General features: G+C 39.5%; 5 protein-coding genes and 6 long non-coding RNA genes across 25 annotated transcripts; 6 read left to right on the plus strand and 5 right to left on the minus strand.

Annotated features, from left to right (window-relative positions):
• Window positions 1-6,927: 6,927 nt before the first annotated feature.
• On the minus strand, window positions 6,928-12,310 carry LOC135279145 (uncharacterized). The gene is made up of 4 exons (XR_010346474.1): window positions 12,109-12,310; window positions 11,589-11,712; window positions 10,721-10,860; window positions 6,928-8,108 (listed from the first exon to the last, which is right to left on the minus strand). It is a non-coding gene; the product is annotated as an uncharacterized LOC135279145 (long non-coding RNA).
• A 24,192-nt stretch (window positions 12,311-36,502) lies between these two features.
• Window positions 36,503-83,905, minus strand: ATP6V1H (ATPase H+ transporting V1 subunit H). Its single transcript, XM_064386268.1, has 14 exons — window positions 83,768-83,905; window positions 82,332-82,458; window positions 73,978-74,080; window positions 72,465-72,554; window positions 67,301-67,414; window positions 64,180-64,284; window positions 63,064-63,117; window positions 60,886-60,983; window positions 59,246-59,438; window positions 56,048-56,226; window positions 55,136-55,261; window positions 52,912-53,013; window positions 47,960-48,073; window positions 36,503-36,648 (listed from the first exon to the last, which is right to left on the minus strand). Exons 2-14 carry the CDS (start codon window positions 82,433-82,435, stop codon window positions 36,588-36,590), a joined length of 1,443 nt encoding a protein of 480 aa, XP_064242338.1. The 5' UTR covers window positions 82,436-82,458; window positions 83,768-83,905; the 3' UTR covers window positions 36,503-36,587.
• A 7,835-nt stretch (window positions 83,906-91,740) lies between these two features.
• On the plus strand, window positions 91,741-130,217 carry RGS20 (regulator of G protein signaling 20). 3 transcript variants are annotated; one of them, XM_064386278.1, is made up of 6 exons: window positions 91,807-92,085; window positions 112,196-112,549; window positions 122,320-122,468; window positions 126,478-126,564; window positions 127,382-127,616; window positions 128,841-130,217. In XM_064386278.1, the coding sequence occupies exons 1-6, from the start codon at window positions 91,963-91,965 to the stop codon at window positions 129,027-129,029; spliced, it is 1,137 nt and encodes a 378-aa protein (XP_064242348.1). In that variant the 5' UTR covers window positions 91,807-91,962; the 3' UTR covers window positions 129,030-130,217. The 3 variants fall into 3 exon arrangements, with proteins under 3 accessions (XP_064242357.1, XP_064242348.1, XP_064242365.1); XM_064386287.1 differs by lacking the exon at window positions 112,196-112,549 and having other exon boundaries at window positions 91,741-92,085; XM_064386295.1 differs by lacking the exons at window positions 91,807-92,085; window positions 112,196-112,549 and adding an exon at window positions 113,314-113,805.
• Window positions 91,949-114,889, minus strand: LOC135279203 (uncharacterized). Of its 5 annotated transcripts, none has more exons than XR_010346500.1 (4): window positions 114,228-114,889; window positions 112,904-113,209; window positions 110,074-111,520; window positions 96,881-99,824 (listed from the first exon to the last, which is right to left on the minus strand). It is a non-coding gene; the product is annotated as an uncharacterized LOC135279203 (long non-coding RNA). The 5 variants fall into 5 exon arrangements; XR_010346499.1 differs by lacking the exon at window positions 114,228-114,889 and adding an exon at window positions 113,419-113,554; XR_010346502.1 differs by lacking the exon at window positions 114,228-114,889 and having other exon boundaries at window positions 110,074-110,195; window positions 110,955-111,520; window positions 112,904-113,303.
• A 5,029-nt stretch (window positions 130,218-135,246) lies between the features above and the next one.
• Window positions 135,247-161,840, minus strand: TCEA1 (transcription elongation factor A1). Of its 2 annotated transcripts, XM_064386320.1 has the most exons (10): window positions 161,699-161,840; window positions 155,907-155,969; window positions 151,358-151,463; window positions 143,530-143,617; window positions 142,361-142,509; window positions 140,456-140,512; window positions 139,436-139,590; window positions 137,904-138,050; window positions 136,924-136,995; window positions 135,247-135,785 (listed from the first exon to the last, which is right to left on the minus strand). In XM_064386320.1, the coding sequence occupies exons 1-10, from the start codon at window positions 161,765-161,767 to the stop codon at window positions 135,777-135,779; spliced, it is 915 nt and encodes a 304-aa protein (XP_064242390.1). In that variant the 5' UTR covers window positions 161,768-161,840; the 3' UTR covers window positions 135,247-135,776. The 2 variants fall into 2 exon arrangements, with proteins under 2 accessions (XP_064242390.1, XP_064242380.1); XM_064386310.1 differs by lacking the exon at window positions 135,247-135,785 and having other exon boundaries at window positions 135,833-136,995.
• Window positions 161,841-170,752: 8,912 nt separating this feature from the next.
• Window positions 170,753-180,992, minus strand: LYPLA1 (lysophospholipase 1). Of its 2 annotated transcripts, none has more exons than XM_064386352.1 (9): window positions 180,856-180,992; window positions 180,360-180,391; window positions 177,299-177,364; window positions 175,765-175,812; window positions 174,847-174,917; window positions 174,203-174,276; window positions 173,329-173,430; window positions 172,551-172,727; window positions 170,753-171,139 (listed from the first exon to the last, which is right to left on the minus strand). In XM_064386352.1, the coding sequence occupies exons 1-9, from the start codon at window positions 180,922-180,924 to the stop codon at window positions 171,086-171,088; spliced, it is 693 nt and encodes a 230-aa protein (XP_064242422.1). In that variant the 5' UTR covers window positions 180,925-180,992; the 3' UTR covers window positions 170,753-171,085. The 2 variants fall into 2 exon arrangements, with proteins under 2 accessions (XP_064242422.1, XP_064242430.1); XM_064386360.1 differs by lacking the exon at window positions 180,856-180,992 and adding an exon at window positions 180,637-180,659.
• Window positions 180,403-183,161, plus strand: LOC135279213 (uncharacterized). The gene is made up of 2 exons (XR_010346507.1): window positions 180,403-180,643; window positions 183,061-183,161. It is a non-coding gene; the product is annotated as an uncharacterized LOC135279213 (long non-coding RNA).
• Window positions 183,162-183,750: 589 nt separating this feature from the next.
• Window positions 183,751-192,984, plus strand: MRPL15 (mitochondrial ribosomal protein L15). Of its 2 annotated transcripts, XM_064386343.1 has the most exons (6): window positions 183,751-183,907; window positions 184,791-184,948; window positions 187,312-187,477; window positions 187,955-188,078; window positions 189,320-189,695; window positions 191,145-192,984. In XM_064386343.1, the coding sequence occupies exons 1-5, from the start codon at window positions 183,809-183,811 to the stop codon at window positions 189,655-189,657; spliced, it is 885 nt and encodes a 294-aa protein (XP_064242413.1). In that variant the 5' UTR covers window positions 183,751-183,808; the 3' UTR covers window positions 189,658-189,695; window positions 191,145-192,984. The 2 variants fall into 2 exon arrangements, with proteins under 2 accessions (XP_064242413.1, XP_064242405.1); XM_064386335.1 differs by having other exon boundaries at window positions 189,320-192,984.
• A 2,697-nt stretch (window positions 192,985-195,681) lies between these two features.
• On the plus strand, window positions 195,682-197,354 carry LOC135279218 (uncharacterized). Its single transcript, XR_010346508.1, has 4 exons — window positions 195,682-195,894; window positions 196,588-196,730; window positions 196,822-196,897; window positions 197,204-197,354. It is a non-coding gene; the product is annotated as an uncharacterized LOC135279218 (long non-coding RNA).
• A 5,847-nt stretch (window positions 197,355-203,201) lies between these two features.
• On the plus strand, window positions 203,202-211,320 carry LOC135279223 (uncharacterized). Of its 4 annotated transcripts, XR_010346516.1 has the most exons (4): window positions 203,464-203,578; window positions 204,995-205,382; window positions 206,823-206,947; window positions 207,693-211,320. It is a non-coding gene; the product is annotated as an uncharacterized LOC135279223 (long non-coding RNA). The 4 variants fall into 4 exon arrangements; XR_010346514.1 differs by lacking the exons at window positions 203,464-203,578; window positions 204,995-205,382 and adding an exon at window positions 203,202-203,317 and having other exon boundaries at window positions 207,693-211,318; XR_010346511.1 differs by lacking the exon at window positions 204,995-205,382 and having other exon boundaries at window positions 203,446-203,578; window positions 207,693-211,317.
• A 6,922-nt stretch (window positions 211,321-218,242) lies between these two features.
• On the plus strand, window positions 218,243-261,830 carry LOC135289427 (uncharacterized). 3 transcript variants are annotated; one of them, XR_010352184.1, is made up of 5 exons: window positions 221,704-221,872; window positions 233,881-233,929; window positions 234,391-234,602; window positions 251,488-251,586; window positions 261,700-261,830. It is a non-coding gene; the product is annotated as an uncharacterized LOC135289427 (long non-coding RNA). The 3 variants fall into 3 exon arrangements; XR_010352181.1 differs by lacking the exons at window positions 221,704-221,872; window positions 261,700-261,830 and adding an exon at window positions 218,243-218,415 and having other exon boundaries at window positions 251,488-252,102; XR_010352178.1 differs by lacking the exon at window positions 261,700-261,830 and having other exon boundaries at window positions 251,488-252,102.
• The last annotated feature ends 20,027 nt before the right edge of the window (window positions 261,831-281,857 follow it).

The following is a 281,857-nucleotide window of genomic DNA, read 5'->3' on the forward strand; positions in this document are numbered from 1 at the left end:
AGTTGGACATTCAGACAGAGTGGTGCACTTTGCTCATCAACAGCCAATGTCCTATCTGCAGAAACAGGAAAACACATTAGTAAAAGCAATATTTCAACTGACTAAAAGCACTATTTGCATAAACTGTTCCTGTCACATTCTAAAGGCAATGAGCAGAAGTTTGACATCATTTCTGTGAGTTGTCCCCTGCTGCACAGGAGCTTAAATGTAACTTATGACTTGGCTGTTGAAGTAATTCAACCCCAGATCCTTTTGACCACAAAGTGCAGGTAATATAATGAAATGAAAAGCAAAAAGAAAGGGAAAAGCATGATTAACAGGAACATCAAAAACACAGGGATATCCATTCATATTGCCTCCTCACATGTAGATTCTTTACAGAATGCCATTGTCTCATTTCTGACACTTCAGTTTTTCAATTTTTTAATAAACAAAATATTTCCCTTGCTATTAAATCAAACTTCTGATTATGTAGGTGTTTTTTAAATTTTATATTCCCTTTAATTATAACTGCATGGAATTTCTTTTACCCTTCTCTTTGAGCACTCGGTAATTAAGAACTGCCTTGGATAATTGAAACAGAATTATTCTGTGTTCTGAGACACACTGCAACCTCTCATTACTGTCTGAGGCATGTCTTTAAAAATGTGCTTATGTAAACAGCAAAGTTTTCTAAGGACACAGATTTAGTGATATGTGTTCTATGAAGTTTTGCCTATATGTCATAAGAAAGAGTATCAACATTAAATTTTAGATGGGCTTGCAGCATTTCATAGAACCACAGAACTGTCTGGGTTGAAATGAAATTTCATGATCCTCTAGTTCCACCCCACCTGCCATGGGCTGGGACACCTTCCATTAGACCTGGTTTGTCAAAGCCCCACCCAACCTGGCCTTGAACATTTCCAGGAATGGGGAAATGCCCACTTTCACTGGGCAACCTGTTTCAGTGTCTTACCACACTCACAGTGCTTCACATCTTATCTAAACCCACCCTCTTTCAGTAAGTAGCTATTGTCCCTTGTATTTCAAGTATGGCATTCTGTCTATCCCAAGCTTCCAAAAGTGTAACACTGTTCAAATCTGGCTTTATGCTTTACATGGGTTTTCTGTCATCTTCCTTCAAAGAAAGAAAAACAATAAACCAGTTTTAAAAAATTGCACGTGACCGTCCTAACCAGCATGTCTTTACACCCATGGCATTCAAGACAAACTGAAAGGAAAAAGGAAGCAGAAAAAGATGACGTCTTTTTGTGCCAATCCAGAAAAATGTTTAAACACTTTGAGCTATACATTGGCTGCTCTCAGTTCAGCAGAAAAAGCAACCCCACAGTATAGAAAGTGACTGCTCAGTATTAGGGGAGGCTTTAACACTTCATTTCTGAGATGCATTCCTGCTGCACTCCCCTCCAGCCTTTCTTCCATGTGAATGCAGCCACAGGCATGATTCACCCCCAATGGGAAAAGCTTCTCCCCTGCCACCGCCCCTCAGTGTGTGCAAGTAACCAGCACCACCCCAGCATCAGCCTGACAATTGTTTACCACTGGGAAGAAAAGATAATAGATTAGGCAGTGAAACATCTGAGACACTTGAATGTGAAACTGAGGAAATAGGCAGAGAATTTTGCCAAAATGGAGACAGCTTCATTCACACCAAGCAACTGAATGATTTGGGGCAGCTCTGTAAGATGGAGGAGTCTTATTTCTGAGCTTGCAACTGGCACAAAACCAGCATAAATGCACCTGCAGCAACCCTGACCTCTGCAGGGTGCTCAGGCTACTGGCACGTGTCACTTTGCAACTGCAGGGATGTGACAGGCCACCTGCCTGGGGGTATTCTCCTCTTGCAGTGTCACAGCTGCCTTCTCAGGTTGATGCACTCAGTTCCCCTGAGACTGTAGAAGCGGGTGTTGTCATGGAGCCAGAATTATCTCTCTGAATGTAATTGTCATGGTTTATCCCCAGCTGGCAGCTAAATACCGTGCAGCCGCTCATTCAATCTCCACCCCAGCCCTGGTGGGATGGGGAGGAGAACTGGAAAGAGATAGAAACCATGGGCCAAGATAAGAGTGGTTTAGTGAAGGAGAAGGAGACAGTGGTTTAGTGAAGGGGAAGGAGAAGACACAGAGGCAGAGATGGAGGAGGAGGAAGAGGAGGATAATGAAAAGGGAAGCTACAAGTAGAGAGAGAAGGATAAAACCTAAGACAGACAAGTGATGCTCCATATAATCACTCAGCATCCTGAGCAGAGATTGTCCTCTCCTGGTCAACTCTCCCCAGTTTATACACTGAGCATGACACTCTGGTATGGAATATCCCTCTGACCAGTTCAGGTTACCTGCCCAAGCCATTCTCCCTCTCGGATTCCAGCGCACCTGCTCACCAGCAGAATGTGGGAAACTGGGAAGTCCTTGACTTGGGGTAAGCCCTGCTTAGCAACAACTAAACCATCAGAGTGTTATCAGCATATTCTCTATCAAAATCTAAAGCACAGCACTGTACCAGCTGCTAGGAAGAAGACTAATTATATCCCAGCTAAAACCAGGATACTAATATAGCTAAAGACTAGAGAAACTCTCAACTGAAACTCAGGATGACCTAGGAGAATATTGTTAAAAGGAGATTTTGTTTAGAGTGTGACTAAAGGAACAGGTGAGAAGGGGAAGCACCACACTTCTGTATGAGAACAGACCCACAGCAGACATCCAGGCAAGAAATCAAAAGTGACTCAGTGTCACTTACCTGTATTAGGAAGCGCTAAAACATCACCTCAGATTAGAGCAGGTTGAGAGCAAACAGACATCATCAGCCCAAGTGAACAGTCCTGAAACAGGGTGTAAGCAGCATGGCCTCTATCAGCATAGCGAGTTTAAAATAAAATATCCAGGTCAAAATAATACCCACACCCAACCCTCTCTTCTACCCCAAAAGCCCAAGGCACTGGCTGCCAGTCCAGCAAATGCACCAACTCACTGTCTCACTTGTTATTCTGGGGTAAGGAATCTGACTGTGATTTTGAGATTGAACTTTAGAGGCCTTTAGAGGCAAATGTAATAAATACTATTCTATTATATGGAGACATAGACACAAGCCCTTTGAAAGATATTTTCTGACAAAACTGGAGAAAACAAAGGTTCAAAAGATCTTGGGAAGTTCAGTTTCCTCTAAAATTTAAAGCCTTTGTAACCTTTTGATAACATTAAACAGGCGGTCATGTCAGGATCAATGGTGTACTGATGAAACTTTAGGACTGACTGCCTCAGTGTGTTTGAACACTTTTTTGGAGCAAGGAAGGTTTTATGATCTACTTTTTTTAGACTTTGATATAGAAGACTGGAGAGATGCCTTTACAGCCTGTCAAGACAGAGACCCAACAGGGATTTTAATGCAAGCTTTCAAAGCCCCTTCACAATTTTGAGATGAAAGATAATTTCCATCTTTTATTCCAGATTCATTTCAGAGGAACGAGTTGGGGGTTTTGTTGTTGTTGTGAGGACAGAGGATGTGATAAGGAACAACCAGAACTTTATTAATAAGTTGCCTGGTTGTCCTGCATGGCTCAAAGACTTTAAAAAGAGTCTCTCTTCAGCTTTTGGGCCCTTGTAGAGTTTGTGACTATACTGAGAACCTGGACTATGCTTTTATGTTAAGATGATCACAGTGCAATTCAGGGAAGCTCAGTTTGCTACAAGATTGCAATGACTTTCTTTTGAAGACACAAAATTGACGCTCATCAGGAGATCTGAGTGCAACTGGCTTTTCAGCCACTGTCCCACATCACTGTTTTTCAGCAACAATAAAATAGCTGCAAAAGAAAGGGACTGCAATGATGCTAATGATGGCCAAGATAGAAGAGCTTCAGGCAATACACAACACCATGATAATCATTAGGGTAAGATACAGCAGTCACAAGGTAAGGAAGAACTACTTTTGGCAATGGACAGAAAGTACAAAGTCTCACCTACATGAAGTTAAACACAAGTATTTTTCATCCTCAAAAAAATAATTTAAAAATCCAATAAGATGAAAGGATGGAAGAGTTCCCACAGCAGGCCCAGGAGAGAGGAATTTCTGGGTATTTTCAGGGTTATGTCAGAGTCCTGGAAAGAAGGGAAGAGTGGGAAAGGATAAAGTTTGCAGGCACAGACTGAGGTACCCAGTACAGAAAACACTTTTCAGAGACAGCTGAAATACTCAAAATATATAACACCCATGCAGAAGCAGCTCCTTTCTATTTCCACTCCCAGTTCTCATCAGTGAGGTGAGTCTAGACCTCCTAAAGATGCTCAGCCCAGCCACATCTGTGGCAGGGAGTGAGGGCTTGCCTACCCAGGAAAGCCATTGTCAGAGGGGAAGACAAACTCCTCAGGCAGGAAAAGGGAGTGCTTTAAGCAATCAGTACCAAGTTCCCCCTGCCCATGCTCCCTCAGCTCTTTCAAACACATGCTCCCTGAGCTCTTTTCAATCCTCTTTGTCGGATTTCATTGAAGAAAGTCAATTTATCAAAGGTTATTGACAAGAACTATTGCAGGCCATTGCCATGCAGTCACATCCTTCCATAGCAGCCAGGCAATGATTTGCAGAAGGAAATCCTGCAGTCATGAACCACCTAGCACATCTGGCAAAATTTCTGCTTTCCAACTCTCATCAAGAAGGACATGGAAAAGGAGTCCCCAAACCACTATTTATCAATTTTCTCAAAATTGAAGAGCCATCTGATTTCTCTAAGAGATAACCCAGATGCCATCCCATGCTCTGATACTGTAATGAAGAAAAAGAAAACAAAGATGAATTTTGAACCTTCATTTTGAGCCATCCAATGCTCTGATACTGTAATGAAGAAAAAGAAAACAAAGATGAATTTTCAACCTTCACTAGGATTAACCTTATATAATTATTTTCTCTGCTTACCTTATTCAGGCATACCTACATGAGACTATCAGGATGTTTTGGCTATTTACGTTGGGGTTGGGTTTTTTTAAGTTTTGCAGAGGAATTTTTAAAGTTGTCTGGACTGGAAATACCCTCAGGCTATAAGAATATCACTATTCTAAAATTCATTCTGGCTACAAGGACCTGAGCAGAAAACCATGCTTAACTGACAACCCCTGATGCAATTGAGACTGAAATAGATTTCAACTATTTTGGCAGAAGATTGCTGACCCTTGCTCTTAAACCTGAAAATCTTTAACAGACTACCTGCCACAGAAAAACACCTTGAACACTCTTGAAAAATGAGAACTCTCCCAGCATGCTTTTAATACTCACTAGTAGGTCCACAAGCGGCTTAAGGGTGGTTCCTTATACAAAAGAATGCTTTAAGCAAGAAACAGCATGGCAGAAATAGATGAAAAATGAAACTGAACAAACCAAGGATGCATGGAAGAGTTACCAATTGAAATAAAGAAATTAGATTTCTTCTGGCAAAACATCTTTATAGTTTGTTATTCTTTTGGAAAGTTAACAGTGTTTTAGCTTTGCAAAAGATAAACTTGGTCTAGGCTCATTCATTTCCCAGTTTCAAACTGAAAGGCAACTGAAAAGTTTCTTTTCAAAACCATAGTGACTGCTTCACTTATGTAGTCAAATTAAAGTTTGATCAACATTCTGAAGGAAGAATAAACTGATAAATGCAGGAGAATGTTAATTCATGATGTTCTAAGAAAGCATTTTTCATTTCATAGTAAAGAAAACTTAGAGGTTTCAAGCAACTGAGCTGTCAGTGCTAGGAGTGGGATCAAGTCATGTTAGTGCCAATATTATGTTTGTTTTTCAGAAACAAGAATACCCTGAGAGCTTCTTAGTTAAAAATTTATACTCTGGTGCTTGGCTCCCACCACCTGGATCACTCCCTTTTATTTTCCCTTGGCCATGACACACTTTTTATGCACAATCCCTTCAGGAAAGGTTCTAACAGTGCAGAAAAAGAGCTCGCACACAGCATTGAATATTTCACTAGGTTCTGGACATCTCAGAATGCAATTGCATACTCTGAGACAAATATTCTGACTCTTTGGAATGTCTGCTTCATGAAGAATTCAGTACTACAGAAGTGTAACTCAAGAACCAGCACACAGAGCAAGGCCAGCGAAACAAAGCACTTCATATAAGGTCAAATAAAAGGTTTTATTCCACCAAAAATAGAAAATTCTGGGGGAAAGGATGAGGGTGGACAACAGAGAGCAAGCAATCAGGTTTTCCACAATGCCCTCTTCAATACCATCAAAGTCTGATTGGCAGGCTGCTTACTTCTCAGGCTGGAAAAGTTAGAGAATGTTCAAAAAGAGAAACACCTGATGTCAGCACAGTGTCAAGTGGCAAGCTGCTCTGAGGCAGAATCCTAGCTGTAAACGGGCTTGGAAAATTGAGCAAGGCAAATGCCTACCATCTGCACCGTTAGGACTGCAGGCTAAACGTGCACGTTCTTTGTGGAGCCAAGCAAAATGGCTCTGCAATTTTTTCTCCCCACACAGCTAACCCATCTGGTGCCCAGCAAGCCCCAAAAGTTGCAATAACATTAACTTGGTGCCTTTGCTCTGAGCCAGTAGAGCAGAAAGCATTAGAGTAGGTGAATATTAGATGATAAGAGAGAAGGAAGACTTAAAACAATAAGGCTGTGCCACTCTTCTCCAGAGGCTTTTGCAGCAGGCTCCAGTTTACTGCAAACTCAATAGAAAATAACCTGAAAAGTTGCACGTGGCTCTTTTGCTTGAAACAGCTGCCCAGAGCAAACCCCAGGCCAAAGAAAATCACAGCTAAAATCCTTAAGCTTTGATAAAACAATCCCATTTTAAATAGCAATATTTATTGTGTATTTAAAAATACATGAGGCATGTGGCACAGCATTTTACACAGATGGTTTTGTATTACATTTCTCTATCTTAAGTATTCAGGTGTGACAAAAAAACATATTGTGAATAACTAAATTTTAGGTATAGCTTACAAGATGTTTTATGAATCTATAAAATGCCTAAGATATTTTAAATTATATTTCCCATACTGCTCTGAAACAGCAACCATTTAAAAAGTTGCAACCTTTTCCCACACCACCCTTAAAGTATGTAACAGATTCTTGCATTTTTCCCCTGGTGCCTGCATGATTCAGAGGACAAACAGCTGAGGACACCTTTGAAAACCTATTTAGGAGGCAGAAGTCACGAACAAGAAGAAGAAAAAGGTGGAAAGAAGTATTGCAAATAGCCTCTGAATTCCCTGTTACACTCTTCTGATTTAGTCTTTTCATAGAGGGAAAAAGAAAGGGTCATCAGCTACAAGAGAGGGTCATCAGCTACAAGAGAAAATCACTGATCACATCTAGATGCAAGTTCACTGTGCCACTTCTCTTGAGCCTGCTAGTTTGTTCCCTCAGGACACTGAAATCAGAAGCCATTTACTCATGGATAATAAATTAATAAAAGGGGGGTTGGGGTTTTTTGGGAGGACAGGTCCTTTGCGAGTTTTCTGAAAAACTATAGAACCTAAAAACTCAGCAAAAAACTCATTATATAAAACTAAACAGCTGATTTTTATGGAATTTATTAGAGGTCTAGCAAGTACCATCAAAATTTCTATGTATTTTCACTAGAGGAATTCAGAAACAGTAGAGAGAAATTGCCCACTCCTCATGCAAGATAAGCACAGAGCATCTGCAATAAAGACCCCAAATACATCAACACAAAAAATTCTGTATAAGTTTCCAATTAATGCAAGGAAATTAAGATACCAAAGTCATAAATTCACTTTCCAATTAAATTTCTAACAAAATTAGTTTTTCAGGCAAAAAGGAGGTTCAGTGTAGTGACACTGTCACATGGCATCACCTTCTTTATGGGATCTCCTGTATGAAACAAGTGCAGAGAGGTACTGAGTATTCCTCATTCTACCTCTTGCATCAGAAGTCACATTTTCTCTGTCCTTTTGGATGCCTTAGGGTTATGCTTTTAGATATTCAAGATGTCCTTGATATACAGAAGCTGTAGCTCTTGTATAAGAACACCCAAAGGAGGTCCTGGAGTTCAGAGTGGAGTTGAACATTGTGGGTAAGTGACAGGATGGGAAGCACACTCCAAGCACATCCAACAGGCACAACCTGTGGCAAAGTCTCATAGCTGCAAGACAAAGGAAATTGTCAAACCTACATATTCTCTCAACTCTTTTGTCTCATATGAATGTAGTTGGCAATAGCCAGAGTGAAATTCAATAACCTCTTTACAGATCTCATTCCACCATATCATGAACCTGCTGGCATGAGTAAGAAACAGGCTTGTGAGGAAAGTTTATGTGCTTTCAAGATGCCAAGGTAACACAGGCATGTGGGATTTTTCCAAGCTTAGGAAGCAGAACTTTACAAAACTTGGGCACTAAAACATCTGCAGTGAACACCAAGAAAGGTTTTCTTGAAACACAAAATTGGTTAATTCATATCCAGCATAACTCAAAAATTCAAAACACTTTCACTTTATACTAGGAGATAAAGCTGTCACTCCCATGAGGAAAAGGTACTATTAGTATAGAAAATCCAGCATCTAATCTCTATGAAGAGGAAAATAAAAATAGGTATATATATATATATATATATATATATATATATATATATATATATATATCTGCTTCATGACCTCTGTTTTGCACCAGCAGACTTTGGTCTGTGCCTGCAACTGGCAGAATGAATGTCAGAATGTCATCAATCTCTTTGGTAAAAAAAAAAAGCTGATGTGAAGAAATCATCTCATATGACTAATGACACTTCCTCCAATGGTGGTACTGTGGTACCATTTTTCAGCAGGCTTTTTGCAGGCCATTCACAACAAAATGCACCTCTGGTTATATTTGTTCGTATCCAGGCTCCTGCTCTTCAGTTTTTTCCCCTTTGGTCTCCTCTTCAAGTTCCAACAAGATGCTAATTGCAAGCCTTGATTTCAATGGGTTGGTGTCACCACTTTTGGTGAGGTATTTGCTGAGATCACATAATCTCTTCCTACTTGAGCAGGCTATTTACCCATAGTTATAATCATATTTGTTTCTCCTTCCTGTTACCTCATTTTGTTCAGGGACTGAAGTACAGTGATTCAGTAAACGCAAACACAAGCTTACATTTCCCTCAATGATTCTTCTCTAACAATATAGTTCAGAATCCAAATGTTTGGTTTCCTGTGTTCCCTCATATAAAGATAAGTTTATCTCCATTATCATCTAAGTTAGTTTTATTGAAGTGTGTAATTGGCAGTAAGGGATTCAAAATCTTCTGTGTCTGTACCTATCAAAGTTTCTAGATCCTGAATTCTAGTACAATAAAAGCACCCATCTTTATGACTTTATCTCTTGAATTCATCTTCATTTACGTCATAAATACCCTAAAAATTAGTACACAAGAAAGATCTCAGCTGTTGTACAGCAAAGCCAGACTTGACCACTCCAATATTGCCAGTTGCCAGTTCTTGTATTTGCGGGGTTCCCAGATGAAGGAAGGAAAATATGAATCTGACTCCATGCTCTTAGAAGACTAATTTATTATTTTATGATCTATATTATTTCAAAGAATACTAAACTATACTAAAGGATACAGAAAGGATACTTACAGAAGGCTAAAAGATACTAAAGAATCTTGTGACTCTCTCTCCAGAGTCCGACACAGCTTGGCCCCAACTGGCCGATAAGTAAAAACAATTCACATGAAACTGATGAAACAATCACTTGTTGGATAAACAATCTCCAGCCACATTCCAAAACAGCAAAACACAGGAGAAGCAAATGAAAGTATATTGTTTTCCTTTTTCTCTGAGGCTTCTCAGCTTCCCAGGAGAGAAATCCTGGTGAAGGGACTTTTCCAGAAAATATGATGGTGAGAGTCAATCACTTTTAAAGTTATATCTTCCCACTCTTCCCCACCCTTGAATTTCTATCCAGCAGTTTAAACCTATTTAAAACTCTGTGGAAGAAGGTTTTCTGAGAAATCTTCCTATGAGTCGTTGACATGCTGTCAAAACAAAATGTTTGCAAGGCAGCTTTCCAGATAGACACCCAAAATGACAGCCAGACATCAGGCAGAACCACCTTGATGGAGGGGAGAAACACGCCCTAATGAGAATGACTTCAGAGAGCTGGGCAGCTCTCACATCACTTTATTTTGATTAACTAACCCTTCAGCAGAACAGCAAAATTAATTGTGTTTCTAATTCCTCTCAGAATGCTAACAAAAAAAAATTATAAACACCACTGAAATATTAACTACTGTCAAATTTCCTCAGCAGACATTCATTTATATGCAAGAGATGCTCACAAGCATAACTCCCTGTGGTCATTAGGCTTGCTGAACTCTGAATGCTTCAGTTGGTATGAAAAACATTTAGAAACATTGTCTGCTTATTAACAAAATAAAGATCTGAAAAGCCATTGAGTTTGACTTCCTTTAACTTAGAGCCCCATAACGTAATTTAGAATTACATTTTAAATTCCACTTCGTTGTCTATAAAAGTATTATCTTTGCAATGTTTCATGGAAGTGGTTAATAGTTCAGAACATACAGAGCTATTATTGGAATATTCAAATACTGTATTGCCATAATATTAATCCTTCTCATTTTAATCTAAAAGTTATTAAAGACAAACATATTTCATATGAAATAGCACCTTGTCTTTTCTAAATTAGAGCACCTCTTCCCATATTGCCATGAAATGTTTCAAGAATGAAAATGATCTGCTCAAAAGCCTGAAGGGCTCACCTTGGAAGAGGCAGATTTGTGTTCACATGCCTGTTGCAGTGTGTGGGGCTGTTGCAGAAGAGACTGAGAGGCTCATTGCAGCATATTCAGGAGTTTTGTGGCTGGCACATTTCCATAGGAGGCAGATCTGAAATCAGCTCCTTGCTCAAATCAAGCAGAAGAGAGAAAGGGTTTTTTTCAGTCTAAGAAGCAGCTTATCCACTGGTCTGGGGACCTAAACAGTGCATGCAGTCTTGTAGTCCCAGAATTCCATTCTAAGACCACTTTTTGTAAATGGAAAAGTAATGGATTCTTTACTTTTTTTCTGCCAAGGTCAGGATTAAATTGCGAGATGGTATTTCTTGTTCAGACTCAGATATGTATTAGTTCTTATTGATATTACAGTCTCACAAGCTGTGAGTTCTACAGTACTTTAACAAGGTAAAAATGGAGATGTGTCCCTCTCTCTACAAGGTCTTTTAACAATAAACTGTCCAATTGAGAAATGACACCTATTTTTACTTTTAACCCAATAACCAACCACCCATGGCCTGCAATGCAGACTTTTTTATCCAATTACACAATACCACCCAAACCCATGAAGAAGAAGATGAAAAAGAAGATAAAGAAGAAGAACCAGCCTCCACCCTAAAACCTCCATCTTGCTTCATATATATTACTATATTCTAAAACCTTAAACTCTAAGTTTTCCCAAGTCCATTTCTGCAGATGGTAAAACAACAAGTAGTGTCCAACCCTTTGAAAGCAACAATCTGAGCTGGTTATCAGGGAGCTGAGCAAAATTGTGCTTCTGTTGCTTGACCAAGATCCTGAGAAAGTCTCCATGATTAAAGAATTAGCCAGGGCTGTGAGAAATAGTTTTACATACCTGATTTAAAGGAAGGCCTTTAACAGGTAGCCACATCCCAAGCAAGCTCTGGGTTACCAGCTCCACCATTTTTCTAAGAGGGAGAAGGGGTCAGTCCTGTGAAGAATGGGAATGGATTCCATTTCTAGAAAGTAAAGAAGCTTTTTTACACAACAGTAAAAATGGAATCAGTCAGTAAAATGGAATGGTGTGTATGTATACATAGGTGTGGAGTCATTCTGACATCACACAGATCATACCTAACTTTTTATTAAGAGCACTGGAAACAGTCTAAAACAGGTGTTAAAAAGGCACATTCATGTAAATATGTTAAGATAATTATATGTGCAATGATAAACTTATCTATCTTATTAGATTTAGGGACACTTTAGAATAATCTTAAAATTAGCCTGAAATCCTGTTTAACTTAGAAATAATAGTTTATCCATAAATGCTTATTGTCAAATCATTGAATATAGCTTTAAATTCTTGTAAGTAGCTTTAGAGCCACTATACCACTGATTTCCAGTGAAAACCTCACATTTCTTTTTAGGATCTAGAGAGTAATTCATATGAGGAGCAGCTGAGGGAACTGGGGTTATTTAGCCTGGAGGAGGATCAAGGGAGTCCTCATCACTCTTTACAACCACCTAAAAGGATATTTAGCAAGGTGTGGGTTGGTCTCTTCTCCCAGGCAACCAGCAACAGGGTGAGAGGACACAGCTTCAAGCTGCACCAGGGGAGGTTCGGGTTGGAAATCAGAAGGAATTTACTCACAGCAAGGGCTGGTAAGGATTAGAATGGACCACCCAGGGAGCTGGTGGAGTCACCAGAAATGTTGAAGAAATAATTGGATGTGGCACTGAGTGCCATGGTTTAGTTGACAAGGTAGTATTTGGTCAAAGGTTGGACTTGATGACTTAGGAGTTACTTTCCAACCCTAATGATTCTTTTATTCTAGTACCTAAGCCACTAGAGAAGTAAACTTAGATCCAAAAATCACTTAGGCTTCTTTTGAAAACAAAACCTATTCATTGTAACTCACACACATGTGATTAAATGATTATGCTCTTTTCTAATCCCAAAGCTGTTGCAATATGCCACAAAAATATAGTGATGCTTCTATACAATACATAGGCATTAAAGCTTGTTCTGTTAACAAAATAATGTTTATTTTGACAGAAGCTGCTGGGAGCCTTGTGAATACCTTAATCTTACTGCCTACCCATTCCTCTGCTAAGGATCTTAGCAAATCTGACAAAACATGCAGCTCCAAGAACACTGAGATGTTTTCAAGGATCAGTAAAATCCCTTTCCTGCAATTTATCCCTGTGTTTATCTACTTATCCTCCTCCATCAGGGGAGGCTTGAGGGATGTGATCTGTGGGTTCTGGGCACATGTCAGGGGATGACTTCTCCCTGTTACAATTTTGACATTGGAGAGTGGGTGTTGAAAAGGTGAACACCACACTCTCCTGTGAAGGGTTAACCTCTGCTTCTCCCTGCCTCTGCCCTGGGGTTTCTGGGGAGGCAGGCACCAGGCTGAGTGCCCAGCCCACACCAGCACCCTGGCAGCTTGCTGAGGTGCAGAAACATGCAGGTGTACATGGGCACAGCACACCCATCTGAGCTGTGCTGAGGGGCAGGACGTGCACCTTGCTCAACCAGAAATGGCTCCTGAGGGATTAAGGCACATCCCAACTCCCCTCACAGTACTCCTCTTCAGGCATGATGCCAAGGAGGCAAAATATCATCGAGGACAGTCAAGACTGTGGTGTGTGTGTGTACATTATCTCCTGAGAAGGAGGGGTATACCACAGCCTTAATAAAGGTCTCTTAATTGCCTGCTAAGATTCTGCAATTGCATTATTCCCATTTCCCCATCAGCACCATCCCATTTACTCTTCTCTCAAAGCTATAATCATGAATAAAATGCTACATGAAGCCCTCATTTTTTTAAAACCTCCTATGCTTCCTTCCCAAATGAACTGCTTTGGCTTCAGCCACAGCAGCTGTGGTTTGCACTATTCAGCTTTTCAGGATGGTTTGGCTCAGCAAAACCTGAAAATGAAAGCAAGAAATAACTTCCTCATTTAACTAATACATGTTCATGGCAAAAGAGAAACTGTCCCCCTGTCACCAAGAAAAACCATGTGCTCTCAGCAACACTGTAATAGTACACACAAATTTTAATCTGGAGCTAACTGGAACTGATATATTTTTGCATTGTGCAAAATATTACACCTCACCCCATATGTTTTCACAGTGAATAGGTTTTAAATGTCTGTTCATTACCCTGAGATTCTGTTGCACAGCCACTGGGCATGAGGAGAGTCCAGACGCCCACACTGCCCAGCAGTGCAGGGTTCAGTTCCTTTACAACACCCCAAGGAAAGCTGCTAATCCACAGTCACACACCACCAGGTCTGGGTCTCAGATGACCTCCCCCTTTTACTGCTCACAGCAGACCAATTATGCAGAAGCCAGCGCAGGGGTAAAGGTATTTCACATGGCTCATTTTGCTGCCCCATCAAACACAAGGGGGTCAGCAGCAAGAGGCTGTGGATCTCCACTCATATATTTTGGTGCAGAATTGTAGCAGTTTGGGCAATCCTTTTGACTTTATGTAACTTTAAGTTATTGCATAATCATATCTGGGGGGAGGTTCAGTCACAGTGGACGTTCACAGGAGCTGGAGGGTCTCAGCCACTAGAAAAAATTAATAAAAATGCAGAAAAATTGGCAAACCAGAGGCTCAGTTTTTCCTGCCTGATTACATCACAGAAATGCTAATTACAATAATTTGATGTTGTCCAGATTGTAGCACTCCATCTAGTTAATGAATTTTAGCATGGTGACAAACAGGTTTTGTTTCTAAGTCTGCTGTACAATATTCTCCTTTAAGTTAAATGATTTTAAATCATTAAGATGTCAATAAATTTCAGAAAGAATTTTGCATGTAAAGCATACAAGTATTTTGCAAAAGCCTTCCCACAATTTCAGTTCGGTATTTAAAAACACATGCAGTTAATTTCTGTTAACTGGTCCTGCCACAGTTACATCAAAGACATGCAAATCACTTCTGTCTTTCTACATCCATGCATCATCCATAACATCATATTGTGCAGAACACTCTGTTTAAGAGTCAGAGAGGCACTCAGATTTGAAAGCAATCATTTCTGTGTTTTCAGAGAATGGAAATGTGCTGATGACTGAGCAACCTCACAGCTGCAGAAACAAATGGTATTTTTCCTTCTGACTGCCTCCACCGGCATCCTCACAGATGACTTTTGCATCCTTTTTCCTCAGTTACTGAAACACTCTGCATGTACAGCCATGTGCATACTGATGTTCTGCTGTTAACAGAGGCTTGCACTGCAGAACTTCTAATTACAGACTTGGGCCCTGTCTCGATGATAGTCTGTCAAATTAATAAACTGTAACCCTGTCATTTATGGCACCACCTGTGTTTGGCTTCCACGTGGGGATTTTCTTTATTACTTTGATCAAGAGCATAAGAGTGTTATTGACATAGACACAAAAAGTAATATTGGTTCAGAAAAAAGCATATGGGATGGCACAATCAGGGGCTACTATAAAAATATGTGTCTTCTTTTAGGTACAGGTAAAGCGTTTGTTCTTTTATATTGCATAAACCTAGTGTCTGCTTCAAGTAGAGATTACGGATATAAAAGGAGGCAAATGACTAAATGACTTGTGAGGTGGAGATCCAAGCTCTTAATTACAAACAGTTTGATCAAGGTCTGTCAGGTGCTAAGCACTTCTTACAATGGGAGTGAAGAAGAAATAGAAAACATCCAGCATTTCCAGGACTCAACTCTGATGTACAGTTTCTGCTAAAATGAGTATGAACTTTGAGAATGAATGATGCTATACCACAGTAGGCTGAATTCATCCTTCTAAGAAAAAAAAAAACAATGCTTTTCAAATATTAATCTACATTGAATTGCAATTTTTGTTCTTTTTTGTTGTTGTTATTGTAATGTAAACTTATGCAAATTAGAATAATCCTCTCCCTCCTGAGTACAGGAAAGATTAGATCTTTAATTTCATCCGCTACAGTTAAAAAATTTAATAAGTGTTTCTTATGAAATTAAGTTTTTAAATAATTACCTTGACAGAAATAATTACACCATCATCTCTGCCTTATATTAGCAAATAAAAAAAAAATCCATGTGATATAATGTGCACAGAGTGGATGAATGGAGGAAGTCAGTCTTAAAATTAATGACGTAGGAGCTAGCAGACATTGAATAGAATAAACAACCATTCCTGTTTCTTATGTGACCGTGGTGAACCTATGAACCAAAACTCTAAGGACGCCTGGACTCCAGCAGGGAGAAGCAGCTTCAGTGCCTCCATGCTGAAAGGCTGAATGCTTGTGTAAGCAGCCAAGACCTGAATGCAAGATAAAGCTTTTAAATTCCCTCTCAGGTTTTGTGTCTGTCACCTGGAGCAGCAATACTTAAGACACCTACACCTCTCATGTTATTACTGAGTTAGCTTTTATTTTTGAGTGTGCAATTCTGAATGCACAAGAACACAGTGTAACCAAAAGCACCAGTGCCAAATCCCATGCAAATTCTACTGGCTTGCTGTTGCTTAGAACTTTTGTAAATATTCCAAATATTTACACCTACAACCAGAAGAGAATCGTTAAGGTTGGATGCAAGATATTAACTATAGCCAGACATCAGGTATTGCTAAAACCAGAATCATCCTAATAAAATATCATAGAATATCACAGAATATCATAGAATATTCTGAGTTGGAAAGGACTCACAAGGCTCATCACAGTCCAACTCCAAGATAATAAAGCCTATCTGCAGAACATTCTTCCTTGTCTGACATGGTATGTTTAATAAGCTTTATTGCTGTAGCAGCCAGAGTATTTCTTTTGAGCCTCATGAGCAGCAATCCCTCAGCTGCAGCAGCTGCTGCGTCATTCAGCCCCAGTTGCAGAATTGCTGTTCCCAAACCTCATCTTTCATTTAAGCCACTACAGCACTTGACCCAGACCTACTCCTGGAACCTCAGAGTGACTAATAAAAATACTGAAAATGCACATTACTAATTGACTTGGGCTTTTCCTAAGGAAATATTATTGTAATTTTTCAAGTTTTTTTCTTAATCATCTATGAATTGTAAATGGAAGATGCAAACATCATCATGCTTGTTAATTCCTGTAGGACAAAATTATATTTTTCCTTACAAATTTTGCAGGCAGCATTGTGTAGACATGACAAGATTCCATTTAAATTTGCAAAAAAAAAAAAAAAAAGAAAAAAGAAAAAGAAAAAAGGACAGTTAAAAGAGGTGTATATAGTGTGTATTCTGCTTCAGTAACTCTGACCTTTAGAAATATTCAAGCTGCTGTTTGATTTAACATTTCATCAGCAAATACATTTTAATGCACAGAGGACTATTCTCAAAGTTCACAAAACTGTTTGCATAGATGAGAAAAGGACTAAAAGATTGTAACAGAAAAAAAAAAACCTGTAGGTTTCCTCCAAGTGTAGAATAATCTGAAACTAGCAAGCTTGCTTGTGTACAGGCTGACATCATGTACTTCTAATCACTCCCAGCTTCAGAGGAGCATCTCATAGACAGCTTGGTTCAACATTGACCAGGAAAATTTCCTCTATATCAATGGATTATTTCTCTGGGTTAAATTCTTCTCACTTCTATTAGACATTTTCCTGCGACATTGTCACAGAGCAGAATCCAAAATTATGTAGCTAGGACATAATTCCTACATAATTTCTGATTCTGCTGGGTAACAGAGTATGAGGAGAGCATCTGAAGACACCAGAATACAGCAAGGTTACACTCTGGCTCCTGTCCTGGTTATGGATCACACCCCAGTCCACTTGTGTATCATAGCAAGATCCCCAAGGCGGATCACTCTCACTTCAGCCAAATTGGTTCCTTGTTTCTTTTTTCTAGGTTTAGTGGCATAATACAACTTTAATCCCTCCAACTGGGCAACTGCTCTTTTTATGGCCGTGGCTTTTCTTTTTCTCTATTGCATTATTTAAATTTTTTTTCACAGATGGTGGCACTCAGGCTAAATATTTTCAAAATCAATTTAAAAAACCCTTCAGAGTGTTACTTGTGTGGAGGTAAATTTTAGCATGACTGTACTGGATTTCACTTTTATAGGGGTCAATGTTACTCTGTTTAGGCTTGTAAATATTTGCAGCTAAAAATGAGCTTCAGAAAAAATATTAATGAAATATTGCCAAGTATCCTGGAAATCATGCATTGAATTATTCATCACATTCTTCAGCTCACGACCCTTCCGAAAATATATTTTGTAAAATCCAGGTGTAACAACACAGTGTATGAAGAAAATTACACCAAGAATCTAACTCATCCTTGGACTGATGCTTCATTATCCTGTTCTCAAAAAAAGACAGAGAGTCCAAGACCGTGTTTTGTTGAAGAGTCCAAGAAAGCTTTCCTTGACTTCAATAAATATTGCCTTTATTGAGGATGAATTTGAATTACTACTTTACCTCAAGACCTTTCACAGCTGAAAAGATACACCAAAAATATCTTTGAGTTGCTGCACTTATTCTCAAAAAAGGGCAGCAAAGGAAGTGTGCAATTGCTTTCTGACAAAATCCTAACAGGCTGAAGGTAAAGCAGGGAAAACAGACCTCTAGCAAATGAGTTTGAATGCCTGTAGAGTTTCTTGCTCCCAGGAATAATTTTGTCTCCTTGACATGCTTTACTGGGCTGTGTGGAGGCTACCTGCCAGTGTCCTTCCCACACACTGACATAGAGGTGGCTCCAGGAAGTCTGAACATACGGGGATTGGGAGGAAACAAAACAGTTTCTTCACCCAAGAAGTGGTTGTTCTGCAGGACTCCATCATAGAACTTTGTGATTATGAAGACTTGTGGTTCAAAATGGCTCTGGGCAAATTAATGTAAAACTAATTAAACCTGAAGATTAAAGACACATTTTGGTGCAAACAGAAGTAAACTCCCACCAGAAGCTCCTGAACTTTACTGGAAACTGGCAAATATTACCAGGATATTACCAAGTTTACCCTGTCCTTCCCCTCTTCCCTGGCTTCCTGAGATTGCCTGTTTTTCCAAATGGAAGGAACTTAATGATCCTTAAGGATCATCAAGAACAGCCTTCCTCACAGTCCCATGCTCTTCCTCTCTGCACTGCTCCTGCAGCCAGCCAGGAATGTGCTGGAAAGGCATCCCAGCCAGATGGGAATAAAGCAAGTCACTAAAGGAGCCATAAAGTCACATTTTACTTATGACACCATAACTTCTGCAAGCAGGCTGATCCTACAAGAGATTAAAGTTCACTGACAACAAGATTTGCTTCCCAGAAAAAGAAACAGATGACAACTCTCCCAAAGTAACTTTCCAAGTCCTGCCAGGAGACCCTAGATAAATAATGTCCCAAGTCAGTTGTAGCACAGTCATCTTCCCAGAGAAATTTATCTGAAGAACAGGCTTAAAATATCCACAGAGCTGTTCCGTGCTTGGGCAGTGAGTTACAAATATTTATTGATTTAGCTTTCCAACAGACTCAAGTGTTCAGCCTGTTATCTAGGATGAAGGTTTGTATTTCCCTCTTGAGTCCTGCCAGGAAAGCAGAGGATTTCTGCCAAACTAGTTTATTGCTGTTCTCTTTCTCCCGTGGCTGTTAATACCATTGAGACTGTTATGCCAACCTTCTGCACAAGGATTAATTTTACCCTCTGGCCTGCTACAAACATGGTGAGGTTGGCTGGTGCCTTCCTAATGGACCTGTTTATTCCTCAGAGTAGCACTAAGAAAGGAGCACTCTCCCTGCCATAACCCAACTAAATATTTATAACCAATATCCTTCCTGAAAACTGCATACATACATATTTTATGTGACAGAAGAACCATTGCAGGGAGAGGTACAAACCAACAATGCCACCAGATGATTTCCCATACAATTCATTTTATTAACTCCAGCTTTGTCCTGTGCCAGACATGAGACCATGAGAGCTGGTTTCCTAAATACCTGCTGTACTTCACAAAACCAGACCCAAAAATCTCAAAGATGGTAATTTTTTTCCTCATTTTAAAAATAGGTCTAAGACGAACAGATAATCAGAAAACTTCTTTTGAAACAATTGTGTTTTCACTGATTCAGTTTCACAAGCTCACCGTTCATTGTACCCTGCCAGACACTCTGCACACTGCATGCTTATAAAGCTATTATCTAAATCTGATGGTTTACAATCCCTGAGGATTTGTCCACCTAAGTTTAACACAATGCTGATCAGCTGTAAGTGCCATAGGGATAGGGGTTTTAAATTATTCCCAGCCACCTGCAACTCAATTGGCCCAAAAATTTGCTATGCTTTAATGTTCAATTCATCATACCCAAAATTTTAGTGCTGTTAGCCACAAAAAGGATCTGAAGATGCTTTGCTTGTATCCACTTATAAAGCAAAAGAACCGTGATCCTGTTGTTACTGCACCTCTATCAGCTTACAAAGCCCAACCAACCAGCAATACGTTATTGAACAGAGAAAGCCAAAATCTCTTTAAATCTCAATTCCCCTGTTGTCTTTTTTCAAGTTTCAGCTTTATTAATATGCCTACTTTTCATCTTTTAAATAATTGGCAGCTGCCCACTTGCAAACACACCTTTCATCATTTAAAAACCCACAAATCTCATTATGCCCTCTCCGCCTGCATCCATGGAGAGCAGCCCAATAGGCATTTGTTAAACCTCTCCTTTGAAGTACTATTGTTTGGATGTCATGGATGTTTCCTCCAACCTGAGCTTATGAAAGAGACAATATGCTTTCCACTCTCTCATTTCCACACAGTTTAGAGACCACATAAGGCAAGGAAATGAGAAATTATGCCTCTGCGAATTTGAAAATAAACCACAGATCTGGACTGTGATCCCATCTGTGATACCAATTTCTTCTGCTCCTGCTCCTCACAGCGCTCTGGGAACCCTGGAGTTCAGCCTCCAGGCAGAGAAGAGCCCAGGGAACCTGGTTTTATCCCCTCAGGGCCACTGACCCCCAGCAGAGGCAGGAGAGGCAGCACAGAGCTGTAACACGTGTGCTGCTGCCTGGCACCTGCATCTGCTCTGCTGCAGCTGGGAGTAAACACTCACCTTCCAGCACTCCTCTGCCACAGCCTCCCTCCAAACACACAGGCAACAAGCACAGCTTCCAGCCCCCACAGGCTTAGGTGCAGAGGCAAAAAAAACCCCAGATGGATGATGTGGCACATTGAAATGTTACATTGCAAATTCAGGCACATTATGCATCCAGCACCGGCCCTGTGCACACACAGCTGTGCCAGGTGCATCTCCTGGGGAGGAACCACAGCCCCTGCTCCACCTCAAAGGGCAGCTCCACAGGCAGGTGGGGATGTGCTCTGCAAAGGCTTTTGGCACCTTCATTTGTCAGTTCAGCCACAGAGGGCACAGCCACATGCTCGCAGCAGGCTCACCCCTGGCCACGGCTCAAGGTCTAAAGGCTGGCCATGGCAGCAGCCACAGCTTCCCATGCTTGGAAGAGCTCAGGTTGTAAATAGAGCAGCTCCCAGGCATTACAAAATGGTTGCAGCATCCTACAGTACCTTGGCTCTACCTTTTTGGAGTTCTTCTGTATTCTTGCATTTTTGCCATGACTTCGTTGTTACAGCCTTTATGCTCATGTCTCATTTATTTGGTTTTATACCATCAAAATTATTTTGTTTACTTCAGTCTGCTTCATTCTTCGTGGTTTTTTGTGCAGTGCCAAATTGCATCTGAAAATATATATATATTTATATGCACCTATATATATATACATGTATCAAGAACACATGAGCCTTTCATACAGAGCAGTCATAGCTAGAAAGTGAAGAATATTTTCTCTCAGGTATTTGGAGTAGATAAACATTAGCAACCTCTTTTGGGAAACTGCATTTTGAAGAGGAGTTTGAAGACAGAAATAAAGACCTAAGAAGTGATAACCCTTGCTCTAGTGTTAAATAGGCTGCAAACCCCACTGGAAAATATGGCATAAAACAGAAAGACTAGTATTTTTATTTTCCAAATAATGATCAAACATAACAAGATTCTTTAGCTTGAAGTCCATGGTCCATGCTTGCTTACTTCACTCTGAAATTTAGAGTAAATTTTCTTTCAAAATGTATATATTGAGCATATGTTTAAATTTCCCATTAAATAGTTCTTTTAGGTTTTTTCTCTCCTTTTTTCCTACCATTTAACAGAAAAAAAAACCAAACTAACTTCTTTACATAAATGTATTATTCTAATTTTTGGGTGGTCCACTCCAATCCATTAACCTGCATTTTCAGCAGAATTAAATTAAGAAAAAATAAATTGCTTTTTATTCTTATTCTCTCATTCAGCTAAACAGAGTATTTGAGACCTGACCAGGTAAAATACCTGTGCCAGCATGTTTTTCCTCCGTATTTCAAAATGAGTAACAAAATGGTAGTGTTTCAGTAACCCTCTGCCAGATAGCATTTCCAGAGCACTTCCAGCTTTCAGAGAACAAAGTTGAAGACTTAGAGTGTTCATTTGTAATAGCAGGTAATCAAAAAAACCCCAAAACATAAATCAGTGGTTTAAAATTACTGGAAACTCAGCAAAATAAATATTATTCTGTAACACTGGACTCCCCATCATACAGAGCACAAGAAAATGTAATTCTATGAAGAGCTATAAGGAACTTTGAAATTCAAATTTTTTTTTCATTACAAACATCTCAATTGGTAGATGAATATACTGAAGAACCAGAACTTTCCTTTCTAGAACAGAAAACCAGTGATGAATTTTGGAGACTAAATAAGAATTATAATGCTCACACTCTGTGGAAAGTCATTCATTTCACCTTTGTTATTAGTGATTTTCTATATGTCAAGAAATGTTCAGAGCAAATATGGCTTCAGCCTTAAAAAAAAAAATCCTAACCAAAATTGAAACCATCCCCCAGTAAAAAGCAGGTTATCTAGCCCATTGTACAAATGCAAATTAAGCCACCTCTAAAGAGCTATGCAGAGGATTCGATTCTCCTTTTGACCTTAGCTCTTACATGTAATTACCTGCCTTGTTTTAAATAGTTATTCCCCAGCAGTGAAAAACAGCTGCTGTTTCCATAGATGTTAATCTCTCTGCAGCTGAACCAGAGTTCTGCCTCAACATCCCTTTCAGAGAACATAAGGATTTAGGATGCTGCAGACACCCATTTTCTTGGGCAGAAAGCATTTACTCCCTTCCTAAATCATATATCAAATATCATGCAGATATACCCCCAGAAGGATGGGATAAACCAGACATGGCAAAGACACTGCAGAACCCTGGCAAAACCCTTATTCCCCTATTTTGTACAATTCAGGTCACTAAATATCACAGAAGTTCTGAAATCAAAAATGCCAAAGGCTCCAGGGAGACTTTACTGACATTCTGCAAATATTTGTGGACATTTTACAGACATTTTAAAGTTGTTTTCTGAGGGAGCAATATCTGTCTGCTGTAGCAAGCATGGGGAAGGGTGGTGGTGGTTTATGAGGATGTATTAGCTAGTGGGTCACCTGAGTGGGATGTTGGCCAGAGAAGTTATGGATGCTCCATATCTGGAAGTTTTCACAGAGTTTCAAGTAATCTGGTCTAGTGGAAAGTGTCCCTGATCTTTAGAGGTCCCTTCCAACCCAAACCATTCTGTGATTCACTCTGTTGGCTTTGCTCAGTTCATGAAGACTCACAATAAAACTCAGGAACTGAGCAACCAAGTCCATCTGTTAGGACTCAAACCACAGTGAAGTACCACAAAATAAAGGAGAAAATTATGCTTTGCAGTCTAAAAGGTAAAACACCTTGCAAATTTGCAAGAAAGTACAGTAAGGATTTCTGCTTATGAATTACTGTAACCTCATGGCCACAAATGCAGAGCTGATGCCTTTTCCACAAAGAGGGGAAAGTGTGCAGTAACCAAAAATTGTCTGAATGGGCAGACTGAAAAAACTGAGATCTGTTCCCCACCAAACTAATTGAACAAACTGACATTTGTCACTGTCCATGACTGCTGGTAATCCCTCCTCTGCTGTATTCTGTGCACCTAAAGAAAGGGGCTGAGTAGTAAACTACTGTCTTAAATGTCATCACAAATTTTTTATGGCAAAACAGCCCACTGCACATGCTCAAGTTCTAATAAATAATAGTACTCAACTTCCAAACACCCAGGCTCTGCAGGTAATACAGCAGGAGAGGGATGGGGGGCCCTGTCCCAGGCAAACTCAGGAGATGCTGTCAATGAGCTCAAGGCCAAGCAAAAAGGGCAACAGCCCCATCAGGGCAGGGAGAAACTGCTGCAATATAACTAATTTGCAAAAGGAGCTTTCATTTCACACCAGAACTCAAAACAGGTATAAAACCAGGTTATTGTGTCTGGGATTGGCATTTTAGATACCACCTAGGTCAAGAAAAGTTTCCTGATCCCGTTCATTTACTGTTGTTTCCTGAGCATCAAATCCTTGTTCTCATCCCATGGCCTCCACATTTTCTCTTAATAACAAGCTGTTTTCCTCCAGTCAAGATACATATAAAGTGATAGACTTTGAGTTATGTAATTACAGCAGCTCATTTAGATCAAACTGATTGCATCAGTTAATCACATAACTGCTGGCAACAATAACAAAATCAAAAAAAACCCAGAAAATTGAGTCAAATAAATTAAAGAACAAATCACCCTGATGGAATCACATCCAGCTCATAAGGCATTTTATGAGAAAACTTCATCTAAATAAATCCAATAAATTCTGTAGTTATCCACTCAATACTGCTTTTATCCAAGTGGATGATATTTTACATTGAATTTTAGAGAGAAACAATAAACTGCTACATTAAAAATCAAGACAATATTATATCAGCTCCTCTGTGTCCATGAAAGCCATATCCAATCCAGGTGTTAAGTGGATTAACTTATATTGCCATATAAGAAGAAATCAAGTTTATCTGGCTGGATTTAATTTCCATTCTATTTAGGGAGACTTCCTATTAAGTCAGAAAAGAATTTAAGCTATTTATGAGCTCAAGTCTAAATGAAAAAATCTCCAAGCCTCAAAACAGTGGTTTGACTACTCATTCAAGCTGCAAATACCTCATCTGCCTAATTTGAACTCTCAGTTTTAGACCAGGTAATTCTCTCCAGCTGGGTGTTTGTGACCACCAACATGGAGTTCTTTGGGAAGTCTCTCCATTTGCTTTGCTGGAGTAGATCCATTCTGTGTAGCTGATTCACTGACTTGGATTTGACCTGTTTTCTGTGTCTAAAGCAAGTGCTCGGACTCTTTTGTCCCATTCTCTGCCCCAGTATTTAATTTCCAATGTGAGACTGTGTCATGCATGAAGAGACAGCCTGCTTCCAGCAGTGGCTCCACTTGGGGCTGGATATGAACTACAACCATCCAAAGGAACTGATTTCAAACTGGGCACCCTCCAGCCCCCAGCTCATTCTCTTGGAGAGCCTCATGTTTGCAACATTAATTCAAAACCTAATAATTACATCTTTTTGAGGTAAATGTGCAGGATGGGTGGTAACATGGTCAGAGTAGTTACCAATACCGTTATTAAACAATTTCTTTAAGATGAACAAATCACTAACAGCTCATCACCTAAACAAAAATTTTAAGACTACAAAAATAAGAAAAAAATCCTGCTGCCTTAACAATCCCCCTGTTAAACGTCAGAAACACTTCCAGGCAAATCAGCCCAGGAAGAAGACTGCAAATCCTCTTAATTAGAGTTTGTTATGTAGCTACATTCATGCAAAAGCAGACCTGCATTTCAGGAAAACATGTTAGAAGACCTCTAAGTTTTGCAAGGAAAACCAGGAGTTAACTTCTCCTCAGCTCCACAACCAGAGAAAGCAGGAAAGCTTCATCCTCTCTGCTAACAAAATCAGGAAAACACACATACACACAAATACATATATATATATATATATATATATATATATATATATATATATATATATATATATATATATATATTACCCTTACATACAATGATTTTCCAAAGATTTAAAAGCTTTTGTAGAATCATACTAGTTATATTCCTCAGGAATGCAGGTGGGCTCATTCAGAGCAGCCAATATTTAGGTTATGCTGGTGATAGTTTGGGTTACCAGCCAGTGAAGGATGAAGAGAATGAATGACACAAATGGAGGAGGACAGGTAGACCCAAAATACTGCTGTGAAATGAGTCAGCACAGGAAAGGCAGTAACTCTTTCCTCAAGAATGATCAGGTTAATAAGGTAGCACAGAGTCATCTCTAGTTGAAAACCTACTTAATGCTACATATCTTCCCCTCAGATCTTCATCTTGCTATGCATGAAATAAATTATGATGTCACCGTGATGGCACTGATGAAACAAGAGCACCTGTGTGATATGAACAGAACATCCTTGCACTTAGATCAAAAAGAAACTGCTCAAAGAGGGAAAACAACTTTGGGGGAATGGAGTTTCAGACAACAGAAGTGACTTCCCTATTATCTTCAAAATAACATGGCCATGGGAATGGACTACAGTAACAGTATATAATACCCAAATGATTCAGGATGGTTAAGAGGGATGTGAAGATTGACAGATTTGACCACTGAGTTCCTCAGATGCAAGAGAAGAAAAGCAAATTCAGGTAATGGTACTCAAGTGTATTATCATACCACAGGATGGTTCTTTTTGTGTGAAATAAAGACAAGCCAGCAGACTCAGTCACAAGATAATGATGAAGTACCACATTAACAAAAGCTGCTTTGCTCTCCTACAGAAGCAAACAAAAAATAGTTGTGTGAGTAAACAACTTAATTAAGGCATATTTAAATGTAGATCTGATACTGTAACCTTTCCCAGACAGCCATGAGTCTGACCTGGAAAAGACACTAAAAACACAGCATACCAATGTGGTAATTGAGGCTCCACACCACCTCATGAGCTCTGCCTGTGCCCCCATGCTTAAGATTTTTCTGTTTGGGAGGAGGCATCAACTCTATTACAGATAACAGACACACAGTCATGTCTCATAAACCAATTCTTTCTAACATGGATGTGAGGTTCGTGTCAGCACTTTCTGAACCCTCATGTCAGTGGTGCTCTTCATTTTTGCATTCTGGCTTGAGGAGGAAAGCAGAGTTTGTGATATTATCAGAACCCATTACAAACAGAGGTAACATTGTTTCTAAGTGATTTCCTCTCTATTTTACTAGAGGAGGTGTCTGAGGGAGAGCTGCTGTCACCAAAGTTTCAGCAGCTGTGGGAAAATACCAGCGCAAGAATCAGTAAATAAAAATACCCAGGATGAGGGCATAAACTGAAATGCAGGAAGTTTAATTCGAACATGAGGAAAAGCTTCCTTGTTTAGAGTGGACAGAGCTGCCCAGAGAAGTTTGTGGAGGCTCCTCTGGTGATATTCAAAACCCATTTGGATGTGTTCCTGTGTAACCTGCTGGAGAAGAGTCTGCAGGGGACTTGGAGTTGATGGTCTTCAGGGGTCCCTTCCAACCCCTGCCATCCTGTGGTTCTGTGATCCTTACCACAGCTTCAGTAGATCCAGAAGCAGGAAGGGTTAAAGCCACCAGAGGAATGGGTTTCTGCCCCAGTCTCCCAACAGGAAGAGCAGGAGAAATGATCAACACTTACACCAAAGGCAGCTGACATTGCATTCTGTGAGAGTGGGGACCCAGAACCAACAAGCCAGGCTTTGCTGATCTTTCATGAACCTCTCTTACAATCACAAGACAATGCTCTGCTTTCACATATTCCAGGATCTACAGTACTTCAGGGACAGAGGTTAAGCCCTAGGAAATGCTGACAGTGAAGCAGGGGAGTGCATTTGCTTCAGAGCCCTCCCATCTCCCAGTGCAAACCTCCTTCGTTCCCTGCTGCACCATCACCTCCAGCACGGACACTTGCACATGCTGAATCCTCCAGCTCAGGAGAGAGAGGCCTCTGCAAGGATCTGTCCAGAGAAACCAGATCACTGAATTAGCCCTTAAAAGGGGTGAAATCAGGAATCACTTTCACAGTAGGGCAGTGCACCAGAGCAGCTAAACACAGCAGATCCCTGACTGATGCCCTGCTCAAGCTGCCACAGAGGTCTGGGGAGAACAGGCTGACCAAGCAATGCCCTGCACTGCTCTTGGTGTCTGCCAAAAGGCTTTTTCTCATTAAAACCTTCTTGTTTAGCACAAACCAGTGTACACAGCAAGTTAGCTGTGGAGCCTGCTCATTTCCCCTGGCATAAACCCAGATGTTTTCATAACAAATTGCATCAGAACACAGATTGCTTTGGTTTAACCTCTTTGGCTTATTACACATCCTGGGCCAAAACAGTGATGATTAAACAAGCACTGCTTTAATTAAGCAGCATCACTATGTTATTTATGCTACACAGGAGCTCCTGATAATGTTGCAACCTTTAGTTTTAATTCCTTTAATTCAAAGTTGTGCTGAGAAGAAGCACTTTCCTCTACTTTGGTCCCCACTTCAGTGACTCACCAGACACTCATTTTAAAAAATGCTAGGGAAAGGGTATGCATTTCAGCTAAAGTAATGTTTATTAGAAGCAAATTCCCAAACATTTAGAGAAGCTTTATGCAGACCCCATTGTAGGGGCCTTTCATGGCAATTATTGTATTCAAAAGACAATAGCCAAAAGGTATTTTAAACGGACAGATGAGTTACTACCTGATCTGGCAGCAGAGGTTCTTAAAGCTCAGAAAAGTCACAAAACCATTAAGGGTTTTTTCCTTTTGTCATCACTGAGGAGGCTCTTTGAAAGCAAACCAGAAATTATTACACACTTCAGGTATATAAGGCGTCACTTTAATTTGTCCAAGACCAATACCAGGAACAAAACCAGGACATTGGAGCTTAGGAAAAGTGAACTTACCAAAACAAGAATCCAGGTAGAACCCTGGAAGGAAGCTGCCCATTGCCCTCTAGTACCCCCTCACAGAGCCCAAACCTCCCCATCACCTGGACCTGGGTTATTACCAAGGATCCTCCAGACCATCTCCCTGCCCAAACTCCCCAGCCAGGCTACAGGGACACAGCAGAATCCTTCAGCTGCACAGACTCTTTGTTGCCAAGTATTTTTAGCTGTACAACCCACCCAAGCTCCTCCCATTTGGTGAATGATGACCTCTCAGACATGGCACACACATCAGCCTAAAGGTAGAAAGCCACGAGACTATAATTGACCCCTTGAGTAAGCCTCAGGAGCATCATTTGATCCGGTCTGACTCTATTTCCCTCACTTCACAGGCACTTCAGTAGGTAATAGTTTACCTGCCATTTCATAAAATGACAAGTCTTATCTGCAATTTCTAACAGTGTCACATAATAGAAAAAGAATATAATCAAGACTGAAAAATAGTAGCTTTAAAGGATGTACTAACAATTCTCACCCCTGGAAAAGCTGCATGGAGCTTTTTAGCCATAATTGCACCAGGAGAAAATACCACCTCTCCTGGCTTTCTTGGTGTTTGTGCCTCAGGGGGACCATGTTTTCCTGCAGACACGGTAGAAGAGAGAAAAATGAAGCTGCAGGTCTGCTTAGGGAACAGACCTGCAGCAATGAAATACATTCAGCACAAGCCATGAGACTCCTTCTGCTGCTTTGCCATGCTCCCAGAGAGCCAGCAGGTTAAGTGAGAACACAGAGCAGTTCTCCCCTGCCCTTGGAGCTAGCACGTGTGTGCAGACACAGCACTGCACCAGCCAGTCAATCCAGCCACCTTCAGGGGACAATGACGCAGCCACGTGTGCGCTGAGCTGAATCCCCAGCACAAGGGGTCGGGTTTGTTGGATTGTTTCCCTCAGGCAAGCCAGGTGGTAGCTGTCTGTCTACAGAGAGAGGAGACAAAAGTCAACAGCATCAATTGTTGTGCTTGCTTCTTGCAAGGCCATACCAGCTTTTGACAGCTGAAGGGAAGCTTGAGATCCTCCAACTTTGCTGGGCTCTTTTGACATCTGTTTACATGACAAACATTCTCAGTTGGGGACAAGGGAAAAGCAAACAGCTAGACACGTTGCATCACAGATATTTCAAATTAAACAGGCTTGAGACACTTACCAGTGGGAGAGTTAGATGGCACAGAGCAGTCTACCACAACAAAGACCGAGATTTTACTTCCTTTTGTGTAAGTCATTAGCATAACCTACACAAGCTCCAGTGGAGTTCCTTTCAGTGCTTCTCAAAATGTGGTTTACACTTCCCTGCTAATAATTTATGGTAATTAGGAAACTAATTAGAAAAAAAGTCACCTTTTTATTATTTTTGTTACTATTCATTTATTTCAGAATTTTATTTTATATTGGTAATACATTACCTAATTCTGTCAGGCTACTGATTTCAGGGCGCACAGATTAAATTTCAAGTATTGTGCTGCTGATATTGCAGAGCCTGACTCTGGTGAGGTATGACCAGAGTGAAAGCAAAATACATCTATTACAAGCACTGCATGAAAATGGCCTTTATGAACTGGCTTTTAAAACATTTTTTAAAACTGTGTGATTTGCCATATCTGCCTACAACAAAAGTCTAAACAGCAGTCTCACTGCCAGCAAGATAAGTGTTTGCATCCCCATTGTTGCAGAATAAAACATCTCTGTCTCCTCAAAATACAAACTTAGAATCCAAAATTTTCATAAAACATGCCAGAGATTATGCAGCAGAAAGGAAGGCCAGAGTAAACCAGAGGCCATCCCAGCAGAAGAGATTAAAGTCCTCACTTGTGTACAGTTGTTTTGCATGCAATGAACCAGCTAATGGGAAATTCAGACTGTGCACTGAGAGCAGGGACAAAGGATAGAGAACATAAGATGAAAAAATATGCCAGTGGTTTGAGGAATGATGGATAACACCACTTGTCCTCCATGCTGACTTACAACATCACAAGAGTTCGTGCAAGTTATCAATTACTGCAGTGGATTAGGAAACAAAGATCATAAAGGGAAGATTCCAGAAATCAACAAAATTCCTTTTATCTCCAGAAAGGACACAGAGGCATGACAAGATAAACAGGCTAAAAGAAGTTACAGTGCCTAGTCTCTGCATGGCAGTCAAAGTCATGAAGTTTGGCCCAGGTTAAAGGCTATTTAGGTAAGAAAGTTGGAACTTCCATAGACATAAAATCAAGGAAGCTTTATGTATTCTCTTTAAGGAAAGATTTCATCCCATTCCATATTTCTTAGAAGAAAAAAAAATCAGCACTGTGCTTGTGAAGTCATAGGTGATAAAATTCAGGAAGGACATTTAATATCACTACATGGGAAAAAATAAAGAAAAAGAAAACAGGCTTGCCAGATTTAGAAGAAAATTATAAAAATCTTGACCATTTCTTTAGAAACAGTATTTGATAGGGTTTGAACTAGAATACATAAGAAAAACAGGTAAAATACAAGATAGAAGGGGCATAAAGAGTCTTTTCTTACCAGAGGAAAGTAACCATTTCTTTCTAAAACATTTCCTTTATTCTAGGTCTCATCCATCATCCATCTGCTTGACATAACAACAAAATATATTTGAATTGTGAAAATTTACCAATTCTAAGAGAAATTAGAATATAATACAGAAAAAACTAGATAACACCTAAGAACTGAAATTTTGAGGTGTGGCATTCAGACACACAACAGAAGGTACAATTTATGCACTTCCTGTAAAAGGACTTCACCAAAGACACCCCAGATGGATTTTAGTATTTCATCAGTGCTCTCTTGCCCAGACACTTGGATAGGAGAGGACCAGCTCCTTTCAAGTGCACCAGCTGGGGAAGCCAGATAAAGTGATTCTTTTTAAATGCATTGTAATCTCTGCAAATCTCCAAAGATGGAGATAGCCTGTGATCTTCTGGCAGAAAAAAAAAAGAAAAAAAAGCTGTTGCCATGATCCCCATACTGACAGACTCATAATCCAAAGCTGCATTTTAGCCACCTACACCTGACAGAACAGACTTGTTTTGCACCCTTCCTTACCACATGAAAATTGCCTAGAGAATGATGACCTTTAAGTCCACAATTTATCAGGCTTTCTTCCTATAAAATAGTCTGATATTGTAGCAGTTCTGTGATTTCCAAATCAATAGGTTTTAGCTGTCATTGCTGCAATCAGCTGTCCAGTTTCTTTGCCCATTCTTGGCAGAGATGGATACATGCAGTCTTTTTAAAATACTTAATGAATGACACTGAAAAAGTTATTTTCACCTTGACAGTTTGTCTCTGCACAGAGTCCAGACATGGCAAACTGAAGAGCCTTGGAAAAATTATATTGGGAATATGCTTAGAAAGGCACCAAAGATGGCTTTTGAAAATCTTGATTTTTCCCTTTTGCAGATTTAGTTTTTACATAGAGGGAAAAAATTATGCAGTTCTGGGAAAATCTGTGAGATTATGCATTTTATATACATATATATGTGTGTGTATATATATACATATATATATATATATATATATATATATATATATATATACACACACACACATGTCCTTTCTGTCCACTTTCATGTGAAGAGAGATTTTTTTTTTTTTCCTTTTCCAGTTTTGTCTCAAATTAAAATTACTCTCCCATAGTACAGAAATTATCTTGGACATAACCACGAAAGAGAAACCAAACACTGCAAAACAGTCATTATTCCTTTTTTTTTTTTAATTGATCAGGCTCCTTACTATACAGTAATTTAGGTTAAAAGCATCAGTAAGGCCAAGGGGCAGGCCATGAAAAATATTCTTAAGCAAGGGATACTGGCAGTTTTTAGCACAACTTGTGCTCAGCAACATCTTGTTCATCTCAGAACCAGCTGTGCCAATGAAATATGCACACCACAAGGTAAAAAAAGTTCTGAGGTAACTCCCTAAATGCAGCACCTAACATTTACAAGACAGTTTGTTTCTTTCTGTGGTATTCAAATGATGATCCCCTCAGCCATTTGTAAATCTTAACAGCAGTTCAGACTTTTTAAATAATCACTTTGGAGTCTAAGAGGAAGCAAGTACAATTAATATCATACCTGATCATCACGAGAGCACGAGCTCTCTTCTCAGCTCTGACAACACATGGCTCTAGGAAGACAACTCCCAACTATTCTGCAGAAGCTGCCAAAGGGAAAAGCAAAAGCTTTTGTATAGAGATGAGTCAACCAATTTCCCCCTGAATCCTTGTCACTTACTGCATGCATTTACTGCATAAAACCAGCATGTCATACACCTGAAAAGGTATGGACCCAGCAGCTCCGAGTGTTAGAAATGAGTGACCATCTTCATTTGTTCACACAAGTGCACAAAGGTATTTTTGAAGCTCAGATGAGATACTGAAAAGAGGTGTGAGGTAGCATGGTACACCCAGGGCCTGGGCAACCCATCTCCTGCTCAGCCCTGGTTTGTTTCCAGCAGAGTATCTCACTGGCCAAGAGTAAAACCTGGTCTCTTCTTCACCTGACTGCAGGCCTTAAGATCTCAACCAGCTTGTGGGAATAATAAACATTCAGTAAGCACATGATTAAAGGCATTTTCCTGCCTTAGTTCTAGGTGTCAGTACTTCATCATGCATCCCTCCTACATAGAATTGTTACAGCTTTAAATTCTTTTCACAGTTGCTGTGCCTTGAAAACTTACTCAAATTTATTTCCCCTTCAGATTTCAGACCAAAACCAAAGTTCAAAGAAAGCCATTTAACCAGAAAAGTAACAGAAATTTCAAATGCAAGACTTAAAAAGTCAGCTTATCTAAAGATTTCAAAGGCTCTTTAATTAAACTCCAGGAAAATTAAACTCCATTTATTGTTGGATGAAACATAAGAAGGAAATCAAAAGTTAGGGAAACAGTGAATTTCACCCAGAGAAGATTGATTACCCTAATTTGGAGGATGGTGACTTCATCTCCTCGCTTTAGGAGCAAGTTAGTCATCAGGTCCATGGCAGCTCATCTCCAGCCGTCTCTAAATCTTCACATCACCAGAGGGAACAAAGGAAGCTGCTGGCACACATTTCTCTTCCTGACATTGTGCTCTACCCACACCATCATCACACAGCCTTGAAGCACCCCATCTGCCACCATGGCATCTGCCTGCCTGCACCCTGCCAGGTTTTGGGAGAAATTGTCTGAGCAAGTAAAGTGAGTAATGCAAACAGGTGAATAGTAAAAATGACACTCAGCAGCAAAAGCTAGCACTAGGCTTGTGAGACAAAAAAAACAGATTCAGTAGAGAGTTTTACTGATTAATTAAAATTCAACAAAAACTTTTGGTTGTTTTTCCTGATTCCAAAGGTTAACATCTCTGTCCTTTCTCTCTTGGGGCCACAGATGAAGGCCTTTCACTGCCAGCAAGTGGGATGGGAGATGAAGAACCCACATGTGGAAATTGCTCTGCAGCTCTCTGCTATGCCAAGATTCCCCAGGACCTGTAGGACACCATGAGCAGTCTGACTCCTGCAGAAATCTCAGCTCTGGCAACTTCAGTCCAAATTACTGGCTGCACAACAAAGTCCTCCATAACACCCTGCCCTGCAGGTTTCCAGGCTTCTTAAGGTACAATTGTTGGCAGGAACTCACTCAGATCCAACCTTTGAGCCACCTGAATGTTACCACTGGCAGCTGGAAATCTCAGAGCTTGCAGGTTTTAGGTTTCACAGGCACCAGGACATCAACAACATACAGGGATATAAGTGAAACTTCAGAACCGTTGCTTTAATTAGAGAGCTGTTGGACACAAGGTGGTAACTAAATGTCAGAGAATGCCAGGTATCACACAGCTTATAAACACACCACATGATGAAGAATTAAATTATGCACAGAACAATACTAGCAAAGCAGGAGAGGATAATTTATTTGTATAATACATGAAAATAATACTCAGATGTTTTAGGTCAACCGCTGTAAGCAATTTTGTCTCACATTATGAGTAACTTGGCTACTTCTAGCTCCTCCAGAATTGAAGAGGTTTCCAGTGGTAGTATTCATCATGTTTACTTCTATGATTCAATCCCAGATCTCCTTACCCAGCAGTGCTTTAGTGTTCCCTTTGGAAAAGGAAACACACTTGGTTTTGAAGGTGGGGAGACATTCCTTTCTCATTAATGCCACGTCACAGTTCTTGGACCCAACATTACAGCTGTAACCACAGGACCAACCTTTCAGAGCAGTCTTAGGCCCTGCTTACATTGACAAGTGTGACATGAAAAGCTGATTTGTAGAGCAAGACACTCAGTGCTAATTCAGCATTCACTCTGCATGCATTTCTAAAGGCCATACTTCAAACAAAATCTTACAAGGTCCAGTAGACTGAACACTGGCCACATAGCCAAGGCACACAGGATGTACAGTGTGACATCCATCATGCAAGATGCACATCCTGAGACTCAGCTTGCTTGGACAAGCCGCCCATTCATGGGCTGACACTACCAGGCAATGTAAATTCAGGTGTGAAATGCAGGGAGGACTCAGAGATTCATTTCCAGAGCATCTAACTGACCCAAGGTAAGAATGGCAGTGTAGGTGCACCCTTGTTCTCCCAGCTGCTTCCCACACCAGCCGCATCCCCCAGCACTGTGGGAATATGCAGTGCTGAGTTAAGATCTACTCACATAAACTGACTTTAGGTGGAGTGAGGGTTAATTCATTTCAGGCTTCAGCATCTAGTCTTGTGATACTGACTACAATATCAAGGCCTTTGCCTTCTATATGCAAAAGTAAGCAACAGTCATTAAGATACACAATCCAATTTTAATTAAGCAGACCAAGAAATCATCAACCTGTAGTCCTCTAACTCTCTTCTCTCTCCATTGCAACAGTGGTCAAATTTTAATTACATATGATGAAAATCCAGGCTGGATAAGGAAAGTTTTCCCAATTAGTCTTTTCACTTGATGTCAAAATACTCTAAGCTTCCCCAGAGACTTGCACCTCAAATGACTTACTGACAAGATTAAGAGTTATGTTCACTTTTTAATTCTCATAATGAATCACAAGAATATTAATTGCTTGGTGTTGCAAGTGCCTGGAGCCAGGCTTCTATCTATGCAACAAAACTATTTTCATATGTCATACCAAGATCATCTTAAATTTATTGATTACATATTTTATACTGTCAGAAGCTACAAAACACAGAATATATTGATAGCCAAATTATCTGGCTTAATATAAAAGAAATACAATGGATTTTGGAATGAAACCAGAACCCTAACATTTACAAGTACTTTCAATAACCATTATCATTTCAGCAGTTCGTAGTGCACATTAAAAAAAAACCTCACCCTGAACACCCTGAATTTGATCTCTGATCTACAGCCTTAACCACTGGTGTTATACAGCTGGACTAATAATCTTGAGGGTATATTTTCACTGATGGAGGAGTGCTCATTTTCTTTTCCTCTTCTTATTTCCAGATCTTTTAATGCAGTTTCTAACAAGAGAACTACCCCACCCCACCCCCAAAAAAAAAAAGCCCCACCCATACATTTGCTTTTATATACAATTTTAACACTATTTTGAGACCTGGTATATATTTTAGTATGGATAATCAATATTTCTTAGGCTACTGCACTAAGTCAATGCTTTATTAATTTGTCTGAGACATAAGGGGACAACTTACTTTTCTTAGAAAGTGACAACACTGATAAGCCACTAAAAGAAAAGAATAATTTTTCTAGGGTAATTATAATATCCATTATGGAACGGATATCCTTTAATAATAGTCTTTATTGTGAGAATAAATACATAAAACAAATGCAATATATTAGCCACATTTCTTCATATACATTTCTTCATATACATACAAGCTAATAGGCATAATCAGAACTAGCTGAACAAACAAATTTTTAGTAAGCCAACAACACTAGAGGAAAGTTGGAATGTTTATGCACCCGTAGCAGACAAAGAGGATGTGATTTCAGAATTTCCTTTGTATTCATTTAAAGAGAAACACACAGTAGTTGTAAGCACAAACTGCATGAACTGATGGAATTGTTTAGCTCCGTGCAGTGGCCGTCTGAGGTTGTTCTGACTGCAACTGCTTCCCCAGGTATTCCCTGAAATACAACAAAAAATTAGATTGAAAAATGTTCTGGAGGGTGGGGACTGCAACAGTGGTGGAATTACAAAGTGTATAAAGAAGAAAGAGCTTTAAATTCAGAATTAATCCCTCAAATAATTAATAATTAATCCTCCAGTCAACTGGAGCAACAATGAGCATGCCCAAGCATCCATCGTCTGCCCTATGAAAATAAAGTACAAATCAAACATAACAAAGCTGTCTAGAAAAGGAAGGAGCCCAATGGGAATATTTAGAAGCCCTAACAACTGACACAGAATACCCATGAAGCAGATAAATTTTGCTTGTTAAATACGTATTTTAGACGCCATGGCAAAATATTTAGAAGTTCCCCTTTCAACAACCCAGCTGCAAAAGCACACACTGGCAATACAACAGGCAAGCAAATAGACACTCAATAACTACATATTCAAGTTGAGAAAAATAAAAATATAATCAATCCAGGCCCACTGTATACCAACATCTCCTTTAAAGTGTTTTCCTCACCTGCACTTTGAGGTGATTAAGCCACTTACTTTCTATCTCTCCTCTCAACACTGGAACATCTCCCAGGTTACTGGCACTTGCCCTGAGCAGCAGTGTCTAAATCCCATGAAAAAATACTGCACAGTTCTTCTGAACATTACAGTCCTTCACTCACTCTTGTGAAAGCAGATCAACACTTCACAAAAAAGACCCACAAAAAAGCTGAAAGCGGTCTTTAATAATAGTACCTGGGTTGCTGCTTGTCACAGAAAATACAATAATTGTACCACTGTATCAAGTGAAAGAGAGGTTTCAGGACTCATGAAATGTAGGCGTTCTTTTTCTACTGCTGATCATACACTTAGCACTGTGCTTTCTCACTACACAGATATTTCAACCTACACAGGTTAAGCACTAGAAGCATCTCAGAGCAATTATGTTCAGAAAGAAGTCTCAAAAAAACCCCCATATAACTCAAGAGTATGTGCTTTTGCTTTATTAAAAAATAAATTTAAAAGATCAGGTTTTTTGCATATTTCCAAAACTAGTTTTCAGCTTAGTGTCCTAGTGAACAGTTATCCCTTATGCATTGCAATTCCTATTGCACAATGAAGTTCAGTACCTCAACTGCAACACCCAACAGTACTTTTCTCAGTTTTAACATTAAGCATCCAGAAAAGCTAAAGTTCCTATACAACATTAACTTCAAACACCTCTAGCAAAGAAAATAACATAATTTGTATGCTGAACCATATGTCATGGTTTAGCACCTTCATTTACAGCTTCATCAGGTGTTGCTGTAAAATCACAGTGTTTTAATGCTTGGGCTCCACTTAATAGATACAACTCCTGCTCGTGACAGACAGGTTATCACCCTCAGAGTAGAGGCTCCTGCTGGCAAAGAAGGAAATGAGCTGCTCTCCTCTGGTTTTGCAGGACTCAAAACTGTACCAGCAAAACAAAATTTGACAGTGATCCAAAAACACAGCCAGCAACTATGGAAGAGCTTCCACACTCATCAAACCTCTTTCTGCTCCCTCTATGTTTTTGGTTGTCTTTTTTTTTTCATTTGTTTCATGCCTATGTGCATGTACAGATTCTAGTGTTCTTCTGTGACATCCAGCCTTGAAACCAACTGACACTTGCTGCATACATGGCTCTGCTCATCATACTACAAGCCCACAACATTATTTATTCTTAAAGCAAATGAACCATATTGAATGTGAAATTCCCACCCTATTACTTCAAAGTGGGAAAATCAATCAAGCTAATCATCCACAACACTACAACTATTGCAAAGCTTACGCTGTTTTAGATGCATGGCCAAGGCTTTCTAAATACCCCACTAGAGTGCAGTGCAGTCAGCAAAAATCTCCAAGGCAGCAGAGCAGCAGGTAGGTACTCAGTGCCTTCACAGACATGTTCAACTTCCACAGTAAGTAGAACAGTATCTTCCCTACAAAACCTTTCGTAAGTGTAAGGCTTAAGCCCAGGGTCAAGGAAAAGCTCTCATCCCATTTCCCCACACAGAATGAATACCTGCAGCGACATCTCTACATTGTCATGCCGCAAATCCAAGTAAAAATCCCATAGTGTTCCTACCCCATCACCTCTTTAGCCACCACCAAGGGCCAGTGAAATGAAAAAGCTTGCATTACAAACTGTTAGAAGGATCACTTTATTTTCTGTTTGGTTATGACTTCCATTTGAGAGTCACTGATTAACCCAGGACAAGTTATCGCATGGTCTAGATTAGATGAACTTGGAATCATAGAACGGTTTGGATTGGAAGGGATCTCAAATCATCTGATTCCAAACCCTGTGCCAGGGGCAGGGACAACTTCTACTACACCAGGTTGCTGAGAGCCCCCTCCAACCTGGCCTTGAATACTCCACAGGATGGGGCATCTACAGATTCTCTGGGAAACCTCTTCCAGTGTCTCACCACCCCCAAGGAAATAATCCTGATGTCTAAACTAACTCAGCCCTGTTTTATTTCACAGCCATCATCCCTTGGCCTTGTGAGAAGGCCCTCTCCAGCCTGTAGGCCTCCTTTAGCTACTGTACAGATGTTCTAATACCTCTCCAGAGACTTCTCTTGTCCAGGCTTAACAACCCCAACTTAGAGCTCTTCCTCACAGCACAGGTGTTCCATTCCTCTAAATCATCTTCTCAGCGCTCCTCTGGACCTGCTCAAAACATTAAGTAGGACCCTGTTCTCCCTCTGCTAAAACACATCTTAAAAGAATAAGAAGATTCAAATATATTTTATAAATACTGGTATTTCATCCCATTAGGAGGTTAAGAAGCTCTGTAAGCTCCAAACTTCACTCATAAGTTGGACATAAGTGTCCATCCCCATGCTATTACAAATTAAGGGTCTAAGACTTTATCCTGCACTGATACTTAGTTAAATCTTAAGAGAAAAACTGGGATTTTAAAGTTATTATTTACCTCGCAAAATTAAAGTCACATGTAAGAATGCAAGCATTTAATACATTGCACTATAAGAGCATGTATGATGAAAGGGTGGATCTTGTCATAAGGTAACAAATCAGTCAATAAAATAATCAAAATAGCATCTGAGATCTGTGGTGCATGCTACAACAGAAAGTAATGAAGTAGGTATTAGACTTTTTTTTTTTAATTGCAAGCTATAAGCCCAAGAAATGGACCACTACAAGGTATTTTAAACCATTTTCATCACATTGTAACAGAAAGGCCTTTATAAAAAGATCAGATTTAGCAATCTTCTCATTTCCTTCAACATAAAACCATCCTTACTAAAAGCAGATGAACCTAGTGCAAACAAGTTTGCATTTGCACATAACAGCATTCAAACATGAAACAACTGATTCCCTATAAACTTACAAGAACGAAAAATATTATCTCTGCACTGCAGAAAAGCTTCAAATGCACAACTGTAGCACACCACTTCTGAGACTAGCTATAAAATCTTCCATTTCTCAATTAAAGCTCAGACCAGCAAGACTTGAAACACCACACACTTTCACTTCCCTGGTCACCCAAAAGTCTGACAATGAAGCATAAGTAATTTCCATTTGCAAATTAATCTTTTCATTCTTACTAGAACAACCAAGTGAGATTCCTTCCACACTAGAAATTCCCCCTTTTTGAGGCCTCTTTTTACACACACATTTTCTGCTGTTCCCAAAGTGCTTTTTCCAAGAAGAAAAGGAGTCTTACAGGTGAATACATTAATTCATTTTATCTCAAATTCTTATTCTAATGTTTCTTCCTTTGTTTAATTTAATCAGTTTTTGTTTGTCATGAGAGCCACTGACACCTTGAAGCAGAGATATACTTAAATGTCATAACTGAAACAAATGCTTAAAAGTTTATTTAGGAAAAGGCACACAGAACTGATCCAACATGTAAACTCAATGAATATGGAATAAGGAGATTGCAAACTAGTACGAGACACTATCCACAAATTTTATACTAATATATACCATATACTAAAAGATCATTGTCAGCAACAAACAATCTATGATAGAAGGGAAAGTTATAAGACACACACAACAGATCCCTAGGGGCCATGTGTTAAAAGAAACAAGCCTTGAAGTTTAAGTAGTACTACTTTCAGTGTTATACTCCAAATCCCAGTGCAGTCAGATTTGCCTATCCTTTAAAAGACACTGAAAATTAATGGGCAAAGGAAGAAAAGTAGATGAAGCACAGAATAAAGGAAGGATGAAATTTTCATGTTTTCTCTTTTCTTACATTTAACTCTTGCATCCTGGTTATTAAAGAAATTATCAAAAATATTTATAGTCTTGAATATCTGCAATCTCTAGCTTCATTTAGCAGATTCAGGTTCCCAAGAAACAGAATGCCTTTCTTCAACAAAAACCAAAATTAAAATATTGATTTTATTTTTCGCTATCTAAACAACATAAGCCTAGAGTCCCATACTTTTGAAAATGAAATTGAAAAGAAATCCTTCAAAAAATCTGCCACTTGACTCAATATATTCAAAAGACATTGCCAACATACACTGTTTACAGACAAATCATAAAGATATGACAAATAGTTAAACAAGTTCACAAGACAGGCAGCAGATAGAATAGTTTGAACAAACTGATCAGTTTTGCCAGCCTTATATTGGATTTCTGCTAGAGGTCTAGTAACCTGGAGAGAAGTTGTTAGACTAGAAAGAGATAGCCAATTTCACTAATTTATTGAGGCTTTACAAGTAGGTATTTGAATTACACAATTGATGTATTCCCAATTCTAAGCAGGCTAAATTAACCCATGAAAACATTGTCTTGTAAGTGCTACACTCCACAGATCAGCCATCCCTGGAACCTCTGATCAGTACACATGAAGTGGCAACACCATGACAAGGCTGGAACCATCTGTCTAGCCTCCATCCAATCCAATGGGAGGCAGAGCTGGAGCACCCACCCTTTAACCCATTCCAGCTGTGTAGGCCTGTTTCTCACATGGCACTCAGGGTATCCTGGTGAGACAGCATTTTGTTCATTTAACTCCCAAGTGAATTGCAGTGAATTGCTTTCTGCAAATAAGCTCCCTTGAACATGGTTACTGCAGTGTCACATTAACACTGGTGGTGGCTGGGAGAAAGGCAAGTGGAGCTCCACAGGGGCCACCACAGGTGCATTTGCCTCCCCACAGAGCCACAGTCACAGAAGCCAGGAAAGAAAATAAAGAAACTAGGTTCAAATCAAACCTGGAGTGATGTCAATATTTGGTTCTTGATATGTAATATTAACCTGTCTTACTGCTGGATCCAAAGTTATAATGCTGCACATTTTTATATATCTTTTCTATATACAGTATATTAGAAAAAAAAAATATACACATTATGTACTCCTCAATATCATCATCTTCACAGAAGTAAACAGGAGGACAACAGTTATAAAAGTAGTAAAGTAGCAAACAGAGACATCTTCCTAGAGAGCTGGGCTGGGAAGACTGCCAGAGCTGGAGTGCTACCACTGGAGAACTGCTGTTCTCTTGTGTCATTTGTTTACAGAACACAAATTTTCTTCTTTGACTCGGTGGATTTATGCAATATGAAATTCCCCAATTTAAAAATGGCATTACAGAATATTAAATATGTGTCTGTTATATCAATGCCTACCATGAGCAGTTTTGAAGGCAAGTCATCACAAACCAACAACAAAAACAAACCTACACAGCAGAATTAAAGCCACTTTGACCAAACAGCTTGGGCCTCCAACACATCAAACTGAAGACTTTTATAAATTATCTTTTCCAGTGGAATCATGGTGATTTTCACCCTGTGTCTCCTTGACCTATAAATGTGGCTGTGGATCTCAAGACAGAAAAGATACTGCAAACATCTCTGCAATTCTCAACACTTAGTTTAACATATTCCCCTTTATACAAACAAATAGAACAAAAGCCAACTGCCAAGATAAACCAAATCTAGGACATTGTTTAATTACTCACAGAAAAGAGATGCTCAACATTCTGATGCGCACATGAAAACTAAACAGTCTGAATGGTTGTACAGAAGGATTATGAACATTACATGAGGTGCTTTGTGCTCCAAAGAGCCCTTTCTTCAGCTGAACGCAGTAATACTAATAGACAATCTACAGATTATCGTGATTACTGAAAACATTACTCATAGCATGGTTTAAAGCCCTCCTTACGACATGAAATGCAGCATTCATGTGAGTCTTCAAACTGAGACATTACAAGAACCTCCTTTCCTCTCAGCAGTTTCCCTGGTTTTGTCCAATCTTTAAAAGTTATTCTAGACTTCCAGTTCACAACTTCACATACAAGCTATGAAGAAGCAGCACATCAATGAGCTCTTATAACAAAGCTATTACTTAAGCATTTGATTTTAAAAGAAAATAAACTGTGAAATCCAATTCAATGTGTGCCTATCAGAGAGACAAAGCACAAGCCATTTTTCACTTTTAAGATACGCTATGAACTAACACACAGAGCCATTCTGTGAATTTAAAAAACCCACTTGACTAAACCTTGCAATGTGGTTTGAAAACAGTTTTATATTTAAACAGAAGATTTAGTTACCACAAAGAACTTTTTTGCTTACAACACTTAAGAGCTTTTTATGCAAGAATGACCAACATCAAGTGTTTCACTGAATTTTCCTATCAGGAAATTAAGTTTTTAAAGAACACTAATCAGAAGTAAATTATCAAAAAGTTACTTCCTTGGTGACATGTTTTTCAGCATGGTTCATGAAAACGAGCAATTTCTTTGAAAAAAGAAAATGAAAACTGAGCAGAATGTCTGATATCTTCCATGCTAACATGAGCTCTAGAAATATTAAAGTGTTTCTGCAAAGAGTAGAGATCTCATGACAGAAAACATGAGCATAGTGTGAATCCCAGAGAGCATATGCCAAATAAAAAACACAGCCTCTACACCTACATGGAATGAAGTTTTTCAAGAATACATATTTATGTACAAATAAAAAGATGGAACACTCTACTAGACATCAAGTGTGCCTGTAATTAATTGGATTTTTGCTTAAATTGTCTCATTCTAGCTAGGAACTGTCTCTTAAGATTAATTTTTATCAGAGACACTATCTTCTGAAGCTTTTCATTTAGTTAACTTCTGTTAACTACTGAAAGGGAATTGTAGCAATAATGAAGGCTAAGAACCAGGAGAAATAAATATAGTGGATGTCATTATCCTGCAGGTATTGTTTCCTAGATTTAAGCCTACTACTCCATTAAGCATTCCATACCTCAGTGTTGGGATAAGGGAAAAAATAAGGGGTGAGGGTGGGTGCAAACTTTTTGGCTGCCAGTTAACAACCACTACACCCTGCACTTCTCACTGCCAAATGCAGGCATTTGTACAGAAGTTATCTGTAGAGTAACAGTTTCTAAATATAGCATATTGCAAACCCTAGGCAGTTTCAGACTTTTTACCATCTCCCTGCAAAATTCCTCATTTTAAAAGATGGAGAGCAAGTAATTTTGTCTGGGCTGTGCATTTAGAAAATCATGTATGAACATGCTGTGTATTCAAAGCTTGTCCAATTTGTTGCTTCATTCAGTATGCCCTTTATGAATTCCACTTCCATACCATACTTGATCACGCTGAAGTGACACATCCTAACTCCCACTGTTTAGCACCTGCCAACACACTCATACTCTTCATGTTCAGAAGGAGGTATCAAGGAGGAGGTCAGGAGCCCCATGCCCAAGCAGGTGAATGTCTGAGAGGAGCCTGTGCTGGAGCAAGGTCCTGACAAGGATCTGCAGATCCATGGAGAGAGAAGCCCATACTGGAGCAGGTTTCCTGGCAGGACTTGTGTCCCTGTGTAGGGACACATGCTGGAGCAGCCTGTTCTTGAAGGACTGCACCCCGCAGAAGAGTGACCCATGTTGCAGTAGTTTGGGGATGGCTGTTGCCCATGGGATTGACTCATGTTAGTTCTCCATGAACTTCTCTATCTCCCATGGCAGGGACGCCATTATGGAGCAGGGAAAGTATTCCTCTCCCTAACCAATGGGAGAAAACAATGCGTGACAAACTGGCCATTATGCCCATTCCATCTACCTGCAGCCCTAGGTGAGGTAGAGCTTGGAAGGAGGCAGAGGTGGAGAGAGGATGTTTTTAAGGTCATATTTACTTCTCACTATCTTGCTCTGGTTTTGTTACTAATAAATTAAATTAATTATCTCTAATTTGAGACTGTTTTGCCTGTGACACTATTTGGTAGGTGGTATCTCCTGGTCCTTATCTCAACTCAGGAATCCTTCATTGTATTTTCTCTCCCCTGTCCAGACATGAGGAGAGCAATACAGTAGCTTTGGTGGGTGCATACACCCAGGGTCAACCCACTACACAGGTTCTTACTATCAGCATGGGGTGCCATGACTAACACAATTCAAGGCAGATTGAAACTCAGGATTAATTCCCATGTACAGGCAGTAAGTGATGCTAAAAAGATAATTTTGCTCCTCGCTTCATCAAGTGCATGATCATTTAACATGCAAATGTAACTGGAATATTTCACTTGAACTTATCTCATCTGAAAAGCTGACAGCAGCTATTGCTTTTGCCAACATAGATTCACCATTTAAGAGAATGCCTGACAGTCTGATTTTCCCCCATTAATCCCTGACTTAAAAACCCCTAAGGGAAAGCCAGCTGAGCAGCCTGTAATGAACTACTCAAATTACTTAGGAGTTAATTGTCTCTAAGTTAAGCTTACAGTCGAATGATACAGCTGTGTTTTAGGCAGAATACTACTTCAGCTGCCCCATGGCACACCCTCAGTCCAAGTATCACAAGTTTTCCTTACTCTGTTAGCTCCAGGCACAGCACTTGCACCAAGCCTCATTGTGGCAGAGCAAAGCTTTATTTTCTAATCTTTCTCTCAGTTAACCTTCAGTAAACCCTGACTATCTCTGTCACACGTGTCACAGGCAGTAATGCCAAATTGTTCTGTGCCAGTTAAACTCAAGGAAGAAAACACAATTGCTTTAAGTGAAATAACTGTAATTCCAGAATAAGTGGAAGCAAGAGGAAAAATGTTTATTGTTTCCCCAGCTCTGAAAGCAAGGGAAACATAACCTTGAAGTTGCTGAATAACATATGCCAATGCAAAGCTTAGTAAGTAGGCACTTAAATCACAGTGTGTGGCAGTCAGGGGACTCAGCTTGTGTGGTGAGAAGAGACAGGAATGAAACAGAAGAGCTCCCAACACTCATCAAAAGCCAGATCTACACAAAGACAGATCTAGCTTCCCACATACAAACAGTGTGTTATTTCCTTCACTTAAGCTGTAAGTCCATGCCAGAGGGAACACTACTTTGGCAAATAAGAGCCAAGGACAGTGTGTCCCAGAGGCTTGTTCCACTATGAAATAACAAGAAAACATTCCCTTCAGAGATGACAATGTGAATCTGGAAGTGGCACTAACTTGCACAGATTCTTTTTACTGACACCTCTGAAGATCTGAAACTAGGTACTTCTGCCATCTCCCCCTCAGTCTCAAGTCTAAAGGTTCACAAACTGTGAAAAGCAGGCACAGAAATGTTCATACCATTAAAAAACCAAAACAAATCTAGAAGACCAGATGTGATGTTTTCACAAGTAGTAGTCTCTCACTGAAAGTGAGAAAAAGCCAGGCTTGGCATTCAGGAAAACTTTTCCTACCAGCGAGGTTTGTGCTGGAGAAAGACCAAAGGTCTTCCTACCAGATTTTCAAGACATCAGTACACACATGAAATAAAGCCCATCCCTACTGCAGAAGGCAGTATCAGTAACTAAACTTTCCATGCTGTAATCTCTATTTAGTAGCAGCTGGTTTGTAATACTCAGAATGTTTCAAAAGTATCAGAAAAGCATAGTGATAAAAGAAATGTATTAAACTGAGAGGCAGGGAGGAGCACAATATACAACAATGATCAAAAATTGTATTGAATATGACCATGTGTTTAGACTCCATCTCCACACACTCAGAAATTCCATGTGATTAATCCAAGTACTCATTACAGGTGGAGAGTATTAGCTGGATTTTTCCTAGTAGGGTATTTGAACACATGTTTCTCTTTTGTGAAGGTTCTCACGGCATGTGAGGGAGGGAGTAGGATAAAATTAATATAACATGCATGAGAGTTAAAACCCATATTGCTCAGAAGGGAAGGGAGAAATTTAGTTTTGTTTTACCTATGATGCACTGCAGAGAGACAATCGAAGATTTTTGTCTACTTAGCCAGCCTGTCACAGAAAAGAGGTGACTTAACCTGTCAGAAGGGGCTTGGTAGACCTTGTTCCCCTACCACTTTCACACTGCCAGCATCATCCCAGCTCAGCCTTTTAAAAAGTTCACATTCTGTCATAGGTGAGAAAATTAACAGAAGTTATAGATATGTCCAAACACTAAGCTTTTCAGAAATAAATGTTCTTTAAATTCAAAATTAAATTAGTCTTTTGTATCTCAACACTTACGTTCCAATATACTCAGATGTATTCCTGTATTTTATCTTCCTTTAAGGCAATGCCAGACTGAAAATATGAGCTCTGGTGCACTCATAATTAATAACCCGATTAAAAACTCCTAATTAGTATTTTTAACTCTCCATGCTTTATGCTTAGCATACCTAATTAGTTTTGCTACTTATCCAAAGTTGCTTCATGAACATTGCTTTTCAGAGCTTCAGGCCTTCAGTGCTTCTCTACAAAGGTCCTGTGTGCTGTTGGAAAGGCAGCATCACACACCAGCAAGTTCTGCAGCATAATTTGCCAAGAACTTCAGGGTTATTTGAGAACTACTCAATCAGCCCATAAACTTCTGCTACTCTACACACAGCTCAAATAAATTCATAGAATCATTACAGAATACCCTGACTTGGAAAGGAACCACAAGAACCATTGAGTCCAGCTCCTGGCCTTGCACAGGGCCAGCCCAAGAGTCATACCAAGTGTCTGAAAGCATTGTCCAAACACTCCAAACTCTGGTGCTGTGACCAATTCCCTTGGGAGCTTGTTCCAGTGCCCAATCACCCTCTGGATGAAGAACCTTTTTCTAATACCCAAACTAAGCTAAAATACATTGTTCAAGTGAATCACTTGTGACATTCAACCATGTAAGGAAGCTACTCAAATCAACTACCTCCTACATCATTTTCCAAAATACACAGAAAAACTAAGTTCTTACCATAAGCATCATATTATTCTGCTGTTTAAAAACTGCTGTCTTAAGACACAAAAATGTTATTTCTCCCCTAAAATAAATCTACTTTCTTGAATCCTGTCTCCACAACAAAGATTGCTCATGGTTATTAGTATGTTAAATAATTTTCACATACCAGTTGTGAACCATCAGCTTCTGCACAGCCAGCAGTGCATTATAACGAACTTGCTGGTCTTCGTGATGCATGTGGTTCATGACCAGCTGCTTGCCACCAAGCTGTTCAATCACTCTGAAAAACAGGAAAGGAGCAAGTTTTTTGACATTACTTTCAATTCTGGGTAGCTATCCTATCCAACCACTTCCCATCCAAGGCATAAAGAGGCTAAGTTTAAATTATATAATATTGATTTTATTAAAATTACTTATTTGGCAAGACACACATCTCACCTGACATGTTACAAATACATATTATCTTCTGTAATAACTACTGATTTTTTTAAGAAAAGCTTTTTTAAGAATTCACAACAGAGTGTTTATACTGGACTCCTGTTTGCTACTTTGAAATAAATAATCATGAAACGAACCCTTTTCAGAAAGGGTTATTTACTTTACACAGCTCTAGGAAAAGGGTTTTCAGGGTACAGCACTATCATTTATTAGGTAGGAAAGGTAGTGTCCTCCACCCCATAAATGGATGATTATCAGGTGACTCCATTTTTTGCAAGAATAAAGCCTCAATCTCTTCTGGCACTGTCTAAATACAGAAGAATGCTTGTAACCACACCAACATCTATTAAATCACCCACCTCATACATATAGTGCTTTTTGAGATTCAAACTGTACTAGAGCCACAGCTACTCCTGCACAAGATACAGAACTGGCTGTTAAGGTTCCATTCCCAGAAAAAGGATATGCTTCAGCTGCATCTTTCACTACAGACTTCACCACCACAGTCAGCCTTAGCTTTTTAACAGCTATACCACATCCCATGAAATACTCATGAAACCTTGTATTGCATGCCATGAATACAATATTTCTTAATAAAACCAGCAGAAGGCAACACACTTAAAACCTGAAAAAGTATCACCATCCAGATGACTTCACATGCAGCATTTCAGTCTGTCATAACAGTAAGTTTGGAGAGAATTTGCAAGGAATACACAAGTTGATTTACTCACTGACTTTCCTATGGTTTTTTACATCAGTTCTCTCACTTAGTAGTTTAACATGCTATCCTGTGAAGACACTGTCATTTGCTTTAGAGGCTTAACCTGATGTTGTCCTACCATTCTAAGCTCACATTAGATATCTGCATGTAATACTGCTCTTCTGATGGCCAGATTAATGCATTGCTGCTGCACAACACAAGGTATTTTTGCAAACTACAGAAGAGATGTGAAGACATAGAATGAAGATGAAAAAGAGAATTTTCAATTTCATTTTATAACTCAGTCAAAACTATCCTTAAGACCACAGGGAATATTATTTCCCAATAATATTCAAACATTTGTTTCATAAAGCAGGAATGGATTCAGAAAAGTGCAATTGTTTCAAGCTGGAAAATTCTTGCCAAGAATTCAAGAAGTTGTTAGCAATGTAAGAGTTTCAAAAAAACCTTTATGCCTGCCTTATGCAGCCTCACCTTTTTAATGAGTTAAATATAAAACCACTGCAACACAAAGGCAAGAGTATGAAACACAAACAATATTTTTTTTCTCCATTAAAGGACTTACTTAAACCTGGATTTTCAGGAAGTGAAAGGATGTGAAAAAGGCATTAAACTCAAAAGCTTCCTTATGCTAGAAGAATGCAAAAACCAGAATGAAAGGTTAAAAGCCTATAATCACAAATGGTAATAGGCTCTTTCAGATGACAATACATTACTGAAATTATGGCTGAAAACATGAGGAGTTGAAGAACAGCATTATCATTCTTGCATAATGCTGCCTACAGGTAAAAATCACTTCCCAGCCATGGCCTTAACCCAAAGGTCTAAACAGTGAAGAAGGTTCACAGTGAATCATGTTCCTTCAAGTTCCAAACATGTCCAAAACACTATATTTAGTTTCCTCTCTCCTCAACTGCTGTGTATTTTACAGAAGTAATAGAGCCCAGCGGAACAGTTACACATGCACATCTTCTGCAGTGACTGCTCCCCATAACATCACTGCACTAAGCCAAAACAGTGTCATTTCAAAAAGGTCTCTGGATGCTGAAGATTCAGGGTTTAACATGACCCATTTAGAGGGAGAAAAAATACAGAGCAGATAAAGACAAATGAATACAATTTAGACTGTTATAGCAGAAAACAAATATAAAAACCACACTACTAACCTTAAAGCCAGGGTGAAAAAGGCAATACAAGCTTTTTTCTGAATCCTGAACTAATAAAGAGAATGGCTCTAGGTGTCCATATATGTAAAAGACAAAGCCCACATTCATAGCATTCAAGAAATTCTAAGTGTTGATCATACATACAATAACCTGTGGGCCACATGGAATCTGTGCTGGCGTCCTGCATTTATTTTTAGTGACAGGAAGCAACAGAAAATAGAGATGTATAAAATATACTCTCAAAATCTTTGTGAACCTCACGAGAAGCCCACAGTGCTACTGTCTCAGCAATTTCATCCACAATGTGTAATTTCGAAAGCAACTTAAAATTATTTAAGCATTGGAGAACAGCCATGAAAAAACACAGTATCTTGTTAATAAGCATTTCTTTTGTCAGACAAAGGGAAAGATTAGCCAGAACTGCAGTTCTAGGTGTCCACTGTGCCCAGCAGGTGAACTCAAGTGGTTTTAGTATCCAATTCATCTCTGCAACCTTCCAAGGCTAAAGGATGATCCCGTTAGGAGTTCACAATAAACACTTAACAGAAACAAAAGTATTTAGGACACCTCAATTCTTCTACTCTTCTAAACCAAGGAACTGTATCCATTCCTGAAGTGAGTCATGAGCAATGAGAGTGTGAAATATCAATCACGAGTGGGAGCAGTACACAACCATGTATCAAAAAAAACATCAGAAATTGATTATTATGCTGGAATGGACACATAATCCATAGGTATTTTAAGATTTCAGTTAGTTCCAAAATTGCTGAAGTCATATTTGGTAAGAATACATTGGATTACAAATTAAATTATTTAAAAGAGATTGAGGCACTTCAGTTTGTTCAATTGAACATAAAGCTGAATAAGCCAAGACTGAAAACAGAAAACAGCTAAAGTATTAGAATTTGAGATAACAGTGTGGGTTAGAACAGTATCTAGGACACTTTTTATTTGCTGATGACCGCTTCTTTTGAAGGCTGGCACATTGCTGAATAGGCTTAACAGCCTGGGAGCTAAGTGGAGCTGTAGTCCTAACAACTATACATTTTCCCAGCTACAGATAGAAGGATACAGGTCCTGTTTATCCACTCTTCTGCTTTCAGAGTTTTGGTCCAGCAACCACAAGGCCATCCTAGCCCACGCATTCACGTAAATGCACACAAACTGTTTAAAGATCATGGCAAACATGTAATAAAATTAATTCATATAAAGAGCAGTTCAAAGCAAAAACAACCAGCATTAGCCAGTCCTCCAGCTTTGCCACTTGCAGCACTGTTAGTTTTCACCTTACTGAAGGATATCTTGCCTTTTCTTTAAATACCATTTCAGTCCTTACAAGACTGCAAGGGCTGTGAGTAGTTCTGGAGTCAACAAATCTTCCTAGCATACATACGGCCTGAAGTTTCAGTCTGTTGTGTCTGATTCTACTACTGTCAAGACAGTAGTCTGAAGTGTTCATGAAAGTCCCAACAAGGCTAGAAGACTGTTCTCATCTATTGAACTGGTTTTAGCTGAGGTAGCTACTTTTCCTCTTTGTACTAAAACCAGTGTTGATCTCATTATTGTGGAGCAGCATTTGCACTGCACCAAGGCCTTCTCTGCTCCTCACCCCACCAGCAAGGGGGCTGGGGCTGCACAAGGACTTGGGACAGGACATAGCCATGGCAGCTGACCAAAGGGATACTCTATACCATATGGCAACATGCTCAGCACATAAAACTGGGAGAAGGAAGAGGAAGGGGGGGATCATTCAAAATGATGGTGTTTGTCTTTCCAAGTACCCATTATGCATGATGAAGACCAGCTTTCCCTGGGATGGATGAACACCTGCCTGCCTGTGGTAAGCAGTGAATTAATTCCCTATTTTGCTTTAACCATTAAATTGTCTTTATTCAACCCATAATTTTCTTCACTTTTACTTTTGTCTCTCTTCCTTCATCCTGCTGTGGAGAGAGAGCAAGCAGCTATATGGACCCTGAGTTGCCAGCTGGGTTATACCATGGCATCCATTAAACCTTGCGCAGAAACCAGGAACAGACTGCTTCTTTGCTACAAAAATTAAGTCACATGTCCCTCTGTGTGAGTGATGAACCAGATTCCAGCAAAAACCAAAGGCTTTTTTCTGCTTCAATGGTCTCTACCTTAGAAGTGCAATTATTCAGTAAACACCTTGCTCACATGTTTTTAAAGCAGGAAAATATAGCAATGTCTGTGTGTATTTCAACAGGAATTTAAGTTTATAATGAACATGAAAGCTTTCACCAAAATGTGTATTTGTGTAGCTAAAACATGCTTAAATGGAGGAGTGGCAACTGAATCTGGACATCACTGAAATTACACCAGCAATTGTTTGTGGAAAAAACTTCTCTGTGGTCTTAAGTCACAAAACAGTCTTTAGCATTGGTGGAATAATCTATATCTATCCCAAGTCCAATAATTATAGTCCAATTAGTTATAAAGAGGAAAAATTATATGTTGATTAAACTCTTGATAGCTCTTCCAATTTCTTCTGGTGGCTGGCTTCTGCTTTTGTCTAAACACTGTATTCAATACTTACTTAAAACAATGGTTCTCTTCATGGTTAAGAGACATTGAAATCTATTAAGTCAAAGACCCAGTTTGCAGTTTCTCATCTGATCTAGTTTGTGTTTCTTCATCTTCCCAATAAATAAAACTTAAGCATAACCTGCAATCCCTCTGTAGCATATTTTAATATAAATAAGCAGAAATGCCACAGGCACAATACACACTCCAGCTACCTTCTAGGATAACAAGATACTGGCGTTTTCCTACCGTTTCCCACGGGGATAGTGTCGTACATATTCTCCCACATCATGAGCAGCTACAGCCAGCACCTGCGGATCATCAGAAACCTCCAGAAGTTTTGTCAGGATCCTAGGAAAGAATTTTAAAGAATCAAGTCCCAGGTTTTGGGTTGGTTTTTATCTTTTTGGTTTGGTTTTCTTATTGATTTTTTTTTAATCACTGATAACTTAAAATAACAAAGCCCATAAGCATAAAAATGTTTTACAAGTCACCCAAACAGTAAAGCAAGAACTTTCTCCAAACAATGCAGTTGTACTTAACAAAACTGGGAACCTGCCTTAATTAACAGAATTATTTAAAGTATTCACTAGAGTCAGTTTAGTGAGCTACATACACAAACACCTATAACCAAGGACTACAAAATCTCTCCTTTTTTACACTTTTGCTTCAAGACCAACAGTTCTGAGTTGTAGATAAGCTTCATTAAAAAGCAGTTCTTTCCTAAGTCAAAGACTGAGATGAAAGCTATGCTCCTTGCAAATTACTCCAGTGCCACGTTATTTTCATAGCATGCATAGGAACACAGAGCTGTAAGAAGCATAAAACAGCTTCTAGACTCTTAACACTGAATTTTTTAATTAAGTAGTTAAAGCACCTTTAGTGGAAAACAGCTACAAGTAACACTGTTCTCTAGCCAATAATGAGAAGGGGGGAAAATGACACAGATGATGAAGGTTACGCACAGCTGAAAAGATTAAACATAGAGATCACTGGAAAATTAGAGTATTCTATGCTTAGTGAGATGACAAATGTGTTCTAATCAGACAAAGTTAGAAACAAGCTGAAATAGTTAGGTTAAAAATTCAACTGGAATTTAAAAAAGGAACATTCTGGTAAAATTAAATTACACAGCCACTGCCTCCCTAGAGGCCAGAAAGTGACAGGAAAACCACTTCTCAAATGAAAATAATTTCTTTTGACAAGAAGAGGAAGGAGAAACTTGAACCACATAACATGAAGCAGAAGACACCAAAGATCCATACAATGATGTTGAAAATACAAGCCCAACATCAAAGTAGGCAATAACGGCAGAAGGTATGAAAACAATTATGTTTTACAGTAGTGTGAGTGTATTAGATTTAGAAAACTAATAAGCAGGCAGATAAGGAAAAATAAAATTATATGGCTCAAAGCAAATAAGGATTGTCTGTAAATGTCTTACAAGGCAAAAAATGAAGCTCTGAGGTGCAAGAATCTCCCCATTATGCTGCGGCCGAGGGTGGGTGAGTTTTTTGAGGTTTGGTTTTGGGAAATTTTTTTGAGAGTTGGGGGTGTGTCAGGAACTACTGAAGATCACTGTCTTTGTAGCAGCAGAAGCACAAGAAATTAAGTCCCAGAATCAGGAGAAATAAATACAGCAAAACATTGTAATCACTACAGGAAATACAAAGCCCCAAGATCAACTTCATGCTGCAGTTGTCAGTATCTAAAAATTTTAAGTCTATAGTCCTACATATTCAACAATATGCACTCAGGGAAGAATTTATCAGAATTTTTCTAAGGTGTCAGGCCAGCCAAAACACATAAAGCTCAAGATCACCTTGCTCTTGCCATGTCTTCTAATATCTCACATGCTCCATTTGACCTCCTGATTTCTGTTAGATCTGGCACTTATTAGCAAGCCCTGAACTGAAAGAACACCATGTGTTATCAGTTAATGACAAGAGCTAGGCATCATTTCAGGACATAGTTTCATATGCCAGACAGCCAGTCCTTGACTGCAAATAAATATGAGTTCAGGTTCACTTCATCTAAAAATCTACATATTCCAGACACAGTTCCAACACAAAATAGACACACTGCAACATAATGCATTGAGTCAAATTTTGCATGGAACAGTACCACAGCTTTCAACTCCCAAATATCCAAGACAGAAGTTCATTACTCAGATCAAGATCACCACATAACACAAATCTAAGATTAAGATACAGTAAAAACATTTTTTAATCAAATCAAACCTGCATGCAAGTTAAACTAAAGATATTCCCTCTATCATAAATAGATTTTCATCAGTAAAAGCAAATAAACAGTTCTGGTTTTTAAACACAGCAAACTATACATTCTAAAATAAGCAGGATGTTTTGACTTGCTTTCACTCTTTGCGTTAAAATGTAAAACCTTTATTAGATTCTGGTTCATTTAAACACAGAAAATATTGAAGAATCACATTATTCAAGACTTGAAAACTTACTTGAGTAGTTCGTAATTCTTCTCATTTAGTCTTACAGCATTCTCCCGCCAAAACTTCTCAGATTTGTGCACAGGACTCCACTCCAGTCTTCCTGACTTGAGCTCAGAGCTGTATTCATCAAAGGAGCTGCAACACAAGACCTAAATGAGATATTGGCCAAGCTTCTACAAACACTTTGAACCATATGCCCAAGCCTGTCCCTAACAAAGCGGGAGCTCAAATTGCTATGACACATTTGGAAGTCAGTGCTCTGCAGAGTATGAGAATTGTTCCCTGTCTCATCATTTTGTAACTAAGAAAATGCATGAGAGGCAAGAAGAAAAAATTGTTTTCAAATACAACCCTCTATCTATCCCAAAACACCATTCCCAGGAAATAAATTAAAAAAAAAAAAAAAGAAGGAAAAACCCAAGCCATACAAATGCAACATTTTGGAATTTAATTTTCTGTTTTGCTGGGTTTTTATGTTTTAACTTCCCCAATCAAGGATTTCTGTCTACTTCCATCCACTTAAACCTTGGACACTACCTACAATATGCATTTCAATTTAGGCACAAGACCAAGAACTAGGTAAACACCAGTAAAAACTTGAGTTCATCTGGACAGCAGAAATTATTCTAATCAGGCAAACTTCAGTTTTGACTGGAAATCCTTTAAGATCATTTTTCGAGTCCTTTAACAATTTCTCAGTTACAAACATCACATATATAAATGAAGACTTATTTTCTATTTATTTTCTATTCAGCCTCTAAATACTGACATACAATAGGAACCAACCAGCACATCTCTGTATGCTCTATCTTACTAAATAGCCTTTACATATCATAATTCTGTAGATATTTTAGCCTTACAAAAGAAAAAGGTTCTACAAACATTCACATAATTTTTTTAAGTGCACACTGCAAAGCATACCTAAGGTCCTGCACGCTCTCACCAAGCTTGTCCAGTAGAAATTTGATATCTTCACTGATGTCTTCATCATCATATTTCTGCTGATCCAAATTCTCTAGCTGCTTTAGAACCTTACACTGAATCATGGCAAGAGCATATTCTTGGCGAGTTTCTCTCTCAGTAGACTTCTCTAACAAATTCTAGGGAAGTAAAAATGTATTTATTTTGTTTAAGAACAGACTACTTTGAAACAAAGCAGAATTTTAAAGAAATACACTTACTAGAACTTTATAAATTACTAAGCCACAAAATCGACCACTTCCTGAAATAATCTCTTTCTTCTATAACAGAAAGTACTAATTCACCTGTTTTGAATATTTTCCACATAAAACTGAGGTGACTAAAAATACTATTCAAAGAAAAAGGGCAGTCTCAAATACCAGAACCTCCACCATAAACAAACACTTTTATCTTGGATTATCATTTTAGTTTTCTGTGCAGCAATAGCATAAGGCAGAGAGCCTTTAAAAAAATAACCTGAAGTTTTATTTCCAATTCAAAGTTACCATCTGGATTAGATCAGCTCTTTTTAAGTTTGGGAATATTCCAACTAGACATTTTTATTTAAACAGAAGCTTGTTGGTAAGATTGGAAGTATAAGCACAGAATGCAGTAGTGAAGTTGCAATATCATCTAGTCATTACTTTTCTACTCAGTTTTATCAGCTTTCAATTATATTTTTCAATCAGAGCTGGCCACCTGCACTTTTTGATAAAGCTGAAAACATGAATTTTATACAAAAGACAAAGTCCTTAATAAACAGAACAGGTGTTCATATAAATAGGACTTTAAACAGGACTTAGCATCTGCCAGAAATAAGCAGTGAAACTGTATAGATGGAATTTGACTGCATCACTCTTGTGACAGAACTATTACACTTGAGGTTCTTTTATATCAGACATCCTATTAGTTACTGAAGCAGAAACTGCAAATCAATTTTAAAACTTGCAAACTAAATATAAGTCATATTACTGCTTTTAATGGCCATATACAATTAACCTTAATGCACAAAAAGGCACCCCAGTTTCTACTTCAGTAAGAGAACTAAAAGGTAATTCACAGAAAGTAATGCTAATTTACTTAGAGTTAAAACTGCTAATGAGAGCAAATGAAAAATAATGAACCTTAAATAAGACAATACAACAGGTTCAAGGAGCAGGTGGAAAAGATTCCAAAGAACTCCTAGTTAAGATAATTGCAAGCAGATGTGGAAGCTATTCCAAATATTATTACCTATCTCATACCATAGTGAGATGCTCAAACTTTTCATAGTGAATTTGAAAGGATATGTTAAAGCAAAAACACAAACATATGACTATATAGAATAGATCAGTAAACTACTCAGTAATAAAAACCAAAATCTTAAGGTATAAGACTAGTTCTAGGCAGGAAACAGATGTAGAAGAGGACAAAAGTATGAAAAATGAGGGGATAAAATAATAGGTAGAGAAAACAGTAGATTCAAAGAGAGGAGTGCCCAATATTTATTGCTTTATAGAAAAAATTATTACATTTGCAGTTATATACTTCAGGCAATAAACTTGGCATAAAAGTGAAATGTGTGGAATTAGGAGAAGTAGTAGAGAGGACATCCAAGTTGCCAAGATTCATGGAGCACTTTCTGTAATGCATAGACAAACTGGGGAATCATCTAGCCTAGCCTTTTATTCAATTCCCTCCCCCTCTTCCAGAAACTGTGGCATCTCATACAGGAAAAGGATTACCTTTCCTCTGCTACCTATATTAATTTTGCTTCAGAACTCACAGCTCTGATGTCTAATTTCTAATCTATTATGTTCCTGGCTGCCAGTTAACAACTCATCTTCACGCCAACACAAGTCCTTAATGTTGGAGAAAGGAAACAGCTAAGTTACATTCCCCCAAGCCTGTAACAGAAACAACTTATTCTTTCTTAGCCTTTAAAAAAAAAGCTTCATTTTTGTCTCCTCTTGCAAAATACAGTAGATCTAAGAACTAGCAATTATTTCTCCTATTTTTTATGACCTCAGAATAGGAAGAAACTGGATATTAACTGCTGAGCTTCTCAGCTTCTTCTTCTCTTTTTTTTTTTTCCAATTTGTCTTGAAATATGTCCCTGCTTAATCCTAACATTAAGATCTTTAAGAACACTACAACATCTAGAGAGTAAGAACAGTAAGAATACAGTAAGAATATATAGTAAGAATAGCTCCTACTGAAGATTTCATACCACTGTACTCCATCAACAAGACAAACAGCAGATTCTTATGATCTGCCTTGTCCAGAAGTATTTCAGTGGCAGATGTTTCCAGATAAAGAGACAGACTAAGCACCTTCACACAGCTTATCATTGCTAATCAGCAAGTCAGTAAGCAACACTTTCCCTCTCCCCATTCTAATGTGCTTGCAACACTTACTATTGGAACACAATTCACATCCAGGAAAACAAACAGCTTCCAAGACCTGCATTTCCTACTCAGGATACCAAGTGCTGCTTGAAAAAACAGCATTACAAGTTGTTACAGCTTTCCTGTATTACTCACATGACACTTGGCAAGCATGCACATAAAACTAGTAACATCCGTGAACATAAAATGGCACTCTCACAGTAAAAACATCAAGCCTAGGTACCTAATTATCTTATATAGCACCAGGAATTTTCAGGTAATGCAGACACGGTAAGTCAACTAATCACTCTTACATGGGTATTCTCATCTGCCTTAACGGACCACCAAGAAAAGATTTTTGGACTAGTAAATAAAAATAAGTTCTCAGTTGGATAAACATATGCATTCAAAATAATACTTTGTTAATTAAAGCTTCATAAGGTAAAATTTATCAGCTATTAGTAACTCCAGGGTTTTACAGTAGTACCAGTAGAAAAAAAACTTGAATGAAAAAAAGAGAAATCACTAGTGCTTGTGTTAACATTGGTCTTTTTAGTCAGTCTTATTTTAAGACAGCATTGAATAGCAGATACCTATTACTAGTAATAGCCTTTATATTACCTGTAGCAAACACTCAAGTTAACAATAAGAAAAAAAAACGAGAAAAAAAAATAGTTACGCTTTCAATCAGCTTATTGATATGGTCCAGCAGAAATAACTGTGCATCAGCAACATTTGAGACCTAGGAATTTGTGAGAGAAGCACAGCACGACTGCAGTCAGCAAGTACTCACCCGAAATGCTGCAAGGATGATCCTGGTTACTTTCTCTTTGACAGATTCCTGAAGAATATCCGACAGCACAGGGACAATATTGTACCGACGAAGATATTCACACATTTGAGGGCTAAATGCCAGCAGCCACACACAGAAAATCATCTGATACTGGAGCTGAAAACCGCATTTGTTGCTCAAGACACCCATGATGCTAAAAAATTGACATAGTACATATTTAATTTTTAAATAATGACTACATAGGTTGTATTGCTCCAATCTGAAACATTAAAAGAAACGGTAACAACTTATTGGAAAGAGCTGCTGAGAATGAGCATACAACACACACTTCACAGTAACATGCATCACTATTAATCATTGTATAAGCTTGTTCAGAAAGCCATCTTTTAAAAATATGGTTTTTTTCACGTTAGCCTTAGAGCCATAAAGCAGCTTTTCCTATTTGAACTGATGTGGTACTGTATCCACCTTCTGGTTCACCAAGTCAGTTTTTTTAGTGTTATGTTTAAAGCATTTGTCATTCTGGAAGAAACAGAGAAATCTCAGCTACTCCTTCAGACTTAAATAAGTGGAACAAAATCTACACAAATTGAACCTTGTTCCTTAATTGTACTTGTCCACAGAAGTGTCTGAAATGAGCTGAAGTATTCAATATTTAACAGCAAGTTCTCAGAAAATGGCTCATAGATACAAATATACAAAGTACTGCTAGGAAAGTATTAGTACCAGAAGATCTTCAAGAAGACATCATGCAGCTGAAGTTTTGAAAATGTAATAAGCAATTTACAGGTCAATTTAATAATGCAATTTAATAACTCAATTTAAAATTTAAAAAATAATCTACATTCCAAATCATTCTTATCAAGTTTAAGACAAGTTCAAACATGGTGAAGCACAGGCTTATTGTAATGCTTTAATACTTGATTAAAAAGCTTCCTTGGTTTCAGCAGTATCATCTTGACACACAAGAAAATCACTTCAAATTTTACTTCACTAGGAATTTTGACTTTTCTCCATTTCGGTCTAAAGGGATATTTTCCATTAAAGTGCAAATTATGTACCAACCATCCCCAGTAGAGGAATAGATGGCAGAAAAAATTATTTATAGGCAAGCATTTTTAAATAAGATTAGTGCTGAAATCCTAGCCTAATGCAATGGTATTTATTAGGAGAATTGGATAAAAGACTGACCTACTTGAAGCCATATGTGGAAAAAAATTGGTCTTAGCTCTAGAAAATGTTTCTCCTTTCACTAATATTTTCAGACAGAACAATTTCCAAACTCAAAGACTAGGATGATTAGCAGAAACTCATTTCATTAGTCCTTGTTCTACTGAAAGATAAACAGAACATCTCTACTAAAAAATAAACAGAACATGTTCAACTGAAGACAAATGGTTGTACTCCCATTCAGATACATACTTAAGCAGTTCTTCTTGAACAGGAAAGTGACATCAATGCCTCGACAGTACAAGTTTCATTTGTCTATTTGACTCTGTTAATGTTTGAAAACAAATTTCCTTTGTAGGCAAAATAGAACAGCTGTCTATTGTAAGAGAGTTCTATTCCAATAAAAGGTCCCTGGGGAATGTACTACTCTAAGTGCACGTGTACCCATATAAATTGAAATAGGTGCTCACCAATTTACTCCATCTGCTTCTACCCATGCAAAGCGGTATTCATTGACTCTGAGCATCAGCTGCAGACATCCAGCAACACATTGTACATACTGGGAACTCTGGGTGGAAAAAAGAACACTTCTTACCAGAAGAGTCAGGTAGCAAGAGCTGAAGTACAGTTTCCCTAATTAGACTTTACTGGAATAAAAGGAGAGAGTTCTGAATATTAAAGCAGTGTTATGCAAGCAATACCACTCTACATTATCAGAATATTTGAACATGCCTTCCTTCAGTATCTATGAATGAAAGCTGTCTTCTGTTTGAATAAAGTTGCCAGAGAGTGTTTTTCTCTCTTCTTACTCAATTGTCAGCATTACCTTCACTAATACTAACCATACATTAATCAGATATGCTGCTGATAAAATGCTGCTTGCTTTTTTCCTCCTTATAAGCCTTTTCCTTGAAAGTCTCATGGTAGCTCACTCACATAATACAAGATAAAACCTTTCCAACATTTAATAAAGAAGTTAGGCAATCCCATATGAAAAGGAAGCAATAAACAGAATTGAAAATAAAGAGTAACTCATTCTGTGTCTCTCTTGAGAGATTTAAGTCCTTTATGTAAAAACTAAGTCTGTGCATCTGGGCTCAAATCATCTAGAATATCAATTTCCCTGTGAAAGTATTCATTTCCACACTCCATGCAAATAAAACAGCTATAAACACACAGACAGCTCTCCCACTCCAAGTAATGTATTAATTTATCTAGATCACCAACCCACTGAACTTGGAGTTTTCTTTTTAAAGAGTCTGTCACAAAAGCATTGTCTTCCAACACCATTATAATTGAAACTTCATAATAGATTCCAGTTCTCATTTCCTGTATAAAACGCTACAACTGCATCTCTAATTTACTCTGAAATTAGCCAAGACCTGCTTGAAAATCCTGCATAAGCTAGATCTGAAACCCGAACACTAACGAAGTTAATACTTACCTACTTTAATTATCCTAAAACATATTTGCACTCTGCTCCTCTGGGGCCCTGCCATGGCACAGTACATCCATGCAGTACCACAGTGCAATGAATACCGATTTCTGAGCATGTCAGAGAAGCCCATGGCTTCATAGTAAGTGCTGCTGTGTGCCGTAGAACTTTTTACTCTTTTATGGCTGTATGACAGTCTAACAAAACCTAACACTATGGAACACAGATCTGCACATGAAATACTAAAATGCTTCAACTTATATGCTCAGGCCATTGTTTTATGCTCTACCCATAGTCATGAACAACAGTCTTGATTTAAGAGATTTCTCCTCTACAGGAAGTTTACACTTTAAAGCCATGACTACGCTTTGAAGAACAACAAATCCCAAGGTTAAGTCTTCTGAGAAACTGTGACCACTTTCAGGCTGCAAAACGAACAAAAGACCAAACTGAATTCTACTCCACATTCAAGAACTATAATGAACTGCCTCATCATGCCACAACTCCAGAGAAAATCCAGTCAGGATGATCATTTGCATTTGTTATACTGCCACAGTTCATCTCCAAGCTCAGCAGCTTTTACAGCTACACGAAATTCAGTATTTAAAAAAATGTTGATGCTAAAAGGACAATCTGTTTTCCTCTGAATTCAAGCTACTCAGATATGAAAAGCTTACAGCTTTGAAAGCACTCTTGCAATTTCAAGCTACAGAGGTTTATGGGCAATATCAGTTTTAATATCTGATGTGCCCTTTTCTGAGTTCTGCATAGCACAACATCCAAAACCTTCTCAGTTTCACGTTTCTTCTACAAATCCAAGAGCTCAGTGGTAACCAGGCAGTACTGAATCACAGAATCATTTGGGCTGGAAAAGACCTCTAAGATCACCAAGTCAGGGACTTAAAATTATTTGAATATTAAATTAGTTTTATATAATTTTTCAAGTTTTGACAAAGAGAATACTAGATACATCAACAGCTTTAACAAGACAAACTAACTTGAAAAATATACACTTCCACTGCCAATATTCTATGTGAAATGAAGTGTTTAAAAATACTTTTGTTTCTTGGCGCCATCACCTGGCACTGTGTTGTACAGTTCTGATTCCAAGTACTTCTTATCACTGGCACCAGAAGAGATCTGCACCTTAATCCGAGGAGTGAACATCACCTGCCCAAAATAGCAGATTGACAGATTTCAAAGATATACTCACATCAGTTGTGGAGACTGCTCCTGCATCCACAGAACCGCCTGTACCACGTAGTTTCTAGGGAAAGAAAAAATAAACGTTTAAGATCAGAGTTGTTCTTCACCCTTAAGGAACAGCTGTTACCAAGTTTCTTTCAGTTCGTCAAACTTTCTAGTCATAAAAAAAAATTAGACCCTATTAGATATTTTTCCTACTTAATATATTACCGTCATATATTGTACTTATTTCCTACAAACACTTCATGTCTAGAAGAACGTGCTTGGAACCGATCTAGTACATCAACATTTTAAATTATTTAAGTGTGGATTGATTCAAGACATTTATTTATCTTAGAATTTGCAAACTGTACTCTTGCATCTTTCTGAAGGAAATTTCAATTTTATGATTCTCCTTCCAGAGGACAAAAATAAAATTTTTTTTTAATAAGCCCAGTGTAGAAAACCATGAAAAATATACCATTAATAAATCTACTGAATGTTTCTCATCTCTCCAGAATCCACTTCTACTACAACACTAAGAGAATGAGTGACAACACTGTGTACTGAAGGAAAAATGTCCAAAAATGAATACAAAGGAGAATGATTCATCTTTGAAGGACAAGCCAGAAGTCAGCAGTTCAAACAGAGTTAAACCATAGAAAAACTGTCCAAATAAGTCAGAATTTATTCCATTTCACGACACAGGACTAAAAGTAAAGGCTTTGTACTACTTTGTCATACAGTAAACTGGAAAAAAGTTTTGATATTCAGTTTCTGCTGCCATATTACTTTTCTTCTCAGCAAAAAACTCTGATAATCAAAATAGTAGAGGCAAGACAAAAAAAACCCTTCATCTCGTATTTCTCAGAGTCCAAAAGAAAAAAACAGTGTTAACCAACAAAAAAGGCAAAAAGCTTTAGCATTAATTTACATTTTAAGGACTGGAGTAAAACACTTAAAATACTAAGTTAAAAACTAAGGGCTTGAATAAAGAACATTTAGCTTTAAAAATTATAAAGTAAAATTTCATTTTAAAAGAACAAAACCAAAAATATACCTCTTGTTTGCACATTTATTCATTCATATTCTTGAAAAAAGTTTCCAAAGTTACTGTAAAGTTTAAACAAAAGCAGCTTTTTACCTGTGAACTAAGCTGAGTTTTAATCCAGTTGAAATAGTAATTCAAGTCACTGCCTTCCATAAGCTCCCTCCCCCAAGCAGCCAGTTTGGCAATAATTCTTGCTGCCTAAAAAAGAATGCAATAAACCGATTTTTCAAACACAGCAATTTCAGAATTCAGTGAGAAGTTCTGTAAACTTTGGAAACCAATTGTAGATAAAAGATAGTCCCTTACAGAAATCTACCTGTTTTCTATGTAGGAGACTTTTCATGCCTGTTAGCAGTTACCTGTAGCTGTTGAAGTCCACAAGGAACCAATAAAGAACTCAGAAGGAGATGGAGGGATGCTGTCAATGGGCTACTGCTGTAGGACACCACTAGAGTCAGAAATCAATCAAAAGCAAGACACTTGATGGCCCAACACATGCAGGCTTGATTTAAGCAACTATGGCATATGCCAATACAAATGGAAACATGGTATTGAAGGTTCTTTTGTATTTAAAATTAAGGAAGTCATCTTCAAGAAGGGAGAATTTCAAGCCCAGAAACAGCAGAGCAGAAAAGTAAAATAGAAGGTACAATTTAAGAATGAAGTTGGGGAGTAAAAATGTGGTCAGGTTTCATTATGCCTATGGCTTTAAGAATACTTAAACAAGAGTATATTTCTACATCAGACTTTCCAAATTATATTTGAAGTAAATCTACATTGCAGGCTGAAGTTAATTTGCAAAAGCATTTGAGCCAGCTTACATATAAAGAGGCAGTGTAACCAAGAAATTATGGAAGCAGGGGTTCATTTGCATGCACACAGTTCCATGATACAGAGAGGACACTATTCCAGCCACCTCTGTATCTTGCTGCATTCACATGTGCAGCACCACCACCACTGATTCTAGAGAGATTACAAGTGTGAGTCTGGAACAACAATCACTACACTAAAATGTGTCAGATCCCTTTCTTAATGCAAGTAAGTCACCCTAAAAAATGCTATTAGCTCCCTAGTCAACCATTCTTCTGAGTTAAAACTGCTACCTGGCCCCTGAATGAGAGATCATTTATGCTCAGCAGAATTTGAGCCTACAGAGGGGATAAGTATTTTTATTTGCCTTCTCAGATGTAATGATGTGGCATCAAAAATCTTCCAGTGTGCATAGTAAGGAGAATAATAAAATAAATCAAACAAAAATCACACAATCCTAAAACTTGGGTTTGAAAACATTTATGTGCTTAAAAAAAAACATGCACTGTACTAAAAGATATAAGAAGGCAGTAAACTTAGTGGATCCACTTTAAGTGGATTCACTTCACTTAAAGATTCCATGTCTTGTCAAATTATTTGTATATTTTTGCAGTACCTAAAGAAAATAATATCTGAATAACACAAATCTGAGTAGAGAAATACGGACCATCAAAATTTCTATACCATATGTTTAAAAAAACACCATTCCAGGGAGACTAAATAGTTTGCACTGCAACAGTGTAAAAATTATGCTTTACCTGTGTATTTCGGCAGTCAGCACTGTCTGACTGCCCAAAATGCAGTTTTGCAGGATGGGTCTTCAGTAGCACTACTGCAGCTATGATATTTTATGAAAAATCCCTTCCTAGGATTTTTTCCCCTCCTGAGAGCTGAGGGCCTCAGGAAAGAAAAGTAAACAATAACTATCTGCTGCTGTGGAATACAACAGGTGCATCTTCCATTGATCCATGTGGATTGTTTTCAATTGATAACCAATCACAGCCACCTGTGCCAAGGCTGTGAGCAGTCACAAGATTTTGTTATGCATTCTATTCTATTCCTGTTCTTTGTAGCCTTCTGATCTTTCTTCTCTCTCTGTTCCTTTAGTATAGTTTTAATGTAGTATTTTAATATAATATATAACATAATAAATCAGCTCTCTGAGAAAAATGGAGTCAAGCCTCGTGTCCCAACACTTGGAGCATCCACCGCAACACACTACCACCAAAAAAATCACAAAACAAACTGCATTGGCCAGCCACCTCCTACCTCAGCTACATCAAGAAAACTGATTCATATCGAAGCAGTCAATCTGATTAGATAAATAAATAAATCAAGCCTGACATTTTTCTTGAGAACACGCCAGTTCACTGTTCAAGCTGCAGTACAGCCCCAAACACAGCTGCTCTGGCCACACCCCAGGGCAAACAGCATGGTTTGCTCAACGTCCTGGAATCCTTGCACCAGTTCTGCCCCACAGCCTAATGCAGACCAGGTAGTGGGTTTCTAGTTTGAGTCTCTGATTTGACTCTACCATACCATTCCAGCACAAACATATGCAGTATAGAAAAATTCATAGCTGTGCAGTTTTCTCTACCTCAAGCCATAATACAAGTTTCACTGTTGGAAACTGTGGTCTCCACTAGGAATTTACAGTAATGCAAACATATTTTTGGCCCACAAGAAAAAAAAAAACCTGCTGAGATGAAATGTCCAGTTCTCAACACTGAAAACAGAAGAATATTAAGATTCAAAAAAAGCTACTCCATATACAGGAGCAGCAAACAGTAGTCAAAGCATAACAGAAACCATACACTGCACACGGCTGCACTGGGTTTGGCTGGGATTGCTCTTCACAGCAGTCCATGTGATGCTGTGGTTTAGACTGGTGTACAAAACAGTGCTGGTAATGTATCAATGTTTTAGCTGCTGCTGAGCAGCACTTGAACAACATCAAGCACTTCTCTGTTTCTCACTCTACACTTTCAGTGAGTCAGCTGATAAACTGAGGATATGACAAAATAAGGTTCATCAAGGTAAAGATATTTCCTTTGCACAAGATGAGAATTTATATTCTAATATTTGTACAGCATTGAATGGCAGTTGTGATAAAAGATTTTCAGTTATGTTTTACAGTACTTATTGTTCTACAGTCCCTGCTTTTCTGAATTTTTTAAACCTGCCCTAATCTCCCAGACATAAACCAATGCAAATTAACAACATTACTTTGCTTTTTAAAATGTGGTTAGGTGAAGTTTTTACTAAGAATGACTCGTCTAGACTGCAAGAAGAAAACTTTCCAGTCCCAGCAGAAGTTTAGTTTCAAATTCCAAAATCTCCTGAAGAAAAAGAGAGCCAGCATTCTTCTCTACCATCTTCAGAGACACGTTCATTTGAAACTTACCATATGCACAGTGAAGAGATCTTGTCGATTCAACATTGGCAGAAAATAGGACCATGCAGTGTTTTTACCACGTTTTGCATAATCAAAGAAGATGCAAACACGTTGATGATTTTCCTGTAAAAATTGAGAGAGGAAAAGATGACAGATTTGTAAAAGCATTTGACATAAAGCAGCTATTTGCTCCTTGGTATGTTGGCATAGATTATCAGAGTGTATCCTAGCTTGTAAGAGCCCACAGAAATTTTTCAGTTAGACTGAAAAATTTCTTGTGGATACAGCTCATTTCAGCACTCTAACATTAAGAGTGAGAGATTTGGGGTGGAGGAAACAAACCTTGAAGCTTTAGTTGTATCCCAGTACTGCAACACCTGCTGAGCAAAACCACATTCTTCTGAACATGCAAGTGTAGTAAGGCAAATGAGAAACAAGTTAAATGCTGTCATTTTTTTAAAGAATGACACTACTCTTCATCTAGCCAATTATGCTTGATTAAAGTCCATGCAAAGTCCACTTCCACACAACAGCCTGTTGTTCAATTTCTACAAGTGAAACCTTAGGGGTGTAAATGAGCCTTTCCATTCCTGTCAATGGGAAATGAGCACTTCTCTCCTAGATCAGGCTGCAGCTGATTCAGCACTTATCTCAGGCAACCTGCATATCTGTAAGAGGACATTGCCACCAGAACTCTGCTCTCCAGGGCTCCTACGCTGAGCCTAAGAGACCACAACTACCTGAGCCTGGGCACTGGGGACAGCCTCTTCAAGTATTTCCCCTAATTACCACTGTGCAAAGCAGCTATTACAGTTCTCTTTACAGCAAGCCAGAGAACAGGCCATACAATCATGAAGGAAAAAGAAAAGTTCTGCTGTTTCCTAATAGCCTAGAATATAGACAGACAGTCCCAAAAAAATCTCACATTTGAATTCTTGCTTTTCCTCAAGCATTTCCTTATGCCTTCCAGTCAGGCTTCCTGGTGGACTGGAAGCTTTCCTTCTGAAGAGATGTTTCCTCACTGAAGTCAAACTACTACTACCAAGTACACAACTCCAACAAAGAAAGGCAAATGAGAAACTCACAAAAGGAGTATCTCAGTCTCCACTATGCAAAATTTTAATTTTCAAACTCCCTTAGCCCAGAAAGGCTTTTCTCCATCAGTTCTGCACCCTGTCATTAACTCTAGGGATGAAGAACCAGCTAAGCAAGCCTCCTTGCTGGAATATGATCCATTAAACACAAGATAACCTGAATGTATCTATGATTCAAACAGTGGCATCTTACTAAGCCTTAGAACTGCAACCAACCCCTTCCCTGAAAGTAGCAGTCATTACCTCAAAAAACAAGTTTTCTCGCTTTTACTCTTTCGATTCTCTTCCCCGTCCCCCTGCTGCAGGGTGGGTGAGTGGCTGTGTGGTGCTTAGCTGCCAGCTGGGGTTGAACCACAACAGAATTGTACCACATGGGCTGCAAATTGCTGTCCTGATCACTGATGGGGAAGCTCAGATGTCACCAGTTAGCTGCCACTTATAACCCTGACAGTGATCCATTCTCTACGTGGCATGCATAAAAAAGCACCCAGAAATGTTCTCAACATTTGTTGTACAAACTACAAAATAAATAAAAGTAAGATCTCAGGAACATAGAGCCTTTGGTGAAAAGCTTTTATTCTGTGAGGGCTTGCTTGTTGAGAAATGGCAGCTTGATCAAATAAATCACTGTTCACATCTGAATGTGCTAAACAGCCTAGCTAAGATCAAAACTTACCAGATCAACAAGTTCAGTTTACAACATAACTAAGGAGGAGACAGACAAGTCTGGAAGCAGAAATGCTGAAATAATTTCAATATGCTGTCAGTCAGAAGACTTGTCTGGTTTGCTATTAAGGTGCAGGATCAAGACAGAAGGGAAGGAATGGAAAACTCCCCACAGCCCTGAAATATGTAGTGTTGCACCTTCCTAGGAAGATACCGACTACACTGATGAAAAGAAAATTCTGAAGCTCTCACATCAACAGTTGAATAATTTAGTAGCTGTCATTTCTGAAGAAGCATAATGAAGTTCAGGTGATACTGCTACCTGCACCAACTAAAGTGTAGGTTCTTAAAGATTTCATAAGTAAGAGACTGTGCAGTGTGACGAGGTCACTAATGCAAAGAAATTGTTTCAAGAATTTATCAGATGAACAGAGAGAAATGTTTCCTCAAGGATGGCAGTATGCTAGCACTCTCCACCTTCAGAAGTAAGCAGAATGGAGATATATGGTAAACACAACACTAATTTCATGTCTGCTAGCATTCAAAAGAAATCTTTCTTAGAAAGGTCATCAAATCACTAAGTAGAGCTTCTGGAACAATCCTAGAGATCCAAGTAAGCTTCTGGTGAGCTCAAAACACAATTGACATAATTTTTACCACTTCACAAGCAAAGCACAGAAAGATAATAGAAGCACCAGAGTCAGTGATTATCAGACAAAAGCTGAATACTGCTACCTGTGATAGTTTTTACAAGTTCCAGCTGTCAAAAGCAGCTTCAAATATTATTTGTTCATCTCATGAAACTGCAGCAAACATACTTTCTCAAGGCAAATTTTACTCAGCCAGGCCATGACAGGTTATGTACTTGAACAATTTCTTGCTTAAAATCCTTGAATATACTGAATTAAGATGATTCAGGCAAAGACTGGAGACTTCATATCCACCACAAGAAAAATGGGTCAAGACTATTTACATGAGCATGCACTGACAGGACCAGGGGAATGCTTCAAACTGGGAGTAGGTTTAGGTATTAGGGAAACATGGTGAGGCATTGGAACAGGTTGCACATAAAAGCTAGGGATCCTCCATCCCTGAAGGTCTTCAGGAACAGGCTGGATGGGTTTTTGAGCAACCTGGTCTAACTGAAGGTGTCCATAACCACAGCAAGGGGGCTGGAATCAGATATCTTCAAGGTACCCTTCTAACCCAAACCATTCTATGATACTGTGGATTCTTGTGTCTGGGCAGTCTGCAGAGACCCTGCCCTAAACTCACAGTCACACCATTATTGGCCAATCTGCTGCTTTCTGACAAGAATCTTACACCTTGAAAATGTGCCATAAGGCACCACTGGCTGTATGTTCCAACCCCTGAACATGACCAAAACAAAACAGAAGTGCTGTTTCAGCCTTGCAGAATGGAGATGTCACAGGTTAGGAAACTCTGAGATAATGCCATGTGGATGCCTTCACACAAGCCTTTTATGCCAACATCCCTGAATAATGCAATCACACACAGCATTGCAAAAGTCAGTACAGCCTTTAGGATACTGAAGCAGAATTTCTAAAGTGAAAAAGGCATTGAATTCCAAACAAAAGCAAATATGTAGTGTGCACCGATATCTCTATTCTGCTGTATCACTATAAAGCCATTACATTTAACATTAAGAACTCCAAACATGCCACTTCAGGGACAGGGTAAGGCCCAAAATACAGCCATGTCATAAAGTTAAGAGAAGCACATACATCTAGCCACTTATGACAGAAACACTAGAGCAAAACAGAGATTACTCAAAACTACTTTCTGTGACTACCTAGAACTATTCCATGTGTTCAAAAGTGGGCCAGTGAAAGCATTACCTGTGGGGTATTAATTCCACAGCAGAGGAGATATCATCAGCTATCATCATCTACTGTAGCTGAAGGCTATGTGCTAATGCCAAAGCACATTAGCAAAACAAGACCTACAAACATTCACAAGCTCTGAAAAAAGGCAAGCAAAATAATGATGGCCACTGATGCACAGAAAGCAAGACCCATTCCTCACAAAAGCAGCCATAATAAACAGAGTTCTCACAGTGGACCAAGGTTTGTCATCCAATGTGTAAACCAAAATAAGGTATTCCCAACCCAGTGTCCTAATCAAAGAATGACACTGAAGATCATTTTTGTCTTCTCTGCAAAGTTTGTGTCACACTCAAAAAAAAGTAAAATTAAATGAGAAAAAGTGACCAAGCTACAGATAAGTAAACTGCTGACACCATCACTAGCTTTATCCTATTAGCCCAGAAGTCAGGGCACTCACTTAGGGCTCTATTGTGCAGACACAAGAAAGAACACCATGATCTCCATTTTATACAAACTGTGGAGAGGTTCACACTTTTCAACTTGCCTGTTGAAATACTGAATACTCACAGCTGGAATTAGAACTCACATGGTTCACGTCCTATGGCAATAACCAAATAGCACTAAACACATTTCACTGAAACACTGGATCAAATATATCATAAAACAGAAGAGAAACTACCAAACACAGATAGTTTATGCGAATACTAGGAAAAAACCTCACATAACTCAACCCATCTTTTTACATCACTCCAAATGCCTTCTCGTAGCCAACTTCAGAGCAAGGAAACATAAAAGCAGGATTATCTGGCTGAGCAAAGCCTCTTCTTGAGTCATCCCAATCAGCTCAACAGTCTGAGACCAAGTTTAATAGTCTACTCTTATAAGGCATTGCTGTCCACAGCTACAAAGAGCTGTATGTTACACTGAACTAAAAGTTCCTCATTTACAATTAAACCATGCAAAATTTCAGAATATGCTGTCCCAAACAACTTATGTTGGAAATCTGAAGCTGCAGAAACTACACCTTCTTGCTGAGGGTGGCCAAATGAACACTTTCAAAGGAAAAGCTTCAACAACTTCATATCCTCCCTATACCACAGGAAAGGGCTGAGGACACAACTCCCAGAATTTTAGAATTGTTTAAGTTGGGAAAGACCTTTAAGATCACCAAATCCAACCATTAATCTAACACTGACAAGTTTACCACAACATATGTCGATATATCAAATGTCAAAAGTATTTAGAATAAAATTCTGCAAATTAAGATCACATAAAATAAAACCACTATGCAACACTACCCTTAACAACCAAGTTTTGAATTAAACATAGTTGAGAACCAACAGACAAGCATAAAAGTTTGTTTTATTTGCAGAATTTTAACATATTACAAGCTAAATTACCCTTATAACTTTAGGTCTAACATTTAATCTCTGAAGACAGGATCTGAAAATTTAACAGAGTATTTTTAACACAGTATGACAAACACCTGGAAATACATGAGTTACACTAAGGAAACATTCAAGCATGCATTTAAAGACTTCAAAATAATACAGATTATTGACCTACTTGCAGCATATCATCAACCATAGTCAGAATGTACTGAACAGTCTGTTCCTTGGAGATATGAGTCATCAAGTTTATAAATGTTTTAGCACACTAGAAAAATAAAAGAGACATTAAAATTAATATTACCAATTGTCTTTGTTCCTTTTGATAACATAAAACAGGATCTTATTAATTCACAGTTAAGTCTTATATAAGTATTGAGCATCCCCACATCTTATTCAATTGCAGGAAGATATGAATACATTTAACATTATCTCACAAAGAAAATTTTCTGTCACATTGGCTGCTACCCTTTACAAATTGTTTTAAGGCTTTCAAATTAAATAAGTACTTGCCAGTGAAAGTCACCAATATGCTTAGTTGCAAGTCAAATTAGAAAAGTCTCCCTCAATACCACATTTTTTATCGTAGTGTGATCAAGTAAACTGACAGAACAGCAGCTAAGAGTACAAAAAAAGTTTCAGCAATTTGAATGGAGGGAGGAAGACAGGTAACTCCCCTGTCCACTTACTATATACACTGTAGAAAAATCTTTCTTCATCTTTGAAGAATGTTACAATTTCAGCAACAGGCTGAAATAATTACACTACTTTTTGCACTTCCTCCTCCCCCATCACCAAATTCAGAAAAGAAAATTGAAACAGAAAGAAAACAGCAACAGAAAGAAAACTGAATGTTGAACTGCTACATTGTAATTATGTAGTGACATATTAGGTACACCACATATGTTTTACTATGCAAACTATGATCCATGAGATAACAGTAACACACCACAATTTGGAAAGAAGAGAAATACAAAACCAAAACAAACAGCCTAAAATTAAAGTAGAAAACATGGCCATAAATGTTTGTGTGTTGAAAGCATCTATTCTTCACCTTCCTCCCTGCCTCTCCCAATCCTCTTGATGTCTGCATTCTGGACTAGAACCTCAGGCTGAAATTCTACTGATTCAAATATTATCAAAGTGTCTTTGGGCATCCTGCCTGGTCTCCAAAGGGCAAAGGGCCGATTCAGTCCTGAATCAGCTCTGTCCAATGCAAAGGTCTCATATCTTACCATGCCTAAATTGACACAAGACACCCATGTCTAACTGAATCCACCTTAGCAGCCAATGGACTCCATGCTGTAACTAAATTATAATTGCTTAGCTAACTAAGCAGCAATCTTACTGGTAGCAGCTGTCATCAGTAAACTATAAAGAAAAAAAAAGAAAAAATAGAAGAGACTCAAGTACAAGTGTGCATGATTAAGTTAACTGGGCTGAGGGAAGACTTCAGCTAGTTTGTCCTACAACAGAGTCAAAGGCAGATGATATTTAACAATTATTAGGTTTTAAAAATAATGAAATAACATCCAACCCAAATCTAAGGAAAAATAAAAGAATCATGACAGCAAGCTTTATACTTATTCCAGAACATCTTAACTGCATGTATGCAGTCAACAACAATAAAATAAGAGTATATATGAATATTTCCTTCCTCCCCAAAAGAGACTTCATTAAAAGAAAGTTACTTGATTGCCTTCTGTTTGCAACAACTCCTGTTTTTCTTCTGGATTTCTTTTCTGTTCAAATCTCTGAATAAATTCACAGTCTTCACCTGAAATCATCTGACCTCTGAAAAACAAAACATTAAACCGTAAGTAACATGAACAGTAAGTTGGAAATAACTGTACTGGGTTCACATGGCAAGGTTTTGTTAGGAGGGGACTGCGTGGGTGGCTCCTATGAGAAGACACCCAGAAGTGGCCCCCTGTCAGATGGAGCCAGTTCCAGCTAGCTCCAGGACAGATTCACCACTAACCAAACCTGAGCTACTCAGTAACAACAGTAGCACCTCTGTGATAACATATTTAAGGAGTAAAAACTGCTGTGCAACAGCAGCCTTGAGACAGGACTGAGAACATGTGGAAGAAACAACTCTGCCGACTGCCAGAGCAGTGCACAAGGAGGGGGAGGAGGTGATCCACATGCCAGAGCACAGATTCCCCTGCAGCCTGTGGTGAGGCAGCTGTCCCCCTGCAGCCCATGGAGGTCCTAGCTGGAGCAGAGATCCTCTGGCAGCCCATGGAGAACACCCATTCAGGAGCAGGCCAACACGCCTTACAGCAAACTGCAGTCCATGCAGGTTTTCTTGCAGGACCTGTGACCTCAAGGGCCTGGAGCAATACATCCTTGGAAGACTGGAATCTGCAGAAAGTATTCATGCTGGATGAGTTTGTGAATGACCATAACTCATGAGTGGCACACCTCAGAATGGAGCAGGGGAAGAGTGTAAGAAGAAAGGAGCAGCAGAGATTGAGTGCTATGAAATGGCCACAGCCTCCATACTCCACTCCCCTACACCACCCAAAGCAAAGAGGCAGAGAAGCTGAAGCCAAGTTGAGCCTGAGAAGAAGGGAGGGGGTAGGAGGTGGTTCTTAGATTTTTTTTCCTATTTTTCATTAACCTACTCAATTTAATCAGCAATAAATTAATTTAATTTCACCAAGCAGAGCCTGTTTTGCCCATGATACTAAGTGGTCAGTGATCTCCCTGTCCTTACACCTCAACCCCAGAGCTTTCTGTCACATTTTTTCCCCTGTTCTTTTGATGGAGCAAGTGTGTCCTGTCCTGATGGACACCTAATGACCTGTCAATGTCAACCCACCATACAAACCTTGTTTCCTTCATCTTGAGCTATCATAGAATCATAAAATGCTTTGGTTTGGAAGCAACCTTGAAGAGCCAAATCCAACCTGGCCCTGAACACTTCCAAGGATGAAGCAGCCACAACTCTCTGGGCAACCCGTTCCACTGCCTCACCAGTCTTACAGTTAAAAATTTCTTCTTAACATCTAATCTAAACCTGCCCTGTTTCAGTTTAAAACCATTGCCCACTGTTCTGTCACTATATGCCTGTACAAAAAGTCTCTCTCCCTCCTTTTCATAAGCCCGGTTTAGGTACTGGAAAGTCTCCCCAAAGCCTTCTCTTCTCCAGGCTAAACAACTCCAACTCTCTCAGCCTGTTTTTGCAGATGTGCTCCAGCCCTCTGACCATCTTGGTGGTCCTGCTCCAACAGGTCCAAATTTTTGTTGTGATGAGGATCCCAGAGCTGGATGCAGCATTTCAGGCAGGGTCTTACAAGGGCAGAGTAGAGGGGATATAGTATCAATCATATACCAATGCTGTAGCCCACAAAAAATGTACTGGGCTCCTTCCTGAAAAGGGTCTCATGTAAAAAAATTTAAAACTAATGGTGGAATAATCTCCCAAAAGTCTTAGCTATGCATCACCTCTGAAAAGCATTCTCTAAATAATTTTCAAACTTCCAGGGGCTGAATGCAATGTCAGTGATAAGAACTGAATTACACACAAGCTAGCATGTTATGCCAAAATGATAATACATAACATGAATAACAGTCTACTCCAACCAAGAAATAAGTGCTGAAAAACAAAATTCATCATTACTGAAGAAAATTGTAAGGAGAACAGAGATCATGGTTCCTAATTTATTTTTAGCTTTCACTAATCACATCTTGAGTTTAAAAACTGATATGCCTGCAAGTTCATCCAAACACATAGCAAGGGGGCTTGATGTAGTGAACTGTTGTGGACACCTATAAGTGAACAGATGTCTACTTAATCTTCTCTTCAACTTAATATTCAAGTGGTTACTGCCACCATCAGTGCTATTTCAGAAAGCTGTAGACTCAGTTGAAGAGTCAGACTTGCAGAACACAACTGGGGCTTTTTATAATACAAAACTTCACATCACAAGAAATAAAAAACTTGTCAAAATAGTACAGTCAGGTACTCTTCAGGTAAGAAAAGTGATTTTAAATCAAGTAGTCCTAAAAATATCTAAGATTTTAATAGGTGACTAGCTTTACTAGGTAATACCAGGAGGGCTTCAGGAAAGAAGAAAATCATGCACAGTCACAGGGGATGAAAGCATCAGACATTCCTGCTTCATTTATTTCCAAGACTCATCTCCTCTTAATATTTCCACTGAATGAAACGCCTCTTCCACTTTGCAAAGCTACATAGCATGGGCTCTTCATCCATCTTTTCCATATTCAAGGTCAGTTTCAAATCTTCCATGACTAGAGATTACACCAAAATCATTGTAAACTTTGCAGGAAGTGCTCACTTATTGTTTTTACCCAACTGGCTTCCCTGGATTCTTGAAATAGAAAAGTAAGACCTATAATGTGTTCTTTTCTTTCCTCTTAACTTAAATCATTACGTCTTGAGTATGGTCTCATCACAGAGCCATCTTTTAGCTATTTACTATTCAAGCAGAGAACATAAGCAGTCCAGTAGCCACGCATGCCACTCTTGTATTCCAGCTGCTTTGTTACAGATATCCTCACATGCACTGAGGAAAGACAATTAAGATTTACTAGAAGGAAGATTCATAAAGCCAGTGGTAGGGTAGTCCTTGCCCATCTTCTGCAAAAACTTAAATAATTATAGATGAATCATATGTGATTGGCCAATGACGACCATGCTGCCACCATGCCTTTTAGACTGACCTACGTTCTTGCTTGCCTATTAAGGGTGGATTAAAATAGTTATGGGAAGAGGCAGACAATTCATCAGCCACTAATACTGAATTTCAAGACCCATAACTAGCCTCTTTTGTTTCAAATGCTGTACAAGCCAGGGAATCATGGATCATACAGATACAAAAGTAACCAGATAAGCTGCTTGTTTATAAGATTACCATTTACAAAACACTTCAAATATGACCTAAGATGAACCCTTAATTTTCAGCTTTAATGTTGGAGAAAGCCTCAGCCCATGAAGAGAGATACTTCTTCAGTCAAGCTATTAGAAGAGGTCTGCCAACTGCAAAGAAAAAAAAGCTTTTAAGGTTTTGCTTTTATCCTACATTAGGCCACAGGAAAAAAAAAAAGAAAAAAAATACGTGGGGATTGATATTGCCGTGAGGAAAAAAAAGACATTAAAGTTTATTCTTTATCACTTTGTTAGCACCATTCAAAAATACATCTTCCAACCTATACAAAACAAGAGGTCTGACAGCTTTTTAACCAAGCTATTAATATTTATCAAGGAACTCATACATCTGATTAATAGTTTTAGTAATTTCAAATGCATCTCTTCCCATTCATCTCATTTTAAAAACTGAAATGACTGATTATACATAAACCTTAAAGAGTGGGGGGAAGGGGGGGCGTTAAGAAAAACCAACCAAAAATCATGAGAAAGTGCAGAACAGCCTCAGACAGCTGATACTGAGTCCCATGATGCTATTACACATTTTCCTCACCCCCTCTTCAAAGCAACAGAAATCACTCAGCACCTTTTAGCAAACAAGCAACCAAAGCCTCCCTCCATCCCTCTTCCTAGCAGGCATTTAACTTATTTTCCAGGATGTATCTACAGTCTTGTGCCAAGATAGAAGTCACTTTGAGCTTCAGCTGTGTCCTGGTTTCAGCTGGGATAGTTAATATTCTTCCCAGTAGCTGGTACAGTTCTGTGTTGCAGATCTAGTATGAATCCTTTAACTTTTTTTATTATTTTTTTCCTCTTCCTTTTCTGTTCTATTAAAGTTTCTTTACCTCAACATGTGAATTACCCCTTTTTTTTTCCTCCCTGTCCGAGTACATCAGGTTTAGGCCAAGAGCCCTGTAAGCACCTTTCAAAGCTCTGTTCCTGGGACACCAAGAGCTGCCTTTGAGAGGACTTGCTAGAGGAGACAAAACTGAAATTCAAGGATTCAGAAAGCATGAATTTACAAGACCACCATTTTTAAATCCATCTGATCGCTCAACATGACTCAAAATCTTGTGATTCCTTCTTTAATTGTGCAATTCCTCCATCAACTTCTTCCCTTTTTTTTTTTTGTTTGAATGATTTAGCAAAAGACACTCTGGAGGTTAGGGTATTTTTTTTTTGGTTTTTACTTTGTTTTGGGTCTTTAATATAAAAAAATTGACTCTATACACAGCAAATATGAAGCTCATATAATGCCATCATATCAAGGCATAATTTCTTTTATCTATGTATCTACAGTACTTTGCATGTACCTAGAGACACCAAATTTATCCAACTGCTCAACAGTTTTAGCACTACAAAATTAAAACAGTAAAACAGACTGAATGTACTGTACAAGACTCAACCAGATTTGAGGGGAAAAAAAACACAAAAAAAAAAAACCAGAAGAAAACCCCCCACATTCTACAAATTAGGAAACATCTATATTTCCTCCAAGACAAGACTGACTTTTAAAGTCTGAGATATTTAACCTGCTTTAGAAGGTTCTTCCACCGTCAGGAAAATAGAAAAGATATTTTAGCATCAGAATTCACAAACATGCATGTGAAGTATTTGAAAACACACAGGAAACTATGTACAAATTAGCCATCAAGTATCTCATCTGATTAAATATAAAGTATTGTCAAACGTAATGTATCTAGAATACCTACAGTGCAGTAAACTCAAGCTAAACTCTGAAACATGTTCCATTTTCCACAGAACTCATTTACTACCCTAAGAAAGCAAACCCAAACCTGCTTCAACCAAGCCAACACACCCTCCCCTGGCATTCTGACACTCTGAGGCAAATGCTGGAAGCAGCCACACAGAGCAAAACAGCAAATGCCTTTTTAACTCAAGGAGGGCACCCACACCTCTGAACTGCAACCAGCAAGTTGCAAAGATCCAAAGGCAGCAAAGAACTAATGGCTTCCACAGGCAGACCTACACATCACTCCACTGTTATAAGCTTTGTTACTTTCTTCTCCCTCAGACACAGACCCCTGCTGGAACCCAACATAAAGAAAGGATACATTTTAGCACCAGAAAACAAATTTTCTTCTTCTACCGCCTAATTTTATAAGGAGCAGGGAACACACAAGCAAGCTGGTAACACAGACAATTGCCATATCTAACAGTATACAGAAAAAACATCAAAAGTCAGCACTTGTGTGTTACTGTAGTTTGATATTTAGTTTACAGTTACAACTTTCAGAGATGGAATAAACACTATGTCAGTTAATCTTTAGCTTGAACTGACTCTACAAGAAAAGTCAGGCTACTGAAGTCTGACCAGCTACAAGTAAGCCATTTTACTTTTGCACTGAAGAACAGAGAGAGGAAAAAAGAACTTCAGAATGCCCTTCTGTGTGACCCTGAGCCCAATGCTGCTGCAAGTGATGCAATCTTTAAAGCACCTCTATACACATACACCTGCCACAGGCAGAGGAGGAAAAACACTTAATCAGAATTTCTTGTGAAATTCTTTGACTTCAGCTAAGTACTATCTACAGTTTCTTCAACTACATAAATACTGCCTCTAGTTTAAGAAGCAAAAATCATGTCACCTGAGTTGATGTGTAAACTTACGGAAAACAAAAATATTTCCTTTAATTTAAAAATATCTGATGAGATGAAGTAAACCCTTCACATATATTTATATGCAAGTTTACCACAGCAAGTGCACAGATAATCAGAACAAGGATCTCAAAAGAAACTGTCCTTTCAAGCACCCCATTTTCCTTCCCCACAAACCAGACCAAAACAAACCACTCTGACCTGCCTCTAACAGATGCATCAAAGAAAGTATTTTCCACTCATTTAATAATGTGTTTCATTCCAGAAATGAATTAATATAACTGCACTGACTGACTTTCCAAGAAATCCCTTAAAGCTCAGCCTCCAAGACACACATCCAAACCTGTCCATTGCAAAAAAGGACATGTCCAAATCAAGGTATGACCTCATTTCCTTTGGAAGCACCAAAAGTTCAGCTGATGTTTTTCAGTAACTCATTATAAGGAAATTCCTCAGCCAAAGAAGTAGTTATCTTCAAGAAGCTTCACAATCCCTCTGGCACCATTTAAGTCAATCCCTGAAGCCAACTTAGCCAGACAGGCAGGCTCTTATCAGTAAATATGAGACACAAAAATTACATTTATTTCAGAGCAATAATAAAGAGAACACACAGTTATTGACACACAAAAAAAAAACAACCATCAAAAAGCCTCACTCATCCTCTCACAGGATCACATACAATAGCCACATGCACTACAATAGCCTCCAAAACCTAGCTAATCCAAGGAGAGGAAATAGCTAGCTTATTCTTCCTTCAAAGATTCCAGAACAAAACCAAGTCAAATTCTACAGGTAAAATCCAAAAAAGAACCCTGCCCTCTGGTCAAAAGAAGTTGTACAAAAATTTGCTGCCAGATTTACAAACAAAACTCCCCGTTTCACACACTGCACCAGAGAAAGAGAATTCCAAGAATGAATGAAAATTATTAACAGCAGACCACATAGTCAAACAAATAATACCACATAAATTCAACTCCTTGTCAAATAGAACCAACCCCTATACCAACAAAAGTAACAGATTTTTCTTACCAGCCCTATAGAAACACCAGAGAAGCAGTGAAAAAGTCTCATATTCATTTCCATGAACAGTGAACAACTGTACTCCCACTTTCATCCCAAGTAGCTGCAATCCAGCTGTTCACTGCCACTAAGACAGCACAGGAACAGCTGTTCAGGTATCCTTGGGACACACCTCCTATCAGACAGATAAAAGGCCACACAGTAATAGCAAAAGCCATTTAGATTGTTTGAAAAGTGCTTGGGAGCTGCCACTGTCAGGTTACCACCCCAACCTTTCTCTTTTGCCTGCAAAGCCACTGAGTACCACCCTCAACCAGGAACTGATCCATCTTAAGAACAGCCTAGCAAAAAAAAAAAAAAAGTTCTCAGAAGATCAGTTTCTTTATACACACTTATCTTGCAGATATACAATCACATAGAGAATAATGGATTCTTGGGAATTCAATGAATGGAATAAGCAAGTCTGAAACACACAGGGCAGGGCAAAGAAGCTAGTCTTTCACTGGGTTAGCATTTCTCAGCTTACATGTGTACAGTTTTGCAAGGTTATTTAATATATGACATATAAATATGTACCACAGCAATCTGAAAAAAACCCCTATTTTTTAAAGTGGTACAATGTTGATAATCACAAAGCATCATCAGTATGGTTTGTACCTCTATAATCATGAATATTTCTTCCACTTTAGTTACAAAGCAAAAAACTATAAAGCAATTTGCTATTACAAACAGTAATTTACACTTTGTCAGTATTTCTCATACCCACCTGTCACAAGGAACAGGCTGCAAGAATGTTTCATTTCACTTCAGAGTACAGAGGACTAGTGAAAGTCTGTTTCTTCTCCCTATTTCCTACCTCACCCATAAAACTTTTCCTCAGCTTGTCTCTCCATCCTCTCAGGACAATACTTCTCTTGCTTCTCCTAGTGCCATCACATCCATGCAAAAGGAAGCTCTGAGCTTGCCTGGAACAGCAGCACAGCTCTCCCCAGACTGAAGTATTTGTTTCAGCCTACTCCCCAATTTACTTGTTCAAGTTGTCCTCTAGAATTAATGTTCATTTACTTCAGGTACAGCTTATTTTCCTGGACTACCACTCCAGTTTTGCTAGAACAGTTTGTATTCCCACAAAAAGCACTTCAGCAATAGACATACTGTGCCTACACTTGAGACTGTGAACTCTAACTAATTACTTTAATCCAGCAGTCACCCAATAAGGCTGAAATTGAGACTGGTGTTTGAATTGTCAGGAAAAAAAGTTTAACCACACGTGTGCAAACCCACACTATTTGCTATTACAGCATTCAGCTGATACAAGCAGAGTTCCCCTTCTGATAATAAGTCACAAGAAAATTTTCCACAGCCACTTCCATTTAATGTAGACTTTTTCCAACTACTTCCATGCAGACAGAACATTCTTCACTGCAACATAATGCTCCACTGTAGCCTAAATCTCAAGAAGTCTAACACTTAAAGGGGGAAAGGATGTGGAATTTTGTTACTTACTGGAGATACGACTGCCAGTTTACTTTGTTTGCCCGAACTTCAGCAGCTTTGGCAGCAATGATGTTTGTTGGGACAGCAGCATCCACAGCACCTCGGATATCCATCTTGACTGATAATTAAAATGTACCTAGAAATGCAAATCAGATTTGAGACCTCTTATTAAACAGCAAAGTATTTGTCCAATATTTTAAAGAAATGAAAAGAAAAACCTGTTTCCAGGTGCCCCATTCCATAACACTGTACTAGTTAGTTTCTGAAAAAATCCAAATTTTATAAAGTATTTAAAATGTGGCTTATTGGAAGCAAACAAAAATAAGCCATACCTACACACTCAACTGTAGCCAATCAAAAGTTTACTAAAATAAAAGACACAGACCATTACTAAAAAACTCCCGGTCTTGTGAATCCTTAAGCAATTAAGTTACTTGAATTAAGGTGGCTCTTCTGCAGTATCCAAGCAGCCCTACAGATAAGAGACCCTGTCTTTTTTCCAAATCTTCTTTCCAGGGTTAAAATTCAGTGCATGTCCTCCCCACCCTCACACATTAGGACTGATTTACTTCAGATATTTGTCTAAGTGCATTTAGATATTAGAAACATGCAAACACCAACTTCGGGGAGGGAAAAAAACCCAAAAAATATAAATTAAAATCATGCTACACAAACTTAACAAGAAAATCAGGATCGTTAGTGTACAGAAAGCAAACTGAAAAATAAATACGAACTTTATCAGGATACAGCACATTACCACAGATAGTGACCTTCACCACTTCTTTCCCCGTCCTTTATGGTTTAAATCTCCACCTGACTTTGATGCCAAAACAAGAAGTGTGTTGGCAGAGACTCCAGATCCAGCTGGAGCTGGAATTCCTTACAAGCTGAACCGTACCCAGCCTCTCCACACAGCCTGTTTCTGGACTGTTCTGGCCCCCCTTACAGACCAAGCAAGAGCAAACTGGCACATTCAGGCCTATCCCTCCCGAGCACACCCTGCCTTTATGACTGAATGAAAATACGATTCTAACAAAATAAAGCAAAATATCAGGAACTATCCTGGGCAAACAGAGGAGGACAAATTCCCTCCCTTTGAAACCACTTCTACGGGCAGACAGGCACACAGGCGGCACCGCTGTGTCCTTCAATGGCCGCTGAAGGTTCCCAGGCTCTCTGAGCCGCCCGGAGCCACTAAACCCTGCCCGGGGGCACAGTCGCTACCAGCGGTTTCAGGAGCTGCAGTTGAGCCGCGGAAGCAGAGCGGGACAGGGACAGCCCAGGCACGGTCCTGCCGCTCCCTGCCCAGCTCACCGGCTCCCGAGGGCCCGGCCGAGCCCCGGCCCCGCGGCAGCCGCGGAGCCCTGCGCACCCCGGGCCCGCCAGCGGCGGCACGGCCCGACCCCGGCACCGCCGCGCCACGGCCCGGCGCAGCTCCCACTCACCGCAGAGGCGTTCCGGCGGCGGAGGCCGTGCAGAGCCGGAGGGAAGGAAGCAGGGAAGGAGGGAGGGAAGGAGGGAAGCAGGGAGGGAAGCAGAGCGGGAGGAGGCCGCGGGCGGCCCGGGCAGAGCGCGCACCCGCCGGCCCCGGCGCTGCCGCCGTCATGTGACGCCGCTCACGTGACCGCGACGGCGGCCTGCGAGGGACAGCCCACCCCGCCCGCGCATGCGCGCAGTCAGGGTTCTGACTGCGCGTGTTTAGCGCACATAAATATGAATGTGTGGGCTTGTGTGTATCTGCACATGTCATATAGCCATAGGATGGGTTGGAAGGGACCTTCCAGATAATCTGATTCCAACGCCCCTGCCATGAATGCAGCCCAGGCCTGGTTGGCTTTCTGGGCTGTGAGGGCGCATTGCCGGGTCATGTTGAGCTTCGTGTCAGCCCCAAGTCCTCAGAGCTGCCCTCAGTCCGTTCTCTGCCCAGCCTCTGTTTGCGTCTGGGGTTGCCCTGACCCACACACATTACCTGTGTATACGTGTACTCTGAAAAATGTGTATTTTATGATTGGCTTTTCGCAAGTATTAAAATTAATATTGTATTATGCTAGAAAGTTATGCTATATTAATTTTCTTAAGTAGTGTATTAAATATAGTTTTAGGTTATAACATAATGTTAAAATAGAAACTATGCTATGCAAGATATTTGTTTAAGAAAGGACTCGCACCAGATAGGAGCCACAGGACACCTAAATCTTTCAGAGAAAGGGAATTTATTGCTCCCTTATCAGCAGAAAACTAACTTCTTCCCACCTCGCTCAGACTGGAAGATGGCATAAGGATTAAGAGGAAGAAGTTGACAGTGACCAGACAGAATCCTGTGTTTGAATGGAATTTATGCATCATGTATGAGATGTATGAATATGCAACAGGCGATTGTTTTAAGGGTTAATCCTCTGTTAACAGGTGTCCTTTTTCGGGCTTGTGTTGCCCAGAAAAAGGTACCCGGACGTCCGTATCTCTTTGTATTTAATGTGTCATATTGTCCTAATCTCAAATGTTCAAATTTTATTATTCTAATTATATTACTATTTTTATAACCATTTTATTACTATTAAACTTTTAAAATTTCAAAAACAAGTGATTGGTGTTTTTCACATGTATGATCTTTTACAGGGGATCTAATCCCTGGCTGGGAGGACAGGATGAAGCGTGTCCCCACAGGGGCCCACCTGTGCTGCAGAAAGGGCTCAGCTTTTCCTGAGACAGCAAGAGTCTGGCTGGGAATAACACTTGAAACTAAAGGCCCAATGTGGAAGCCCAGGGCACCAGGAATATTTCTCTCTCTGCTCTGGGGTGCCATGACCCTGACCAGCACTGACTGTGACCCTCATTCATGGAGAACGTGTCCTAGACATACTAGAATCCCCTAAAGTGTGAAATAGATTATAGAGAGTAGTGTAGGTGTATCACTTGGTGAGAAATTTAGGTTTTGGGATTTTCAGTATGTTGTGAATGGAAGCAAGATCGAGAGCACAGGGTATCATCCTGGGTTTCTTCTTCATGCTTCTTCTTCCTTCTTCTTCGTGGGTTTGGGTGATGTTTTGTAATTGGGCAGAAAAGTCCTCATTGCGGGTCCTTTGGGATCAGTTATTGGGTTAAAAGGGAAAATAATCTAGGTGTCAGTTCTTAATTAGATAGTTTAGTCTTAAAAGACCTTGTAACAAGAGATAGTTAGCCATTTTGTGTCTTCTAATGAAAAGCTGCCAAACTCAGAGTAGTGAGACTGTTTTACTGATAAGAAATAATAAACATATGAGTCTGAACATGAACTACCTTCTCAAGTGCCTTCAGTACAGCTAGAGAAACCAAAAACTGAAACCCCCACAGCCCAAGTGTTTCAGAAGCTATGGGCTTAAACTTTTATGTTTCTGAGAAGAAAAAAATCTCAGTGCATTTATTTGCTGAGTGAGGTTTTCCAGCCATACCGTGGTGAAGCTCGTAGACATACCACTCCTGGCCAGAAATGATCCCAAACAGTCATATCTGCTAACAGACAACAAGAAAACAAAAATAATCAGTTTTTTTTTTTGTGTGAGGAGATCAAGACAGCCAATGTAGAGCTGGCTTAGAGCTGGTCTACTGCTAACTTAATTTTTCTAGGGTCTCTGTATTTTCCATTTAGAGGATACACTTTAAATTATGCCTAGCCAGTATCTCAGTATTTAGGGGGAGGGGGAGGGGGAGGGAGGTTGACTTCAGGACAGTTGTCACTGTGCCACTGATTTATGCTTCTTCCATAGAATTTTTCTTTTAAAATGGGTCTTCCTTCATACCATAAAAAGAAAAAACCGTGTTGGTTTCTTCAAAACACAAGCGTAAATCCCAGAACTGCTGTTACAGTCCAAGTAACAGCATTTGCATGTCTTTATGCTGAAAGCTCCCTAAGCCCTGTGCACACTCTGTGTCATCAAGTCTGTAATAAATACATGCATTAATGTCATTCTGTGGATTACCAAACATGTGGGACTTGGAGATTTAATCTAACAAATTTGTGTTCTTGCACATTGCTTACTCACAGTGATAAGAAATCTGGCACAGCTCCTGATCTCTAGCATAGAAATCTCCACACCATTTTGAAAAATCTGTTACTTTGATAGTTTATTTGAATCTGATGTTTGCTTCAGAGCTGAGAGTTAGAATTCGTCCTTATTTTAACCAGTTCCTCTTTTAAAAGAGTGTTTGTAACTTCAGTCCTGTGGCATTCAGTATTTCCTGCTTCTGCTCTGCCTGTTTGTGGCATGTCTCACTTGCCACTCCTTTTGTGCCTAGCATCGGGCCTCTGGAATAAACATATTCACCTTTTCCACAGTGGTTTCAAAGCACATTACTGATGATGGTACATATGGCTCTACCCATTTTATAGAGAAACAGAAGCCAAAGGTCTTGCAAGATAAACAGAACAAGGCTTGAAGCTTTTAAAATGCAACTTGCTTAATGAGGGCATGTGCTGGTGTTGTCTGGGATTGAATTTGTTTTCTTTACAGTGACTAGCATGAGGCTATGATTTGATTTGTGCTGAAAACAGGGATGTTTTCATTGCTGTTGAGCAGGGCTTGCACAGCACCAAGGCTTCTTCTGCTCCTCCCTCCATCCCACCAGTGAGAAGGCTGGGGGTGCACAAGGAGTCTGGACAAGACACAGCCAGGACAGGTGACCCCAACTGACCAAGGGGGTATCCCACACCATATGGCATCATGCTCAGCTTATAGAGCTGGGGGGGAGAAGGTGAAATAAGGGGAGATATTCAGAGTGATGCTGTCTGTCTTCCCAAGGACCTGTTATGCATGATGGAGCCCAACTTTCCTGGGGATGGCTGAACACCTGCATGCCAAAGGGAAATGGTGAATTAATCCATTGTTTTGCTTTGCTTGCATGAGCAGCTTTTGCTTTTCTTATTAAACTGTCTTTACCTCAAACCTTGAGTTCTCTCACTTTTACTCTTCCATTTCTCTCCATTCCATGGGGGAAGGTGAGCGAGCAGCAGCATGGTGCTTGTTTGCCAGCTGGGGTTAAACCACCACAAGGCTTCAAAAGCCTGTACAGTGATCCTACAAGCTACCAGTCAGCACATCAGGTTTTGCTTGCATGAAGCTGCCTCAGTTGTCCACAATGATGCTTCTGCTCAAACCCCAAACTGTCCCAGCACTGGAAACACTGGTGAACTGTGCATTCTCTTACCTAGGCCAAGTATGGTATTCTTCCATCTTCACCCTTCCAAGCTCAGTCCAAAAGTTCAAGTAAACCCTTGGAAACTGGATCAGCAGGTCTTAGTGTGCATTTCCAGCTGTCAGTTTTAAGACACAGAGTTGCTCCTCAGCATGTGCCCCTATGTCTAGTGGGGTAACGTCCTGAATTCTTGCTTAGATATGCAAATTCTTGCTTAGACTTTTCTTCTGCCAGGGGTCCCTATTTCAAGGAAATCACCCAAAATGCTGTAGTCTTCTTTCCCCAGCATATTTCTCCCAGCCCTTTAGCATACATTTTGCTTAACCCAGGAGTGCCACAGTACTCTGTCTGAACCTGAGTGCAGGTATGCACAGGGTTGTGGTCCTCTCACTTCTAGTTCCTGCTTTCAATATTGTTTCAGTACCTTTCTGTAAGCAGAAAATAATAATTCATGGTTTCAGTTTGGTGCCCAATGTGATCTCTTGTTCAGAATATGCATCAGGTCATCAGTGGCCTTTTTTTTTTTTTTATAGCAGACTATTTTTTGCCTAATTCCACCACTTGCAAGAGTTTATCACCTTCCATTCAGCCTGGAGTCTGGCTAAAATAAGATGGATTGCTATTTTCAGTCAAAATTTTGATACTACAGCAACATAGTCATTTGTCTGTAGGAAACGTCGGCTTCATCATAAATTTCAGTCTGGTTTTACTATTCATTTCCCAGGCTGTTGAGAGGCTACAGTAAAAAATATTTCCCTATAACTTTTCTGTAACCTTGGAGTTAGGCATACTGGTTGAAAGTATGCATCTACTGAATTAGCAGAAATGCAAAGAGGCGAGAAATATAGTAGTGATTTTTTTTTTTTAACACAGATTCCAAGGGGTATTTAAGGAACTATGAGAGTACACATGACATTTGTGCCAGGCAAGGTAATAGAATCTCTAGCAGAGGAATCAAAATAGTGAGCCCAATGTGCCGTGTTAAAGATTGCAAACAATATATTGTTCCTGAATATAATTAATGTATTATATATATATATATATAAAATTCACTTGTTCTCCTATGCAATAAAGGCAAAACATTAACACAAAGTTACTATTTCTGTAAGGGACAGTCATGTCTCACACCTCTGCAGGGTTCTTCATGTGTACAGACAAGGTGTGTAAGGGGTGGTACTCCATCCAACAACTCTCCTAGGTTAAGAGGGAAAGTCTGGGCATTGATTCATATCTCTTGAATGAGATACATACAGCAGAGGGTAGGAAGAAATTAGCAGCTTTCATAGTACAGGGGGGTCTTCAACAGAGTGCAAAAAGCATCTGGTTGGAGTCTGTTCTGTTCAGCACACTCAGAAGTGTTTGAGAAAGGACCTGTACAATAGTGTCATATACAATTATACATATACTACACAATAGTGTAATGGAAACTTTGCTTGTTACACCATTGACAAGTGCACAGTGGTATTGTAGACCACCTTGTCAGAGGGTGGTGGGTAAGCTACCAAGATTCACATGTGCTCTTATCCCTCATCTTCAAACACTTGGGCACATCTGAATATTTTCACCCGTGTGAGTTGCATGAGGCACTCTGTGTATGAAAGAACTTCATTGCATTGCAAGGGAAAGTTTTGAGAAAGGAAAGAATTGTAAAGTTTTACAGGAGCCTGTCTTGTGTGCCTGTCACCACTATGACAGCAGAAGGAAATTCTCAGCAACCAGAACAAACCCATCCTGTGTCATCAGCTTGGAGCAACCCATGGTGCCTTATTTATGCTGGTTGATTCTCTGGATCTTGCTGAAGGTAATGACTGTAAAAATGCTGTGCGCCTAGTTTTTGGCAAGCATCTATCTTTTAGGAGTCAGGTGTGCAAAACAATTCTCATTTAGCTATTTTTGGTCACATCAGTTCTTGTCCATTAACTTCTGGCAATGCAGCTTCACTTGAAGTTTCTATGTTTACATGACTTTATTGATGTGTGAACAGAGTGAAAAGTGAAAAGCACATCAGCATGCAGGAATAAAAGTCATCAATTTCCTGGATCACAAAGAATAAGAATGCTCAATAGTTTAATACTAGAAAATTAATGCAGATGAGTCATCCTCACACTAAAACTACAGACAGCTGGGTCGTGAGAATGTTTTTCTCTTCTTTCTTTCTTGTAATAAGAACAATGTATCATTGTCTATCACATATTCTCCAAATTACAGAAGTGTTTTGCACACCTGCCATTTAACCTTTCAGCATTCTGTACGTCACCTGGCTCCTGCATGTCTGCACAAGTATTTAACATGTATAGAAGAAAATGCTTTAAAAGTTTACCCAAACAAAACATGCTTAGAAGGTTAGGAAAGTGAGCACACTTCTCTAATTCACAAATTGATCAAGTAATTTTTGTCCTCTCCTGTCTAATTGTGGAGGGTTGAAGAGGCCTCATTGAAGAGACCTCCTTGCATGGAAACAGAAGTGATTTTTCAGTGTGTGAAGATGTGGAGTACTTCATTAGATGTTTGTCCTGAGGAATTATAGCATGATTGGCCCATTGTGAACTGGATTTTTACTGCTTCATCTGTCTTTGTTTTCTCCTCTTGTTTTATCTTCATTTTATTGTGTGTGTCATGGTGGGAAAACATTACTTTGTGAGTATTCTTTTTAACAAGTAAAGCCTGCTTCCTGCAGCCGATATAGACTTATCTGACTTCTAGGTCATAAATCATTTGATAGATCATAGATCACTTGGATCATTTTTCTTTTAAATTAATCAGATTCTGGCCCAAAGGATTGGACAAAGCTAATATGCCACAGTTGTGCATATGTTATAACAGGCAACCTTCTGATTGCTTCATGACCTCTTTGAAATTAGGTTTTACAAGCTCAGTGAAGGAAGCACACATCACTTATCTGCAATAGGAGTGGTCTTTTTGACAGAAATATAAACTAACATGTTATTGTAATAAATATCCTTCTATTTCCCCCCTAGAATAAAGGAACAATGCTGTAGTGCCAGAAAATTGGAAGTGAAGTGCTATGCAAAAACAGGAATAGAAAGGGCTGTGCAGTAGTGTTTGTAGCCTTGAGAAATATTGCATCTGGGGTTAAAATAGTATTACTTTAGGGAGCAGGGACACGTGTCTCCATCTCATGTACATTCCCTTCTCTGTTGAAAGCTGAAGCGTCTCCAGCCACTCTTTGAGCCTACAGCATCTCCTACTTTCACCATCAGTCTCTGTTGCTTTGTGCCAACAGCTTTTGTCTGTTCAAGGTCTGTACACCTGGAAGTGTAGAAGGAGTGTTCTTCTCCTTCATCCTCTCAAAAAAAGGTAAGGTCAGAACAGCAGCTTTTTGGAGAAAAAAAGGAAATGCTGAGATAGCCAGTGCTGCTGATGGTAAGCCTGACTGGAGAACAGGAAAAGAAAAAAAAACTGTTTTCCTAAGCCTCAGCAGCAGCTCTGACAAAGTCAGCTTATTACTGGAGCTTATGCTACAGCTTTCTGTAACAGAGTTTACTGTACAATGCAATGGCTTCTAGTGCCATTGTCAAGCCTTATTATTCTTAGTTTTTCTCCTTAGCATTTATTAGATTTTTCTGAAAAGAGGACAGAAGTGTGACCACAGCAGCTCTTCTCACAAGAGGTGCTGTGTGGCAGATGTGTTATATCTGCTTTGTATCTGCAATGCTGAATTGTCAAAACTTTGGACTCTTGGTAGAAAAAAAAAATGTTGGGTTAGACATATTTTTTAGCTTGAAAAAAAGATGTCAACAATAGCAAGCGGGTGTTGGCAAAAATCTGGCAGCCCTCTATACAGCTGGGAGAAATAATCTATTAATAACCCACCTGGAGCCATAGTCCTTATATTTAGTGTGTCTCTATCCTGAGACATGGCTGCAGCTCATGTGCTGTTTTCACTGGCGCTGCAAGGATTAGCAGCAGGCCATCTGTTCAGCCAATGAGGAAAAACATGTGATTGGCAGGTACCACTGACCTAAGGCAGACATCTCCTTTGGGTGCTGCCTGCAGAGTGTAACTGTGTGCCGAGTTCCTTCTTCTTTCAAGTTGTAAATGAAATACATTCATTCTGAGGTGATAAAAAGTGTCTCATGGTTGTTACAGCTTGTTTCTCTGGCATGTTCAACCAGTCTGTGCTTGTCTTTCTCCTCTGCAATTTACTAAAACCTACAAAGTTGTAAATCTAATCTCTAAGCTGGCACATGCTGAAGGGATGAGACACTGCAGATATCTGAGGGCAGATAATCCTGTTTGTCTCCAGAACTCCTCCAGGCTGCAGGAAGAACTGGCAAGCTGCAAGAGGCCTGGACATTAGTCCATCAGTGTAAGGACAAGCAATCTTTATGTTGCTGTCATTCAGCCCAATGTCTGGGATTTGGTTTAACTTCATCATTAAATATAAGTGGTGCTTTTCCGAAAAAGGTCATTGTAAAATTTGATTCAGGAACAACCTTTTTATTTCTTGATGTGGAGACAAGTTGTGCTCTACTTCAGGACTCACAGCTACCATGCAGACAACTGTCAGGCAAAGGAGAACCTTCAAAATGAAGATGAAGCAGATATTAAAGCTGCACAATGGATTTTCAAGGTAAGAAAAAAAAAATGCAGGATTAGTTATACAAGTGTCCTGTGGAAGGGGGTGAAATGGTGTATCTGGAAAAGAGGAGAAAGAAAGTATTAATGTCATGAACAACAGCTACATGTTGTTTACCACCAAGACATCGTTAATCATGCAGTTTTCCTTTTTCCTGAGCCTCATCCCCTGCCCTCTATTCCTCAGCATGTTGCAACCACAGTGACAAAGGAGGTGGTGATCTGCCTTCCCACTAAGTGTCTGCTTTCAAAGAACACAATAAACACATCCATCTAACAAAAATTATTCATACTTTATGAAGCTAATCTGTTGCTAAAAGAGTGAGGGAAAATATGTTGCTTCGTGCTTAGACACCGAAAATTTTGCCGTTTTTACTGGTACTATGTCAGATTATTTTTATTGGTAATTGACAGAAGATGATATGCCAAACAAATCAAACTGCATAATACTGAAGTCTACTAGGGAGTTACAGTAAATCCTCTTTAGTGAATCTATAGAGTATTCCTTAATTAAAAACAACAGCCATGTATCTTCTAGATTTTGTCGAAATCCTGAAAGCTGCCTGAGGGGTGAACTGATATTATTTATTTATTTATGCATGTTCCTGTGCAGCACAGCAAGAGAGACAAATGCAATAAATTGTATCTTATTAAAGCTTTGGGACAAAAGTGGTGCACCGTTGTGCATGATAGGGGAAAAAATATGATAGCAAAGTCCTGCACTCCTGGAACCAAAATTGTTTTCTTTTTTCAGGCGTAAGGCCAGCACAGAGAGGGGCTAAGGCAGCCAGGTTGATGAAAGACAGAGGAAGAAGCCATTCCCAATTCCACATCTGCCTTACAAATATTCAAGTTAAAGCTAGAATTGATCTCTCCATCCCATTTCCTTAGACAAAGTATAACAATTTCTAAGAGGCCATTTCATTTGAATTCTCGGAATGCACTCATCAGAAATCCTAAATTACTTTCTCTGCTTTTGCTGAAAGAAAATGTTCAGCCTGGTTTGCTGATATCAGAAAACTGTTTCTGATAATGAACAAAGTACACTCTGTTCAGAAATTCCTGTTATTCTGGCCTGTTTTCTGTCCATTTGGCACATGAGCCTGGGGACTTCTTGACCCTCTTGAAGGCAAAAGGGTTTTTTTCACAGGCCCAATGTCTCTTGAAGTTAACCATTGACAGTCATAGTTTCTGAAATCCAGATACTGAGTTCTTCATAATTCATGTCCCCAGTCATTTCTCATTTAGCCATCCTTTAATTCACTGTAGGTGAATTGTTCCCTTCTGCTTGCTGATTGCTTTTGTAGATATTGCCTGAATTTGTAGTTTGTTGCTGTGGCTCTGAGAGCATGGTGCACAGGACTGAGTCAGTGACCTCACAGAGGATAACTTATTATTTCTCTATTCTGTAAAGGATTTATCTGTAGAGGGACATTAATGCCACTGGAATGTTCAGAGCCAGCCACTGTCCACAGGCCCTTTAACAGCACTGCTGCCAGCTTCCCTTCTCCTGCTTGCTGTCTGTTCCATTTACTTTGTTTAGTGCTTTTGTTCCTAAATGCTGCAGCTCTACTGGTGTGGCTCTCATCCCTGGTAGCAGAGACAGCCTGCAGGGACTGCCCAGGAGATGCTCTGTAACCACTTCCTGAGCTCAGCTGAGTTGAAATTGCTGTGATGTGGAAGCTCAGGTATGAGGCTACATTCTCTGGGGGACCATGTCTCCAAAAATTCATAAACCATACCAGCAAATAATCCTTTCACATATGTAATGTAAGCAATGTTACTGGTAGCTAATGAGTCTGCTAGGATTGTGTTAGTGGTAGGAGGTTAAAAAAACTTACCCATCTAGCAGTGTGTACAGCCCTAAGGCTGGGGAACTGAAATAAACTGCAGGCTTTACTTCACATGGGTGAGAAATGCTGTCATGGTTTGACTCTGGCACAATGCCAGGGCCTCTATGAAGGGTATATTTTCAAAATGGTGGCTGTGAGATGTGACCCGGGAACAGAACAAAGCAGGCTCTCATTCGGGGATGGAGGAAAAAAAAAAACATAACACTTTATTTATTACAAATCTAGAAAGGAACACATACTAAACTAAGAATGAAAACCTTCCAAATACCTTCCTCCTCCCCCTCCCTTTTCTCCACAGATTCACCACCCCTCAAATTATCAACCCTCAAATCCATCAGGGAGAGAGGAGTCCCCCCTTGCCGCATAGGCCTCCCCCGGAAGCACAATTAAAACCTCTTGTGCTTCCGTGTTATCTATGGCCCCACCCAGAGAACATCAGCCCTCGTGACTTCTCCCCCCTGCCCCATGTCCAGTGCTCTCACCACTGGACACGGGCCAGGACTGCTTTTAGGGCTCCCCGTTTAAAGATGCTCCACCCACTTCCAGAAGCAGCAGTCTCTCAACTCTTGGGACACCAGTCCCCCCCAAATTTCACCCCCTGGGGCCGAGGGGCCTCATGAACAGAGATCTTCCTCTTCGTGGAGACAGAGGGCATCCCACACCCCCTTCAGCCGTCTCTGTTCACGCCGCTGCTTCACTCTTGACTCCCGGGTGTTGCCTCCCCCTAAATACAGTCTCTGGGTCACAGGGAAAAAACACGGGTCTGTCTATGGCTATACAAGAAAGAGTCCAGCCCAAGGCCACTCTATTATCTCTTCCACTCAGGATTCTTCTCTCTTCCAGCCTTCCTCACGCTTGCCCATCTCTCATCTCTCTCTCACCTCATCCTGATTCAGGAGGATTCAGTATTTGTAAGGTTTCTATTAGTCTACAAAGGGGTTAAAATCTTCAACTCTGCCTGCCCAAGGACTCCCACATCTGCCGGGCACCTTCTCTCGACGCATCCCCCGCTTCTGGCCGGCTGAGTTGCCAGCACAATCTCTGTCCCTCTCTCCGGGGGGGGCTGCCCAGACATCTCAAGTCTCATCAATCCCTGCATGTTCTCCTCCACCTCTGCACTTGTGGGGCTCCTGGCCTCCTCCCTGTCATGGCCTCCCCCTCCCCCACCCAGACGCAGCTGGGCAGGGGAGAGGTCGGACCTTACTCACCAACGCCGGATTCCCAAAGAGGAAGTTCTCTGGGAATCTCCTGCTTTTAACCCCCGTGTGTTCTCAGAGGCGTATCCAAACCCTTAGTGGCCACCTTAAATGTCAATTTTGAATTTGGCCCCTGATTGGCCCGACTTAGACCTTTCCAAAAACACATTTCCGGGCCAAACCACGACATTCCACCTCTCGCCTCTGAGAACACACATTTCATTCTAAAATATTACTAAAATTACATTCAACATACTTCTACATACAACAATGACATACACTAAACCTCCATCCCCAGATTTTATCATCAACCTATTTATTACCCAATACGTGCTTTGCTCTTATTCCCCTTGGTCCATCTCGTAGCTTTCATCTTATTACTTACTTAAAACTCTCGATTTCCCGGTCAGGGAACCAAAAATGTCATGGTTTGACTCTGGCACAATGCCAGGGCCTCTATGAAGGGTATATTTTCAAAATGGTGGCTGTGAGATGTGACCCGGGAACAGAACAAAGCAGGCTCTCATTCGGGGATGGAGGAAAAAAAAAAACATAACACTTTATTTATTACAAATCTAGAAAGGAACACATACTAAACTAAGAATGAAAACCTTCCAAATACCTTCCTCCTCCCCCTCCCTTTTCTCCACAGATTCACCACCCCTCAAATTATCAACCCTCAAATCCATCAGGGAGAGAGGAGTCCCCCCTTGCCGCATAGGCCTCCCCCGGAAGCACAATTAAAACCTCTTGTGCTTCCGTGTTATCTATGGCCCCACCCAGAGAACATCAGCCCTCGTGACTTCTCCCCCCTGCCCCATGTCCAGTGCTCTCACCACTGGACACAGGCCAGGACTGCTTTTAGGGCTCCCCGTTTAAAGATGCTCCACCCACTTCCAGAAGCAGCAGTCTCTCAACTCTTGGGACACCAGTCCCCCCCAAATTTCACCCCCTGGGGCCGAGGGACCTCATGAACAGAGATCTTCCTCTTCGTAGAAACAGAAGGCATCCCACACCCCCTTCAGCCGTCTCTGTTCACGCCGCTGCTTCACTCTTGACTCCCGGGTGTTGCCTCCCCCTAAATACAGTCTCTGGGTCACAGAGAAAAAACACGGGTCTGTCTATGGCTATACAAGAAAGAGTCCAGCCCAAAGCCACTCTATTATCTCTTCCACTCAGGATTCTTCTCTCTTCCAGCCTTCCTCACGCTTGCCCATCTCTCATCTCTCTCTCACCTCATCCTGATTCAAGAGGATTCAGTATTTGTAAGGTTTCTATTAGTCTACAAAGGGGTTAAAATCTTCAACTCTGCCTGCCCAAAGACTCCCACATCTGCCGGGCACCTTCTCTCGACGCATCCCCCGCTTCTGGCCGGCTGAGTTGCCAGCACAATCTCTGTCCCTCTCTCCGGGGGGGGCTGCCCAGACATCTCAAGTCTCATCAATCCCTGCATGTTCTCCTCCACCTCTGCACTTGTGAAGCTCCTGGCCTCCTCCCTGTCATGGCCTCCCCCTCCCCCACCCAGACGCAGCTGGGCAGGGGAGAGGTCGGACCTTACTCACCAACGCCGGATTCCCAAAGAAGAAGTTCTCTGGGAATCTCCTGCTTTTAACCCCCGTGTGTTCTCAGAGGCGTATCCAAACCCTTAATGGCCACCTTAAATGTCAATTTTGAATTTGGCCCCTGATTAGCCCGACTTAGACCTTTCCAAAAACACATTTCCAGGCCAAACCACGACAAATGCCTTTCTCTTTTACTGATGGGGCACCACTGCACAGAGGGTTTACATGATTTCCTAGCAGTATTTAGGAAAATTACTTCAGGTTTGTAAGGTTCAAGACCAGTTTGTCACACTTCCAGACTTGAGGAGATCATATTAAAACTTTTTTTTCTTTTTAATAACTCCTGGTGACATTGAAATGTACAGAAAGTTCAGGTTCTTTTGATAAAACATTTCTATATATGACACAGGTTGCTATAGAGAGATTATGTTCTTAGACCTGTAATTTGTATGACTGACAGGGTCCTTGATCAGACTGATTCCACAGTCCTCATTAATTCCCATGGTCCCTTCCACTTTAGATGAGGTTTTGGATTTGATACTTCTCAGTGTGATTGGTGACTGCTTCTGAGAGCAAGCTGGCATCTAATTCAACATGCCAAAGGGTAAAAAAGCCAAAATATCAAATAAATTTTTCAATTAAAAAAAACAACCAAAACCAAAACCAAAACAAACAAAAAACCCAGCAACAACCCTAGATATTTTAATGGAACACTTGAATTAGTTTTATTTATTCTTGAAAGTGCTTTCAAAGAGAAACTGAATTGCAAGAGAAATATTTTTGAAAAGTGGTAGGCAAAGCTTAAAGGCCTTTTAAATTCTCTTCATGACATGTAAATTAACTCAATGAGTTGTTTGTTTCTATCTCCATTTGCATTGCTTAAAAAGCCTTTTTCTGGCATGTTTGTATCTTGATTTATAAAAGTGTTAAAAAGCAAAAGTGAATAAACTGCTTTTTACCACTATCAACACAAAGATAGGAGGACTTTGTTGACCCAGAGCTAACACAGACACATTAAGTGTGCTTCCAAGGAGCTTTTTGCAAGTAAACAAAATAAAACACCCCTGAAACATTATGATGCCTTGCATCATATGATGCACTGTATAGGGAGATAGTTCAAGGTTTCAAATATATCACAGTTTCTTTCCCCTATGGACAAAATTTAGCCAAAGTCCTTGTCTTGGTTTGAAAAGACGGGAGTCTGTGAAGGAAGGCAAAAGCCTCCTGTGAAATGGAAAAGGTAAACCCCCTCCTTCCGAATTATCACAATTTCAGAATTAAAAGGGCTCTCAGGCAAAGATATGGGAATGGGAATAACAGTTCTTTACTAGGAAGAAAAAAAACTAAATAACAATGTAATTTAGCACAAGCAAAAAACCACTGGCAGAGTGAGAAAAACCTGACACCCTGAGAAGTCAGGGTGCTGATAGCAGTCCAGCCAGATGGTGGCTGCTCCTCCTGGAGCGGCGATCTGCAGAAGGGTGTAGATCCTTTCTGAAAATGCGGCGAAGGAGCAGCTGGGCCTCGGTTCCTGATTCCTCTGGGAAATCCAGCGAAGAAGGCTGTCTGTGGTCTCAGAAATGCTTGTTTTATGGTGGCAGGGATGCTTGGCTCCTCCCTCTGGGTGGAGCATCTCTCAATGGGATGATGTAACTAATCTTACCAGCCACAGTGAGTAATTCAATAGCCCATCAGCAGGAGATTATCTTCCTGGCAGTGTCATTGTTCTTGAAAGAGATAAGAAAAACTGCCTAACCCCCAACAGATGGCAAAAATAGAATACATGCTTATTTTACAAGCGAGGACAGTCCTGTTCCACAGATCTCATTGCTATCCTTTCTTCAGAAGAGGGTGAGAATGTTCCCCAGAGAGCTGGCACATTTTAGTTCATGTCCAGATTACACCTGGATAGAACCTGTTTCACTTCTATAACATAATTTTGGTTTCTAAGCACACAGTCTCCAGATTTGGTTGGGTTTACATGATAATGCACCTACAGACAGCAAGGGACCAAGCAAGTGCAGATAGGAAAGCAATGTGAGGCCTCTGAGGGCATTAATAAGTGTTCACGGCCCTGACAGCCTCAGCTGGGGCCTCCACCCTCACCCATGGACCAGCAGCTCTGTTTAAGTTTAGCCCCCAGAGCCTGTTCCCTTGAGCTGAGCCTGAAGGAGTGATGGTCTCCAGCCAAGAGACAGCCACGTGATGGAGCCTCCCACCCTGGGCTGACTTTCTGCTTGACCTTGGCTGTCACCTCTCAGTGTGGGCTTGCCTCGTGGTTGTGGGACCTGGTCATAAATCTGATCTGAGGAGCTGACTTCCACCTTGCTGAGATACTTTTATGATCTGGGTTTTTCTTGAATTTGTCTGTGTTCTGTTTGCCTTGCTCAAGTAGTGGGAGTGGGATGTGGGATCCCTTTTCTTCCAGCTCACCTTCTGTGAGGGGGCAGCCCTGTTCTTGCGAGGGATTGAAGCAGAATCCTTTCCTGCTTCTGCTGACATTTGCCTCACGTGTAAGGGCTTCCTTTCCTCCACAGGGCATGGAGCAGAGAGGTGAAGAACAGCATAGTGTTAAGTGAGAAGGTATGTGCCACAGAGAGCAAGTATGAATCCTCCTTAAACAATAACCTGTAGGCTGAGGCACCGTGGCACCTGGTTATACCAGCGTGGCTTTCCTGCTTGCCAAGTCCTCTCCATTTAATTTCAGGCAGAAATGGAAGTGGCCTCAAGCATGCTGTCTGAAGGAGCAGCCCCAGGGAAGTATGGCATCCTTTATCCTTGATCTAGCTGATGTAGTTCTGCAGGAATCCTTTGGGCCTGGAGATGGCCAGCATTATTCTATTAACTGCTTGTAATGTGGAAGTCACTCATGACCATGCATAGATCACCTAAATTATTTGGCAAATGCTGTGAATCATAATTTATTTGATAAAATAGGAATCCATTCACAAACAATTCCAGAAAGGTCAAAAATCATAAAAGTTATCTGCAAAACTTTGATTCCAGTTGAATAATTGCATTTCTTTTATACATGTACTCCAGTGTCTTCAGCTAATGAGTGCTGGCAGTCATTGCTGTTGCTCTTAACAGTCCCTCTGAAGTCAGATGTGGGCTTTATCTTTGCTAAAAGTAGGAAAAGTCCTGGTATTAGTAAATATACTCACCCTTTTCAGTCAATATAATCCCCACCAAGTATGTTTGCAGTATGTTTTTCATACTTAGTCATGGCAGCATTTGTGTGGCTGCAAGCTTGTGGTTGTCAGAGGTTGTTGAGAACAAACCAAGAACACACTTCTGTTCTTCAGAACAGGTCTTGTACTGAACATAATTGAACAGGACTGAAACATAATTGAACAGTCACATATTCTCTCATGTTTGAGATGGGCAGGGGATGCAAACTGTATGGCTAGGGATTGAACCCCTTTCAGATGCAGCCAGCATTCTTCATCCCTGCCAAAATAATTATTCTTACACAGCAGATGTAAAACTTGAGACATGGTTGACGCTCTATTTTATCCAGAAGTAAGGTTTCAAAGTAAGACAGAATTCTGGGAGAAATATAGAAGTATTATGGGGCATTTAGGACCACCAAGTTATGAGCAACTAGTCATACCTACAACTTCTTTGGTGATAAAGTATACTGTTTGATAGGGAAAAGAGTGGGTATTTTGCCAAATAGTTATAGACTAAGACAATGAAATAAAATCATAAGCACTTAGTTTTAAAGGTAAGCAAAGTTATTTCTAGGGCAAGCTGGAGAGCATTATCTCTCTGTGATGTTCTCTGGTGGTTAATATAGTTTGCTGGATGTGTATCCTTTATAACAATTGTATATCTTGTCCCTGAAGTGCTTTCACTAGTTAAGAAAGAGCTACTCCTGCACATTTTTACAGACTATCAACCTTTATGAGACCTGCAGTATTGTCTTGGTTTCAGCTGGGATAAACTTAATTTTCTTCCAAGTAACTGATGCAGAGCTGTGTTTTGGATTCGGTGTGAGACTAACTTTACTAACAAAGCGAAGTTTTAGATGTTGCAAAGCACTGTTTGCTCTAAGTCAAGGACTTTTCCATTTACCATGTTCTGTTGGTGAGTGGGTGCACAACACCTGGGAGGGAGCAGGGCCAGGAGAACTGACCCAAAGTGGCCAAAAGGACATTCCACACCACAGGGTGTCATGCCCAGTATATAAACTGGGAACAGTCGGCCAGGAGAGGCCAGTTCAGCTCTGTGGGTCCTGCTGGGGGCAGTGGAGGAGCACAGTGTGCTGTGGATGGGGCACCCTGCAGCAGACATAGCCTTGGAAGACTTGCAGTGAGCCACTGGCTTCGCTTCTATCAGTGCATGGGACTCATTTTCACCACTTGCTGGCTACCCCTGCACAGCCTTGCAGAGATCTTTAGTGTTGGGTTTGGGCTTTTCTTTCCACATTTCCTCCATAGTCTGCTCTGGGCAGCTCAAAGTATTAAATATAATTCCTTTTAAAACATTATCTTTTAATCTTTAGCATGAAAGTAAGAACAAATTAATGTGGCTTAAGCAAGAATTGTTCTATCAGACATAAAAAGTTATGGTCTTTTACTGTGGGGGTGGTGGGACAGGTTGCCTAGAGAGGTTATGAAGTCTCTATCCTCAGAGCACTCCAAATCCTGCTCAGCACAGGTCTGGGAAGCCTGAGGAACAGGATGCAGAGCTAGACAATATGCAGAGACCCCTTCCAATCTCAACTATTCTGTGAAACAAAGAGCTCTTCAAAGAGTCTTTCTTTTTAAACTGTTCTGTAATTACATGGCATAATAATATTTTTAATTCATAAATTCTTTTTTTTTTTTTTTGCATCCAGAAACATTTTTTCAGAGAATAGCTGGCTATATTGCTCAGCATTGTCTGTGAGCCAATAATAGCTGCATAGACAGCAATCAGAGGGCATTCTTTTGTAAAAGTTGTCAAAATAATAATGTACTACACATTAATGGGTTGATTACTTGCATATTAATGGTGTGCAAATTTTCTAGTCCTCATAGATAATTTGTACTAATTTGCAATAATGTGTTTTTCTAATTTAGTGATTTACATATTTTACTATTGAAATAGTCCTAAAGCTTCCTTTTCACATATGCATCTTTGAAATGGGCAAAATGCAGATTCCTGGGCTGATTAAGATATTACTGTCAGAAAGAATTTAATGAATATGAAAACCAAAAGACAAAGTGCTTTTACACTAGTTCTGGATAATTTTCAGCAAAACAATCCTAGACTGACCTGAATTACAGAGACTGTTTTTATTAATTTACAGTGATCTTCTTTAAGTGGAACAAAATGTCATGCTGATTAATAAATAGCCTACTCAGCCTAAATCTAGATCAACTCATTTGAGATATGGAGAGCTTCAGGTTTACAAATACATTAATTTACTGTATCCTTTCACCAGCAGGAATTAACAATTTAGATAAAGGACGCTGGGAAAAACAACATTTCTCTGGAAGATCGCAGAGACCTTCTTAAAAAGGCATCTAGTTTGGGTGTCTGGGAGTCAGAAGCAATTTACCTTTACTCCATTATATACCTCTCACAGTCAAACCTGATGAAAGTAAATGACTTTTGGTAAAATACAAAATTAAAGTTATGTACCTTTCTGCATCACCAGCCCAGCATAGTGCAATTGGTGTTTCTGTGACTTGCAGTTCAGCCTCCATGCCGTGTTGTGTTAGGGATCACCCGAGCTGATTGTACTCTGCTTTCTTTCCAATACAACTTATTTCTAATTGAAAGAGGAATTGGTGTATGGGGTTTTTTCAGCTCATATTTCTCAGGGATTTCTGAGTGCCAGAGGAATCCTGAAGTACCAGATTAGCAAATCATTCCAGTGACCAGCAGAATGGTGTGGGGTGCAGTATCATGGTAATCAGAGGCTGGAACAGCTCTCCTACAAAGACAGGCTGAGAGAGTTTGGGTTGTCCTGCCTGGAGAAAAATGGGTTCCAGGGAGATCTTAGTGCTGATTTCCAGTACCTAAAAGGAGCCCATAAGAAAGCTGGAGAGGGATTTTTTACAAGGGCATGGAGTGACAGGACAAAGGGAAATGGGCTGAAACTGAAAGAGGGGAGGTCTTGATTAGATACAAAGAAGAAATTCTTGACTGTGAGGGTGGTGAGGCACTGAAGCAGGTTGCTAGAGAGGTGTGGATGCCCCATCTCTGGAAGCATTCAAGGCCTGTCTGGATGGAGCTCTAATATACTTGGTTTAGTGGCAGATGTCCCATTCATAAGGTGTGGGAGGTTGGAAATACATTATTTTAAAAGTTTCTTCCAACCCAACTCATTCTGTGATCTAAGGTTATTAGAGGCAGTTCTGGGTGGGAGTTTGAAAGTGCCATCTGACATTTGTTGCTAGGATCAGCCTGAATATCCCTGTTTAAATTCATTACTCCTTGCTGTGTATACTGTGAGCATGAGGAGTAATTTACTCCTTCTCCTTTCCTGTTTGTATACAATGCATGCTACCTGAGATGCATTTCTTATGAGTGATGCAAAGACACAAAAATCATGATTTCCACACATGCTTTTTCACAGTAATTTCTTTCCGCAAAAATTTCAGACTCCACAGAAAAATAGATGTTTATTTCAAGCCTTTTAATACTTATTCAGTCCTACATTTGCTAGCCCCTTCTGTGCAATAACAAGACAGTTTTTTACTTCCATTTATTTGCGTCTTTTCATAAGGCATACTCAGTCAAAAAAGAGATGCAAAAAGAGATCAGAATCCTATCACAAATACCTTACTTTCAAGCCAAGCTTCATGTTGCTAGCTGACAGCTAAGTGCATCCTTCTGGGAAGGTCAAAGCCATGCCAAGCCAGGAAATGCAAGGGAGAGCATCACTCTTCTCCCAGAGACCACAGAGGGGATGAAAACACCTTGTTTATGTACAATGTAAATAATTGTATATTTCTTCACAAGCATTAAAATTTAAAAGTGAGACAGGCAGAACGTTATTTTTCCATCAGACTCATCCAAAACATGGGCTGAGGAAATTACTTGGGAAATAGCAAGGATCTGTGAGGAGGTGAACTGGTGAAGCCTGGCTTGCAGCAGTCTGTGCCTGCTTACTGACAGTTCCAGATGTCTCAGAAGGCTTGGTCTTTCCCAAAGCCCCTCCCTGTCCTAATGCTGATTCCAAAACTTTCAGGAATTCAGATGTTGAGATCTTTAAGCTAACAGATATTTATCCTACCACTTTGCATGGCTGGAAACAGCTCAGGAAGCTAATTGCCTTCAGTATTATATATTTGTGTCAGTCTCAAAGTAATTCCAATCTAAAATACTGTATCAACTGTTAAAGGTAAGAGCAGGCTAAAATAAATCAGGAGCTGCCCAGTGATGCCTGCCAAGCAGCAGCTGATTGTCTCAAAAAATGTCACATCATTTTTTCTGGTTCACTGTACCAAGCACTTAATTACTCTCACAAGAAAGATTAAATTATTTTCAGGAGCCTAGAGATGTCAGGTCTATGCTGAGGAACTTATACAGAAAAAGGGGAAAGGCTCAGATTTGTTTTGTTATTTATTTGGTACCAGTTGTGAACACAGCTTAATTTCAGGAAGTAGCTGTGATTTTTTCCTGTGACATTTTGTGTGATTTACTTTAGGACTAAGTAAAGAAGAAAACAGTTCTCACTGTTCTGTGGACTTCACTGCTTCCTTTGAAAATAATCAAATTAAGAGCAAAAAGATTGGGTCAGGCTTAGACCAAAATAGGATAAATTATTTGTTCTTCAAAGGTGAAACAACTTATTATGAGAGATAGATTATAATATTTAAAGTATTAATTTCCTTGCATTGCAGTCCTTCATTTTGTAAAATCTGTGCTCTTTTCTTTTTATTACCAGACCAATTTGTTCAAACACATGGATTCTTATGAGACAGTTGTCTTTGGGGAAGAAAATCTCCTTCAAGGGATTCCTTGCTAATTCTGTAGTTTAGTATCCCCGATGAGCTTTGGCACTTACACCTTTGGAACTCACGCTGATTTCCAGAGGTGCTCAGACTGTGCTGGAGATGCTGCTGAGTTGCTCCTCTCTGACCCCTTTTCCTGTTTTTTCATTTACAAATTCTTGCTCCATTTACTGATTTTGACATTACCCAGAATTTTGCATGGTAATGCACAGGACATGTATAGCATTTATATTTAATATGGGCTCTAAATAAGAGGGTTAAACGGTGTTTCTCAGTTTTCATCCAGACCTTCTGAATGGTTTGGCATGGAATAATTTTCCAGTCATAAGACTGACAAAGTGAGTCACAGCCCTTAAAAGCCAAGGACACTTCTTCCAACTAGCATAACCTAATGTTCACTGAATTGTTTGATTCTGATTTTGATGACAGACTAGTCTTTCTTGCTGCATTGCATTTATTCTGTTCATACAGACTCTGTGCAGTTAAATGCCTGCACTTCATTTCAGTACAAAAATAGTGTCTTACCTGGAAAACAGTGGCAAGCTCTGGTTATAAAACTGTTTCAGACTCACAAAGAAACTATGCTCTCTCATTTATCCCTCTGGGTTCTAAACCAGCACACTTTAAGCAGGTTCCTACCAACCTTTCCTAATCATCAGGAGAAATAAGTTAGAGGTGTTACAGAACAGAGGAAGAGGTTAGGCTATTGCAGACAGGACAATTTTAGTCCCACCTTGTATTTTCTGGGTTTGGTCAGGAGGTATGGTTGAAATGAATTGCAGAAAAGAGGTTGGAAGAAACATTTTGTCTGCCCAGGATGAGAACATGATCTTTAAAAGCAGTAGTGTAATGGAGGGGAACAAGTTTCAAGTGTGTCAGTGAGTTGATTTGAACAGTGATGCACAAAAATGGGACACAAAAATAGGAATGTCCAAAATTCTATCCATCAGGAGTGCTGTTCTTCCTCTCTCAGGACAATTCTAGAGTCCAAAACAAAGTGCAGTGCAGGGAAATACGATAGATAGCCCTGGAGTAGCCAGAGAAAAATCCCAGCCTGCAGAATGGAGAGTCAGCCTCTCTGTACATCAAACAGGAGAAATGTGGTTTCACAGGAACATATAAAGTGCCTTCCTCAAAAGCTCAGTAACTCTGAGTTGGTTTTTTGTTGGTGTTTTTTGTTATTGTTTTTATTGGCACATTTGTTGGGGTTGTGTTTGTTTGGAGTTTTTTGTTTGTTTCTTTATTCCTTTGTCTACTTGAGATCCTCTGTCTTTAACTTATAACTCGGTATCTGCGGTGGGAGGCCTGGGAACTGATACCATTTGTGATGCTGCTTCAAGCCTAAAGCAAGCACAGCATTCAGGCAGTGACTTGGGCTCTCTGTAATTACAGTCTCTCTAATCTAGGCAGATACTCCTATAGGGGCAAAATCACATAAGACATCTCTGAAATAAATGTTAGTGAGAGATTGTTCAAGGAGACTCCAGGGCTTTCTATTCAATTCCACAGGCATACTCACTTCTGCATAACAGGGATAACCTGATCTCTTTTAAAGAGTGTTTGGTGCCACTGATAAATCAGTACACTGGGATAGATAACACCTGAAGTCTTCCCTGTCTCAAAATACGTTCACAGCTTCTTCTTGGTGTTATTCTTATCAAATCAGCTCATTTTCCTCTCATCATCATTCATATGTCTTTTTAAGATGCTGGATAAATACTCCTGGGCACCAGCTCAATCTAGTTTGCAATGAGTCAAATACAGAGTTTTGTCTCCAGGCAGCACCAGCCTGCAACATTCTCATTGCTACTGCCCTTTAACCTCATACTCTTCAGCAGTCCCTCATTGCCTGCTCTTTATTCTTTTGTTCTTCTTTTTCAAAGGAATTATAGTGTATTTCTCCTTTCATCTTCTCCACCACTAGTCCTACAAGTGCATTATATTTTCTCTCATCAGTCTTTTAACATGGCCGCATAATTTTCCAATTGATCCATATTTTATAAGGTCCAAAACCTGATGAAAATTAATGGCAAAAATCACTGTGTCTTCCTCAGAAATCTTGTCAAGCTGGAATGTTACTGTACAGCCACCTTGTGCAACCGGGCTTTCAGACTCTCTTTGAACTACTCAAAGACTCTGAAACCTCGATCTGTTCAGGGACACTGGTTGCAAATTGCCCCGTTAATCTTCCTGTCTAAATCAGCTCTGGAACGTAACTACAAACTGCTCTATAAGACCTAAAAATTGCATTCATAGCAGCTTTGATTTCCTCTTTAATTTTATTATATTTATTACCTTGCAAGTAAGAATCCTGTGTAATAATTAGGTTATGTGTGACCCAGAATATCAGAGATACTTCTGCTCGTCACGGTTGGATAGGTACCTCTTGAGTGACAGTGATACTATGGAGATATTTTTACTTTTTCTATCATGAAAAAAGAGAAATATTGTTCTCCAATCGATCATTTAATTTCCAAATGGGCAGAGAAGAGGAGCCCTAATAGCACAAGGAGGAATAGTACTTTGGCACCAATCCTTAAATGTTGAGGTTCCCCATGTGTAGGTGCACAGTGACACCTTCTGGAAGCTTGTAATGAGCATCCCTGAGCTGCTTCCTCCATCATCTGGAAACTCACAGTTTTTGGTATGCAGAAGCAAATCTCTTTCTGATCAACATTTTGACCAGAGACTTCCTACAGGGTCTGTCATGTTGCTGGCACACACACTAACACAACATGGTCGTGATAAAAAAGATTTTTCTTTTTAATCAAGCTGTACCTGTAATAGTTTTCAATTATTCCAAATAATTCAAAGGTTCATGGGGGAAAAAATAGAGGATAGAATTATAGATGTATGCTAACCTCATGGTTTAAAACAAAAGGTATGCATTTGGGTTGACATTCTATTTTTAATTATTTAATGTCATACATCAAGACAGAGGATCAGAGAATATTGTGAAGATTCAATCTGCCAAACATGACAAATTAAATGAATGACAGAGTTTATTAGTGCACTTGCACTTCAGCAAAGATTTCATTTTTGTGTGTATCACATTGCAGTTTCTAATTAGACCTTCTCTGCCCAAGCCACCACATTCCTATGTAGTCTGTAAATCTGCCAAAAGCTCTGCATCACCAAGGATTTTAAACAGGAGTTGGGCCACAGAGCAGGCCAAGGGCTCACAAACCCCACAGAGCCCACACCCATCAGCTGGACTGGGCCAGAATGGGGAGTAGAACCATCACTGAGCTGACTCTGACCCTCTGAAACCCAGCATTCAGTGCCAATTCAGTATGACTGGAGAACACATCCTTAGCTCTAATATTGAATTCCTTCTTAAATGTTATTTCTCTTTAAGTTTCCTCTGCCTTAGAAGTAATAAAGATGTGATATGTAGGAGTAGAAAAGAAACAGAGTTGTGAGCAGAGACAGCAGAGGCTTCCTGCAGCTTTGGAGCAGACACTGACTGATACAAATACAGAAGCTAAGGGTTTTGCCAGAACATACATATGGGACTGGACAACCCTGAGAAAATACATCACGCTAGAAAATGACCTTACAGTGATGAAATAATTATCAAAGCACTAAGCAGAGCCACCAACTGCAAAAAATTTTTACTGCACTGAGATCTAAATCACATCTAACCATTCTGATAACCTGTCAAGCCCTAACGTAATGCAATCACAGGTTTTAGCATCAGATCTTGAGGAAATCTAATCCTCCAGAAAAAGACTAAGAGGCATCCTGTGACTGCATGAATGACATGACAGTGGGGCTTTCACACTTTGGCTTACACAAAGTAAATTCTACTGATTAATTAACACACTACTATCAGTGTTGATGAAAAATTAATACTAACAGGCATCTCTGCACACAGGAGACAATTTAGTTAATACTCTGTGGGACCATAGTAGTCTATAGTTGGTCTTACATGTTTGAAGATGCCAGTTTATTCTTCCTCTCATCAGCTTTGAACCTATATTTTCTACTTGAAACCATCTACTGATAGATCCATAAAGAAAAGTGGCTTACGCCTGTAAGAAACTGATGTTGAAAAAACACAGATATTTAAGAGTTCAGCAAAGCTGCTTCCCATATTATCATTGGGATTATGTTCACTTCAAAATAGGGTTATTTAAATACATCTTCTTTTTTGGTTTTTTACGTTTTTAATTTTTAACAGGAGGTAAGGGAAAGCAAATACTAGAATACTGCTGATACATTAAAAAAATTGAAGTTCAGCTGAAGTCCCTGGAAACTCATTCTCCTGCTGAAAATATCTCCTTTCCCAGAAAACCTATCAGTCTTCAAAATGATTTGTAACAAGTGCACTTTAATGTCAATGAAAAAGGTAAAAAATGGCTTCTTACTCTCTGTTTGAATTGCTCCCTAATTCACTATGAATCAGCTCCATTCAATGGTCTAGAAGCTCTCTTTTTAACAATTTAAGGGAGCAGGAAACACTGAAATAGACTAGAACACAAAAGCTGCCATAGAAATGTGTATGACCTCTCCTTGGGCAGGGAGCAGAAGTTCAGGTATGAGACAGCAATCAGCCCTCACACCTTAAAGGCAAACAGGCCCCAAAAGAGCTGGTATGGGCATTATGTCACCCACTGACGTGTGACTGCAAGAGTGTTGGAATGGAGTGTTATTAAAATACAGATACATGTTCTGTATTATCTTTCTTATCACCTGCTCTGAATAATGAGAACAAATTAAAAAGAAAAAATAAAAAGGCGCCATACAAGTTTTCACTAAAAAAAATAAAATAAATAAGAATAATAACAGATTTCTTCATTTCCACAAAGGCAAAATTAGGAAAACGTGTTAACTGGACAAGTTTGCAGAAAGAGGGAGAGTGGAGTCTAAGAAACGTCCAAAGAGACAATATTAAATATCAGAGGTACCCTCATATAAAGCCATCACTTTCTGACTTAAAATAAAATAAAAAAAACCTACTCCATGTGGGATAGAATCTCCTCCTAAAAGTTTATCAGAAACTCATGAGTCTAATGTGAAATAGTCAGAAAAGTCAAGTAAAGGGTGGAGGTGTGTTTTCTAATACCTGATATACTGGTAGATATATTGAAACCAGATCTCCTGATCTGTTATTTACCATGTGTGTTACAGAAAAAAGGTGCCCCTATATGGGATAATTATATTGAATGCACAGCTCACATGTAAGCTCTCAATTTTCCATAACTTATTTTTTGAAACAGAAATAAGTGCAAGGTCAAATACTCCTGAGCCTTGCTAGATTGATATTTTGCTTTCCCTCTGTCCCAGAGAAGTTGATTTAACCTGAACAAAGTAGAGCAGTAGAGGGGACCAAGAGTAAGGTCACAGAGACACATGCAGAGGAAGCTGCTCTGATGACTGAGGGAATTTTCTTTCATGCATGAGAAATGCATACTCACATTCCTTTAGGGAGAGAAAGGGTTCCAGTCTGGGTCTCTCAGCTCTCTCAATTCTAAGCCCCATTTCATCAAAGTCCAAGCCCTTGTTTATGCAGTTCTGTCTTGTGCAGCTGGACATCAGCCTGCATCCATCATTCACGGGGAAAGGAGGAGAAGATGACTACGTTAACACTTTTGTGAGGACTTTATGCTGCCACACCACTCAGCTGTTTCAGGATGTGGCTGTGTACACATGCAGTGATGCAGAGGTACCTGCCTACCGAGCAAGACAGAGTTGCCTGCAAACCCCAATCCCTGGAAGATATTTAGCTTAGGTGGCTTTCTTTATCTACCACCATTCATGCTAGGGAGCATAAATACCATATTTTTATACAGTACTACCCACCATCACTATGCATCATGAATTCTGAAAAAAACTGTATAGCCTTCTTTAATAAGATGTCTGCTAGAACCATGGAATGGTTTGGGTTGGAAGGGACCTTAAAGATCACTTCATTCCAAACCCGCTGCTTGTTGGCAGGAACAACAGATCATGACTGTCCTGAGACAAATAGAAAGGATGATGGAGCAAGAACATACCTCCCAGCTTTACATACTGGCAGCATTTTAAACCTGAACTTGATCAAGCATTCCTGCTAAGATTTAGGATGCCACCTGGGACCATAGTGTAGAGAGGTCTTAGGGGAGTCACATTTACTTACCAGCCTGAGAAATGACTGCCTGTCCTGGTGGAGTGACCAAGAGCTGAATTCAAAGGCCAGTGGTGTTAACTGGTGTTTTGAGCTTGGTCTTAAACCACATAAACAACGACCTTAGTACACTTACTGAGACTTTGTCCCCTTTTCCCTGCCAAGGAACAAGGCAGTATCATTTAATCCTACCTGTCAAACCTATAATATCTCCATAGGTGCTGTCTGGGCCTCGGCAATTGTAGTTTGGCACAGAAAATTGTTCAACATCAGTTCTATGCTTTCTGCCACAACCAAAAGGGCAGAGCTTTGCAGAAGGGCTCCTTGCCACTGGGCAGGGGGAACACTGAGTGGGGTTTTGGGGTGGGAATCAACTTTTGGGGTGGGAATAAACTTTTCTATTTTTTCTGATCTCCTGGGAACACTGTCCAGTTTCTGCCATAGTTCACCTCTCCAAACAGACCTAGGGGAACTCTCTGCTGCTAAGCAACAGCAAGCTCTCCTTCTGTGTAGGAATGGCAGCTTTCCCCGCTGGTTTCAGCTCTAGCAAGCGCCTTCCCTGGCATCAATGGCACCACAGTCGTGTTCCCCATTGCTGTAGCAGTGCCTTTGGCCTTCAAGGGCAGCACCATCACGGTGGGAAGGGCTTTCTTCACACTGTGTAGACTTCAATTCCTCTCTGTCCCTTTGATGTCTGGTTGTAGGCCAGAAATAGGGACAATGTTTTGGGATGGTCTTGATGAAACCTTGATGAAATCCTGAAATCCCAAAAAAAACAGGTAGAAATCATTACTAGAGAAAAGGGAAGCAGAACAGTGATTTTTGTCCGTTCCTGCTCAGGGCCCGTGCTCCATCAAGGTGGCTCCTTCTCTGCAGGACAATGGCACTCAGCGAGGAAGGGCAAGGTCGCGCCACCCGGCGCTCGCCGATGTGGGCGAGCTCCCCGGCCGCGGCGGGAGGCGGCGGGGCGGGTTCAGGACCCTGGACAGGTCCGGGCGGCAGTGCCTCCATTCCGCTCCCCGCCGCAGCTCCGGCCGCCGTCTGCGGTCGGCTTTTCGGGTGGGGATTTTTTGGGGGGGTGCTCTTTGGGTGTAGGTTGTAAGTGGCAAAATTCGTTCCCGTGCTCCTCTGGCAGTATGGCCAGACCCGAACCCTAATGGGCACTGAGAGCTGTCCTCCGGCCCTGACCTGAAGGATCGGCTTAGGAAAGTTAAAAAGACTGAGTGTACTCAGGGACAAGGGGGGTGAGAGGGCAGCAGGGTGTGAGCTCACGGCTGCCAGCACTCCAACCCTCATCTTAGCACTGCGGGGCTCTGCTGGGTGTGCGGGGCCCCCGCCTGCCCCCTCGGTGATGCTCACTTTGTGTTTCTCTCTCTCTCTCTCTCTCTTCCCGCCCCGTCCCTGCGCTCCCACACCTCCCCCGCTCGCCGCAGACTCCGAGGCCTGCCAGGCCCCTCTCCTCGCTGTCAGCTCTGCTCTCCAGCCCCTTCCTGCGGCCGCAGCTCCCTGCCCGCCGGCCTTGCCCGCGCTTCGTCTCGGTGCCCCGTCGAGAGGCCCCGGAGCCCCGCTTGTGTCCCGCGGGCTTGGCGGCGCTGCTGGCCGGGAGCGGGGCGCCCGCCCGCTGCCCGCTGGCCGCCCTGCTGCGGGGCCGCTGGGCCGAGCCGCCGCCGGCCCCCGCCCCGGCCCCGCCGCCGCCCAGCCGCCTCCCCCCGGAGCGCCGGAGATGCCCGGCGTGCCACGGAGCCGCGCCGCCGCAGCCCCGCGCTGCCCCCGAGCTTCCCGGCGCCGTGAGTACCGCTCCTGGGGCCGCGTCCACCCCTTCCTCCTCCTCCTCCTCCTCCTCCTCCTGCTCCCCGCACCAGGGAAGCCGCTGTCCGCCCACGTGCCCTCAGCCGGCAGCGGCGTGGGAGTCTCGGGGGCGCAGGGAGAGCTCCCGCGGCAAAGCCCCAAAGCCCCCGGGCGCCCAGCGAAGGCCGCTGGTCCCAGCTGCCATCCCTACCGCCCCCCGTCCGCTGGCTCCGGCCAGGCGGCTCCTGCGGCCGCCCTGCTCCGCACCCGCTGCGCGGGCGGGAAGGGAACAGCCCCGACGGCAGCCGGGTGCCCAGCTCCGGGAACCGGGAACGCGCAGAGCGTTCGCGCACCGGATCAGTCTTTGTTTCGCGGGAAGACAGTGTCGGTCTGCCCGGGAACGGCGGAGGTACTAGCAAGCGGCAGTCGTCCCGTTAAGCCTTGTCCCGGCAGACGGCTGCCCGGGGGGTGGAGGCGGCGGGTCATTATCGGTGAGAGAATCCCCTAAACGTGGCGATGTTCCCAAGGGCGCCTCCGAGGAGCGGGGTGAGCGCCCAGCCCGCGGCCCCGGCACACGCCTCGCACGGAGCCGCAGCCGTGTCACACCTGCCCCGCGGAACGGGAGGGCGAGCCCAGCGCCGCTGGAAAGCAGGAGACGGCTAGGGGAGGGAAGACGTGTATCTTAACACGCAGTTACTTAAAATGCGAGCATGTTCCAGCGCCGGGTTGACAAGCCCGGCTCTCCCCTAAGGCATCTGTGAGCACAGAACACCAGCACCGAGCCCCACGGCGGCACCGCCGCCTCCCCAAGCCCTTCCCACTCCCTCCCATCAGCGCACACACACAAACGCGCGCACACTCCACTCACACGCTCTCACGCCGGTCCCTCCGGCATTCCTCCCTGCGGCGCCCGTCCCATGGCTTCCCCCGCGCCCTCCCCAGCCCGCCGCCGCGGTGCGGGCGCTGCTGTGTTTAACCCCGCTGCAAACCGGCCCTGAGCAGAGCAGCCCCCGGTGCTCGCCTGGCCAGGGCTGACCCGGCGGCAGCGCACCCCGTCGGGCCGTGCCGGGCCGGGGGCTGCCGGGCTCGCTCCCTGCGGCTCCAGCCCCGGCGAGCGAACCCACCCGCGGCCGCGCCGAGCCCGCGGGCCGGGCGCATGCGTGGCGCTGGCGAGCCGCCGCTCCCGGTCGCCCAGCCCGCCGGGACCGGAGGGGAAGCGTGGGAGGACGCCCGGCCGGGCCCCGCTGCCGACACCGTAAGTAGCGCTCGGTCCCGCTGGCGGCAGCCGCGCACGGCAGCTCGAGCTCCGGGCAGCCGCGACCCCCGTGCCGCGGCTGGAGCCGCCCCGGGTGCAGCGGGACGGGACGGGCGGGACGGGACGGGACGGGCGGCGGTGGCCCCCGCGGCCGGGGCGGGACAGCGGCTGTGGCCGCCCTCCCCGGGAGGAGCGGCCGGGACTCGGCGCAAAAGGCGTTTCCCCGGTCTCCCGGAGGGTCGGGAGCTGCTAGCCGAGAGCGCCCGGGCTCTCATCTCCACGTCCCTCCCCAAGAGCTCCCAGCGCAGAGCCCGGGTAGCAAGCGGCTGAGCTCGGCCCCGGGAGCGGGGTCAGGATCCCTCCCTGGGGCGGGATCGCACCCCGGGCCGCACCACCTCCCTGCCCCGCGCAGGTAGCACCACCTCGGCTCGGCCCCGCTCAGGGACCCTTCTGCCTCGTCTCACGAAGATGCGGCAGCATCCGTGCCCCCGCCCCACCGTGAAGGGGGTCCCGCGGTGCGTCTGCTCCCGGAGCCCGGGGCTCCCCTGCCAAGTTAGAGAGAGAAGCAGCAACAGGCGAGTGTTTCTGTAGAGAGACTTCCAGTGCCAGCCTGCCTCATCAAGCATCCTTAGAGAAGAGAAAGAGCTCTTCCTGAGCTCTGTCATTAGATAATGTCAGTGGGTAAGAAAAAGCGGGTAACGAAAATTGGACACAAATACAGAAAGTGAAATAAGATTATCCTTGTAGACTCCAGTAAGAACCTACAGTAATTTAATAGCAGTGTAATTTACTTTATGCAACCGTTCCATTATTTCATTTTTGCTGTTGAAAAATGTAAAATGAAAACTTTTCATATGACGTTTGTCACTATGACATAATGGCAAGGAGTCTGTATGTACCTCTGTTGCACAAACAGAATGTCAGCATCAAATCCAGTACTCAGCAGTGCTGTGGGCTGTGGAGGTATCTACACCACTGCTGTATTACAGGACCAGAAGCAATAAACACCAGTTCAACTAAACGCCAGAATCACCAGAATCGTTATCCGCTGGGAGATTCTTAAAATTAGGAACGTCATGTTTAAATCAGGTGTCTCTCTAAACTCAGAGCCAACTGAATATAAAACTAGCACTGTATTTTATAAAATGCTCAAAGGTGAGAGAACAGTTACTTTATTTCCCCTTTAATTTCTTTATCTACTCCTCACATCAATATTTACTATGATATCTTTACTCTGAGTCCCAAATACTTAATCATGGAAGCAAAACCTATGCTGTTATACACCTCTCTACCCCTTGCTTAGAACAGACTAAGTAGTGATGTCTGAGGGCTGAGCTTAAAGTACTGGGGAAGAGTTTTCAGGCTGTAGGGTGCCTGTGTCTCTTAGAGCTCAGGTCAAATGTTGATAAAGTTGAAGCATTTAAGCAACTATCAGTACTCAGTCACTTACAGAAATCCATCCCATCTTCTTGTCACTAAGAGAAGTTACAAAGGAGACAGCAAGTCTTGGAAGTACTCTGGAGATCTCCTGGCATTCAGAAGTAAGAGGATTCTTAGCTACATTACTTCATTACTCCTCACTTGCCGTTTTCAAAACTTGTCAAAGCCGGGTGAAGCAAAGAAGCCCAGAACGTGTCATGGTCAAAGTGAATGTGTGCTAAGCCAAACTCTGACCTTCCTTCAGCATTAAATTGACTTTGGTACTACTCCTCCTGGCTGACACTGCAGGCTGGCACCACAGCCGAGCTCACCAGGCAGAGGGTTGCTATCACAGTGCCTGCCCTGCAGAGCAGCCAGATGCCAGCGTAGTACAACCCGAAGTGAATCGCGACAATCGGAATCAATAGGAAACAGTGTGTGAATCACCGCTTAATGCACTCCAGGGTGACTCATCCCGATTCAAACCAGCTTTCAGACCAGTACAATGTCAGTCAGCTTCTCTCACAGTTCGATGTGAGTCAGATCTCAGCACCGAGTACAATGTGAAATGAGTCACTGACTAACACAGCGCCATGTGCCTCCAGTACCCGGTGCGAGTTGTCGGAGCTTCTGTGTGATATGAGTCACTTCATAGTACAGTAAAACGGGCTTTTTGGAGGCCATTCATAATTAAGCACAATGCAACCAAGCGCTCAGAAGGAGATAATGGGAGTGAGCAGAGTAACTGCTGCAGGCACCAGCTTCACTGCACAGTAGAGAGGTTTGTAAAATCTTAGGAGGAATGATTTTTTTAAATGTTTTTGTTTCTTAAAATAAGCTGCATAAAAATATCTAGAAGCAGGTACTTTCTCTGACATCAGAGCCAGCAAAAGCAGGGTTGAAGTAGTGGTAAAAATCCCAGCATTGGAGAAGTCCGTGGGGTTTTATGTTGTTTTTTCTTCTAAAAGAGTTGATCAGTCAGCGTGACTGACATACATCCACTGAGGCTGACCCCAGGTGCCACAGAAGACAAGGCAAGGGATGCTGACAGCTTGTGCTGTGCAGAGAAGTTCCTGACACTGATTTAACTGAATTGCAGTTTGCAGTGACCTAGTTTGTGAAGGACTCAGCATGGGATGAAGTTATATCCATACCTACATTCACACTGCGCCACTGTCATAGCATCCACTTAATCAGCTGGACAGAAACAACAGATTGCTTTTGTTGCTTTTTCTTTGCAACTGGTAATTATTTCGTGTCTTTCCCAGGAGAAATAATGACAGTGACCCTGTTAATTACATGTTAGACTAACATTTTTTATGAAGTCTCTTGTGATAAAATCCAAACTAAAGAAATTCTTTATCCAGAGGAGATATAAGGCATCTCTCTAAATAAAAAAAAAAGCAAACAAAAACAAACAAAGCCCACACAAAAATCCCATTGAAGCCCCAAGTAACTAGGTTTCCAACAGGAAACTCAGATTTTACTCAGAGAAAGGCTTTAGTGTGGGAAGTTTTTGCAGAGGGTTGCCTCATGGTGGCCAACTGCGCAGAACTGAATACCAAAGACATCTAAGGCATTGGTAGAAAAGCATCTGTGACAGGTGACATGATCAAGGCACCATCTACCTCTTACTATGTGGGTGTGATACCCTTTCAGCCATTCCTTTTGAAATGGAAAGCAATGCTTTAAGCTGGATAGATGAACTTGTCTCCACCGAGCTGCTGCTCCTCTGGAAAAATAAATTAAGTAAAACAAGCAAAGGTACTCAGTTTATGGACATTTGACATGAAAGTGTGTCCCTGGGCTGCTAGTTACAGAATAACACTTTTACTTTCAACTTTACCCACTGAAGCCTTTAACAGGCTTGGACACAGCAGTGACATAAAAAGTTGGTTTATTCCATGTGCTGCCAGTCTCCTTTCTGCTAGCCTCTGTCTTGCAGTCACAAACTCTCACCCATTTCAGCCACCCCACTACAATATGCCAAATCTCCAATAATACAAGGCAACTTTCGAGGAGCTCTTGCTCTTAACCTACTAAGTGGGCAATCTGACAACTATGCCTAAAGCATGTGCATATGTGTGGGCGAGTTCATTAACATATATTAGAATTCTTTTCTGACTAAAATAGCACACTGCTTAATGCAGAAAGCCTGCTTGTCACATTTGTCAATGAAAAGGAAGAAGCACGAGCATCAACTTTCCTGTTCATATTTCAGCTGACAGTGAACTGCCACAGGCTTCAGTGGGAGTTTGTTGCAGCCCCAAATATATCCGAATTGTTAAAAAATAGGTTTAGGGATTTATTTGGAACTTGACCCCAGCGCAAGCCTCTTACGACATTAGTAGATAAGAACAGAATCTCTTCCAACTCACTGGTTATCATCACTGGGAGGATCCAAAGTCAAAGCAGCAACTGTGAGAGCTACATAACCTCACCTAAAGCTTGCTGACACCAAGAGGTGGCTTTCATTGCTTTAGTGGAGTTTGGACCAGGCCTGATTTATTTACTGAAAAGTAACTGGACTATGTGATCCACATCTGTGCCCTCACTCCAAGTGGCTGTCAGCTAGTGCTCCAGCACAGGGCTTCCCAGGCTGTGGAGCTCCTGGGGCAGCTTCATGCTGTGGCCATGCAAATCAGCCCCAAGAACAAGCTAAAAGCTTGCACACCTGCCTAATTGTAATGTATACAAGGAGGAAACATTAAGTCTCAGTAATTAAGTTTAAGTAATAGAATCTTTGCACTCTGAGCTGAAAAAATGTCATCGTGTTTTAGCATAAAGTGGGGATAAAAGTATAAAGTTTTGTATACAATCTTCTGCATATTCCTGCGTTTGGGGCTTTTTTTTTTATTTGGTTGAGGTTTTGTTTTGTTTTTTAGATTGACATTTGTGGCTTAGATTTTAAATATTCCTCCTCTGGGAATGCTATTTTCTTGGTAGCCCACCTTTCTGCTGAGAAATTAGCAAATACTATAAATGTTACAACTAAGCCAAATATCACCTGAGGTGTTTTTAACCATGGAAATAATTTTCACTCCTGACCTTTACACTCCTTCATGTTTATAAGGTTACATGGAGAAATGCTTCATAATCTGAATGTCAGATAGGTATGCTTTGGAGTGGAAAAGTTATGACAGACATTCTTATCTCACCACCTCAGCATTACTCTTAAGGCATACAGTGGTTTTTCACTATTGTCAAAAGTAGCATCTCTGATGATTGCCTAAATCCTTGGACTTTTTTTTTAATTACTTATTAGCATTCAATAATATAAGCCCATACTTTTTTATATGATTCATAGATGCTATCTAGAGGGATAAAACAAGAACAAGTGCCATTAAATTTCCTCTATTTTTGTTACATTGCTCTTTAGGGACAATTTTTTAATGGACTCAATATGTTGTTATTATTATATAGAGAAGGACATCTCTTTCCTTGGGAGATCCAGAAACTCTGCACCTAGGCATCTGTAGAGATGCTACATTAGATTGACTTTAAACAATGAACCGACTGGAGACAAGCTGATCACTTCAACTCCTATCCATGTTCTCATTTATGTATTTGAGTAATTGGCACTCTCCATGTGGAATTTGGATGGTTCTGTGGATTCCTCCAGGCGGGACCCACTGCCTGGAAACATTTATTTATGTTTCAGTGTGCTGATTAATATCCAGGGTGGAGGATATCCAGAAACTCCAAAGCAACAAAATCAACCCAGTTCTGCACAGACTGCAGGTAGTCAGAGGAGGCTTGTAAGTGGCCAGTCACTTGTCCATAGTCAGAAGAAACTTCCTGCAGATGGAAAAAGTAATCATGCAGGATAGATTCATGTACAGAATTTAGGGAGGTAGAAGAGGTTTTGTAGCTCCAGACAATCACCAGGGATGGATAACGCGTGTGCTGGGGTGGTCCCAAGGCACATGAGACAGCTACGTGTAGGATCTGAGCAGTAATGCAGGTCCCAGAGCCTCACGTGACCCAGCCAACACCACCACTATGAGGACCTGTGCAACAGAACCCCCTCTTGCTATCTAAACATTGACTGTCCCATTCAATGATTTCATTCCTCACAGTGACTCAATATTAGGAAAATTAGACCCTACTGACAATCGTGTTGTACTCAGCAATTGGCTGAAACTGTACCTAGTCTGAGTATAAACAGAGCATGACATGGTAGGGGTTGAAGTCTCTTGGCTAAAGGTATCTTACATCATTCCATCAGTAGCCTAAAAGCATTTTTGGATTCCTCAGCAAACATGTACAGGATAGCAGTCCATCTCCAGTTTTCTAATCCTCCGAGTTTTCTTCTCTAACCCATTTTCAAACAAGGCACATTGCTGCTCCAGATGGTGGGGACAGAGAAGGCAGACTCCACTTCTCAAAGTGCAGAGAACATCCAGTACAGAGGGTTCTCATACAATTTTTTCATTCCCATAGCACCTTCAGGGAGGTCTGGAAATCTGATGTCCCAAAGTAACAACTGTAAAATTGCGTTGAATAGAAGACCTTTTCACTAGGAAGTCTAAAATCATCCTCTCCTTTTTGCCATGAAGGAGCCTGAAGTCTAGTGAAGGCAAAATAATAACCACCTGAATTCCCACAGATCCACAAATCAATAAAGCAATTTCTTAAATTGTTACTAATGTGGACTGTGCTCTAAAGGAGCAAGGAATTTCGTCAATTCCTACAAATAATATTCATTGGATTAATTGATACATCTACTACCCATTCCTGCACACAGCACAACTCAAACCAGCAATGGCCTGGCAAGGCTCATTACACAGCTCTGGTGGTTGCAGCAAAATGTGATGGAAAACTTCCATGTCCTACAGTGAAATTCTGGATATATTAGAAGCAGCAGAAAGATATCTACATATATAAAATGAGGATCTTCTGAAGTGAGGTGAACAGTGCTGAGATAGATCACTTATTTCTTGTTCTGTGTACCTGACCAGCCTGACATGGTTTTGTCCTATGGGACTTAGTATTAAGTGCACTAAAGGGGTTTCTACAACTCTGTAATAACCTGCACCACTGCTCAGCTCTCTACCTTGCCATCCTATAACATGGGCCCCGGATCATGTTTAGCCCAGGCTAACTGATTATTAATATGAATTAGAGATATGAATGTGTGAACATAAATTATCTCAGAAGTAAGAGTGGTTGTATCAGGCTATATAAACAACATGTCTGAATCCAAGTTACATTTTTCTAATCAGTAATAATAGTTTACTGTCCAGAGCAGCCTGAAATATTAGATATATGATCCTTCCAAAAATATTTTATATGCTATCACTCTCTAATAGAAATGTGAAAATGCTCCATTTAAAAAAAGTATAGGTATCTGGAAGGAAATTAATACTTATTCATTCCATTCATATGAAGCTGACAGGAAGAAATCTGAATCTACAAATACATTCTACATTTCAGTTATCCTTTCACATTTTGAAACAAGAAAGGTTGGGGAGGGGCAGTTGGAAGCTATGTTATTTTTTCTGATTTTCTATTTCTGGTCATTTATGCATTGCTTGTCAGACTGGGCCTTCAGAGTTTTAAAATGGGTTGTAGTTTCTATCTATATTGTTGTTCCTGTATGTTATTCCTTCTGCTACACAGGTGCATCTTCTGCTACCATGTCATGCATTTGTCTCTTGGGAGAGTGGGTGGTTCTCACAAATACAAAAACTATTAACTTTACAAGACAGAAATAAATTCAACATTGAAAAAACCACAGTAGCCAAAGTGCAGCAAAATGTAATGCTGCATTCTGCTAAAATAATATTCTTTCTTCTCCTGACATTTCTGTTGGGTCCATGACACCATCCGTACATTCCCCCTCAAGTTAAAACAGGAGCATTTCCTAAACCTGGATGAACATTTTAGAAAGGAAAGCAACTTTTAACCCCCAAGTATTTATCTCATTAGATTCAAGTCTGATATTATAGTTAAAAAAAAAAAACAAACTCAAAATTGGTAGCAGCTAATTTTAATTCCCCTACAATTGTCATGGCCTCAAAAGAGAGTTTAGCAACCTGAAACAAACCTACACAAAGGGATCTCGTGACACAGGGGGATGACTAGCTATGTATCCAAAAATCAAATACAAATAAAATTAAGAAAGCCATACTCATCTTTGTACAAGCTAGCATTTCATCTCTCAAAGACATCTGTCACTTACATATGGCACAACTTTCAGCATAACAGGGAGAGCACTATTAAGTGCTGTAGAGCAAATGTGAAGCTCAGAGATAGGTCAGAAACAAACAGGGACTTCAAGGGGACTTGTCATTTCATCAACATCACTTACCTGCACACTCTGCAAAATGCAGTCTCCAAAAAGACTTCCTGCAACTGTGCAAAAAACCCAACCAGTGCATTCACCAAAAAGTGTTTCATGCTGTCTTCAGTTGGGGGTCTCAGTGAAAACCATGTAATTATTATAATCTAGTTTTGTTTCCTCCTCACCTTCACAGAAGCAAAAAGTTTTACAAACTGTGGCAGTCAGACCTTCAATGGAGAAATGAGCATTGGCCCTTCCCCCTTTGCTATAAAGGGAACCAGCAGATTTGAGACATCCTCAATATTCACCAAAGGCCACATTTTCAGGAGAGCGCAGGTGTCGCACTCAAGCATTGTGAAGCCTGTGAGTTGGCTAATCAGGTAAAAGAAAGAAAAAAATTAAAGAGGCCCTAAGTACTTCTCTTCTGTACCATTTTCCTTAGGATGGCCTTGAAGTCAAAACCTCAGGAAACCCTTTTCAACTTCTAGGCTGATACACTTCTGTGCCAAGAGCTCTAGCTCTCCAAGACCCCTCACTCATACCTTTTGTTCTTTGCATCACCACTCCCCTCTCATTGCATTCCCACGCATGTGAAGAATTCATTAGCCCTTTGCCTTCCACCACAGCACTCAAATGAGTGAATCTTCCAAAGGATTCAACACCTTAGAACTTCCATGGGGGAAAATCTTAGCTTTTCAGTTCCCTTGAGGCTGTGGCCTTCAGCACTTCTGGGTAAGACTTTTAAAGCAAACAAAAAAGGAAAAAAGAGAGAGGTGTTTCTTACTTCCCCCTTCCTTTGTTGCTTGCAGCCCATGGGATCGGAGAGGACGGAGATCCGCAAACGGCAGATGGCTGCGACCCCGGAGAGCCCAGGCGCTGCACAGGCTCAGCTCAGCACAGGAAATCGAGGCTCCAATGCCTGCTGCTTTTGTTGGTGCTGCTGCTGCAGCTGCTCATGGTAACCCCTCTCATCCAAGCCTCTAGGGAACAGAATAGCATGGAAGGGACACAGCTTCTGCACAGGACAACACAAGCCAAAGGAAACGCTTGTAAAATTCTGCAGATCTGGGACACAAAGAGATAGCTGTGCTCTACTACTAGGCACAACCCTCTACTCCAGTGTACTCTCTTTCCCCTGCCATTGAAACAACAGGAAATATCTGTACAGTATCTATATTGCCCGTTTTTTGTCAGTACTGTATAATGTTTGTTCTCCTCAGCACTGAGTTTCACCAAGGGTCCCACTAAAAACTCAAAGCAATACCAGAATATGTCAGAGCTTTAGTTTTAGATTTGGGCCTTGACATCATCAAAGCATCACCAAAGGTGTTAAATGGAGTTAGGAGAAGGTGGAAGGATTTGTAGGTCAGAAAATGAATAAGCAGGTGCCCAGCACACTTCTTTTCCCCTGATCTGTTGTCATTAATTAGTATTGCCAACTCATGGCACGTGCAACTCATATGAAGATCATCACTGGGACCAGAAACTTTAAACATTGTGGGTATTTGCTGCAGTTAAGGAGCTAAGCAGAAAAAAATGCAGAAAAACTCCCATTACAAAAGTCCCACTCCTGCTAAGGAAGAAAATATATCCATCAAAGCAAAAGAGGAGGAATCACTTGATTCCTTAAATTAACAATGTGTTCACCTTCTCTTTCTTACCAGCCCCTCCAGATCCAAGTGATTTCGTTCTAAACTGAAGTAAATCTTCCCATACTCAAAAGCCCTCTGTCTGGTTAGTGCAGTGTTACTTCATGGGTGAGAGTAGAACTTGCATTTAAATAAACAAAAACAGCCATAGAGTTTAGCCAAAATTCTGACAGCAAGTGGAATGCTTCTTAGAAATTCACCATCCACCACATAAACACTTCAGAGCAAGCAGACTTGGCACTGAGGTGATGGGAAGTGGTCACAAATAACCTTACAGCCTGGGCTAGGAATCTATTCCACTAATGTTGTTTTCCAATAGCACCTTGCGGCAAATGCTTTGGAGAACACCATTAGAAGGCAAGGGAAGAGCAGACTGATCATTTCCTTGCTATTGGTACTCATCAGAAGCCAAGACACACAAGATTCTGCCCTCCCTGATGCAAATAGTGAATATTTTGCAAGGACAAAATGCTGCTTGGAGGTTTGGGTTTTTTTGTGAGATGCCAAGAACTCTGGCTCTGATCCTACCAAGCTTTTCAGCAGGTGCTTAGAGGTAAACTAAGGTAGAATTTAGAGAGACATTAACACTCTGCCTGTACAGGATCAATTTGTGACCTACTGCATCTATATTAAAGCATCCCATACAAATTCCAATGCCATTTCAACAGCTGTCCAGTGCAATTGCAAGTGGCTCAGTCCAGAGCTGCATTACACAAAAATGTTTTTCCATTAAAGGAAAAAATAAGATACATTTATCTACTAAGTCACGGTATACAAAATTTGCGTTTTACCTTTTAAATTGTTGATAAAGTATGCTTTTTTTGCCATTTTACCTGATATTTTCCAGGATGCTCATTTTCTGTGTATCTCACTATTCAAACAATTCAAAGAAAGCAATTTACTCCAGTAGGGTTTGTGAAAGTACCCAAATTTCATGATGCTTAAAATTCCTATTTGCATTTCAGAATCATCTGGGAAACCAATACAGGCTCACAAACAGAGTAGCTTGTTTCAGCTTTAAAATAATTTCTGATTTTTTTTTAAACAATTGTTTTCTAGTAGCAAGAAATGCAAAACAAACCGTAATTAAGCTATTTATGTTCCCCATTCATAGACCATTTCCTCAAAATAGCCTAAGCTCTTGGAACAGAAAGATTATGAATAGGAATAAAAATAACAGTCCCCATGAGTCATGCTGCTGAGCTGCTGAACATCCAATATTCAGCATATTCTTAATAGTAGATTTAGAATGAACTGAAATGAGTCTCAGCTGGATGCTCAGAGCCTGTGTTCATTCCTACAGTCAAACCCAAGCCTCCAGCCTGTTACTCTCCCAGATCCTGAGAGGATACAGTATTGCACCAGTCTCTTTATTGTTTACTTGTACATTTCTAGGGAAAGAGCCTGCCTGTAAGTAATTTTCTGAAGCATGGCATTTTCTCTTAGGGAGGCTTTTGTTATTTCTTTGGTCTTTTTCCTTTTCTGTGCATTATCCCATAAGACCATATTCCTTTCTGCTGGATCTGTTGGTTCCTCTCAATTCAAAAATAGCTCTGACAAGAGCTACAGTCTGTGTGTGAGAATATATATCACTTTACATATTCAAAAAAGTCCAGAACCACAGGTAAAAAGGGTAGTAAAGACCCATATAACCTAACAGAAAAAAAGAACTAGCATTACTAAGTACATTTTCCTATTTTTTTTCTGAAAAGGTTAGTTGACATAGTTCATTGGTTTGAACATATGGTTCAGATATTGCTGAAAAAAAGTGTTTGCACTATCTGCTCTCCATTTTAGCAAATACAAAAGCTTTCCTATATCTTCAACACATGGACTGCCATGGCAAAGAGAAAAGCAGGTCTCTGCAGATTATGGACTAACAGTAGACAAAGACGGAGAAGGGGATGCCCAGTAAATAATAAGGCTGCAAATAAGACTTGGCCAGTAGTTTAGAATGCAATACAGGAAGAAAAATCCACTGGTTTAACAAAAAAAAACCTTCCTAGAGATAAATGAGATTCTTAGGGATTAAGGCAGCAAAGCATAGAACATTAGCATCAAAGAAAGGTAAGATACAAATGAAGAAATTAAGTTTGGTATTTCCCTAGAAGTCATAGCAAGTGTGTTGCTTTGTTTCAGCTGGAGGGCCCATTTCATATAAATAACAGGCAATATAAAATATAAAAAACACTGAGACCTTTTATTCTTGACATATTTTAAGCAGCTTTACAGATTATATGACAGCATGTGTGTATGCACATGCATTTCTCACTAAACTGCCATAGCCTGGATGAACAGGAATGTAGTCCCCACTCCCTTAAAAAAACGTGTATTTTCCAATCCAGTTTCAAATTAAAATGAACAATCTACAACTACAAAAGATTTTTTTTTAAACTAGAGCTATCTTAACTAACATTTGATGAAAGAAGCAGGAGTTCACCGCTACTCTTCTGAAGGACATAAAATAACTCTCAGTGGTCACTAGTGATTGCAGAAAATTTTGTTTTTGTAATGCTACAATCTAGTGTTTCCATTCATACTCAAAATTATATTCAGCAATTATAGATCTGCTCTTTGTGCTCCAGACCTCACATTTGGATGCATGTATTAACAATTTTCGAAGATGCAATCAATCACCACAAAATCTGGCTGTATCTACATGTGAACTCTGAAAGATGCTTACCCTTCCAACACCGCATACAGAAGTCTTTAGCTCTCTTATATCTTATGTCCTGCTTCTAAACTCTGGCTTTCCTGTGACATGGTATCACCATTCCAAACCAGTCTTGGCCCTCATCACAACTGAGGTGAAAAAAAAATGCAAACAAACAAACCCAAACCCACCTACCTTGAAACTTAACTCACATAAAACCAGTGCATCAGGTCCAGCTTAAGTAAAAGCATTGCACTGAGCATACACAGTACAAAAACCAAGGGAGAACAGATTTGGTATGTGACAAAGGGTATGCATGTATACATATACATCCCATTTACACTTGTGTGTGTATATATATACATATATACATATAGAATTGGACCTGACAATCCTTATGGGTCCCTTCAACTTGAAATATTTTATGGAACTATGCTCCTTCTGTAGAAAATCTGTATTATAGAATATTAAACAGCATTCAGCTACACTCAAGGTTTATACAATTGTAAAAATAAGGTCAGAATGTAACTGTGGGTAATGTGCCTATCATCAGCTTCTGTCCTTTTAGAATTATTTTTTTTTTTAGTATAGAAGGAAAAGTATCTGGTTTATGTTCAGCCTTTTTCTCTATAAAGTTGACTAAAACTTTGTTTGCTACCTTGCAGTCTTACTGTTAGAAATCAAGAAGAAGAGAGAGCAAGGAGAACATCTCATGAACTCCAAGCAGAGGGTATTCCAAACTGTGAGGAAAGGTATGGTCTATATTAAGTGTTCTGTCAAGCTGAAATGAAACAAACCCAACAAACCATACTAAGTAATTGCAGTGGTTTACCTGAAATATGAAAATAACTATTATCTACCTATTATTTACACCCAATTTGCAAGTCACCTGTTTTTTTACCTTTTAATGAACCAAACGGCTGATCTATAATATTTTACTTCATTTATATGCAGCACGTAAGCACATCCCCACTCCCAGGACAAATTAAAACCAGCATTGTAACTGTCTCCCTTTTTCCTGAAATAATTTTAAATACACCCTGCTCCCACCCAGCAAAAGTGTACAATGAGCTTAACCAGCAGTGCTCAAACTTACAAAAATAACAAACTGGAGCTTAAAACCTTCCAAAAGTCAGGCAACAGTTTCTTCAGAAAGGCTCAAACAGGCAAAAGCACATGCAAAAAGGTAACACACCTTTCAAAGTGTTTGAATCATTGCTTCTTTATATGTATTTTCATTCAATTTTTAACTATAATTTAACAAGGGATATTAGGGATAGAAAAAATGTCTAGCTGTTGCACAGGTACTTCTTTGTTGCAATTATTCTGAGCAGTAAACTGCAATTTCTGCATCAAAGCAGAGGCAATCCCTGCATCAGAGCTTTTGATAAGCACACTTTCAAAAAACATAAATGTTTTTACACGAGTTTGCACTTGGGTAGTGAGGAATCAGAACCCCATGAACCTCACAATTTTGTTCCACTGTGGTGGCAGATGCCTCCTGCCAGCTGCAAGCAGCTTGAGTAACAATAATTCGTTTCTCTCCTTTTGCTCTTCTTCCTCCTCAAGCCCTGCTCCCACTCTTGAAGAAGTAAATGCCTGGGCTCAGTCATTTGACAAGCTGATGCTTACTCCAGCTGGCAGAAATGCTTTTCGTGAATTTCTGCGAACAGAATTCAGCGAGGAAAACATGCTTTTCTGGATGGCCTGTGAGGAACTAAAACAAGAATCCAACAAAAGCGTCATTGAAGAAAAAGCAAGACTAATTTATGAAGATTATATTTCTATCCTTTCTCCAAAGGAGGTATATTGCTTTCCCTAATACATTCTTTGATGTTTCTTTGCACAGTTACTTTTAACATGTGTTTAAAGCTACAGCAATACTCAGGGAGAACTTCTCCCCCACCCCCTGCCCCCCACATTCCACTGCCATCAAGTAGATATTTAGGGGAAGAAAGCAACCATCATTAAAGTGAGATGGTCAAAACTACTTTCATTGGTTGTAAGGAAGCTCTTCCTATGCTACCCTGGCATGCTGATGTGGAATTTTTAGTTTGAGGCACAAATACATGGCTGATCACATTATTCTTGCCCAACTCAAATTTTATTTGCTGGACAAATCAGTCCTTTTCTCATTACACTCAGAAGAGGGTGTATACGTTTCTCCAAAAGCACAGTAACCACAAATAAAATGTCATTTTCAAAGACACATTTCTTCCAGAGCAGCTGGCAAAATATGGCATAGAACAAACACAATGACTTCCCCAAAATTTTCAAAACTACTTTGCTGTTAGCAAATATGTCAAGTTTCAAAGACACCTCAGTACAGTTTGAATATAATCCTGCCAAGCAGGCTAGAATTTTAAACCTTTCAACATCCTTGCAAAATTGCAATTTAATTTTTTTTGTGCCAGCTATACTTATGTACTTATAAAAACGCAGTTTAAATCTACCCAGTCTGTTCCTGCAATACTAATATCTCTCTACATAGAACCTGCAGGAAAAAAAAAAACAAACTACATTACTGTATGTTGTATAGAATCATTATATAGCCCTACCTGTGGTTCACATCAATTCACTCTGCTTTTTAACAGCAATTTGATTAAGAAACAGCTTCCCAGGTTACATTGTCCACCTGCGTCATACTCTTACTCCAAACTCAGTCTCTTTTACAACAGCACCAACTCTCCAGGAAATGAACTGTCACAAAAATTATAAATGCTCTCTACTACAGAGCAGGAAGTTGGTCTGGAAATAACCCATCGGTCTCAGTAATAATGGGATTGCAGACAGCCTTGTTCAAATAAGGCACCTCAGTAAGGATATTACCCATACTTAAGATATTATTCCATTCAAATTTTGGCAGAATCATTTTTTGCAAAAGTTTATTTAGCAATTTTTACAGTCTTGGAGGACACCAGCTGAAATGCTTAAAAAAGATGGCTTTTTCAAGCAATGAAACAAAACTAAGACCTCACCTGTACTACTCACCACTATTATTTACATTACTTTCTATTTTAATACGCAGGTCAGTCTGGACTCCAGAGTAAGAGAAGTTATTAACCGAAATATGCTGGAACCCTCACAACACACCTTTGATGATGCACAGCTTCAAATTTATACCTTAATGCACAGAGACTCTTACCCACGGTTTATGAACTCTGCTATTTATAAGGACTTGCTTCAGTCCTTGTCTGAAAAATCCATTGAAGCATAGAATTTTTTCTTAAATGTATTTATTTTAAAACAGATGGGACTCTGGGCTACAGAAATCCACAGGGAATTTAGAATTAATCAGATATTTACCTGAAGATAACTCAGGCAAGTTTTACTACAGACTGAATAATTTAAATCCGCACAAAGCTCTGACACAATCAGCTAAGTACAGTTTCTGATTAAATTTAGTATTACTTTGCAAAAGGAAATTAAGATAATGAAGAGGAAACATCATTCAAAAATCCAGTATTTTTTCAAACACAACAGACAATTTAAACTGGCATAGACAAAGCTATTAAAACTTATGTCTAAGGTACAAATACCAATTGAGCGTGAAACTAAAACTGATTTTTAAGTGGAGTGTTAGAATTTTCTTGAGAATCAAATCAGTTGCCCCATCTACAATGTGACCAAAGTAAAAATATTAGTCAATACTGTGTTACTCTAGGCAGTGCCATCACACCTAGCATAGATACACTAACTTGTTTTGGTATATTTAATGCATAAATGGGGCACTAATGGAAATTGGCATGGAAATTTCAAGTTTATGAAAGTTACTGGTTGAAATAATGCTGCTTATAAAAAAATCTTTTGCTGAATAATTGTTATTTTAGTATTAGAATCTGCTGAAAGCATTAAGATCCCTTTATTAATGTTCATAAAGTTAAATTATTTATTTCAGAGGAAGACAAGTCTGGGCATTCAAATTCCAAAATAAAGCACAAGAATTCTCACATATTTTTCTCTTCACTCAGTAGGTGTTTGTAAAACCCTTCACTATTTGCTCCCAAGAGGACGACTGTTTCAACCAGCTTGGGTTTGTAAATACGAAATTCTCCCATTCCCTGACAGATTTTGTAAGGTTTCCATTACAGATACAGACACAATTTACTTAATAAAAGCAGGAAGATGGAACTTGTGTTCTGATACAGCAGTATTTCAGACTGTCCAACAGCACCAGCTCTATCCAGTTATAAACCATGTTCATTTACAGTATACCCAAAGCATTACACTTAATTCCTGGTCATATCTCAAAATCAGTAATCACAGGAAATACTAGGAAGTTGAATCCACAGAAATTATCTGTAGATTTGTTATTCTAATGTCTTCTTTCTTTTAAATTATATAATTCACTACAATTCCACTACATTAAACTCTGGAGTTTATAGTGGATTTCCACTGAAATGTATTTTTCCCTGTGTATTTATTTAAATGAGCCAAATGACACATATAGGTTGGAAAAAAACATATGGGAAACAGAAAGACACAAAAAAATACCCCCAGAAAGGGGTACCAGACATAATTCAGTGATGTGTACTGTAGCCTTTCCAAAACCTACTCTTTGCCTAATTCCAGCACTATGGAAAATACAAAATGGGAACTTTGTCTAAAAAAATTAAATGGGAAGAGCAAAACAGAATTTAAGAGATCAAGTTAATTGTTTCCTTAAGGCACTTGGCAGGTGACATGTTGTGCCCTTACTGCATTTGCATTTTGAAGCACATAAAGATTTGATTTTTTCAGTACATAGCACCACAGGAGAAGAGCTGGTACATGGTAATTTATCACTGCTGGTTCAAGCCAGCCTGGATGGGCAACCTGGTCTAGTGGAAAGTGTTCCTGCCAGTGGGGATGGTACTAGACTAAGGTACCTTCCAACCCAAATAATTTATGATTCTATGACCAGTTTTCATCATTTCCTTCCAACAACAAAACACTATTCAACATGTCAGCACAAAAAAGTAAACCAAAAAAACTAGAGAGCAAAGCAAAGTGCTTTTGCCTGCTGTAGCACAGTGTTGGGTGACTAAGTTAAGAGGAAACCCTTCCATATACCACTAAAGACACAGTTCAATGAGTGTTTGCCACTGTTTAACCTGTCAGTGCTGCTTACTTCAGCTGAATTTCTATTTAACACACCCAAAGCACTGCCAATACAATTTCAGTTTATGTGAAATATTACAATGCAAGTAGTAACTTCAACAAAACAAAGTATCTTCAGAAGGCAGCACTCATGGGGAGCTTGCAGTCAAACAGACAATACTGTATGTTTTAATCAGAGTGGGAAGGAGTGCTCGAAACCTTCAAGCTGACAAATAAAGTTTACCTAGGTCAAATTCAGCTTGCTGGAAAGATCATATGCACACATAAAAAAAACCCCAAAAACAAAACAAAAAAAAAAACCCCACAAAAAACAAACACAAACAAAAAAACTTCAAAGCATGTCACCTCACAAAATGGAGGATTTAATTTCTTTTAAGTTATCTCTCTTCCCTGCAAAGATGCTTCACTAAAAGCTGGAAGACAGACTGAACACTCAGTCCATATCAAACAATGTATTCTATTATTCTGCAAGGAGAAGAAAAAAAAAGATGCAATGAAGCTAGAGGGAAGAGAAAACTATATCAGTTTGGCCAGTTTTATGGTTAACATTAAATTATTATAAAAAGAAAGTAATAACTTCTAAACTTGTTTTCCATGTGCCACAACTTCTAAGTAATTAACATTCTCTGTGCAATTTTCATTTTACTTCTGCATTACAATATGTTGACATTTGCAATGTGCATTCTTTCCTGAAATATCTTAACAAATCTTAATGCTGTGCATTAGGCTTAAGCTTATATCCATTACCTGTGGCAGAATGCTGAGCCCTAGACATCCTGAGAATATCTCCTAAAAACCCAAACAGCCACTCCCTTAAACATCTTGTTATTTTGAGGCTGATTAATGCTGGATTTAATTGACGGCATGGAGGCAAAGGGTGGGGGTGAGGGGGAAGATGAAAACAAAAACCCACCTACACAGACAACAAATTTTTAATTACATTTCATTGCTATACACCTGCTCATGGTGCATAAACTTCTCAGGGCAAAAGAAATGTGCACTGAAAAGGAAAAGCTTCCATAGACAAGCTGTTACATGAATAGCAAGAGAAAATAATCATACTGACATAAGACATTATTTAATCATGTAAGAAATTATCACAAAATCAATTTATCCTAGGTTGAAAATGAGCACGGTTGGTTTGCCTTGGCATTTATCGAACTGCAGGATATCATTAAGCTGTAACAACTTTCCAGTCCACTGGCATTCTTCCTTCAATGTCTGCACATCATAAAGCAGTAACTCCCACAGAACATGCATACTGTTAAAGACTGCTCTTTTCACCAGCCTGCTAAGCACTATTAAAATTGCATGGGCTCCTTCAGCCAACTTATTGTGCTTTACAGTGACCTTTAAATTCCAAAGTCATTAGCACAGTACTACTGGAGAAAAAAAAATAATTCTGAAGGGCTCTACCATATAAAGTTAGATTAAAATTCACCACATAAGCATCATGTACTTAAGCAGCTTCTGATTACAAAGGATATCAGAAAAAAGATAAAGTGATGAGAAAGGCTATCGCATCACAATGTTAAGTAATTTTTAAACAACTTTGCTCTAAGCAGTTAAGAATATGTGTCTTCTGCCATAAAAGGTATGAGTATTGTTTCAATGACATTATGAACATTTTTTATATTCATGTTGTAACTAAATTAACCCCAAACTCTTTGAAATGGTAAAAGAATTCAAGAGTAGTGATGATCTAGTGAAACAGAAGCTAATGTACAGCTGTATAAAACTGCACTTTTAAAAGAAGTAAAACTCCTCAGGTTTGTTTATATGAATGACTAATATTTCAAGATCTATTTCCAGAGGCATGTGTTTGAAAGGTAATACAACCACATTTTACAGAATGAAGACTTCATGTTGATGAATTAAGTCCTGCCTAGGCTGGTAAGGGTTGTGAGTTTCAATTTAAAACTCATGCATGAGTGATCACAAGCGGAATCCGGAACTCTGGATAAAAACTAGGCCCTTGCTTGGATTCACAAAAGCCAAGATCACTGGGCAGATATTTCTCTTCTGCTTAGTGATAGTCAAAAAGAACTATTAAGCACAAGATAGTTTAAAACTCATACTTTTTCCTGAATGAGATAACAGAATATATGAGCAAATGTATTATATAAGAGAAAATATCTCCTAATGAAGGATCCAGAAGTTGTGTTTTCCGAGCAGCAGGATCCTCTAGCCTTGCTTACAGAAGACTGGATCCTTAAAAGAACACACACACACTTTAGAAGGAATGTGGCCTTCTAAGAAGGAATGTGGTAGTACAAACTACCTTAAATTGTAGGACAACTCTATTCCATCTGAGAGGATTCAAGTGTCCATAAAGGTAATAACCAAACCTGCTATTCTTAGATGGAGAGATTCATCACCAGTTCTGCTGGCAAATTTCAGTGCATGAAATGCCCCAGTGTACTGGGTCAGTCATAGCACAACTGCAGCCCAGTAGACAAGCCAGCCAGCTGGAGAAATGAAACTGTCCCTGCCCCACCTTTGCATCCTTTTTGATACAGGAGGGCAATTTCAGACAGCTGTGAAAACTGCAGCATGTTAAACTCTGTTAAACAGAGGTCCATCCAAAGATCAGTACTGGAAAGTTTTTTCTTTGGATTTGGGTAACCAAAATAAAACACTAATAGAACAGTGCATTTTTAAATCTAGTTGTTGCACTTCATCTTTCACTGGGCAAAAGCAAAGTTTCTTTTTACCATGGGGGCAGAGAAGAGAAGGATGAAGGCTGCTGCTCAGGTATCATCAGGTGAAATCACATTTTATTTCAAGTCCTTTATTTCAGCTTAGATATACCTGCATCACAGAAAGTGCTACTACAGTTCTGGTTCTTTTAATATAGTCCAGATATAATCTGGTGACTACAGAAAGATAATTACTACATTTTATCAAAATATATTTCTTCTAAGTGTCACAATCAGACACAAAAGTCAAAGGACACACAGTGTGAGGAAGGTTATGCAAACCAACCACTGTCTGCCCTGTATATGTACACGACGAACAGCTGTGGACATTTAGGTCTACTTGGCATCCAATTCGCTGTCATTTTTAACACAATTTTTTGGACTTGTTCTTTTACAAAGGTCCCCAAACAAAGCACTCTAATTGATAGTAAACATCTTTAGTTGGTTTTTTGTCCTCAAAAACTTGAAAAAAAAAAATTAAACCTTTTAGTAACTCTTAGGAAGCAATCCTGCCAATGACTACCTAGACACAGGCTAAAAATTAACCCATACTGCTAGTATAAAAAAATATTTTCTAAAAGGCATTAGCATAAGTTGAGTTAAAATGTTTATACATAAAAAGCTATTCAAGAAACTTTAAATGCTAAGCAGTTTTCTGCCTAAAAAAATAGTCTGTAAAAAAACTTCTGCTGAAGGGTAAAAATTATTAAAATAGAAGAAAAGCCACACTTCCTTGCATAAGCTGACTGGAAAAGCTTGCTGTATCAAGTATTAACCAAACAGTTCTTGTCTCCCAAAATTCAAGTGTCCTCATACTATTTCCAACTCACTTGTTACGGTTGCCATTATCACACAAAAAACATTCAACATAGAAAAACTTGGTTTTCCTTTACATTCAAGGAATTTATTTTCCAGGAGCTGCGCACACTCTTCCCATCCCCTCATGAATAAATTATACAGTGCCAAAATAGACCTCCTCAGCCTCAAACTCTAACAAATTAAGTAACATAAAATTAGATTTAATGAATTTAATCTCTTCTAAAGATGTTGACATGTTTTTCCTTGGAAACACATTTGCAAATATTTCTAAACATGCACTGTTAAAAAGCAAACTCTAAAAAAGCAGCATTTATATAATTTCTCATATGGAAAAGATCATAACTTTAATAATTTATTCCCACTTGCAGGTCTGTGATAGACACCGGATACCCTACATCTCAAAAATAATTTCATGAACAAAATCAATGCCATTTAAATGAAGGGAGTATAGTATTACCTCCCCAGCCAGTTTAATGTAATGAATTGGTCAGCTGGTGTTATTAGGATAGCCTACAACACAATGCCTTTGCTTATTTACAAAGTCTAAACCCAAGTTGCTTGTCAAGCACATTAAGCAAGACTGAACACTCAAATCAGATTTAAACACTATTTTAAGACATTCTTAGAAATAATGCTTGCTGATAGAAGGTAAAATACATGCTTTGGGCAATAAAATATATTGCATTGATCAAAGCTGGTTACATAAACAAGCTTAACCAACCATTGCAAAAGAGGTCATCATATCCACTAATAAATATTCAAACCCCATGACTGCAAATTTAGTCCTAGCCCAGAAAGAGCACACAAACTAGAGAGTTAATTAAATCGTGATTTAGTTCACAACTGAGTTTAATGTTATGAGGAACTCATATACCTTTTCTGCTTGCAAAGTAAAGTGAACAGAGCAGAGTGAAACAAATTTCATTCTTACAACTGAGCAAATGTGGAGAGGCAAAATACACACAGGAGGAGCGTGTATATTTCAGACCACAAAAAATACAGTACATTATTCACATAGTTAGAAAAAAACAAGACAATTACCAAAATGTTTAACTGGTAAAAGTTTAATGTCAACTTACTTATAAAAATGAAAAAATATTTTAAAATTCACCATACAATTGAGCAACCTGGCCCTACTGACTACCAGCTATAGGAAGGCATTTAAGGAAATGATGGTTGTGTCAAAACAAAGGCTAACTTGAGGCATGTATGCTGCTTTGAAATAAAAAGAAAGAAAAACCAAAAAACCCTCTCATTTGCAGGAAGCTAGATGCTTAGTCTAGTTTTTAAAGCTAATTACAAAATCCTCGTTCATACTGGTCCAGACATCTTGATAATTTCTTCTTCTAACAGAACTGTCAAAAGAAAAGAATGTTTTATGAGATCTTCATACATCTTAGCTCTAAATCTCTGCAAGAAGAAACAGAAATACAACACCAGACTTAGGATATGGAAATTACTAATTATAGCATTTGCTTATATTTTATCCATTCCTTCAGGCATCTGTATACCAACATTTCTGTAACTGCCACCTTACAAAAGGTTTTAAGGACAAATATACTTTTTCAGGTACTGCAAACAATTCCATCAAACAATTTCTAAGCTTTATATATTATTTAGATATCTAAATCTATTAGCTTATTATTTGATATTTATTATTATTTATCTATCTAAATATCTATTATTTAGATATCTTTAGAGCCCATATATTAACAATATTCAGCAATAAGCTATGTAAACCAAGATACAGAAATTTTTTTTTATGTGGTAGTCTCAATGTATACCATGGCATGGCCCCGCAGAGCTGCAGCATTCTGAACATAGGAAAAAAACCAGAATGAGGTTATCATGCCTCCTATGGCATGTGATCACACCTTCAACTGTAAATTTTACAAGCTTTCATGTTTCAGTGTTTCTCCATTTTATTGAACTACCAGTGTTTCTCAGAATCTTTATAAATTCTTGTTTCCCAAACTTAAAAAAAAGATTCAATCAAGTTATCACTGCTCTACACTTATCCTGGCACAGGAATATAGCATAAGTCATCTCTCTTTTTTATTACTTCTTCTTTTCAGAATAGCAAAAAAACAGAAAAAACAATAACAACAAAAGGTCTAAAAAAGGTCTGTTACACTCACCAATGCAGAGATTAAAACCAGTTAAAAGAACTTTGGGTGAAGAAAATGAAAACACAGTGACTAGCTTTTCACCACTTTGCATGGCAAAGCAGTATTGTAACTAAATGTCACAAGGACTAAGTCCTGACTTCTCTCTCCCTTTGCCACCAATCTTCTTGAGAGATCTCACACCTTCATTCTAAAATACATTTCTAATTTAAAACAATTTTGCAATCTCAACATGTAATATCATTAATGGGTTAAGAAGTAACTAAAAGTCAACAGAAAGTGATTTGTCACATTTACTGTAAACCCAAATTAACCACAGAGGCAGGCTGCCTGCTATCAAATATGCAGAGCAGTCTAACAGTCTTACCTTCCATCTGTTTCCACATTCATTACAGACAACAAATGTTGTCATGGGTTCATCAGCACTGCGGGTTTGAACCTTTGGCAAAGGCAAGAGCCAGAGAGGAAAAGGAAAATTAGTATCTTCAATTTTTCTTAGTGTGTGTTCAATGTAACTGTTTAAATCAAAGTTTAACATTAAGGAAACAAATTTTCATAAAAATACAAGTTAACTTTATGTATCAACTGAAACTGGGCTTTTTGCTGCGCTATAAAGCCACGATAAACTCGGATTTTGAGAGATTTAGTAGCACTAAAATACCAATTTCTGCACTGAAACTGTGCATGTATTTCTAGGAGAAGATTCTGCACTAAAAGTACAAAGGCCAGTACAGCCTCACATACATTTAGCAATGCAAAGGCTTTAAAGTCTCATGACTGAAAAACAACTTGCTATTTCAAGCATCTGACGAAGAATACAAAATATAAATGCAGCTGATCTGATGATGAAAATGATGTTCCCTGAAGCACAGTTAAGCCAATTAGAGCACCCTTTCTGTGGTTGTAGGAATGACTGCAAATCAGGGTCTAGTGTTAGTCAAATGGTACATTAAATATATATAAAAATACACATATGTATATACATACATATAATTTTCTGCTATTTAGTCCCTCTCTTACACACATTAAAAACAGAACCTCTCCTCCACAGAAAACCCTTACAAATATAATGTATTAAGAATTAGCAAAAATTTGCATTGCAAAGAAACTCAACTTTCAGTCTATAGATACTCAGCTTGGATCTACATAAAATTTTTGGCAAATAAACACAACAAACTTGCTTTACATAAGCACAACTAAGTAGATCCAGCTATCTTCACATTTTATAATTTTGTCAGCATTTTGTTGGAAGTTCATTTTGCAATTCCAAATCTTTTTTTCTCTGACAATTTTATATAGGACTTAAGATTTGAAAAAGGAGAACAAAGAATCTGAATAATCACGCACCTGGGTGTATGTACAGTTCTTCTTTTTGCACTTGCCACACGTAAACAGATCAGTTTGAGTACCTCCTGTTTTAGCCATCTGGTGCTCTCTGATAGCTTCTTTGGTCAGATTCTTGCGCATTTCTTTCAGCTCATCACTTGCCATTTCCTGTGAGGGAGGGACAAAGAGCAGACAGAGTTCACTAGAGAGTTTTAGCTTTAAAACAAGTTACCACTGTGCAAGCCAATACAATTTTTTATTTAGAATCCATGAACAACAACTCTGCTGAAGGGCAATGTAATTCTACACATTTTTAATTTTACAAGACTTAAGCTGGGCTATTTCACAGCACAGAAGCTACAAGAAATTAAAAATGTTCTCTTTTTTAACACATATAGGAAAAAAAAGTACAAGTTACAACATCAAACATCTAGAAATACTTCTATGCAAATACACTTCTGAAGTTCAGAAATGTAAGCGAGGCAAGGTAGAGGACTTAAAAGTCCTCCAAAGAGGCAAAAAAGATGCTCTCCCTAGGTTAATCTTTGGATAATTATCTCATTGACCTACATAACGTTTATTACAGGAAAAAATTTACATTGTTTTGACTTCCACATTTGTACTGATAAATACAGTACAGCCATAATTTACCATATGTCACCAGAAATCACATTAACTTCGTTCCTAACACTAACCAAAGAGTTCAGAATCACCCATTTTCTTTTTTCTTTAAAATAGTTTTAGTGCACAAGATCTCCACAAGGTCTAGTAATCAAGTGTGCACAGCAAAATCAATTTGTTACATTTTTCTTCAATGCAATTTTATTCACCATCCCATGTAGATGTGGAATGAAAATATTGTCTCAATGCTCTTTCACTACTGTTAAGAAGTAATCTTAACACTAAAGAGGTTTTAACCATTTGACATTTTAATCCAAAACATTAATCAAACAAAGAAAGTGCACTGGACAGGACAAAATATACATTTGTGCATATGTACATAAACATGTAGAACAAAGAAAATCAAAATACATACTGAAGGTACAATTTGCTTTTTTTACACATTCTTTCACCAGCCTCTGTTTACCCTAACCTTTATGTAAAGCCACAGTAAAAAAAAAAAAAACAAAAAAAACAACCCACTAAAAAAACCCACCATAATTTTCTTTTGGAATAAAGTTAGTCATGATTTTCATTAGTTGACCATAACTAATTTCCCTCAGTCTCCAAGATACTCCTTTATATTTCATTTGAGGGGACAGAATCTAACACATAGAAGCAGAGCTACAGAACTGAAACAAGACATTAACAAGATGCACTTTCATTTTTCTCTACCATAAAATCTAATTTTTTATTTGAATTTCTAGATCTATTTTGACTTGTAAAGACATTTTCATGCCCCCTACCCCAACACAGCCCTGTAATTCAGATTCTGCAAGCCACAAAAAAGTCACAGTCTTTCAGAAGTATGGGCAGCTTACATAGATTACTTTTATGGCAGGCCAGGATTTAACTCCAAGAGGGAAATAGTTCAAGACCTGTGCTTTACTTACCTCTGCTGTCATTTTGGCAAACTTGTCAGGAGGAATGTTTCCACATAATACATTTTTCCTTAGGTTAGGGTTCTTTGCATCCTTGAGATTCGCTATCCTACTTCGTACCCTGTTTTTGTATTTCATATCAGTGTTTTTTAATTCTTGAAAAATAGGTACTTCGGATTTAAGGAACAAAACATGGATAAGTAAAATAGAGTAAAACATTAACGAGTAAAACAGAGCATTAGAAAGGATTTATTCTGGAGGGCAAGTTCTAAACCAATGTACTTCTCCACTGTCCATTAAGTCCTTCCCCCATCCCAACCAACAGCTACCTTCCTGTTCAACACAGCAGAATTCACAACCTTGTGAAGCCTAATCATAGTTTAGCACAGGGTCAGTGAAATATGAATTTTTGGGTAGCAGGACCTCAACTGTAATTGTGAAAAGTCACCCATAACTTTATGTCCAGTTTCTTGATCTCATCCTGAGAATTAATTAATTTCTGAATGAAATATTCAAACAATGACAGTTCACTCACACAAATTTTTTTGTTAAAAAAAGAAGCACAGACCTCTGTTCTGGAACGATTCAAACACTGGTACCAGAACCACCCTTTTGAGAACTGTGAATTCATTTAGAAATAAACTTGTAGAAAATTAAATAAAGACACTAGAAAATTATTAAGACTGTTAATAAGAAAAAATTTTAAAACAGCATAGAAGAGCCCAGCATTTTATGTAAGAATGTTTCAGTAAGATATAATATTGCTGCTACAAGGAAAACATATTGAGCTGAAAAGAACCCCCACACACTCACCTACATGCATTCCTACATATTTTAAGGCAAATCATTTAGGTTGGGCTGGTTTTTTAAACACTACATTTATGTACTGATGTGTTGAACACAGTTGCCATTTTTGTTTTACATTAAATATAAAAACACTCAATATATAGATGAAGTTAATTAATTTGAAAATTATTGTGTTTTTCAAAAATACTCCTGCTCTAGAGCACACAGATATACAACAAAGGATATCTTCTTCAATCTGAGAACCCAGCTCTTCTTCATCAGCACCAATAGCAATGTAATCATCTGAGGAAAACAAATAATAAAATATTAGCAACCTGACACTCTGTGCTCTGTAGCCTTGAGATCCCTACAGTTCCAAAACACGGAAACTCAGCAAATTATAAAACACTTGCAGTGAGCCTTCTTGTTGTAGATGTAATTTTAATTTACTGTGTACTTAACCTCTCAACATTTATTACTTAGAAGAACACAAGTAAGTGAAAGAAGCAGAACAGAAGTTTAAAAGACTAAAAACCACTTAAAAACAAACAAAAAAACCCCCTTCTGCTACCTAGTTGCAAACACAATTAGGAATGAAAAACACTGTTATACAGAAAAATCTAAAATATTCCAATGGGCTTGGCATCTCTCCCATCTCCACAGCCTGTGCATAGAACAGACTGTTATAAAAGGAAAACATTTTATATTGTGTTTAATCAATTGTTTTAGTCCATACAATACAAGAATATAAGCAAATAAATGTTCTGCATGCATGGAAGAGAAACTTCATTAGAAACATGGTAATTAAATAACAAGCAATCGTATTAGATTTTTTAAAATGAAAATCAGAGATGTGTCATAAAAGACATAAATTAGAAGAAATAGACCACAGAAGTCTTGAAGGCACTAAAACACTTGAACTAAAATGTCTCAGGATAACTGTTTCCTGTTTCTGACCAAAATGCTTCTCCACAATGACATCTACCTTTCCAAGACAGCTTAAACACAAATTGCATATAATGTTTGCCTCCTCATTTCAACATGGGTATATTTCAATGAGTAACCCAAACATAATTTGTCCTTTGATCTCATACCAACGGTCATAAAACAACAAAATAACCTTATTTTTTAAACTCATGGATCATCAGCTTACATGTGGTGTAGAAAGCAACATAGCAAAAAAGGTTTTTGGAACGCTATTTAAAATGAAGACTACATAGAATTGTGAATAATACTAAGATGCTGTATGTGACTGTGTGGTCCCAAAAGAAGCCTATGAACTATATATCCAGATGACCACTAATTCATGGTCTTTAGTCAACGTTGTTTATTGTCTATACCTGAATTTATATGAATCAAAAGAAAGAAAAAGAGTGAAGAGAGTAAACACAGATGATGCGGAAGTCTGCTTACACTGGGCCGAGTTACACTAAGCTAAGGACGGAGAAAGAGAAGCTGGGTCATAATTTTGACAAAGGATACACCAGAAAAAAATCAGGTAATTCTGAAAAGTCCAGCTTTCAGTTTGCTCCTTACCTTGCAAATCATTCAATTTGTCAGTTTAAATACACCCACGTGTATATGAGAGATAAAAAGAAAAAAATCCCAGAACAGTCAAGGAATTTACAGATACCCAAAAGGCATGAGGTTAAGACAATGCAAGACTCTATTATTGCAAGTTATCTTAATGAAATGTCAAGAACAAATCAAAATAGAAAGGCAGCCTTCAAAAACTAAAATCTAAGGCTCCCAGGACCTCTGGTGTAAGAAAGGCAGTCTTGCATATAGTCACATCCTCTCAGTCAGAAAGACTGAGACAAAAAAAAATAGAAGCCTCTACAAAAAGGTTTAAATTAAGAATTAAGGAGGCAATAACATTCCTGAAAAGAAGATCCCCTGTTGGCAAGGTATCAGATGAACTGAGCCACAAAATGTCCTGAATTAGCAGCAACGAAAATGCATTTTGAAACATTCTCATGCCATCAAGGTTACTCATAACTTGCACCTTGAGTGAACTGGTTTATGGGTCTACACACACAAATGGATGTAAACAGGATTTATTCTACCCTAGAGGGTAGTAGAAGAGTGAGAAAGACAGAAATAGAGAAAAAGGAAATAGTTAAACTTGAAAATATAGTCTACAAAGCTCACCTCCTGTTCTGAGAGCTGCAGAGAGCATTTCTCTACATTTCACTCGTACAGAATCTGAAGTGCTTGGAGCCCGGGGAAAAGATGGGATGAAAGAATTTGAGGGAGCACTACCCTCCTCCTTCCTGCTGCTGGAATTGCTACTTGAACTGCTAAAAAAAGGCAAAATGAAAACCAGTATTAATGTTTTTTCCCCCTTCAAATAACTTTGTTTCTGGGCAAAATACGGGTCTTTTGCTACATCCATTTGATGGTATTCCAAAATAAGAACACAGACCACTTTTTAAAAGTTATTTATAGCTCTAGAGTCAGTACAATTTTTAAAGTGTCTTTAGACTATTCACTAGGGTATTCCACACAATAGAGACACAGCAGGTATTTCATTCCATTATGTGGCACATAAGCTTTAATTCTCAGTTCTTTACATTAACATAAATCTTTTTTCCTCCCACAGACCTTTACTTTAAGAAACAGTGACGATACATCACACCAACATTCATTCTGCAGCGAATGCCTTGCATTCAATCTGCTTACTGTACTGAAGGGGTGCCATGGTCACAAAAAAGCCTCCACAATTTATGTAGTTTTGCAAACTGTAAACCAAGTTTTCAGTTTCCATCTGGACATACAGTTAGAGGTTAAATTCAATTTTTAAATGGCTGCTGAACAGAGATCACTAAACTCAGAAATGTATAGAAGAAACGGGCTTGCAAATACTCTTTTGTAAATGTTCTTTAGCTCCTGCAGTGATATTAATGCAGGCTTCTTTTTCTGGTAACATACTCTGTGTTTACCAAAAAAAGTGCAGAGTGTTTATTAAACATAAAAACTAACACCCAAAAGGACCATATGCAATTACCACAAAGCACAGACTGAGAGTTGTTTGACAGTTCTCAAAGTTCAGTGCTAGTACCAAGAGAGGACAGAGTATTTGACAGACCCAACAGATGGAATAAACAAAACTTGTCTGGCCATATCTTGACCTATGTATGTTTTTTTTAATCATGTCAACAGTAGCACAGTTTACTTCCCCACCAACACATTGTTTCTTGTACAACTCTGTCCTTCAGAAAAGAACACGGCAGCTGTCTCTATTACTAATTCAGATCAAGTAGTTTAACATTAATTTATACTGAGTGAGACTATTTGCACAGCCATTAAGAATTAAGCACCTTTCTTCTCTGGCATCAGGGCTGTTTTGTGAGGAAGATGCAGGCTCCTTTTTCTTTTCTTCAGAATCTTTATCAGTTGAAGGTCCATCTGGAAATACAAAACATGAGAAACTCTCTTCTACCCAGAAATAGTAACTCATTTAAAGCAGTGGTAAAATATCATGATTTCTCCTGAATCAGTTAGAAATGCTATCAGCTCCCACTCTCTGCTTTGACCTTCTCTTGCAGTACAGCCTTCCACTTCCCAACACCCTCCCAATGCAGGAAATGGAAAACATGACAACACTTCAGATCCTTCAAGTCAAGTCCGGCATCTGCTTAAACTGGCAGTGAAGACATGATGGAAACATAGGCTTTTATGATTTATTTTTTCCAACACTCCTGCATTAGGTAGACAGTAACTTTCCAGGTATTGCATCGAGTCTCTGGAATTTGTCTTCCATGCTTTATATACTTAAGTACCTACTACATTCTTTTTAATTATGGTGTGGAAGACACCATAGTTGGCAAAATAGAAAGTTATTTTCATCTTTTTGAAGGAGTTTTCCAGACACACAGTATTTTCTGTGATAGCTCTTAAATTACTTGCCTCCGTATTCAAATATATTTGAATCAGCCATTCCCATACAGGCTACGTTTCACTATGATTTTATAAAGAATAAAGACAAAAGTCTTTATAGAAAAATCACAACATTTAACTCTAGCACAGCAAAAATGTATACACCCTTCCATTGTAAAGAGGATTTCAGAGTGGCTAAATTGAGTGCCTGTTTTGATTTGTTCTCTAGAAAGGATGGCTCTCTACTGCCTACAGAGAAAGCCTAGTGAGATTGGCATCACTGATTGACAGATTTCGTGAATTCTTCTTTCCAAGCCCTTATAAAGCTGCTATTACACTTCTAAATTCGTAGACTGTATTACTGTAATAAGCATATATTACAAACTTTAAATTCATTAAAAACAGGACAAGAAAAGGAGGGAAATCTGTTAAGGCTCAGTCTTGCCAACAAAGATGTCCTGAACTAAGTATGTAAATCCTTGTTTAGGCATCTAAAAGTATCTTATTTCCAGAGAAACCCCATTTCTGTGCTTCTCAGAGGAACTTGGTTGTATGCAACACAAATTTGGGTCTCTTCAAACATCGAGCTTTTTAATTTGATTTTTATAGAGCAGAAAATAACTGTACTGGCTTTATCTTTATAGGAACAATAAACTGAACATGATTTTGATCCTTTCCTTAACCTGTGAGTTCAGGAATTTATCCAAACAAATACCACTTTGTTAAAAAATCATCATAAAAGGAGAGCAGAGACAGCAGTACTGGATCAGACCAGGCACCAATCTACTATCCTGTCTCCAGCTGCACCTATAAAGAGATGCACACAAAATAGTACAGGAACCAGAAAAGCACAAAAAGATACTTCTTCAGAGTACTTCTCCAGCCTTCAAGAGCTCACCCATTGTTTGCAATGTTGTATTCAATCCTTGGTAAATTTCGTTTAGGAAAAAAAAGATAATTAAACACAGATGATGCACTCAGGCTGATTGTCTTTAATAAGCTGAAGATGTTATTCAAAAAAATTCCTAATAAAGAGACCAATTTAACAACTTGTTTATAAAAATAATTTCACTAAGAAAGCAAATGACTATAAACTGAATGGATCACATGAGTTCTCTGCTATGACAACTGAAGTGCACTAAGAGAAAGAAAACAACTCCCATTTTTAACACACATACTCACTCTCTCTATGGCAACAACTGATTACATGATATAATCTTTAAAGATGTTCCAAATATGCATACAATCTTATTTAACTTCATAATGTTTTAAGTACATGCTCACTTTTGTCAGAGGCTTTAAGACAAGGCTTGGGGTACAGCTCAAGTCCTGCAAAGCAGGAGCTATGCTACCTTTACCTACACATTTTTTCCTGGCACACAAGTTGTCAAAATCAGGTCCAACTTGTGTATCTCGTGCTTACTATGCACACACACCACAGTGCTATAGCTGGCACCCAGATCTCTTTTATCAAACACTTCCATTTAGCCCAGCACCATTTCACCAAGGGCAGGCACTTACCACCACCTGCCAATACCCCAATGGCTTCTTTCCCTTATGGAGGACAGACAGGGTATACCCAAGGCACACAGATAAAAGCACAGCTCCTCCTACAGCTGCAGACCCGTCTGTGCAAGGATGTCTCTCAAACCAAGGTCAGACTTGGACATCTTTAGCAAGTATGTCTTCAAAACTACAGCTTCTTTAATCACTTAAGGGTTTTTGCTTAATCTAGTTTTAGAAAGCTGAAAATAAAGTTAATATTATCCTAAGTGTTTAAGTCGCTTTATGGCTCAGAAATTGGAAAGCACAAGAAGAGATGCCTTCCATCTTTAAACTCACACAGTAATAAGGATATCTTGTTTTACTGAAATACTGTATTGACAAAAGAACAGAGTGCAATTAACAGCCTGCTAGGCAGCATTTCATCTATCCTCTGGGGACAGAAAAATTATCCTTGACAAATTAAAAGTCCCTACTAATTAGCTTATTTTGCATTCAATGACCAGACTCTAATACAGAGGAAGAATGACATCTAATGGGAACTATGAACAACCACAGAAATTCTAACAAAGTAAGGTGGAAAAAAATGGCCCTTCTGTGAAATGTCTTTAAAAATTCCAATGTGATTCACCTCAGGAAGTCTACAGAACATTATAAATATTTATATACTACAAACTACAAGTTGTTCAGTTCCTTTTTGCAATTCCATACAGCTATTCAAACTTACCAAATTTTTCTTCAGAAACAAATGGAAACTGTCACCAATTTTAGGACTGAAAACTGTAACTTTGCAGCTTTAGCTATGGCATCTTCAGGCAGCCATAAAAAAATCTCAAAGCTTTGGTTTTTTATAAGAGAAGTTGATTTATATTAATACTTCTTCTTTAAAATACAAAGAACATGGTAGTAACAAGAATAGACTATTAGTCATTGGAATAAGACATTCAAAATTTAACAACGGCACTGCAGTTTCCACCTGGGACTTGCAATTAATTTGAAAGATACTTGAATTGTCTCCAGTGAAAAATCTCTCCAGGGTCAAATAAGACATAACAGTGGTTTGTGTTATCAAACCAAAAATTTTAATGCAATAAGATACAGCCAGATAACATAATCTGAATGTCAGAAGCCATTAATAGCTTTCTCCTAGATTCTTCTATGTTACAAGCCAACACTAGACATTTGCTAGTAACAAGAAAAAAACAGAAAATATAAAGATTAAATGTTATTAATTTATAAATCTAACTTCAAATTAAGAAAAATATTAAAAGTAATTTTTTTCTAAAAATGGTAACAAAAGGTGGCTAGTTATTACCTGGAAGCACATGAAAATTTAATTTAGCAGGATATCATGTATTGCCTACTCAGGAATCACCATCAGAACTTGTTTCTGAGTGGCGATTCAGTTTAAATAAGTTAAATGAAAGAGATAAGAGAACAGGTATTAAATTACATAATTATTAATTCAACAATGACCTTCATATGCAATAATTATTTAGGCTCCATTTTCCAGACTCTGACCAAATAATCTTGAGATGCACGAGCAGCTACACTTGCCAGCAATTCCTCTACAAGATGCAGTAAGGCATGAAGGCAAGAGCAGTAGAAGTTTCTTTTCAGCAGTAGCTCTGGAAGGAGGAATATCTAAAAGTCCATAAATAAACAACAAAATTATGAACTGTTTGCTAAAGATTTTTTATCATCAGTGTCAAAAGACCATGACACATGGACTTATTAACTATATGTGTTTTTCTCTTATATAGTATAATGCATTGTGTGTTATCTCTCCACTGATTAGCTTAACAAATTACAGACCTACTAACAGTACATGAACAGTTCCAAATACACACTTCAGAAGAGGTGATTTCTACAGCTCACACTTGATATGAAAATGAAACTACTGAAATTGTTTTTGCACTTGATTCTGCTTGATGTCTTAAAAAGACATGTACTCTTCTTATCAAAAGTAAATAATATTCGTAAATGCTATTAGACTCTAATTTAAGAACTTGCTTCACCAGGAACATTTTTTTCTTTTTTTTAGCAAAGCCAGTAGGCTTTGAGATGTCCTTGAATAACTTCACTTATGACAGCATTAACATACTTTAACATGTAAGATAGTCCTAGATTGCACCTGCTGGCTCCAGGAGAATCAAATCCAGGTTTGAAATAACAAAGGATTTTGTAAACAAAGTAATCTTAGTAAAATACTTCTGTGATGCCTGACTGGTGTTATTAACACTTAAACACTCTTAAAATAAAATTACTCAGGCACGCCCTTCTTTGAAATAGGCATTTCAAAATGTTTGTGGCCTCACTTTTAGTTTTCAATACTGGCAACAGATGATCACTTAATATTAAGAATATTGTGTCACACTTCTGCATTTTCAGTTCAGTGTATAAAGTTATTGGAGGAAAGTTTACCTACAGGTCTGGACATCCTTTTCCCTGTATACTCTTCAGTTCAGCAAGTGGTTATTTACTATGAGGGTTATATTCCTTAAGGAATATTTGTTGCTTTTCTAATATAAGAAACACTCCTGACAATCTAAATGAGTGTGCATAGATTCATTATCTGCACAGCACACTCTGTATATTTAGCAACTTGGCAAAGCAATCATTATTGGTAAATCCCATGTTATAACTGAGCAGCATTTTATTCTGAGCTGAATTTAGCTCCTTATGCAAATTGTGACCATCTCTGCTGTGTAGTTTAACTTTCAGAAAGTATCTGAAAGGGACCTTGCACTGTGGCTTACTCAGTGAGTCACTTCATATGGTTACAAGCCCTCTGCTGCACAGCTTCTGACCCCTCCACAAAACATTTGATAACCTGGGAAGGCTCAAGTCAAGCCACAAAGATCTGGTGATTCACAACTCACCTTGCTTTATTCTCATGTTTCCCATTCATTCCTAAAAACTAAATTCTGATAGCATTGAACTGAAACATTACATGCAGCCTGAACAGTGAACAATTCTTGCCTAAATTCAAAATGTCATTTATAAAAATAACTCACAAAGACTTCAGAGCTCTGAGTACAATGCTTGGTACGATTAACAGCTGTCCGCTTCTGCTGCCATCTTTGCTCCATACCATTTTACATGCACTATAAACAGCATAATCGAAACTCATTTCTCAAGCAGCTCAACATACGGTATTTCGCATTCTTCCAAGAAAGCCAAAACTAATGATAAAACAGAATAAGAGTACTTTGTAAGATTCCCACCCATATTTATACCCTATCTTTCACAGTTATGAAACTTTATGTTCTAATGAGTTACTGAGCAGTGATAGAAGAGGCAAAACATCTGCCTTACTATGCTTTATTATAAGCTCTACATTACAACCAATGAAAATTTAACTACCAAAGTTTTCAGTGTAAGCAGTACTGTATTTTCAGGATTCATTTGATTTTATGCAGTAAGTGCATTACCACAATTATACTAGAGCTGGCACAATAATGTACACACAATAATATCTGTTCTGTAACAAAAATTAGCACATGAACCAAGGTCACATAGTCATCGCCTCAAGAAGTATTTGGTTCTGATAAATGCCAAATATTTACTGGCTTTCCAGCTCCTTCATGTTTGACATGTTTGACTTCACCTCATGCAAAATGCCTTAGTTAGAGTCTCCCAGCTGTGTTAAAACAATATGAATCTAGGAAGCTACAAAAGGGGAAGGTCCACCTTGCCCCAGCTGTTTGTTACTGCTATAATCCCTGTGCAGGAAACAGCAACTGCAAACAGGCTGGACCAAAAAGTGATAGTTGAAATTTAAGCCAGAATAAATGAACAAAATTATTTTCCAACTGGTCAGTTCCCAGCTCTAGTCTTCTGGATAGCCACTCCAGCACTAGTTGTAACACAGGAGGGAGCAAAGAGGCGCCTGTGCAGAAGGGAAGTCAGGAGCACTCCTTTGCACAGCAGCCGACACCCAGATTGATCTGCTGTGACCTTCAGGCACCACATTCTTACCCAGACTACTACAGCAGGGAAACCCTCCAGGCAGGAGTGACACTCCCCATGTTTCACAACGTTTGAACACATAAACACCAATAAACTTTAAATAACAATGCTTTTAGACAATTTTGACTGACTTAAGGAATTCAAGCATTAAAAAAAATGAGACAATTATTTTTAGCGTAGTGTCTCAACAAAAAAATGGGAAATCCTTTACTCAAAGGACAGCAATAATCAAGCAAATCTCCCACTCCCCAAGGAGAGCAGCATCTAAGCACACTCTGGGTGAGAATTCTGTTAGAAATGAGAGTATCTCCTCTACTATGCTGTCTAAGCTAAGTGGCAGGATTAAAAATTTGATCTTCCAAGAAAAAAAATTAACTCTCACCAAATATTGATAGGGTTTTGTTTTTAAAATTTAGACTAATAACTTATAATTATTTGAGAACTAAATCACTCAATCCAGCAGCTACTTTTAGAAGTCTTTAGAGTAACTGACACTAATATGCAAGTCAATTTCTCCACCTATATACCTTACCATTTTTATATACTGATGTAATAAAGTTGGACTTCCACATTTATGTTTAAAAATAAAAAGTATATTACTTTCACTATTTACCAGTTAACTCTGATCAGATCCTACACTAAGATCCTGTATATGCATTTACTTTTATTATTAAGGTCATTATGAATTTAGAGGTATTTTATCAGCATGTCTAGTATTATCTAATATTAACTACTAAAAATAACATCATTAGTAGGTAGGTTAAAAGTCTTTAAGGTAGCTTAAACAAGTTTGCTGTAGAGGTTGCTGTTTCTTACTAGAGCATCAAAGTTTAAGGTTCTGACAAACTGTCCATTTCTACAGAGTATTTTCTATATCATTTACAAGACAGTAATAAAGTATCTGATAAAACACTTCACAACTGATAAAAATGAGGCTGAGTTCAAATGGTAGGGGACTTACACTCTCCTGGTATTTGGCATATTTTTCCAGACAGAATGGTAAATATTTAAATTGTTACGTAAACTGTTTTCTCTTCTAAAATTTTAAGCTTCAAAAATCTTAATTTACCTAAGCTTACATACAAAGAAACAAAACAGAGTGCACCACAGTGTATGAACAAAAATTTCTGGACATATTCTGAGATTTATGTGTTTTCAGATATATTAAGTACTACCAAATACCCTTGAATAAAACCCTAACAGAAAGCTTTTAAGCTTATTAATTGCTTTAAGGGATATTAAACAAAAAGTATTAAGTTGTAATTAGTAAGCTGTTTAAAATTGTGAAGGTTTTAGTTTTAGAAAGTGCAGCTCTGTTTCTCATTAACTGTAAGTTCTAACATCTAAGATTTTAACATCTTTAATGGTTTTTTCTCTTCATAACCAAACATCAAAGCCTCCACACTCTCACATGAGACTCTGCACCAGTTCTTCAGAGTACTTGTTATATTTGACAAAGAAAATAGTCAAGAAGTTTGTTAGTGCTTAGAGCTGCAGTAAAGTCACTCCAGCTCAACTGCAGGCAATGAGACTTCAGAAATGAATCACATCACAGAAGCTGATTTCCTGCTGCCTGCCAGCCCCAATAAAATACTTTAACTGTTTCTCTGCACACACTCTCACAGTAATGGCCTGGTGACAGTCAAAGAGTAAAAAAACAATTATACCAGCACAGGAAGCTTCAACATTCACACAAAAGCACAAATATGTCTCAAGCATGGTAGTGCCAATGATGAGCACCACGGCTACACAGAGTTAAAACATGCAAGAGCAGGGATGTTTCTGTTGCCATACCTAACAGCTTCTTCCAAGACTTGATAAGAGATTTTGCTAAAGATGTAACCTCTTCATCTGTGCTTTGCTTGCGTATTGCATTCACTGACATTCCAATTCTGGTAGACTGCAAAAGGAACAGAAAAATACATTATCACAAGTGACACGAAGACAATTTAACAAATAAACATATATACATTTGTACTTTGACGTGAGTTTTTACAGTATCTTTTTTTCTTTTGTGGTGGGTTTGTTTCCTTTTTTCTTGTGATTCTCGGGACAAAACACTGCAAGCCTTTAAAAATTATTTTAACAACATGGACATTTTAAAAAGAAATACAACAGTATTACCAACTGTCTTCACAAAAATTTGGGGAGGGGTGGGCAGTGATGGTGGGCACAAGGGTTAAGGATTGTATTTATATTTCAGCACAATAAGAGGCTTGCTGACTTCTTCATTGACATCATACTCTTAGAATTCCCATTTAGTGGCTGTGGAAAAAGCTGTAATACCCAGCTGGGAGCAAGCATGTTTTAGGTAACTAAAAATTTTGGCGATACTGAGATTCTTTAGAATCATTAGCACAGAGGGTTCTGACTTAAGACAGAAGCAGTACTCTCTGTGTTTAGGATTTTAAAGAATGAGTTATCCTATCTTTCTGAAAAGGCTAAGACAGTGACAAGCTTTAAGCCTTTGCCACTACTGCCACCTACAGAGTGAATATGAGAGTAAGTTACAATTCACGCCTTTCAAGACTCAGATGATGATGATGACATAAATATAGTTCAACAGTAACATTTTAGAAGATTTATGGCTAATGTGTACATGTAACAAGGAGAAAATTTCCACCCTTTTAGCTTCACAAGAGGAGAAAAGCATTTAACAATATAAATAAGGATTTTATTATCTTTTTGTATTCTGACTGATGACTAATTTTTTTTATTTGCTATCAAGATGCTCAGTTTTGTTGCAATACCATTTACAGAACTCACTAAATATAAATTACTCTACTTACTTTTGCAATAGATCATCATAAACTTCCTTCTTCTTGAAAGGAAAATTTAAATCTTTGTGGCTCACAAGATTTAATTGGAAATTAAAATGTTCCTGCAAATTACTTCTTACAACCCAAACAACACTTTCTGAGGTACCATGGATGTGCTAAATGACTGGAAATATACTGAAATAATCCATAGCTATTTTAGCCAAGGAAACATATTAAATAACCTCAGGCCTGAGCATCAGCTCTAAACATGCATTTTGAATTAAAGAAAACAGATGGTTACTCACCTGTAACTAAAATGTTCCAAGATGGACTCTGCTCACCCACATTAATGGTATTGGCCATTTCCCTTGATATTTTGAACACTTTAATCTCAACAATATGTTCAGACAGTAAAAAAATAAGACATCCTTGAAAATCCATAAAATACCACATCTGGATGCGAAAAATGTATCTACCAAAAAACCCAACCCTCCATTAATAGCTGGGCACATTGGCAGCTTATGCTCATCAGCGAAGGGAAAACACACAAACTTACAGACTTACTTAACTAAGTAAAATCCAAAAACACAAGTAAAATTCAAAACTAACCAGAAAAATTTCTTCTTCTGATCACACTAGAGAGACAGTCTATGGGAACTTTCTGAACTGCCAGTTTTCTTAAAGCAGTACATAAAAAAACCTCATTTCCTTGCTTTTACAGAGCACTGGATCAGGTCTACCTGACGAGAGGGACTAATGACTTACTAATTTATCTGCCTTCTAACTGGCACAGATAGTCACAAAAGATCAGCGTTATATTCTCATTACCGTGTTTTAGTGACAATACAGCTGACAGAATTTGAAATTTCCTTAGTCGTCCTCTCTGTAGAGCTGTTCTTGTGACTGCCATAGTTAAATGAAAAACTCCAGTATTTTCATTCTTTCTCACTTTAAATTCTAGAGCACTTTACATCTGCTTTCAGAGTAAAGACAGTCAAAGACAGCATAAGACAGCTTTTTTCACGCTGAAGCACTGAAGCTTTGGCCAGCAGCCCTCAGTAGGTGTGGTGTGAGCAGTAGTGAGCACAAGTAACCTATGACTGAACACAAAGCAGAGCACACCGTGGCAGCAGGTGTGCTCTAACCAGAACAAATGCAAAAATGTAAGGAACACAGCTGGGGAAGGAGAGCAACCACCGAAGCAAGCAGACCTGCTTCCAACTTTAAACTGTAAGTGCATGAGGACAGAGAATTGGTGAACACTCCCAATGGCAAAGCAGAGCCAAACCAACCACTGAAGAATAACCACCTCTGGGTTTCTAGGTCTTACCAGTGAACTGCCCTGAAGTCATTAACAAGGGCTGTACATCACAGCCTAGTTCTGCACATGTGTGTGTCATTTCCTGTAAAACCTGTTTGTGAAAATACAGCCTGACTGTGTCACTCACTGTTTAGCTGTGCACTAACTACAATTAGCACCAGGCACATGATGCCTTTAATGCTCTGAAGCTGCTAAACAGATTTGCAAGTCAGACCACTGGATAAATTGTGTGAGGAAGCCTACTGGCTCCCTGCCTAGCTGAGAAAGGATCAGCTTGCTTACATAAAGCTCATCAGATGTAACACAGTGGTATTATTGCCTGTAATCACTTCACCTTTCTGTGAAAATAAATGCGGCAAGAAAGACAAAAGACACCAGCACAAGTCCAGACTACTAATATGCACCTTCCTATTGCATATACCTGTGAAACTAGTCAGAGGACCTCATAATTTCAGGCTGAGGTAGCAGTGGTATTACACAAAAAATCATCACTTCTCTTATTACACAGGAATAACAGAGCTAGCAGAGCTTTTCTCAATGTAGCAAGCTTTCAAAGCTCCTCAAAAAATGGGTAAGGAAGTATGCTTTTCAGTTTTGTTCTGCATTTCATCAATTCAAACACATTTGTCAGAAGTCTTGATCTGCACAGAGGAAGACAGTGCTTCCACTATCCCATGATCATCACCCTTCCTGACCCTGGCACGCCAATGATCCACCACCAGAGCAATGAGTACAATTTTTTCACATTTCAGCTCTTGCTCCGAGTCCACCATTGCTTAAGCAAATTTGGGAGGCCAACAAAGAAAGTTTATGTCAGACTTTACATATTATCAAACTCTCAAAGAAAAAAAAAAAAGTCCAAATATGTTGCTAAATGCAATCTTATGCAGTAGAACTGTTTTGAATACAGCAATGGATATTTATGAAAAGCTTCCTAACTAAGGTACAGACAATGCACTGTGCAAGAGTATCCCAAAGTACTTGAAATTCCAGAGCCCTTGCAGAGAGATTTTTAACTCCAAAGGCAAAATAATGCTATTATACTTAATGCAAAATATCATTTGCATTAAGACCTGCACAAAGAAACTTCAAAAAATCAGGTTAACCAGAGGGGTTTTCTGGGTTTTGTTCTTATTTTGTGTGGGGTACTTTTTCTGGGGGGTTTTGAGTTTGTTTTCTTTTTAAAGAAGAAGGTTGAACATAGGGGACAAAGCATAAGAGTTGTAAAAGCATTCATGCATAAAAGTGACACCTTAAAAATCCTATTTTTTTGTCAGAAATAGTATTAGTAATAACTTCATAATAACTAAGTACATTCTGCAAGTATACAGAACACATGAATCAAAAATTTTATCACTCCTGACACCTTTAAAATTTGAACTTTACAGCTAATTCTTTATCTGTGACCATTAATTGCCCCACAGAAAAAAGATATTTTTCAGTCTCCTCCAATTTAAGTGGCTACTTAATTGGTCTCAGATTTAACTGAAATTTTAAAATTTTCACAGATAGGGAATATTTGGCTAGTTTGGAACAAAAGTTTCTCACTGATAAATTACATGACAAACTCTGAAACTTGTCATGAAAGGAAAGTTGACCAAGTTTATTTTTTGAAAGAATTTACAAATAATATATGAAATATTGCTAAAGATGTAAATCTAAGCAACATTAGTGAGAGTATCCATGCAAATGGGAGAGATTTTACCCCTCCATCACTTCCAGCCCAGGACAGTAAAAGAGGAGTATAATTTCCTTAAGAAATACATTACTCAGAGTGAGGGAGAGGGGACATGGAGTGTGTGTCAAATACAACTTGCCTAAGAGGTATCAGCTATGTTTCTCCTCACCTACAAGGCAAAACCAGAACAAACTACATAAGAAAAGATGGTATCAGATATAATCAGATGCATTCTCCTTCAAGAGGAAGGAAACACACCTCATTTGTGTTAGAGTAAAAATTTAAGATTCTATATCTGGTAAATTTGTATGCAGCTCTTCTCCCTTGTCCACAACAAAATTCACAACTCTCAATTTAATCAGAAAGGTAAGCTTTAAGAGTTTTCCACTGGAAGAAAATACTTAAGATAAGTGTGCTAAAACAGGTGAAGTGAGACTAGATTACCACATAACAAAACTGATGCTTCCAAGGACTTTGGACTTAGGAATCTATTTAAATAGTGTAACCTTCATTCAAATCTGCTGGCTCCACCTTCTTCATTAGGGAGTTAACATTTGCAACACAACAACAATAACAAAATCATACCTGTAGTAACTCAAGGGTCATGGGAATATTCTTAAGCTCCTTCAACAAATCAAGAGCTCCAGCCTAAAAAAAAAGAAAGAAAATAAAAAAGTCAACTTAGTAGCAATCAGGAACTCCAAATAAAATATCAACAACATAATCTTATCTGCCCTCAGGGTCACATACTGGGTTCAAACTACCAGTTCTCAATTTATCCACAGAACTAGAACAAGGAATGTTTCACTTCACAAACTCTAAGCATTAACAGGCCTTAACTTGGAAATCAAAGTATTCACTCAAAGACTAGGGGAGTTTTACCCCATGTAACTCAAATGACAGTAAAAGCATTCTGTCTGTTACTACCTAGCCAACACACATCTTCAAGGGTGCTTCGCTTAACAGCATCAGAAACAATCCACACAACAGCAGCAATTTTCAGTTCAGAAAAAACACATCAGTTTTAGGACAAGAACTTGAGTTGAGAAGCTCTGCACAGTCCATCAATAATGCACATATATATATACATATCAAACATACACAGACAGCATTCTTAACTGTATTTGTGGTGATGTGGTAAAGCCACACGTCGCTGGTTTTTATTTTTCCCCTGCTAAGACTGTTAGGAAAGGTACTAACTAATTCTGTGTAAGCAGCTTTCTAGATAGATGATTCAAGTTCAGAGACTGAACTATTAGATGTTAACAAAGTCTACACTCAGCTACTTTAACAATTCATTCCTTAGCAATTTGGGTCTTACTTTAAAAAACTTTGGATAAATGTGAGCTCTGTAATTCTCTTTAACCTCTCCAGTCTTGATGATTTACCAACTCTGCTTGAGCAAAGCTCTGCACTATCCACTTCTGACTGTGCACGTGGGCTACCAGCCTACACAAACCTCCCAAAGGCTGAGATGATTTGGCTGTTATTCAAGTGCACGTGGTGCTGGACCTGGAAGCTATGAACAGAAGGGAGGCAACAAGTGCCTGTGCATCCAAGAGGCCATTCAGTTCACTCAGGCTTAGTTCATTACCTTTCTTTTTTTCTTCTTTTTTTTTTTTTAAATTCATGAGGTTTGGAAATAAATCCCACAAAATTTCCATCTGCAAATCTGTGGACTTTGATTCACTTTTCTTTCCTTGCCTCTTAACTCAGCCTATTTTATTTTGCTTGCTTTTCAAATTCTCCCTAATCAACTTCTATTATAACACCTGCTGCAAGGAAACTTAAAATATTCTGCTACAATTGCAGTCTTACACTTTAACAACTAAAAATAAAATAGCCATCAGGAGGTTGAGAAAGATGGAAGCGGAACTTTGGTGTCACATCTAAAAACCCTCAGCTTTGGATACCTTCAAATGTTGGCTACAACCTTTGTTTTTCAAACACTTCTGACCCAAAGAAACCTCCAGACCCAAACATTTCACCAAATCCCACCTCACATAAATTCAATTAACATTTAAAGCTAACATTTTACTATTTTGCCACGATAGCAAAAGTTCTATTTAACTTTTATTTGTGTTACACAAAACTTATCCAGTCTTAACCACAGAATTTTAGCAGCAATGATGCAAGACTGAGAAATGTCACAATGTTTTCAGGTGCTAAATTGAGTTGGCATACTAAACCATATCTTTCTCTCAACAGCCCTAAGTGTGGTTTCCTCTGTGCAAACACAGATCCAAATAAAGCAAGTTAATTATCTTCACTGCTACAAAACAAAATCAAGAAAATTTTCTTAGCCAAAATAAAACTCATGACAGAACTCCATGTGCCATTTAAAAAAATATAATCCAATAAGACTTATCTCCAAACAAATTAAGTTATTAGCACAGTGTACACAGCATGTAATTTTAAAATTAACACAGCTGCAAATTCAACATGAAAGTAACACTGTAATGCAAAGTAGCATTCTCCTCATCTTAGAAATACAACCTAGTCAAAATTCCTTTGCCTGTTATATTCCTTCCCAACTGCACATGTGAAAACAAATTTATTATTCCCAGAGTAAATGTTTTCCAATACTAGCAACTTGATACGTAGCAAATTGACGTGCAGGTTGACATGCAACAATTTTTAAAAAAAAAACGAAACAGAAAACAAACAAAAAACCAAGCAAACAAACAAACAAACCCCACAAAAAATCGCACAAACAACCAAGAACAACAACAAAACAAAAACAAAACAAAAAAACAAACTGCCAAAACCCCCACAAACAAAAAAGCCAAACCAAATCAAACAACAGGTTAACAGATGTTATCTACATTTTATGCTGGTTTCTGCATCAAATTACCAAAATTGATAATGCACTAATCCTTTCTAAGCCTTCATTTCTCTAATCAATCATACTGTACACCACAAATTAGATGCTTTAAAATTGAATTTAAATTGGTTTTAAACTCATACCAACTAAACAGCTTTTCATAATCGCTATTCTTAGCACAAAGTCAAATGATCTCTGTATCTCAGAACTATTGTGGAAGTTGCACAGCATAACTTGTAATTACTTTTCTCCTAATGTAGGACTTCTGTGTTCAAAAAACCCGTCCGATCATTAAGACCATTGTTACAAATTTCTTTTAAAGGCATTTCTATAATTTTATAGAGAATGGAAGGCAATGTCCCATTCTCCTAAGCTGGCTGGCTTTCAATAAACCTTGTCACTCAACAGAAGTCAGCTTCATACAGACCCAGTAGATTACTCCTCTCAGCTTTCAGTTGGTCAGACCACAACAGCACAGAACAATATTCTATATTCATATTTTAAAAGCTGAGCTTCAGGCAATAGAAAATGACGTACATTTTTGAAGACAGCAGAGCTATCCAGTTATAATTTCATTCTACTTAAAGGAGTATACATTTAATAACACAGACAATTTTATTTTCTTCTCTAAATTTACTCAAGCATTCTTGATTTTTTTTTTTTTTATCCATGGGTGCAGCCTTATTTTTCACACCTATTCATTACAGCAGCTTAATGAAAGAGAGGTGTACTTAGATACAACAGAAGCTAAAAGGAAGGCACTACAGGTTTTAATCCAACCATATTCTGAAGGAATCTATTTCAATTTGAAGCAACAGCAGAAATGCATATGGCACAGTGCATTAAATACTAAATCAGATTATCTCCTCCTTCAAAACAAAAGAACTGCATATATCATTTCACTAAAATAGTTATGAAATCTGCACACCTACAATTAAATCCTTAGTGAAGGCAAATCACCAAGAGTCTGACTCAGAAAGAGTGTCTGCATGGCCTGCCCTTTTAACTCATCAAGACATGTCACAGAGTGCTTTGCCACAAGCCAGAGTCACCTTTTGTATGAGAGATCAAACATTTCTTGTCATCTGACTCTTGACAGCTTCAGAGAGAGCAAGTATCAAAGCTTTTTTTCCTTTCTTATATTATTAATGTGTCTCATCAAACCATTCTCATTCAAAGACACAGACCAAATACCTGTTCTTGATGAGTATAAATGGAGGAAGGAACACAAGAGGTTGTCAAGAGCACCATTATTCAGTGGGTACTTGTGTAAGAATGCATGTATCAATTCTTCATTTTTGTGAGACAATAAAGTACCTCTTCATAGAGATTACCTTAATAATTTTGCTAAAGTTAGCATTTAACTGCAGGGCAGAATTAGGCAGGAAATCACTTTGTGCAATAAAGAAATACCTTGTTAATGACAAAGACTTAGTAACAACAACACGGAGATGGTTTGAACACTAAAGTACATCCTCTCCTTTGATGCCGCTAAGGGTTTTTATCATGCTACACACATGTGCTTTGGACAAACTGTCAGATCTCCACTCTCGGCCACAGTGGCAGCTCATCGAGAAAACATCAGCCTAACAAAGGAGCCGCTTGTGTGCAGCAAGGAGCCTGACTGAAGGAGCTCTGTTCCAACAAAAGCCCGACGCCTCTGGTGCCCCCACGCTCTCACTCCTCGCTCTCAGTGCCGGGACAGAGGCGAACACGAAGGTGCAGCTCCGGCTCCAGCCAGGCACAGCCCGGCCCAGCTGTGCCCGTGCTCAGCCACGTCCCCGGGACGCTGACCCCTGGGAAGTCACCGCAGCGCTCCCCAGAGCTCTGGAATTCATTGTGTTACACATGCTAGAGTGTGAATACATGTTCCCAGCTGCTGTTAGGAATTTCATCCAAACTCCTAAGCCTCTCAGATCACAGAGAAACACCCTGTAGTCCCTGCAGCATCCCTGGTACGCTACTCCCCAGAATCAACAGCTATTCTCATGCTACCTGCGAGCTGTCATTTTCTTTCTGTTATCAGAAGTTTTACAAATAAAATGGAGTTGGCTGCCCCTTATCAGTCTCATGACTGTGTTATTTAAGCATTTCAGTCAGTAAGTATTCACCCTTTCAACACCTTGTAGGAAAGAGCCACTACTTCAGTTTTAGAGAAAGTGAGACAGCAAATGCTTTTGTGCTTAAATGCATGGAGAATAGAAATAAAAACAAAGAGGGAAAAAGAATGGAATTAATAAATGCCAGTTATAAAATATTCTTTCCTCTAGACAAGGGTCTTGCTGCCACAATGTATCATTTGAGAGCTGAAATATATCAGAGCTAAACCACGCCATATTATGGAACCTTAGGGATTGAAGCATGGCTTGAGTGCACTGACAATGAATTTGTTTGTATTCTGAACTAAACAAATCTCCGTGGTCTAATACAGTCAGTATTTCTACAAATATGCAAATATTATTAATAATGCTCTTTATACTCTCCAGTATTAAGCAATAACAAAACTACTTCTATAAAGGGGAATTGCACAGTGTTGAGTTCTGAACTGTTACTAAGTTTTTCATGCTCTATCATAACATACAGAAAAAAACCCCTTAACTTTATGTATATAATAGTACCTTGCAGGGAGAACAACAATCACGTGTACAAGCACAAATTTCCAGTGAATAACAATGTGCCCACCCGATCAAGAAACAGTAAACAGAGTTGACAACTTACTTGCATGCTATTTTATGTATAACCATGATCAGTTATCTGGTTGTTGCTCTACACTCTGATTTTACTTACTCTGATGTGTTTGCAGGCACCGTATAAAGACCATATGTTACCTGAGTTCTTTATGAAGGGCATACATGATAATAACACTTGAGCTAAGCCAATCGAATCCTGCCTAACTATATTCGTCCTCCGTTCTAAGGCACCAGTTATTCTCCAGATTAAGGAACACAATTAGAAATGTTGCAGGTTAAAGAAAAAAGAAGAAGAAGAAAAAAGGCTCACATTCCTCATCTGTTTGTGAAGTTTGCCCACTCAACTCTGCCCCTGCCGCAGCTGGGTTCGGGCTCTTCACTCATATCTTATTTTTTACATCCCACCTAAAACTCCACCTTTCACACCCAAAAACGACAGCAGCGCATGTACAGGGGCCATGTCCGCCGGCGTTCTCCTGGGGTGACAGCCTTTCTTTCCCCGCCAGGGCCAGCACCGCGCTTCCAGCGAGCAGGAAGCGGAGGGCGCTCCCAGCCAGGGCCGCTGCCCGGGCGGGAACCTCCCGGCGGCCCAAGGCGCTGCAGCGAGGGCGGCGGGGCCGCCCCGCGGGGAGCAGAGCCGGCCGCCGTGCCCCCGGCTCTGGCGGGGCCGGGGAGGCGCCGCGGCCCCGCGGGGCGGCGAGGGAAGCGCCGCGGCCGCCGGGCAGCGCGGGGAAGCGCGGCGGCGGGAAGGGACAGGCCCCGCGCCCGCGGCAAGCACGGAGCGCCGGGCCGGCCGGGGCCGCGCCGGGGCCCGCGGCACCGCCGCCGATCCGCCTCCCGCCCCGTCCCGTCCCGGCGCTCACCGCGTTCTTCTTCTGCACCATCTTGTCCATCTTCTTGGCGATGCGGATGATCTCGTCCTCCGTGGCCATGGCGGCGGCGGCCCGGGCGGCGCCAGGCAGCGCGCGTCGAGCGCCGGCCGCGGGAGGCGGCAGGCAGCGCTGCCGCTCGCCGAGAGCAGGGGCGGGGCCGCGGCCGCGCCGCGCTCCCCGAAAGAGCCCAAGGCCGGCGAAAGTACAGTGGGATTTCTGACCTCAGACAGCCCTCCATGGGCACTGCAGTGGGATTTCCGACCTGACAGCCCTCCATGGGCACTGCAGTGGGATTTCTGTCCTCAGACAGCCCTCCATGGGCACTGCAGTGGGATTTCTGTCCTCAGACAGCCCTCCATGGGCACTGCAGTGGGATTTCTGTCCTCAGACAGCCCTCCATGGGCACTGCAGTGGGATTTCCGACCTCAGACAGCCTTCCATGGGCACTGCAGTGGGATTTCTGTCCTCAGACAGCCTTCCCTGGGCACTGCAGTGGGATTTCTAACCTCACAGCCCTCCATGGGCACTGCAGTGGGATTTCTGTCCTCTGACAGCCCTCCATGGGCACTGCAGTGGGATTTCTGTCCTCAGACAGCCTTCCCTGGGCACTGCAGTGGGATTTCTGTCCTCAGACAGCCTTCCATGGGCACTGCAGTGGGATTTCTGTCCTCAGACAGCCCTCCCTGGGCACTGCAGTGGGATTTCCGACCTCAGACAGCCCTCCATGGGCACTGCAGTGGGATTTCTGACCTCTGACAGCCTTCCCTGGGCACTGCACCAAGAGTGACCGAGTCCTAGAAGCGTTTGGACAACGCTCTTCAGGCTCCTGGTGTCATTCTTCGGTATCCTGTGCGGGGCCAGAAGTGGGACTCCACGATCCTAGTGGATCCTTTCCAAATCAGGATTGTCTGGCATTCCGTGACCCTCCCTCCCACCCTCTCCATCTCCCAGGAATGCTGCTGACGCTGTCCCTGTCCGTACCTGCTGGCACAGTGCGAACCACGCCGCCCGGAATCCCCTCCCTCTGACCTGGCAGGAGCCTCAAAATTACTGCCGACACTTGATTTTCACTAGCTCAAAGGGATGGGGAAATACCCCTGTCCCCTCTGCCAGAAAAGGTTTTTATACATACATCTTTTTAATAGTAATCTTTATATAAAATGGAGTGAGGGTTTCAAATTGCAGCTTCACAATGAAGTTTGGAAGACACGTGTTCTGAGGCAGTACAACAGAGCTGGAAATAAACTTTGGCATTGGCCAAGCATCACACTGTGAGGTGCTACCCTGCTTCTAAGTCTTAGATCTAGTTCAAATCTTAAGTGTGTTCCAGTGGGACATACCACATTTATAAAGTTTGACATATAAATATTAAACATCATTACTAATGGAATTCTGTTCATCAGCTGAGCTAGATGCCTTATTACTGTGACTTTTGATTGTGAACAGCATCATGAAACCATTTTTGCTGTAAAACAGGAGTGTTTACTTCACAGCAACAGTAGGCACATCTGAAGGTTACAGGAAGATTATCCCTTCCTAAGATCCAGGAAGGTGCTTACACAGCCACTCAAATCCATTATTAATAAGCATTCAAATGCTGTGGATGCCCCAGTTGTGAACCAAGGGCTGTAAAATATGGAGATTTTGGAGAACGGGCAAGGCAGACCTGTTCCTCCAACAGCACTCAAGGAAGTCATTATGGCAAGAACCATCAACACACTTGTCTGCCATGCACTGGGTAGCAAGACTGTCCTGTGTTTTGAAGCCAAATAGAGACAGGTTGGTTTTGGGCACTTCTACATCCTCCTCAATGGACACAATGGTCAACTCTAAGGCCTGCACATATTAGAAGCAGTTGATATTATTTGGGACCTACACAGGATCTTTCCCCAGGTAAGATCTGGGCCATAAACTGGACAAGCATACAGAAACTTTGCTGCTTTTTTGTTTATTCTGACCAACAGGGGGTAAAAAAACCCCACAAGAACAAAGAAAATATTTTTTAAGGAAAATAATACCTTTTCATTCAAGAGCAGACTTTGGGAAGGCAAAAATAAAATAATGCAGCTTCTCACAACACTTAAGGGAATGTGCCATTTCAGATTTAATTCCATTTTGTCTAGATTTAGTTATCCAATACCAGTAATAATCAAACACTGGTATTTAACCTGATGGTAAGCTCAAATGAAGTTTAGCATCATTGTTCCCCACAATCACACAAATGATAAAAACAACACACAGGGTGTTGGCAGCACAGAGCTATTGCTACACTACAGGATCAACATGCTTGTACATGTTCTACAGTAGGTGCAAGTTAGGTCAGGGACAAAACAATCACAAAACCAGAAATCTCAAATCAGTCACTTTGGTTAGTTTAAATATATTTAAACTCTGGAATAAAGCCATCCAGACTTTTCTAAAATTTCATTTAAAAATACAGTTCAACACCTACTTCACTGGAAATGCATGGAAAGAGTTCAAAATGCAGATGAAATCTATTAACATCCAAAATGTATCAGCTGAGAAACTGACAATTATAAATTAAATCTCATGAGAGCACTTATAAAAGGCAAAGCACATCATACTTATTTAACATCTAATCTTTAAAAAGTAGCATCAGAGAAATATTTCAGTAGGGAAATCAAAGAATAATCAGATGGCAATGAACACCCTTTTTATTTTTTGCAAGTAGATGCATTAAAAGACAGCATAATACAGCTCACACTATTTATATTGTATGCTACAATACCAGAACAATATCAATTAACTGAACCTGTACTAACCAAATTCTTTACATCAGCTGCTCCACCACCCTGGGTGGAGTCTTTATTGAAGTCTTTATTGAAGTCTTCATTGAAAAGGAACTCTCAGCACTCCTCATGCTTGTTCTCTTTTAGCTGGTTCTAAACCAAGCAGCTTTGTACAGCACCAATCTCTTCTATAACATGTCACTCCAAGTCCAAAGAAGAGTAGGAGGGGGAAAAACAACCTGACCTTTTCCTTTCTCTTTAGCATCATTCTCCTAAATTAACACATTAGACAGAAGAAATAACACACTGTTCATTCCACTGCAGTTATGTTACCTTATATAACCTTACCTGTTATGGCACATCCTCACCATTCTCTTGCAACATTTTCTAAAGTGTTTTGCACACACTGCTCATGTAGAAAGCCTGTGTCCAATTCTTATTTGCTGGATCATGGGGCCTTCTGCAATACTAAGACTTAGCAGGCAGAGATGACTCTTCCTAAAATAGTGCACTTATGAAATAATGTCAATTTTTACTGACTAGTCTCATTGGATATGAGACAGCATCTTCAGAAATTTGGGCAGGAGAGGCAACACAGTAGCACATTCACTACTACAAAATTTGAAGTAAAGAATCTCTGAACTGCTATCAAGGCACTTAAAATCCTACATTTTCAGGACTGATATTCTGTGTGGGAAAAGCTCCTCTAATCTGGTAGTAACACAACTGTGCAAAATACAACATTCACAGCCCTGCAAAAGTTTTTATGTAACCATGTTATGGCTATTAACTATCTCCTCTTTATCTGAGCCCTGAGTGCAATGTCCTAGATCTTCCAAAACAAAATCTCAGCTGGTCTGAATCAGCCAAGCGGCACCAGCCTTTGCAGAAGAAAGGGAGATAAGTCCAATCACAGACACATAAGGGGAGCTATAGCAAATGGAAGTTCCAATTTCTCATAACAAGATTTTGTTCAAAACTTCTGAAATAGCAATAAACATATGTATTAGTTGTTCTATAGCTATACAACAGATGGGTTGGGTTTTTCTTAATTTAATTTTTTCAAAATGTTATTTACATTTTCAAAATGTCTTCACTTTTTTCAACTGAGAAGCAGTAATGGTAGGCATTCAAATATTAAAAAAATAAGCTAATGTTTTGGGGTTTTTTATTTATATTTTAGTTTCTAGAGTTTTTAAGTTTGTTAGACTTCTCTATTTATTCTGTGAAATACTTAATCTATTTTTTCAATATAGACTTAAAATATTTAAGCCTTTTAAAGATCCCCTCTGATAATTTCAAATACTACAACACAGCTAGCAAATTATTTCAAGCACAAACTACTTTAAGAGTTTGCTTGTATTCACAACCAAGGAACATTCAGACTCCATCTGCTCCATCTGTTAATGCAGAGAAGTAGCTCTTTAAAACAAACCTTAGATGAGGGAAGTCTATTTTCTCCTCACAAGCACAAGCTAAACCTCCCACTTAGATGCCTGAAGCAAGTTCACTACACCTCTGCAAACTGGCTGGAAGTTTTACTAGTTTTGCAGATAAAAAAGGAGGCAATGGGTTGCTCTTTTCTAGTAATTGGTCCTAAAGGAAAAACATTATCTACTGGTTCACTTTGTGGACGTCCATTAAATTATACAAGTACTTTGTTTAAATCAACTTTAATCAACTACATCAAAGGTACCTGTTCAACTCAAAGAGAATTAATAAAATCTGTTATCCCAAAGGCAAATGTGGTAAAATGAGAGTGGCAAGCAATGAAAAGGAAGAAAAAAAAGCGGGGGGCAGGAAGGAGGAATCTGTTCTACAGCTATTAATCTTCAAAGAATCACATTCCCAATTTAACCAACAGACATTCTGAAAACTTCTCGAGTCACGTTCTTCACTTACACCACTGCTCTCATTCTATATTTGATAAAGTTGAATACACTACATTGTATTGCTTTGGGGTTTTTACTATGCTAGTTTTAGGCAATTTTTCTCTTCACAATTACCTTATCAGGGATGCCAGGGCTGAAAGTAAATAGAAACTGAACATTACTCAAAATGTTTTTCAAAAAATATAAACTGGCAGATTGCTCTGTGTAATATTGTATCTTTATTGTTACAAGCTATTCTTAGACTCTTGATTTGCCACAACCTATTCACATAGAGCACTGCATCTACCACACATTCCCATACATTTATGAAATTCCTCATTGTATTCCAGACTGACTTTTGGATATTGCAGTCTGTGGAGACAAGTGGCCTTTAATTTGCTTTAAGCTGCTTGAAGGGGGAAGTCTGCCTTTACCACACATACACTCCATTCCCTCTCTTCCCTGATAATCCCACTTTTTCTCTAGAGTGCCCTGTACAGCACTGATTGCCCTCAAATATTAAACTAAATAGTGCATGTAACCCCTGACCTGAAAATTATCTCTAACAAATCTGTGAAGTGGTGTGTATGCCAAACCTTAATCAACTTCAAAGCTTTTCCAGCAGCACAGAACACCCAGAGAATGGTGCAGCAATCCAGAGTGAGAAGACTTTGGCTCTTCAGTGTCCTAAAATAACTTAACTAGAAAATAACTTAATTTATCTTTCAAAATTATTGCAAATTTCAAGAAAACAAGTTAAAATAAAATCAACCCGGAATTTGAAAACCACCCTCCAATCATACTTAGGATTCTTTCAACAAAGTAGCAAAACCTAACTTGGTAAGTGATTTTCTTTTCAGTAACTACAAGTCATTGTTCTTCTCTATTATAGTATGCATACACTACCACACAATACATTTTCAAGGAGCCTCTAGAGTGCCTGTTTCACAGCACGGAAAAGCTCAACTTTCTTCAGGTAAGTATGGAAAAAATCTTTAGTACTTGCCCAAATACCAATTGAAATTTATTTCACAATGATTAAAAATTTTACATTTTCCCTAGTACAGAAATAGTTTCCAAAGTTAAGATTTCTTATCATAAATAAAATTAGTAAAATAAATTACATTTTAGATGTTTATAGTAAATATAAATGGCTTATATTTCTTAACACAAGGAGTAAGTGTTCAGTATTTGTTTATAAAATTTAAGAGACAGGCCTTTTACATATGGCTTCATTAACATCTTACAGTTTGCCCTCATCACATCCATCAACCCAAATAAGACTTCTACATAAAAGATGCATCCAAATGATATCAATGAAGTGCAGTATACTCCATTAGAGAGAACATGTTTTAATTAACAGTTCCAATACCAGTTACAGTGTACAGTACTTTTACCAATCTACTGTGTTGTAATTATACAAGATAGGACAAAGAGACCAAATCATACACAGTACAGACCCCAGTAAAGTTTTACCTCAAGAATAGCTGGAAAATTTGGCTTATAATATGCAATTCAACATGTTTATTCAAAAGTGGGCAATATATTCCAACAAGAAGTCAGACTTCTGACAGCACAAAACAGCAGTCCAATTTAAGTACCATTTTGAAATGAAGAACACATTAAGGAGTTAGATACCCATTGAAACAGACAGATCTGCAAGCAAGGTATTTTCTTATCAATGCTTTCACAGGTTTGATAGACATCATCTCCTTAGGTGGAAAGTCTAACATTACAAAGAATAGACATTATTGGAAAGTTTCAAATTGTAGTTTAAGAGGATAAGACATTCATATTTAGAACATTGACAGTCCAGCTTCTCCATTCTAATAGATACTATGAAAACTCCCCCATCAGAGTGAGCTATTATTCAGCCTCAAACACATGCATTATAACAACAATCCCAGCATCAAATCACTTCAGGTAGTGAAGATGTTCAGCTGCAAGATCATACACTGAGCTTTCAAACCAGCTGGGAAATTACAAAAGACAGGAGCTCAATGTGTACAAGTGTAACATGGCAGGACACACAGACCTGAAGTTTCCTCTAGCTTCTGGGGTCTTTAAAAACTCCCAATTACAATATAAACATATACTCCTGAATAAAAAAAAAATTAAAAGAGGAGTATTCTTCCTAGAATACAGAAATTCAAAGTCAAAAATTTACTTTTACTGACTTTGGTAACACAGCTCTTTGTAGATATAGCAAGCAGCAAAGCAATGATACAAGAAAGAGTCTTGTTATGATAGCTGAATGTTTGAACAAAGTTAACACATAAAAAGCATTTCTAGAAAAACATCTGAAAGCACCATGTGACAGCTGAAGCTGGCTTGGATTAGAGTGTCTATGTACTAGAATGTGACCACACACTGTAAACACAGTTCACCAACTTGAAGAAAGTGTCATGGAGCTAACACAGAAGGAAGCTAGGGCAGATCTCATTTTAACATTTTAGAATTACTTTTTAAAACTAATTCTTGCAGAAGGAAAAATATGTGAAATGAGTGCATAGTCAATTAGAAGTTAAGACAGATGAACAGTTACCAACAAATCGACAAACAGAACATGAAAATAATGAAGGAAAAATTAGAATCTTATGCAAGAACTTTGGAAATACACCAATGCTCAGGAAATTATTTAGACAACAGGGGAATGAAAAGAAATCTAAAAACAAGGAGAAATAACATATAGTTTGCTTACCAAGACTGCAATTTAGTAGAATTGCAAAATCAGCTAATGCAGCTTGGGAATGACTCCAAGCTAGGACATAATGTTTTCTCAAAAGAACTTTGGCACAACTACAGTAAGAATATCATGGTTTCTTCTGTGAGCTAAATTAACTGAAAGACAAATTGGCAGATCTATAGAAGAGAGCGACTGAGAGAAATTACTAATTAAACTTCAAAGTTAATAAAAATGCCCTCAACTACACAGATGGAATATCTAAAGCTGTTTCATTACCATTTAAGAAAAAAACTCTTTTTCAATTTTACACATTAAGAGATGTTTAATAATCCAGAGAAACTGGATTAGAAACGAAGCAGCTTCCTAAAAATGAAGTGCAACATTGAAAAAAAAAATCACTGAAAACTGGTTACTCAGATTAGGTAAACAGGTCAGATCTCTGGCAGCAGCAATGTTAGAGAAGAGATACAAAGGTGCAATTCCTCACGTATGTATTTGTACTGGCAGATAGCTGATGTAAATCCACATGCACTGTAAGAGAACCCTGGGAGAGGAAAAGTACCTTAAATTCAGGTGTGAAGCACAGTGCTGACATGACAGATATATCCAAAATAGAAATATTCTTTGACTGAAATCATGTTACAGGTTAGAACATTGTTATGCAGCAAATTATGCAGTAAAAAGTGTAGTGCATTGTTTTAAACATTCCTAGTGTGGTGACAGCCTCTGAATGCCACAGAACAGCTGCTCCCAGCAGTAAATTATGGCTCTGAACTGAAAAAAAGCTATTGAGTGTGCATCAACCCCTGCAAACCTTACAATTTTAAGGTTCTGAAAGAAGAAACATTCTGTATCTTGTAAATTTACTCTTTTTTTCCCCAGGATATTCATATGTTTAGGCTATACTGATCTGGGAAAATGTAGAAGGATAGATTTTAAAAGACAATGCTTTGTTCCTATTCAGAAAAAAAAAATCAAATTTCAACATGTAATAAGAGAAGGTATTATATGGTATCATCTAAAAGTATCACTTTAAAGTTTAGCTAAGTTATACCCCAATTGCACTTATATTTCTAGCAAAAAATAATTCAAATAAGTGTGTGTTACAAATGAGAATTCAACAATACACAGAGCTAGGTAGCTGCACTATTTTCAGTTATTTTCTCCAAAGCACAGAGGAAAAAAATCAAAACAATGTTCTGTAGTTGTTTATGTGAAATACATAAACAAATAAAAAATATAGCTGAAGCATCAGATGAATATTCAGTATGAAAACAAGAATTTTTTTTAATGAAACTCAAATTAATCCTATGTACTTTTTCAGAATTCTGTTCCAAGTCAACATTTGCAACGAGTTTAAAAGAAAATAGACAATAAGACAAACAACAGTCTAATAAGGAATGAGTCCCTTTAGAATTTCCACAGTGTTTATCTACATGAACATTCTAAAATTGAGGTGGTTTAAATACAAGAAATACCTTTGCTGACTTCTAGCCATTATAGAACAACCCTCCTTATCTGTTAAACAATCAACATATAATCCTTAAGCTTTATCCCTGGTAGCATTTATTCTACCATCATATGCCCACTATGTTACATGTTCTGTATTTTATGCCCACTGTGTTTTATGCAGTGTTCTTTATGCATTCATTACCTAAAAGAAATGCCATAGGTTTTCAATGAGTTTTAAGAACAAATCACATTTCAAGTAAAACTAAACTGGTCACATCTATGTTGCTCACTTCAATTTAGTTTTTTATTACTTGTACAAATAGTTTGAAATTCTGCGATCAAGTAAAAAATAATCAGACATCTTAAAACAGTTACATTCTGTCATTGTTATCTAGTTCCCTCATTCACATCCTTCCCAGCACTGGGTGAAAAATACTAAAAAGATTACCATTTCTTGTACATGTGCATTATTTAATCTTCATTGTAAGTATAAATTTGCAACACAGTAGTAACACTGCAGGTATAGAAATAATGTTTCCTATCAGGCATATGAAAAGATTTAACACTCTACCACAGTTGATGCTGGTGTATTTATATAGAAAGCTTCTCACAGATCAGTTCAGTCTACAGGAGGTAGATGTTTGTCTATGAACTGTTTTACATCCATCATCTCCTGTTTAAAGACAAAAACATGTATTAGTTGAAGTCCTCTACTACTACGTAATCAGCTACACTAAATCATGCTTCAACATTTGAGTTATAATGAGCAGCTGGGCTAGAAATATTGAGCAATCAGTTACTTAATTACCACTCTGCACACAAGTCAAAGCTGATAACTTCACAGTGCTGATATGCACTCAGCAGCGGCTAAAACACAAGAAAAAAGCAAAGACTACTTTTTCTCTCCCTCTGAAGCTGAACAGGAAAGCTACATATAAAGTCATCTTGATAGCACCAGGCTGACTGCATAGCTAAGGCCACAGCTTCCTGTATACTTTAAACTTTTACAAGTTAGCAGCAGCATGAAAAGCCAGCAATTCCTCCTCCTAACCATTCAGTTTCATTTTCAGCATGCTTCCTTCCTCAAGGAAAAGAAATACAGCAAACAAGACTGAGAAACTAATCCATGGTAATCTTTTTTTTAATTAAGTCACTGCTGTAAGAAAGAACACATCACTATCTATTTGTGTAACAGCTCAGCAATACTACAGGCTAAATGCAATTCTACTCTGTAAATGTTACAAAGAGGTTTTTCAAAGTTACAGTTCCCACAAGATGTAACAATCTAAATTAACAATGTTACTGCTGCTGACAAATGGCAAATCTGTTCTTCCTCTCCTCTTTGAGTTCTTGCTCCCATCACTTACTTTGTGTGAGTTCTGATGCTCCAGCTCCCTACAGCTGCAAACACTGAAGGCTGCAGTTTTTGCCAATTTAGCAAATTCAAATGATTCAAGGAAGTTTCTGATCTGCCCCAGAGCCGGTACAAGGAGGAAGTGAAGGCTACAAGGTCAGGAGCAGAGGGAGTCCACCCCTTTCTGGCAGCAGGAAGTTATTACATCAGCTCAGCTCTCTGCTCAGCCAGAACCATAAATGCAGGTTCTGAGGCTGCCTCTTCCATAGTGTCACACCTCCCTCCCTCCCTCCCTACTCCTTCGATGTCTCCCTCCACAGAACTACCAGGATTCTTCTCTCCAAAACACCATCTTGGATTTATGCTATGAGAATTTGTCTTTTAATTCTAATCAGTTGTTTGGGTTTTTTTTAACTAGGCAAATAATAAAAAATTGGGATGAAGAGCATTTTATAGACCAAGTTGCCTAGTCCCCAAAATACAGTCTTATGAGGAAGTTTGCACTAGTCATATACATTTTTGCTTTGGATGCTTTTTTAGCCCAGAATTCAATAACTCATCAAAACAAGTAGCATGAAGCACTTATTAATTAAAAAAAAAAAATAGAAACAAAACCAAAACACTGAACAAACAAAAACTACCCCCCCCAACAAAAGGCCTATAAATATTAGTTTTGAGGGAAAAAGAATTAACTATACCCAGCTAAAACAGGGGGCATTTAGAAAATTACCTCAAGAGATGAACTATGCATCATGCCAGAGTAAGTCTTGAAGGTTACATTGGCTGGATTTATCATAGTCTTCAGCTTCTCAACAGTGAGGGACCCAAACATTACAGGAACCAGGGGGTCACAGTCCCCGTGGCACTGAAGAACAGCAATATCCTTGTTGACACCACTGATAGGGCCCTTGGAAGGGTGGAATGACAGGAGAAGAGAAGAAAGAGATGCTAAGTAGAGATAAGGTTAACACCTTTGGAATAAAATGACCCCATGGCACTATACCCTGTGGCATGACAAGCAAATTGAATTCTGAGGAGAAATAGTACAATGTATAGTCTGCAAGCAGCTTGTAAGTAAGCTTGGTACCTGATAACACATTAAGCTCAAAGACCTGCAAATAAAATTTTGGCAAAAAGTTTTGCAACAGAAAGTCATAATTTCTGGCCAAGTAAAAAAACTGAAACTTTGCTCAAACACCCAGTCTTTAATAAGATTGTGCCTTGCAGAGAGAACAAATGGCGAATAAAAATTAACCTTCAAGGACAATTTGTTATATCCTTTAAATTTTCTAGTAGTGCCATTTTAAGCAAAAACAGCAACTGAGTGTTTCTTCATTTTCCTTACTTAACAAAATCTAAAATTTCAATGCCCCTTTTTAAAAACTTCCAAATTATCAAAAAACAGTCATCATCTGGTAATAATGATGACCACTAATTCTTGCACAAGATTCAATCTTCAGAGATACTCATTCCCCAAGTGCAAATCATCTCAGGAAAGAAACAAATACCTGAGGAAAAGAAGCCCGTAGAGGAAGCCAACAGCTGAGGGCTACGACACCTGCTAATTTCTGATGTGTTGTAAGAGCTGTATACAGTGATAAAGCACCTCCCTAAAATAAAGAGATATAAGTATTGTTAGAATAATGACAGAAAAGTTCTTTTTAATGTTTGCTTCAAAATCCCTGATTTCTCCTTTAAAAGTCTTTTCCTACTGCAATCTAATTCTTCTTTAGAGCCAACAACTAAATCCAGTATTTATGTACAACATTTTTTTTGCTTTTTCTCCTCCCTTCCAAGTCCATGTGGTCAATTCTGAAGTAAGCCAGCAAATTTACTGTAACTAGCAGTTGTCCAAAAAAAACCCCAAAACCAAAGACTATTCCTCACAACATTTTATCACTGCAATAATTTTATCACAACAATGTTATCACTACTTTAATATTTAATTAATTTGCATGTAGACTGAGGAAGTTGATGTATGGACCAATTAATCAACTAACCTACCTACCACAGATGCCTTACAAGTGTAAAGGAAAAGATTTCCCAAATAAATCTAGACCACCAAATATCTACCTAATTCAATTAAAAATATGACCAAAATTTTCAAGCAAAGCTATGTAGGTTATGTGCATAAAGATTTTAAACAGGCTATTTCTTTTAGTACATTTTTACACATGTATGTTCATTTTCCAGTGAACAGTAATTATTTGCATAAAACAAAAAAAAACTTCATTTGTTAAAGCAAAGGAAAATTGACCCCTTAAAATTTTAGAGGCATTTAACATCAGCTGATTTCAATTTAAGTGGCTGGGTTTCTGACGTTAATAAAGCTAGGTTACTTCCCTAGAAAAAAGACAATGGTTCTTTCCAGCAATACTTTACCTGAGAAAAGCCTCCCAGAATAATTCTATTAGAAGGAATTCCATTTTTTACTTCTTGATCTATCAGTGCTTTAACTGCAACATAAATAAAGGCCAGTCATTAAAATCCACTCCATTCTCTCTAAGTCCAGAAGAGGAAACATGCCTTCTTCCTGGCATCAAGAGAAAGCTAGTGAAGGGAAAATCTAGGCTGCTGTACATTAAAAGTACCAGAAGATCGAGAGCACAGTCAGAAATGTCAGTGCCACTGTAACATTTCCAAAGGAAAAAACATGTAAACAGGTCTTGCAAAAGCACCAGTGCTAGGAAGATGGCATCCTCTTCCAAGTAAAAGCAACACAACTAGATGCTAATACTGCTCTGACCTGCTGTACTACCCAAAAGCTCTTAAAAAAACCCCTACACTTGTTCTCATATTTCAGAGTATGAAGTGTTTATATTGGTGAATTACTCTACTTGCTAATAAAGTTACAAAACAAACAAACAATAAACAATTAGCTAAACTTTGGTCAGTGATAATACTATATACACATACTCTTTTCCCTAAAAAAATACTGGCTTTAGAAAACCTGTTTGAGATTGATAGTTCATTTTCAGGAATACCTGGAAGTACTTTTAAGACATAAAAAATACTCTTAAATATACCATTCTCTGCTGCCTGCTTGATCCCAGCTTCATCTTCCTGTGAATCTGGAGAAAGTCCAATGATATCAAACCTTACAAAAACATCAACAAGAGCATTACTCATTAGAGCATCCATTCCACTTCCTTAATACATAAATAATGAAATCTGGATGTTTTCCAGACAAAAATGTTACCTGTCATTTTGTTTAGTACCAACTACCCATAGATCACAAGAAACAGTGCACAATCTGTGCATGTGGCTTAAAAGACTAGATCTAGTCAACAAGGCTATTCTGACTTTTGACATCTTCTGTAATTTACTGCAGATTAAGCAGCACAGTTTTGATATTTGCTGAAAAAATATTAGCAGGAATTTTGTTGCATGTAGAAATTAAGGTATGGTTTGGAAAAAACACAAGAAAAACAAACACAAGTTACTTTGTGGGGGGTGGCAGCGGAAGCCCAAACTCCAATAAAACTGAAGACTGGTTTCAGATCATTGAAATCTACCATGTTCTTCTCTATTCAGAACTGATGTTCTAAAGAACAGTTTCTACATATCCCACTGACCCACCAAATATTACTCACTAGTAGCAATAATATTTCCACTCCAAGTCTCTACTTCTACTGATTAGGAATTCAGACCAATGCATACTACAGACCATACCTGCAGAATAAAATGGGGTTTTGTTCTAAAATACACAGATTAGTCCTAAGGAATAATCACTACCACAGATACAAAATGATAATTAGAGTGTACTCATGACAGCCCTTTTAGTTCTGTTCTTTTATAAGAAGAGAACTAAAGTAAAAAGGTTTACACTTGGATGTGATTAAACCCAGATACTCGGGTTGTTAATGACTTTAAATTAAGAACAATGAGTTCATAGCCCCAGATATAATTTGATTAGAACCATCTGCATTTGAACAAATACTTACCATGATGGCATAGACATGTTCATGTTCAAAGAAACAGGCATAACTGGCCTAGAAATGAGAATGAACACTCCTGACATAAATATATACTGAAATTCAATAATGCAGATGCAGTAACATCATGAAATTGCCTATCCTCTAACCCTTACTTTTAAGCAGTAATTAACATCAACTCTTTTGCAGCATCTGTTGAAGAAACTCTCTTGAAACCTGCCAGCCCAAACACATTTAATATTCAGGGTTGAATTACCACTCTCTATGGAGAGCAAGCAAAACGTTAATGGGCTACTTTAAATGTGTGTGTGTGCAAGTGCATATATCTTATATATGTATTTTTAACACACATACATTATTTACTTATTTTTAATTAGGAATTATTTATCACAGTTCCATTCACAATTTCAGTGGATTAAGGCACCTTATACAGCAGCATCACCAGCAAGCAGCCAAAAGCAGCACATGGTGGAGCCTGGCCACGCATGCTTCTGTCAACAGCTGAATCTGCTTAGGCAGTGCCTGCCCTCACTGCTGGACTCCTTCCCAGCCCTGTGCTGCTGTGTGCAGCAAGACAGCTCCAGTGGATCATGCCATGCATCAAACCTGGCTTGAGCTTTAATCTATAGGGGCTGAGCAGCATAAGTTCTGCAGGGAAGGACTGAAAGAAGACAAAGGGCAAGCAAAGAAAACAGCAGATATTGCTAAGCTCCTTTTGAATGGTTCAGCAAAGCTGGGACTTGTGGTAAAATAAATAAATAAACCACAGCTCAGTAACACACCAAAACATTGCTTCCTTCTCTCCCTATCATGTCTATTCCATGTCTGCCAAGACCACTGGAGCAAGAGACAATCTGAATTTTGTGTTAAAATAAATGAAGATTATACTTTATTAGTTTTTCTACCACCAAGTCAATAGTAGATAAATCTTACTGTCTTATTTACTGATGCCTGACCATGCTTAGAAGTATTTCAGTTCTCAAATTGCACACAAAGACAGCTGAAATTGCATTATTTGCTAAAAAATCAATATCCAGTCAATCTTTAAATTTCTTTGTAACCTACGGGAAGTTTCAATATACTATACAAACCCAAGTTTAAGTACAGCTGGCTAATGCAAATTATGTGTAATGGTAAGTAAAATTTAAAAAAATTATTCCGTGATAAAACTGTTTTTGACAAAGAATTGTTGGGGGGGAAAAAAGAAACCAACAAACAACTCGATCCATTGGGAAAAAAAGTAAAAATAATATAACTTTGTACCTAAGACTTTCCAAATATGTTCTCAGTCTCAGTACAAAAGTACCAGAACCAAAGTACAAAAACAGTTTTACCCCAAAGTAAATCACACAGAATGTCCTGAAAACAAAAAACATTTAATAGCATCAACACTATTTTAGAATGGGCTTTTATATAAAAAACCAAAATGCAGAGATAGCCAGATACCATCTCACTTCTGAGGTGTCTCTCTGACATCTGCACAAGTGTCTTAACAGATGATGTCTCCACAGAAAAAGGTAAAACAAGAAAGTTACAAACTTACGCATGTGGGCAAATGTATTTCACATGGGGGCTTTTGATACCAGCAAGTGCTTCTGACCATCCGTGCCTGTTAACAAAAACATATTTAACTGCTTTTATAATTTGGCTTAGCTTTTATTTCTGAGCTGGTGCATGAGCACATACTAAATATGAAACATGTTAAATTAGATCAATATAAACACACTTTTAGAAAATGTTTACATCAACCACAGTATACTATGAATGTAGTAGTATACTTAGAAGGTTTGTTCAGCCCTTGAATGCTTGTGGCATATATATACAGTCAGGAAGACTTGATCTAATTTGGCTGCCATAGTTGTGCTGCAGCTACAGAACTTTCGCTTTGGCTCCAGGCAAAGCCTACTCTGTATCTGTCTGGCTTTATTAATTTGTGTGCCACAACAGATGCACACAGGTATCCTGCTTCCAGGCAGCACAGAGGCTGCTTTGCTGCTCCTGCAGAGTTAAGACAGCTTCCCTGACAGCCAACTGTGAACCACAATTCTTGACGTGGGACAGCAGCAAACTGACACCTAAGCCAACTCCACATGGATCCAACCCAATCAATCAGCCCTATTAACTCCAGCTCAGCTTGAATGCTCTTGGATTCAGGCAGTCCTGAACAACACCCCAGACTGCAGTAGATTTTTTATCTCAAGCAGATGCTGTATATGAATGTCCATAACAAAACAAGATCTGCACAGCAGGTGAGTTAATGAGCTTCCTCCAAACCAGAACACTGGAGAGCATAAGGTCAACCTCACTCCAGGCCTCATCTAGACAGGAACTGGCCTTGACCCAAATCTGAACCCACGCACAACCACTGCACGTGCCTGCACTTGGCTTTCCAGAACACCCAATAGCACCTGTATTTCCTGATTTTTCTCATAATTTAGTATTCCTAACTCACCCACTAAATTAGATACTGGAAATTTGGTTCTAAGCAGGGAACACCTTTAACAAATTTGTCAGTGATACATTTGAACTAATCAGACCAACAGCAGACCCGCCATAAAAGTTTTATTACCATCCTGAGAAGTTAATTAACGTATGCTACCTGAAGTTGAAGACATTTCCAACATACTGACATCACAGACATTTGAAACACTGACTGTAGTATCTCAGCCTACTTTTTATCAGTACTTTTAGATATATTATCAACAAATTGCAGGAAATATGATTTGCACAATATTTGCAGTATCACAGAGGGTTGAATAAGAGTCTAAAGGAGGAATATAGAATTTAGGGACATTTTTTAGCCAATTATGAAGCTTAAGTTGACAAATTTGAAAAGCAACATCGTGTACATAATGCAGGCTCCTCAGAACAATTCTCTATGCTGCACCTTTTGTTCAGATTTTGACAAGTATGTACCAATCTTTAAGTGCCATATATACAGGAGCTAAGACAGAAAAAGCATGTAACCTCTGTTAAACACTTTCCAGAGTAAGAAAAATGCAGCTGATAAATGGAAGTGATCAATTTAGAAATTCATATGAAGTGGAACAGGTCAGTTTAAACTGGAGGAAGTTACAAAATTGTTAATAGGTTTGCTTCAGACAATTTTTTGGGTTACTCCTACAGCTTTTACTTTAAAAAACCACAAATAACAGTATGTCAAAGGCAGCCTATCTAATCTAATCTGCAGCAGACTAGAAGAAGAAATACACCTAAATCACTGAATTTCCACAGAGATGTCATGTCTTGTCAAATGCAGACATTCCAGTATGCTCACTGCATTTGCAAGACTGAGGCTGTGCATTAGCTCTGACACTGAAATGGAAATGCCACCTTGTCCAGGGAATACAACTCAAGTTAAAGAGAAAGTCTCTATTTTTTACCCCCTGCCAAAACAAGCACCAAACCAATTTACGAGGACTCAAATTCCAAAAGCTCAAAAGATTCTGCAATCACTTGCTGAACATTTGGTGCCAAGATGCAGGCAGTACTGCTGCCTCAGCTGCGTCCTACCAGCAGGAAGGAAGAGGGGTAATGCAAACAAGGTGTTGTGTAAGCACAACAAATCAGAGCAAAAATCTCCACTTGTAGAATACTGCCAAGTGCATGGACTTGACTCTTTTCTAACTTACTAAATGCCCAGGTTATGCAAGTTTTAATTCTGACAGCTAATTTTAGTTTGTACTTTGGAAAAAATAACATAGCAAGTTTCAATGTAGAGGCAACATTCAAGTTCCAGGTAACAAAAAAAAAAGTTCTTAAAAAAATTATGTAATTTTGGCTCAAGGGAGCACAATAGACAAAGCATTCATGCTACTTATTTTCAGTATCCAAGTGCCAATTCCTTTAAAGTCTTCCACTAAAAAGGCTTCAACACGCTCTTAACTTGTTAATTCAATGACTTTAATGAATGCATGCTTATTTCTGGGCACACACAAGCTTCAAAAGGAAACATTACATCAGAGCTAGAATGCCTCCCAGAAATTCCCTACTCTTTCCATTTCTACTCAAACATAGAAATAACAGGAACAAGGCAACAGGGCATTACACATTTTATTTGGCGGGGAGTTTTTTGGAGTCTAAAGACTGTATTTCAGAGTCAGAAATCTGTAGACATTAGGCGACTACTTTGGAGTTTGCTTATGTAAATCAAAGAGGTCTGGGTTTTAGTGTAAGTATGGCATATTAATGAAGAAACCATGGACTAACTGCAGCTATTGGCAAACCAACAATCCACAAGTCTGGAATAAAAAAGAGCTTTAAATTTGGACAAACACAGGAATAACCAGAAACCCACTCTCAGGAAATGATCAGAAAACCACAGACTTATTTTTCTACAAAGTTTGTCTCAGGAACAAAAGAGAGATCACATTCAGACCAAATTAGGTGAGTAAAGTTTTCAAGGACTTGGTGGAAAATTTTAATTACACAGTTGTCACCATCATTGCAGGACAAGTGAAGTTTTATCTGCTGTTGGCTTTTGCATTCAGTGAAGGGCAAAATAAGAAGCTTAAGTAAATTTTAACTGCTCACGTGTTTAAAATATGCAGGTTATATTTGAAAGTATAATAGCTACTGAATATGCAATAGATCAGAATACACACCCGGTATCTCCTAATCCGTGAAGAAAAATGACCTGAGGGAAATAAAAGAGCAACAACACACACACACGAAAAAAAAAAATTTAAAAAAAAAAAAAAGACAACAAAGGCAGAGGTTTAGGATCACTGAACAACCACGCGCACCTCGCCCACGAGCCCACCCAAGGTCAGGCGCAGTTCGGAGCGCGGCACCACTTTCTCCCAAGAAAACTCCGCTTCGCTCACTTCCCCTCCCCGGCCCCGCCGCCATCAGCGGCCGCTCCCCGCGGGCACCGCTGACCTTCCAGGTGCCGAGCCCGGCCCGCCTCGGGAAGGGAAGGGAAGGGAAGGGAAGGGAAGGGAAGGGAAGGGAAGGGAAGGGAAGGGAAGGGAAGGGAAGGCAGGCAGAGACCCGCCGGGCCGGGCGCCATCCCCCTCGGCCGGCCGCGCCTCGCCCCCCGCCCGCCGCGCCAACAAAGCGGGGCGCGGCGCTCCCTGCCCGCGCCCCCGCCCCACTCACGGCGGCCGTGGCCTTCCTGGCGGCCGGGACGATGGCAGGCAGAGGAGCCGACATGTTGTTGCCGCACATGCACCGGGCTGCGGGGCGGCCGGCGGGACTCGGGCCAGCGGCGGGGAGGCGACGCGGGAGGCGGCGGAGCCGGGTGGGAGGGGCGCGGGCGGGCGGGCGCCTTGTGCTGTGCTGTGAGGCCCGGGGGAAAAAGGAAATTACGGTATTCTTAAATAGGTGAAATAGAAAAGGCTAAGTCACGGGATGGCTGGAAAAGCAGCACAAATATAGCAAACAGCAAGGGCTAGACGGGGCTCATCTGCACGCATCGGGGCAGATGCCTCCACCGCCGAATTAAATCTCTCGGCTTACAGCTCCCAAGTCACTGATTCTTACTCATCTTGAAATGTGTTAGGCTATTCAGGCACTCTGGTTGAAGTTACTGGATCATTCCAGTCCATTCCAAATACTTAGACCGACTCTGAATATGTATGGCAAACACATTTCTGTCAGAAGGGAATACTTTGTTCTTTGTCTTCTATTCCATACATCTTTGTCAGATATTTACTCCCAGAAAATCAATATGCTCATTGTGTTTGCCGGGTGGTAAGTGGCTGCCGTGGATGCTTGTTTGGCAGCTCCAACAGCAGCTGAATGCACACTCTGCTTCTTTCACATCCTTCCCACTGCTGTGTTCCACACCAAACAGGGACCATTTTTCACAAAGCTTTTGCTCATCATCATCACCAGCACTGGCTGCATAAAATCTGTTGGAGGAGCCTTTATGGCAGATGTGTAACATTAAATACACATCCTCTTTTGCCATGATTGTTAGGCTGCTTTGAGACATAGCATTGATGCCAGGGCATCCCTGTTATTGCAAAAAATTGATTATTTTATCAGGTAAACTTTTTGTGGTTTGATTTGTCTCTAATTTAGCGTGTGCTCCTGCCTCATGTACTGTACTCAACTCAAGTCTGTTAAGAAAATACAGTTTATGCACTAAAAATTCTTCTGGTGCATTAGGAGCTGCACATTATGTCAGGTGCTTTATTAAGTATGCTGAACCTGACTCTTGCTCTAGATCATGTTTTTGGGACACAAACAAAATTTTGCTTTCCCTCTCGACTCTGCTATTTACCATGTAAATGTCACTTCCATAAGGTGAGCTGCTGCTGAACCTCCAGCCTAAGAAGTAATGGTCTGCTAACAAACAGAACAAGATTTCAATATTTGAGTCAGTAGAGCTGGAGTGATCTTACCTGAATTCCCAGGTGCTGCTAGCATGGCCCCGGGGGCACTGGGGAAACGTGAGCTCTGCATGGGCTGGGCATGGGGCAGTCTGCTGGGCACAGACAAGTGTTCCAGAAACTGACCTTCAGGAACGCCAAAGGAATTGCTGAAAACATCTGAGCTTTCAAAAACTGCTACACTGGCTGTCTCTTCGTAGTGAGATATCTATCTTAGGTATGATACTTTTCTACCTGATTTGAAATTTCTGTTTACAGCAGTGAGAGTTTTACAAGGCAAAGCATGCTTTAAATTATTTCATTTTCTCTGCCCTAGAGGATAAAATGGGCTTAGATAAGATGGTTGTCCATGCCAGCATCTTGTGTATTGTTACAGTGTAATTTTTCTTAATTTTTTTGAAGGGGGTAAGAAGCTACATAGATTTCGTACTGAAACTCACAGATTTCTGCAGCATGATTGTCATTTTACCTCCATTTATTCTCAGAGCTGGCAGAGCTGCTGCCTGATCCCTTCTCCAATCTGAAGCAGATTTGGACATGGAAGAAGATACTGTCACACAGAAGTTTCAGGATGGAGAGCAGGATATTACACTGAGGAGTATCAGCTTCCACAATGGGAGCTGTCCTCTCTGCTCTGTAACTCCACAATGGCAGCTTCTACAATTCAGTTCCTCACTGCACTGAACCTGCACCCCACACACCCTTCCCAGCAGAAGGAATATGCTGAAAGAAGCTGCTGCATGGTTTTCCACTAGGAACACATTTAAATTTAACAGACTGAAATGTGAAAATAATAATAGATGTAAAATAATAGATGTGGTCAAGTACTACAGCAGCACTAGGAACATCTCTGTCTCAGTCTTGACTGCAGCAATTTTCTTCTCAGCGTTTGGTGAGGGGCTCTGTTTTGAATTTGTGCTGAACACAGCAAAGGTAATACAGAGATGTTTTTGTTATTGCTCAGCAGGGCTTACACAGAGCCAAGGCCTTCTCTGCTTTTCACATTGCCGTGCTCATGAGAAGACTGGGAATGCACAGGAGGATGGAAGGAGACACAGCCAGGACAGGTGACCTCAATCACCAAAGGATATTCCAGACTTATGGCATCACGCTCAGTATAGAAAGTGGGGGGAAGAGGGAGAAGGAGGGGGGATGCTTTGGGTGGTGGTGTTTGGCTCTCCAAATAACCATTACACATGGTGAGGTCCTGCTGCCTTGGAGATATCTGACCACCTGCCTACCCATGGTAAAAAGTGAATTAATTCCTTCTTTTGCTTTGCTTGGATGCGCAGCTTTTGCTTTCCCTGGTGATCTGTCTTATCTCAACCCACGAGTTTTCTACCTTTTATCCTTCCAGTTCTCCCCCGCTCCCACTGCTGGGGGTGGGCCCGTGCGAGGCCTGGCTGCCGGCCGGGGTTAAGCCAGGGAATCTCCACCGCAATGGATAATTCCAGTACCTGCACGGGGCACCTGAGCAAGGCTCGGCGCACACCGGCCAGCCGGGTTTAGATGCAGCCCGATGGTTTTAGAGCCTCGCCTGAGGGCTCAGTAATAAAACAGCGGGGCTGGGAAGCGAAAGGCCCCGAGCGCCCCGTTCCCAACCATTGGAATTCCGAGACACCGGGCCCGCGCGACACCGCTGCCGCCGCGCGGCAGGTGCGCTTTGCGGCGGCGCCGTAAAGCGGTCGGCGCGGGCGCCCTTGGCGGGAGCGGCCATGAGCGGGAGCGGCGCGAACCGGGCCCTGGAGCTGCTGCGCTCGCTGCCCAGGGTCAGCCTGGCCAACCTAAGGCCCAACCCCGGCTCCAAAAAGCGGGTGAGTGCCTGCGGCCAGCCGGGAGGGCCCTGGCGGCAGGGCTGTGCCCCGGCAGCGGTGTGGTTTGTCCCGGAGCTGTCAGAAGGACACGGCCCCGGCACGGCCGGGAGAGCGGCGGGGCCAGAGGAGGCGGGGACAGGCAGAGCAGAGGATGGCACTGCTGTGTGTGTGTGTGTGTGTGTGTGTGTGTGTGTGTGTGCCCGGCCTTGCCCTTTGCGTGCCGTGTGGCCATCCCCACAGAGCTGGGCGATGGCTGGGGCTGCCTGAGCCTCGGGGCATTGCTGGGGCTGGACGGGAGTGGTGCAGGGCTTCGAACTCCAGGGGGTCATGGGATGGAGTAATGTGTTCGGAAATGGAAGGTTAGAAGGTGTGCAGAGCAAAGGAATGTGATGCCAGCTGACATTCTTGTTACGGTTTCTCGAAAACAAACCTGTGATGTGTCTCCTTATAAATGGTAGAGAAATTATGAAAAGAAACCAGGGAGAAACCCTTGTGGTTTGCGGGAATATTAGTGAACAGGGAGATGAAGTTCAAAGGCTGAAACCATAGGAACAGAGAGGGAACAGCAAGCAGCTTTCTCCTAAAAGTGCTGAAGGCTACTGAATAGTACAGAATTCAAGTGCAGTTTTGTGCTAGACTCAACCATCCCTGCCACCAAAGGCAGCTGATTTGTCCCCAGACTATTTGTGATGCCAACCTAAAGATGTGCTCTGCAAAAATCACATCGACTGCTTTTCTATTTTTCCACTTAGAAAACATCTGTAACTTAATTTATCCTCAAGAAGGAGCATTTTGCTCAGTTGTTTATGTCTCTGAAATCCAATGTTTTGTAGGTACTGGTCTGTGCAGTAGTTGTCTAAATGTTCCCCTGATTGTTTTGAAGGAAAGAAGACGAGGCCGTGGAAGGTACGGAGGTAGGAAGTGTGGCCGAGGTCACAAAGGAGAAAGGCAGAGAGGGAATCGGCCCCGGCTGGGCTTTGAGGGTGGCCAAACTCCATTCTACTTGGCCATTCCAAAATATGGATTTAATGAGGGACACAGGTAAGTTTCTAAACCTTTACTTGGAAATTAATCGTTGTCTGCATTTCTTGATCATTCTCCTGAAGCAAGAATCTAGGATGCCAAAACAGGCCTAACTGAAAAGTTCAGCTTCCCAAATTCCTCTCAGGTTATTAGCTACTTTATCAGAAGAATCTCTCACTTCTTCTGAGATTATTATTTTAATTAATTATTTCCTGTTTTACACATCTGCTTATTTACTCTCTTCTCCTCATAATCCTTCATGTGTAGCATGAAATTCACTCTTCCAGCTGAGTGAATTTCTCCTCTGAAACTATTCCTTCATTCCTGTCTGTTTTTATTTTTGCTTCATAACCCAGTGAACTGCCTGGGAAGAGTCCCAGTGACTGGAGTGAGAATGTTTGGCATGGAAGTGTAATCCAAAGCCTTGCTTTGTTGTTTCTCCTCTCTTTATTCACCAGAAGCTCTGATCTGGTGCCAGCAAACAATTCTGCTTCTCTTTGTGGTTCTACCTTTTCAACCCTCTGACACTGTGGTGTTTGTCTGTCTGTGCCGTCCCTGTTACATCTAGGATCCTAACTAGCTCTTTAATACCAAATCTGCTGGATGAAGCATTAAACCACCTTTCACCATTGTTCTCCTTGGGCATTTTGTCATGTTTAATGCTTCTGTCCTTTTTTCACATTGTACTTGTTTGTGTTGTGTCCTTGTTCCACCTTTTTAATGTTTAAGGTTATTCTTCTAGCATGTCTTTTCTCCAGTCACTGCTCTTACCTGGAGAGGTGTGTGTCAGTATTTTCCAATTTTCCTTCACTTACATTGATAATTAAAAAATTTTTATTAAAATTAATCAATTTTTTTTGAAAGCTGGGTTTGTTTCATCAGATAGCATTTGTGTTTCCTGGGCCAGCAACCATTTTGTTGCTTTTTGATCTGGTCTTGCAAACTTCTGTGTCCTTACACTGCTGTTACAGGCAGTAGTAACAAAAGCCTGCTACAGTGAGAAACAGTTCAAGGATGAAAGGATAATGTGTATTTGTGAATTGTTAGACCTGATTTAATGTTCCATTTGCTGATACCACTTCCTCAAACAGCTGAGCACTTTCATATTTCTATTCTTAATGCTTGCAGTAGAACTTACAGACTTGTCCCAGTTTAAGGGTTTCCTCTGAATCTTAATTTGTGACTCAAATTCTATTTCCAGGTACTGTTATTTCCTCCTGTTTGCTAAATTATTGTATAAGTAAACAAGAAGCACTTTCAATAGCTGAAATCAGTGTAAATCCACAGTCCTGCAAAGGAAATGCTGCAGAATGCAGACACTCAGCTTCTTATGGTAATAGTGGCTAAAAGGTCATGGATAACCAACAGCAAAAATCCAGCCTCCTGCAGTGACCAGAAATTATTAGGATCTTGCTGTTTTAATAACATCTGACAGCATGTGAAAACAAGAAAAAGTACTCTGTAGTTTCAATGTTGTTTTCAAAAATTCAGTGTCAGGCTGCTGTAAATGTTCCTGTGGCGAGCACTGTGAGTGCACTCAAGTGATGCTGTTGGGGTGGAGGGAGCACATGAACAATGTCTCTGCCTGTTTATCTGCACCTCACTCCTCCTTCTGCCTCCACTTCTTGAACCCTTTCTCTGTAAGGGGCTGCCTGACAGCACAAAGTCTTGGTGCTTGTCCTTTGTGCGTGGCTTGCCAGTAACAGAGATTAGCTGCTTCCCAGTTTTTGAGTTGCCACTCAGAGCCTTCTGATAGCAGCCATCAGATGGATTGTAAGAGGAAGTTTTGGGTATCAGCATAAATGGTGTGCATAGACAGGAATAGGCTCTGGCACTGGAAAACTGTGCTAGGGATTGGTTTGTACAGTAAAGTTAAAACTTGAGTACAAAAACAGGTTCTGCTGAAGCCAATGGCTGTTGACAAGAGATTCCTGCTCCCTTTGGGGAATGTGGGTTAATGTATATTTTGTCAATATTTCTCTTCCTTGATGGTGTTTTTAGGGAAATTCCTTTCAATACTTTCTGAGATGTCAGGTACAGTGGTAATGGATGAGAAAATCTTGTTGGATGTAAGCTAGCACATGCAGAATTTTGCTGATAGGCTTTGACTGCATTTGTATGGGGGGAGATGTTAGGTTTTTTGACAGTCTATCAGCGAAGTACCCAAGGTGGATTTGGTTTGAAAGTGGTAGTTATTTACAGTCTTGTTAGTTTGCCAAGAAATGTTGACACTGTCATGTCTTAGTATTTTTTTGGTTTAGGAGTAGATAAAAACCAGAATATCTCAGTTGACCAGTTGCTATTGAAACTTCAGTTTTGTAAACTTCTCATTGTTTTATTTGGGTTATTTGTTTTGTTTTTTTTTGTCTTTCTCTCCCCAGCCTCAGACGTCAGTACCAGCCTCTGAGCCTTCAGAGGCTGCAGTACCTGATTGATTTGGGCAGAGTTGACCCCACGCAGCCGATTGACTTAACTCAGCTCACTAACGCCAGAGGTGTGACAGTGCAGCCCCTCAAGAGGGATTACGGTGTCCAGCTGGTGGAGGAGGTATGCAGACAGCACACTTGGTACTCCAGGCTTTCAGGTTGTCATTCCCCTGGTTTGGAAGCATCTTTGATTCTCCAAGTTAGTTTGCTGTGGGACTTTTGTGGATCATAAATCCACTAGAGGGCACTGTGTGTCAGCAAAAATTAGAAATAACTCGGGAGGATGACTTCATACCCAAGGGACTGTAGAAATCAGAGTTAAGGAGTACATAACAAAAGGCTGAAAAGGTATTTTACAACAGAAAACTGAAATGTACTGAAAAATATGTATTAATATTTTAGAAATTGAAAGGTGTTTTTTTTTTTTATTCAGCCCATGTGACAGAGAGCAATTTGGTTACCTAACTTTGTGCGGAGAACAGACAAGTCATAATATTTTTGCAGGATTTAATGTTCCTTGCAAGTTTTCAGAGAAGAATAAATGTATGTCTTAAAATACTCACTTTAATGTTACTGTAATATGTGTTGAAATTTACAGGGTGCTGATATTTTTGCAGCAAAAGTAAATATTGAAGTGCAGAGGGCATCTGAGTTAGCAATTGCAGCCATAGAAAAAAATGGAGGCGTAGTAACAACATCGTTCTATGACCCAAGGAGCTTGGGTAAGAACTTATTTTAATTTCTGCCTTTTTTTTTTTTTTTGGATGTGCAAAGATTAAATGATCCAAATCAAAGTTTCAAACACAATTCTTAGTAGAAAGTCATCAGTTTCTAAAAGTTTCAAAAACAGTTACATGTATGTTTATAGAATTCTACAATACTGTGGGTTGGGAAGGACCTTAAAGATCATTTAGCCCCCAATGAGGAATGATAATGCATCCTCAATTTTGTGGTTTTTAACCATTCACCTATTTAGCCCTTCCAGTGTTAATAGTTGTATACCAGTCAACCAGTTAAGGAAATCTAAATAGCTTTGTAAATAAAGGAACTAAAAATACTGTTTTGCTGGATTTTTGTCTTCTGTTTCCCATGTTTAATAGCACTAAGAAAACTCAGGAAAAAATAGATTTAAAAAACACTGTGGATGTTTATATTTTTAATTTAAAATGTTTTTCCACTTAAAGTGAGGAAGTAAGTTACAGAAGCTCAGAATCATTCCAGTTAAAATGGCTATTGTTTTCAGAACACTTTCACTGAAGAATGAGGCTTTGCTTTGCTTGAGGCTGCATCCTGCCTAACATTCATTCATGCAGTTTTTATTGACAATAATGCAGCTTTCATGTGTGAATGAGGCTGAGAAGAAGAGGAATAGACATTTTTAGTGTGCAAAATATGTTACTCTGGGCTGATACAAGTTCTGGGATTTTTTTTCATTCCACAAAATAGTAAAAATAATAAGGCTAAAAGGTTCTGGAATATAATTTGTCAAAATCAGTAAAATTTGGGGAAGAGAAGATAATCCTACAAAGGACTAAACAGGTGCATGTGACATTGATACTTTATTCAAAATACTTAATATAAGCACTAAATTTGACATTAGTTGGTATACTTTGTAAATAGCTGTGCAAATGCATTGCTTCAAACCAGGAAATAATAATTTAAGTAAGTTCAGTTATGGGTATCTTTCCCAGATAGTCATTCTAAATGTATTAGAAGTAGCAACTCCTCCAGACTGGCATTATAAATATCAGAGGTTAAAAACCAGAGGTTTTTGTGTGGTTAAGTGAAATTTGCAAACCACTATCTCATACTGAATAAGAATATTCTTGAGATTCAATTTTTTGTTTGGTCCTTTTTGATGTGAGTGTAGTAACTAATTTAGTACAAATTAAGATGTCATTTAATGTCTATAAATCTCTGTTATTAAGTGCAGTCACTAATCTTCTCTCATGTTTGCCCACAGAAATTTTGTGCAAGCCAGTAGTATTTTTCCTGCGTGGCAAACCTATCCCCAAGCGAATGCTCCCACCTGAAGACCTGGTCCGTTACTACACAGATCCCAGGAATCGCGGCTACCTGGCAGATCCATCTAAGGTTGCAGAAGCCAGGCTGGAACTGGCCAAAAAATATGGCTATGTCTTACCAGACATAACTAAGGATGAACTCTTTAAGATGTTAAGTGCACGCAAGGATCCTAGACAGATATTTTTTGGTCTTGCTCCAGGATGGATTGTAAACCTGGCAGACAAGAAAATTCTGAAACCAACTGATGAGAGTCTGTTGAAATACTACAGCACATGAATTCTGGACACAATTGCAGGTGTACAGGAAACATCTGGGTATGAAATAATGGGTAGAAGTGGTGTGTGTTTGTTTGTTTTTAAGATTCCTCTTATACTAGAAAAAACCATTTTTTTCTTCATGTAATCTTCTGGTGTAGCTCTCAACTTTTTTATTGTCATAATAGAGTGTATCAGAAGTCTTAACATTTGAAAACAATGTGGAGTCTGACATAAAGTGTGTGTCTGGGCACTTTCTCTTCCAGTGGTTTGCCAGTTATTTTTTTCAGACAAAAGGTTTTGGTGTTGCATTTGTTTCAGAGGATAATTCCAAAGAGTCATTTGACCTAATAATTAGTTTATATTTCCCCCTCTCAGTTTAAAGTCGGAAACATGACTGTACAAAACGAAAATTAGTTTGCCAGTCATATTGCATAAAATTTCTAGATGAAAGTTCTAGAAAATGTATCTTGAATAGCTCTAAGAGGTATTTTTGGTTGGGGAAAAATGAAAATAACCAGAAATAAAAAAGTACTGAAGATTGCATTAAGCTCTTCCATTTCATAGCTATATTTTGGGTTTTGCAATTGCTGTCAATAGCACTAGAGCTTGAGAGATCTTGATTTTTCTTTTATTTCTTCATATGCAATTGAGGAGGACAGAGTGTGCAGTTTAACATAACTTTCTGTCTCAATTTGGGGCTGAGGGGGGGAAGATAGCGGTCTTGATTCAATGGCTTTTATTATTCAGAATTTAAAACTTGTCCTGACACAAATGTAATCTTATTAATGAAAATGCATAGCAGAATCCAGAGTCAATCAATGACAGTGACAGCAGATTATGAAGGATGGGGATGTGATGGACAAAGTATAGTCAGTTTTCAGCTTGATCACAGATTGCATGTGTGACAGCAGACAAATTAATTTAAATGTTGTGAAAAGTTATGAGCAAATTGTATTTATGGGAGACAGCATTTTAATCACACCAACTTGATCAAGTCTTGAAAAATATTCTTCAAAAAAGGTTTGTTTTATCAGTCTTTCCACAATACTGCATTATTACTGTGCAGGAGTATTGTAGGTTTTATGTGGAAGCATTGGGCATTGTGTGGGCTGGGCATTTGAGACAGTTAACCAGACAGTAAAGAAGGGTGAGAGGGGAGACCAAGATGATGTATCAGAATGTGCTCTGACTGCTTGGAAGTTAATGAGCTGCTTCATAATTATGTGGTTTAATGGAAGCTGAATTTGGCTTTAAAATAGTAATAATTTGATTATAAGAATGCAGGAAACAGTTCAGGAGAACAGAACATGAGATGTCATCTTGCTTTCCAATTTTGATGCGCCTTTGGAAATGCTACTTAGATTTTCCTGTAGCTGCCAAACCATCGCATCTCATAGGGAAAGTCCTCTGTGTGCTAGAATCTCCTCTTTCTCCTGTGTAACATCTGTATTTTGCTGGTATACCTCAATGGGGGAGGATTTAAGAAAAATCTTCTTTTTCTTTCAGACAATAAAATGAAGCGGGTGAATTTTTGTTGGTGTTTGTCAACCAGCGCAGATTTTTCCTTCACTCAACAACCTGCCTTATCAATTAATATGACCATCTGTAATCACAGAACAAAATAAAACAAGTCTTCTCATTCTGATGAAATAGTCTGAAATCAAGAGATTAAGAATAAAAAGTCACTAAATTTTGAAAACTTACTCTTCAACTTCTATTGTTCCTTGTTAATGTGTGTTAAATGCTATCAGTAATGGTCATTCCCCTGGCTTGGGGTTTAAGTATAGGTGAAACGTAGCAAAACAACAGCAATATAAAATTGGACTATGAATAGCAGGAATTTTGTTTTAGTGGCATTAACATTCATATTTTATAAGGTGTCCAACACTTTTTTGGCACGTTAAGAATAATACTGTGTGCCAGAAAAAGTACAGTTGGTGTTAACTTGAATGTGAAGTAAATAACTTTCTCACTTTAGATGTATCCTGTTCTGCATCCTGATGATTGTTGGTTTGGAACCTTAAATGACAAGCAATACTTTTTTATTTTTCTTTTTTTTCAAGTTTTTGTTATTACAATAACTTTACAATAACAACATTACTACTGCCTCCATTTGGGAAGGAGTTTGAGAGGGGGAAGAGTATTTATTGCCTTCCCTTATTTGTGCCATAATGTTTCTGTTTTTATGAATCAATTCACAATTGTATTTTGTGGAGGTGGTGGTACTCAACAGGAAAGCTACTTAACTGGAAGTGAAGAAGGAAGTTAGTCATATTAGTGAAGACCAGAAGACAAAAGTGTTTATGTATCATTGTGTATTTTGGGGAGGAGAAGACGGGGGAAGGCAAGTTTGTTTCCATTTCTGCTCTTTGTATTAAAATGAACAAATTGCTCTCAGCAAGTTTTTTTCTGAATCTACTTCTTTGATACACACACGCGTGCACACGCTGGTTTCTGTACATTTCTAAATGGTTTTCAGGTGAAAGGGTAACTTGGATAAAATGATAACAGTGAAAGAAAGAATGAAAACAGGAAACAGATGTCTGATGACGTTGAGGGATTGGATAGCACTTATTCAGTGGACGATGTCTTAGTCACAAGGCAGCTGTATCCTGGCTCTGATACTACAACGCTACAAATACCTTGGAGCCAAAACAGCCACGTTCCACAAAATCCGGTCATTCTACTTTATAGAGGTGATCTTTTATCATCTTATAGTTGGAGAGGGCAAAAAAGGGCTATATGTTCCTTTATTTTAAATATGCAATGCTTGTTTTTTTTTCTCTCCTGTTAACATTAGCCAGTATTTGTATCAGTTGTTTGCGTTTTTATTTACTAGTGCAAAAAGTCACAAAGCTATAGAGGATTTCCTGTTCATTTTATCTCATCAGGAACACAAGTCTCCTAGCAACCAAATATAGAATTATCAAAAGCACAAGTAAGTTATTGACAAGGTTTCTAATAAATCCATAATAAACAATGTCCCAAAGGACTGTTGTTTATATGTCAGCCATACTGGTGCAAGACTAAGCCAATGCAGGTATCTAAAGCCATTCTTGTTACTTAGGTATGTGGATCGTGTTTTCACGTTCATAAGATAAAGGATTGTCTTGGATATCCTGTTTGACAGGGCTTTTTCATGTGCAACAAGGTGTGACACAGCAAGAATACCCAATCTACTGCAGGTGGAAAAGTATAGGGTAGCTGGGGAAAAGGAACTTTTGTTTGTATCACAAAATGCTGAAACCCATGTCAATTTTTATCAGCAACATCGTACTTCTGAATGACTACTTGAGTAAACTGATTACTGATGTGAGACTAATCTAAATAAAGGTCTGTAAACATATACATACCTTGTTTTATCCTGTGCTAATTAGAAATCATGTGTTTCTTGGGAACAGATTTACTGACTGCAGCCCGCCAATGCTATACTTACAGGTGGCTCACTCCACACTCAAAATGAAGTAGATTAAAATGTGCTTTCCCTTCTGTCACAAGTATAACAGTGATAACCTGGCTTCATTATACTTCATATAAAATTTGTGTTTAGCAGTCAAAAATTGACTGTACGCTCCACTGATTTCCAAAAAGGAATAAATCAAATCAGTGGCCCTGATCTGAATCTTCACTGGCAGTGTGCCAGCATTGTTTTGGCATAGAAGCATGATTGATGTTAGTCCTCCAGGAAGTCATATAAAAGTGATCAATTAGGAAGATACCTTCTCATTACTGTTTTATTATTTTCTACTATAATTTCTATTTTCTGTTATTTTCTATATTAAAACCTTAAAGGCTAATGCAAAACTAATTTTGCACTGTTTAACACAAGTTCTGTATGCAATTTGAAATTGTTGCACAAGTCCCATATTTTAAATATTCAACCATTATGTATATCTAAAACATGCTCTCTATATCCAAAATGTCCCGTTTAATATTTCATATGCAGCTTTATGTTTTAAAATTTTCTAAAAATGTAATCAGACAGAAATAATTTTATGTAGCTCGCAATCTGCACTTCAGTTTAAGGTTATGGTTTACTCTATGAAAAGAGAGGTCCAAGTCTGACAGGGTTCTTGCCCATTACAGGAAAATAATGAACATTTTCAGCTCCTTTATCACCCACCCAGGTGGCTCCTCTTGGTCTTTTGTAGCAGAAATACACTGCATTGTCTAAAGAAGGATGGTTTCTCAGTGGAACAAACTATCCTCAGATGTATTCTGTCTCCTGTGCTTAATATTCCCTCTGAAGCATCTGCATCTTCCCAAGGTCTCTTCTCACCTTTCCCGTTGTAGTGGTGGGAACTACAGGGCTCAATCATTCTCACAGTGTCATCCTGTCTGGCCCACTCTGGGTTTGAAAATCTGGTTGTTTTATGTGCCTCTGGAGCAGGAAAAGTGTTGATCATTCCTGCATCTGTTTATATGGGGGGGTTGGGGGGGATTGGCTTGAGTTTCCTGGACTGGTGTTGCTTTTGTTGTTAAAAATGTCAACAGCAATGTTGTTTACTTGTTAACCTTGTAGATTCCAAGCCACTTGCCAAGCAACTTGGAGGGCCCTTTGAGCAGTGGATTTGTGCTTATCAGTCCATGAACACTCCTAGAAGAGTGCCTGTGCATTTAAATCAGAATTGCACACACCAGATACCAGTATGAAAGGACAGACAATTTTGCATTCAATGGATCGATGCCCTAATCTGTCTCTCCTTGCACTTTTCTTCAGCCTCTGTAAGATTCATTCTGTCTCATGGTAACATTGTCCTGTCTGGGCTTTAGTCTATAAATATGGGCAGATTAGTCCATATTTAGCTTGAAAATCTGCCATTTTTTCATTCCTTGGCTAGGTAATGAGAGCTAGAAGTTCGGACATAAGAGTGGCCTATGAAAAATAAGTTGATGTTCAAATTTATGGTAAACTAGTTCTCCAGGGGCTTTTGTGGTGCAGAGAACCTTAAAATAAAAATATAAATTCACTTGATATCTGACAAGGGAGATGCATTTTTTAGTTGAATGTAGCTGTGTTTCAGTGCTGCAAAAATCGGAATTCAAGTTCTTTATGCAATTACTATAGTGAGGTATTGTGTTAATATCAAAATTAATGCAGGTCTATATTTACACTGCTCATGTGTAAACAGTACTTCCAATTCCTCTCACAGGAGTCTCGCTGCTTTTGTAGTAATGTGATTGATTAGTCATTATCTAGAGCCTAGAGAAGAGCCATGTTCAGTTTGGAGCAGACATCCAAGCAGTTCGGTGACACTCTAGATTCCACTGACTGTGACAGGGGTGTAACGTAGCACTCTTGTTTGCACCCAAAACTTCAGCATCTGGAGCTGAATCCCACTCTTTATTTTCAGTGACCCAAGATGTTTGAAGTTAATGGTCAGAATTTCTCCACAGGATCAACGTATTGCCAGTGTGTGTTGCTGAGCTTGCCATTGGGAACTTGTGAAACTCAATGTACTAGGTTGTATTTATCTTTGAAAATAAGCATGCTTTTAAAATTACTGAGTGAAAAAAGGAATCTAGATGATCTATTGGTGCCACAAGAGGTGAGATGCTGGCAATCAGACAATGTTATTTTAAAACTATTGGAGACAGCAACTTCTCCAGGATACAGAATTTGGTGTCATCCCCCTGACTTTCAAGGTGGATGACTCCCAGTTCCCAGCCCTGCGCTGATATTTCCAGTCAAAATTTGCCTGCCTGCCTTCTTTTACACTTGTGTAATACACGCTGATGTTTCTGCTAGTTCTAATGTATATGTTTACTCTATAAGCAAAGAACAGAAATTAAACTCACCTTCATTTGCAAAAGAAAAAAATGGGAAAGCAGAATGGTGTCTCTACTGAGGTGTGTGCTGCACAAGTGCTGCTTGTATTGGCTAGAGAGGGTGACTGAGATGCTTCAACACAGATGTTGTATCTCTGTTCTCTGAGAAGATGCATCCAGTATATCTCATAGGGTACCCCCTACAGCTACTGTGACAGCTTGTGCTGTTCATATAAAAGATTTGGTAGTGATGTGCTTGGTTTTTGTGCACAGGCAATCATTTATCCCTTTTTTTTTTTTTTTTTTGGTTTTGTTTTGTTTTTCCTGTTTTTTTTTTTTTTTCTTGGCAAGGCCACTGCACTTATTGCAGCAGGCAGTCTGAGTATGGGCCATGTACTAGGCTTGAAAATGTTCCAGACAAAATATTATTATACTGGTTTTACATTGGACTTGGGTGATGTGATGTTGCTGCTGCCCTGACTTCCAGGTAAAATGTCTGAGCTAAATGTGACTTTGCTGTTGGGCTTTGTTTTTATTGTTGTGTTTGGAAGGCTCCAGCCCTTCCAAGTTCATCATTAAAGGCAGGTATTTACTGTAGAATGATCATGAAATTAATTAACATAGTGAGGATGTGATTGTGTAGTAAAATTCTACCTAGATCAGTTTTTGTGCATTCATTTTGATGTCTCTGAGGGGGTTGAAGCACTGGGGTGCTCTGATTTTGTGTTTGATGTGGGAAAGTTTATCTATCTGTTAAGGGAACCTAAGAAGAAAATGGGAGGTAAACACCAGTCAAGTAATTTCTGCTGCATCTTGTGAAAACTGCATGTTGTTCCAATTCCAGCTGTTGTTCTTGACTGAGCTGGATGACTTTGCTTATGGCATATTGGAAAACTGCAGTGGCAGCAGATCACCATGGGTACTGACATGCACCTATGGTACTATGGCAGGCTGGGGCAAAAAAAAAATAAGTTTGGAGACTTGGGAACATGAGAATCAAGGTATGAAAATCCACCTGAAGAGATTCCATAGTCAGAAATGTGTATTCTTCAACACCACTAAAACTGTGCTGCATGTTTAATTACTCTTTGTTTTTGCTGACTATACTGTTATGAACTGTAAGTAGTCAAGAAATTATTTAAAGAATATACATTTTAGGTTTCTTTTGTTGTCCTTGCAGTTTTCAGGTCTGCAGGAATCTTGTTTCCAAGTATTGTTCCTGTATCCAGCAAGACTAGAAGCAAATTTAAGAAGTGGGAGCCAGCATTTTCATGTGATGGCAATATTCCAGAAACTGGTGCTCTAGGATAAACAGTAAATACTGTGAGGCTTGCAAAACACTTACTCATTCATTGCTAATACCCTGCTGATATTTTCATTGCTAGAGAGAATAATTTCTCTGCTGTCTCTGCAGGTGACATCTCCTCAGCATGAAACCTGTCTTTGTTTCCAGCATCCAAACCTAAAAGTAACAAATATGGTATTACCAGGTACACAAGCACAAACATCCTTCTCCATCTGCTCCAGTGCCCTATTTACGAGACAGTAAAGCCCTGGTACAGTCATTTGTAGTGCTCAGAGTTGCATCTGCTTAGCGTGGACAGGGAGAAGAAGGTCCGGTGTCCTGGTAGAGGCAAGGCTGACACCTAGTGACCAGACCTATTTATTCCTATGGGAATTCACTGTGTTCTGGTTCAATCACTGTTCAATTCACTCTTGCCTAGGTCTGGATGGTTTAAAGTGAATAGTTAATTTATTTCATCGTCATTTTTGGCCTTTGTTTTCACTCTTTCTAGTGTACTCTTCTGAAGATGGAGTTCAGCTAGCTTGCAGGCTTGTTCACACCTGGTGTTGTAGAGGATTTTGTGTGTAGTCTCCTGGGAGCTGTTCATGCCAGCTGTGCTGAGCAAACTGAGGTGGCTGATTGCAATCAACAGTAACTTCAGAACATCGTGCTTTTTGACTTTTCCTTAATAAAAGCATGGCTGACTGCGATATTTGTATAATTCTTGCTCATCCTGTGGTAAAGAATCCAAAATCAAATATATTGGGATATTCTCTGAGTTGCAGAATTTTCTTCCTGCAGATGTCTGCTGACCAGAGAAATGATGCTGACTATCTAACATTTAGGCTACCACCTGGAAAGCACTACCTGTTCCATCATCATTGCAGATCCTGCTGGAAACGCTCTGAGTTCTGGGATATTAAAGAGGAAGAGTAAAATCTATCTAAAACTCTTACAGAATGCTTTCTTTGGTTATCTAGATTAGCATTTCAAGAGTATAACATATTGATGAGATTTGCTTTTAACCTTTACTAAAAGGAGTAGACATACCAATTTAGGAAAACAGCCCCTCAGCATGAACCAAAGGAGTCATCTCCCATGTTGACTCCAAAAGTAGACTGCAGAGGGTCTCAGTGGTTGCCCATGCTAATGGATTTCACACTAATCCCTGTACTGAAGCCCAAAAAGAGCCTTCTTGGAGCAATCCTTGGGATTGCAGGAATATTTTGTCTTTTAAATGTCTCTTGTCATTTAAATGAAGTATTGGAGATAAGGTTGATAGCACATGACTGTTTGCTACTAGCACTGTGTTTGACTACACAAAGAATCAGAGCTCAATGTTTTTCTGTGCCTGAAAGGAAACTTTGATTCTTCCTGAATGAAATAACTAGGAACTCGCACAAGCCCTGTGTTGTCAAACGGAAAAGGCAAGCTTTTTTTCCTTCAGATAAATCTTTTCTATCTCACTCAGAACTTTATGTATGGCCCTGATTCTGTATGTGTGGCATGTTTCTAATTAGCCCATGAAAACATAAAGGTTCTGTATTTTACAATCTACTGATTTTTCCTCTGCTAACTACTGTTGATAGAACAAGCCTCTGGAGAGAAGGCTAGCATATTCCCAAGGCAAATTCTCCCTCACAGTGCTGTGGCACTAGGAATGAGAATAACAAACTTTAAAGAACGCACACATACACTGAAGATTTTTTCCCTCTCTGAAAACTGGTGGTCCAATTCCACATCTCAAAACCATCATCCAGTACTCTTTGTCTGAGGTGAAAGTTGTGTTTTCTTACTTGTGCTTGCAGCCATCTTTGGTGTCTCTCACAATTATAGGGTTGTTCATTTGCGTAGTTACTTTGAATAATTATTTTTAAAATTCACAAAACATGACTTCTAAACTTAATTTTAATTAATTCGTTAATCTGAACCCGAGCCACAGAACAGGTAAACATGGCTTTGACCAGGGGTATGTAATAGACTTCAAATTAGTCATGTTGAAAGAGAAAGGCCTTAAATGTGATCCTTGAGTTTATAAGGAATTCTTTATATAATAATTGCCCTTTTTTTCTTTTTCTTTTTTTTTTTCTTTGGTATGTAATGGAAGTTTTGTTAATTGATCACACTAAGCCAATTGTTTTTGTTATTTCAGACCCCAAGTGCAGGATTCCTGCCTTTGTTCAGAGCAAAGGCGAAAAATAAAGTTCTCTAGTATCAAACCGGTAGGCACAAAAAAAGCAGGGCATCTGTTAGAGCTCCATCTCTTTGTACTGATGGACATCACCTCTGGAAAACTACTCAGAGTCTCAGTCTTTGTCAGTCGTGTACTCTTGCACTGTAGCAGTAGCACCAAAGCAGCAGGTGCCCAAGGGTACATCCAGATCCATATGTCTGCTCCAAAACAACATTTGGTGTGGAGCTTCAGCAGTGCAGACATGGGAACAGGTACAAGCAGAGCCAAGGTGTGCTGGTTTTGGTTGGGTTCATTTCCTTCACAGTGGCTGGTATGAGGTTCTGTTTTGGATTTGTGCTGAACACAGAGCAGATAATACAGAGATGTTTTTGTTACTCCCTTTCCTGCTTTTTGTGCTGCCACACTGGTGAGGGGGCTGGGGGTGCATGGGAGGGTGGGAGGAGACACAGCCAGGGCAAGTGACCTCAGCTGACCAAAGGGATATTCCAGACCTTATGGCATCATGTTTAGTATATAAACTGGGGGAAGAAGGAGGCCTTTGAAGTGATGTCATTTGTCTTCCCAAGTCATCGTTATATGTGATGGGGCCCTGCTCTCCTGGGGATGGCTGAACACCTGCCTGCCCTGAAGCACAGAATCAATTCCTTGTTTTACTTTGCTTCTGTGTATGGCTTTTGCTTTCCCTGTTAAAGTCTTTATCTCAACCCTTGAGTTCTTTTTTACCTTTCCAAATCTTTCCCCAATCACACTGGCTGGGGCAGTGAGCGGCTGCATGGGGCTTGGCTGCTAGCTGGGGTTGAACCATGACACAAAGAAAATCACTCAGAGCAATCCCCTGTGCTCAAAACTCCCCCTGACACCTATTTCATGTGGTAACCACAGTCCTCCAGCCCTGAACCAGCCTGGAGACTGTGGCACACAGAGACACAGGCAGGCGCTCCCATGTCCTCTCCACTGCTGTGAGCTGGATGGAGATTATCCTGTGTCCTTCCTGCCCTGATCTCTGGGCTGAAATTCTTTGTTGGCTGGATTGGGAGTTGTAGAGTTGACATGCCTCCTGGCCTAACACAGAGTTTTGAAAGAGTTCTCTTCTGACAGAACTCACCTGCAAGGCCCCACTATCAACTGCCACATGGCAATGGGGGAAGAATTGACTTTCTTTGTGCAGTGTCAAACCCAGCCAGGACACTCACTGGCCCAGTTCTGCATGCTCTAGGACCGTCTGCCATCATACTAAAGCAGAGAATGATCTTTCAGACTCACATGCCTTTGTCAGAAGTCTGCATGCAGTCATGTAGGAACCAACAAGTAAGGCAGGTGGCTCTGTGGCTCTTCTGATTGTATTGTATCCAAAACTGCCAGAGCTTTAATGCTCTGACTATCCAAGCAGTCAGGCTACTTAGATTTCCCTTTAATATAATAAGCTTTACCACCACTTCACTTGGATTTTACCTGTATTTTATTGATAATGCTATTGAAGTCATCATACACTTGCAAATATGAAGTACAATGGCATTTCCTAATTTCATTCACAGTCAAAGTTGCAGTTAAATGAAAATTAAAGCTCAGTGTACCTATTTGATCTTAGTTTTTCTTCTAGTGACTCAGGATGTGTCCCCACTGCACATTCCCTTGTATTTTACACCACTGTGTTCTAAGAATACCAATTGATGAAACCTTAGGTAGAAGAATTTATGGCATTGAGATTGTTTGTTGGGGTTTTTTGGTTTTTGTGTTTTTTGGTTTTTTTTTTTAATCACCAGGAAATACATAATTTTACACTGAAAACTGTTTTGTATCTCTGTCCATTAATACTCTTTATCAGAAGTAGTCAGCTGTTTATGATAATTTCTGCTTAGAGTGTTATTGACTCCTTTTTGATACAGGAATTTTTGAAAACTCTAGTTCTACTTTCCTATAAAAGCTTATCAACTAGTCCAAATAAAGACATCATGGGAACTTTTGTGGTCATTGGAGAATGAATGAATTTCTTTTTGTATGTCTGATCAACTTATTCAAATTATTAACATGACCAGAAAATGCTCACTAAAATAAATAGGTCACAGGTCTATTAAGAAAGAAAAAGTTGTTATGACGTGGAGAGAAATGAGAGAAATGACTGAATCCTACAGGACACAGGTCATCCTGACTCATGGCACGTTTCTATTCTGATTAACCTTTCTGTACTAATTTGTTCACATTGATTAGATTACATATCTTTGTGGTTTTTTCACATCCAATCTGAAAGCAAATGTGTCCCTAATTTACTATGAAAATACTATAGTTGTTGCCCCTTTGACTGATAATCAAAATCCAATCAGCAAGCTACTCCCTGGCTACTATTTTATTCTGGTAGAAATGATAGTGTACATAAACCACTGATTTAATCAAACTGCAGCCAAAAATACACCATCCTTGTATATAATCTTGAAGAGTTTTCAAGTAAAACTTTGTCCTGGATGCCTGGTAGTCTATAGAATTTCTGGGAGCTATATAACATATTCCATTGTTCACAAGGTTTAGAAGGCACAGCCAGAGCAAGAGCTGGCCATACTGGCTTTGCCACGACTTCATTAGATAGCAGAGTTCTCAGTTGCAGACCCACCCAGGAAGGAGGGGAAATATGCTTTAGGAGTTAGCAATAATGCCAGCTGGCATTCCTAGAATATGACAACTTCTTATAATATCTACTTACAGTCAGAAGCTGACTTAATTGGGTTCAGGGAATAATACAGTCAAGTTTTCCTGTGTTTTAATCTGATTTCCTAAGGAAAGATGTTGTGTAGTAGTACACACTTGCCTGTTTGTGCATGCATTTGGCTCCCTTGACCTTTCTTTTGAAACCTCTTGAACAGTTTCAGCTCTGCTTTATGGAGGAGTAGAAGTGTTAAAGAGCGAAAGGCCCCATGAAGACAAGTGGAAGACTGGGAGTGGAATCTCACATGTCCCCCATAGACTGGGGCTTAAAAGTGAGTTATTTTCCTCTCACCAGACACCACTTCACCAGGCAGCAAACACAGGCTTCCACAGTTCAACTGAGAATCCAGCCTTTAGCAGGGGTGCTGTTCCTAAGCCAGGAGTGAGGACATGTGTCTGCTGCTCTTTATGCTGTTGGAAGGATACACACACAGAGGTGCAGACTGGAGAGGGGAGGGATGAAATCAGATCCACAAAAAAACCCATCAAAAGTAAAACAGAGACATTTTCCCCCTGAGTATTTTACCGTCACAGAGTCAGAATACTGCTTGTAACAGTAGTAAGAACTACTCTTTCAGCTGTGCTGATTTATACAGACTTAACAAACACCCTTTAATGTGGGAAAATGTAGAACTGTAACCTTCTCCTTTCATATCAACAGTCCTAAAATTTTTGAAAATTTTATAAATGTATTCAACATAAATTCAGCTCTGTAAGTTGAATTTTCACATGCTGCCTTGTTCCAGTTTTGCCTCCACTTACATGCTGCTGTGTTGTTTTTTTCACTTACCACTTCTAAACAAGGGAGACATTTTGTTGGTCATTGTCAGAACAGATAGACATAAAGCACAAATCAATACAGAGAATAAAAGTTCTAATTGGTAGCTGCTATCAGCCCAGAAGATCCTTCTAAACAAGATAATTTCCTAAATTTCTGTGAAAGGAACATTTATCCTTCTTCTTAATTTATGCCATGCAAGACTTGGTGGTCACTTTTATTGATCGCTCAGGCAATCATAAAGAATAATGTTTTGCTTAAACTGATGTTGCAAATGTAGACTAATTTCAAATTGCCTAAAAAATATCTTTCTTTTGATGCTAATAGTCTACTTTAGGAGAGGAACCAACTTCTTTTCCTCTCTGGCTGGAACTGGGAGAATGCACCTGCCTGAGTGACTGGGTGGGAAGCAAGAAGGTGTGCATGGGGCTAGCAGGGTCAACATGTTCCACTGCTCGAGAATGAGACCGGTGGTAATTCCTGGCATCTGCCAAGGGGATCTAGCCACCAAAATATGTTTTCTGTACAACACCAGCACCAATGATGTGGAGCAGCCCTGCGAGGGCTGGGGCTCAGCTGGGTGTCTCCCAGAGCCAGGAGAGGGGAAGGCTGCAGCAGCAGTCTCCAGTTTGCAGACACGTTGTTCTTCACTGTAGGCTTTCTGCCACTAGTGGATAAGGTGGTCAAGCGCGTTTCTTTCTGACGCTGATTAACAAAATCTGTTGCTCTTGTTTGGAAACGGCAAGTGAAAAAATGTGCAGAGTGGAGACAGATACAAAGCAGCGTGAAAAGCTTCAGTTCACAGGACTGAATTTGAGTTTAATTCACTCGGAGTAACTCTGCCGGTCGCGGCGGTGACTGCAGGGCTCCGCGAGTACAGCAATACCGGCGGGACAAGCACGCAGAGCTCTGCAGTGAGAGGTGCACCCATCACCTGCGCTGCCTTACGAGAAATTGTAATTAAGGCTGAAGCGTGTTCGTCTGGGTTTCTTCCCTCCCCAGGCCCTCGGGAGAAGGCGAGCGGCTTAGCGGCCGCTGGGGGGGGCTGTTCCCCCGGGCAGCCCGGCTCCGGGCCGGCAGGGCCGCCGGGCCCCGCGGCCTGCGCCGCCGCCGGCACCTAAAGCTCCTGGATTGAGGCCGCCCGTCTCGGGGGGGCTCCGGAGCAGGGATACTTCAAAATGTGTTTTGCACCACAGCAGAGCGAGCTCTTTAAAACGGTGGGAAGCGTCCCCCAGAAGTCTATTTTTTTGTAAAGAATTACTCGTGAAAGCTTTTAACGCTTTCAGTCACGCGTGGAGTTTAATGAAGCAGCAGCTTTGGGGGGAAGGAGAGTTTTGAAAGATAGTGGTTAGTAAATGGGAAAGCTGCCATTATATTACCTTTACATTTCCTGGTGTTTGCAGCTGCAATCATTGAGGATATCTGTAAAGTCAGCAAGGGTAAGATGAATACTCTTACTACACTGAAATAATGAAGTGGTGGTGAACCCTTTAAGATTGCCAGGAAAAGAAGTATTACAATACAAAAAAGCAAAGACCGCTTGTAAAGACACCTTTTCTTTCTCTTAGTAGATACAAACGGTGATGGAAAGCATCCATTAAGCATGATGTGTTTGGACCAGATTTCAAAAGGCTTAGGATTATATTAAGCTACATCACTCTCCAAACAGCCCCACTGACCTTCTTGTTAAGTTACTGTTTGTTGGGAGTAAATTTATTCCTCTTGCTTGCAAATTAGAGAATTGAAGTATGCTGAGATTTAATCTTCTGGGTGGGAAAACAGCACCAAGCAGTCAAATATGGGAACAAGTGGCCTTGGAAAATAAGGTACTATACAAATACACAGCATTTTCTTGTTCATTTCCATAACCAAAATGTGGAAAACCTGTTTTGTGATGTGCGGTACCTGTTTATAACACAGTACTCTAAATATCCTACAGAAAAGGATAATTTTCACCCTAAAATCAGGTAGCGTGCTATTCTGTGGACCCAAACACAAAATGGTCAATTTGGGGATGACAAAAGTAGAAGCAGTGAATTTCTGCTGCTGATATATGTCTGATATACGACAGTCTAGTAGACTGGGTAGCCATAGGAAATATGATTACTCTGCATATATATGATGAATGACACCTGAGAGTTTTGCTGTAGAGTTCAGTAAATGCAGATTATTGTTTCAGAAGGCAGAAGTGATTCCTGAAATTATTGTCATCATCTCTTTGGAAAAATCAATCAGAATAAAATGCTGAGCAGGCTAATAAAGGACTTCTCAAGTTCTCCAACTATCTGATTAATTTCTTATGATTTTGAGGTAAAACTATGGATCAGCACATGAAATATGGCCCAGGTAGAAAATGAGTTCCCACATATCTTGAACCTGGTTTATGAACTAAGCTGAGATCTTACTGTTCAATTGCTTTGTTCAGGTGTAGACCAGAAAATAAAATCCTACTTATTTCAGAACTGTCCTTGATGCTTCCACGGGTTTTGTGATACTTTCACAATGGATGAGCCTTAGAACAAAAGCACAAGGGCAGATTCAACTCCTTCTGAATATAAATCTTCCTTTATGCAGAGTCTCTTGTAATAAATAGAAATTCCCTAATGAGGCAATCTTCTCCTTATTTATTTCAGGATCACATGAACTGGTAGAGAATGTCCTAAACTTTCTTCCTAATTTCCAGTTAGACAAACTGTCTAGAGTCAGAACAACCCTGGCCTCATACTTCTTCCTACAGTCTCCTGCTGAGTGTAAAATATGGCTGTCTTGTGGTTTGAATAAAGCTTTTAATGTGCCATGGGATGTCACGGTCCACAGAAATGGAATACAGTGTTCTGCTTGCTGAGAAACAGAAAAAAAAGCTAACCAAACTGGTTTCTTCCTCCCAAGTACACAGTGACTGGCTGGAAATCCAATCACTGAGACTAAAAATATCAGCCTTGATCACAAAAAAAAAAAAGCACCTGACAGATGGATTTAGTCTTCCTTCAGCACAAACATCTATTTGCCACTAAAAGTTTGGTGAGTTCACTGATCTTGTCTCCCAGCACGTTATTGGCAGACTCTGGGATAAGGTGGATTTTATTTCTTCAAATTAATCCCTCCAAGAGGGAATGGTCAGAGCTCTTATGGGAATATAGTTCCTGGTTTATAGTTTGCACATGGATGGGGGGAAAAGAAATGTTTATCCGATCATATAGAAGAAAAAAGTCTTCAAATCAGGGCTTGGCCCTCCCCACTACAATGCTTAGAAGAGCTTAAGCGCTCACCCCATAGTCCTCACACCTTTGCCTACAGGCACAGACTGCTGTGACCAGGCTGGGCAGTGATTTCTGTGAAATGCCAATGAATATAAAAGCACTTCAGGAACAGCACACAAGGAGTGCAGCATCAAACATCCCCAGTGCTGCTGAGCATTCCTGCAGATTTCTTACTGCCTTTTTTTCCTTCTTCCTGATGCAAAAGTTGCAGGGCCAAGTGAGATGTGGGATGGGTAAGTTCTGTCCAGTCCTTATGAAGACTCACCTGTGAAAATGGCCACCAGGTGACAATGAGATTTCAGAAGCAAAATAAATCAGTATTGCTTTGAGTCAAATTTTGTCCAGTGGACTGGAAACCTCAGCAAGTGTGTAATGAAGACCATGACCACAGGCTTTGTTCCTAAGTGCTTTAGCATGTAGAGAAGTTTGTGAGACTGCTTAAAGATACCTTCTGGAAATCTTTGCTCTATCTCACTCCTCAACCAAAGTGAACCCTTGCACAGTCCTGATTCTGAGGACAATATTACTTTTCAGCACTTTCTTATTTCCAAGCCATCACTGAGATGTATTTTCTTCTAGGCTTTACAGTACACTTTTTTACCGTGTTGGACTCAACCAAGGCTAGTCTCCATTTTAATAGATGTATTTTCCACAGGAAATTAATGTATTGTTTCCCCAAAGCTATTTCAGTCTCTAAACTTCACTGCAGTCTGCCCAGTTGCACGATATTTCAGCCAGCAAACAAATCTAGTGCCCCTGACAGTCCTTTTAGTAGTGCTAGCCAAGGGAATTGTGCCAGGCTCAGATTTACTACTTGGATCCTCCAAATGACAGTGTCCTGCAAGGGATCTGGTGGATGAATATCCCTGTGATTTTTTTTTTCCCCCAGCAACCCTGTATGGAAGGAGTACAGCATTTTCCTAATTGTGTATTAGTTTTCTGACCACATGTGTGCCATGGTACCTACGGGTACCAGGATATATGGTATATATGGACAATATGTGCATCATGGTACCTGCAGACACCAAGATATATGGTATTTATGGACTGTACATTTATATAAATACCAGTGCATTCTGTCCTTGACTGTGGATTTGTATTCTTGTATATTTGTAAACGTCTTTTTATTCAATATTCTGGGGATTTTAAAAATTAGCATGAGTAGTTTGATTTCTCCTTTTTCTCTTGATTTCTTTTTCAGGAGGCATTAATAAAATGGCACTGGGGGTGCAGCTTAACTTTTACAGTGTCAAATGCTTGCAAGCAGCGAGGATCCCCTCCCTGAGCCATTCTCTGTCGGGATGACAAGTCGCTGGCGGCTGTCAGGTCTGTGTAGGAAATCTCCACAGCAGTGCTGAGAATGTTTATTGTAGGGAGAGAACTTTTGCCCTGTGAAGTCACCTCCTACTAGTCACCAGTAGGTTTCTGATATTCTATCACAGGAAATTCCTGGTGGACCACAAAAGCAATCCCCAGAGTCCAGCTGCTGGCGGGGAGCAGTGGTGCAGCACACCGCCCGGCTGAGCCTCAGCCTCCAGCGCGGGGCAGAGCACCTGTGCCCTGCAAAATGCAAACTCTGTGCTCCTCAAACAATGTTAAAATGAACTATACAAAGGGGCAAAGGTCAAGTGAACCATTATTGTGCTGCATTTTATGCAAACAAAAAAAAATGTATTAGAGGATGTGCTTTGTATTGTAACAAGGTACTGTAAGATTATATTTAGGCTTCATGTCTTTGAAGCCCTTGGTAACACAACTGTATAATCACAGCTCTTGATGTTAATGAGGAAGTTATATTATAAGGTACCCCATCTAACTGAGAACAGTGTAGGAAGAATTAATAACCTCTAGGAAAGCATATAAAACCAGCTCTCAAGACCTCCAATGCTATCAGGTGAATATATGCACATTTCTACAAAGGAGAAAAAAAAAGAAGAAAAAAGTAATAGACAATTACTTTTGTCACCTTTGAACATAAGGGCATTGCTTGGCAGGTGGCAGTCATTTTTCTTGCACAGCTTGGAGGGCACAGCCCTCATTAACACTCCATTTTCCTCTGCTCTTTTGCCAGGGTTTCAAGCATTCAGTCACAGTAGCAAGCAAGACTGGATGAACCTTTATCTGCGTAAGATAGTGCATAGCAGGGAAGCAGCCTTGGAAAAGATGAATACCATGTGTGTGGCTGGATGCTATGGGGCTGTTTGTCCTGCAACCAAAAGACAACAAACTCCTCATTTCTTTATGATGAATGTTGGATGTTTTGAAAGCAAAATAGTGACCCCTGCTAAAAATGGATAACACATCTCCAGAGAGCCGCTATTAACCTCTAATCAAGACCTGATTTCATCTCTCTGCAACCTCAGGATGGGTAAGACCTCTGAAAAGGGCCATCTCTGGAGCTTTTAGGATTTTGATGCAATGCTCCTTCTTTGGTTCTTCTGAAGTTCTTCCCTGTTCATTGACTTTTGCTTCACCACACCATGGCTGAGCAGCCTCATCAGGGCAATCTGTGCCAGAGTGTGCAGGTGCAAGCAGAAAGGTGCCAGCACTTCAGGCATTGGCTCCTTTAACCAGAGCACTGCAGTGGAACAAAATTATGCTTTACGATGTTGTGTGGTTTGGGATTTAGATGGTGGTGCATCTTTTTTAGTTAATGAGTATGGCTGCCTGATCTGTTTTTTGCAAAGAACACTTCTGGGAGGGTAAAACTATGTGTGGCTGATAATGAGCGCTGAGGTAACCTGCAGAAGCTGCACCAGGTCCTTATAATCCCAGAGCATCATGTTTCCAGACCTAGGAGAAAGGTATTATAAAGATGCTATCCAGAGTCCCATGTGATTTAGAGGCACATGCACAACTTTTTAAAAACTGACTTACTGAGAAGTGATGGGCTGGGTAAGGCCTGTAGAAAATTCAGATAGCCATTTTTGAAAACTGTACCCCTTATTTTAAAAGAAAGGAAAACGTGAGGCAATCACAGCTGATTCAGCATCCGGCAGCCTCAGCCAAGTAATATTTTACCTCTTCCCTTCCCTCCCCGCACAAAACTTCCAGGAAAACCTGCAAAGAAAAGGCATATGTGGGTAGGAGGAGACCTGCTTTTAATTTCTGTACCTCCTATTCAACACAATGCCACACAATGCACAGGATGCGAATATCCCAAGGCACCTTATACAATACAAGTAACAAAAGCACACACACATGCACCAGAAAAGGGGGAGCAGCAAGCATGACATGGTTCTAAAACAAAATGCAGGTAAAGCTGTCTGTAAAATGCTTATGTAAAGGGGATATGTAAAAAAAATCATCTTGCAAAGGAAGAAGGTAGATGCTGGAGAAATGTTCAGGTGATCACAAGACTTTGATTTCCATTTCAGAACAGGGTTTATCTGTTTTTCCCTACCATGTTGAAAGTAGTGGTCAGATCTTCATCATCACCAGCATAATCAGTGCCTCCCCAGTGAAACACCCCCTGATGCTTCTGTGATCCCATCTATGGAGCAGCCTGGAATCAGCACTGAGTCATATCATGGCTGTTCCTTATTTCCTGGTCTTTTGACTGTGGAGAGAAAGTGTGTGTAGGAGCTGCTGGCTCCCACAGACCCACCACCATCTGTTTAAGAGAAATCATTCATGGGACCACTATTCTGGTCAAGTGGTGGAAAACATTTGGAGAAACACCCAGTATTAAAACTACTGTCAACACTAAATGAGTGCATCAGAGCCTCAACAAAGAAATGTAAGTTTTCTTCAGCTCTCTTGCTGATGCATCGCTTCACATTTCCATTACAAAGACAGTGTTGTGGATGAAGCAGCTGAAACCTCACCTGACCTGCCTCTGCTTGCAGGCTCATAAAAAGTTAGTGATGAAGGAGCTCCCAAAATCTACAAACCTACAACCTACCGAAAAATCTACAATCTACAAAAAAAACCCATGTAGTTTTGAGATATTTGCAGCAAGAATGTCTTCCATGTTTTTGTACAGGAGTAAAAGCAAAGCACTTTAAATAAAAAGCAAGAGACAAGATTTTACAGTCTTTCTTTATTAAGTGCACCACATTTTAATGTAAAGGGGTTTCTACCTAGACAGAAAACAGTAGATGATTTTTAGTCAAAAAAATGTTAACAAGGGTCTCAAAATCAAATGTGAACATACAGAGGCATAAAGGATAAACTACAAGAAATTTAAGTGGTTTGTAGTCATGAATCCCTTCTCTCTATTGCATGTGGTCACTAGATGAACTTCACATGCATTACTTCTGTGTTTAAGAAAAAATGGAGTTGGCACTTTTTTTACATTTGCATGTTGATGGGCAGTTGCTATCAGTATAATGTAATTTTAGTGCCAGATAGAATTGTTTGCAACACCTTAGCTGCCTAATTCTGAATCCAAATAAAATGAGCAATACAAAATTTTTCTTTTATAGAGATTTGGTTCCCACATCAAATCCATACTTGCTTTAACATTACTAGGAAATTTACTCTAGGAAGGAGGGTGAAGAACAACAAAAATACCAGAGAAGACTTTTTTTCTTTACACAGTGAGACAAGACAGAGATTTTATATATTGACTCTTGAAATTATGACTGAAAAAACCAAATGGCCCAAACACATCTGCAGTCCATGGTATGGCAATCATGCCTTCTGTGGGGTGTAAAGCTGTAATTGCTGTGCTTCTAAAAGCCACTTCCAAGTTTTCTGTAAAGTATGTGTGCTTATTATATAGTATTGTATGCCACTACTCCTTACATTGCACTCTAGCCTAAGTAAAGAGCCTCTCATTCAGAGCCTCTCAGTCCAGCCCCACTTCCCAGTGAGCTCCTCACCTAAGGACTGTAGGTTGCAGGCTTCCCCTTCCCACACAGCTCTGCAGAATCTGGCTTTGTCTGGCATCTCATAGTCCTGACCAGCTCAGGAAAAGGAGTCATTTGTGCCTGGACATTGGACTGAGTGGTGAAAGTGACCAAAAATGAATCAGTAGGTTCGTTCCAGTAAGTGATTTCATTTTTTCTTGTGTTGAAAAAAATTTGCTTGGCTGAAAGCCAGTGACTTGCCTAGAAAGACTCTGAACACAAATGATCTCTGCTCTGTGAAAATTAGCTTGCACTATGCATCAATACCCTTTTACATGTTCTAGTGTTCATAAGTGTGCACTTATAAATCTATGTTTTTATAGTAAAATAGCTCCCTAAGCTATCCCATGGATATTCAGCTTATAGTTCCTTGCAGAAGATAGAGCTCTTATCTCTGCATAACATCTGTACTTCCAGTCATCCAGAATCCAAATTACTTTGTAGACAAGTGGTTGTAGGCAGAGTTAATTTTTGGAGAGTCTTGTCTCTTCCACAGGAATTGTATAAACTGAATGAAAAATTTAGTGGTCTGATTCCCACTAAACTTTTCTGTAGTTTCAAATTACTCCTGTTTTGCACTGTGGAAACCAAGACCTTGTGGAGGGACTGAAGCTATTGGATTTTGAGTCTGTAAAATCAGAAAGATTGAATAAATGTAAAGTAGCTCTGAAATATGAGTCTATGAATTTAAGGAATATTTCAAGAGTGTGTCGTGATCAACAGAGTTCCGTCTGCTCCGTAAAGAAGTAGCTCTGTAGAGGAGCCAGAACTTCTCACTCACGTGGGCTACACTCAGCCCACTCACAAGGGCTACAGTATCACTAAATTGCCTTAAGAAAAATTTACTTTTTTTAAGCAATTAACTCTGTTGTTTTCCATAGGTCTGCTTTTGAATGGCAAGATAACCTTTCTCTGTACAGAGTGCAAGCTACATTGGATCTGCTATGCTGTCATTCCAAATTTCCTCCATCAGATTGCAGGGCAAAGAAAAATGATCAAGATTTAAAAACTGAATAAAATATATAAACCCCATATAATTAAAAACTGATACTTTTAGTTAATTTTGAGAAGAAAGTGTTTTCTGTCGAGGCAGCCTGCACAGAAAAGGAGCAAGCTTCATGTGAGCAAAGGGACAAGGAGAATCTTTCTGAGATCTTTGGAGTGTAATAAAGCATAACCTAATCAGGGGTGACAACTTTACACAACGAAACAGGTCTGACAGCCCAGTGTTTCTTTGGTGCTTGCAGAGCTCTGATGCTGTCCCTGATTAAAAACAGCCTCAGAACCCAGATGGACATTAATCACTGATATCAACAACCTCAGCCTGGCAAGGCAGTGGGAAATTTGTCCAACCTCCAAACCCTAATTTTGCAGTTGAGACTTCTCTTTCGTTTTGGTTTGCTCTGGAACCACAAACATAAACATCTCCATTTTTTGTGGGTTGTTAACACACAGAACCTGAACTGAAGATCAGAGCCATCTCCTTCCTCTACTTGTCTGCACTGGGTTCCACCAGAACCTCACCTAAGGGTGATGAGAGTGATAACAGTGAAATTTGCTTTTAACGAGCTACAGTAATGTCTTCATATCAGAAACAGCACTCTGGCAGTTCGTGACCCATATTCAGTTTTGACTCATGCTTGTATTTCCAACCAATAACCTAAAAAAGCCCCCAAACAACCACAAACCCTTCTGTTTCCACCCCATCCCTACAGTACAAAGATGTCAGACAAAATGACACTTTATTCTAAGGCTGTTGGTAAAGTGTTATGGCTTTATGACAAAGCACCTGGTTTATGCTTGGGTACAATACACACCACCACAGACTTTAGTGCTTGTGCCAGTTGCTATTAGGGGAAATGAGCAGTTGACGATATTACTGACTCCTGCATCTCCCTGGAGTAAAATTTATTTGAATAGCTATGTGTGAATTTGAATCCCCCTTCCAGTCTTGAATAATTAATCTTGGGAAGGCAGGATAGGAACACCCTAAGTATGTCTCTTAACTGCAGGTGGTGAGCATGGGATATTCTCTTTTTAACACAGGTTTTGGCCAGGAAACTTCATATCCAATGGACATTCTCACATTTATATAATTAGAAAAAAATCACAGTGTCTATCTAGGATTGTTTGGACAAGAATTGTGTGTTATTGTCTCAGTGCAGCAGGAATGTCAACTATGAAGAGAGGAATTCTTCACATCCCACCCATGGGAGCAAGAGGGAATCTCTGGCACATCCCTGTGTCCCGTCCAGCAGCGAGACAACTTTCAGTTGTTGGACACAACACAAATGAAAAGTGAACTGCAAAGTAGGGGGGGAGAATGGGTGTGTTTTGCTTTGACTGTGCTGCAGTGCACAAAAGAGACATTTTCCTCCTGATTTTTTCCCCTCTCTGCTTGTGTTTCTTTTGTTTGTTTGTTTTTTAACAGCAGGAATTTGGGTTTGTTTGTCCCTGGAAGACTCTGTGACTAAGCTGAACTAATAATAATACTGTAGTGAATGCTGAGAAATCAAAAGGAAGGGATTTGGTGGTAGATGTGGTAGCGTTAGGTAAATGGTTTCACTCATTCTTTAGGGCCTTCCAACCTAAATGGTGGTATGATTTCTGCAGCTGGGGCAGTGTCAGCAATTCTCACAAGGCACAGCCCAATGTAAGCCACCTCTGCCTTTGCTAACATTGCACTGACAACTGGAATACTAAATTTCTTGCCCATGTGCCTGTGGGGTTCTGGGGTGGCCAGTTCTGAATACTAGCAGTGTTAGGTACCCTATGATGGATCTATAAACCATTTTTTATTCAAGCATTCTGATGCTGGCCAAGAGAGTTGAGCTCTTTGTGTAGCTGTGGAAGGATCTACTTCCACCTTGCTGGATCAAATTCCAGGACACCACAGAGACCACTACATGCAGAGTATTTCTTTTACATGGAGGCTGACACCACAATGCTCAAACCTTCTGTGAGACACCACTTCCCATTTCCTCTGTATTTATCCAGCTCCAGCAAAAGCATGGTGCCAAGCACAGGTCCTTATTAGAGAAATAGAAGCTGAGAATGTTGGCACCTGTAGTGCCCCTCTAAAACCTGAACACAGGGCTGTGTGAATGGGCCCAGCACAAGGGAAAGGCTGAAAGGAGCTGTGTACTCAAACCCCAAAATTGTTATCCCCCAGCGCAGAAGGTCACAGCTACAGAGTGCAACTTGCATCCAGCCACCTACTGTCCTTGTTGGCTCTCTATGGAGATGCTGTGGGTATGTCTGGTCCCTAGAATCCAAGCTGTCTCCATGAGAAGGAGGTGTGGAAGATACGTGTGATCTGATGAGCAGCAGCCACCACCTCCAGGTTTCCAGGGGGAAGAAAGCCTAGATGGGTGACTCTGGAGAGGAAACTCTTCCAGCATGTTCCTTCTTGCAGCTGTGGGCTGCAGAGAGCCATCAGCTGAGTGATCATGGGCTTCACGTGCAGGTCAGTGCATTGCTCCTGTTGGGAGAGTTTTAAAATGTTGGCTGGGTAAAGTGTGTGTGCCAAAGCAACAGAAACAAGAAGCCCTGTTGTGGATGCTGAGCACCTTCACACGAAGAACAGAGTCCTGGGGCAGGCCATACAGGGGTGTCACAGTCTGGACTGAGCACTGAGTCTGTAGCACCAAGCAGGGCAACAGAGCGTCAGCATTGAGGTAGGGACATGGATTTGACTCGTGTGTGGGTTTTGGAGCCAGGCTCAGTGCCTGTGCCATGGGGATGTCTTCTGACATCTTTCTGTTCCTCCTTTAGGACCTTCATGATTGATTCACCCCTCATAGTATACACTAAGTGCTCGGGGCAGGGGTCTTTGCAATATTGCCTGGCAAGGACATGGAAGATAAGGACAGCAACATGCAAATGTAGATTCAGAACTTCTTAGGTCTTCATTTCAGGCCCCTGGTTTCCCTGGTATTGGTGTTGTAAAACCCCTTTCCAGCTGAAGTCTGTTTCTCCAGGGGAACTTCGAAGCCATAAAAAAAATAGTGGCATTTTTTCCCATTTGATCCACTTTGTCCACCAAAAGAGAATTGATAAAGAGGTGATGCAAACTCACTTCAAGTAAAAAAAAGAAAAAAAACCCCAATAATAAATTTATGTAACTTTAGAAGTGATTATTAGACATAATAATTTATTTTCTCTTTCTGTACCTGTTTCTGTGATTGTAGGTCACAGCAGTACCCATAAGGATAAATCTGTTCAGAGAATCCTGAAAAGCAGCTCACAGGCAGGATAGCAGGGGTAGGGATCCATGGGTGAACAGCGGCTAAGATGGGTCAGCAATTTAATGAGCTAAGATTGATTAATACTTCTTCCCAGTGCTACCTGTATGAAATGTATAGGTCTTTGCCATTTAATTTGATATCCATTCATTTAACATTAGTTTGGTAGCAAATTTTAGCTTTTCCATGCCCAAGTACTGCCTTTATATTGTTATTTTTCTGCCTATTTTTTTAATCTACTTTTAAGTATAATGCATCCTATATTAATTATTTTATTAAATAGTATTTTGGGGAAACTCACAGATTACTGGGAGGTGAGGTCTGTTATGGAACCCTCCAACTTGCAAGCTTCCAGTACCTAAAGCAAACCTACAAGAAAGATATAAGTAGAAAGGCTTTTTGCAAGAGCATTTACTGACAGGACGAGGGGCAATGTTTTCAAACCGAAAGAGCATAGGTTTAATTTACATTGGAAAGAAATTCTCTACTGTGAGTGTGGTGAGGCACTGGGACAGGTTGCCCAGAGAAGTTGTGGGTGCCCTATTCCTTGAAGTGTTCATAGCCAGGTTGGATGGAGCTCTGAGTGATCTATTTGTGGAAGGCGTCCGTGTCCATGGTAGAGGGGCTGGAAAGAGGTGATCTTTAGGGTCCCTTCCAACCCAAATAATTCTGTGGTTCTGTGATTTCATAATCCTTGTATTTAACCTCTGTTTGAGCTTTCTAAGAGATTATTTCCATTTTTAACCATGATACTTTTCAGAATTTAGAATGCAGAAGTTCAGTAGCTCTTTCTGAATCTACTTGTTAGTCTCGCCTACCCTGAATGAGCTGATTTGGGATCTTGATTGTTCTATACAGCTTCCTAAACCTGATTTTCCTTTGCTAATTTAATGCTTCATGTAATTAAAGGCTCTGAATACCAATGATATCTCATTAATAGATTTTTTTCTTGTACATTGTTTTGACCTTTGATCTGGTAACTGTGGGTCACTACCTGTAATAAATAAATTGGAAGTCCGTAGTGCTGGCTGGCGGATTAAATTAAAAATCTAGGGCTAGAGTCATGAAGTAAAGCATACACTTCCTAGTGTCAAGTTGTTTTTCAGTGCTTAAAGTTTTCAATAGGTGTACCCAATTATTTCTTTCAGGTACAGCATTATGCAGTTCAATACATAACTTATAGAACTACTGATTTAATAAAAAAATAATTATTAGCAGCATCCAAAAAGAAGTTATTCAATGGATGAGTGTCTGTTCTGCATGGTCACTGAATGAAAATGGTCTTTATCTGTTGAAAACCGAAATATATCACTCTGCCATATCTCTTTAAAGTCAATTTAATGGTTTCTCTCTTTATTTAGTTTGCAGCCATATTACCTCATCCCAAGCTGGCACGGCTGGGCCACCTGGGATCTCGTGGGCGCTTTGGGAAGTGTTGGTGATTCAGCACAGCAGTTGGCATGCTGCCCTCTGAGTCTCCGTGGAAAAATCCTTCACCACTGCACCTGGGCACCATCTGTTGAAGGAGGTGGCATCTGTCAGATGAGGTAGAAAACCAACCCTTGGAAACTCCAGAGTGTTTTCTTCAGGTTGTTACACAAATAGTGTTCTACCTAAGTAATATTTTTATGAATTTTTATTAATATTTCTCTTGAACTGCCAAAATATATACAACCACACACATCACTAACTTCAGTGCCTTCTCTGTTCAGGAGATTCATAAATTAATAACAGTCCCATGGATGCATTAACTTGTAACACATTTGAGGGTTTAGCACTATTTCAGCAAGTATTGTTTAAATTGGGAGGATACAGAAGGCAAAAATATTTCTTTTTTGTATAAGAAAAAATATTGAGCTAGGTTTAACTAATATGCTAGTAAACTCCAGCCAAAATTCCTGTTGTTTAATCAAGACAATATCTAAGGACTCAGATTTTGAAATGTGGCTCCTAACTGGGTTGATGTGAACAAATGGCATTAACAGGCAAAGGGGCTTCTTTTTGGCTATATTTAGTAGTGAGTGTGTGTTAAAAATGTGAATGCCACAACACATCCTCCAATGACTGTCACATCTTACTCTCCAGCTGGCTTTTGCAAATGCTGAAGGTTTTAGAAAGCACTTTTTGCTTGTTTTGCTGGAAAGATTTTATTTCTTGGTCAAAAGGAGAGAAGGACATCTGTGGTCTAGCCCAGCCCCATGGACCTCCTGCTGCACTTCTCTGTCTTCCTTTCCCTGTGATGGGCTGGCTGGTGTGGGGCACAGTGGCTGCAGGAAAGAGGTAGGCAGGGGGTCACAGGCAGCACAAAGGAGAGGCAGTCCCTACAGCCACCCAGATCTTTCTCTTCTCTGGGAAGTGCTGCTGTTAGCTGGGGAGACAAGAAGGGCAGAAGTGATCTGGGGGAATGGCTGAAGTTTGTCTGGACTCCTTGGCGAGGCTCCCTCTCTGCTGGTGACTCCATAATGGGCTTGGAAAAGCTTTGCACAGTGATAGGCACAGAACCACGGGGTGGGCAGCTGCAGGGGCAGCCTCTCTGGAGGGGAGCAGTATTCTCTGCATGAGCCAACAGAGAAAAGAAGAAAGGTCTTCACTCCTCTTTGTCTTGTACATTTTTCAGTATGTTTTTGAAGTCCACACATCCAAGAAGTGGCATATTTTAGCTCAAAATCTACAATAAAAATACAAAGTTAAGCAAGTAAAAGAAGATCAAACTTAACACATGGCAAAGGTGTTTCTGGTTTTAATTCAAATTTTTTAAAGGATGGTCAGTTCTGCTGTACAAATACAATGAGCTGAGAGATTTTAAATACCCAAATGGGCAAAATCTGTGTGATCATGTGTTTGAGGCAGATTCATCTCTCCTTTATCTGCTTATCTGAGCCTGCTGACTCTGGTGGAAAAAATGCTCTGGACATCAATCCAAAGTTTCTCCTGATGCCTCTGTGACATTGATAGATTCTAGCACAGCTTTCAAACTGTAGTCTGATGGTCATGTTGTGGATTCTACACTTTTAACCCTACCTCTGCAGAAGGGGGTTGCATTATTCGTTATTACTTGTCTCTATCCAGTCTGAGTTCACGGTGATAAATCTAGCTTATAAGGCACTTACAAAGATGGGTGTGGTGTGCTGATAGCATTCATGATTAAGTGCTTTCCTGTGTCAAATATAGCCTGTAATATACTACAAACAGGCAGTTGATTTTTTATACAAACTGATCTGGCTGCTATCAGACTCTGACATTTTATACTAATACTTAAAATAAATCTAGAAACAGGAAAGAAAGTACAGAATTATTGTTTTAAGCTAACTGTGAGGGCTTATCTTCAAAGTGACAGAGTTTCTATTGTATTTAAAGAAACTGGTCAGTATACTGGCATAAAGGTTAGAAGTACGCATGAAGCTGGAGTTAAGTTCCAGCCCCAGTTTTCACTTTTGATATAGACCCTCTAAGATGCTTTTTTTGTTCTTCTAACATGAAGATTTAAAAATACTTTTGCTTTATTTTTTTCCAAGCTTGTCAACTTTGCGTTAAAGCCTACTCCTATTGAAAGCACTGGGAGTTTTGCCATGCATTGTGAAAGGTCTGGGATGTGGCAGCATGTACGAAAATCTTTGTGATTTGTTGGACTACTTGGACAAGATCTAGGGATATGTGAGCTGCCATCATCAGCTTTTCTTTCCACATCTTATCTCAGGTAACTTTTGCATGCCTTTTGAGATCCCTGGTTTAACGGCTAAAAAAAAAAAAAGCTAAAAGTTTGGTCCCCTGGAAAATGGAGAGTCAATTTTCTATCTGAAAGTGCTCATTTTAGTGTGTTTTAGAGTTGGCATTTCACTATTTGTAAAGACTAGTTAGACACATGACCCAAAATGAAGCTGAAAACAAAACTGATTGAATATAAAATATTTTAATGAAGGCCATAAAATGGTCATCTGCTAAACAAAGAGCACATTTCACAATCATGTGTGAGATTTGGACCATCTTGAGGCTACTTTCACTGCCAGGCACTTTCCATGAGCCTGAGACTGAGCTTGTCAGTCATCTCTGCAGCACACACCCATGGTCACACTGGGCTTGGCTCAGATGTGGTGTGCTGAGGGAAAGGTGGATCACACTTGCACTGTGATGTGATCTGAGCTTCCCTTCCCACAGGCTGGACAGATCAGGTGTGATATTACAGACCCTGGGAGATTTCTGGAGTCTGGCTCATCATGAGCATGGTATGGGGGTTTGGAGTTGGAGCTCCACCTGGGCAAAAAGGCAATGGTATGGAATTCTGAATGAGGACCAGGAGAATGGAGTTTCCCATTGTAAGCCTGTTCCAGGCCTGATGATAACTTCACAGCATAGATGTTTCTTTTGTTATTTTGCCTAGAAGAGAAAATAGTAACTGTGACATGTCAATGTCAAATTCTGAATATACAGAAATGTGACACTAACACAAAATGATGGAGAGATAAAAATTAGGAGCTTCTTTGAAATTTGAAAATTTGGGGTCTTGAAAGAATGGAGTGACACACTGCTCGTGAAACATGTAGGATCCTGAAAAGCCTATTGAATTTATGCATAATGACTTTTTCTTATTACTGTTACCTTATGTTGTAATTCTTCTTATAGGCCCTAAACGTATGAAATGTCAGCAGGGAATAACTCAAACACAAGAGAAATCACACTATTAGAATGCAAGATTGCTGATTGGTTTACATGTCCTTGCTTACAGCAAGAAAATCCAAACTCCAACACTTTTTTTTGGCAGCTTGATTAGTGTTTTAGGTGGGTATTATCAAAAGAAAATTATTTCTGTCTCCAACTGACTAGTCTGAAAATCAAACGGATTTTTTTAAATTAGTATATAACTTTTTGAGCCAATAGACGTATGTGGGGTTGTATATGTGGGGTGAGTGGCTGATGAAGAAATAAAGCTTTTCTAAGGCACACGTGAGAACAATTTTATTAGAAATTAGAGCATACATTCCACCAGTTTAATTACGCAATATATAAAATGCTGGTACTACAGCCTTTGACTTTCTGAAGTCACCTGAAAAATTAAAATCATTCTTAGCAAATAGAAAGAGAGGAAAATACTTTTAGTTCAAGTCCATTTGTTTCTTCTTGCTGAGCAGTGTTCTAATCGAGGTTAGAAGTGGGATTTGTGTGTCATTGGTCATTTTACTAGAGCCACATTTCTTTCCTCAAAGTTAGAAATTATTTTCTGAGAAATTATATTAAACAATATTAAAATTATTGCAAAAATCACATTCCTGTTCCTGGAGCATGGAAGTTTGGTGAGTCCTTTTAACAGACTCTGTTTAACACACTGTGATGGCAAGGGGTGAGGCAAAATTGAAGGAAAAAATGCCTGACTGACAGCACCCCACCCAGATAAGGCCACTGCTTAGAGAAACTGGGGAATGTCTCAATGCAAGTGCTGTGCCAGGAACACACGCTCCACTGCATCCAGGAGTGATTTTCAATCACCCATCTCTTAAAGAGGTCAGCAGTAGCAACAGCCTGCAGGCTTGTTCTCTCCTCTCAACACAGGAAAGACTCATGCCCCTCCTCAATATGATTTGGCTCCTTTTTCTTGCAACCTCTACCTTATTTATAGAATCACAGAATAATTTAGATTGGAAAGGACCCCTGAAGGTCATCCAGTCCCACCCTTTGCTCCTGACAAGGCTGATTTAAAAGCCAGATGAGGGTATTCATGGCCTTGCCTCATCAGGTTTTGAAAGCATCTGAGGGTGGAGATTCCCCCACCTCTCTAGCTGGGTTTAACCACTCTTACCACAATTCTTTTTCTTCTTATCCATGCTGAAAATTTCCCTGGATGCAAATTGTGGGCATTGCCTATTGCTCTTTGGCTGCACGTCTCTGAGACAAGTCTGACTTCCTCTTGTCCTTTAACAAGCTGAAGATCAGAATCATATTCAAGAGTCCTTTCCACCCCCAGCCTTTCCTTCTCCAGACTGGCATCCTTGGTTTCCTCAGCCCTCCTTGCACATCGTGGCCCACAGCCTTGGTGCTCCTCCACTGGGCTTGGTCTGACACGCTCCTGACTTTTACTGGGAATCCCAAGAGTGGGCACTACAGAGCACCCCAAACGTGGCCTCACTGGAAGGGAGCAGCTGCTGGCTGCTCTCTGCTGAGGCAGCCTGGCGTGTTTTAGCTTTCACTGCCTCAAGGGCGCACTGCTGACTCATCTTCTGCAAATTCTCCACATCAGATCCTGCTCTGCAGAGCTGCTGCCCTCCCAGGCAATCTCCAGTTTGCATTGCTGCAGGGGCTTCTTCTGTCCCGTGTGGAGGACCTTGCATCTTGTTCCGATAAACTTTATGAAGTTTCTGTCAGCCAGAAAGGATATAAGGTGTATATCAGCAAATTCATCATCCTTTCCTTCACAAGAAGACCTTTCCTATCTGTCTGTCTTTTAACTTCCTGACTTTTGTCAGAAGCCCATGGACAAGTAACTATCTTGCACCCCTTAAATTTGGTTCTGCACCACAAAATCTTTGTGCTTTAGAACACTCTTTGCTGCCTATACATAGTCTGAGACAGGATTTATCAGGTCCTTCACAAATAAGGGTAGGTCTAACTCCCTCAGGGGAGCACACTACCCTGTGTTAGGCCAAAGAGCAGCAGAGGAGACTGCAAGTGATTGTCTCACTGGCCAAAATGAAGAAAAAAACAATGAACAGAAAGAACACAAACCTAATTAAGCTATTTTCAATCATGTGGAGAAAATATTCAATAGTTAGGGAAAATTTACAAAAGAAATACAAAAAAAGAAAAACCCAACCAAAACCTGAGGAATATCATATAAGAATTGGCATACAAGAAATTAGTGTATGAGACATTGCCAACAGAAGGCATCAGTGAGTTCACCCTGATCTTTCTTCTATGGAATGTCAGTGCCCCATCCCTGGAAGGGCTCAAGGCCAGGCAGGATGGGACTTTGAGCAAGCTGGTCTAGCGGAAGATGTCCCTGCCATGGCAAGGAGAGTAGGGACCAGAAGATATTGAAGGTGCCTTTCAGTCCAAACCATTCTATGATTCTGTGGTGGTATGTCATGTCATAAACAGGACCCTATTTCTGCTCTTGAAAGTGAGGAGGAATGACTGGAAAGCAAGATAAATTTCTGAACACACGCGTAAGAAATTTAGAAACATTCATTATCTGGGAGTATGGTTTTCTTATCACAGGTGGCAGAAAAAGAACCTCAGAGGACTGAATTTTATACTGAATTCCATGTCTCCTGTTCTGGTGATAATATTCAGGAGAATGCTAAAGGAGTCTGTTGAGAAGGCAGGACTTTGAGGAAAACCAGGACATTTGCACACCTGATGGCAATTCTGCCAGGCTTGTTCCTGGCCAATAGATAGTAGTTAGCCACAAACTGTGTATCAAACAGCTGAATATATAGTCCACAATCTCTTAAAAACTTAATTTAGGTCCTAAACTTTTAAGCAAATATTGTTTAATTTGTGTTAAACTCTCAGCTTTTCACTTGAAATCCCAAATTGGTCCCTTGCTGCCTCTTCATATGGGATTATGTATATTTTCTATGCAGTATTCTCAAAAAATATTTGAGATTTTTTGAAGACTTTAAGAAAAGCTAGATTGTCATCTCTTGTATCAGCAATACATGATCACTATCCTAATTAGAAAAGGACTGATAATCATACTAATATCTGTGAGAGCTCTGCTGTAGAATTCACCAGGGACAGATTCAGTGTCTAAATTAAAACTAAATTTTTGCATGGTCAAATAAGAGAGGCGAGCAAAGATGCAATAGTTCCCTCCATCCTAATTATTTGAATGACCATGTGTTCATCCTGCAGAATGGAAGCACCTTGAAGCAGGAGATAAATGTGAGAAGGGGAAGAAATCCAGCTGTCCTCTGTCCATGACACTGTGAGGAGGAAACTCTAGAAAGCCTCAGTGCCTGACCACCACAGCATTGGCTTTGGAGTGAAATTGAAAATGTAGCTTCTGACAGCAGCAAAGATGGCCAAGGCATTTACAAGGCTCAGGGGTCAGACTCAGAGGTGACAGACTGATCTAATTTTTGGGATTTGACAAAAACAACACATCTGGTTTAAAAAGCAAAACAAACCAAAAACTTATGTGAGGAAAAAAAGATGGCTTGGAGTGTCTGAAAGGCCTTTGCCAGACGCTCTCACTCAGCAGTGCAGTTCTCACTGTTCTGGATCACTTCTTTGCTGTTTATCTTGAGTAAAGCCCTTTGTAATTAAGTTAATACTGATTTAATCATGACAATCATAGCTGGTAGATATCCAAGAAAATGATAACAAAAATTAAGCAGTGTGCAGATCACATCTGTGACAAGAGATTGAAGAATAAAAGAACACTGCAGGGGCAGGCTGTGCTGTAGTTTTCCTTTTGAAACTGCTGTTGAAAACAAAACCAAACAAGTGGGAAAGTTAGGGCTGCTTCTTCTGCAAGATTACACATGATTTGTGTAAAGTACTTGGACTAGTTTGTTCACACAATCCCATGAAGTGGTGAGGGTTTGACAGCCACGTTATTACATCGCAACTTGGCTGAGAGGTTGTGGGAGACAAACTCATTGTGTTTTAGGTCATTTGTGCTCATTAGCAAGTGCAAAGCCATCAAAGCCATGTTTGCCTTCTGCTAAGTGGAGCTGCAGCGCTCTCACCTGGACTCAGCATCATTCAGATATGCAGCAAGGTTGTCCCATCTAACACCTCATCTTTTAAAGAAAATGAGTTGGGATTATGAGACATTAGGCACAGCTCTACGATTTCCTCAGGTTTTCTAATTACCTGGCGAGCTGTCTGCCCAACAGCAGCAGTGGATTGGAGGAGTCTTGGGGGCAGGTAGTGGAGCCACTACCTGCAGTGCCACTACAATACTCCATCAGGCTTAGGCCTCCATCCTTAGACTGGAGCTTGCTTAGATAAGGTAACCAGTGCTAGCAGAGGAAAACCCTTTAGCATGATTCATGTGTTACCTGAAACAATGTCACAGCACAGTTTCAGATTAGAAAACGTAATTACCTTGATCAGTTGTTTACAAAGAAATTGTTTGAAGCTTTCCAAAGACATTGTTTGCCATCAGGGCAGTATCACTTCCATTGTGTGTTTTGTGTACTGGCCTGATAGATAATGATGGGAGCTCCCAGAAAATTACTCTCCCTCAGAGCATCAAAGTTTTTGTAGTATTTGTAACCCAGCTACAGAATCTCATGCAAGATGGGTGCAACAGTCTTTAAATCCATGACTATTAAGCTCATTATGTTTTAATTTGAAAATTGGACACTCAGTTTTCAAAGATTTATGGCCTTATCCGGAACACAGTGAAGTCAGTGGAAGTTTTGTCCTTGGCTTCCTTTGGAACAGGATAGAGTTCTTGTGATGTAATGTTTGATCTCCAAGCAATGGATTCAAGAAATAACTAGCTCTGAGTAGTTATCGAGATCACTTAGAGCTAATCAGATAAAAACTCTACAATTTTGAGGGAAAGAATGAGAGTACCAGAAATTCAGGGCCACTGAATGCCACGGGAAGACACAGTGGAGAGCATTTCTGTGCTGACAAAATTTAAGGCACAATAAGAACCATTCTAATCTGACTTAAACTGGAAAAACCACGGCTGACTTGCAGAGTTGAGCAGCTCTGAAAGACTGCCATTTAATTTTAAATTGCAGTTCAAAACTGGTGCTGAGCTTAATGCTACTTCACCGTGGGGTCAATATATGAGTCAAATCTCTCACCAGTTACAATCTGGAAGTAAAATGTGTTTGTAAACCTTTGAATGCTGGGGATTGCTATGTTTGAACTCAGACAAGTTCAGATTTTTTCTTTTTTTCTTTCTTCACATTAATGTAAGACTGCTTGGAGTGGGGATAAGGAGAATTGACAGTAACTTTGTTACTCTGATTTTCTGGAATGGGAATTTTTTCTAAATGGGAGTAATTTTGTAAATTAATTAACCAAACGAAGTGACAAGAGCAGTAGAACACAAAGGTGAAGAAAACATCCTTAACCTTAATTGTGCTTTAACATGGCTGATTTCACAGCTATGTGGACACATTCTGCACTGACTTATAGTGCTTTACAGATGTGCCTTTTGAACTTCTTGTTATCCTTATGTAGACCAGACCCTGGCTGCCCTTAGACTCTGAAGATGGTTGAAAACAGCAAGTCTAACACATACAAGATTTTGCAATATTTAATTCATTAGTTTTCAGCTATTCTAGAGGAGCATCAGGTGTGTACAAAATGTATAGGCTTTGATTGAAGGGATAACTTTATTGTGAAAAGTACACTGAATGCAGCATGAGCTGCTCAGAAACCCAGCTGAGCTGAGTAAGCTCAAACTGCCAGCAAGCTGGTTTGCTATCCAGTGACAAAACTGGATTACATTGTTTCCTCTTGCTACAGTGACGGTGGCTAGTTGCATGCCCTGCATCAGTATGATGTGACACAAAGATGGAGCAGGGATTCATATTTGTAAAATCTGGGATTCAAACCTGAACACAGCTAGTCTGGGAGACAAGCCCAGACAAATCTTTCTGTATGGCATTTATTAACTATTACTTTTCAAGGGTGAGGGCCATTTATAGTAATCTTTCATCTTTGCCAGCAAAAGAAGGAGTCATTCCAGTTGTCTTTGAAAGCCAGAAGACTCGCTGTTCCTGTGCAGAGGTCTAGAGAGCTGCCAGAGCCACAAAGGCTTGCCCCTGACATCTGTAAGCCGTGGTTTCAAAGATCTCCTCCCCTTACACACACCCTTTACACCCCCTTCACTTTGCCTTCCTCCTCCTCCTCCAGTCTGACCCCAATGGGTTCCTTGCAGGAGGCTGTGTCAGAAAGAAAATTCAGATCCTTATTTTAATCACCCTTAATGGCTGGGAGAGCTACCCGTACGCCACCATTACCACTTGTGTCAGAGATCTGCCCCATGAACTGTTGGAATTATCAACAATTAAAGTTGGCTGCATTTATGACACTGGTTTTACAAATCCAGAGCTAGGTCTCACCTTCTCTGCAGCAGGGGTGTGCAGATCTCTCAGCCAGCACTCCTGCACCATGATGCCACTCCGATGTTGATTCTGCCACCAACCTTCCACTCATTTTTGGCAATCAGATCACAGCATTTTCACATGCTTAAGTTGTCAGTAGGGAAGCATTTCTTGTCCCCCTGTGCTCCTGATAGCATTGCATAAAACCACTTCCTACCCACAGCACAATGAACTGGAATTTCTCCTCCTACAGGAGGCCATATCCTCCCTCCAGCTGCACACACAGAGTCGGAACTTGTAAATGCATGCTAACCCGTGGCCTTACACAGTGCTGCTACTCCTGGTCTCTGTTGGAAATAGCCATCCAGATGGAACCATTGGTGAAATCCAGAGTTTGTTTTTCTTGTGTGCAGTAGCTTTCCAGTATTCCAAAAAGAGGATTTCTTTGGAAGGGCTCAGGATAAAATTCTTGAAGAAATGAACCCATTGATCTGAGCCTTTTCTCCCGTTCCTAGAACAGCATAGAGACAGCCAATAGAGCACATACAGGTATGAGTGTAGCAGGAAGATCCAAGTGGTTGGAGCACTGGAAGACACTGAAAATGTGAGAGGGTCTGAAAAACTCGTATTTAATGCACTGATCTTTGGAGCCTTCACAATGAGCATTGTTAGATATAGGATCTGCTAAACAATGAGTCCTTGATAGGACATAATACCTATTCAGAAGCTCAGCTTTGCACACTTGCTCTTAAAACATCCTTAGCTCAACTTAAATTTACCTTTGTTACACACAATGCACATGTGACAGACGGTTGCATTCATTCATCTACTTTATTTAGATCTTTGACAGGCTTACCTACTCTCTGCTGTAAAGCTGGGATTCTTATGGGTTCCTGAAGTCAATGTGATTGCTAATTAGTACCATTTGAAATTGTCAGTGTCAGATGCTTCAGGTGACACTGAAATAACATTGAGGAAAAGTTAGAAACCTAGAGGTCTGTGAGCGAAACCTGATTCTGCCTAATTGCTTTCTGTGCTTACCTTATATTCCCTGCTTGGACAGTTTCTCCTTTTGAATAAGAAAGGCAATTTCCAGCACATACTGTCCTTCATCTACCAGCCGGTAAAGACCCAAAAGTACTGCTTGTTGTTAGCAATTGGCTGAGAACCTCCTATTTCCTCAGGCTGGCAGCCAAGCTGGCAGGTCTGGGAAAGGTATGACAATCCAGGATGCAGTATCCTGACTGCACATAATGTACTCTGCCAGCCAAGCACAGGCTTTCCATAGTGAGAGGCATTCCTCTAGTATGACTGTAAATGACAGGGACAAGAAAATGGCAAAGTTTTTCCCCAGAAACACACTGTTCTGCTTAAATTTCTTAAATGGGAACTGACTTGTAAACAGTTGCTTTTATAAGCTTGCCTGCTCCTTCAAATTTTGCCAGTGGCTCCTACAATCATCTGAACAAAAGTGACAATTTGAAAATATGTAAATGTTTTAAATATAATAAATTGAAAAAAAAAATTTCAGGGCTTCAATACCTATAAAAATATGTTTGTGCATTTGTTCAGCTGATTTTAGAAGAGTTGTTAAGTATTTCCAAGATCGAAATAAAAATTCGAAAATAGTGGTGATATTTGTATAAAATGTGTGCTTAAATAATAGCTGTTTATGGCAGTTTCTGGAGACTCACAACTGGAAAAATATTTTCTGAAAGAGGTTCTGCAGTTCCAAAGAGCAAATCCATAGTGTGGCAAGACAGTCCCCTGTAGTAGTTAAGGTTTTAATCAGAGGCAAACACTACTTAGCTCATCTGTTACAAACTCTTCCCAGGAGCTAAGCAGTTCACCATTCAGATTTCTGTCTGCCACTGTAAAGTGCAGCGTTAATGGGGGAAAGAAAGAGGAGAAGAAAGAAAGGACTGCTAAACACACGAGGTCATTCTTGTCCGTTGGACAAGCCTGTTCTTGCTTCCCTAAGAAGAAAGTTTGCATATTAGTTGAGGCAGGAATGTCAAGCCAACCTCTCAGGGAGGGGAACTTATGAAGTAGAAGTGATTGCTGGTGTGATTGGCTAAGTCAGAATGATCTGAAAAAGTCTTCAGGTTGATTGTGATTTTGATCAAGTAGAAAGGTGAGAAGGAAAAATGCATTTGCCTATGTTCCTTATTTAACAGTCAAAAGAATAGATAGAAATTAAAAGTAGAAGCTGAGGAATCTCCTGGAAGCAAATTTATTACCTTTAAGACATACAGAAATGAGAGCCTTAGCTCAAAATCTGAACAGAAGAGATTTCACTCACTGCACTTGGCAGCCCACTCATTGCTTGCATTCACTGCTAATTTAGGTGCTGTGGTAGAGAGGCAGACTTACAGCTTACAAATATTACAGCTGTTGCTAGTCCTTTCATAACTCCCACTTATCCCACCCCATCTGCAGTGCTTTAAAATGACATTGGATATTTGTGGTGTTGATAGTGAAAAAATATAGGCCTGCCTTTTAAATGGCCATCACTTTTTGTCACAGGCAGCCTTATTATCTCTGATTGGAGAGGGTGAAAATCATTGGCATGTAAATAAGGTGCTTGGTGAGGTGGCAGACGAAGGGGCTGTGGATTGACATGCACAGCCACCAAGTGGGAGCCAGCGTCAGACACCTGGCTTTGCTTGGAAGGCTGAAAATCAACGAATCATAGAATTGTAGAATGATGTAGTTCCTCCAGTAAACCTCACAGGCAAATCCACCACTAAACTAAGTGCCACATTTACACATCTCTTAAGCATGTCTAGGGATGATGCCTCAACCACTCCCCTGGGCAGCCTGTTCCAATATTTGACAACCCCTTCCGGGAAGAAGTGTTTCCTAATATCCAATCTAAACCTCCCTTGGTGCAGCCTGAGGCCATTTGCTCTTGTCCTGTCTCTTGCTACTTGGGAAAAGAAACTTAGACCCTCTTCTCTACAGCCTCCTTTCAGGTAGTTGTAGAGAGCAATAAGGTCATGGTCTGTTCCTGTTCCACCCCTACCCACCTTCATCCTTTTCTCCAGGCTAAACAATCCCAGCTCCCTTAGGCTCTCCTCATCTGAGATTTTTCTCCAGGAGATTTTCCCCAGACCTATGATGAGCTTCATTGCAAAGGGCTTGCTTCTCTTTAGACTCTGGCCATATTTTTGTCCAAATCTAGGAGATTATTCTAGAAAATTGGAACATCTTTTCTGCCAAATACTAATGTACCTTAAATGTCATTCTTACCTAGTTGTAGGAAGAATACAGTTTCATCTAATTAAGGATGAAGCTAAGTGCTAATGTCTGTTTATTTTTAGAGACTAAGTTAGCTGCATTAGAATTTGTCTTTTGTTTGGTTTGTTTACACAGTGTTTTCAGACCTGGTTTTCTAAAGGTTAGGGAGGAGAGTTACTGAGGCTTTGAGCATAAATCTCAGCTGCAATCTGTGCTGGGCTTTACCAGCTTTGTGCACCTACTCACAAGGATGCCTTTATTATCACTTCACCCATCTTTTCCTTTCAGTTTCCTGGTGCAAACTGGAAAAGAGGGAGCCAGAACTCACTGTGCTTGGATTTTACAATGCTTTCATCCTGCACTGGATACTAAAGGCAACTAGAAAAAAGTCTGTTTGGATTATCAGAGCACAAATCCACATAAACAACAACTTATCAGATATCTGTATTGTAAAAGAATCACTTGTAATACTGAGGAATATCACTACAGCCACATATTTCTTGTACTTTATGATTCATTGTTTTTCAGATGTCAATTTGAAACAAAACCTTAAGTATTTTGAATCATTTTTTCACCAAAGCTGCAAAAGCTTTGGGGAGTTCTTTGGTTGGAAATTCTGATGCAGGTATATATAATTTTCTAGGGATAGTTAAATAATATTCTCATACACTGAGGTAAATAGGGCCGGCTGATTCATGGCTACAGCATCCCCTGCAATTCTATCTGAGTACCTTGCAGTGTTCTCTTAATTATCTCACCACTCATTAGAAAATCAAGGTTTTTCTGCTGTGTCACATAAGGTTGCTGCTGTGTGGCGTAGAGAAACCTGTCCATGGCTGCTCAAGATGTCTGGATCAGAAATCCCAGTGTCAGTCACTTATGTTCTTGATTATCCCCCTAATCAAGTTTTCCTAACAGGGAAATACAAAATTTCCAGACTAAGTCCTCCCTTCTGTTCTATGGTTTGACACCCCCCCATATTATTTAGCTGTCATCCCTGCATATCTGTGTGTGACTGATCTGATCCTGCTCCTGCACTTCCAACCTGTCTTGTACCCAGCACTGCCTTGCACTGCCAAGAAATGCTTGTGCCTTCCGCAGCTTTGCACCCTCTTCCCAAAGATCCTCAGTGCAGCATGGTGGGGACATGCACACTTAGATAACCAGTTCTATGTTTTCCTGGGAGCCAGGTTAGCTTAGAGTACCCAGCCACTGCAGCACCAGGGCTGCCAGAGCCAGCTCCAAGCTTCCCTGGTCACTGAGCCTCTTGCTTATGCCAAAAATATTACAAGGAGTCATCATTCCCACAGAAATGTGACTCTGAGGATGTATTTTGATATTCTGACTGTCCTGACCAGCTCAAACACCCCCTGGACAAATTGCTGGTCCCATGTGGCAGGGGCAGCTGCTGATCTGTGGTTTCCTAACACTCAGAAAGGAGAAGAGGGGAAAGAAGTGAAGGGAGGAGCAAATCAGCTGCTGCCAAACCCATGTGGTGAGGCATCCTGAGGCCTAACTCACCTGGCTACTCCACCATGCACACTGCATCAACATGGTGTGAGGAGAGTGCTGCAGGGAAGAGGAGAGCACTGGTGGGCCAGAGAGGAGGGGAAGAGAAACAGGAAACGAAGAATAGAAATTAGGAGAGAGGGAAAATCAAGGTGGAAATGTTTCATTGCTGTGATCCATGGTCTTATTCAGTCCTCCTCATAAAAATCCCTATTCCAATTTGAGAACTCTTTCTGCATTGGGGAATGAAGAGCAAGACTGGCACTGTGAGGATAGGGACAAGGGCAGGCAGGGGCAACTGGGTTCTTGTTAGTGAGTCACTGTTGTATGGGCAAGACGAGCATCTAGAGAAATAATTTTCCTTCAGAGTATTTGCTTTGTTGCTGGATGTTGCAAAACATGCAGAGCTAGAAAAAAAATTAGAGACCAGCATTAATTACTCCACTTGGTTCTGTTACTACTAGCAATCTCTATGGCGCAATTAAAACTTAAGTATTTGAGTGAGGAGTAGGGCACAGGATGCCGTGGCTAATAATAAGCTTTTTACTAATTGTTTGGTTCTGACTTTGGTTCTGGTTTTTTGGTTGGTTTTTTGGTTTCTGTGGTGTTGGTTTTTTTTTTTTTTTTTTTTTTTTTTTTTTTTTTTTTTTTCTGAATCCTATAAAAGCTGCATGGTTTCTAATTACAAATTTAGACAGTAGATTGTGGAAATTTATGTGGGTCAATAGGCAATCTGCTGTTTCTGTCCTAACAGCAAATATATTCTGGCGAGTTTTATATTTGTATGATCATAGGCGCTCTGTGTGGGATCCTGCAACCTCTTTATATTTTTAATTCCCACTATCCTGGATTTAGAGTTCCCTCTTCAATGCTGTGCTCAACTTAGACTTGTGACTTTATTGACACCACCCACATTAAGAAATCCAAGGCCATTTGCTACTGCTTTCAGCCTTTGCAGGGCTTTGCATACCACCTTCTGCTTCAACCAGTTCTAGCCCCACTTTTATAGCTCATTAAACCCAACCCTGTCAGTGCTGGTTGTTTCAACACCAGTCTGCATCTTATCCATTTCAGGCATCTCTCTGGGTGCCTGCCCTCATCACAGACCTCCAGGTATTGTAAAATTCAGTGATAAAACAATCTTTTCATCTCTTGTTTTGCCCAACTCTAACTGTACAGTAAGGTACAACACAGCAAACTTGTTTCTGCCAGAACTCAGCACTTGTTCACCTTTTTTTGGCTTAGTCTTCATGCTGCATGTCTGGTAATAAAATCAGGTCTGTCCTGGACACAAACTCTAACCTCAAGGTGAGACTGTAGCCTGATTATATTTATAAGGAGGACGGCAGAGTTAGCAAAGCTATATGCTTTGAAGTATGCATTTTGTATCATTGTTTATGCTGCAAGCTACACAGAGACTCTCTGCTATGATTATGCCTTAACCCTGTGCCAGAAAGGTGAAGACAGTTCACTGCTGGATCCCACAAGCCCTGCAGTGCTAGGATGAAAGTTCAGCCTGATGAGTGAGAATAACTTAAGGCATGTTTTAAAATATAACATTTAAAAATCTTAGGTTCAAGATAGGGCTTGGTGTGCTTGTATTAGGTCTTCTTAGAGACACAATTCCTCTAGGTACTGACAGGGGAAGTTTTCTTCCCTTCTTGTGGATAGATGCTGTAGGGTCATGATTAAATTATGGTCATTTTTATTGTCTGTAAAAGAAGGCTGAAGAATTGGGATTGTTACTGGGTTCTGTGTCACTGTTCTTGTAGAAGGAATTGGAGCAGACAACAACTTGAGGAGTTTTGTGACAGCCATGAGTTACGTGGGCTTTGGGTTGGCTCTGGGCTTAGGTTTAGGATGACTCCAACAGGGGCAGCTTTATAGTTAGATAGATAAAGCTCTTGGAGATAAATTGAAGACCAGAACCATTAACATTTAAAGAATAAATATGTGCTGATTTTACTTCTGCTGCGGAAAGGATTTCTGAGATGCAATGAGTCTTTATTGGGGATTAGGATAAGGATTTTGGACAGCCAGAGCTAGATGTATTTCTGAATCATTCAAATTACTGCAAGGATGTGGTCTTTTGCTAGTCATGAGAAAAGTCTTCTGATTAGTGCTGGGGCAGGTATAAGTCACTGGGATAAGGTTCAAGGTTAGTGTATGCCTAAACACAGCTTTATTCTCCCTTCATTTGCCTGTGGACAACAGCACATGCACTTCCTGTTTGTGACTTTTCTAAAAATGAGTCTAAGCGGGAACAGTTCAGGTTTGAAGGGTCTTCAGGTTCTGAGGAAACTGGGGTCTCTCTTTGAACTATGTTGTTCCGTTCCTGTTCATCTGGAATTTGGAAATGTTAATTATGGAATGGGAAAATAGCTAGAATGCAGTGCCCTGCTTAAATGCTTGGTTTTGACTTTTTAAGAGTAAGTGTTACAGCAGAGCCGTATCTGTCTTTCCTGGTGCCTGTTTAAGTTGTGCTTATTTAGTTAGAAAACAGCTTAATTGCTCAGGGTGAAGAGTTAAAGTTTATTTTTGTGCTGCTCTGTTTTTAGCTGCAGATTGACATAACTGGCTAGTAGTGGAAGCCCCTTTGTATGAAACATCCCTTATCGTATTTGTCCCTCGAGCATATTCTGTGCCAAATTATCACTCCTAATAGGCTGGTTGACTTTCTGGACAGAGGAAACATCTTGATAAGTTTGCTAAATATGTTATGTCAGAGAAAGTGCATCGCAGATATTTTATCATCTGCATAAGGACACACTTGGTTCAGCTCTGAAGTGCCTAATTCCCTAAGCTCACCTGTTGAGCTGACTGTTATTCACAGCGTCTGATTATCCAACTGTGTGCACTTGGCTGCCATTTTTTTCAGAGACACTTACGCAGTGGCGTTTTGCAATGACGTCAATTCTTTTCCTGTCTGACCTAGAAGACTTCGGTGACTCAATGTTGGCTAAGCAGCCCTAAAGATTAAATCGAGGACACTAGCTTAATTACTTTAACAGTTCTTTTAAAGGATTTCCCAAGAATGAGAATCATGACAAATTGTAGCTTAGGGGATTTTAGTAATTCCTGAAACTGAAGCTAATGATGCAACCCAAGATATGCCCTGCATTTCTGTTGATATGTTGAGGATTTTTAAAAGAACAAACAGCATGGAGAAGATTTTGTGATACAAATCTTAAATGCATGAATTTGTGAAATAAATCCTACCAGCCTAGATCTTACCTATGTAAGATTGCAGGATTTGGGCATAGTGGAGTGTTTGGAAAATATATACGCAACTTCCTATGTCTAGTTATAGCAATTGATGAAAAATTTAAAATAATTGTCACTGTTAAATGTTCCCACTTGTCATTTAAAATTATCTTCAGATCTTTTTTTTTTTTTTGCAGAACTTGGCCATGCAAATTCAGAGAACCTGTATTTGCAGTTGTTACTAAAGTGAGTGCCTCTGCTTCTCCCCTTGCTAATAAGCACAAGCCAGATTCTGATTTCTGCTACTACTGCTTAAATGAGAAGTGAAGCCTGTGACTTTCACCTTAGTTATCAATTATTTTACTTTTTAAAATTCTTTATTTTCTTTTCAAAAATACTTTGCATTTATTTTACCTGAGCAGAAATACTGTGGGGTTTTTAGATTCTCACAATAAGACATTCTCTATTGGTGTTATGTCATCAAGAAATCAAAGAAAAAAAAAACAGTCAAAACTTTGTCTCATTTACAGTGAGGGATTTCCAAAATAGCTTTACTACAGTTAGTGAATTTAGTCTATATTCATAATGGAGCAAATCTGAGAGCCTATTAGCAACTTATTTATGATTATGATTGGAAATTGTAAGCTATCACAAGTTTGATGTTTGCTAATTCTGCATAGTTTCTCACTATTTGCAACGTGCTCCAGCTTGCAGCATCAGAACTGCAGGAGGAAGAGCATCTACTTTTGGAGACATGGAGAGAAAGGAGTCTGACTAAGTATGAAGGAATTTTGGGGACTTCCATGCAATGCTTAAGACTTGTTCATCACCTCAGAAAAATCTTCTGCTTCCATAGTGAAGTTCTCCTAACTGCAACTGAATTGTTCTTCCTGTAGCACTGCTTTGAGGAAAAGCTAAGGTAATTTCCTTAAAATACTTTTATGAAGGTAAATTAGGATTGAGAATAATTAATGGTGATTGAAACATAGTGTTGCTGAAGGTCATAAGTCCTCAAATCCAGGGAACTCAGAGTATGATAAACTGAAAAAGAATACCACATCCTTGGAGGTGAGGTAGCAAGATCCTCATTCACAAATTGGGGGTGGAGGAGATATCTTTGAAAGATTTTTAGATGTCTGTGGTGGTTTTTAAAGTAAAACCTTTAAGGTGTTTGGCCTTTTATTATTTATAGGTATTATCTCTGCTGTTTAAAGTATAGTTTCCTAAGACACAGAGTGACAAAATAAAAGTAGGCCACTTGATGGGAATACCTTGCAATTAGCTGCATGGCATGTCCATAAAAAGGCAAAGGAAAACCAGTAGTTTTGGCCTCTCTTGCTAAATTTAGTTGTTTGAAAGTATTCAATATTGAATTTATGATAACAAAGTAGATACCCAAATTATTTACAATGGTTATAAAACCTAGATATGTATGTTTTAGCTTAGTAACAACCTACATCTCAAAACTGTCTGAAGAAAAGGTATCTTTCACAATGTGCTAGTTTGGAAAGTAGTCCCCCAAACCTATAAAGAGAATGGCCTCTCCTCCCTTAGATGGGGTCCTCTAGCTTGGCCAGATATTTTAAGAATATCCTCAGAAAACCCTAGAGTTTTCTGGTACAAAATAACCAGCCTATTTACCTTTGATAAGAGCAACAAGAAATGCAAAGAGAATTGTTTGCTCTAGGGGAGAAGCAGAGCTGGCTGATCTGAAGAGTTTTATAGCCAGCTGTGTGTACGGAGCATCCTGAATTCCACAGTAGCCCCATTTGACAAGGACAGAGATTTCTTCTTTCCCAGCACTGCCTGCCTTACTCCCGCTGCCTGTAACTTCTTTCATCCACAGCAACCACATTCGGCCCCCTCTGTAACATTTTTAGGAAGTATATTATTAAGAGTGTGGTGATGCCATTAGTTCTGTTATATCCAGGCATATTGGATTTTTTATTGTTGGGTTGGTTTGGTTTTTTTTTTTGTAGTTAAATGACTTACTTTGAATGAAATTAGTATGTTAGGGTACAAAATAAGCTTGGGTTTAACCTGCTTATGTTCAAAGCAATGGTGGGGACAGAATTTCAAAGATGCTGCCCTGAGACTCAAAGGAGTTGCCTTGGACTTCTGTGGGAACAGACGCAGAGGAAAAGAGCACTTTTGAATGGTTTGGTATCCCGGGAGCACACTAAAGTATAAAAACAAGCTCTGAGGAAATTGCTGTGTCCTGAAACACAGTCATTATTTCAAAGCAAGTAACATGAAAGAGTCACAAGGAGATGGCTGAGTGCTAAGTCATGAAGGAAACATGCACATGTCATCTTGGGGGAAAACAGATTCTGTCAGAAAAGATCTTTGCCTTTCTTTCTGACTTGTCATACAGATGTGAGGTATAAACAAAGAGTAATCAAAAGGGATTTAAATCAGGAATAAACTGATATATGACTCTTCATGAAATATTCCTATCTTCACAGCTATTGTGCTCTTTATCTAATTTCCCCGGCTATCTGATCAGAGCTGTTTATTTCACTGTTGAATTATTGCTGAAGTCTGAGAGGCCGCTGCTTTAAACAATGGAGCTGGTCAACAGTGTTAGCAATTCATTTCCATAGTATCTAGTTCTGTTTGGGGCTGCAAAGGCTGGGTTTGCCCTTGGAGCTTTCTCTTATCCCAGAAAACATTTGTGGGTATGACCAGAAGTGCACCAGAGTTTAATGAAGGCAAGACACATACATTACAGGGCTTTTGTGTGATAGTGAACTTGATATTACTTTAGAATATGTATTTACTACTGGTGGCTGTTAAATTTTAATTATAAGGCTACTTGGGTCCTGAGATATTTGAAAGTGTCCCTGCCCATGGCAGGGGGATTTGACAGGTTTTCTCTAAATGTCCCTTCTAACCCAAACTGTAAATTCACTGTTCTGTGATTCTGTGAATGAAAAAGGGAAACTTCCAACATCAGAGTGCCTTATGTGATATTCTAGGCATTTTATTTAATGGTTGTCTCCTGGTTTTAGCAGCAAGGAGTTAACAATAGGGAATTCTTGTCTGAAGCATCCTTTGTAGCTGAGTTGGCTTCTCAAACTCCATCTCCAAAGCCTGTATTTACTTAAAGTTCTAAAGCAGTATTGCCGTAGTGACTGGAGAAGGGAGGTGGAGACAAAGCTCCCCCTTCTTGACTTTGCAAAGATATGACTAAGCAATGTCACTCTTGCATCATTTAAATCCTGGACTGTCTGGGGGTTAGGAAATTATTTAAAACATAGCTGTGTTTTCACTTGCCACGTGTCACCAGTGCATGTCTGATGGTAAGGCAGCTGCACACAAAGGCTATGACAGGTCTGAGGCTGCATCTGCTTTTTTTGCCTGGTTGCAAAAAAAAGGGCTGAGGCTATTTTAAAAAAACCTGGCAGTTCTGGACAATATTTCTAGTAATAACTACTTGGTTCCCCATCATTACTGCTCTGAAACAATACAAGCACTACTAGTATGCAATCTGAGAATTTAATCTGCTGCAGATGAGGCACACAGCAGACAGCACCAGGGACTGTAGAATAATAGAATGGTTTGGGGAAGGGACCTCCAAGTCCCAACCCACCTACCATGGGCAGGGACACTTTGCACTAGGCTAGGACATAGTACAGGTTGTTCTCAGTGCTGTTCTGCCAAGCCAGGAGATATTGTCAGCAGTTTTCCAGTTTTCTGTAAGTTTGAACCTGGTTATAACAGAGTAGAAGATCCTTGAAAGTGTGTCTGTGTATGTAAGGCTATATGGTTCTACTGTTTTTATACTTTATTTTATCAAAGGCAAGCCCACTGTGGTTTTCATGAGAACTTTAAGTGCAGATGGGCCATGGCAGTCACTAAATATGCAGTCACTGCATACAGTGGAGCAAGTGACAGCTGTTCAGGCCTCTGGAAGCACGATATGGGAATGTTGGCCTTAGTTTACATTCCTGGACAGTAGAGCAGGCTCTTAATCTGCTGTCCCTGCTGAGGGGATGTATGCCACCAGCAGGGAGGTTTCCTCCAAAGGGAGCAGCAAACAAAGTCCCGGAGAGAGGCCGAGCCCTGCCGGCAAGCTCAGCTCCCTGCCTGCCGTGCCTGGGGAGACCCACTGGGACCTCGTTTGTTGTTTTATCTCTGTTGATCTGACACCAGAGGCGGGCTGGGAGGTCCTGTTTCTCAGTTATTCTTAGGGATTTTGACACCTGCTATAATTACCCCAGCAGTCATTTGCAGGGGGTCTAAATTCAGCATCCTTGTGCATTGTTCTAGAAGGCAGTTTCATCTGCTTCCCTGGACACATCCAGATCTACTGAAAATAGAGAGACATTTCCATTATTGCTATGAGGCTGCATCCTGGTTAAGCATGGGCTGGTTTTCACACCAATTCTTTTTGGAGGAAACTATCACTGACAATCAGTGCTGATCTGTAATCAACCTCACACGCTGCTTTCTTTGTGCTGTGCTCCACATTTTCTAATTTTAGCCAAAAATAAGGTTTTAAATACTAACAGTAAAGGAGGTTTAACTGGGTTTCCTTTTAAGATGAACAGCTCTAAATTGGCTTATAATAGTTTAATTTCTAAGTCTTAGTCTTCAAAGAAGCCAAAATTCCTGAAGTTTTCATCGAGGATATTTCACTGTGCTCATATTAAAACAAAATAGGTAGCTCCTTGCTCTTGTTTGCGTGGAAGTGGAGTTATTTCTGCACACTGTGAGCTAAGAGAGATGGCACAGTACCTGTAAAATGACATCTTTGGGAATTACCAAGTAATATCACTTGTTTTTCATCCTGAACATTATACAGTACAAATAGGAAATAAAGTATTATTATTGGCAGTGAGAGACGACAAGCCTCAGTTTTTTGCTTGTACACAAATTGTTTCCATGTTTCATTAGCCTCTGGAGGTATTCTGCTTCTTTCCTCTCCTTTGGGACAAAAAGAGGAACTTGAGCACAAAGTGTAACCCCTTCCACACCATCCTCTCTCTGACTGCAGCAACCTTTGCAGAAATTTAAAGAACTATCGTGATTTATCTGACTGTTGCTTTACTTTATATTCATGGAGGATTTAGAAAAACATCAGACAGGATGGAGATAATTGCAAGTGAATAATTACAAAGAATAGAAAGGGATAGATGGGTAATTACAAAGCTTCTCTTAGGGACAATATTGCTTGTCATTAAATTTGTTGGACTGATTTTCTTTAGCATAAACAGGCAAACCTGCCTTCCTAAACACTTAACGTTACTTCCTAAGAAACATACATTTTGTTTAGGCATAATTAACCCATCCTGAGAAGAATAAATGTCTGGTTGGAATAAAATCCTTGGTCAAATTGCTAAGAGTTACATGTAGATTACAGAAAGTCAACCATATATAATTTTCATTCTTGCAGATTGAGAAACAGGAAAAAAAATTAACTTATTTGTTGTTTTGATTTCAGAGGAGCATGTTAATTTTCTTTTTTTTTCAGTAATATTATTTGTTTTGTGATGATTCCTAAGATGGGCTGACCCCAGGTTCTGATATATGAGCAGTCAAAAACATTTGAGGAATCTGAACCCAGGTGTAGTGTTTTAAGTCTGGCTCCTTTGGACTGCAACCAAATCCAATTTACTTCCAAGGTATTTCAGCTGCAGTGAGTACAATATAACAGCAAAGAAATATGTAACTTCCAAGGTGCTTGTGTTTATGCTTCTGCTTATACTTGTAGTTCAATCAATTCTCTGTTCTCTGCCTCTGAGACTGATTAAAATTCTTCCCTAGGAAATGCAGGGAGTACCTGCTCCAGGACAAGATTTGCTTGGATTGCTTGGCCTCAGTATTTAATCCGTGCTCCTCACTGCATCCCTGCTTGGTTTCCCATCCAGTCTCACTAGGGCACTGGGCATAGGGTGCATTGCAGCCCGGATCAGCTGGGTTGCTGTGCCATGCTGCTGCCCCCAAGGGACTGGGGCTGGTTTGGAGTGCTGTAGGACACCCCACATTTGAGGCCCTCACAAGGCCCACATAAAACAGATTCAGTGTGGATCAGGACCAGGAGTAGGTCACTTCAAAAGTAGTGTCCTAAAGCAAAAAGACTTTCACATTGTCTTGATATCAGAATCTTTGTGGTGGATGTCCTCATTCACATAAATGTCCAATCCTTGTAAATCCTGGTAATAGGAAAATAAAGCATCCTAGTACTGTTATTTACAATAATAACCAAATACAGAAGTTTTAAAAAAACCTCACCAGATAAAAATATTCCATAGGGCAAGTCTGTTGCCAAGCTGCCATTGCGTGATGGAGTTTCCATGGACATTCCCTTGGCAGTGCTGCCTTGTGAATAACGCACACATCCCCAGAGCCTGGCAACACCACTGCAAGGGCATGCGTATGTGCGTGCACCGCCTCACTCCGCTGCAGTCTGTGCACAGAGATAATTTTTTCCCCCTTCAGGGTCGCAAAGAGCAACTGTACAAAAGACTTTTTTTAATAGAATATGTTCTTATCTTTCGTAAAACATGGACCCACCCGACACTTGGACTGGTCTGTGGGCCCCACCCTTGCCCTTTTGTTTGGAGCCTGGGATCATACGATGAACTGGGTTAGTACGTTGCTGTTTATGTTCTTCAAACCTCATCTATTTTGTTTTACAAGAATATATCACACTGCTCTCAACTTGTGCAGTAGTAGGAGGATTAATGCATAGCAGGGAATGGGGTCCAGAAAGGGGAAGGAGGATGTGACACATCTGTCATGAACTGCCAGTGTTTCCAGGCTTGGAGTTGGTGACAGCACAGTGATGGCATTTTAAAAATTAAAAGGCTCGAGCCTAACCTTACAGTTATAAAGATCAGGATCAATTGCATTGGAATCAATGTCTCCTCTGAAGTAGTAAAGTCATGTACATGTAATCAGACTCTTACCTTTGAACTCTGAGGTTTTCAAAGAGTCTTTCAAAGACTGTTATAATCAGATGGCTTATGATGTTTCAGCAGGCACCCAGAGCAGGCAAAGTGTGTGTCCTTGGCCTATTTCTGATGCTTCTTACTTTGATCCATTCAATTCACCAGGCAGTGCCCAGTTCATAGTGGTGTTGCTTATGGTGTTTCTGGAGCCCAAGTCCTGGCACTAAAGCTCTAACACAGACTCTGGATGTCATGCTGTTGATCATGTTCTGGTGTTTACCACTAAGCACTTTTCCCACAGGACAATGGACTGCTAAATCAATACAGTTAGACTGGTTCCAGACACAAGGGAGCTGATGCAGGGCCTCTGTGGAGCCAGCTGTCACAGAGGAAGACCTGGGAGGAACTTTGTCTCCAGAGATATAACCCCGTCTGTAACAGGGGACAAATCAGCCAGCCCTACCACCCTGGTGGAGAAAGGCTTTGTGCTTTGGCTCAGAAAACAGAGGAAGGCAATGAGGTAAGGGATGGCCTTTCTCACCCTCTGGCCTCTCCTGTGTGGAGTGAAGAGGAGTGAGGAAGGTCAGGCTTTTGCCCAGCTCTGGGAGCAGGATCCAGCATTATCCCTGACATTGCTGTGTCACAGCACAGAAGCTACAGCAGGTCCTCTGTTGGGCAAAGGGGTCCAGGCAAGGGACAAATTGCACTGTAAAGGAAGCTGTTGAATTAGCACTAACTTCACCTTGGGCTGATTTTTTTCTTCTGGTTTGTAAGTTTTTGTTGTGGTTGCCACCCAAATCATGTTTCAAACAACATCACGGCACAGTGTGTTTAATGAGATGACAGCTTGGCATGAAAACTCTCCTTAGTTCCTGCCACCCCTCTCCTGCCACTCAGCTGTGGCACTGACCATCACACAGCTTTCCCAAGGGCACATGGGATCCTGGGGCAAGAGGGTGGCTTTGAGGAAGGTGAGACACTCAGAAACTATTGGCCTGACTGCAGGTCCATAAGACCAATGGCGGTTGATAGACAAACTGTAATCTCAACCTCTTCACTCCATGGCACAGGACCAGAAAGCCTTGAACAGTGGTTTAGGAGCCAGGAGTTTTATATGTTCCTCTGGCATAAGTGAGGAGTTGTACTGTTGAAGGTGCTGTACTCAAACCTTGGAACTCTGAAGTAGAGAGTCTTCTGCTCCAACATATTGGAGCTAGAGCCAAGGATCCAAGAGAGCACTAGCATTCCTGGTTCTAAACTGTTGTGTAGAAGGGGCTAGAGAGTTCCACTGGGTGCCTGCCTTGGGCTTGGTGAAAGCTTTTTGAAGTACATACAATGCACACAAAGTATTTTCTGCTCTACAAAATCCCCAGCCACTTCTGGCTCTGACACACAAAGAAAATGCTTTCTATTTTTTAGCCAGATACTGGGCAGCACAGTTGATACGAGATGGTCCTGCAAGATCCTATGTCCTAAACTTGATCAATTCCTATATTTTGTCAAAATAGCATATTGGTTTAGAAAATAGCAAGATGAAGTACATTAAAACCAGACAACATCAATACTTGCTTGCAATCCTATCACAAAAGAATTTGCAGAGTAAAATGAAATTATTTACCAGAGAGGTATAAAACTGTAAACAAAGTATTTCTTTGTCACTCCTGTGGTTACCTGTTTCAGAGGGCATCCTTTCAACATTTGTTCCACACTTGATTTTGGTCTGGCAGGATAGCCATGTTAACAGTGTGCTTCCAGGTATTCATCTGGGTGGGGTGTAGAGCTGGACACTTTCCAAAATTCTGCTCAGAGCTCTATTAACACCCTGAAATCCAGCTTGTAAGTGCTATAAAATGGGGGAAAATAAGTACTGGAAGGGTGGGGAGAGAAGGGAAGAAACCCTCCCCCTACAGCGTCTGACTCTTTTAACCATAATAAAATTCCAAGTGAGGTTTCTGTATCTTGTGTAAACCCAAACTTCATATAATCTTATGATTTAGAGTTTCTCAGGTGAATAGGGCTCATGCAAGAGGATGTGATGCTGGCAGGGTAAATCTTTGGGAGTCTTCAGGTATAAGCGAAATAAAAGATGATGAAACAAACATAACTTTGAGACTATAGGGTCTGTCATACACATGTCTTAGTATATTCATTTATTTATTTATTCCCTTTTGATTCTTTCATGTTACCATACAACTGTTCCACTGGTCCACACGCTGCTAAACAGGCAGAATTCAGTTTCTAGACGCTGTTAGGGGAGCAATGTGAAAAGAAACCCCCCCAGCCTAGATACCACCCACTTGCCAGAACAGATGTACTTAAGAGGAGTGATAGTTACTGCTAGCCTGGTTGACATGCTAGGGATTACACTGGGTATTTGAAGCAGGAGCTCTATAACCTGAACTAAAGGCAGAAGATGTTTACACTGTAACAAGTGCATGCCCTTGGCACTGTGCACATCAGCATGTCTACAGGACCTGTTGGTTTGCAAAGTGCAGAAGTAACTTCTTTTCCAGTGGAAGGAACTGGACTTGTTGGACCACCTGGCAAAAAATATGCACATTGAGTCACAGAGCAGAAGAGGGGATAATGTAAGCAGGTAAAATTCAGGGATTTTCTGTGAGGCAGATTGTGACTCCTCTGCTGTTAGTATGTTATAAATGCACTCTCTATTTAGGATCTGTCCAAATATCTGAAGACTAATTTAATTTTTTAATAACTTTACCATAAGCATTTCTTTCTTGCACAGGCAGGTTTATGTGTGTCAAAGCACTCAGAAATGAGTGCCAGAGGAAGAAGCTCCAAACTTGCTCATGAGAACACAGAGATATGTCTTACATAAAGGCTTGCTTCTGCAATTTCTTTTCTTATTCAGTTCTGTTCATGTTTTCATAATGCTGTGGGAAGTTACATGTGGAATATATTTCAAAAAGAAAAAAAATAAGGAAAGCTCAGTATTTTCATGAGTACAGCATTTGGTTATCTTCTCATTTTGACACTGCAGCTCTTGTCTCACAGAGCTGTCCTTTTTATCTGCATTAACCCTATCCTGCTACAATACTATGTAGTGATTAAGCCTATCTCTATTCACAGACTGAGTACTGGTTTATATTTTGTCACTAAAAATTTTGTGGACAAATTGTAGTGGTTCAGAAACTGCCTTAGAAGGAGCTCAGCCGTTTGGTCAGAGACAATTGCCCCATGAGACAGAGAAAATTTTCATCCACCAGGAGCATGAACCAAAGACTTGAGCCAGGGGAAAGACAGGGGTAAGATTTCAGAGGAGCAGAGCTGGGTAAATACCAGTTGCTTCTCAGACAGCACCTTCTGGTGAGTTGCTCACAGACATGAGTATGTGATTGAAAATGAATGAGTTAACACATCCAGAGGAGTCACCATCCCTCAGCAGGAAGTTATTATCCTTCAGCTGAGGAACAGGAGCTCTGTGTGCTCTGCTCTATTGTGGCATTAAGGACAATGGGTTGGTTTAAATCATCTTAAAGCATGCTATTTTGATAACTTGCTTCTGCAGGAGTGAGCGCAGCTTTTGCACCATTTATTTCAAGGAAATCTAGATTTTTATCAAGTTTTACCAGAACTCTTTTGACATATCTCACTGATTACCATAGGAACTTTGGCTGGGTGGTCTCATTTGGAGGACCCCAAATTTGAGGCTTTCAAATTGATAGTATTTTGAATTAAGCTCGCAGGCCTAGACAGCTAGACAGAATTTTTTCTTTGAATGGAATTTTTTATTCTTACATGACTCTAACATAATTGATTTCATAATAAGCAAAAACATCAATGAAGAAATTCACTTGTCAATAGAATGCAAAAAATATCCTGAAAATGCCTTCTAGTGAGAAGCATACAAAACCAGGGATTTTGAATATTTTACAGAATTACCACTACCTGTAGGAATAACTGCTAACATTTGTAGTATGAATTATTTTTTCCCATTCTGAGTTTTTGTAGTTCTAAATATTTTTTCTTCTTTATTTCTTTATCTCAGATAAACTAGTTAATTTGCCTGTGGCAAATCATATCCCAGTTCCTTTGCTCATTTATTGACCTATACAATGACTCAATATTTTCTCTCTTCTAAACATGAATTGTTTGCTTTCTAAAATGAATATATTCCAGGAGGCCTAACTATATTACTTTTCCAGGGCTGCTCTACTAAATCTGGCATCTGTAGGTATGAAGGGAAGAGAAACAATGTCCTTAAAGTGTAAAAACAGATATAAGACCACCAAATTAACCACATCCATCCATCCATCCATCCATCCATCCATCCATCCATCCATCCATCCATCCATCCATCCATCCATCCATCTTCTGTTTGTGTGTCCACAAAAGGAGAGATTACAAACATCTCACAGGTTGCAGAGGATGAAGGTTAGAAATCTATTCTCTGTGGCTTCTACTGAGAATCATAGAATGAAGGTTCCATGTGAAAATTAAAAATAAAAGAGGCACTCTTCTGGGTAGAAATGAGATCTTGTTTGTGTGCAGATTTCTCTTTGAATAATTGGATCTCTGGTCCTGATTTTAATCGATAAAATGAGACAATATATTACATAGGCCAGCAGGTAACTTTTCAGGCTAGATCATTGAAGCCAGTTAATACAGAATGGAATTTTATGTTTGATTTTCCCATCTTAAAATGAAGAGATTAATTGTTGAGAAAGAATTTAGTAGAAATCATCATTTGGGAGGACCCACATGCAGACAGGATTTAAAAAGATGGCAGAATGAGTCATATAACTCAGACTGAAAGAAGAGGAGAGGAGTGAACAGTAGTGTTCTTTTATTTTCCAGTAAATCAAATACAAGCAGTTCTATGTCTGTCTCAGTTACTGCCATACCCAGAGATTTCTATATTGCCGCCTTCTCCCTATCCTTGTGTGGTACTGAATTTGGCTAAAAGAGATGTTCTGACCTTTGGAAAGAAGCCTTCTCCCATCCTGCCTTCAATCTTTCCCTTCCTTGCTGAATCGATGAAGGGTGAAAGTGGTAGCAGTTCTCTCCAGTCTGCAGCTGGGGGAGCAGCACTGTTCCAGTATCAGTCCCGTACAAGTATTGTTATTTTTCCTGTCATGTTTGTTGGGGTACAGCTTTTGGTTTATTTTTCTTGCAGAAAGGCAGGAAAGCCAATCTGGAAAAATACTGCTCACATGTCATCAGTAATTACTTGGCCGTGGTGCCAGGCATTGGCTTGCTGACAGTTTCAAGACGGAGAGTGGGTGAGACCCAGCTGCAGCCAACAAGAAGAAAGAGGGAAAAAGATCTTAATCTGCCATGGGCTTCACTTGCCCTCCCTTGTTTTCCCCTCCATCTTTCGCTCTCCTTGGGGAGTCACAGCTATTACTTCACACAATCAGCTCTCCCCATTCTTCACAGGACGGCCAGTCCCTGGCGGGTGCAGCTTTCTGTCCAGTTTCTTCCACCCATTAGCCTTGGGAGGGAAATGCCTTTTGGGAATAGATGTCTTGCTCCACCTCCAGGAAACAGATAAGTAACTGAATCTGTAGAGTCTGTGAGACTAACAACAAGGCTCATGATTCTGCAGATGGTTTTCAACATCTATTTTTAAACTTGAGCAGTTTCTGAAATGACATCTGCATTGAGATATCTTAAAAACCATTTAGGTCATTGCCTGGAAGGCATGAACTGTGTTCAATACAACAGCTCAATATGCCAACCTCAAGATATTGGACACAGAAACTAAGAATGCCTAATATTGCTTAGGTGGATATATGAGGGGACAGAATGAGATGCATGGAGAGTCACCAGACAGGACTCTTCTCTCCCAGACAGCACTGGAGAAATTCTGAACAAAGGCTTGCAAAGCAATCACAAGATATGTAAAACGAGAGTCTTCTGTACAGGACAGGCCTGCAAACTAGCCTTGTGCCTCAGGTAGTTGATATCCCTTAACACAGCCAGCCTGTGAGATCTTCACAATGTTCAATGTCTTTGTTTCCTTATGGTTACACTCACAGCCAAGCCAGAACCCAGTGTCCATAACTGCAGTGTTGGTCAACTGCTGTATTTGCTGTGGTTCTTCTGCCACAGTTGTTGTTCTGCCATGGTGCTGAATTCTGCATGCAAAACGTGAACATGTAGGTTCTGGGGTAAACTTGCATGTGTCAGAAACTAATGTCATACCCATGGTCTCAAAACTGTGAAAGGGACAGTAAAGCCTATACAGTCAGCACATCTAAGTATTTGTTGCAGTCTGTAGGGTTGAAAATCCTTACTCTTCCTCTTCTCAAATGATTTTCTAGCAAATCTATTCCAGAAAGCTGTACAGTACACCAAGAGAAGAAGCTTAATCCCAAATGAATCCTCCCCTCCTTGCCTTGGTTGACACAGCTGTGAAAACTGTACACTGATGTACTGCTGAATGGATATTCCCACCCTTTTCCTTCTCTTCACTCAAATCCTTCACTCCCACTGACTTCTGCACAGCAGAAATCTTCTCCCATACTTGAAACCAATGATAACACCCTTACTGGCTATTACAGAGTATGGACTTAGAGAACAACTTGAAAAATTTGCCAAGAACCTGATTTTAATGCACAGATTGCAGCTTCACTTCTTCAGTCAGCTGGGTGACATCTTGCTAATTGGACTCCTGCAAATACAGAGGCTGTGTTCAAACAGGGTCCTCTGAAATCTGTTACAGCAATGACATTTTTGTCTTTATCATACACTGGGATTTTCCTGAAATTCGTGGTTTATTGATGGAGGCTTTGTTGATGTTGTTATTGTTTTTAATTTAAAAAATAGTCACTTCTGGTTTTAGGAAAAATCAAAATAATTCAGGTGATTTTTACAAGGAGAACATCAGACAACATCAGTTCATTGTTCCTCTTTTGTGACAGAAAATAGTGAATTTAAGTTTCTTTGTGGTGTGTGCTGAAAACTGAGCTCATGCTGAGAATCTTTTTTCTCTCCAGCTAAACCAGCACCAAATTTTCTAGCACTTGCCAACAGATTTAGAATGTATTGATTAGCTTAAAGATCAAGAATGTGATAGGCAGATACTCTTCACTCTGTGCAAGCTGTGTCAAAGTTCAGCTAAGAAGAGATCTGGGGAGCCAGGATGGTTAACCTGTGAATTAAGCCTGTGCAGACATAATCAATAAAGCTAAGAGTTAGGTACTTCACTATTGATCAGCAGTGCTTTGGTTTAAGAACCCTGTATTAACCAGTGATAAATGTGCTGCACTGCTGGGTTGTTAAAATATTCTTTTAAAAAAGGTACATTTTGTGGGTTGACAGATCTTCATGTGCTGTGTTTCAGCCACGTAGGAAAAATTACAAGGCTGAGTGAATATTAACATGGTAAAGATTTTAAGGCTTAAAGAAAAGAAGTTGCAAATTTGCAGCTGGTATTTAGCAGCAAGAAGGACTCAGCAAATCTCTGTTAGCCTTTAGGCAAGTGCTACAGCTGATAATGTAGATCTGTTGCTATCAAACTGCTATCAGTATCATGTCAGTAGGTATCTGTCTCAGTATTTATAACCTGCTAACAACAGGGAAGTGATGTGGTCTAATGACCCGAGGACAGGACTAGAAGCCAAGAGGAAGTGGGGAAAGGAAGCTGCACAGAAGAACAACTTCTCTGAACAGGATGTCTGGTCCTGCTGCAGCCCAAATTTTCTTGTATTTTTCTTTGGATTTCAGTACATCTTGGAGGGTCATTCTCCTGATTCACTAGGGATGTTTGCAAACTATAAAATGACATGACTGACCATGGTGTTAGTTGGTCAGAACTGGTCCCTTCATCATGTCACCTGGAGTAATGCTAAGTGCTTCTCAACCTGGCAGAGCACTGAGGTCACAAAGTCACTTCCATTACAACTCTTCAAATCCTTAGTGTTTTGAGATGTTTGGTGAGTTAAAAATTTTGAGAAATTTAATGAAGCAACATTCAGGGTGTGTGTCAGGTAAAGGTGAAACTGGACAAATATATTATGAAAGGTCATTCCTATCTGCAAGAAAAAGCAGTGTGGAAGATGGTGCGGATATGTTTGTGAGATAAGAATGAGAAAAAAGCATTATGTGAAGGAAAGATTGATGTCACAATGAAAACATTTGCAGTGATGTTGTTAACAGATGTAGGAAGATGTGAATAATTTTTTTTATTGTTCTTTAATTTAAATTCCTGTTGTTTTCCTTACAGTGCCAGTAATGTCTTAGCCTTCCTTGTCCTTGTCCTGCATGGGATTCTCACAGAAGAGATGCTTTGTGCTGCATCTCACTTTTATGCTGTGATACCTATGCTTGTTACACTCTGGGATGCGTTTCTGGCACCTTGCCAGGCATGGGTGGAAAAAGGTATAGAAAGCCTTTTTGGGAGACGAGAGTTAGGACAAGTTCTGGGGCTGGTAAGTATGGGCATGGAACATTCTTTGCTACCATTTTTTGTGAGTTTGTAAACAAAATGTGGTTCCTAATTAAAGCAACCACTAAACCGTTTAACTTGCATAACTAGAACAGACTCAATAGATTGGCCCAGGTCTCACTGACCCTGGCAGAGTGACAGGGCTGGCATTTTGTGTGGATGAAATGTTCAATAATTTCTCCAGAGCATTATGTACAAATAGGCTTTTCTTTAACAGCAGGCATGCATGTCTTTTCCTTTCACCTTTCTGCTTATCAGTCAGCAGATCCTAGCTAGACAATGTAAGAAATCATTATTTTCTCTCTTCTTTTTGCTAAAAAAGGATCACACACTAATACAAAAAAATTATTATATTTTTCTACAAGGAATGCAAACCTTGCCATATGCTACCTCTAATTTAGAAGCCTAGGTGGAAACTGTTGCCTGTATATGCATTGTGGGCAGCTGAGACTTTTTTCATTATTATTTAAAGCATTTGGTGCTCACTCTTTTTCAGAGGCAAGATTCTGTGTGGATCCATGACTATATGGCATGCTTGAGAGGCAGGCAAAATGTGAAAACAAGCACACACCATGTTGCTGCTGAGCTTGGCAGTCCATCTTTATCCTCTCTGTATTCTGGACTTTAGTAACAGGATGTGGAATTCACATAGCATTTCCTTGCAAGCTCCTCAAAAGCACATTGCAAACACTGAAATGAGTGCCTTTAGAAGAAATTCTGTGTGCTTTTTTCATTGATGGAGATCCAGAGTCTCATGGAAGTTCTCCAAAACACCACATTTTAGTTAAGACCCACATTCCTAAGTCCTGTAGCTGTGCTAAAACCAGTAGGGAAAGGAAGAACAAAGTCAGAAAGAAAAGGAGAGGACAGAAACATGAGGGCAAGCTTTTACTTCCCTAGTAAGAGAAGGTCAAAGATGGAAGATGAGGAGAGAGACTTCACTTAAGGAAAGTGATGAACTACTTGTAATAGGAAGCAATTAGTGCCGTTTTGGTTTGTTCATTCATTGTGGTTTTATCTGTTATCTTTCAGATGTGAACCCTTAGGTTCTCTTTGTTTCACAGAAGAATTGAATGCCAGGTACTTCAGGTATACATGGGCTAAACTTCAAGACTCAAATCAACACAATTCCTCATGGTGTTTAAGATTTAGCCTAAGTGCAAGCTCTTTTGAGGGTAGCATACGAAGGAAAGCTGGCTGATGGACACTGACCTTTTCCTGCAAGTCTCACACTTGTGGTTTAAATTAAGGGGAAGGAAAATTCACTGACTGCAGAAGCTTGTATTCAGTTCTCATGACATAACATGAGAAATACCCTGCTGGGTCTGAGTATGGCCTGTGTCCACAGTCTAACTCCAACAACACAAGAGAAGACAGTGTCTGGGGAAAAGCCTGCAAGGCCAACCACGTCCTGTGGTGTTTTCCCATTACACCTCCCAACAGCCACAGCTGTTGCAAGAGGGATGTCTAGGGTGATGTCTCTGGCTATTCCCTTCAGAACCTGTTTATGGAGCTGTTCCCAGTGAATTTGACTAACCCCTTTTGAACCTGCTGCCATTGACTGCCTCAATTGCCTCACATGGCAGCAAACTCACAAGGTTACTGCCTGCTGTGCAAAGAAATGTTTTACCTCTTTTAAACCCATTTCTAGTAGTTTCAATAAAATTCCTCTCATTCTGCTGCTACAGAACTGGTGGTTGACCATTTCAGCTTTGTCACATGCACTTTATTCACTGTCTTTGTGATGACCTTTGGCCACATTCCCCTCAGCTTTTTCCTCTCCTGAGGAAAAACAATCTTTTTCTTCAGTCTCTCCTTGTAGGACAATCCAGTTTTTTATCTAACCTACTTGCACTACAGCAGAAACTAAGTCTAGTCTAAAAGTGCATTTCATAAGAATATAGCTAGTGGATATTAATAATTATTATGGCAATGAAAACTTTGCTTAAGTGTCTGCCTGCATCCCAAGCCTTCAGTCTCTTTTCTTACAAAGCTCTTGGGAAGTTGGTGGACTGTCAGAGTAATTGATTTCTGTTATGGCTCACAGTGGCTACCAGTTCCTAAAGAAGAATTCTTCTTTTCATTGTTCTCTACTGATTTTTTGCAGATAGAGCGGAATCAATGCAAAGACATCTATTTTTTGTGCTTCAAGCATGGTTTTACATTTTGGTTTTTTTTAAAGAATTGCCTTGAAATTCTAGTTAAGGAAGTAGATAGTTAAAAAGGAGAACATGATAAAGGTTTCATGCCAGGCCCAAGGTTTATATCACTGAGAACAGCTTTTGTCATAGTTTCCCCAGTTGACAGTGATTGAAGTCTTTCAATATATTTGTCAGGTAACACTGTGCTCATATGGAGTTAAAAGGCAATCATTAAACAGCTTATGCTGTCAGCTGGCCTAAACAGCAGATCAAACAGAACATGCTTGAAAATTCTCTTAGCATTATCAAGTCACAGCTTACTAAACAGAGGCTACTCTCTCTCTTCAACTACAGGCCCCTCAAATGGTCCTGTTTTCTGCAAAGAAGACAAAACAAGGAAATGAGCTATCATCCCTGCCTTCCAGTGCAGCACGTCCGCTGTCCTCTTGACAGGTAAATCTTGTGAATGTGTTCACCAGGGCTGTCATGTTATTGTTGCACATTCCTCTTGTAACAGCATGTGATCACAAGTGAACACGAGATACCTGGGAGCAGTACAATGAGGACCCTGTTTGTTTGCTGCTGTACCCTCCAAGAGAATATTTTAGCACCTGATAGCACTGCATAGATTAGGCCTGAGAGGATGTCCATTCCCCAGTGAAACAATGGTAATCTGCATCTTTTCCATTGATGTCTTCTCCTTGCACTCTGCACCTGATTCACTTCTAATCAAGAAGGCATTGTATTGGTGCTGCCTGTATAACCAGGATGGTGAGTGGATTGAGGATTAGCTCTGCTTTCATCTCCTAAACTTTTTAGAGAAACAGCAAGCTAAATTAGGATGAGGATGCTTTCTAAAGGCTTTGAAGTAGTTTGTTAGTAAACAGAATGTATCAGTGCCTCCCTAAAAAATATCATGCTTTTCTAAATCTGTTGCTTTTTATTAACCAGATATTAATTGAGGAAAAAAAAAAACTTATTTCAAAGACTGAAGAACTAGCAATGTTATATGCAGGCAAAAACAAACAAGTTCTCTGAAATGTCACCTGGAAGATGTTTTTCCACTGTGAAATGTGTGCCTTTTTTGAAATATAAAAAAATAAAAAGAAACTGTAAGATGTGTCTGTGGTTTATTTCTTAAAAAACATAAATATGTCCATAACAGCATCTGTTCTAGGTCAGACCAAGGTCTGCTTAACACAGTATCCAATTTCTGGCAGTGACCAAAAGCAAATGCCTAAGGGAAACTATAAGAACAGGGCAAACGTATATCTTGTTTTCCTGAATGCTCTCTCAGCCTTCAAACATTTGAAGCTCTGGGATTTCCTGAGCTAGATATGGTTTCTATGTAGGTAGTAACCCTTTATGAATCTCCCTTCCTCTGGCTTTCTCAGGGTCCCCTTGAACTGATGTAAATGGCTTCCATGCCATTTCAATTTTAACACATTTAAGAGCTTGTTGACTCAAAAATTGGTGTACTTTTTCCCCAGTTATGGCTTATAAAGTTATTAAATTCCTGTGTAAAACTTGCCTGCCTCATAGCCTTACTGCCATAATGCCACTACAAAGAAGACTATATCCTGAAATGTCTTTCCTAATTATATTTAAAGCTGTCCATACTATCTATTTAATAGCAGGAAGATCAGTCACACTTTCCAGTTTTAGGTATCCAATTAAGGTTTCCTACTTACTGCCTAATCTGCTTAGACTCTCATTTTATTCAGGAAAAGAGGGTTTGATACAGAATTATGTAAATTAGAAATTAAATGCTGTGCTCTAAATTGTCCTTTGGAGCAGCCACTGTGTTTCTGCAGAGGGAATTTATGGAGAGCAGCTGAAAGACTTCAGTGCTTGGTGTGAACACTTCCACTCACGACAACAAGATACAATGGCTTGACTAAAATGGGCTATGTATTTTCCAGCCATAAAAGGAGAGGCAATTTTAGATAAGCAGAAAAATCCAGAAAGGTCTAAATAAGAGTACACCAAGATTAATATTACTGTGCTTCTAGAACATAAAATGAAATTTCTGGAGACCTCAAGAGATCACAATCTTTCCCTGAAAACTGTTATATTTAAAGCTATTACATAAAATAGTAAAGTAAAGAAATAAACCCAAAACCATACAGAAGCATATATTTTCGCTGTCTTCTCTACAGCATTCTCAGATTAAAGATATCAGAGGAAAACATTAGAGAGGGAATATTTTATATTAGGACAACTAAAGAAGTTGAAAAAACAGTCAAACTTTCAGGCATATGAAATTTTCAAGAGAAATCCCCTGTAAGCCTGGTATCTTTTTTTGATTTCTGGCTGTATTGATGGATCTATTTATTAGCCTAGTTTTAACAGGGACACTATTTTTCCCTACAGAGCTGTATGATGCTGTTTCATTTTCTCCAGCTCTTTTCTATCTCCCCTTTCTGTTTTCTAATTATTGTGCTCTGGTTAGTTAAGTTCATTCTTTCCAATACAGTGAACCAAAACATGTCCCTAAAGCCCAGCCTGTGTTGTGGGCTGGACACTAAGAAAGGCCCCAGAGTGTGCTGCAAGGAACAAAGGAAATCTACTTATTTAGAAACTTCTAAAGCTTAATAGTCCTTCTACAGCTAGAGATTTGTGTCTCAGGTTGAGACTAAAGTAGGTGTCTAAATCAGGGGAATCTCTATCTGCATCCAGGATCCTTGGAGGAGATAACTACCCTTAATGACTGAATTTTGTTGACATGCCTCCTGCTCTTTATGTGCAGGCACCTAACCTTAGTGAAGCAGGGGGTCTGTAGTGGTCTTTTGTTTCTTTGTTCTGAGCAAAAAAATATCACAGAACCATAGAATAACCTGGGCCGGAAGGGATTTAAGGATCATCCATTTCCAACTCCTCTGCCATGGGCAGGGGCACCTTCCACTAGATCTGTTGCTCAGAGCTCCATCCAACCTGGCCTTAAACACTTTTAAGATTTGGGGCACCCACAACTTCTCTGTGCAACCTGCTCCAACCTTCAACCCTGGTACCTATCTAACCTCAAAGTAAAAAAATTCTCACTAATATCCAATCTAAACCTACTCTCAGTTTGAAGCCATTCTCTCTTGTCCCATCACTACATGCTCTTGTAAATTGTCTCTCTCCATCTTTCCTATGAGATCCCCTCAGACACCAAAAGGCCACCATTAGGTCACCCTGAAGCCTTTCCCTCTTCAAGCTGAACAATCCCAATTCTCTCAGCCTTTCCTCAGAGGTCAGGTACTCCATTCCTGTGATCAACATGACATACCTCCTCTGGACTTGCTCCAGCAGGTCCATGTCCTTCCTCTGCTGGGACCCCAGAGCTGGATGCAGCCCTGCAGGTGGGGTCTCACCAGAGTGGGGCAGAACCCCTTCCCTGTCCCTGCTGGCCAGGATGTTTGGATGTAGCCAGGACACAACTGGCTTTTTTGGCTGTGAGCACACACTGCCAGGTTACCTCCAGTCTCTCCTTCTGAATCACCCCCAAATCCTTGTCAGCAGGACTGTTCTCCATCTCTTCATCCCCAGCCTCTGCAGGTACTGGTGTTGCTCTGACCCAGGTGCAGCCACTTGCACTTAGTCTTGTTAAACCTCATGAGATGCCCACAGGCCTCTTCTCGAGCTTGTGAAACTAAATCCCTAGCTAGATCAAGAAGAACAAGGAAATCCAGCCTGGAGTTTTGTGGTAAGCGTTGAAAATTTCTCGGTAAGAAAACAAATTATTTTTCTTTAAATAAAATTGTTTATTTGACAGAAGTTGGACTGCTTGACACAGCTGTCTAGTGTTTAGAGCATATCTGAATATAGCTTTATGATCGCTGTTCATAGCAGAAGGACAAATAAACTCATTGCTGTTAAAAAGGTGTCCTTTAGGGGCAGTCATATACCAACATTCTGTTTTAACAGAATAATAAGAAGTATCTGCATGTACTAGCAATGCTTTTTGAGAAAACAGCTGCATGGAATGGATGACAAAGATTCTTGCTCAAAACAGCCTGTTGATTTCTAATTCATATCTAATTCGCCTCTCAATTAATCTCTGATTAACTAATGAAATTATACATCTACACAGCAGGGCCCAGCCTTTATGCTTAATTTATAAAGGCCATGATATTTAAATTAAAACCATGAAAGTTTGGCAATTGGATCTTCTTTTAGAAGTTAACACCTTCTCTTCAGAGGTAATATTTGTATATCGTTTTAAACAGAAGCATTGTCTGTATAGGTATTTTCAGCAGAATTTCAAACTCCAGGGTTTGAAAAACAACCAACTTCATGGATATACTACTAAAAATTGTATTTCATTTTCAATTCATGGGAGAGAGTATTTTAGGATACTTCTTCCTTAGCTGTTCATCCTCTTTCCCTAAATGCACTAATGATTTGGGTTCAGAGATGTTGAAGGATAACACTTTTGTGGGATCCTGCTGATCTAGGACACATATTAATGCTAAACTTTAAAACAGAGAAACAGCTGATGGTGATCTTGTCATTCACAGCAGGTGAATCTAACACAAAATCTCCAGTCACTTTTGCATTCAAACTAATATGTGGCGCTCAGATTGGAAAATTAAACTTTTTTCCTCAAAAGACTTAAATTTCATTAATAATTTCTTATACATTCTAATAATTACATTCATTTTTACTGGAAGGAACTACTACACTGCCCACTATTGCTATAATTGTTAACACAGAAAGAAGGCCTCAGGAGGTTAAAGATATAATTTTGAACTTGATTTGGCACCTTCTGAACCTTATGGTTTCAAAACTAAAGTGCAGAACTTCACACTTCAGGTCAGGTTTCTTGCTGAAGCCTGATTGTCTAAAGTTTTATACCCTTTTGGAAACATAAGTTCATTTTCCTGTTATTCTGTGGCTGAATTGCCACCTGAGTCAGGAAAGAAATTATTTCTAGGATGGAAATACAGCTGAAGTTGTTGATAATCAAGATGTTCAGCTGTTTTACCATGGCTGGCAGCCAAGGACTAAAAGACCTCTGCAGGAAAAAAAAAAAAAGTTAACAACTTACATAGCTAGAGAGAAGAAAGAAGAAACCTTCCAAAGACATTATAATATGCTAAGATTTTGCTATTTCTACAGAATATACTGTCCAGAATTTCCTTCCATTGTATTGTAGTGCTTTCTTGGGGGTGGAGGCCAGGACCAGTTTCTTTAGAAGATATTAACAAAATCTTCTTCAAGCACCTGCTCTGAGTGACTCTCAGATGGAATCTGTTATATATGGAAGCTAGAGGAGTTGTCATCAAAAACCTAATTCAAGACCTGAAGTAGCTTCCATATGTGTATATATATATATATATATTTATATACACATATATGTAAATTTGATCTGGCTTCTAGGTCTAACTATAAAACATATAATAGCAAAAAACATACCTAGCCTGGAGTAAATACTCTGATTTTGTGCAAGAGAGGAAATTTGGAAATATCTTATTACATCTGGAAAGACAAAACAAGTGTTACTCAAGTCTTTGTTTTTATTGTATTGTATATTATTGTTAAAATAAAATATAAAACTGCTTGATGAATCTGAACAGAAAGTCCTAAAAGTCCTTGTGAGATCAAAATGCTTCAATTTTAAAAATACAGTACTGATATTCATGTGAAATTCTTTAATATCCACAAAACTATATATTCTGTCAGAAATGACAAAAAAATTTCTAAACAGCTGTTGATATAAGTTGATGGCACATATAATTTTTACTGAGCCACAAAAGACAACATAACTCTTTAAATGGTGTCAATCCCTCTTTATAGATAATTTAAATAAAGCAGGTGGTGTAATAATTAAATACACACCAAATCCCAGAGGCTTGAAAGATTTCTGAACTCTGCTGCCTCAAACAGAGGGCAACTTTATACTGAAAGCAGTTAAGAAGGGACTTTCACTTGTGCATATTATTCTATAAATGAATCTTTCAGGGTTTCTTAAGCTCTCTTCTCAGACCATATAATACCTGCTTGTGATGAGTACTACCACACTTGTGCAGGTACACTGTTGATTTGCTTCAGTTTGTCCCTATTGCAAATTTAAAAGTGCATTATACAATGAACTTGGTCTTTTTATACTTTGCATGATAGCAAGATATGGTGGAGCTAATTACTTCACTTTCATTAACAAAATCCCTTTATACCAGAATTTAGAGCCACTGAGGTACAACCTACTCATCTTAGCAACTGTTCGTGTAGTATTTGGGAATGTTATCATGCATCTTGCATTTTTGTATCTTTAGTGAGGACAATTCATTTGCATAGAAAAAACCCCACATATGTGAGTTTTAAGAACCTGTAAAATAAAATTCTTCAGAATACAGAAATAAAATCCTGACAGAGAATAGTGTGGCCAAGGCCTCATTCTGAAGGTTCACAATTCCTATCTTGAAACAACTTCATGCAGAAAAACTAAGTCAGAACCAAAGCTTGTCCAGTTAAGCCATTGCCATAGTGATACCAGTGAATTATCTGCAGAATTCATGGTCCTTCATGCCCATTCTGACTCTGAGTCAGGTTACCAACCCCAGTGCTAAATGGAATGTGTGTATATGTGTGCCACAAGATCAGAACAAAATCAGCCACTTTGTTTAAAGCCATATATGCCAACAGTTTAGTCTGGATCTTCTATTGAAATATCTGAGCCATCCACAAATATTCTGCTTTCCTGACCCTAATCACCACTCTGGCAAAAGGCACAGGCAAACATCAAAATATCTTGCATCAACAGCAACTTAATGATTAAGTGCCAATGCATTAGTATTGTGGGAGCAGCAGCACTGGTTGCTGGTGTTCAAAATGCAGCCTTCAGCATCCACTTGATTGCAGCTGTTCCTTGTAACAAAGTTAGTCAAATGAATATCATACAATTTAGTGAACTTGATTGCAGCTTCTGGTTTGAATATTTTGTATTGTTTTAACAACTGAGTTTACACTGTTAATACATGGTAAAAAAGTGGGTGAAGAAATGTTGTCTTGTCTGGGACCACTGTTAAGAGAGGGAAATAGGGCAGTCATGTAATATTTATTTTTTTACTAGAGCATATAGTGTTCTATTAAGATATGCTTTTTAAATGTGCTTCTTAAGAAGGAAATGTTTTTCTCCATAATATTTTAGCTCAAACTTCTATATAATGTTTCTATTCAATTCCTTCAAATGAATAAAAATGTATTAGTGGAGTAAACCTTTATTTTTAATGGCAGGGGGTAGGAAAAGGAGAGGGTGGAAATCAATCTTTCCTGAAAACATAATACAGCAATAAAGGATGCCCATGCTCAAGCACTGTTGGCTGCTTTATGATTTTTTTCTCGGTTCAAACAAAGCTGTATTCAAAACAAGGATAAACATATCAATGCTAATTTTATATAAGACTCTTCCTTGTATAGTAATTTCACCTACTCTATTCATATAGCAAAGAGCAGGATTTCTTTGATCTCTTCCTGCCACCAATGTTTTGCCATTTAGGCTCCTACTTAATGCCTTTTGTTCTGGTATATATTTGCTAAAAGTGATAGATCATTCTGTTTATAATCTACATAACTGTCTATATTTCTGCCAGATGTCAGCTACTGTTCTTTCCTGTTAAAGTTCTCAGGAATATATCCCAGTAAATAACTCAGTACCAAATGACAACAAAAAAAGTGATGGTATCTTGGGTTCCCATGTGAAAATCTCAGTATGAATGGAGAATATTTTAGCTTCACTCATAATTATGTACTAAGAAAATAACCAAAATAAGATGACTTCTGTGGAGTAGGATTTCTCTCAAGATGGTCATACATTAGGAAGATTAGTTGTTCTGCTCTACCCAGGATCATGAGGTATGGTCCACACATCTATTATTGCTTGTTGGAATGAGAGATGATACTCTCATGCCTGTCTGGGTTACTTGCTTACTTCCCTACTTGCCTAAACACCCCAGGAAGATGTGACTTACTGTTGCTTTTCTGCCACGAGATTGCAGCTGCCACATTCATCAGTCTTCTACAATCTGTACTACCTTATCTAAATCAACTACTTACCCAAATCTCTATCTTTAAAGGTATAAGAAGGCAGATTACTTTTGTAGAGATGAAACTAGGGTATGAATGATGAAAAGATATCTGTGACTTCACCAAAAAGAACTAAGGAAATTTTCCAAATTAAACTGTTCTCTGCTTATTGGACATTTGTTGGTGCTTATCACTGTATCATTCAGGTCTTTTCAAGCTTTGCAAAAAAAAAACCAAAAAACAACCAACTATGAAACAAAAAGCCAAACAAGTAAACAAACAAAGACCCCCCAAAATAAAACAAACAAAAAAAATCTCTTTTTTCATTACCTGTTTGCCCAGCTGGTGGCCTGTTTGTGAGGGACAGTGAATCATCATACCTGCTGATAGACTTGGGTCCATCAAACACAGGTGGGGGGTGTGTGTGTGTGATGTTTTCTCCATTTACCTAAAATTAAGTCTGCTTTGATCATTAATCTCATGCAGAATTTCGTGACCTGTTTTTCCAAATGTTTTGTATCTGTGATCTGCACCAGATGTCTAAGGAGATAAAATTGAGATTTTAGGTTATTAAGTGAGCAGAGAGGGTGTGTAACATGTCTGATACTGAGATGATATCTAAAAACTTCATTTTCACTTCCTCATGGAAGGTTTGTGAATGCTATTACTTATTTTGCTAGAGTTATTATCCAGTATATCAACATCCTTTCACTTTTCTCAAGCACTGAATTTCACTTTGCTTAAAAACACAAAGCAGTCTGGTGATGAAAGCTCTGGATTAGAAGTTGCCATCAGCCACAGAAGATGGTGTTACACAAAGTGGGATGGAGAAACTACTGGAGGAATTTTGTGCCTTCAGATCATTATCTGGCAAGTCTCCTGAAAACTCCAAACCAAATTCTAATGACAAACAGCATGTTCACTAAATATTTCACCTTACAGGTTTATATCCCTTATTAAGCCAACTCCAGCCTTCAAGCAGGAGGTAAAGGGATTTCATCTAATCCAACTGTTCTGATTTTTAAAATGGCATTTTTAGTTGAGATTTCTTCTGGTTCTATAAATTAAATAAGGTATGTTTTTTTAACCATGTCTATAACAGCACACAGGAGGGCATAGGTAAATAGATGTATCTGGTCTGAAAACATTATTTTATGGAAGAAATTCAATAGCTATGATTCAAACCAAGAAAATTAACTGATATGTGACTGTTAGGAAGACAACAAACAGGAATAAGAAGATCAGGGAGAGTCCATAGGACTTAATTATTGGTCTAAAGATGTAACAAAATGAAGCCTCTTTCCATTTACATAAATATTTTTAAAGCTATTTCTAAAGTATCCTCCAAACGGCATTGTACTGTTACTTTTTTACAAGGTCAGATCATTTGTCCTCCAATTTGGTGCATTTCAGTTCACTGAAAAGTTCATTTTTAATCAGATATTACAGCCAATATACAGAGTTAGTGTTGCTGGCTGTAATCTTATGAAAAATATCTTTTGGCTCTACTTGGAAAGGAAAAAAAAAATGTTTGTTAGCTAGAATACTGAGAAGAGCTGTCTACTTGCTTAATTAGACGTATATTGGGTTTGGATAGCATATATCTCTGTCTCTTCCCTAGGACTCTGCTACCTGTACATAGAGAAAAGGACCTGTAGAGGGCAAGAAAAGCAGTCAAATTTAATTTATGGGAAGAAAAATTAGGCTGAACTTGATCATGCCTTTGAACATACCACTTACTGTAAACAAAATATTGTTCTTTTCATGATGTATTAGCATTAACTTTTTATAGCGGCTGCATACATAGGGAGTTGTATGCATAGCAAATGGTAGCTGGCAAAGCTTTCTAAAGGCCTTGTTAGCTCTGACTTGCAGGATTTGTGGATATACTTTGAGTTCATTTATTTTGGCTTGCTCTTAAACTGTACTTTGATGTTCAAGTAAGTGTAAAAATTCATTTTGGGTGGAGCAGCCCAATTTTGCCTCTGTTCCAAATTAATAAAAATCTCTAGATCATGCCAGAAACTGTCCTAGTTTTGCTCAAAACCTGATCTAAAATTGGGCCAGGTTTTGTCAGGCTCCACTAACTTTCCCATTATAGAAGTGCCACACAATAATGTTGCACAAGTTTGCTATTAATGGCAGCTAAAAAGAATTACTTTTACACAAGTGTCATGCCATGAACCAAATTCTTCTCTCCTCCATATGAAAATGGTTAAGGTTATGGAGTTGCACCATTAAAGACCTTCTGGAATTTAGCTCTATATTTTCACTTCTGTAGGGAATGTAGCAAATAAATAGCAGTTCATAAAGCTACCTCCCAGTCTGCTTTTTCTGCCCCAGCAGTACTTACTCAAAGCAGAACAGGTCTCACTGACCTTGGCAGCACAGGTAGATAATATATTTTCCCAAAGGTGAACTTTTTTTTACCTTTCTTCAGCAGGCATAAACTGACTCTTCAAAGGTATGAAAAGCTCCAGCGTTTAAGATGTATTTTCAGTTTTCTTAAGTATTGATTTTTTCTTTATGTTCCTGTTGAACTGGTCTCTTTTGCTGTAGGTTGGACAAGATTCTTGGTTATTCTTCCATAATTCAAGAGAGTGCAGTTGAACAATCCCACTGATTAATTTGGAATGAGTTCCTGTGCACAAAGTTGGGCACGGATCCCAAAGCACAAGTTTACTACTGTGAGTAATTGTAATTTTAGACAGGTTTTTGGAGCTGATGCTGGTTTTGGTATCTTGCTTCCATTAAATGCAGTGGGCACTGGCTTGCACCCTTTATGTTTTGGATGGCTTCATAAATTTTTTGGCTTCCATTTAAATATATAAGCATAAAATAGTAGCAACAAGATTGAAGTTTCTCTATGACTGAAGGTTATAGAATCACTGGGATGTGGCCATACGTTTTTACATTAACTGATCTTAAGAGCTAGTGAGGAATGTTTGGACAGAATTCTCCTTTGTTTGCTTGCTTTTTATTCTGAAAATGATGATTTTCAAAGCCAGAGGAACAGGCAAAATCCTATAAAATTCACAGTGTAACCAAGAAAGAACTAACACTCTCTAGGCTATTTGATATTCCCTGAACAAGAAAATAAGAAGAATAAATGTGTTCTAAGACAAATAATAAGCAGACTCATTCATCATCATGATTCCTGCCTCTGGTATGGATCTGTTCTCTCTTTCATAGCTGTCCTACCAGATATCAGCTATTCTAAAATCATCTCCTTCAGCATCAGGATTTTTTTAGAGAGAACCTTTCTAAACTACCAGAAGTCAAATTACCAAGTTTCCTCCAACACCCTCCCCTCCCCATTATAAGTGAACACCAGAGCAAGATCTTCAACATCATGAAGGAATGATGAAATAGGAAACAAATGAACACACATTAAGCAAATGGCTCTTCTGCTGCCCTCATTTTCAAAGGAAAAATGTAAAATGTCTTTATTTCATCACAGCATGGAATAAGAAGAAACTAGAAATTCCCTCATTTCATGAGATAGGAAAATGATTTTGTCAGCCCAGCTTAGATGGATTCCCTAATCTACTTTGAAAACCTTTGGTGGTGTAATACAGAGCAACAACCCTGGATCTCGCAGTGTAGGTGGCTCTTTACAAGCCAGATTTTGTTAGAGCTTTCCCTTTCTCCTTAAGTTGCTCCCTGACCTGTTTCCCATTGGGCAGTATATCAGGAAGCAGGTGATGCTGGTGATGTTTGGAAACATACCAGTGCAAACTAAATGCCTTGGATCCAGCTCTGGTATGGTGGAGCAAAACCAGCAGTAAAGCCATTTCCTTTGGTGTGCCCAGGGTCAAACTAAATTGCTATAAACAAACCAGTCTGCATCCCAGAAGAAATGTTTATGTGAAATTGTACTTTCCCTGCTGCTTCCCTCTTCCCCTTACAAAGCTGCTAGAAGCAAAATACAAACACAACAAATGAGGATTTTTTTTTTTCCCCAGTGAATTTAAAGAGGCAGTAGATGGGATTTTAGACTTGTAGCTGTTCATCTTTGGAAAAGAGTGCAGCTGCTGCACAGCCTAAATGCAAGAGGCTCTGCTGCTCCCTTTGCTGCTCAGTCCCCTCTCAGGCCTGATAGTGCTTCCTTCCTGACCTCTCGTGGCTTCCTGCCCTGAGCCTTATCGCAGCAAAAAGCTTGACACTGTACTGGCTGTGCCACTTGGAATGCATTTCAATTCAGCAAATGGAAATACCCTTACCTTCACATTTGCAAACAACTATCATCTGCAGATCACTTGGTAATTTCCCACTGGCACCTTTTTTTTGCTTTTAAATATGTGTTGAAAAAGAGAAAAGGAGAAAAATAAACACAAAAAGGAAAAGGGTAAAGGAAAGTTCTTCTCTGTCTTTTAGGTTCACATTTCTGCAATCTGAGAATCCATCTCTCAGAATGATGAAATCAACATTACAATTACTTTAACAGCCACGTGTCAGTTTAGATCAGTTGAGGAATATATCTCCTGGATCTAAGCACTTCAAAGGGAGAATATTGCAGAAGTTCAGTATGTAAAAGAATGAAGATGGTGCATTAAAATCTAATGTAATTACCCCCCCCCCCCCCCCACCCAGTGCAAAAATTGAATCCTCTGCTAACAATGCTGGTTTCACCCTGACAGGAACTAAAAAATGCAATACCACGAGCAATACCTCATAGGACGGTAGAGATGTCAAAAGAATGATTCTACTGATTTTAGTTGACTGGAACCAGCTGTGCAGACTAGAACAACTATTTTAAATTAAAACACTGAATTTGCTAAAGAGAAGAGTGTAGTCCCTCTCTGGCCAATTAGCCTCCAAGCAATGAGGAACAAGTTAGCAACACTTAAATGTAGGAATAATCTATGGGTTACAAATTTTAATTACAAAAATGTATTTTACAGAACTTCTCATGTTTAGAGACCATTTTATGATCATACTTTAGGGTCAGAGGAGACTACTAAAAATCACTAATCCAAACTCTGGCATTCACAAATCTTAATCATCATCAACTTTCAATTTGATCGCCATCATAAAACCTCAAAATAGCACCATGTCAAATACTCCTATGGGTAAACGTAGGAAGCATTCCAGTTATGTTAAATTCCATTAGTTTCCAGTCCTCTCAACATTTTGTGGTCTTCCTGGTACACTAAAGCACTGTCTACTGTCAAAAGTGTATTTCTTTTGTACCAATTTGTAATCCAAATACTTCACAGTCCCTTTGAAATGTTCAGTGTATTCTTTTTTTAGTCCCTTTCTTCAAGGTCTATTTTCTAACTCCAAATTATTCCCTTGCTTTTAAAAATTATGTCCAAACCTTTCATGTACTTTTCTGAAGTGTTAACATCAGAACCAGAAAAAACATTTGAATAGTTATTTCCTTAATACCATATACAAGAGGTGATATTACCATTTTATTCTTGCTTAATACTCCCTGTTATTTGTAGATTTCCATGTTGTCTTGCAAGCCTATATTTCAAAAAAAGTAGGCTCAATTATAAAATCCCAAATGGGGAAATGATATTGAATACACTTTAGATCTTTATTATTATTTGTTAATATAATCTAGAATTTTCAATGTCAAAGAACTAATAGCTATGTTTATCACTATTAAGAAATAAGAGGATTGACTCCACTGAAGTCAAATATGGCAGACTATAAACATGTCAGGCAATAATGAAAGAAAAATTTGTTCAATAAAATTCCATATCAAATTATCTAAGATAATCCATTTAAATTGTAGGGGCATATTAGAATATATCAACATATTTTAAATTCAAAATTTAATTAGAATTAATTTTTTTGTTGTCTTGACACCAGTTAAGAAAAATAATTAGAATACACTCAAAGGATAGGCACATGGATGATTAAATAATTATTTGCAAAATAGATTAATTCTTTAACTTTTAATTAAATAACTTGATTATCTGGAAAATAAGTCTTATCAGATATTTGATAACATTTTTCTTGAGGTATAATTTTACTGGGTAAAAATATCTATTTTTATACTATATGTTCATAATTGTTTATAACACATAACAATATAATAAGTTGAATAATATGGGTTAATTAAGAGACTTCAGTAAATTATTCTACACGGAAATCCTTTCATCACATAATTTTTTGATCCTGGTAACACACACATATATATACATGTATTCAAATGTCATTATATCTGTTTCTGCTTTCTTTTCCACATCACATTTTGGTAATATTAGGTAATAAATATTTCTAGGGAAAACTGCATTTTCCCATATTTGAAAATGTGCCATGAGACTTGTGAGTGCTTCTGAAATACAAATATTTTCTGGTTATATGTGGGAATGAGTGCATTAATTTCACAGCCTAAGCAATGGGGTCCAGCCCCCCAGTGTATGTGATTAAGCAAATTGAACAGGCACCTCAACCTCCCTTCAGTGCACAAAAGAAAGGATTCCTGAGTGGGAGTTCCCTGACCAATCTTTCCTTAGCAGAAAGAGATAACAATACTTTAGAGTCATAACCTCATCCAGTTTAGGCACAATCTCCTTCCTGATTAGTCAGCTGGAATATTGTAATTAATGACATCATGGTAATGATGAGAGAAGAGTACCTGCATTAAAATACCGAGAAAAATCTTAAATCCAGAGACTGGATTCTCTAAAATTAAGCTTTTGACTGAACAGTGTTATTTCTTTTGGATTGATTTTGCAAATAAGCTACTGAAATCTTTAAAAAAAAGAATGTGCCCCACATATCTAAGAAAAATGGTATTGAGTGGCTTAAAGTCTTCCATGCTCTCCTAAATAAGCCTATCTGTAAAATGTCAAAGCTTGAAGTTTTCCAGGAACTCTTGCATCAGCTTGAGGGATAAGGTTAGACAGAACAAGCACCATTTAAATGGAATCCCATATTTCCACACTTGGTAGGCTTAATTCCTAAGTGACCCTTACTAATGTCATGCACACTTGCTGACCAAAGTTTCTGGGTTTTGGTAATATAACATGAATGTGTTGCAAGTTTTGATCCAAAAAGAGATATGATAAACAATCTAGAGATTAATATAAAAAGAAAATACTTGAACAGTCTGCTGAGGTTTGGTATTGAGCACATCTGTCCTTGTGCCTTGTAGTATATTCCAGTTGTGAATTTTAGGTTGAGGTTGTATTCTGACCTGTGGATCCCAAGGCTGGGTTCTGTATAAGAAGAGAGACTGTTTGGTTGGTCTTCCTCCTGGTTTGTCCCACTTGAATTGATGGCAAGGGATGTAAAATGAGGAATTTAAGACTATATGTGTGCTGGTCAAGGAAGATGAATTTGTATATGGGCAAGTACATTGTTTTCCACCAAAACAACATTAAAACCAAACAAAAACCCATTTCTACCCAAGCTTAAATTTGAAATTATTGCCTTTTATTTTGCGTCATGGCCCTCAAAAATTCATGAGCAACTTTCAATAAATAGCATAAATGTGTCTTTTTGATACAGGCATTTTTTTTACTTAACAAAAAAGGCACCATAGTCTGCAAAAAGTTAATCTGACAAAAGAAATATGCAATTAGGTTCTCTATTCTTATCTATTCAGCTAATTATGTAGTACCCACCACTAAAGTATCTGATAGCTGCATAGTCATTCTATTTTCATTAAATTTCCATGACACAGGGAAATAATCCCCACTCTAGAGTAAACAGACAGTGATTCACTGATTTTCTGTTGAAGGTTAATATAATGAACTGTCATATTATAAGGAATTGTCAACTTAAACCACATTATGAGCCATGGTAGCTGCTGGCAGTTGGTAAAATCAGACTACCTTACATATGGGAGTGCTTTTAAAAATCTGACTACTCTTATAAGTACTAAAGAATTCTGAAATTGTATAATTTTATTCTGTGCTATATGCTAGTATGGTAGCTGCTAAAAGAAGAGTCTTTCTTTAAGACCTTTCTCCCAAAGCTAGAATAATGGTTGTACTTAAAAGACTGGTTTTGTACAAATATCTGTGTATTAACTCACTGGACACAATAGAAACTTCTAAAATCCTCACATTTGCAAAAGCTAGATAAGGTTGAAGGATTTTGAGCTGTTCTAAAGAGAGCACTTCATGTGACAGTAGCTATTTAGGACAGTTTATGTCATAGGGAGCAAGACTGAAATTAATGTGGATTTTTATCATGTCTTACTGTACTTCCCTCCAGCTACTTAGTAGTAGTCTAATAATGCCTTGCCAGAATTCTGTGCGTTTATTAATATTCCCTACACATTGTGTTTGTTTCTGTTTTTTAAAGTTATTGCCAGATTATAGCCTGTCTGTCCCTGATAGTGGTTGTGTTTGTATATGAGCACAGGGTCATCTGATAACAAATTGTAGCACTGTGTGATAAGCAATGTTTAAAATGGGTGCAAGCCAGAAACCTATGGCTCCCAGTATACTTTTAGAAAGTCCCATCAACAAAAGAAAGAGTTCAAGGTATTTCGGAAAAGGTCATTGATTACAACCAACTTCACGATCGTTCTGGATGTGTTCCTTCCTGCAGAGACATAATTACATTTGTTTTACAGTCAAACTTATTTTCAGCTTTGGGCAAGGACAATTGCTTTCAAATCTGATTTTTGACTCACACGTACTAGTTTAAGAAAGATATTAGCTCTGAGTCAGTGAAGAAGCAGTAATGGCCAGGAGATCTCCTTTGGATCTCTCAACTTTAAATTCATGGAATAGTGTTGTGAGTAGCTGAAAAGCATTTAGCTTGCTGATCTTGATTTCTTCCAGGAACTATTTCTTATATTGGAATATCTTCCAGTACAGGGACTTTTCCCTGTCTTTTAGTGCAGGAGTTCATGCGTCTGTGTCATTTCCCTTTTTTGGTTTCAGCTGAAGCAAAGCGTTTTCTGAGAAAATCACTACAGCTGTAATCCAAGTGAGCCTGTGGTCTCTTTTGGATCCTGTGAGGATTGGATAACTTTCCTCCTCTGCCTTCTTTTGAACTCTTTTACATGTAGTGGTGACAAATATTTTGAACCTAACACAAAAAACCACATGTTGTCATATTTCCAAGGTAATACAAGGTAGTACAAAAGATAAATGTTTTTCCTAAGTCTGTTTTTTACCTGAAGAGTGCATTTATCTGTAAGACTGTGGTCTTAAGAGTAGGTAGTGGGAGCCTCAGGCTTGTAATATTTGGGGCTATCCCCCTGCTTTTGGTCAAGCTGTTGCTAGTGCTGTATCATGACTAATGTCCTAGATAGCAGTGGGAATAATATCCAATGTGAACTGCACCAATACAAAAAAATATTTCAGATGCTTTCAGAGACTTTATGTTCACTGTAAATCTTCCTTATATTAGTATGTCTTCATCTACCCTGTGTCTCTGTGCACAGCCTATGAAGATTTAAACAATTTGTCCCAATTCCTCTTCATTAATTGAAGGCATCAGTGTTTTGTTGTGTTCCTTTTTTTTTAATCATATGCATTAGAAGTCAAGTTCTTTATTAGCAACTTTACTATTACACTGTTTGAAAAAAGGTGTTGACCTAAGATTTTGATAGTCAGTGAGGAAATCCTGTCAGGTTATGAAAATTTAGTTGATCCAGAAAGAGGATATAAGACAGAGTCCTTTGCTCTTCTTTTAAAATGACAGCAGTTTCCACAGATACAAATATTTTCATCTTCCTTTTATTTGAATTTTACTGTGACTATAGGAAAAAGGTATTGTGATTTTATTTATTTTCTCAGTTCCTTAAGGTATGAAACATGGGTAGAGGTTTTGAAAAATTCACAATCACCAAGTTTTTGTTTGGTTGTTTTTTGTTTTGCTGGTTTTGGGGTCTTTTTTGGTTTTTTGTTTGTTTGTTTGCTTTAATTATATTTCTTTCAAGACATTGGAATGACAAAAGTATTAACAGATTCTTGTCTGAAGAAAAACACACTGTTGTGTAGTTCACTGTTTGGAAACAGACCCTGCCTTGTGGCAGACCTGAGTGCCATACAGTGTCACAAAAATTCCAAGGCTCTTTTTACTGCTCCAGTTGAGTGATGACCAAAGTAATTTTCCAAATCAGAAGAAATACAGGGAGCCACAACACAACTGGGAAGAGGAAGGAAATGCCAGTAGAGGTAATGCCCACATCTGTGTCTACAGTGGTAAGCAGACCTGGCCTCTGGTCTGAAAGGAATAATCTGTCCTCCTTACAAAGCAAGCAAATTTCACTCTCCCAAAACAGCCAGGAAGATCTAGTTCAGGGTCTGTTAGAGCCAAGGGGAAGATTCACGCTAACTCCAGGACAATAAAAATACACAATCTACTTCGAAAGCATGAAACCACTGTTGTACATTCTTTTTTTTTTTTAACATTTGACTTGTGTGTTTTGCTTGCATGTTTCATCGTTAAACTACTCCATATCAGGACTAGCTGCTACAGTTTCCTCTGCAAGCTTCTTTTTTTCTTCACTTCTTTCAAAATAACGTGCCATCTTTCCAACATAAACACCAAAGGGAAATAGATGAGCGACTACGTAATCACAAAACTATCTCAGGCAGCAGGCTTCTGAAATGTGTTAAAACCTCAATCACATCGTGCTTGTGCTCCTGCCAGTGCCTGATGAATATCCTTGCCATTTATCCTCTCTTCTGGTCACTTCCCCTCGAATACTTGAAATATAATTAGCTTTTTCAGACATAGTTTCCTATAAAACAGCTGCAGCCATTGTGCAGTTGTCCAAAAATAATGTAATACATTGCACATAATATCCAAAAGGATTTATGCTAAGTTGTACCTTTGTTAACTGAAAGACAAGTGTGAAATTAAATAAACTTTATGTCTTTTTTTTTTTTTTAATTGCAGGGAAAATATCAGGAATTTATATTGCTGGTGTGGCTTTTTCCCTTACATTTAAATATTTGTGACTCAAAAAAGGGGCACTGGATGCCAAATTTTCGTGTACCTAGCTTGCATGCTGGTGCCCAGCAGTACTTCTCTCAGCACCCTCCAGCAGCTGCAAGTCCCAGCTCTCTGTGGATATTAATTGTTATGAGATCAGATTCTCATGGTGCAGGTGAATGCCCTGAAAAACTCCAGAACTTTTGGTACCTTCATGCATGTTCACCTTCTTCTGTCAGGAAAACCTGAAGAGTAGATTTCACAACAAAAAGTTTCTTAGCCTAAATTTTTTCATGGATCATAACGCTGGAAAGTAGGGTAATCAAGTTTGAACACCTGGAAACCACATGGTACATTGTTCTGATTTAAATATTATGTACTTCTAGGCAAAGATACCAATGAAAAATTAAATCTCTGTCATTTATGTGCTAGCAAGGGATGAAAAGGAATTATCAGGATGGCAAATTTCCACTAAAATTTTTAGAACATGGAAAATATGCAGGACCATCTAATTTTTTCCTTTCACTCTCCTCTATCACATTTTCCTTTCTGTTGCAAACCCCTTCTTCCTCCAGACTTCTATGTTGCCTTTGCAGTAGACCCATAACCTACAGAGCTGAGAAAAACCTTTATATTTCTTTCTTTCAAAAGCTGAAATTGTAGGCCCTGTATCAGCTTTCACTTTTTCAGGATAGATTTGGCTACTCTTTAATTATTCTTATTATACCATTTTTTTTTTTTTATGGGGTTCCAAATCACCTTGTGCCATGGTTTCACAGCTGCATTGTGACACACTTACATCTCCACTTCTAATGGATTTCTAAGGGAGCACTGTAAGGCTGCAAGTTAAGAAGTTACTTGAATTTCTTCTCGGAAAGACTTTTATCTCTGTCATTTGTGGCACGTAGGTTTTGTAAATAAACTGGAGTTTTCACTTCCCTGCTTTGTTATTGGAAGCTGTGATTTGGGACTGGAGCCATTCTGTCCTCTGTGAAAAGACACTTGTTTATGTGTTGTCTAGAATATTGGGGCCTGCTTGCCAGGGGATGTACAGTAGATGTGACATCTCAGCACAGCCTATTTTGTCTGCCCTTGCCCTGATTTAAACAGTTGGGTTGAGAAATGTTATTTTTTCCCACAGCGGGTTTCTGCTAGTAAAAAAAGATAACATGAGCTTATGCTTTTACATCAATCAATGCTGTAACCTCCTGGTTTCACTTGTGGATTTTCTACATAAAAGTGATTTGGCATGTCTTCTACTCTTGGATGTCTTCCAAGAGTAAATTTTTTATTCAACTGAAAATTCTGTTTATAAAGTCCATCTGATCCAAATTCTGTAATATATAGAGCATTGAAATTGCATAACATCTTGCTAGCTACTAGAAGATAAGAGTAGCTTGGAAGTTTTTTGTTTTGGTTGGAGTATCCATTGCTCATCAGGTGATTTACAGAAAGGTGACATTTTAGTCCTGCAGGAACATGATCCTTGTCTCTTCCCTACTTGAGGCTGCTTACCATTTTGAGTCTGTTAATGAAGTACTGCGGTAATACAGACCCATCCTCTGAAATGGCACTGCTAAAGTACCAAAATAAAGGAAGGATACCTATTTCAGGTGTAACAACTGTGAATAATTTGTCCTTTTCTATAGCCCTCACATTTATATCATAATTAAGGTAAAAATGAAGGTTAGGAATCTTCCTCTGCTCAGATCAGACCTCATTCCCTCCTCAGTCTGATCCTTGACTGGACCAACTTCAGCAACTCAGAGCACAATTTTACAGAACAATTCTACAGAAAATGGCATACCACCCATATCTGTGTTAGATAACAAATGCTCTTTGTGGCATAGAGAAACCTGAACTTTGGGAACAACTGTATTTTCTGTAAATGATGAAAAGAGAGAGATTTAATGTTCAAGATACACTCCATTTGTCCCCAGTATTCTTCAATAGTCTTTCCAGAACAACTGCAAGACTGTATTTTGCAGTAAAATTCAAAATATTTGTGAATCTTCAAATCTTTAGAACTGATGAGTAAAGCAGCTGCAGTATGGGGTTCACACAAGAGTCCTGAGTCAAAACATAAGATGAATTAAAATTGTCTTTCTATAAAGCAATTGTGACCTACTAGAATGTAAATTTTTGGAATAAAATTTCTTTGGTTTGTATCTGCATTAGTTCTCTCATTTGGTCTCTCATCAGGACTACAAAGATCTGCTTTCTTATGACTAGACATAACTATATAATGAAATTCCACATGATTTCATTGTTTTTCAGATGTTTTTTCTACTGTACTTTCCCTGGAAAGTGATTTTCACATTGAATATTCTTCCTTCAACAAAGAAGAAGAAAACACCTCACAAGAGCTTTTCTTTCTCTTTAACACTAGATATCTAAGCCCAACAAATTTTGATAATAAGTACAAATAACCACATTTCACTAAAATCACTCAGGTTCAGTTGACCTGTCATTTAAAAAGCTCTGTTCTCATTTGGACATTACATTGAAACTGGGTCTCGTGCCATGAATCAGAGTTAAATCAGGAGGAGGTGTATTTTAAAGTGACAAGTATAATTTCCAAACACAGCCTTATTGTTCTAAATTAAATAATTATCTGAGGACATAACCTAGCACTCTTTATTGTGACCTTGCTTGATAAACTCTCCCAAGATGATTTTATGTGCCTTAAGTTGTGTTTCACCTGGAATAAGTACTGAGAAATATATTTTAAAAAAAACCAAACCTGAAAGACCAATTCTAATATTTTCTCAGAAAGACTGTGCTGAGGGTATTCCAAAACCAGAAGTGAAGGAAGGTCTTACTTTGTCTATTTGAGAGGCAAATAATCATGAGAGAAGTGATGGTTTATTTTTCTTTTTCATGGGTCCTCCTGTCCTCACATGAGGAGCATCTGTGATTGTTTGCTCAGACAAGTGTTTCTCAAGGTACAAAATCATATATTTTTACTGTAATACATTAATCTTTCTATTTTTAATGCCTGAAAAAGTGTTGTCCCTATATGTCTAAGTCAGCTTTGAAATATTTCTGTTAGGAAACACTGGTTACTGTGACAACTGTGGTCATGACGGCTGCTGTGGTTAGGCAGGACACTGGTGGTCCTGAATCAGTTCAGTAGAGCTTGGAGAGATTTGGGTATTTTTGCTGATCATATTTGCTTTCTCTTATACTGTTCTCATATGTTTGCTTGAAGTTAATTCCTATGGTACCAGTTCAAGTTGCTCTTTACTGAGATTTGACCTGAGAATGCTAAGCAAGGAAAAAACAAAACCAAAACCAAAACCAAAACAAAAAACCAACAAAAAAAAAAAAAAACAACAAAAAAAACACCACTGAAAAGAAAGAAATTGATAAAAATAGGAATATTTCCCAAATGGAAACAGATCTAATGGCACTCAAAGAACTTTGATGTATTGTAAACTTTCCTCATTTGCACTGGATAGAGTAACTGTCCTAAAGCAGGTAATTTTTCATACAGCTAAGTTAGGAGATTCTTTAATGTTTTCAGTGGCCTGATTTCTGTAAGTTAACCTGGGAAACATGATAACACTATAGAAATAAGCACCCTATTCCAGTTGATTAGTCAAAGAGATGCTTGCAATATTAACCCCACAAAATTCAGTGTGAATTTAAGTCTCTATCTTATCTACTTTGCCTACTTAGTCTTCATTGTGTTTGTTACTAGTCTGAAAAAGGATTATTAATAGCTGAATTAGTACTTGAAGACAGAGTCCAGTGTAGCTAAGTCAGGAAAGATACTTGGTTTCTAACCCTGGAAAAGATCAGGCTCATCACCTTAGCTAAAGATGTGCAACAGAAAATAGACATAATTGATTTCTCAGTGTGAGTTAATGTCACAAAAAATGGGTAAATGGTAGGGCTCATGTTTTCTAGCCATAAAGGATAGATTTTTACTGCCAGTCTGTGGAGACCAGTAGATATTTAGTGGAATTTTTGTATCTGCACATATAAGATATCATGCAAATGAATGACAGAGTTCTAGCACAATTTCTTCTCTTCAAATCCATCCAGAAGGAATACGTCTCATCTTTTCAGTGTCTAAATGACTTAATACCTTGTGTATCTAGATTTTTAGCATAGATTTTTGATGTCACATAATATTAGACTTCAGCTTGGTACAGTGTTATGAAAAAAGCTTTAAACACTATGACTCCCCTGATGGCTAGAAGCTGCAGCATTAAAAAAAAACCCATCAAATAGGATTACACCTTTATTGTTCCAGTGAACAGAAACTGATTGTCTCATTGAAAATCCAGAGTGCTGACAGAAACTTGTGGTCATTAGACATAACCTGCCAAAATTGGTTTTTTACTAAAACAAGGTGGGAAGACACTAAAAAATAAATGAATAATTTTTGTTAAGTCTGACTAAAAGATAAAGCCTGTCTAGCTAAAGTTTGCTTTATTTTGTTTATTCAGTTTTGTTTTATTTTTTAGAGTAATTCTTGTCGTTTCACATAGCATGAAGTATGAACTTTAATTCATAATGAGTTTCAGTGAAATTTGAATTCTTCACTGCACAGGACATGGCTGAACATGGAAGTCAGATTGTAAATAACTCAGATAGCTTTGAAAGTAAGATGACATAACACTTCAAAAAAGAAATTCCAGCATGTTTCCTACTGTCTTTGTTGTCTAGGACTCAAGAATTACACTCTGACACCAGAGTACCATCCAGTCAAAGCACCTGTAAAGCAATTCAGTTACTAGTTGAACATGAAACCACTGAGAACATTTTTATTCATGTAACACAAGAAGATAAAACACATTTGTGTTGCTCTGTGTTTTGACTGTGCTGTTTATGGGGTTTTTTTTAATACTGGAAATGTCTTTGTGTGACTTCAGTTAAATTACAAAAAAAAAAGAAAATATTGTATCACAAATGAAAAAAAGTGTGGTGTTCTCCTTATTGTTTTATAGCAAACAGGCAACTAGAGAGGTATGGACTTTTTCATGCTTGCTGCCCCAAAGTGGAGAACTTTACAACCCCTCTTGGGGGGAGTTGTATTTAACATACTTTTCCAAACAGGCAGTTACTGAAATTTTGCTTCATTTTGTTTTTTAAACTGCAATACATTTTGCATTTGGCTCAGGACTGAAGTTATTCTAAGTCCTTAGAAAGTGTTTTAGAAGTTCTGTTTATTTTTAAAACTTCTTTCTTGATCAAGCAAGCAGAATCAATATATGAGATGTTTCTAAGATCCTGGAATGTGACTTTAAGAAATTACAACAGCTACAAATCAAGAGCCAAATCCCTGCCTTACACAAAATGTACCAGTGATAAATGAAGGTCTTACTGACCTAATAAAATGCTACAGATTGATATTCCTTTTGTTGAGCAGCCTGTAATTTCATTAATTTTATTGACAGTAATTATAACAAGTTGAATTTATGGTGGCCATAAAGAAAAGTTAGTCAACCACATGAAAATGTCAGCATGCTCACTTTGGTATGAGAAAACTGAAGAGATTTTTTTGGGGGGTGGTGGTTGCTGATCTGCTGTCTTCATTCTGCAATTGTGTTTGACAGAAATTTGTGAAGTCTAGGGAATGTTGCTTTCAGTGTCCCTCGTAGAGTTCTGTTTGTAAAACTGAAAATATGTTTTTGCAGCCTTGTGGCTTTGGCCTTGTGACTTTGCCCACTGTGGTGGCATTTCTTAACACTGTTCAGAGGGTTTCTGACAGAACTGTAGGACACATCAAGCTGTCTATTCAACTGGACTGTAAGAAGTAAACTTTAAGGGAGGATTTTCTGTTCTTCTTTCTGTGTGTGTCAAAGTAAAAACGCAATAAAACCGTGCATTTTTTTGAGCTGAGCAAATTGCCAGTTCACTGATTTTTTGGAGACTTGCCTGTGCTGAGAATGCAAGACCAGGCCTGCTTATGTTAAACAAGTGCCAAAATTTCTGTATATACCTGTGCAACAAATTAGCACAGGTTGCTACTGGTGGAGGACTGTGCAAACAAGCAGGGGTAATGCTACCATAAATTTCCCTGCCTAAACAGAGCAGCACCTCCTCCAAAGAGTGAATATGAAAATAGTGAGTGAATAGAGAACCATGTGCTTATTTCTTCAAAATGGGCATCTTTTCTAAATAATGTTCCTATTTAGCACAAATTGGGAGGGAAGATTGTGTAGTTGCAACTAAGAAATTACAGATCTTTTAACTAGAAATTAACTGGAGATAACATATACAGGAAAAAAAAATCATAAATGGTCTATTAGAAGATTGACCCTGCACTTCAGATGCTACTGCGTAATAAAATACTTTCAAAACTAATAAATTTCAAAATACTTTCAGATATCAGAGCATGTCCTGAAAAATATATGGGCAGGTACATGAAAGTTGAAAATAAACTCCAGGACGTCAGAGAAATCAATAAAATATTTTTAGTGAGAAGATTTCAAAATGAAATTTCTAGGAGAGAAGTACTTTTAAGAATAAAATGTTTACAATGCCAGGTCTTAAATATAGAAGGAAAGGCCCCACTGTAGTTATATCAGGGAACTGGTTGTGCTGATGCTCAGTTATAAAAGACATGAAAATACTAACAGAGTATGCATAAGATCCCAAATTTTGGGAAATTAAAAAATCACAAAATCTTTGTTTACCTCCAGTACAAAACAAGTCTTTCTTGCTGATTACATTGGACAAATTGGTTGAGCTTATCTTTTTTCTGTCCTACACTCCCACCTTGGAGGACAAGTGCTTTAGTGGAGAACTCACGTAAAAATATGGAGGTTTTATTTGGGTCTTTCTGAAAAGGCTTTTAATTTCTATTTTAACTTGATGAACAGAAAAAAAAAAGTTTAGTTTAATGTCTCATTGCAGTAGCCATTTTCTTTTAGCTTCATGTCTCTGTTTCAGCTGAAATGCATCAGCCCTGAACCTTCCTTGGTGCAGTAACAGAGAGGGTGGTAACAGAGTAATGGTACAGACAAGTGATGATTTAGTAACTCTTGTTTTCTAAGCTTGGTGGACTTTCCTAAGACAGCCTTTCCAAGACTTTCCTAAAGCAGATTTCTTGCTGGTGGCCTGTTTTCACTGCTTCTATGATTTAAGAAATTTAAAATAAATTCATAGTAGTGTTACTTCATGACAGGTTATCTGTAATCAGGAACCTATTTCTGTGAGGTAGCACATTTAGAAACTATGAAGATATATGCAGGATAAAATATTGGCTTTGTAAATGTATTTTAAAATTTTCCAAAGACCTAAGATGGCTCTATTTGTTCAAATGTGCAGCTGTTACTCCCAATCAAATACTTGCTATGAACAGAATTTCAAACATTTTAGAAAATGGCTGTATCACCAATGTGCTCCATCCTGCACAAGCTGAACCTCTGAAGAGTTAAAAATATCTAGATATGAAAAAGTGATTGTTATAATTTTTATATTTTTTCACAAAATCAAACAAAATATTATCCATAACTAAAACACTAAATATGCTGTGAGTGGTCTCCATGGGGCAATTTTATCCGAAAATACCATTTCTAGGCATGTTCTGCATTAAGCTGTGACCTGTTCATAGTTGCAGAATGAGTGTTAATTCAGATATATCTGCAATTTCTTCTTTTTTGTTGTTGTTGTTGCCTGAGCCACACCCAATGCAATTGAAAACAATTTTAATTTGTGGCATTCAGTTTACATTTGGTGAGTTAATTAATGCATATAAATCTAAATGTGAAAAAATTAAATGTCTTTAAAAAGGAAATAGTTGCCCCTGGAATCCTGTGCATTTAGTGCACAAGAAGAGTAAATTGTTACTGCCATGTTATAGATGCTGTTTGGAGTAATAGAACACTTGGAGAAGTGCCTCTGAAGCTATTCCAGTTAAACCTGCATTACTTTATTTCCTTACATTGTAATGCTGCAATGTCTATCAGCAAAGATGTGAGTCAGCCTCCCCCTTGCCTGATTCCTTTGTGCAGATAAGGTATTTGAGAGTTGGTAGCTCTGCAGCAGATTGTGCCTGTGGTAGGGCTCCTGTAGAGCTAGATACACACCAGGTATAAAAATACAGAGTGCACACAGAATGAAATCATCATCTGTTACAACTTTGATACTGCTTGTTTCAGTTTACAGTAAGTAAATATATGGTCTGTATGCCACAGAATCATAGGAAGCAAGAAATATGCATCCTCTAGGTGGTCCATTTTGCCTTCAGACATCCAAATATTTTTTCATCACCTAGATTTGCATTCTGGCCACCCTGCTTCATTTGAAAAGAAAATTTATTCCCTTTGTTTCATTTATCTTGTCAAGCTTTTGTGCTATTGTTTTGATTTTTATCAAAGAGAACAACTTTTCACTAAAAAACTTCATCCTTCCCAAAAGTGATACGGATGAATTTCTGTTTATATACTTATATATAATTTCTGTTCTATATATTTAGCATGTCCTATGTTTTAGTGAATCAGCATGACTGCCTCATTGATTGTACTATGGATTCCTTTTCCAGGTACAGACTTTCTGGGAAGCACAGTCAACCTGCAAGCTCCACTCCATGCACTGGCATTCAGAATTTCCCTGTCCAGGAATCTGTCACAGGGACACAAAGATGACCAAGTGCGAGGCAGAACTGCTTTTCCCCTCTACCTCTGACTACAAACCAACATTTTTCCAGGTTCTTCGCTTCATGTCCTCTATTATGTGAGGCTGAAGGGCAGAGGAAAGGCAGTGTCATGATCCAGGACTCCAGGAGGGCTTTTGCTGCTATTCAGACACCTGAAGACCAGCCTTTTCTTAAGTGTCTTTGTTCTTGTGCAGCATTTAAGGTTGCTACAACTTCATGCTTGTTTCTGACAAATAAGATACTGAGTTTTGAACCAAAATATTAAAAAATATTCAAAAATTTTTCTTATATATTCAATGTGGACTGCAGCCTTAAAAGAAAAAAAAATCCCCTCCAGATCCTGTCTTTGACTGGGAAGAGAACCTGAAATTTTATTTTTCTGCTGGAATTTCCTTCTTACATCACACAACAGTAATCACAGCAAAACTGATCACACTTGCACTTTCTCAGGCCTCAATCCAGGTGCCCAAACCACCCACCTTAAGGAATGAAAAAATTTCTTCTGAGTTTCTAGGTCATGGTGGGTGTTTTCTGAAACTGATTTTTTTTTCCAAAACTCACCAACAACTACAACACTCTCCTGAGTCATGTTGTAGGGTTTTAATACTTAATTAATACAAAATAATAAGAACATAGCAGCTATGTTATTTGGCTGAGGGACTTGAAATTTCAGTTGTTTGGAAGGAAGCAGAGAATTCCATAGCTCTATGTGTCTTATAATTTTCAGAAGTAGAAAATAAGGAATTTCAGATGCACATAATTTCCGCCAGATTTTAAGCTATAATGTAACCCAGAGTCTCTGCCACTACTGAGTGTGCCACAAAATGCAGTAGCAGAGGTTAAGGAAGTATTTTTCTGCCACTAGTCCTGAGTTACATGAGTTGGGCAGAGACAGCCCTCATGTTTTTCTTCTCTTCTTTCTGGCATTCTGAACACAGGAATGCAACTTAAAACACAAAGAGTTGGGGGGTGGGGGGGAAGAGAGGGCACATGATGAGGGAGATCATAATGTTATTGGAGGGACAAAGGAGAGTTATAAAAACAGGAAGAGAAGAAAAATTACACCAAATTATTCAGAATTAGAAAACAAATAGGTAGGTAGGAATTGTATGCTAAGTCAAAATTCTACAAAGCAATCAGAAAAGTCTAGAAGTTGTTTTCCAGAACCTGGAAATAAAGCCAGTGCTGTCAATTTTTTTTTCTTTTTACCTACATATGGAAAGTCAATAATTTTTCCATTTACCTTGCTCTCCTTGCTCCCATCATATCAGTCCACAAGAGGGCTGAGCAGCTTGGGCTTTCTGCTGATGTTGCTGAACCTGCTACAGGGCAGATGTGGAATAGGCAGTGGTACTACAGGAAAAGATGTGCACAGATCACTGCTGAGGTGTGTGTGAATGGGTGAGAATGCAACAGAGAGACTGGGCTGATGGAGGAGCAGAAGAGTGCTGACAAGAGGAGGAAATCCATGAAAACCCTGAGACCATGCAAAGGAAGATACTGTTGGGATGTTGGTGTCCAGCTAAAAACAGTTTGAGAAATATTTTCAGAATTCATTTGATAAACTGCCTCTTTTTTGTAGTTACAAAATATATTGAAGCTTCTGTTCTGACCCGATTCTGCCACATGCTCTGTGGGGTTTTTTCATTCCTGATGAAATGCCATGTGATCTTTGTTACCTGCAGGTCTGAATATTGATTTCTGCTCTGTAGAGTCACTTCACGACAGTCTCATTCCACCAACCACTGCAAGACATTGATCACAAAATTCCTTGCCAACCACTTTGGTCTAAAATTATCACTTAAGCTATCACACCTGAACCCTGTGATGCTCTAACTTAGGCTTCTCTGGGTGAAAGGGCAGAGATGAAAGAATTCCAACTAACTTATTGTTCTAATCCTTCTTGAGCTCATGACAAACATCTATTTTTACACCTTTTCTGTCACTTGACTGTGAATCCTTTTTTTTAAAGAACCTTCCTTCTTTCATAATTCCAGTCTTCATCTATTGGAGAACTAACAATTTTGCAAAGAATTTTTAATTTTCTTTCTGCATGTTTTGGAAAGATGCTCTTTGTAGAAGGCAATAGAACAGAATCTATCTGTATTTTAATTTATATGCAAATGTAGTCTGTATCATCATTGGTATTATGCAATGTATTGTAATAAAATGGCTTTTTGAAGTTGCTTCACAAGAGATTAAAAATTTTCCAAAATGTGTTTACATTTAGCCTGAGCTAAATTCTGATTTCCATTAAAATATGAAAATATTCATTTTACATCAATGAAATGGACAAGGAAAAGCATAATATTTTATTATCTCCCTCTTCATTTTCCTTTAAATTTTATTAAAAAAAAAAGACTAACAGTTTTCAAACATTGATATTAAAATACTTAACAAAGGAGATTCTTGGTGAAAAGTGGTATAAGAATAGATCAATATGAAACCACAGCCTAAAGTTCTTTCTGCAGAAGGCTACAGAAAAGCTAACAAGGGTAATACACTCACTAATTTGTTGCTAAAACAATTACAAGACCTGGCTTTAATTCTCCTTGGTTTTAGATTAATTAGAAATGACCTTGTCTGTACAAAGCCCATATCTTACTTAACTTCTTGTGCAGAGCTACCTCCCTTTGCCAAAGTAATTCTGACTATTTGAGTCACGTACAATTGCTGAAACTCAAGTTACTCTGCATTTGTTTGGAATGGATGGTAGAGCTGTAAGGCAGAGCAGGAGCCCGAGCCCGTGCCACCACTGTTGCTGGGCAGAAAAACACATTCATGTGGTACAATGCTGAATTCAGGTGGCTCATTAAATTTGACTGCATTTTAATCTGTTCAGTGCCTAAGCTTACAGTGCCCCTTGCTGCCTAATTCCTTGGACTCCTAGCTCTAATAGGAGCATGAGTGTGACTATCAGGGTTTCTCTTGTATTGAATTTTAGAGTTAGCACCTGTTTTTGAGAACAGAAGTTACACAGGTCCGTATACACAGATATGTCATGGTCCATGGTCCAACGTGCCTTTAAGCAGGTACGTTTCCATCGTGCCTGCTTAAAGGAAGGAGCCCAGAGAGGAGGAGATTCCTTTAGGAGCAGCGTGCCTGCAAGGCTACACCAGGGGCAGCCAGCACTGCAGTGTCTGCTCTCACAATGCTGATCAAAGCCTGATAAAGCGTGTAGGTCACGGTCATGGCTACCTGAGAGCTGACTGTGGCATGAGGGTTGATGCTCCCCACTAG

The sequence above is a fragment of the Passer domesticus genome, chromosome 1, assembly GCF_036417665.1.
Source record: "Passer domesticus isolate bPasDom1 chromosome 1, bPasDom1.hap1, whole genome shotgun sequence".
Taxonomy (NCBI): Eukaryota; Metazoa; Chordata; class Aves; order Passeriformes; family Passeridae; genus Passer; species Passer domesticus.

Bases quoted from the DNA above. Each gene is read 5' to 3' on its own strand.
- ATP6V1H (XM_064386268.1), bottom strand. From the start codon at position 82,435: ATGGATATCCGAGGTGCTGTGGATGCTGCTGTCCCAACAAACATCATT. The intron at 74,081-82,331 runs GTAAGTAACAAA...TTTGTTTTTCAG, and splicing joins AACTGGCAGTCGTATCTCCA to AGGTCAGATGATTTCAGGTG. The intron at 63,118-64,179 runs GTAAAAAGCTGC...TTCTTTCCCTAG, and splicing joins AAACTCAGCTTAGTTCACAG to AAACTACGTGGTACAGGCGG.
- RGS20 (XM_064386278.1), top strand. From the start codon at position 91,963: ATGTGGAGACAAGTTGTGCTCTACTTCAGGACTCACAGCTACCATGCA. The intron at 92,086-112,195 runs GTAAGAAAAAAA...CGCTCGCCGCAG, and splicing joins CTGCACAATGGATTTTCAAG to ACTCCGAGGCCTGCCAGGCC. The intron at 112,550-122,319 runs GTGAGTACCGCT...TGTTGCTTGCAG, and splicing joins CCCCCGAGCTTCCCGGCGCC to CCCATGGGATCGGAGAGGAC.
- TCEA1 (XM_064386310.1), bottom strand. From the start codon at position 161,767: ATGGCCACGGAGGACGAGATCATCCGCATCGCCAAGAAGATGGACAAG. The intron at 151,464-155,906 runs GTATGATTTTGT...TTCCTTTTGCAG, and splicing joins TGACCCTTGAGTTACTACAG to TCTACCAGAATTGGAATGTC. The intron at 138,051-139,435 runs GTAAGTAAAGCA...CCTCCCTCACAG, and splicing joins TTGCCAAAATGACAGCAGAG to GAAATGGCAAGTGATGAGCT.
- LYPLA1 (XM_064386352.1), bottom strand. From the start codon at position 180,924: ATGTGCGGCAACAACATGTCGGCTCCTCTGCCTGCCATCGTCCCGGCC. The intron at 174,918-175,764 runs GTAAGTATTTGT...TGTTTTTGTAAG, and splicing joins AACATGTCTATGCCATCATG to GTTTGATATCATTGGACTTT. The intron at 171,140-172,550 runs GTAATTTTCTAA...GTCTTTAAACAG, and splicing joins TGCATAGTTCATCTCTTGAG to GAGATGATGGATGTAAAACA.
- MRPL15 (XM_064386335.1), top strand. From the start codon at position 183,809: ATGAGCGGGAGCGGCGCGAACCGGGCCCTGGAGCTGCTGCGCTCGCTG. The intron at 183,908-184,790 runs GTGAGTGCCTGC...ATTGTTTTGAAG, and splicing joins ACCCCGGCTCCAAAAAGCGG to GAAAGAAGACGAGGCCGTGG. The intron at 187,478-187,954 runs GTATGCAGACAG...TGAAATTTACAG, and splicing joins GTGTCCAGCTGGTGGAGGAG to GGTGCTGATATTTTTGCAGC.